Below are 284,667 nucleotides of genomic sequence, written 5' to 3' on the forward strand. Positions count from 1 at the left end.
AAGTAAAGTAAGCACTTGCAGACAGGTAGAACTGAGTTGTTTCTGTGCCAATAAAGGTCAGTTTGTTTCATGTATTTAGATTTCAGCAGGAGCCTGTAGGCATTATCTCTGGCTCTCTTCCACAGCATGTCGTTTGTCATGTCTTCCTTCTCTCACCCCAACCGGTCACTCCCTAAGCCTGGTTTTGCCAAAGGTTCTTTCCTGTTAAAAGCGAGGTTTCCTTTCCCACTGTCGCCAAAGTGCTTACTGATAGGGGGTCATATGATTGTTGGGTTTTTCTCTTCATGTAGTATTTTAGGGTCTACCTTAAAATATAGGCTGTGGTGGACCACTAGAGAGCTCCACTCACACCCAGTGTTGAGGAAGTGTGTTGCTGTGTTTTGTGGCGCAATGTGTTCAGTTGATGTGAGGAGAGTAATAAAGCAGGAGTGAGAACTAAGAGCTCCGTGTTGTCTGTGCTTACCTCCACATTGGTGACTCCAGACTCGAACATGCTACAGGTCAAGGATGACGCCGGCTCCGCTCTGGATGCATCAGCAGCCGTCGGTCCACCACCTCCTGCTGCAGCTGCAGCTGCTTTTGCTGTGGCGCTGAAGCTGCCGGACTTTTGGCTCCACGATCCGCCGTCGTGGTTCGTGCATGTGGAGGCACAGTTTGCCCTTCACGGCATCTCGGCTGACGACATGAAGTATCACCATGTGGTGGCCTTGCTGGACCCGCTAGCCACCCATCGCGCGATGACCCTCCTCTGGGACCCACCCGCTCAAGGGAAATACGCTGTCCTTAAGGGGCTGCTTCTTCGGCATATGCCCTCTCCGACACAGAGCGTGCCGAAAAGCTTCTCTCCTTCTCAGGCCTGGGTGGTGGCACGGCTCTGGAGCTCATGGAGAACATGTTGTCCTTACTCGGACCGGATGATGGAGGATACCTCTTCGCCCACCTCTTCCTCCGACAGCTGCCGTGAGAGTTGTCCTCACACCAGACCGGCCACCTCTCTCCTATAAGCCGCTTCGTCCCCTCCAGTGATGCGACCGATCACTGCAGTGTCGTCCGCGAACTTCAAAATTATGTTGTCTTTGTTGGAGGCGACACAGTCATGGGTGTACAGGGTGTAGAGGATGGGGCTGAGGACGCAACCTTGTGCCAAGATGCCAGTGTTTGTAATAATGCTGGCTGAAGTCCTGTTGCCGATCCTGACAGACTGAGGCCTCTCAGTCAAAACGTCCTGTAGCCAGTCACATAGGGCGGGGTGCAGGCCGAGTGTTGCCAGCTTGTGAGTGAGTTTGTGTGGGATAACAGTATTGAAAGCGGCGCTGTAATCAACAAAAAGTACCCTGATTCTTTGTTTTACAGGTGGGAGAATGAATAGTGAAGGGCAGCAGCGATAGTGTCTGACGTGGACCTATTGGACCGGTAGGCATATGGCAGGAGGTCCAGAGTGTCTGTGATGCTGCTCTGGATGTAGGCCAGCACCACTCTCTCAAAACACTTCACAATGATTGGAGTGAGTGCAACTGGTCTATAGTCATTCAGGCAGGTGGCTGGGCTTGTCTTGGGGAGAGGGATGATGGTTGTAGTCTTGAAGCATGTGGGGACAGTGTTCTGGCTGAGGAAGAGGTTGAAGATGGAGGTAAGAACCTCCGCCATCTCATTGGCACATGATTTAAGAGCCCATCCCGGGATGTTGTCTGGTCCTGCTGCCTTGCGGGGGTTGATCCTCCTCAGGGCTTTGTGCACCTGGTCTATTGTGACCGCTGGCGGGGGTGGGTAGTCTGGGGGTTCTGGCAGGTCTGGAAGACATGGGGGGTCGGGGAGGTCTGGGGGGTCTGAAGGGTCTGGGAGGTCTCGAAGCGGGTGTAGAATGCATTGAGATCATCCAGAAGACTGCCTGTAGAGCTGATGGTGCTGGTGGTGACCCTATACTCTGTGATGTGCTGCAGGCCTTGCCACATCCGCCTGGGGTCAGCAGAAGAGTAGAAGCCATCCAGCTTCTCTCTGTACTCCGATGCCCATAGAACTCCACTGCGTTCACTGTATGACGGGCCGTACAGGGTTATTAAACCGGGCCAAAAACATTTCCTTTTGGACTTTGGAGGTCGGCAGGAGGTTGTCTCTGTTGAAACACTTAAGCCTGCGCATGTTCTGCAGGATGATCAGGTGGTTCCGGCCCAGGCCCCGCCGCGGCTGCCCACCTACCACCAGGCTGATGGATTCTGTTTTTTCCTTTAGGAGAACCCCACACTCACACCCAGTGTTGAGGAAGTGTGTTGCTGTGTTTTGTGGCGCGATATGTTCAGTTGATGTGAGGAGAGTAATAAAGCAGGAGTGAGAACTAAGAGCTCCATGTCATCTGTGCTTACCTCCACAGGCTGTTGTTGTGATTTGGCACTGTATATATACAATTTAATTCAACTGAAGAGCTAAGAAAAATATCTTACATGTAGCAAGTGAAAAGAAAACATGTTAGAACCAACACAGGAAACAGATGTGTCAGGTAGAGTGGTCAGAGGCTGCCCAATGAGAGAACCAAAAACAGAGCGCATAGGAGAGAAGCATGTATAGCTCAGAGAGGACCTACAGAAACAAAGCCTTCAGTCAAGGAATCCAAAGGCTGAGAGACCAACGGGAACCAAAGCGATGAAGAGAGACAGGAAGACAGAAAGGAAACAAAAAACAACTTTTGTCACTTTCCAAAGACTCCTTCTGTCTGTCCTCAGTAGTTCATAGTGAATCTGGAAAATTTGCAGCTCTGTCCTCCTGAGCTGTTCTCAGAAAAATTATTTATTAGATTTATTCTAGTGATCTCGAGGCTGCAGACAGTATAACTGTGAATTATTCTGGTGCATTAAATTTCTTTCACCTTTAAGTTTTGGAATTTTGATTTTAGTTTTGGTGTCAGATATCTGTGTAAACTTATTTTGTGCTGTTTGCTGTGGGTACTTGTGTGTATTATTAGTCTGTATAAACACTGCTGATTGTACTGCTGTGTGTCTTAGCCAAGACCCACTTATCAAGAGATTTTTAATCTCCGGAGATAAAAAAAAACAACAACAAACAAACAAAAAAAAAAACTGAGTCTTGTAACTGAGAAGCCTGAGTGTGTTTTGAACACCCTGTAGATCTGAAATGATGTTAGAAACCCGGATCACAGCCAGACTCTCCCTGTCTGTTGCTACCTTCACTGATAACACACTGCAAGCATGTGGAGAGGCTATTGATTCGTTTCTGCAGCAACAACCATCAAGCAAACAAGCATGTTTAAAAACCAGCACACAGACACACAGTGTAAACCCCCATTTGCCACGTGAGACTCCCTGAATCCTTCCATTTTCATTTTTCCTCCCCCGGGAAGTGCTACAGGTTGCCTCAGGGACTGTATGAAAGAGGTAATATCTTGTTAAACAACCCATGAGTACAAACCAGGAACCTCTGATATATGTATATACATATAAATGCAGAACATACCACACATTAATTATTTTCTATTTCCTTGTGTCTCATGGGGAATGTCCCTCCTCCAATGAGTTCCCTTTTTAGCTCTGATAAGTGGTTGACTGGTTATAATACAGTGCTTTTCTGTGACTGAGCACACTACACAACTTGCCTCATTCACACAAACACTTTTTGCTATGCTTTTTCAATGTAAGTGTTACTCCTATAGATGCATCGGGGATCAACTTGAGGTAAGTATCTTGCCAAAGGAGATGTGGCATGTACAGCAGCCAAGGATCGAACCACCTTCCAATTAGCAGATGACCTGCTCTACCTCCTGAACATGCCACCAGTAACACTGTGAGGAACACCTCTTCAGGATTTTTTTATGTCTGGTAACACAATACATAACATAAATATATAAAACTAAAATTACTTGTTAAATAATCATCTTTGCTTTCAACTCTAATAGGGTGATACCGTACAATGAGGTCATTAAGATAAAATGATTATTGAAGACCTTGTATGTAATGAGAAGGATTTTAAATTTGATTGTGACTGTGGATTTAACAGGGAGCTAATGAACAAAAGACATTATAGGAGAAATATGCTCTCTCTTTCTAGTCCCTGTCAGTACTCTTGCTGCAGCTGTAGCTGCAGATTTTGGATCAACTGAAGGCTTTTCAGGGAGATTTCTATGACATACTGATAATAACGTGCTACAATAGCCCAGTAGCCTAGAAGTAATAAATGCATGAACTTCTAATTTTAGAAATATAAACACAATAAAGCAGACTTACCTATTTATTTAATATGCGCATTGAAGGACATATTCTGGTCACAAATGACTCCAATATTCCTCACCGTGTTACTGGAGGCCACGGTAATGCTATCCAGAGTAAGTATTTGGTTAGGTACTATATTTCTGAGAGGGCTAGGTACAATATCCTCAGTTTTAATTGCATTTAGAAGCAAAAAAATATGAGGTCACCCAGGTCTTTACATCTTTAAAATATTTCTGTAGTTAAACTAATCTGTATGTGTTATCTGGCTTCATGGATAAATAAAGTTGGGTATCATCGGCATAGCAGTGAAAATTTATGCCATGCCTTCTAATGATGCTGCCTAAGGGAAGCATGTATAATGTAAACAGAATTGATCCTAGCACAGAACCCTGTGGAACACCATTATTAACCTTAGTGTGTGAAGAGGACTCTCCATTTACATGAACAAATTGGAGTCTGTTAGATAAACCACTGTAGCACAGTACCTATAACAGCTACAGCATCACAAGGTCCACAGTTCATGTTCAGTTTAACTTTATTTAAATCTGATAAATGAAACAATCAAAAGAAATTCCCATCACAAATGTTTAAATGTTTCAGGAACACACATATAAAAGAAAGAATAAAAACAGCAAAGAGCAGGTTTAATACTCCGAGGTCTGCTTGATCCAGGGGTCAAAGCTAATGAAATACATTAGGGCCAAAGATAAAACTTGGTCTGACACTTCATGGTTGACCTGCTGTGGTTCTTAAATGCTTCCACTTTGCAATAACAGTAGTACATTACAGATGACACAGAACATCTAAAGGGAAGAAATTCTGACTTGTTGCAAATGTGGTATCCTGATGTAGTGGTATACTTAAATTCAGTTCTTTGGAATGAGCCATTCTTTCACAAATGTTTGTAAAGGCAGACTGCATGGCTAGATTACATACACCTGTGATAACGGAATTGAAAACACCTGAATTAAAAAGATGAAGATTTTCACACCTGCTGTGTTCATTCCAGTTAAATTGAGCTCTGTTTCGTTTTCCTCCTTACACAGAGTAAACATACAGTCAATCAAGCACCTAGCCGTAAAATTAATCCAAGTTCCCCATGTTAATCACTGGGCAAGAACCCAAAACCTTCTTCCTGTTCTTACATTTCTTGCTCCTGCCCCAAACATCTGGCAGCCAAGCAGACTGCCAAGGTTGTCACGCGGTTTGACAAATTTTGTTTTCTCTGAATTTTTTCTGTGTGAAAAGAAAAGACATCGTGTCTTTCGTGTATTTGTTTTTTGTAAGCCAAATTTTTACAACTTCTGATTCAGAGCACAATAATAATGTTAAATATTTTAAAACACCTTAAGAGTCTAAGTGGACCAATACTTTTTTTCCGTGAAGTTTACCTGTAGTATATAATGAATATGACCCCTGGATTCTGGACAGCAGTTTCACTCAACCCTGGAATAAATCAATGGCTTGGTGATTCTAGCGAATTGAAGGTAAATGTCAACCTGCTGTGAGTGTTCAGGTGAGTTCATGTGTGGTATGAGTCTGCGTTAATCATGTGACAGATCTGTGTGCGTTTGGGTTTTATTTGGTTTAACATTGTGTTCTAACTGTGACTGCTGATGTTCTATATCTGGCGGCGGTTGTTCCTGGATCGTCTCTTAGACGTTCGGCTCCTCACCGGGGTTTTGGGCTGAGGGATGATGGGCTGAGGGATTACCGGCTGAGGGATTACCGGCTGTGGTGGGAGGGCGGGGCTTTCAATGGCATGGTCGGGACTCTGGTGGTTGAGGGCGGAGTTCCGCGGTTTAGCCAAACGAGAGCTGGACTTTTTCTTCCCTGATTCTTCAGAGTCATCTGTAAAAGGAAAACAAAAACAAACAAAAAAAACAAAGTTTGAAACTGTTTAAAGAAAAAGAAGGCGTACAACTTCACAGAAAAAAAATTCTGCTCATGAACTGATACTAAAAAAACAATCAGAAAGAAGTTTCGAAAGTCACAAAGTTTTCACCTCCAATGGACTCTGGCTGCTGGGTAAACAAGTTAGATATTAATTTATTTGCTAACGTATTGGTGGTTCACAATATGAAAACTGTTTTTTGGTCTAGAGAATCAGAGTATTATTGTCTCACCATCTTCCTCTTCCACACTGTTTGGAGCAGCTACAGCGGGTTCTGCAATCAATCAATCAATTAATTAATCAATCAAGCAATCAATCATCTTTTAATTTCAGCTGATGAATTCAAAATCCAGCAGCTATCCATGCAGTCTGCATATCCAGACATTTGTAAAATAATGGCTGGTTCCAAAGATGTCACTGAATTTAAGTATAGCAGAGAAGGTTGACCAGTACTTTGTCCATATTATATATATATATATATATATAGGGACATACCAGGTGCTGTTATACGATTGATTACTGGAACTGAAAATAAAAAGCATACATTTACATGTACAGTACTTATTTTTAAAAGTTTTTACATTGTAGCTACAAACTGAAGACATCAAATATATGAAGCAAGATATATGGAATAATGTAGCAAAGAAAAAATTGATGAATAACTGAAGAATCCTCAAAGTAGCCACCCTTTGCATTGATTACTTCTTTGCACACTCTTGGCCTTCTCTCAATGAGCTTTATGGTGCAGTCACCTGAAATAGTTTTCACCACACAGGTGATCCTTTTCAGGGTTCATTTGTGGATTTTCTTGCCTTCTTAACACTGTTAGGGACCATCAGTTGTGTTGTGCAGACGTCAGCTTGGTACACAGCTGACAGCCCTATTTGAAAACTGTTAGAATTCATATTATGGCAAGGACCAATCAGCTAAGTAAAGAAATGTGACAGTTACTTTAAGAACACAAGATCAATCAGTCCGGAAAATTGCTAAAACTTTGAATGTATTCTCAAGTGCAATCGCAAAAAACATCAGTCACTACAATGAAACTGGCACACATGAGGACTGCCCCAGGAAGACCAAGAGTCACCCCTGCTGCTGAGGATAAATTTATCCAAGTCATCATCCCCAGAAATCACAAAATACCAGCACCTCTAGTTCCAGTAGCATACACATCTGTACATCAACTCTTCAGAGGAGACTGCATGAATTGGGCCTTTATGGGGACATAGCTGCTGAGAATCCACTATTAATGAAAAGAAACAAGCTAAAGAGATTTGTTTGGGTCAAGAAACACAAGGAATTGACATTAGACCAGTGAAAATCTGTGCTTTGGTCTGATGAGTCTAAATTTAAGATATCTGTGTCCACCTGCAGTGTCTTTGTGCAATGCAGGTAAATGGATGGTCCTTCACTGTGGAACTGAGATGAATGGTTCCCACAGTGAAGCATGGAGGAGGAGGTGTGTTGGTGTGGGGATGCTTTAGTGGTGATGCTATTGGGCATTTATTAAAACTGAAGGCACACTGAACCAGTGTTGCTACCACAGCATCCTGCCGCAACATGCCGCTCCATCATTTATTTTTTACCCCAAACACACCTCCAGGCTGTGTAGGGGCTATTTGACCAAGATGGAGAATGATGGAGTGCTGCACCAGATGGGCTGGCCTCCACAGTCACCTGACCTAAACCCAATCAACAGGGTTTGGAATGAGATATATCGCAGAGCAAAGGCAAAAGGGCCAAGGAGTGCTCAGTATCTCTGGGAACTCCTTCAAGACTTGAAAAACCATTTCAGGTGACTACCTCATGAAGCTCAACAAGAGAATGCTAAGAGTGTGCAAAGAAGTAATCAAAGCAAAGAGCGGCTATTTTGAAGAATCTAAAATATAAAACATGTTTTCAGTTATTTCACACTTTTTTGTTTACAACTTAATTCCATATATGTTCATTCATAGTTTTGATGATCTACATCATAAATAGTCATGAAAATAAAGAAAAACCATTAAATTAGAAGGTTTGCCCAAACCTTTGACCAGTAGTGTATGTGCAATGAGACCAGAGAGCTATGGGTTACTGTCCCTTTTTGTATCACTACATGAGGCAGATTATTATGTTTCTTACATAAATAGCCAGGCACCAAATCACCACATAAACTGCCAAATCTGATTCTGATTCTGCTTGCAGTAAATCCTGTTGTCTCTCCTCCTAATCTCCTCCTGCCACTAGGTGGAGCTGTATTCCCTGGGGTGTGTTACCTATGAATAATTAATGTTATTGTACATCACTTTTCGGCTCTGATTAGTCAGAAGGTATGTTTCTTCGAACACTAACTGATCTAAAGCAAGTTAAGGTAAAAATCGTTCTCACGGTCTGCTGCCTGTGAACTTGAGCTGCTGACGTCTGAAACACATTGACACACAGAAAAAAAACATTAAACAGGTAAATAGGTGAGATACAGCATCAGGTCTGACCAAACACCTTACAGTACTATTGTCATGTAATCATGTCAGAAGCAAAACATCTGTGAGGAGTTCACGTGATGATTGTCGTCTTATATCTTCATCATCACTATCATGATCATTGTGTACCTACCTGAAGGTCCTCCTCCGTAATAATGTGATTCATCTGGAATCAGAACAGAATTTTTGTGTTAGATGTGTTTTGGTCTTGATTTAACTTCAACTTGTTATTTCTAGTCAGAAATCTCCAGTTCCAGTGCTTAACCTTCAGATCAAATATGCTTCAAACAATGAGGTCAGTTTATGTCTTTGAGACAGAAGTTCATATCAGACAGAGGTTCTGCCAGCATGTTGCTCAGCCCTTCTGTTTGTGAGGGAGAGCCAATCAAAAGGAAGTCGTCTCAAAGGGAGAGGGGTTACATAAGCTTATTTTAGACATGTGATAAAGTGATGAAACATGATTTACTGTGACATGTTACTGTTCCAGTAACTTTTAGATACACCTGAGATTGACCTGCTGAAGCAATTTTAAACTATTGCTCACATCAGTTGTTAAATGTCAGAGAAGCACAAGACAATGAGCTCAGGCCTGTGCCTGAGCTCATAGTTCTGTGGAGAACTATGAGCTCAGGTGTACTATGAAGGCAGTTCAGTATACTCAGTATACTTTCTGTTGTCTAGATTCACTCACCCTAACATTGTCGATCAGGATACACAAAGTTGGTGGAGTCTGACCATTTCTGTTCTCACCGAGACTTTAACACTCCGTACACTGATATCATGAGCTTAAAGGTGTTTTCCAGCTGTGTCTGAGTTCAAAATAACAGAGATTCTTACCAGGGTGATCAGGAGAGATGGCGTTTATGCTCTCTGAAACAACAACAACACTTCATTCAGAAAATCTTCAACAGAAATGATGCTGACAATCAGCCCTGCTGGGGGGCACTAATTCTGCCATGTTTGTATCAGGTATGTCTCAGTTTCATGGATGTGCTCCACGTGAGCAGAAAAGTAATTCAAGGTTTCACTTGACAGTTTTTAAGCAGTCACATTCCCACAGTCATCAATAAACCCCACTAACTGCATGTCTTTGGACTGTAGGAGGAAGCTGGAGTATCCAGAGAGACAAACATGGGGAAAACATGCAAACTCCACACAGAAACTCAGGAGTTAAACTCAGGACCCTCTTGCTGTGAGGCAAGAGTGCTAACCACCACCTCCTGGTGTTACAATATTTAAAATAATAAATATTCTTCATATAAAACCAAAGAACTGAGCCATTTTATTCGAGAAATTATTCACACCCGAACCCCACACATACTAACCTGTAGGAGCTTCATCAGATGTAGAATCTTTGTCTGACAGAGAGAGGTAAAATATTATACATGTGAGACAAAAACAGGTGAGATAGTACAGAGATGAAATAGAGACAGGTGAGAAAGCACAGAGGTATTTACCTGTCGATGTGGCATGTATTCCAACATCTGCAAAGTGAAGAAACACTTTCATGAGGACAGGCAGGTTCATCAGTGACATTTTACTCAGATTGTCATTCAGAAGAGACAGATGACTTTTAACCCCACCACTGGAGTCGATGTCTCCCTCAACCAGCACGATGAACAGAGAGAACAGAAGAACAACATTCCTGCAACAAAAATACAACATTCAGTTTGACTTCCTGAGGCAAAAAAGGCATTTAAGCCTCATTTTGGTGCAAAGTCAGAAACCTTTAAATCTGGGATGAATCTGTTTAAGTTTCACATCAGTGTGACCTCTGAAATTTAATGCTTCAAAATAACTGGCCTTAAAACTGCCCTGATTTGTTTTGAAGGTGGCACTGGGGATAAACGAGTCTGATTCTGCTGTTTTCATTGTTTTTACTGGGATCAGATTAACTTCAGGAAAAATATACATGTATTGATTTAACATTTGAAGAACAAAAACACAAATCAGGGATATTTTTTTCTTGCAGGTCAAGAAATGCATCTGTTTTAAGCTTTCAGCTGATCAGCTGTCAGACCATCATTATCTGTGATGTAACACGAGTGATTTGAATAAATTCTTTAAATGCTTGTTTTAAATTAAGCTAACTGTAATTCAGTTTTCTTTAGAGCAGTAAAAAGTTTATAAGCTCAGCTTTTACAATTAAAATGAAAACAAAAAACAAAAAAAATTTTAAACTCATTTTCAATATAATATTTTTTAATGTAAATTTTATAACACATGCTTTTATTTTATTTTGGATGTACAGGTGCAGAAAAAATGTTTTCTTCTTGCATTCTGAAATTTTAAAAAGCAATAAAAGTTGTTAACCCTGTTATACACTCTATATAATAATTACATGTTAATTTATATTAAAATTGTTTTATGTAATTTGTAGGAATGCAATTTCAAACTCAAAGAAGAACATTAACACAGAGTAATGAAGAGCTGAAACAAGCAGGAAGCTTCAAGAATATATCCTGATATTATTGATTAATGTTTCACTCTGTAGAATAAACAATAAAAACACACTGAGACGAGAGGATGGACGTACCTGTTGAGCATAGTGATGTGATGTCAGACAGGGGATCAGTACAGGTAGGCAGACGGTTGACTGTTTACAGTACTTCAGTGTTTCCCTGCAGGAATCGTCAGGTTCTGAGATTCTGCAGCAGTTTATATATCGACCTAAATGTCAGAGTGTGTGTGCGAGAGTTTCAGGTTACTGCGTTAAAGACAGGAAGAGGAAGACTCCCAACCAGGTGAGTTTTTCTGAATGTATGAGGACCATGAGTCTGACACTGGTGACCTAAAGTCTGGAAATGTTGATTTGACTGAAATTTGACAACCTTTATGAATTCACATTATTTCAAAGAGACAGTGTGTGTGTGTGTGTGTGTGTGTGTGTGTGTGTGTGTGTGTGTGTGTGTGTGTGTGTGTGTGTGTGTGTGTGTGTGTGTGTGTGTGGAGAGAGAGAGAGAGTGAGAGACAGAGGGACACACACACTGGCCAGATTTCACTCAGACACTGAGATCCTCCAGTAGAACCTGAACAATAGTGAGAGCAGAACAACAATGCTTCACTTGAAACCTGGCCCACTACAGACCAGGACCCCCTCAGTCTTGACCCACTACATATGAGAACCCCCTTAAATGTAACTCATTACAGACCAGGACCTTCTTAAACCAAACCAACTATAGACAAGGAACCCCCTCAGACTTAACCCATTACAGTCCAAGACCTCCTCAATTCAATTCAGTTATCTGAGAAGCTTCTTCAGTTCTAACAGTTGATGTAAAGTCCCATTTCACCTCACTTCACTATTTCACCTCAAGTTGGCCTGTGATCATGATGGTCATGTGAGCCATTAGGGTTACATGGATGCGGCAGTTTAATCATCTGGATAACCCTCTAATGTATCCACCACCCCCTCAAGTGTCCTCACAAGGACAGCTACAGAAACGTGTGTGTGTGTGTGTGTGTGTGTGTGTGTGTGTGTGTGTGTGTGTGTGTGTGTGTGTGTGTGTGTGTGTGTGGTATTTGGCTATCAAAGGTTCTTCTGTCTGAAAATGTCTTTCTTTGTAAATGGAGACTTGGCTGAAGGGCTGAAGAGGCTTTTTAAAGCAGCACTGCTTCTTTCAGCCTCTGCTGCAGCTTTGAAACACTGTAAGGTCAGATTTACATGTTTATAGAGCCTCCATCCATTAATCAGTCCACCTATCCTTTCTTTTATTCATCTCTCCATCTTCTGTCTTTCTAACAGCATCCCACAGGAGAGAGGACGACCTGAAATAGAAAGGAGCTGTAGGAAGCACATTGTACTCTAAACACAGGCATATATCTGGGAATTAGTTTGAGCCACTTTAACCCAAAGTGTGGGCATCAGAACCACTAGAAACCAGCAGAGACAGAAACTGATTGAAACTGTCACTAAAAGCCCAAATAAACCCTCACAGATGTCAATTCACACTCAGTTATTTATCTATACAAGTTGCACATAGCGACTTATCATGTGTAACCCACATGTGCTTAATCAGAAGTACCTGCCTATTATATTCACGGTATTCATTCGTTTTGTCTTTAAGGATTTGCTAGCTTAACATAGCTATTAGCTTAGCTCCTTATATTCCTTCCACCTGCAGGAATATACAGAAACTGTCACTGCCTATATCTCAAAGTGTACTGATGACGTCACAGCGACCAAGACTATCACTGTCTGGGCCAACCAGAAACCATGGCTCACAGGTGAGGTCTACAGGCTTCTGAGGGTGAGAAATGTGACCTACAGAGTCAGGGATGAGGTGAGCCTAAAAATAGCAAGGGCAAACCTGTCACGTGACATCAGAGAGATGAAAAGGCAGTACTACAGGACCATTTTAATTTCCAGTGATTGCAATTTTCAACTGCCCTTCACTCAGCCCTCACACATCGGGACACAAGAGACTCATATGTTAGAATGCTGTTCATAGACTTCAGTTCAGCGTTCAACATGATCATTCCCCACCAACTCATTCACAAACTGGATCTGGTGGGGATCAGCACCTCACTTTATACACACATCCTAGGGGAGCCCCCGTATTCAGTGTTCTTATGCTGGAGGTGTTGCTGCCCACCCGTACTGGCTGCTGGATTTCCTGACAGGAAGACCGCAAATTTGCCAATGAACAACTGTGGTAGGTCACATCAGCAACAACAGTTGTTCATTGCAGTTTTTTTCCAACTCAGGAGCATTGCTAAACTCAAAAATGTCATCTAAAGACCTGGAAACAGTTATCCATGCCTTCATATCATAGTCTTGGCTACTGTAACTCTCTCTATTTAGGCATTTGTAAGTGAGGCCTGTCCCGCTTGCAACTCATTCAAAATGCAGCCGCGAGGATCCTGACGGGGACCAGAAAGAGAGAGAATATTACTCCGATACTCTCCATGGCTCCATGGCTTGGCTCCTGGTTACATTTCAGATCTCCTTAGCCTGCACCTACCCACTATAACTCTGTGTTCCTCCAGCACACAGTTCCACACTCCCAGTTAAAATCTAGAGGTGACAGGGCTTTCTCCAATGCCGCTCCGAGACTCTGGAACAGTCTTCCCTCTTTTATAAAGTCCTCTTCCTATTTGGAAATCTGCAAAACAAATTTGAAGACCTACGTATTTTCAAAGGCTTTTGTATCTCTGTACCACTTTTATTCAGTTTTAGCTATTCCAGTGTTTTATCTCATTGGATGATATATGCATGTGTATACGTATACATATACTTTAAGTTCACGTATGTGTGCTTGTGTGTGAATGTGTACACTTTTGTATATGTATGTGCGTGTACATATATATTTCTACAAACAAGTTTATATAAGAGTCTGCTTCTGCGTGTGTGTGTATATGGATGTCTCACATACATTTTTACAATGTTTTTTTTTATCTTATCTATTTTAATTCTTTTTTCATCTGATTATATTATCCCTCTGTTCAGCGCTTTGGGCGACACTTAATGTCTTTTAAATGTGGTGGCTGAGTGGTGCAGGGACAACAACCTTTCCCTGGATGTGGAGAAGACTAAGGAGATCATCATAGACTTCAGGAGAGTTTACACTCTGCACACCCCACTAACCATTAATGGTGCTGCTTTGGAGAGGGTAAGCAGCACCAACTTCCTGGGTGTGCACATCTCAGAAGATCTCTCCTGGTCAAAGAACACGGCATCACTGGTCAGTAAAGCACAACAACAACTCTAGTCCCTTCACAGAATAAAGAGCCTCCGGGCTAGAACCAGCAGACAGAGAGACAACTTCAACCATCAGGCTGTCAGGATGCTGAAAATTCTCTCCTGCTCTATCCCTTTTGAATGGCCACTCCCGAGAACCCTCAATGTCTAGATGTATTTAAAATTAAGAGGTGGACACCAGCACCAGAGGTGAGGCTGGATAAGCGGACCATCCTCTGAATGCTAGGCCCTTTATGTATGTGATCATTTTTTGCTTTTTTGCTGTTTTCTTTCCACGCAGAGTGTACAGTGGACGCTAATGTTTTGTCACTTTTTTGGAATCAAACTAAAAGTAATGTCAGTACTTCCAAGCTTTTCATGCTTTTGCAAAGATGCTTTCTTTCATTATCAGTAGTTCTCATCGCACTGATTTATGTTCAAGGGGTCTCCTTTCTCATAAGTTTAATTCTATTTACTACCATAATGCTGTTAAATTGGGGTGCAACATCCTCATAACTTGACAGACTGGCAGCTGCAGTCACGGAGAAACTTGTGTATCTCTGTTCGGGAATGGCAGATTGAGCGGGGATGCTGAGAGGTTCAGGGTTTACGTTACAAAACCACTGAGAGCCTATTCTTCAAAAAGTGTGCACTTTTTCAGTAAGTTAAATGTGTTTGTAAGCTAATCCATAACTAAGGTCCTTAGCTAGGTCATGAGACCTAGCTAGCTATCCAAAATCTTCACTCATTGTAATAACTCCAAAACAAACTGATGAAAACAGTACAAATGTACTGAGTACCACAAAAGTACCACATGATATGCTGTCAGTGAAAGCTGCAGCTGTTTCATTGATAAAGTTAAAGACAAAAAGTCAAAGGGATTAATCATCAATGTAACTATATATCAGCATTAACAGTACCTCAGTTTAGTGTTTCAGAAAGCTCCTGATCTCAGACCTGCAGAGCTTCTGTTTTAAACACTGAATGTAGTCGCATGAAGAGCACATGAGATTTTCTCTGACACAATTAAATAAAACCTGATGAAGGTCAAAGGTTGTCACTTGTATGGTGCGCTCAAAACTTGTGATCTGGAATTATATCACTGTTTTTTACCAAAGCCTGCCCTGGTCCCATGTCTCTGTGTTTCCCCCTTAGTCTGTGTCTGTAAGTCCATTCTGTGCATTTCAATGTTTTACTTTGAAAGTCTGTGTCTCAGGTTAATGTATTCTGTTTTGTTTCCCTCAGTCTCGTCAGGTTTGATTTCCTTGTTACGGCCTTTTGCATTTAAGCCCTGTGTTCTGTGCTTAGTTTCGGGTCGTCGGTGTCTCATCCCTGGAACTGGAAGCTGTTTTTCTTCGTGTCTCAGTTTATCATTCCTCAGTTTAGTGTAATATTTTGTATCGCCGTTAAGTCTGCAATAAAGCAGTTTTTTTGAGTTTAGTTCTGCTTCTGTGAGTCTGCACTTGGGTCTTTTCCTGTCTGCACATAGCAATTATGTGGCATGTAGTGGGTATTGGATTAGGTCTTATTTGGTAAATAAAACTTTCTGTCAGCCTTCTCAGTTCCGAATCATCTTCTGCTTCTCTGTCATGCGCCGTCCCACATGGCTCAATTTTAGGGCCACTGCTGCTTTTACTGTATTTATTGCCTCTGGTTCCATCCATGGGATCTCTTTTCATTGTTATGCTGATGACTGCTAAATTTATTTTTCCACCAAAGCAAAAGTTTAGCATCTCCATAAAACCTCTCTTGACATCTAGATGACATTAAAGCTTGGTTGGGTTTAACTTTTTAATTTAATTTTAATGAGGAGAGCACAAGGACAGACATAAAGAGGACAGATCAGGAGGGTCTGGTTGCTTGGCCAAAAGTAATACGTTTCAAACAAAAGGGGGAGACATAGAAGGGGGAGACACCACAGGAGGATTGGAGGACTGATGACACATGTGGTTTAAAGACTGTGATTTCCTTGAAGTTACCTCTGGCATCCACCACCAGGTTTGGATATTCTAGTGGGGGACATAATTATTTTGTCTCCTGCTGAAATTTTGTTCACTCACAAAGTAATACATAGTCTCTAATTTTTTGGTAATTACATTTTAATGGAGAGAGGCAGGATATCAGCCACAAATTCTTAAAAAAAAAAACTAATTACATGCTTCTCTGGTGTCCTGGATTGTGGATTACCTGACAGGAAGACCACAACATGTGTGTCTTCCACATTGTGGATCTGACAAGGTAATCAGTAACACAGGGGCACCACAAGGGACCGTCCTCTCCCCCTTCCTCTTCACTCTCTACACCACAGACTTAAGCCACTGCACAGAGAAATTCCATCTTCAGAGGTTTTCCGATGACTCTGTGGTGGTTGGATGCATCAGCAATGGTGATGAGTAAGAGTACCAGGCTGTGGTTGACTCCTTTGTCACGTGGTGCGAGCAGAATCATCTGTAGCTCAATGTGGCAAAGACCAAGGAATTGATTGTGGACTTTAGGAAGACCAGGAAAACCTTGACCCCTGTTTCAATTCACGGGGTCAATGCGGACATTGTGAAGGACTATAAATATTTTGGAGTATACAGATAATAAACTGGACTGGGTTAAAAACACCACTGCATTTTACAGGAAGGGCCAGAGTCGTCTCTATTTTCTGAGGCAGCTGAGGTCCTTCAACATCTGTCAGACAATGTTCCGGATTTTCTATGAGTCTGTTGTGGCCAGTGCTGTCCTCTATGCTGTTGCATGCTGGGGCAGGAGGTTCATGGTTGCAGATGCCAACAGACTAAATAAACAGATCCGTAATGTTGTGGGGATGGAGCTGGACTGCCTTAGGTTGATGTCGGAGAGGCAGATGTCATTCAAGATAAAGACAATGTAGGATAATACCTGCCATCCACTCCATGACATGCTGGCTAGCCACAGGAGCACGTTCAGTGAGAGACTAAGATTACCAAAAAGCACCACTGAACGACACAGGAAATCATTCCTGCCCGTGGCCATCTCCCTGTACAACTCCTCCATCTAATACACTGTAAACACTGCAATAGTTACGCCCTTTTTGCACACGCTGTTTCTACTCAGTAATATTCCGGTCAATATTATTGATATTTATTATATGTATTTTTTATCTGTCAATCCTTGATATTTATTATTGAGTGATTTGTTTATATTGTGCTATTTCTTAAATTTGTAAATCTGTAACATATTGTATGTTTAAATAGTTTAGTCTGTTTCTGTTACTGTATTGGAGCAACTGCAACCCACATAATTTCATTAGGATTAATAAAGTATTCTGATTCTGTTTCTGATTCCCTCACAGGAGAAAGCTTAGTGGGTGAGCAGGCAGCCACATGCCACATAGTCAGAATTCAGCAGCCTGGGTTTGAGTCTGACCTAAAGTCCTTTGCTGCATATCTTGTACCAAAAACATAATATTCGGAAGGCTCCTGGAGTCACAGGAGCACACAAACTCTGCCACTATGACAAGGTGTTTTGTTTTGCTTTTAAATTTTGTTATTTTTCTTATATCGTAGGGTCTTTACCTTATAATATGAAACACATTGAAGCGAATGCTGTTATGAATTGAGGCTATTTCAGCTTTGGTAAACTCTACTGCTATCTGTATTTTCAATAGTCCTCATTAGATGTTTCCTGTGTATCAGACCTTTCTCCACATTCTCTCTCAGAAAACTGTCCCTCTTCTGTCTCATTGTGAGGTTACATGTCAACTCCTGGAGCTAGATGTTGGGGCTAACTTGTGTGTCACAGGACAAAAGCAGACTGACCTTATAAGGATGTGTGTTCTTTTCATTAAGGTGAAGAATTCAGACTGTTATTAGTCTCCTGGATTACTGCTAACTGATCTTTAAAGTTCAGGTGGATGACAGAGAGCCAGCACAGCAATAAGTCTCACCTCTCAGATCGCCATCAGCAGGATGAATTACAGGCATACCAGACAGGATCACTACATGAAACTGATCCCAGATCAGCTGATATCAACCCGAAGCACACTGTGTCTGTCTGCGTCAATTCATCCAACCTGAAAGTCATGTTCAAAACACAAGCTGCATCAGTAACACACATTAGCATAGACACAGGTTGATATGAGCTACTCAGTGAAGGTGACCTCTGACCTTTTACATGTGTCATCATCACTGCAGCATTTGTGTGAAAATAAGTTTTGAATAGTGCATCCTCCGAGAGGCCAAGACGCTTTCACCACATCTGAATAAATTCCCTGAGGATGTTCCTGAGGTAGTTTATTCAAGAAAGAAAGCTCTATTGTCATATAATTTGCTGTGTGATTATCCATTAATATTGGATTGTGGGTAATTTTGTGTGGTTTGATCCAAAAAGGCTTGTGTGGACATTTGAACTGACCTCTGTTCTAAAACACATCTGATCTTTCTGATTCAGTCTTTGTGCACACGTTTCTCTGTAAACAAGCAGACAAAAGATTCAAATGTCACAATGACAGTTTTTTAAGGCAGTTTGTGTTTTCACGCTGCAACAAATACAAATGTCCGAAACATCACATCGTTGACGGAGGATGCCATGATAACAACTCTTCATAATAACAGCTAACAGCTCTTCATACAACCTTCACACATTCAATTCAATTCAGTTTTATTTATATGGCGCCAAATCACAGCAACAGTCGCCTCAAGGCGCTTCATATTGTACAGTAGATCCAACAATAATAGATACAGAGAAAAAACCAACAATCATATTACCCCCTGTGAGCAAGCACTTTGGTGACAGTGGAAAGGAAAAACTCCCTTTGAACAGGAAGAAACCTCCAGCAGAACCAGACTCAGGGAGGGGCGGGGCCATCTGCTGCGACTGGTTGGTGTGAGAGAAGGAAGACAGGATAAAAGACATGCTGTGGAAGAGAGAGAGAGATTAAGAGGTATGAGTCAGTGCAGAGAGGTCTATTAACACATAGTGAGTGAGAAAGGTGACTGGAAAGGAAAAACTCAATGCATCATGGGAATCCCCAGCAGCCTACGTCTATTGCAGCATAACTAAGAGAGGATTCAGGGTCACCTGGTCCAGCCCTAACTATATGCTTTAGCAAAAAGGAAAGTTTTAGCCTAATCTTAAAAGTAGAGATAGTGTCTGTCTCCTGAATCCAAACTGGAAGCTGGTTCCACAGAAGAGGGGCCTGAAAACTGAAGGCTCTCCCTCCCATTCTACTTTTAAATACTCTAGGAACAACAAGTAGGCCTGCAGAGCGAGAGCGAAGTGCTCTAATAGGGTGATATGGTACTACAAGGTCATTAAGATAAGATGGGGCCTGATTATTTAAGACCTTGTATGTGAGGAGCAGGATTTTGAATTCAATTCTGGATTTAACAGGAAGCCAATGAAGGGAAGCCAAAACAGGAGAAATATGCTCTCTCTTTCTAGTCCCTGTCAGTACTCTTGCTGCAGCATTTTGGATTAGCTGAAGGCTTTTCAGGGAGTTTTTTGGACATCCTGATAATAATGAATTACAGTAGTCCAGCCTGGAAGTAATAAATGCATGAACTAGTTTTTCAGCGTCACTCTGAGACAGGATATTTCTAATTTTAGAGATGTTGCGCAAATGGAAGAACGCAGTCTTACATATTTGTTTAATATGTGCATTGAAGGACATGTCCTGGTCAAAAGTGACTCCAATGTTCCTCACAGTGTTACTGGTGGCCAAGGTAATGCCATCCAGAGTAAGAATCTGGTTAGATACCATATTTCTAGGCTTTTCAGGGCCGAGTACAATAACCTCAGTTTTATCTGAATTAAGAAGCAGAAAGTTAGCGGCCATCCAGGTCTTTATGTCTTTAAGACATTCCTGCAGTTTAACTAATTGGTGTGTGTTATCTGGCTTCATGGACAGATAGAGCTGGGTGTCATCTGCATAGCAGTGAAAATGTATGCTATGTCTTCTAATGATGCTGCCTAAGGGAAGCATGTATAATGTAAACAGAATTGGTCCTAGCACCGAACTCTGTAGAACTCCATAATTAACCTCAGTGTGTGAAGAGGACTCTCCATTTACATGTACAAACTGGAGTCTGTTAGATAGATATGATACAAACCACGGCAGCGCAGTACCTGTAATACCTGCAGCATGTTCTAATCGCTCTAATAGGATATTATGGTCGACAGTATCGAATGCTGCACTAAGGTCTAGCAGGACAAGCACAGAGATGAGTCCACTTTCAGAGGCCATAAGAAGATCATTTGTAACCTTCACTAAAGCTGTTTCTGTGCTGTGATGAGCTCTGAAACCTGACTGAAACTCTTCAAATAAACCATTCCTCTGCAGATGATCTGTTAGCTGTTTGACAACTACTCTTTCAAGGATTTTTGATATGAAAGGAAGGTTGGAGATTGGCCTATAATTACAGTGGGGCAAAAAAGTATTTAGTCAGCCACCGATTGTGCAAGTTCCCCCACTTAAAATGATGACAGAGGTCAGTAATTTGCACCAGAGGTACACTTCAACTGTTAGAGACAGAATGTGAAAAAAAAATCCATGAATTCACATGGTAGGATTTGTAAAGAATTTATTCGTAAATCAGGGTGGAAAATAAGTATTTGGTCACCTCAAACAAGGAAAATCTCTGGCTCTCACAGACCTGTAAGAAGATTTTCTGTCCCCCACTCGTTACCTGTATGAATGGCACCTGTTTGAACTCATCATCTGTATAAAAGACACCTGTCCACAGCCTCAAACAGTCAGACTCCAAACTCCGCCATGGCCAAGACCAAAGAGCTTTCGAAGGACACCAGGAAAAGTATTGTAGACCTGCACCAGACTGGGAAGAGTGAATCTACAATAGGCAAGCAGCTTGGTGTGAAAAAATCAACTGTGGGAGCAATCATCAGAAAATGGAAGACATACAAGACCACTGATAATCTCCCTCGATCTGGGGCTCCACGCAAGATCTCATCCCGTGGGGTCAAAATGATCATGAGAACGGTGAGCAAAGATCCCAGAACCACATGGGGGGACCTGGTGAATGACCTGCAGAGAGCTGGGACCAAAGTAACAAAGGTCACCATCAGTAACACACTACAACGGCAGGGAATCAAATCCCGCAGTGCCAGACGTGTTCCGCTGCTGAAGCCAGTGCATGTCCAGGCCCGTCTGAAGTTTGCCAGAGAGCACATGGATGATACAGCAGAGGATTGGGAGAATGTCATGTGGTCAGATGAAACCAAAGTAGAACTTTTTGGTATAAACTCAACTCGTCGTGTTTGGAGGAAGAAGAATACTGAGTTGCATCCCAAGAACACCATACCTACTGTGAAGCATGGGGGTGGAAACATCATGCTATGGGGCTGTTTTTCTGCCAAGGGGACAGGACGACTGATCCGTGTTAAGGACAGAATGAATGGGGCCATGTATCGTGAGATTTTGAGCCAAAACCTCCTTCCATCAGTGAGAACTTTGAAGATGAAACGAGGCTGGGTCTTCCAACATGACAATGATCCAAAACACACCGCCCGGGCAACAAAGGAGTGGCTCCGTAAGAAGCATTTGAAAGTCCTGGAGTGGCCTAGCCAGTCTCCAGACCTCAACCCCATAGAAAATCTGTGGCGGGAGTTGAAAGTCCGTGTTGCTCGGCGACAGCCCCAAAACATCACTGCTCTCGAGAAGATCTGCATGGAGGAATGGGCCAAAATACCAGCTACTGTGTGTGCAAACCTGGTAAAGACCTATAGTAAACGTTTGACCTCTGTTATTGCCAACAAAGGTTATGTTACAAAGTATTGAGTTGTATTTTTGTTATTGACCAAATACTTATTTTCCACCCTGGTTTACGAATAAATTCTTTACAAATCCTACCATGTGGATTCATGGATTTTTTTTTCACATTCTGTCTCTCACAGTTGAAGTGTACCTCTGGTGCAAATTACTGACCTCTGTCATCATTTTAAGTGGGGGAACTTGCACAATCGGTGGCTGACTAAATACTTTTTTGCCCCACTGTAGCTAAGACTGCTGGGTCTAGAGATGCTTTTTGAGTAAAGGTTTAACTACAGCCAGCTTGAAGGCCTGTGGTACATAGCCAATTATTAGAGATAGGTTGATCATATTTAAGATTGAAGCATTAATTAATGGCAGGACTTCTTTGAGCAGTTTTGTAGGAATGGGGTCTAAAAGACACGTTGATGGTTTGGAGGAAGTAATTACTGAAGTTAACTCAGAAAGATCGATTGGAGAAAAAGACTCTAAGTGAATATCAGTGGTACTAAGAGTAGCTGTAGATAATATTACATCTGTGGAATGATTATTGGTAATTTTTTTCTCTAATGATAAAAATTTTATTTGTGAAGAAGTTCATGAAGTCATTACTAGTTAACGTTAAAGGGATTGTTGGCTCAAAAGAGCTCTGACTTTTTGTCAGCCTGGCTACAGTGCTGAAGAGAAACCTGGGGTTGTTCTTATTTTCTTCAATCAGTGATGAATAGTAAGATGTTCTGGCTTTGCGGAGGGCTTTCTTATAAAGCAGCAAACTATTTCTCCAGGCTAAATGATGATCCTCTAAATTTGTGACACACCATTTCCTCTCCAGATTACGAGTCATCTGCTCTAGGCTACGTGTTTGAGAATTATACCACGGAGTCAGGTACTTCTTCTTTTTTTTGACATTAAAGTTTTTATTGATTTTGTAGTTTTTTTGGAAACGTATACTTAAACCTGTGTAATAGGGAAAGAAAGAAAAAACAACAAACAAACAAACAAACAAAAAACACAAGAAAACTGCTGGTGTGCACCCGTCCCCCGTCCCCTTAAAAATCTAAGAGAAAGGAAAGAGAAACTAACAGCGGGTTCCAAGAGAAGAAACACAGAAACGGGCAAATAAAAATGATGGTAAAGTAACATTATTAACAACGTATTTGGACTGGTGGTCACAGTTAATAATCATTGAGATTATGATATTAGGGTCATGATTTTCTGTTTGCTTCAGATAGCTCCAAAAGTAGTCCCAATGTTTATCTTTGTCTTCTGTATCATTTTTAAGTTTATTCAGCATGGACTCATAGGAAGCAGTCTCTGCCATTGCTCTGATCCAGTCTTTTAGCTCAGGACGTACTGTAGTCTTCCAGTGCCGAAGGATAATCCTTGATGCGGTTACTAGTCCAACCATAACAACCGTGAAAATATTATTATAAATTCTTGGAATATGAGAACGGTCTCCTAACAAACACAATTCAGGAGTTAAGGGCATTTCTAATCCTGACCAACCTTTTAAAAGTGTGATGACTTCCTTCCAAAAAGGAGCTATAAGGGAACATTCCCAAAAACAATGTAGGAAAGTCCCTGGCCTCAACTTTTGCATTTCCAACAGAGATTGTCAGGCATAAGCTTCATACGGTGTAATCTTGTTGGAGTATGATAATATCTATGCAAAATTTTAGATTGTATGCATTTGCTCCTCGCCTCCTTAGCATAAATCCCATTTTCCGCCAAAATCTCCATCCATTTTTTGTTTGGAATTGGTGCATTTAAATCTTTCTGCCTCAAAGTTTTAATATTCGAACATTCCCCATCTATTATCATTTACCAACCTATAAAAACATGATGCTGTGTGGCGCTCCTGAGGCATATTTATAAAATTTTGAACAAGATTTTCATGTCCCCTTCTGAACTTCGACGTCACACAGTGTCTAATTTGCAAATATCTCCAAAAATTTTCCTTCCTACCTCTAGTCATACCTCTTACGCAATGTGCACTACCACTGATCACTTGCTCGTTATATTGCACCTGCTCCCTTATATGGCATATATAATTTGTATATAACTTGTACATACCTGTGTTATTACATAACATTCCCTGTGTAGGCACCTCTTAAACTGTATTTTTTTTTCTCCTTCTAAAGGAACTTTAATGTTTTCATTCTATTCTATTCATCGGTCTTTCATGAGCAGCATTCAGAGCCAACAGATCATTATCAGATATTTAAATTAATACTTTCATTTTCTAAGTAAATTCAAATTAAATTAATCACATAACAAGATGCTTTAACTCTTTAACTCAATGGAGCTCCGAAGGATCAGACAATTGATTCTGAACAGCTGTGAAGGGTTCACTGCACCACCTACTGGAGGTTTGCAGACACTACACCAGAGTTTGAAAAATACACAAAAAATTGTCACATCAGCTTTAGTGTTTAAATTTTAAGTTTTACAGAGTAAATATGTCCATATGGAACAACTCCAGCAGTAAAATGAGGCCAGCACAAAATGATAAGGCTGCAGACTGCTCTAAACCCTAATTTCATCATTTTTTTTTCTACTCTTGGACCTGTATGATGTCGTACAGAGGACACAGAAGATCCACCTGTTTTTTAAACCTCTATGTAAGGAGCAACCAACTGTCTTAAAAGCAGAGGTGCTAAAATTGCTTTTAACTGAGTGGACACAGCTATGCCCAATGTGAGATAAACTAGGACTATTTTGATCTGTGAATAATCAAAAGCTGCTCAAGAGAATATGTCGGTGAAAATGAGGAGAATCAGTCCCTTTCAGCATATGAGATGAGATGAGATGAGATGAGATGGCCTTTATTTGTCAGTTGCAGGTCTTTTGCCCACAACCGAGACCTTGCCGACCGTACATACAATACACAAACATCACATTGGGGAGACAGGTCAGGCTAGGTAGCGAGGAAAAAAACATCGAAATGTGTAACACAAAAGGATAATACAGGAATGCACAGATATCAACACACCATAACACAATAAACACAGACAAGCAACATGGGAAAGAGTTCCAGTGTGTACATCTGATCTGGGACCGCTGCAATCTTTCGACTGCGCCTCCAACTGACCCGATGTCCATGATTAAGCACTTTCTATGCTTCACTGTACATTTCAAATTTTTAAAAAGTATATATAGTTTCATTTTCTTTTGCGTAAACACCTCGTGACATCATTGTACAGCTGGTTAAGCTTTGATTAAGAATCCATGTAAGTATAAGACTTTAACTGAACAAACACACACATCCACACATGTGCAATAACACTAAGTGCAATAATCTTTTCTGGCATCGTTGTATTTTTACTCAGTTGTATATAGCATTCGTATTCTATTTTTATCTTATTGTATATTTTTTATTCTATTTTATTCTACTGTATATAGTATATTATTTTATTCTATTCTGTACAGCTGTGTACTGTATTTATTCTTATTGTATTCTAATTTTTGCGTCATAACTTTTGCACTGTCCACTTCCTGCTGTGACAAAACAAATTTCCCACGTGTGGGACTAATAAAGGTTATCTTATCTTATCTTATCTTATCTTATCTTATCTTATCATAAATAACTGCTGGATAACCGTATACAGGATACACATATATGCAGAGAAGTGTTCAAACGTTAACACAGCCTCGGTCCCATGATCACAGGTGCATAAAATCCAACACCTCCAGTCTGCCTTTACAGACATTTGTGAAAGAATAGCTTGTTCCAAAGAGCTAACTGAATTTAAGTGTAGCACTATAACAAGATGCTGCTGTTGCAACAAGTCGGTTCAGTTTCGTCCGTCCTAAATGTTCTGGGAACACCTGTAAGTGCTGTTATTGCAAAGTGGAACCATTTAGGACACAGCAGCTAAGCCATGATGTCTCAGACCACGTAAGTGGGTCACTGCATGCTGAGGCTCAAGTGTGTAAAGTCACAAACATTCCAAATCTCTTTTATTAACAACAGCACAAAAACTTTGCACCCCCGAAGTATATTTTAAACCTATTATTACTGAAGTTATTTCATTGCATTTGGATTATTATAATTCATTTTATGTGGGAGTCAGTCCGTCATTACTCTCACATCTGCAACTGATTCAGAATGCTGCTGCACAACTCTTAGAAGGAACTTGCAAAAGAGAGCAGAGGTCAGCTGACCAGCTGCTTCTGGAAGTATTGAGATCCAAGAAGAAGCTCAGAGAGAGCAGGGAGTTCTCTGTTGTTGCTCCTAAATTATGGAATAACTTGCCCTTGTACATTAGAGAAACCCCTTCACTGCCAAATTTTATAACATGTCTTACAACCCACTTTTATTCTTCGGCTTTCTACCCCAGCAAGACTCCGTTTTTCTCTTAGTTATCTTACCTTTTTAACTGGCTATTTGTATGTTATGCATTTTTATTATTCAGCTTCAGTGTGCAGTACTGTGTCGCTGTGGCTGTTATAAAGTGCTTTATGAATAAGTGTAGCTGTAAATGGCCCAGTACTTTCGTTCATATGTTATAGGTTCAGGTCCAGGTTTTTAGGTGAGAATAAACTGATCCTTAACAGTTTGTTTCATCCACAATACTCAAATCTGTGCCTGTCATAAACTTAACAGAGGTTCAATGAATACCAGAGGAATCACAAAGGGGAGGGAAACGGGGTTTAATCTGCCAGTTACATTTTGCACTTTGGAAATGCAACAGAACAAATTTCAGAGTTACATTAGACAATGAAAAAAAAAGCCAAACTAAAAGATTAACAAATCAAAAATAACCAATTTACCCATCAACATAAGTAGAGCTACAGTATAATAATCTGTTTGCATTAAATGGCTGTAAATTCTGTTTATTGTAACTATCCTGTAATCCAGAAAAATACACGCTTTTTTCCATAATTCAGAAGAACAATACACAAAAAAGTTTGACAGAAGTTTTGTTTAATTTACAAACAAAACAATCATTTCTTATCAAAAATGACTTAAAGCAACAGAAACACAAATATGAGCTGAAGAACAGTGAGACAAACAGCAGCAGATGAGCGCAGCATCAGGACATCTTCTGGAACACAAACACCAGGTAGATACCTGCAGAGCAAAGACAGATGAGGGTTTTAGTGATCAACAGTTTGTAGATCAATGGGCCCACATATGAATACATATTTTAAAAGTAGATCAAAGACAACAATACTGAAATGTTTTTACAAGCATCAGTTTAAATGTGTCATGTAAACAGCTGATGGAGATGATCAGACTTACTGGTAGCTTCCCACTCAGATCTGCTCAGCGTTCCCTGCACACATGGAAATACAGACAAATGTTGTAAAACTGGGCCGAACACCTGAAACTGTTTTAGGTTTGTTTTTTTTTTAAACTGAGCTGTGGGGGTAGACGTGGTCGCTCATCTACTAATGGAGAGGTTGGTTCTTCAATCGCATGCTATATATACACTTGGGCGAGATACTGAAACCGAAGCTGCTCCTGATGCATCCATGTGTTAATGTTAAAAAGTGCTTGAATGCATGTGTGTGAATGTGTGAATGAGACATGTGGCATAAAGCACTTGAGTGCTCAAGTAGAGTAGAAAAGCGCTATAAAAACCGGTCCATTTAACATTTACCATCTGAGCACGCTTACCAGGGGAGTTCTGACGTCGGCTCGGTCACAGTGCTCTTTAGCATGACAGTATTCCTCTGCACTGTCTGAGGCTTGAAGACCATCCTCACTGGGAAATGGCTGAAAGCAAAACAAACTCTTAAAAAGATAGTAAGTAGTGACAGGTTAAAAGCAAAACCTGGACCTCTGAGCTACAGTGACAGATTCTGCTGGTTCTGATGTGTTTTCTTTATCCTCTGATCAAACACTACTATGAGATGAATTGTTCTATTTATCCACAAGACACAGGACCACACTAATGTTTGTGTGGATTTATTGGAGCAAAATATCGCCACACATCTAGCAAAACAGTAAAGCAGTGAACTTTTTTTTTAACACAGCAAACAAAAAAGGAAAAAAAACAGTTCATCCACTGTGTGCAGAGGAGTGAAGCTATTCTTAAGGCTTGAGAAGGTGAGATGCCTCACTGAAAGGATAAGTGGGTCCTTTCCTTTAATTTGTCACCATTTGGATCTGTGTCCAAAAATAACATGCTTAAATGTTGTGTTAAGTCCATATCTAGTTTGTCTTCTGGTCACATCATTATTGTAAAAATAAGAAAAATGAACTCAGAAATCATAGTCAGTATGTCAGTTTTAATTAATATTCTACCTCCAGAGCCATCATCTTCATCATGAGGCTGCGATGATTCTCCTTCTTCACCTTCTCCTCAAAGAAATCCGCAAATCTTTGTTTCAGCACCAGCTGCATATTGTACTGCTTCGCCATGCTGGGACATAAGAAGTGGAAACAGAGTATCATGAAATATTTTTATAGGAAATTCAGAGTACACAAGCAGATGTTACTGTGAGTACTCTTACTGTTCAAAGAGAGGAAAGTAGACGAGGAACTCTGGAACGTTGACGACTTCCTCGAGGTTAAAGTGATACTGACATCCGAACAGAGGGTAGGAACCTTTGGACTGAAAGGTCACTTTGAAAACCTCATTACCAAATGACAGCGAATCAGATGCCTCCAAACGTTTACTGTTGGGGGGGGGGGGGGCAAGGAAAAGAGTGAAGATGAAGCAGATACTGACTCAGTGATTCAGTCTTTACATCTGAACATTTCAAAATGTCTCTAATAGGGTCGGCTTAGCGCAGCTTGACTCAGTTTTAAGGTTTTTCATTAGGTGGTCGTACCTGGCACCAGGTACTTTTTTAGTACCTATTTGGCTGAGGTTCAGGGCGATCTGAGGCGATCCAGCCTCAGATCCTTGCTGTAATGACCCCACGCACATTACATGGTACTCGTTTATAATGAAAAGTGACAAAGTCCGGTTGAGCCAAGCTACACAGAGACGGTACTAATGGAAAAAGGCTATAAAAACTCCAAGTATTAAGCTTATCTTAATACTTGGAGTTTTCATAGCTCCAACACCAGGTGGACAACCTGCTTCACCTAATAGGATCATGTGGCTTAGGTGAAGAAGGTTGTCCACCTGACATGTGGACAGATGTGACTATAAACAATTTACCATAAAAAAGCGCCTTTCATTACACTTAATTGTTTATCTTACACAAGTTCAAAGGCATCTGGCGTTGTACCGATGAAGTACCCTCCAGGTTTAAGACGCTCACAGGCATTTCTCAGCATCATATTAGCCTTCTGCTCACTCTCAAATGAGTAATGATACACAAACTGACAGCTGCAGATGTCGAACATAAGCTCAGCATCATCCAGTTTCTCTGACAACAACTCCTGTAGGTAGAGATAAAAGGTCAGTAACAAATCAAACAATCCAGACTGAGAAAAACCTCACTTTTATTTTCTTCTTAATTCTGATTTTATATATTCACTTTTATCACAGAATACTCGACTTATTTTTTGTGTGCTGCAGGTCTACCTTTGAACAGTCTGCTGTGATGAATTCAGCAGTGAAGATTTTCTCGTTACGGTGACTCTTTTTTTTCATCTCGTCATAACGAATCTGACATTGTTCCACAGAAACCCCTGCAATATCTGAAAATAAACATCTATGTTTAATCATCAAAAATCTCCAGCAACATGCAACAATTAATCTCAATTGTAATACATTTTGAGCTGAGGGGCTGTTATAGAGGCAAGAGATGATATGGGCCACCCTCCAGTTGATCCACCGCCCCCAGGAGGTACGGTTGCAGCTGGGTGCAGGGGTGGGTATTTTTGTATCCCCTCAGTTTGTTTCCAGTATGTTTTCGGTGGTGGATGAGAAGGTTCTGACTGTCGTTTGTGCTTATGAACTGAATAACAGTACATAAGCTTAGAGTATACAGCAGGGGTGTCCATCTCCAGGCCTCAGGGGCTGGTGTCCTTCAGGTTTAAGATCTCAACCTGGGTCAACACATCTGAATCAAATGATTAGTTCATTATCAGGCCTAGCTGTGTTTATCAAGGACACATCTAAAACCTGGTACACAGCTTTCTTGGAATCATTGAGTGGATTGCTCCATTTCATGTGACATTTCATGTTAATGGCATCTGTAGAAATATATTTACTTAGAAAAAATTCAAAGTAAATATAAAACGCATTTTTTTTAATCCAATGTAAATAACACTGAACTGAATTGACGTGATGACCAGTTATAGAGGACCGAGTGCCAGTTACTTAAGTCAAAAGTGAAGCACAAGTATTAGCTCATACATAGGTGAGATTTTGTGGCAGGTGCTCTCATTTGATCTCTGTGATGTTTGACATAATTCATTTCAATTCAATGCCACCACTTTACTGCTATGGAGAGGTTTGTGTGCCCCAGTAGTCCCAGCAGCTATCCTTTTCTTTGTCCCCTGGTAGGTCTCTCCCAAGGCAAATTGGTCCTGGATGAAAGCAATTCATTGGACCCCCATGAGAAAAAAAAGAGCAAGACACCTGAGTAACCTGTGCAAGATTGGGTTACTCCAGGGTTATTTCTCCTCACCCTGAAGCCAGGCTTGGTAGGGAGCTTGACAAAGAGCAGCTGGTGGCCACGCCTTGGGCCCACTACCTGTAGCAGATACCGTCGGGGTCAGGTATATTGTGTGTCAGGTGGCAGTCAAGGGCGAGGGCCCTGATAGCCCGATACCCAGCTATCAAAGCTGGCTACAGAGATGTGGAACCTGTCCTCTCTGGTTTGGAAGGAGCCTGAGCTAGAGTGTGAGGTTTAGGGACACTGACTAGATATAGTTGGGGTCACGTCATTGCACAGTTTGGGAACTGGAACCAGTGTCCTGGAGAGAATCTGGACTCTGTCCCAGTCAGTGAGGGACGGCACCTGCCTCTTTCTCTTACTGAGAAAGAGGCAGACAGGCGGTGGGTATTTTTGTATGCCCTCAGTTTGCTCCTGTCCCCTGGGGGTTTTTGTGAGCGAGAGTGTTGTTTCCCTACGCCTTCAGATTGGGGAAAGGGTCCTGACTGTCGTCTGTGCTCATGTGAAGAACGACCCAGTCAAACAGAAGAGGGAGGATGGATGGATGGATGGACAGATGGATGGATGGATGGTTGGCAGGCAGGTTTGATTTTACACAAAGTTAACATTGACTGTTTCAGGTTAAACAGCAGGATGAGGTGCGTCTTTAGAGGAAGATTTCACTGCTGGTCCTTTACAGTCCTTAAAGCTGTATAGGCATGAAAAGAGTCTGTAGAAATGTGATGTCAAGTTTCATAAACCATAAAAATCAATGAATCAATACCTGCACAGACCAGGTGATCGATTCCTCCTCTTCTCCACTTCAGTAGGTCTCCTCCTTTTCCACAACCAAGGTCCAACACAGACACCTGCTGAGATCCCGCCCCTCTTACCTGCTCCAAGATCTCACCTGTCAATAGAAAAAGACACTAAACTGTAAGAGGATGTAAATATTTTATTTTTAAAGTTGCTTCCACACAAGGTGCTGCAGAAAGAAAATAGGTAAAATCAGAAAAAAATATAAATAATTATTAAATGGTGAAAGAATAAAAAGTAAAAAGTTTATAAAAATGGTTAAAATACAGTCCAGTAGACTCGGAATAAAAATTATTCTTCCCCCAGTGTTGGACTGTAGCTGGTGATGGTAGTCCTAGTTCAGTTCAAGAGGATCACTCAGAGATCTGGTTCATGAGCAGAACCAGAATGACCAGCTCCAGCACACCATGGAGGAGAGACTCAGAGGAGGTGAAGGTAATAATTATTTATTATCATCACAAAGGATGACTTTTATTATTTACCTTAAAAAAAAAAACAACTAGGCTACACCTTTACTGAGAGGGTGGTTTGTGGCTCAGCTGCAATGGAGGGGTGGAGCAGCAGGTTCAAATAGTGTGTGTGTGTGTGTGTGTGTGTGTGGGGGGGGGGGGGGGGGGGGGGGGGTCCAAATAGTGCATGCCCTGCTCTGAGTGTCAACCTTTGTATTATTCTGGAGGATTATACAATGCAATTTCCTGACTAACCACCTTGTTCATGACTCACACACTAAAAGAACTGTACTAATTACTGGGTATTAAGTTTTGTTTGGCCAGCATCTATGACCTTCAGACTGACAGGCTGGTGGAACTGCTAAGTAAGACAGAATCCATGATTCGTAAGTTAATTCATGAGGATAAGGAGAAGGTTATCATGAGAATTTGCTCCAGGCACGTCAGCAGTGCCTAAATCTAAGATTTATCACCTCAACCTGCTCAAAGATAGGCTGAAATTGCTTCTCTGGTGAGCCTGGTGAAGGAAAGAGATGAGTTGGGACCAGCGGTATCAAATTCTATCATTTCCACCTCCTTCCGTTGTGATGACCATCTTGCACAGGCCCAGAGAGTGGATGGTGCTGCAGTGCAACATCGTTTTGTCTGGTTGTACCAGTCTCACAGAGCACCGTTTTGTAGCACACTCTAGTGTGATGGTGCATTCACTACCAGATACTTGAACACACAAGACAAATTGCTCAGAAGGAATTGGCTGAAATACTGAAAATGGGAGTAATAGAAGAGTCATACCAAAAGCAAAAAAAGACTACTAAAGATACAACAATCACTCAACTTACAATGCTGTCTGCGTCGGTCCTTTGTGTTACAGGATGGCAAATAGAAAAGCGTCCTTTTATAGTCTTTTTCTACTCGAGCACTCAAAGTGTTTCATATAACATGTCTCATCCATTCACACCAAGCATAGACATAGAAAAAAGTGCTTGTAAGTGCATTTAATCTAACATTCATACACAGCGTCACACTCCCATGAAAGTCATGGTTCAGCATCTTGCCCAAGGACATCTTGGCACACAAACTGGAGCTGCCAGTTTTGGAATCAACAGCCTTATGATTAGTAGATGACCTCCTAAACTACAGTCACCTCTATGTTCATACAAGGCACAGGTGAAACATAAAGGCAAACCTTTTTAAATAAAATAATCAGTCCCTTTCTCTGTTTGATAAAACTGTAGAAAATGGACGAGTTCTCTGGTCCATGTGAAAATAAAAACAATAAACTGGCTTCCTGTAAAAAGTTTACACCAGCCCCTTTGCAAGGTTTAACCATTTATTTTAGTTAAATCTATTAAATCTGTTTTTTAAAAGTTTCTGATCATTTATAAAACACTTTTTTTAAAGGATGAAGGTCATTAATCAGCATGACGACAACAGGCTGCCAAATGAAACATAAAAGGCCAATAATCTGTATTAGTGACTGGTATTATACTCGCTGGATAAATATCACTGCATTGTCATTTTGTTCTGATAATCAGCTTTCTAAATGTTGGATCTGATGTTTGGCCCTAGAGACAACTTATAGCAAAAAATAAACAAAAACAAAACTACGCTCTCATGTTATTATGCATGCGATTGCCGGATGGGTGTTAATTGCTTACAGATCACTATGGATATGTTAAAACTGAGGAAGTGTGGTTTGTTGATCAGAAGCCAGTTACCAATTAGAACACTCTTCAGCCAGTTGTTGAAGTTCCTCATGAAGAAGATTCGGCTTCTGCTACGAGCTGCCCGGCCAACTTCCTGCAGCTGGTTGTAGTGACTTGCCACCTTCACACTGTGATCAAGCACCTGAGAGATCAATTATAGGGATCACTAATAAGGAAGACAGCCTCACAGCAGCTTTAATACCTGCTGATAAATATTTAGATTGTTTTTGTCTGCCTGATCTTTCCGAATTAACTTGAATAATAACTTCCTCCAAATCAACAACGTGTCAATCAAACCTCGTTCCTACAAGACTGCTCAAAGAAGTCCAAAAATTATAAATCTTAAATATGATCAACCCATCTCTTCAAGCTGGCTGTAGTTAAACTGTTACTTAAAGCCGCCACTTGACCTTTTATCTCAAACATTCTTGAAAGAGTAGATGTAAAACAGCTAACTGATCATCTGCAGAGGGATGGTTTAACTAAAAGTTTCAGTCAGGTTTCAGAGATCATCACAGTACAGAAACAGCTTTAGTGAAAGTTACAAACTTTGTGTCTTATGGCCTCTGAGGGTGGACTCATTCTGTGCCTTTCCTGCTAGGCCTCAGTCCTTTATTCAATATTGTCAGTGTTGGGAAGGTTACTTTTAAAATGTATTCCGTTACAGAATACAGAATACATGCCCCAAAATGTATTCTGTAACGTATTCCGTTACGTTACTCAATGACAGTAACGTATTCTGAATACTTTGGATTACTTAATATATTATCGTGCTTTTTACAACAACGTGAATGTACTATTGCTGTGTGATTTATTACTATTACTGAAGGTCCGCGACTCCGAACTGTAGTAAAGGGACCTCTGACTAATACAGCGGGGTCCCTGTCGGCTGGTAGCCGAAAAATAGCTTTACTTTGTTGTGTGGGTCAACTTTTCTTGCGAGAGACAGAGAGAGGCGTTGAAAGGCTGCTCCAACGGAACTTATTGTTTTCGGAGGAAAACACGAACACGGTGTACAGTCGAGTCTTAATAGCTTACTTACAACTGGGCTCGTCAGGCACTCTTCTTGGCTGAAGTGGTTATTATTATATTTACATGCTTCCAGCTCCCGTTTTTCCTCGATGACAACTCGTACCTTTCCACTCCCCTTTTTCTCTCTCCCTCCTCGCGCTCACAGACCCATAATGTGTATGGCAGTCCATTCTCTCTGCAACACGGACTACACTGCCCATGATGCTACATTCTTTAGAGCTATGCTTGTAGCATTCTGCCTGTTAGCTTAGCACAACAACGAAAAGGCGCTCTCTCACCCAGGAAACACACAGTCGCAGAGAGAGAGAGAGCGTCGCCCTGTAACCATGGCAACCGTAACGCTGCCGCCTGGAACAACAGAACGTAGCTGTCAAACAAAACCCAAACAGTCCTGACCCGCGACAATATAAAACAGGAAAGTACCGCAGTGTAATCCATTTATTTCAACAAAGTAACTGTATTCTGAATACCACCCTTTTAAACGGTAACTGTAACGGAATACAGTTACTCATATTTTGTATTTTAAATACGTAACGGCGGTACATGTATTCCGTTACTCCCCAACACTGAATATTGTTAACAATAATATTTTATTACAGCGATTAGAGCATGCTGTAGGTGTTAAAGGTACTGCGCTGTAGTGGTTTGAATCAATTCAATCTAACAGAGTCCTCTTCACACACTAAGGTTAACTGATACTCTTAACATTATGCATGTTTTCCCTCAGGCAGTCTCACAGAATAGCATAGCAAGTTCAGTCCAATTTTATTTTCATGCGCCAAATCAGAGCAAAAGTTGCTTCAAGGTGCTTTATATTGTAAAGTACAGACCGTAAAACACTGAAGACATTTGAGTTTTTAAATATGTTAGGTTGTTCGCTGAGTTTACAAATGTTTTCCAAATTATCCTAAACTTCTAAACTATATATATTTTTAGCAAATAGTTTTAAAAGTGCTGTCTGATCCTCTCACATCAAACCGAGACTTCATCTCACAACATGAAGAGCCTTCAGACAACTGCTTTAAAGAAATATTAAAAAAAATGAACTTGACAACCTGCTTCTTGCTAGGTGACATCTTCTCTTCTTCATCTTCAACATGCTTCCTCTTCATCCCCGAGTTCTCTTCTTGCTGAGCTCCTCTGGTCTGTGTTGCCTCCTCCATCGTTTCTGTCTGACGAGACTGAAGCTCCATCTAAGAAAAAAAAGAGGAGGAAGAGGAGGAGAGAGAAAAACAATATCAGTTTGAGCTGATGAAGCTTTATGTTGAGTTTATTGAGAATTAGTGATGTCAGCTTGACTGAACAATGCCGAACGTGATCCATTTACCTTTTTTAATAACCCGTTATATCCGAAAGGGAGAGTAATACATTATGATGTCAAAAACTACAATGTATTAATCACTGCTTATGCGCTACAGTCTGATGGTCCTGAGTGGTATCGGAGTTTTCTATAATGAAATTTCTCATAAATAACTACACATAATAAATATTAGAGATATGTTAAAGAAAGTTTTAAGTTTTGTTAAAAAAAAAAAACATCAATTGACTAAAATATTGCATTTTCAGATCACCAAATAGAGGTATCTGTCTTAACAATCTGATATCATTTGGAACTTGATTTAACCTTTTTAATGATAAAACTGCTCAGTGACCTTTCAGAAGTTGGAAATTTAAAGCCTACATGTTGGGTCAATCAAACTAATTAAAAACAAAAATTTCAAAGGTGGCACGGTGGTTAGCACTGTTGCCGCACAGCAAGAAGGTCCTGAGTTCAATTCCAACACCAGGCCGGGGTCTTTCTGTGTGGAGTTTGCATGTTCTCCCCGTGTTTGCGTGGGTTCCCTCCGGGTACTCCGGCTTCCTCCCACCGTCCAAAGACATGCAGCTTGTGGGGATAGGTTAATTGGAAAATCCAAATTGTCACTAGGTGTGAATGTGCGAATGAATGTGAGTGCGAATGGTTGTCTGTCCCTATGTGTTAGCCCTGCGACAGACTGGCGACCTGTCCAGGGTGTACCCCGCCTCTCGCCCTATGACAGCTGGGATAGGCTCCAGCGCCCCCCGCGACCCTGAAAAGGATAAGCGGAAGCGAATGGATGGAATTTCAAAGGTTACATAGAACTGTAAGTGCAGGTTAAACTGGGTTGTCACCATGTTGTAATGCAGTTTACAGTGATGGATGCAGGACTGTTTCAGGGCAGACTGTTGTATGGCCACTGGGTCACATATTGATGCTACCCTGGGCCTGACCTAAGTTAAATTGATGGGTGATGTTCTTTGGTGGTGTGTGCTTACTTCCACCTTTGTACTAATTTGGTTTGGAAAACTGTAGGATGCAGTAAGCCTGCCGCCTTCTTGTTTTCGCTGCTCCCCAGGGGACTCTACAGCGGCTCATCTGCCTTAATCTCCCTCTGCATGTCCTCCTTCACTACATCTATGAACCTCCTTTGCGGTTTTCCTTCCTTCCACCCCCCGGCCTCTGTGCAAAAAAAGACGAGTATTTGTGCAGTGTGCCGTCACAGGATTTAATATTGCAGAGTCACAAACAGGACTCGAGTGTTTACTGAAGCAATGAGACTAAAGGGGTCGAGGATGCGTTTCCTTCTGAAACTTTAAGGCGCTATTTGACTCTTTTTACTCCGTGGATAAAACGGGTTAAATCTGGATGTGACCAGGTTAAAATCGGATACGACCCAAAGCTGCTCACTCTCACCTTCCATCAGTGACCGGAAGCTGCTACTGACTGTAAACTGACCGTTAGCCGCGGCTGCTAAGAGCTAACAGATGTCGGTGTGTGTTCAGAGATGAACCGGAAACAGCTAGCACAGTGGCTGAATGTGATATTCCAGTCGATACTAATCTAATGGATAACACTGAGACTAACTTGAATTAACGACCAAAGTTTTAGAGAAAAATAACTCACTGTGCTCCGCGAGAAAGACGCGTGCGCTTTCAGCCGCTTCCGGGTTTGTGCACGTCATATTTGCGTCACACCAGAGAGTCGGTGGGTTTTGTTTTTTGTTTTGTTTTTTTAAATTGAAAGTGTTTGTTAAACATTACATGAATGCATATACCTGATGTGTGAATGAGTATTTGGGTCACATTAAGACAAAAATATTATTGATCATTTTGAGAATAAAGTCGAAATTTCGAGATTAAACTCAAAGCGTGGAGATCGCTGTTGTTGTTTCAGGACAAACTGTCACAGCTTCTCCTATGACCTCTACAAAATGTATGGAGTTATAGTTATGCCTTAATAAATGCGCAAAAAAATTTTATCCGAAAATAATTTCATTTCGCGGTGCGATTAATTTCCTCGCACTTAAATCCAACGAGCGAACAAAGAAACCATCGCGCATGGAAAGTGTCTGCTTTGCATGTGCTGGTACAACACTCTTGTAAATTGCAATTTTTGGTAATACTCAAGAATGTTGCAATCTGCTTAGTAAAAACAAGTCAAACAAAAATGAATAAAATTTGTAACTTCTTAAAATCTATGCAAAGAGCAGTTTAAAGGGCTGGATTGTTTAAGCGCCACACACACTACACTTATGTATATAGAACTTAGCCATAATAATAATCAGGTCAATTATATAGGCCTTATCAGGCTACTTTTGTAGATCTGTACAGTTTTCTGTAAAGCCAAACAGAAAGTTTTTTTCAAAATCAAAGAAAATGTTCAGCAATTTGCCGCCCGGTGGCGTCAGTGTCCGGCAGCCTCGCCTCTGTCAGTGCGCTCCAGGGTGGCTGTGGCTACAATGTAGCTTGCCATCACCTGTGTGTGAATGGATGGATGACTGGATGTGTAAAGCACTTTGGGGTCCTTAAGGACTAGTAAAGCGCTATACAAATACAGGCCATTGCCATTTCCTTTTTTCATCTCCCTAATGATGCCACTTTTTTCCTTTGAATAGTTCCCTGTACTTCCTTATTCCTCCACCAGTTCTCCTTGCCCTCTTTCTTCTGTCCAAAGGATACTACAAACACCTTCATAGCAGTTTCCCCCAGCACTTTATCTGTACTTACCCAGTCATCTGTTAAGCCACCATCATTTGGACACGGAAGTCTCTGACTGTAGTTAAGCTCCGTTAAATTAATAAGAAAAAAATGTATATAGTTTGTGACACGCTTTACTCTTTAAGCTGCAGCCCTGATATCTCCAAAAGTTGATTCTGTTCACCTGGACGTAGCGGTTTGTGGGAGAAACGTTTCGTCACTCATCCAAGTGACTTCTTCAGTCTCAGCTGACTGCAGGTTTCCCCAATCTTATAAACAGTACATTTGCATAATGACTGAAACCAGCCCACTGAAGGAACAATGGGCTGGGAGGTCACCTTCATCATAAGTATGCAAATTATCATGACCACTGATCAACAACCACTGATCAAAGACCACTGATCAATGGCCATGAGTACCATTCACAGAGAGTTGGGGAATGGCTGCAATCACAGCATTGTAAGATGGCGAAAGATGTACCCTTAGACCCCTCCTCAATTCAGAGATGGTCTTTCCCTTTTCACGTAAATGGCCTCCTTTACTCTGCGCTCAAACCAGCGTTCCTCCCTGTCCAGGATGTGTACATCCTCATCCTTGAAAGAGTGTCCACTGGCCTGTAGGTGTAAATAGACTGCAGAGTCCTGGCCTGACGAGGTAGCTCTTCTGTGTTGTGCCATCCGCTTCGCCAGAGGTTGTTTGGTTTCCCCGATGTATAAATCCTGGCACTTATGTTTATAGGATTGGGGAAACCTGCAGTCAGCTGAGGCTGAAGAAGTCACTTGGATGATTGACGAAACGTTTCTCCCACAAAACGCTACGTCCAGATGAACTGAATCAATTTGAGAGATTTACTTACCTGGATGATTGAGTATGCATCAAGATGATGCAGCCCTGATAGTGTTCAAATCACTGCTCCTAAAAACGACATCCATTCCAGGAAGATCCAGGCTATTTGTGAGCTGTAGGAAAGTCTGAAATTTTTCCAAACCATCTGAAGTCAAGTCAAGTCAAGTTTATTTATAGAGCACATTTAAAAACAACCAAGGCTGACCAAAGTGCTGTACAGTAAATACAGATAAAAATACAATAGAACACAATTTCGTAAAACACCTCGCTGATCAAATAAAAAATAAATAAACAAATAAATTAAACCTTTCTAAAAGCCAATGAAAAGAGGTGAGTTTTAAGAGCAGTTTTAAAAGTTTCTAGGCTTTTGGAGAATCTGACGTGAGGAGGTAAACTGTTCCACAGTCTGGGTGCAGCCACAGCAAACGCCCTCTCTCCCTTTGTCTTTAATTTATACCTGGGAACATCTAAAAGCATCAGATCGGCTGACCTCAAAGATCTCCTGGGGCGATAAGTACTAAGGAGTTCTGACAGGTAAGAAGGTGCAGTGCCATTTAAAACCTTAAAAGCCAGCAGTAAGATTTTAAAATCAATCCTAAAAGCAACTGGGAGCCAGTGGAGAGAGCAGAGAACCGGAGTGATGTGGTCTCTTTTTTTTGAACCGGTCAACAGGCGAGCGGCAGCGTTCTGCACCAGTTGAAGGCGATGTAGACAGGAACGATGAAGTCTTTGTGTTGATTTGACGACACTTAGACACAGCTCTGTGTTTCTTTGCACTGTAAACCATTTTTATTGTTCCATAAGCATTATTTGACCATTTGTTCTACACTGGATGGCATTAAATTGGCCTCCAGTAACACTGTGAGGAATTTTGGAGTTGTTTTTGACCAGGCTATGTCCTTCAGTGTGCACATTAAATAAAAAATATTTGCACTGAGAAAGAGAGCCATATGTCTCCCATACCAGCTTCTCTTCGTTGGCTCCATGTTAAATCCAGAATCAAATTTAAAATTGTTCCTTACATACAAAGGTCTAAAATAATCAGGCTCCACCTTATCATAATGGTTAATGTACAGGTTCTTATATGGGACTTGTCTACTGTACCTGAGCACACCAAGTGCTTTACCCAACTTGCCTCATTCACCCAAGCACTTTTTAATGCTGTTTTTAAGTGCTTTCAAATGTTCACTCATTCATCCTCAGATGGATGCTTCAGGGAGCAACAAGATCCTCTCATCAAGATCTCCCATCCCAACAATGGACTCTTCTCACTGTTGAGGTCTGGGAAGCGCTTCCGCTCCTTTAAGGCCAAAACAGAGAGAATGAGGAGGAGCTTCTTCCCCCAGGCTATTCGATTCGGGCCCTGAACCAGGTGTAGGACTGGACTCTCCCCACACACATTACATCACTATAAGACTGGACTCTCACACACATCACCACACGCACTCTGGTTTTTCTTCATGCACACTTCCTATAATTTATAATCTCTTTCTGCTATTTGCACATTTTTTTTACTGTAAATTTCTAAGTTAAATCTGTAAATTTTGTATAACCTGTGTATTGTAAATACTGTAAAACCACTGTCATTTAATGGTCGGGCATTGCATTGCACAGCTACAAGCATTTCACCTCATGTCTTACTGTGTATGGTTGTGTGTGTGTGACAAATAAAATTTGAATTTGAAGATATTTGGCATGCAGATTGTAATCAAACCACCAACCTTCCACCACCTGAGCTACAGCCACCGCAAATGGACATTTAAAAAGTAGAATGGGAAACAAAGCTTTGAATGAATGAATGAATGAAAGCTTTATTTGTCACAAGCAGGTTGCCCTGCAGTGAAATGGGAACCCCCCTCCTCTGCACAAAAAAGCACATGAATGTCCACAGCACAACATTGTGGAAGACATGACAAGCCACAGGGATGGGTAGGAGATGAGGAGTAACCCCAGGCAACACAGCAGCCATCCTGCAACGGCGCCGTTTCCAGCACGGGCCCAGACCCGCCTCGTGTTCCCAGGGGGCAACAAGCATCGAAGGCGTTGGAAAGGGAGGGGGGATGAGTGAGTGCTTATCAGTGTAAGTGTATGTGTGTGCGTGTCCATAGTTCAGCTTCTTCTGTGGAAGAATCCAGCAGATGGCCGATCCTCCCTGAGCCGGTTTCTGCTGAAAATTTCTTCCTGTTAAAAGAGTTTTTCCTTTCCACCGCCACACCAAGTGCTTGCTCAAGGATCATCTGATTGTTTAGGTTTTCTCTATTTTATCAAAGGGTCTTTACCTTACAATATGAAGCACCTTGAGGGGACTGTTATAATTATGTTTCTGAGTAAAATCAGCTGCTCTGTTCTCAGCACACCTGTGCATGTCTCTACAACGTGCTGCCAACACCAGCCCATTCATATGAATGTGCTGTAGCCAGACTAATAAATCCTGGGTTGATTTATTAAGCTGATAACCAATTTCATGTGACCTCCTGTCCTGACTGATGATGTTAGATTAGAGAAACCATCTGAAAAAAAACTTACTTCTTATTACAACTAGGTGTCAAACAAATCCAGGTGAGACATCCTGTAATATGAAAGTTGTTTTTTTTTAATTATTAAAAAACACCAGTGACATGTCAGCTGACATCTGATGAAGAAAGAAACTGAATCAGGCAATTCTGATATATTTTATTAACAATCAACTTAACTTTGCTTCTTAGTTTCAAAGTAAAAATTTTAATCGTACATCTTTTAATCTGAAAGTCAAAGACTGGCCCCAAGGTGGCAGACTCTTCATCTGTGAGCAGCTGCTTTAAATGAACCCTTTAGAGTAAGAATATGACATCATCAGAAAGGGACACGAACCTGTCAGGGTTCAGTAACAATGACTGAGGGTTCAGAAAAAGGATATATTTTATTTATAAACATTGTATTTTATATGACCTACTGAAAAAGTAAAAGAAAGCTTCAGAATAACCATGAGCATAAGAGCCCACAGGTTTTTCAAGATGGCTGCCAAGTGGTGAGCCTGGAGGTTTGATTCAGGAAGAAATCGATGAGGACAGAGTAAGATCTTATCCAATCACCAATCAAACACATTGACTGTCTTTAAAAACACAAATGGGTACACGGATTCTGCTGTGTGCTGACTGGCTGGAATGTCACTGTGACGTCATCTGTTTCTAAAACATTAAAACTGTCTCTGGCAACGCAGTGAAATGATTAGTTGATTGGCTCGTAGGAGGCTGAGGATGCTCCCTTGCTTTTACGGATGCAGAGCCAGATTCCACCAACCAGCAGGATGATCATGGGAATTCCCAGACCAACTGCCATGATGGCAACAACCAGAGGAGAGAAGGAGTCAACAGGCGGTGACCCAACACCCACCAGCAGTGTCCTGGAGGAGTAAGGAGGAGATGAGAGCTGATCGGCTGAGAGTAAGAGATAAAACAACAAAGAAATAACAACAAGCCTACCAGCTGAGGAAGCGTGTGACGTTGTAGAATGGTTCCCCCGCCAGGCCAAAGCTCACATTCAGTGCCATGCTCTTTGGATCTGAGAAGAAGCCTCGGATCAGACCGGACGAAGCCGTCACCATCGACCCACTCTGAGCCCGCGGCACCGAGTGACGGCATGGCGTGGCATCTTCCAGAGCCGGCCGTGCCTGACGGTACGCCACTGGCTTCCACAGTGCATAACCCAGAACATCAGAACTGCCATTCACTGATGACACCCATTGAGAAACCTGAGGGGTCAGAGGTCAATACAGGACATTCAGTCAAACTTTACTCAAACTACATTGTAGACAGAATGAGCAGGACCAGAAACATATGGAAGAAAAATCAAAGTCATACTCCCGCCCACACCAACAGGGCCACTGTCTACAGTAAAAAAAAATCTATCGAAATATATTTCTGTGACTCAACATCAAAACCTCATTTGATGTGAGAAAATATTCAAAGATCCAATCTGTGTTTGGCCAACAAGAGAAAACCCATTTTCAGCAGCATTTCAGCAGGATAGAGCACTCTTTTCTTCTGCAGGGAAGCTTAAAACAAGGTGGAGCAAACCTCCAAACCAGCCCCCGAGACTAAAGGAGTCCATCTGCGCACACAACCCTGGATGTGTGCGCAGGGTTGTGTGCACACATCCAGGGTTGTGGCAGGTTATTGGTCGAGTAGGTCGTCACACTGGATGTCCCGCTGAGTTTATGTCTAATCACTGACTGGGTCTGTCGTCAAACAGCACACCATACTCAATTCAGACCACATTAATTCATAATAAAAAATAATTGTAGTTAATGATGGGCCAGATTTCTCATTTTGGGTGGTACATTTATTGAATTTAACATGATATTTAAAGGGTCCTTATCATTCATTGGTTTAGGGATAAGTCTTTTGATGAGGATGATTTCCTCCAAGAAGAAAATAAAATGATGTCAGAACAAGAAGAAGAACATAACGCACAGCACAAAGCTACCTTGAATATCGATGGCGTATACTCATCGTCGATTGATTGGTAAACGTCGAGTGTGCTTAAAGGATAAGCTTCCCCTACTGCATGCATCTCCAACAGGAACCTGGACTGAGTGGCTCGGGCCGGTATGCCATCCAACCACACCTCCAACTGGGAAGAGTTAACAGAGTGCAGGAGGTGCGGCCATGCCTCTCCCCGCCCCTCAGAGTCAAAAACCGACAGCTGAAATAAAAATAATGACTGTCAGCGTATCGATCATTTTTGAATACTGATTTCACTGTGCTCGGCAACAGACCTGAAGGCAGAGCGAGCCATTGGTGAAGGAGGCATCGGTGCCACAGAGAAGCGCCATGGGTTCGGACAGGTTGATGGGGTTCCAGGTGAAGTTCTGCAGGTCGTATGGAGGGAAGAGGTCAGAGGTCGGCTCAGCCGTGTCGTTCACATCGTCATACTCCAACAGCTGAGAGAAAAAAAAAGTTTAAGGTTAGATGTATCCAGACATACCCTAAAGATTTAAGGTGGACTGAGCTTGTTCTGACCCGGCTGAAGACGACAGCACTGCTGTACATCAAGCTGCTCTCTGGCTCCACTTTCAGGCTGCCGCTGGTGTTGCGAGCCACAAACTCAGGCCAGTTCACCTGGGACACAAAGCACACCCAAGGTCAGAATATTATGAACAGTCATGTGACTGTCACACATATATCAACATTAGGGTGTCAAGAATGTTACAAACAACAGAAATTACTTAAACTATTTATTTATTTTAATTTTTAATTTAATTACTTTTATTTTATTTTAAAAGGTTGGGCTCAAGTGTTTAGCCCCTTCTTTCGGCAACATTTATCCTCCAGCTGTGAGCCCATAGCCCCACAGCCCCGCCAATGACAGGCTTATGGACAGACCCTGGGGTTCCCAAGAAGTCTCTGTGCCCTCTCAGCTGAGTTCTCCTGATATACTTTCACATTAAAAAGTAAAAAGTCTCAGTAAAAAGGAAATCCTAGGGTCTGCTAATGAAACGTACAAATGCCTGATAAGTGAGAGGAATAAAAGGCACACTGATGTTATCGGCTTGTTAACTGTGGCTCAGTGTGTGGGCAGCAGGACCAAAAAGGACACTGAGTCTGAAGCACACTGGATAATGCAGGACAGGCTCATGTTCCCAGGTTCAGAACTGATTACCTGTACAGTTTGTATGCTCTGACTATGAGCCCCACCCACGATGTGGATCTCAGTTCGTCTATAATTTGGAATTTGGGCCTAATTATTATTTGGTAAATACCTATTCATACATGCGTAAGTGCTTTCTACCTATTATTCACACTCCAATGAACACATCAGAACCAACTTGGGGTCTTTCCCAAGGATATTTAGCAATTAGACTGGAGCAGCCAGGGATCGAACAACCAACCTTCCAATCAGTAGATCCTCTAGCTCAGGAGGTAGAGCAGATCTTCCATCATCTTTTAATCATTATTATTAAGTGAACAGTGTTTGTCAGGGACAGATTTATTAAAATCAATGCAGCTCTTAAGATTAAAATAAATAAATAAAATAAATAAATAAAAATCACCCTCTCAGTAGGCTGAGGCTTTTCATCCATTTTTTCATTTTATCAGAAGTATATTTTTTATTCTCACAAAGCTGGCCGTTCGCACTCGGTTTCACTTGATTGTTTACGCCCTTTCTGAAACTTTTCTCTGTCCGATGACATCACACTGAGTTTACCGACTTCCTGTCCATACCTGCACTTCAGAAGAAGTTGAGTTGGTGTGGATGAGCAGCAGCGTTGGCGCCCCCTGGCTACAGAACAGGAAATGCAGCGTGTCATTGTCTCCCACGGCTCTCACATGCAGCAGGTCACCAGCTTGAGGGGTTGAATGTGAGCTGGGGTATAACTGCATTGAAATCTGCAAGACAGAAGAAGCAAACCTACTCAGAGCATTTCATCTTTTCTACAGCCATTGGTCTCATCTTGCTGAATATTTTTTCCCTTTATTGAATAGTACTGAGTACAAAAAAGGGCATTTTTTTTTAGCAAAAATGTTCATTAAATTATGCAAACAGCAAAAGATATAAAAAAAAAAAAATCACTATGGGATAAAACCATGGAAGGCCCAATTTATTTTGTTTTTGATTATTTCATTTAAGTGTAAAAAAGAAATTGTAATTTTGATGAGATAAACATCTGTGCCGATTATGGCCTGGAAGTTCCGAGCTCAAAATGGGAGACACCCCCTGGGGTGCTGGAGAAAGGCCGAGGTAAGATCCTGTGGCACTTCCAGATACAGACAGACAAAATGGTGGTGGCTCCCCAACCAGACATAGTGGTGGTAGACAAACTGAAGAAAACGGCCATAGTGATACATGTAGCGATACCGAATGAAAGCAACATAAGGGAGAAGGAACATGAGAAGCTGCAGGAGTACCAAGGGCTCAGAGAAGAGCTCGAGAAGATGTGGACGGTGAAGTTAACAGTCATCCCGGTGGTAATCGGAGAACTAGGTGCATTGACTCCCAAGCTAGACTAGGGGATCCAGCAGATCCCAGGAACGACATCCGAGATATCTGTCCAGAAGAGCGCAGTCCTAGGAACAGCTAAGATACTGTGCAGGATCCTCAGCGTCCGCATCACTGTTTTATTTGTGCCGCTCCAAAAACTTGTTTGTTAGTGCCTTCATTGTTTTAACACACAAAACAAAACAACCAACTACACTAGTCAACACAACACATTAACTACACACTCCAAATATGCCAAATCTTAGAAATCTCTCACATCTCAAATTCAGTATCCGATGGCGCGATATGGCAGCCTGGCTTCTGTCAGTCCGCCCCAGGGCAGCTGTGGCTACAACTGTAGCTGCCTCCACCAGTGTGTGAATGTGAGAGTGAATGAATAGTGGAATTGTAACGCGCTTTGGGTGCCTTGAAAAGCGCTATATCAATCCAATCCATTATTATTATTATTATTATTATTATTATTTCTCTTTCGCTCGCTCTCTCACCTCCGTCACTCCCCTCTTCCTAAACAACTAAACCCCACGTGGTGCCATATAATTTTTTTTATGGTCGACGTGGTACATTTTTCGACCAATAGGAAAGGGTTTTCTTTTTTGCACTGTGCTTAGACATTTTTTACCGTTTTATTCGCACACTGAACATGATGATAGTATTCAGTAAAGAGCATTGTGTATATATACACAGAATATATTCTTTTATCATAACTCTGGTTTATTACTGCTATATAGTTTGAAGTCCGAAGTTTCAACACAAGTTGAAATGGATACTCATCATTCTTTGCTGCCATGTCATCTGAAATCGGTCATGTGATTTGGATTTGCATGTCCGTTGACCCCAGAGGGTTAATACCACTCACCTTCGTTCCATTTCCAGAGTGTAACAGTCAAACCACCTGTGTTAAAATCTAAAAATGCCCATGGTGTTGATTCAAAATGTGATCTAGCACAATTATGGCCATCGGTTGCTACTGAAAACAAGAAATAAAGCCAGTCCGCGCTATGGACTGAACCATTTTTTAATGGTGGAGGGGGGTTACACTATGCAATATATTCAGTTTTAGAATTTATATTCAATGTTAATAGTAGGTAGATCCACGCATTAATGGCTGAAAGCTCCGCCTCCCATTCTACTTGTAAATAATCTAGGAAGCACAAGTAAGCCACAGTCTGTAGGATGACATGGTACTATAAGGTCATTAAGAAGAGTCCTTATTATTCAAGACCGTGTAGCATGTGAGGAGCAGGATTTTCAATTCAATTCTGGATTTAACAGGGAGCCAGTGAAGGGAAGCCAATATAGAAGAAATATGCTCTCTTTCTAGTCTCGGTCAGTACTCTTACTGCAGCATTTTGGATCAACTGAAGGTTTTTCTGGGAGTTTTTAGGACATCTTGAGAATAACGAATTACAGTAGTCTAGCCCAGAAGTAATAAATGCATGAACAAGTTTTTCAGCATCTCTGAGACATGGTATTTCTGATTTTAGAGATATTGCACAAATCAGAAAGTATTTATACATATTTGTTTAATATGTGCATTAAAGAACATGTCCTGGCCAAAAATGACTCCAAGGTTCCTCACAGCGTTACTGGAGGCCAAGGTAATGGCATCCAGAGTAGTCATCTGGTTAGATACCATGTTTTCAGATTTTCAGGGCCAAGTGCAATAACCTCAGTTTTATCTGAATTTACAAGCAGAAAATCAAATCAAATCAAATCACTTTTATTGTCACATCACATGTGCAGGTACATTGGTACAGCACATGTGAGTGAAATTCTTGTGTGCGAGCTTCACAAGCAACAGAGTTGTGCAAAATACAATAATGTAAACAAGCAAAATACAAGAATGGCTACATCTGAAACTAATAAATATATGTACAATATATAATAGAGCAGGGCGATATGGCCAAAAATATTTATCACGATATATATTTGAAAATTTGCGATAACGATATAACTGACGATATAATTGATGCGAGACAAAATACAACTCCACAACATTACTAGCGCAAAAAGACAACCTTCCATTTATTTTCACTTAAACAAGAAGCTGGTTTTTATGTACAGTAAAGCTTTATAAAAATGTAACAGTGCAAATGCAAATTCCTTGCTGAAAGTTTAACCCAAAGGCATTTCCAGTAGAAATGGGCTGACATATCCTGAGCATAACCATGTATAATATCCACTGAAGTTAAAAAGAGGTGCTTTGCAACATTAAACTGCAGTGTGCAGTACGCATTTTTCGGACCATAAGGTACACGGGATTATAAGGCACATTAAGCGAAACAAAGCAGTCAGATAAATCAAACTTTATTAAACTCATTCTTCTTGCTTCCTCCACTTCTGTACCATTGATTCATTAATGTTGAATTCTCTGGCAGCTGCTCTATTCCCATGTTGTTGCAGTATATTAATGACTAACCTCGTATTGTGGATGGATTATCTCAGTTGTTCTCCTGACTGAAGTTTGGTCCGTTTACAGCATCCTGCCATGCGATTGCATTTGTCTCTAACCATGAGGAACCTTCACGTTAACTTTTATAAGTGGAAAAGTGTTAGTGTTCGTCCTCCAGCTTCACTGTTTATGTTATGCTAACATAGCTGTGTCGCTAGCGATCACGTAGCACATCATTATATATCAGCTAGCCCAACTTCAGTAACCCTAAAAACGTCACTGCTGTTTAGTTTCCTGTCTTCATTTATGTTGGAAGTGATAGCAGAGCTGTACGTTTGAATTTTTTCAGAAATCTCTCAGTCAGAACATGCAATATCATGCTTAGGTAACTAGCGAGCTAACTTCCGCTAGCTTCCTGCTAACTTCTAACTCCGTTAAATGTAATAACTTTTGTTTTCATGGATGCCTGGAAGTTAAACTTTATAGTTACACCTGGTAAAGCAGCAATGCTGATCGTTTTATTAAAGATGAAAGAATTTAGACAGTTTTTAAACTCTCAGTGGTGATGCAGTGTTCGTTTGACCTGAAGGTACGGAGTTTAGGACCCAGATTACTCCCAGATTTAAGAGCATCTTAGTCCGACAAATACGACAATAACAACGGCCGCTTGCATGTTCTGCAAAAAATGTGCTTTGTTGTGTATCTGACGGACAAATACCAAACCAGTTCCACATCACGGAAGTTGCACCATTTTTACAAACCAACAATCGGCCATGTGCGTATGAAAACAAAGGCACTGCGCATGCGCGTTTTACTCCCATTCTATCGCGATATTTCATTTTCCTATCGTTGCCTAACATTATACCGGTATTACCGTGAACGGTATAATATGGCCCAGCCCTAATATATAATAGTATATGCATTTCTGGATGTGTATACTAAATATTTTTCTACGTGTGTGTGTGTGTGTGTGTGTGTGTGTGTGTGTGTGTGTGTGTGTGTGTGTGTGTGTATACATATTTTACAAATTAAATAGAGTAAACAATAAATAAAATATATAAAATAAAATATACAGAGTGAGACATGTGCAAAACAGTGGCGTTACTGTACAGTAACGTAAATTAGAGATCATCCAGGTCTCTATGTCTTTTAGATATTCCTGCAGTATAATTAATTGGTTATCTGCCTTCATGGATAGATAAAGTTGGGTGTCATCTGCATAATGTTAAAAATGTATATTAACACCTACAGCATGCGCTAATCACTGTAATAAAATATTATTGTCAACAATATTGAATAAAGGACTGAGGCCTAGCAGGAAAGGCACAGAATGAGTCCACTGTCAGAGGCAATAAGACACAAAGATTGTAACCTTTGCCACTTCTTTACTGTGATAAGCCCTGAAATCTGACTGAAACTACAACTACTGTTTAAAACATTTTGGAGATAAAAGGAAGGTTGGAAAATGGCCTGTAATTAGCTAACACAGCGGGTCGAAAGATGGCTTTTTAAGTAATGGTGTACCTACTGCCAGCTTGAAGGCCTGTGGTTTGCTGATTATATTTAAAATTGAAACATTAATTAATGATAGAAGCAATCATGTAGGAATGGGGTCTAAAAGACATGTTGGTGGTTTGGAAAAAGTAATTACTGAAGTTAACTCAGAAAAAGGAAAAAAAGAATAAATATCAGTGGCAGTGAAAGTAGCTGTACGTGTTACGTCCGTGAGATGATTATGAGTACATTTAAAATTATTTTAACTGTAGGACAAGCAGTTAAGGAAGTTTCATTAAGAAAAGAAAAACCTGATAGGTGTCTCCCCAAAAGTTGATTCTGTTTATCTGGACGTGGCATTTCAGTGGGAGAAACGTTTCGTCACTCATCCAAGTGACTTCTTCAGTCTCAGCTGTCTGCAGGTTTCTCCAATCTTACAAACAGTACATTTGCATAATGACTGAAACTAGCCCACTGAAAGAACAATGGGCTGGGAGGTCAGTTCCCTGATCATTAATATGTAAATTCTCATGACCATTAATCAGCAACCACTGATCAGTGGACACTTATCAAAGGGACCATGAGTACCATTCACAGAGAGTTGGGGAATGGCTGCAATCACTGCATTGTAAGATGGCAAAAGATGTACCCTTAGCCCCCCTCTTGGATTCAGAGATGGCCTTTCCCTTTTCACATAAACTACACAAAGACACAGCCTTAAGAAACAAGTGCGCCTCAACTGTTTAATACTCCTGACACATACAGGATCACTATGGGATTTCACTTAGGCAATGGTTGTCCTTCTCTACTGGATCCGCTGGAGCTTTCTTTAGGTGCCTTCCTAGCTTGATCCCATTTATCAATGGCTTTTGATCAGTGGGCTTTGAGCAGTTGTTGTTGATCAATGGTCATGAGATTAAAAACCAAGGAACTGACCTCACAGCCCATGACTTGCCACTGGTGCTAGTTTCAGTCATTATGCAAATGTACTGTTTAAGGTTGGGGAAACCTGCAGACAGCTGAGACTGAAGAAGTCACTTGGATGAGTGACGAAACGTTTCTCCCACTGAAAACGTCCAGATGAACAAAATCAAACTTTCTGAGATTTATTTACCTTGATGATTGAGCATGCATCAAGACTGATAGATGTCTCAGTTACTGAAAGGATTCCAACTGCTCTCTGATTGGAGGACCACATGCGGTTCTACCCGCTGCGCCTCTTTACGACTCTATTCAAAACAATCGGGAAACAGCTAATCGATCACACGATACAACCTTAATCCCGGGTCTATAGCCCTCAGCTGAGCTGAGCAGCTACCAAACAAGCCTCCGTCACTTCCGGCTTCCCCTTCTGGCCCTCACGCTCTCAGCCGGTTCGGAGCCGGTTCCGGCTTCACCTGTGAACTCACCTGTCTGTGTCCGGGCTCCGCGGAGCACGTTACAGTGACGATCCACAGCACGAGAACCACGTACAGTCCGCCACTCCACGCGCTCCCCGCTGCCATCGTCTCTGCTCGGTCTTTGATCACATGATCCGCTGGTTCCCTGAAGTCAGCTGACCTGGCTGCTCGTAGTGTCAGAAAGAGATCAGCCAACCAGAGCTGAGCTCAGACTAACCCAGTCATGGGCTGAACTGCGCAGGCAGCAGGTTTATCTCACAGCTTTAAGTTTGTCGATCCTGAGTCGAAACTCCGGCTTTTTTGTTTCAGTCAGAGTTTCAGCTCTGTGAAACTGACCAAAGGCTTATACTGCAGAGTTAACCCCGGGTTTTCTGCACTACGACCGTGGTTCACTTTTTATATATGAATTATACTTCTGCATCAGATCATTGTAACTTACGCCATTTTGCTGTTTCATAATTTAATGAACATGTTTGCTAACCCCCCCTCTTTTCAAACTTTCTTTATTTGAACATAGAGCACAATCATACATAAGAAAGTCCAATCTGGGTGCAGAGTGCTTTCTTTATTCTTTATTTTGTTTAAGAATCAAACTGTGTACAGACAATGGAAACATTAAAGGGAAGAGGCAGAATTTTGCAACACAAAGCCAGAATCTCAAAGCAACTGAGACTAGACCAGCAGCTGCAGAGGCTGCACCTATGACTCCACTTTTATATCCATCTTTGTCGGCAAACTCACCTCCACCATATCAAGGTACAACTTTTGAGCAACTACATTGAGGCAACAAAGAATCCCAGAAAAAGAAAAAAATGTACAACTGGCTAAAGCAACATGAGATTTCAAAACAAACCAGAAAAGATAGAAGAAGCAAGAAGAAGAATCACCTTAGGTCTGTGGGAATGTAAGTGAAAGGGAGATTTCCTGGAACCTTGAAAGGAAAACTTCTAAACGAGGACAAAACTGCTGATTGAGAGAGGACTCTGAAAGAGAGTACTGTTATTCTGAATCTCTATCATCAGAAGAGGATGAAGAGGAGGGAGCTGCCTTACCATGAAAATATTATACAAGATCTCAGACACAGATTGAACAACAAGCTTGGAGCTTTCTTCCCAAAATACAGATGCCATTGGGAACTGCACCCACTGGCCAGCTTGTGTATAATCCTTTTAGCCACTGCAACACGAAAGGACTAATTGCCAAACTCCCACCTTTGACAGGAGGAGCTTCAGCTTGGATTTCAGCTCTGAAAGACAACACAGCTGGAGAAATGCATGCCATGCATTGAAGGAGTTGATGTGACCACGAGATTGATGTTGGATGAAGGCATTTCACTCAGAGTGCGGCGACAACTTCAGTCAATTTAGAAATGGACGTGGCAGCACCTTAGTCACCTATCCAAGAACTATAGATTTGAGAACAGAGAGTAGATTCATCCAACTAGGTTTAGATTTATGCCAGGCAAACCATTTAAACCCCATTCTGCACCTTTTAGATATGTTTGTTGTTAATAAAATCTCATCACAAGCTAATTAAAAATCACCTCGTATCATCGCATAGTCAGTGGTGAATTCTGTCTACAGTTCCCTTATTACAATTGATGTCTGATGCAAAAAAATATGTTTTTGTTCATTGTTGTACCCATAAATAAATGTTAATTAGAATGGATGTTAAAAATATTCAAAACACAGGGAACCAAATGTCCATCTTTATCTGCCTTGTCACACACAAGCTTTTTTTGTTGGTCCTTAACAAACAGAAAAACAGCCTTCCACTTAATGGAGTCCTTACGTCCTCTTGTTTTAAAAGAAATAAATGAAATATAAGTTTTTAACTGAAAGACAGAACGCATTACAAAACAGTCTTTGAAAAAGTTAATGGAGATGGGAGTAAAAAAGTTTGATGCAGAAGTCTTCTGTGTGTTTGTTTAAACTTCAACTATCAGCCCATATCTGAATTAACTTTATTCATTCCTATTCCTTATTGCCTTCCATGTAATTAAGCTTTCCTTCCTAGCCTCGTCAAATCTCAGCCACGGTGCCTTTTTGTGTTTCTCAGTCCCTGGATGTATGGCAGGCTAGCTTATGTTAAAAGTTCTCTTGTATAATAAATACCGATTCGACAGTGTGCAGTCAACTTTTCATTTTTTCGATTCCTCAACACACATGGCACAGAGCATGTTACACACCATAAACAATCCCACTCTAAACAATAGGTAGGAACAAAATGGCATAAAAAACTTAAACGTTACAAAGTTTATAAACTCAGGCAAGTGATAATGAAATTATTAAATATTAAAATTTAAAGCTCACAATCTTTTTTTTTTTTTTTTTTTAAATGGACACTTCTTAAAAAGCTGATTCAAATAAAAACATTACCTTCAGCTTTTCAGTAGCAAGCTAAAGATGTTGCACCTAGGTTCAACTGTTTATCGAAACATCAGGTGGGGATGGTGTTAAAGTGTGAAAACCCAAGCCCCTGAGTATGAGGAAAATTCTTTTACAGCTAAGCATGTAAAGACAGAGATAATTGTAAGCTTCTTTGTTGGCAGAATGAAAAATAAACCTAAACCAGGTTTACAATCTCATAAAAAACCTAAAAGTACATCACGCAGGTTTCAAAGGTAACTTTATTAACTGTTGTTACAGTTCACTGAGTCAACTAGTCCCCATCCATACACACAAACACGCACACACACAGAGGAAGAGAGACTGACGTGGATCTAGAGTGATGCGGACAGATGTGGGTCTACTCAGCTCCCTGTCCTCCCATCTGCTCCTCTTTGTTCTTCTTCTTGTGACCAGAGACGATGTCATCAATACGCAGCAACAAGATGGCCGTCTACAAACACAGCAGTATCATCAGTATCAATCACACTACTGATCAGTAATCATTGATATCAATCACACATCAGGATGTACTGCTGTGTGGGAAGTTCTGACCTCGACGGCGGTCTTGTAGGTCTGAGCTTTGACAGCGAATGGCTCCCAGATCCCAAGAGCTGACATGTCGGACAGACAGCCACTCTCACCGTCCACACCCCAACACACACTGTTATCCTGAGTGTGTTTGGCCTGAACACACACACACAAATACAAACAACTGACTTCTCAACAACACACACGTTAAATAAAGTTTTATTGCTGTTACCTCATTTGCTTACCCTCAGTGATGTCAGAACGCGGATGGTGGAGGCACCACAGTTCTGGATCAATGTTCGGGGGATAACCTCGAGCGCCTGAGCTACAGCACGGTATGGCCACTGTTCGACACCGGTGAGAGCACGGGAACGCTCCGTCAGGTGCTTCGACACCGCCATCTCCACTGCGCCACCGCCTGGCAACAGGAAGGGGTCGAGCAACACATTACGGCACACCTGCATGGCGTCCTGCAGGTTCCTCTCCACTTCCTGTGGACAGAGACAGTGTTAACCAATCCTTGGATTTACCAATCACCTCACTGACTGATTGATTGATCGACCACCGCTCACCGCCAAGATCTCCTTGCTTGCCCCCCTCAGCAAGATGGTGCAGGCTTTGGGGTCTTTGCACTCAGTGATGAAGGTAAAGTACTCATCTCCGATCTTCTTCACCTCAAACAGCCCAGCTCCAACGCCCATGTCCTCCTCACGCAGCTCGTCCGTCCGACTCACAATCCGGGCGCCGCACGCCCTGAGAGAGAAACAGTTATTTACAGCTCGCTAAAACTTCCTGTCTGAGGAGCAGAACGCTGATTGGCTGCTGCGTACCTCGCAATGCGGTTATTGTCAGTCTTCCTGACGCGACGGATGGCGGTGATGTTAGCTTTCACCAGGTAATGTTGAGCGAGATCTGACAGGAAACGGGAAGTAAATGCTACGCTGTTATTTTGTTTCAGGCATTGACCTCAGAGGACTTTCCCTTCACGTTTGTTCACCATCTTGGTGCTCTGCACCAGCTCCACTCTCTCTGCTGAGCTGCAGCTGACATGTACCTGAGATCCCCTTCTCGGTGAAGAGCAAGTCTGGTTTGAGGCGGATGATGTCCTCACAGATTTGCTGGATGTACTCTTCCTCCATCTGCAGGATCCGGGCAAAGTCTTCCTCCTTACTGATCTCGATATCTGTCTGCAGGGGGCGGAGCCACAGACAAACATTAACACAAGTAACACACACACGCAAACAAGTGTAACTACCTCTGTCTGTCTGTGTGTGTGTGTGTGTGTGTGTATCACCTGACTCTCTCCTTTCTTGTACTCAAGCGAGCAATCGAGCAAGACAATTCGTGGGTTCTTGATCATCCTCTTCATCCTTGGGTGCGTCACATCTTTGTTGATCATGACTCCTCTCAGCACGCATGAGTCCTCGATGATTCCACCAGGAACCTGTATGCAGCACACCATCATTGGAAACGGGACAGATAAAACTTTATTAACAAACAACCTGAAGGCAGGCGAGCCAACCCTAGTTTAAAGCGACTGGCCCACAGTGATTCGTACCTTCTCCACCTTGGCGTACTTCTTGATGTCAATCTCTTTGCGACCGCTCTCCTCCAGTTCCACAGTGCGCACGGCGTCCAGCGCAATGTTACAGGCCAGCTCAGACCAGCGGCTCAGAGCTTTGGTGTTAATGGCTGAGTGGACAATCTTCAGCATCATGGAGCGGTCTGATGTGTCCACAGGGGTGCTAGGAGGGGAGGGGGCAAAGTTACACATAGCATAGGACATGGCAACTTCATCGCAGCTGGAACAGCTGTTACCTGATCTCCTTCAGGGTGTCCAACATGTCCTCCAGCGCCCGGCGGTAAGCACTGATGATCACAGTCGGATGCATCTGCTGCTCCAGAAACTGCTCAGCCACTGCCAGCATCTCACCGGCTGAAGGTCACACAGGTGACAGGGAGAGAGAGAGAGTGAGAGAGGGGGGGAGAGAGAGACAAAGACAGGTTTTAGATCAACCGAGAGATCGTGTGATTGTGTGCCACGTTTCTCGTCCTCTTCCTCACCCAGTATGATGACCGAGGTGGTTCCATCTCCCACCTCCTCATCCTGTGTACGGCTGATTTCAATCATCGACTTCGCTGCTGGGTGCTGTACCTGGATCTGTTGCCAAGGAAATGCAGCAGGTGAGGAATCACACGCCTGATTAGATGTTGAATGAGTGTGAGCGTGTGAGTGACTGACCTCTCTGAGGATGGCATTTCCATCATTGGTCATCACGATTCCTCCAGTGGGATCAAGCAGCATCTACATATACACAAACACACACAGGGGCACATGTTAGCATATTAGCATGCCGACAACACTTCTCTTGCTGTGCATGTGCAGAGGGTCTGACCTTCATCATGGCCCTTGGGCCAAGGCAGGTCCTGATGACATCAGCGATGGTCTGAAACGCACAAAGAGATCAAGGGGTCAATCGATCACTCAATCAATCCCAGCGGGTCAGATCAATAGTTCCTATCACCTGTAAGGTTATGGTGAGTCTGTGCTCACGACCCACTGGGGATCTCAGAGTTAGCATGTCATCTGTAACATGTTTCAAAGAGCCAGGTGTACAACTGCTTATTGATTATTATTTAGTCATGCTGATCACACTGGTCTGTGTTAATATGATCAGATTTTATCTGTCACACACAATTTGAGTTCATTTATCCTCCTGCAGTGAATCTATGTAGAGCACTGAGAGACCAGAATGCCAATATTCTGCCAGGATAACTAAAAGTCAATAAAAGCTGGAGCTTCAGCAGGTTGTGTGTGTGTGTGACAATGGTCAATAATGGAGCACACAGGAGCTGGCTCTTTGCTGAGATGTTTGTGATGGTACTCCTGGTCCTTGAGCAGCACCTGGACCAGCCTGAACCGGTCTAGTTATGTGCCGACTCAGTCTCTGAGCATCACCTTTTTGCTTTCTGTGCCACAGCCAGTCCGGCATTCAGAGGAAACACACAGCTCCCCGTTAGTGTCTGACGCTGTTAGCAGAATGAAACCCGTGTACACATTGTTTCAGACTGAACTATCAGCCAATCAGTGAACATGATTATGTCACTGTCAGCACTGTAAACTGCTCTCTGCAGGTGTTTCTTAGGTAAGCCATCAGTGTGCACAGGCTGTGTGTAACACACTAAAATCTAAATCTGAGTTTGACCCGTTCTGCACAAACTCTCTGCTGGTAGGGCTGCTCGATTATGGCAAAAATGATAATCACGATTATTTTCACTGAAATTGAGATCTCGATTATTTATTTAACCCTTTAAGACCTACTATAGAACCAAATCCGCCAGAGCTCATATTATTTTTTTACATGTTGTAGTGCCATTTGTGGGAGCATTTTAATTTGCTATGCAACTGTTATAGCCCATATTTTAATAATATGTATGCATTAAGTCCATAGTAACTACATTAATTGCAAAAAAGTGCAATAAACTACAAAAAAAAATTGAAAATCGTTTTTGTTTTTTTTACATATATTTCTACTTGGAGAAATTTAAGAGGTTTATCCCTCAAAACTTTAAATACAAAAAAGTTGCAAAAAATAGTTTCCCACCACAGGAAATTTATTTTGAGTGTCTTCATAGTTTTATTTTGGAGATACACCAATTTTTATATACTGCAGGAAAAACGAAAAAACAATCCTATGATGCAAATTTGCAAAGAAAACAGCAGGTGCATCAAAAATAAACTATTTCCAGCAGTGCAATTCGAGTTCTAAGCATCACAGAAACGATTCAGAAAAGTCAAACATGACCAGTATAGGCTTTTAAGGCCTACAAGTAAAAAACTACAATTTCCGCGAAAATGACATCACTTCCGGTTTCGAGCAGGAAATAGCGGACATGCGACAGTTCCGCTGACATCTGTTTCACTGTGGGAAGTGTTACGAACAGCTGATCGGATCGGCAAAGCGTGTTTCTGGAATATTATGTTTTTGTTGCTGCAAGTGCTTTTTATGCAATTTTTGCAAAGCTTTATGTGGAAGGAAACCGTGACCGAGGACAAGCTGATGGCATCAGATGTAAGTACAACTCCTCCGGTTTATTGCGCTAGCTTACACGGTTCCGGTTCTACAGGGATTTAAAAATAGTTACACAAAACGGAGCGTGCTGCTCTGACCGGCTTTAAAAGGTTACCAATGACTTTAAAAAATAATATAAAATAGTGTGCAACACCACTGAAGTTTTTTTTACCTCTCTTTTCAGCCAACGGCAGTCACTCTCCTCTCCAAATAACTTCTGCTTAGCTTTCCGAGCTTTCGATCAGCGGTCTCCAACCTTTTTTGCGCCACGGACGGTTTATGCCCGACAATATTTTCACGGACCGGCCTTTAAGGTGTCGCGGATAAATGAGGGAGGGGCTAATAATCGGCTCAGTCATTTTTAATGATCGTTGAAAGATATTTCAGACATGGCGGGGATATATTTTATTATTCTAATGCCCTTCTCTCACTTTGCATCTGGTGTCTGGTCCTGGAACAGCCCAAGTCATTTCAGAAGGAGCTTGGCATGGCTGAAAGCTGTAATCGTGATTAAAATTCGATTAATTGAGCAGCCCTATCTGCTGGTCTGTAGGGTTGTTATGTACGCACACACGCACACAACTAACACATTCATATATGGTAAATGGCCTGTATTTATATAGCGCTTTACTAGTCCCTAAGGACCCCAAAGCGCTTTACATATCCAGTCATCCACCCATTCACACACACATTCACACACTGGTGATGGCAAGCTACATTGTAGCCACAGCCACCCTGGGGCGCACTGACAGAGGCGAGGCTGCCGGACACTGGCGCCACCGGGCCCTCTGACCACCACCAGTAGGCAACGGGTGAAGTGTCTTGCCCAAGGACACAACAACCAAGGCTGTCCAAGCCGGGGCTCGAACCGGCAACCTTCTGATTACAAGGCGAACTCCCAACTCTTGAGCCACGATCGCCCCACGATATAGTGTAGGACTGTCAGAAATCTTCATCAGACAGTAACATTTACCTTACTGATAAGTGCATTTTTAACCAATTTGTTTTTGCATTTAGGACAATGTTTTATATAAAAACAATTTAATACCGCATGTGAATGCACTACACATCCTTTGGCAGATGTTTTCTGCAGCTTCTAAACAGAAAGCTAACAAAGCACACAAATTTAAACACCTTTTTTATCTTCTTCAAATTTTACTCTTCTTCATTTATGAGCAAATATATGTATAAATTCAATGACTAAATAATCATAAACACTTGGGTAAAGCTATTCATTATTTTAGTAACTGAGTATTCTATTAATTGCTCAGTGACAAATAAACACGTTCATCCTATTAATTACTAATATTAAATATTCAGGAGATTAAATCTTAGAAATGTATACAATCAGTTTAAACAGCTGTCCAAACACAATGCTTTTATTTTAGTTTAAAAAAAACAACAAAAAACTCTATCCAAGCTATGACAGGGTGAAAGGATGGGGACACACTGCATAGGTACTATGGGTTCTACATAGAACCAAGCTAAAAGCATGAGTAGAGGAGCAGAGGAGGCCCTGGCTAACCCAGGCTACTGTCACTGGTGGATTTCCTCAATTAGCCAGACCTGAGGTTTTTTGCTCAGACACAGAACATAATGTTTGTTTGCCTTCTGTGAGTGCACTTGGACACAGCTGCTTATTAAGTAACTAACCAATAACTTTAAGGACAGTGTGAAGCTCATCAAGAAGCTCATTGTGCTATGAGACCAATCCGGTCATGATTCTATTTTTTTTACCCAGCCCAGCTCCTACAAGAAGAGGAGCAGGCCAAGACTGACTACAACCAACAGCTGGAGCACCTGCCAGATTGGACATGTCAGTTACCACGGTAACAAATTTGATAGGCAAGATATATGTCAGCAGTGGTGCGGGGACCGCTGTGCACAGCACCAACACATCGTCTGGATCACAAAGCAGGTTATTCAGTTTGTGACCTAAAGGGCACAGAAGGAAGTGAGCAGAGCCTTGTAGAACAAACGCACCTTTGCTGCATTGATGTTCCCGGTCTGGACTTTACGTCCAGACTCCCTCTTCACGTTCTGGTCTGCAGAGACACAAACACACACAGAAGTTACTGCCCGCATACACGCAGTGCTGTTACTCTTTATTCTTATTCGTACAGTGATGATCCGTTTTCAATAGGCAGAGGTTCCTCCTGAAAAAGAAAACGATCAGTACTGATGATGACTCTTCTCTCTGGATCAATCACAATGATCAGAAACACAATGACATGTTCCTAATGACATAATCAATGACATAATTTTAAATAAGTATAAGAATGAAGAAAACGGGGTTAACCCAGGACGGTAATGTTGCTGGTAATGGTGTTGCGGTTCTTTTTTGTTTTGGTTTGTTGTTTTTCCATAACTTGTGTATCTGCAAATATACACATTCTGTATTTTTCATATGAAAGAAACTATACTGTGGTGGGGCTTGCTAATTTCTTGTTTTTGATTTATGTATGTTATGTTTTGTTTTACTTCATATGTTTCATATGTTTCATATGTTGTTTGTTTAATTTAAGACAAAAAAAAATTTAATGAATGAGAGGTAAAACTTGAGGGGGTAGGGACAAATAAGTAAATACTTCAGCCTACTCCTTTTCAAACAAAGAATGGAATGATATTTTGTAATGATTGTGAAGGCATATGTTTGAAATGTTTGAAATAAAAATGAACTGAACTGAACTGAACATAATCAATAAGTGAGTTCACACTAACACAGGTGGAGGATTCCACCTTCACTCCATCACATGAACGCCTGATTTTAGCCTCAAAGGAACCGTTAGCCTGCTAGCTCCGTGTTCATGCTGAGTAACGGGTTAGCTTAAGTTAGCCTATCATCCATCTGCTAACCGGGCTAACATGCTAACGCCGGCCGCGCCCCGCTTTGTGCGTCTCTGGGTTGTTAGCGGATCGAAGGCAGTTCCGAACGGCCTGCGTACGGTTGTCGGTGGTTTTGTAAAAGCTTTGGAGGAAAATAAGAATACTCACTGAGCACTAAAACCTGCTGGCCGATCATTTTCACAGCGCGTGCCGGACAACAGCCTGGAAGCTTCTGGGTGGCACGAGGAGAGAGGAAGGCTCCACCTACAGGGGCGGGCAAACAGCCCGGGTCCGACTAATCAGAGAGAACATTACGTGACAGATAGGCAGATCCACCAATAAACTGAATGAGGCAAAAGGGTCGCCCTTTCATATGGAGACTAAAATCAGCCTTTAGTTTCATATTATTTCCGTGTATTAAAAACTGTTTCCGCTAAAAATAGAGCAGCTTCTACAATAAGCACCATCAGAATTCAGAGTTTTGGACTGAACTTCTAAAATGACATTTTTTGCTTTTTTTAAAGAAACAATTTATGCTCAGGAGCATGGGCGTCTCAGAGCTTTTTCTTACCCTCATCCTACCTACCTATGGTGCGCCGTTTGTAAACTGAAAATGCTGAAATTAGCGGCAACAGTTTTACACATTTAGCTCCAAACCTTATGAAAACATTTTTCGAGTCACTTTTTACAACATTTACGAAAATATTTGTAACGTTTTATATTTCAAACTTTTTGTATTTCAAAATATATTTAATCTAAATACTATATAAAATACAAATTTTACATCTAAATATTATATTTAAATCATCAGATAGTTTCTTAGATAAAAACGGAACATCCAACTGTTGGAGAAATGATGCTGATGGGACACCTGCATTCCAAAAATATAGTGGTTCAAAGATGGCGTCTAAGAGAGTCACTAGGGGGAGTGGACTCGGCTGGTGTTCTATCCAGAAGAGCTGCAATTGCTTGGCGAGTATATGCCGTGCCTCATCCAAATTTCATATGACATATAGATGCAAATCACAAGCTGATTCGTTGGAAGTTTGTTTTTCATGGAGCGGGGTGTTGATGTTTGATATCAGAGCTGAGACTGTAAAAGCGCTCTTTACTGCAGCTGTTGGACAATTTGGCAGACCCCTGCATATCTGGGGTTACGTGAGAAGTCTCACATTTGGGAGGACATGAGAACAAGCAGGGGTGAAGGCTCTGGCTTAATGGGAAGTTCTGTGCACAACCAGAGGATTGAGCTTTTCAACCGAGACTTAAACAACAACCGCAGCTGGATTTATGCATCTATTTATTAAGTGGAATCGCTTGGTATCCTAGACTTAGAAAATGCAACAGACCTAATGTGATCTGCTGTATAAAGTGCTTTGAGCACTCAGAGTAGCCTTCAGTTAGGTCCATATCTATTTGGACACTGACAACTTTTGTTTTGTTACCTGTTTACTGAAATATATTCTAATTATAGTCATATTATAGAAATGACATTTAATTTAGGGTATCCATATTCAATGTGGATGAAGTGTTTAGGAGTTTCTTCTTCTTAATATGTGGCACCCTCTTTTTGAAGGGACCAAACGTTAATGGACAAGTGACTCAACAGCTATTCATAGGCAGGTATGGATAATTTCTTCGCCATGTCATTATCAATTAATTAGTTGATAATGACATGGCGAAGAAATTATCCATACCTGCCTATGAATAGCTGTTGAGTCACTTGTCCATTTACGTTTGGTCCCTTCAAAAAGAGGGTGGATTTGAGGTGTTGTGCTTGCATTTGGAAAATTTTATTATGAACAGACACCACGCGGTCAAAGAGAACAGAAAAACCCATCCGAGAAATTGCTACAATATTAGAAGTGGCAAAATTTACAGTTTGGTAAATCCTGAGAAAGGAAAAAAAGGACAGGTGAACTCAGCAACCCCGAAAGACCTGGGTGTCCAAGGAAGACAACAGTGGTGGATGATTGCAGAATCATTTCAATGGTGAAGAGAGAACCCATCACAACAGTCAACCAAGTGTAACAACACTCTCCAGGAGTGGTTCCCAAACTTTTTTTGCTGGGCCCCCCTTTGTTTTACAAGAAAAATGTTCGTGGGGGGGGGGGGGGCACACACCCATATTTTGCTCCATTGTGGTTTATTTCACATTGTAAATGTGAGAGTGAATGAATAGTGGAATTGTAAAGCGCTTTGGGTGCCTAGAAAAGCGCTATATAAATGCAATCCATTCCAATCCATTTCACACCTCAAACATTTAGTAAGCAATTAAGCAAATACAAGTAATCTGCAATAAATTACAGGTAGTAAGAAAGTAAACTACTAACTCTTTTACGCTACGTCCACACCTAAATGGGTATTTTTGAAAACACAGCTGCTTCATCCACACATAAACGGTGTTTCGAATCACCGAAAACTGAGATTTTTTAAAACTCCTTTTTTGCGTTTACGTGTGGACGAGGAATACAGAGTTCGTCACGCAACGTCAAAGGTATGTGCCTTTTTCACGTAACGCTGTGCGCATGTTATTTTTTACATGAGATGAATTGCAGAATGGCAGATAGAGACAAAATACTGTTAATCTGACTATCTTCAGGTTTTACACGCTTACATATACACACGCAGTTACTGTCCCTCCATTTAGAAAGGCAGAGGCGTGTGACATGCAGGCACTGGAAGCTTTCCTGGCAGACAAACAGTGTGAGTTTGTTTTCAGTGCTCCTTCTGCAAGTCATGCAGGTGGCCATTAGGAGCATTCGTAATGTGCTAAATGCCACTACTGCTCAGTGTGCAGGAAGACTAGACGATGCCTCTCTTAGAACTTTGTTTTATGAAGCCATGGCTATTGTAAATAGCCACCCATTGACTGTGGACAGTATCAGCGACCCAAAAGCACCTGAACCTCTTACTCCAAACCATCTTATACTGATGAAGTCCAAGGTTGCCCTACCACCACCTGGAAAATTTGTGAAAGAAGACATGCTTCTTAATTCAGATAAAACTGAGGTTATTGTACTCGGCCCTGAAAAGCCTAGAAATATGGTATCTAACCAGATTCTTACTCTGGATGGCATTACCTTGGCCTCCAGTAACGCTGTGAGGAACATTGGAGTCATTTTTGACCAGGATATGTCCTTCAATGCACATATTAAACAAATATGTAAGACTGCTTTCTTCCATTTGCGCAACATCTGTAAAATTAGAAATATCCTGTCTCAGAGTGATGCTGAAAAACTAGTTCACGCATTTATTACTTCCAGGCTGGACTACTGTAATTCATTATTATCAGGATGTCCAAAAAACTCACTGAAAAGCCTTCAGCTAATCCAAAATGCTGCAGCAAGAGTACTGACAGGGACTAGAAAGAGAGAGCATATTTCTCCTGTTTTGGCTTCCCTTCATTGGCTTCCTGTTAAATCCAGAATTGAATTCAAAATCCTGCTCCTCACATACAAGGTCTTAAATAATCAGGCCCCATCTTATCTTAATGACCTTGTAGTACCATATCACCCTATTAGAGCACTTCGCTCTCGCTCTGCAGGCCTACTTGTTGTTCCTAGAGTATTTAAAAGTAGAATGGGAGGGAGAGCCTTCAGTTTTCAGGCCCCTCTTCTGTGGAACCAGCTTCCAGTTTGGATTCGGGAGACAGACACTATCTCTACTTTCAAGATTAGGCTAAAACTTTCCTTTTTGCTAAAGCATATAGTTAGGGCTGGAGCAGGTGACCCTGAATCCTCCCTTAGTTATGCTGCAATAGACGTAGGCTGCCGGGGGATTCCCATGATGCATTGAGTTTTTCCTTTCCAGTCACCTTTCTCACTCACTATGTATTAACAGACCTCTCTGCATTGAATCATATCTGTTATTAACCTCTGTCTCTCTTCCACAGCATGTCTTTTATCCTGTTTTCCTTCTCTCACCCCAACCGGTCGCAGCAGATGGCCCCGCCCCTCCCTGAGTCTGGTTCTGCCGAAGGTTTCTTCCTGTTAAAAGGGAGTTTTTCCTTCCCACTGTCGCCAAAGTGCTTGCTCATAGGGGGTCATATGATTGTTGGGTTTTTCTCTGTATCTATGAAGCGCCTTGAGGCGACTTTTGTTGTGATTTGGCGCTATATAAATAAAATTGAATTGAATTGAAATGTATGCAGTGAAGAGGTGGCATAGAGTAGAATACTTAACTGAGCAGAAAAGAGAATACCTCATGAATGCCTCCACAAGACAGAAGTGGCACAAAACCCTCCGCAATCTAAAAGTGAATGACATTGTTATCATCAAAGAAGGTATGTTACCAAGGTGTCAGTGGCAACTGGGACGTATAGTTGAAACTATTGAAGGGGATGATGGTTTAGTCCGTCGGGTCAAGGTTCAAGTAGGAGACCAAAGTCGGACCAAAAAACAGGACCGTGCTTTCAAGCCCCCCATTATCGAGCAGCCTATCCAAAAATTGGTGGTTCTTGTTGAAAGAGAATAATAACAAACATGTTATTGTCTGAGATGAACTGACATATTGACATAAACAATGTACCATTCCAAGTGGCAACTGCTCTATCATGGTCTGTACACCTTTATATTGGCTGAAGTGGTTTCATTTTTGTTGTTGTTCAGAATCATGTATGATTTAGCTAGTTTGTAAATCATAGCATGATTGGTGGGAGTGTAATGAACCGCTGGTCTGTACCATTGTCGGAGCTTTATGCACAGTAGCATTAATGATAGATGCGCTCAGAGGCGTGCCCTGTAACCTGTATAGAGCAGTCTGTCGTGCAGAGGAATAAACTGTATAAAGTCCATCTTAGACATGTGTGTCACTCAAGCTAGCAGCGCCCCATGAAAAATGGGCCGAATGTTTACGTGTTCACGTGTTCCCACTGTTGCCAAAGTACTTGCTCATAGGGGGTCATTTAATTGTTGTTTTTCCTGTATGTATTATTGTAGGGTCTACCTTAAAATTGACTGTTGTTGTGATTTGGTGCTGTATAAATAAAACTGAAAAAATTGAACCATTTTAATCTGGCTTCCGTTCATTCCATAGTACAGAAACAGCTCTAGGAAAAATCACAAATGATCTTTTGTTTGCAGCGAATTCTGGACTCATCACTATCCTCATTCTCCTTGACCTTATGGCAACTTTTGATACAATCTCCCACGGCATCCTTCTTCATAGATTAACATCTATTGGCATCAAAAATATAGCACTCGCCTGGTTTACCTCATATCTTTCTGGCCGTGCACAGTTTTTTTCAATTACTTATTCACAGATCACCATCTACTCCAGTTAAGTCCTGTGTACCCCAAGGCTCTGTCCTGGGATCTTTGCTTTTTATTATCTCCTACATCTAGGTAATATTTTCAAGAAATATAACATTCAATTCCACTGCTACGCAGATGACACCCAAATCTACTTCCAAACCTATAGTTACTCTCATACCCACATTTCTTATCGTTAAAGTGAAATCAAGGTTTCAGAACTTTCTTAAACTTAATGGTAATAAAACAGAATTTATTCAAATATGCACCAAATCTATACTGACTAAAGTTGGGACCATAAATCTTTCATTATTCATTGATAACTATTGTCATACCTTCCCCTCAGGTTAACAGTGTTGGTGTCATCATTGACAGCACTCTTTCCTTCACGGCACATAGAAATAATATCACTTGGTCTTCTTATTTTTATCATTTATTTTGTTGTACTAATGTAATTTTGAGGATCTTTATAAATAAAATAAATAAAATTCATTATTATTAAATAGACTTACTCCTGGTAATGCAAACCAATCTTTCTACAGGACCGGAAACAAGCAAAAGCATCAGGCGCTACCACTTTCTCCCTTCCTGTCTGTTAAGGAGCAAAGGTTACACTTTTTTCCAGCTCGTTTTCCCACTGGGCAGTGGGCAGTCACATCAGAAGTCTTCCTCACTCCCAGCAGGGTTGTAGCAGCATCACGTCTCCCTTTCATGACCAGGAACCGACCCAGCTGTCTCAGGTTAATGCAGTAACATCTCCAGTGTTCTGGTAATTTCTAGACTGGATCAGGTGATTCATGAACCAATGAAGCCTTTCTTCTTTAAAATGACTGACAGAATGCCCCACCACCTTTGATATTGTGTGATACCTTAGTTTAGGATCCATGGCAAGCATGAGGTGAATAAATAGTTTCATTTATTGAAACTGCATGGGAGGAGGGGGTGTTTTTGACCAGGGCTCCCAAAACATTTTTATTAAGTACTTCTCAAAGCAGAAAATGGACTACAGTGCTTTTCTACTCTATGTAACATTTAGACTCATGAATGCATCAGAGAGTTGGTTCCAAGAACCAACCAGCCATAAATACAATAAAAGTGGGATTACCGTCATGAAAATGTGGCAAATAATGTGAGCAGTCATATGTGAATTTAATTATGCTTATATCTAACAGGCTGATTGTGAATGTCTCCTTCATTGAGGAGACTCAGGGCTGGTGCTCATGTAGCACTTTCTGCATTTCTTGTGACTTATTTGTACACCAAGCTGAGAATCAATTTTGACTGATTTGCATTCTGAAAACACACGTGGATATTCCCATGAGTGTGTTTACCTGTGTCCAGTGACATCACATGTGCCTAAAGCATATTGGGACGACAGGTCGATAAGCAGCTGTGGGCCTGAACGAGCACAAACCTGTCCAAGTCTCTGAAATTCATACAAAACTTTATTGTCCCAAAAAACAGAAGAAAAACACCTGCAACCTGTTTGTGCACGGAAGGAGGTCGACTGAAGTTAACAAACAAACAAACAAATAAATAAATAAATAATGAGGCTGACAATGGCATGATTAATAGCGGTGTGTTTCAGGGATGAGTGAGCGATTTGATTTGATGCAACGAGTGTCCTGATGTAATGTCCGGTATTGGCGCTCCAGATTCAGGCTCTCCTCCTTGCTGTTGGGGGTGTCAGAGTTCATCTTTGAAGCCACTCAACACCAAGTGGTGACTCGCCTCTCGCTTGAGGAACCGGAGGAAGTCTTTGAGCTCGCGGGTGCCCTGAAAGCACATGGGAGATGTCATGTGACCCCAGAAGGAAGTTAACATAAAGACTTTATCTTGAAAACCTGTCAGTGGCTCAAGCTCCACCCTTACTGTGAAGCCTTGCCTTCACAAACTGCACAGTGTCCACAGTGTCTGTGTAAGCTTCAGCAAACTACCAACTATTAAACACTGAACTTTAGCTTCACTTCCTCCACTTGCAGCTCTGGATGAATGAGGGTGTATTAAAAAAAACAGACTGGTCCGAGCAGGAAATGTGGCTGTGTGTGTACGTAAATGACAACAGACTTTCAAAGTAAAATTCTTCATTTATAATCCCTGTAGGCTCTTCTTTGGTGGTGTATGAGCCTATTGTTCAGAAACAGCTGTAGTGCTGTTTCTGAACAATAAATGTTGAGTCAAACAGTATAAACACGTTGGGTTTTCCAGGAAAGACCACAGCCTGAAGTTACAGTGTAATCAAAGCAAATATTTGTCACCAGGAAGGATTTTTAACATCCAGCCCTTTACAGGCTCACATTAGTTATTATTATATATACACACACACTTTTATTTATATAGACCAGCTGAGGAATAAGACGAGGATTTAATTAATTAGTATAAAATCAGGACTTTAGCAGCAGTCGGCAGACCCTGAGGGTACTGCGTCCGTATGCCCTGTGGATGATAAATGAGAGCAGTAAAAAGCACACTGGTGTTATTTAGGGGTGCAACGATACACAAAATTCACGGTTCGGTTCGATACTTTGGTGTCACGGTTCGATATTTTTTCGATACAAAAAAATGTTCATGCCTTTTTAATTTGTCATTTATTAAAATTATAAATATATATTTTAACTCAAAAGTACAGTTTTTAAATTTAACCCTAACCCTTGTGCGTGTTTTTTATTTTGACACCGAATGCGCACCTGCGGACCACTTATGTGCAGCCCTGGTTATTTAGCTCATCATATTGCAGCCACAGAAATTCTTTTGTCCATGAAACCATAAAGCTGCACTTTCTTTTTGCCTTATAGTCTGATTTGTCATAACTTCTCCGTTTTGTGGTAAGCTTTTCTTTGGCTGTCACTTCTTCACCCTGACCTGTCTTATTTGGCTCAGCAGAACTGAAATGCTTTTACACGCTCACTCACATAAGCTCAGCGATTCTCTGCGCGATCAACCTCTCACATGTTTAAGCTTGCTGCGGGAGATTTCACTTGTCATGTTTGCATAGTAAGCTAACGATTAATAAGACGATGTCAGAGGAATTGGTGCGCAAATTATCATCACTCACAGATCAGTGCTGTCGCTCTCTATACACAGTTCGCACGATTGCAAAGTGAAAGCAAAAAAACAAGCGCAAATTCAAACGCGACTTCAATATGTCACATATTGACAGTGGCTCACCGATGCCAATGACATAATTACCCAGCTACATTTCCGAAAGAATGCAAAAGCATTGACATATATTTTTCCTTCCTACAATAGCCCGACGGGCAGGGCAGAGATAGATTTTGGTAGCCCGACTGAAAAAATCGCTAGCTCCGGGACGTCGGGCTAGCGATATTGCAAGCCCTGTATCTGATTGAGGAATCACTCATCTTTGGAAAAGAGAGTTTATTACAGAGAAATGTCTCTTTCCAAAATAAAAGCTATACTATCCGCTTCTTCTGGGCTATATTCTCAGCAGCATAAGGAGAATCATGTGCTAACAGCTGTCTAAATGACTCGGCTAAAGTTAGTAGCATGCTTGCTTTTTTTTGTCTGCTTCCACTTGTCTTTGCACTACGATGATGTCGGCGTAAATGTGCAGTCATATTCGTTGTGTTCCCACTAGTGCTTTCAGGTTAATCTCGTTGAAATGACCTTAGCGCCACAACACGGCAAATCTCCGTTAACGAGCTACCGCCGATCGCTCCGTGCATGGGGCTAGACGGCCAACACGTTAACGAGCTAACTGCGCTAACACACTAGTTCACACCAATGTAATTGAGCATTGCATGGCACATCCAACATACTGTTTTACTTTAGTCCATGACTCGCTTACCTTCAGGGTCATACGTCACATGAAAACCAAAATAATTCCAAACGCCAGATCTGAATGACGTTCAATTTGCCTGTTGTAAGGAGAGCTTAACTTCTGTCTCGCTAGCTTGCCCTGTGCTCTTCCTTCTGACTATGCTGTCTGTGTTGAGCGCTCAGTGGATCTGCGCTCGACAGTGCAGCCTAGGCGGAGTAGTCGAACACAGATTCACTGAGCACTCAACACAGACAGCATCGACAGAAGGAAAATTGATAAAATAAATTACAAATGTTGTATTGTTCGATACATATGCGTACCGAACCGAAAGCACTGTATCGAACGGTTCAATATCGATACGAATATCGTTGCACCCCTAGTGTTATTGGCTGCTCAACTTTTAAGATTAGGCTTAAAACTTTCCTTTTTGCTAAAGCATATCATTAGGCTGGATCAGGTGACCCTGAATCCTCCCTTAGTTATGCTGCAATAAGTGTAGGCTGCTGGGGGATTCCCATGATGCACTGAGTCTTCTTCACCTTTCTCACTCACTATGTGTTAATAGACCTCTCTGCACTGAATCGTTGAATGACTCACTTCTGCACTTTGAGAAAACGCCTCTTCTGATCTGTGCACAGATGTGGTTGTACCTGTACCATATCAGTCAAGAGCCTGTACAAGTGGAAGCAGGTGCAGTTTAATGGACCAAATTATGTCCTGTGTTTCTTCTGAGCTGACCATGAGTGGCTGTGGAGAAAAATGAGTGTCTGTACTTTGCAGTGCTCACACTGACCCGGGGGGTTAGAAAATTATTTAAATGTGAAGTATGAATGGGCAGACTCTGTGTTGACAAACAGGATGTATGTAAATGAGAAAATGGAATTTTTAAATCCCACTGACATATGCTGAGAGAAGCCGCAGACTGCAGGTGTGGACCTGAGCTGGTGCACATAGGTGAGCACAGAGCATAATTAACTACCCATAAAACCCTGAGACAAGGCAGCTCAAACAGCTGTGAGGGAAAACTACAGCACAGGCGAGTGGGCTGCTGCAGATAACATTGACCTTAGATAAACTGAGAGGAAGCAACTTCGTCTAAAACTGTAGCTGAGGTCCATCTAGCCTCAGGTCTTGGGTATGCACTCAGGTGTCTTACCTGGTATCTGACGGGTTCGTCCTTCCTGCCTACTGGAGCAAAGTAGATGGTGGGAAACCTGCAGGCAGACACAGCGACATCAGACTCACACCTGGCAATGACTGAAGCATGTCACGGGAAACCTGAATCTCACCCTTGGACATCGTAACCCAGAGGGACGTCATTGGCCAGGGCATTCATCTTGGCAATGACGATTTTGGGGTCAGAGCGCAGCTGAAGAACACAAAGGTTTGACAATGATTTCACACAGAAATAAACCAGTAATATCTCCTTCAGTACAACAGGTCATTTTAGTGGGTGGAGCTACAGCACACAAGACCTCATAGGCAAACAGGAACCAGCACCAGGTCTGAGACAAGTCCCCATTTGAGGAAGACAGAAGATGTTTCAGAGTTTCTAAGATGTCATGTGACCTTTTGCAGATGTTTTACACACTCAGGAAGGGGCAGAGCCTAAGTGCAGCTGCAGTGTGAGAGTAGTTCATAATAGCACACACGATGCTACAGAAGCATGAGCTGGCAGCTTTGTGTGGTTTGTTGTGCACCTGCTTATTTGCGGTGCTCAGCTGTTGTTGAGAGCAGGAAGGCCATGTCACACAAATATATAAGACCCAGCCTATTCTTATTCTAGCACCATTTCCTTATTGTGTAGAGAAACTGTTCAAACTGCACTTTTCTTATACTGAAAATTAAATGTATAGTTAATAGTAAAACCGCCAAGGGGTTCATTTTAAATGTCAACTGTAACTCTGTTAAATAATTTACATAATTTCCTCAGGGATTATTCAAATATTCTGATTCTGATAAATCTAAAACACCATCATCTCAGATTTCTAAGGAGCTTGAAAAGAAAAATCTGGGACACTCCACCACTTTACCCTAAAACTGAAGAAGCTTCTCGGATGAGAGGCGAAAAGTCTTCAAGCCGCTTTTCACGCTACTTGTACGGCACTATGTTGCCTGGCGGATGGACATGTGACCAACATACCACTCTTGAACCCCGATCCTTCCGCCAGGCAACGTAGTGCCGTACAACAGCGGAACAAACAAAACAAATCGTCTTACGATATGACAAAAATCATGGACAATCCATAGAAAAGCCGCACCTGACTAAAAGCCGCAGGGTTCAAAGCTTGTGCAAAAAGTAGCGGCTTATAGCCCGACAATTACGGTACACTTCTTTTTCAATTAGTTAGCATTTTAATTATTATTATTTAATTTAATAATTTAGAACATAACAGCCCAGTACATGCACACTAGGGCTGCCACAAACGATTATTTTACTAGTCACCGATTATTTTTGCGATTAGTCGACTAATCAGATTATGTATCCATTGGACATAAAACGTACAGCTTATTGCGCCAGCAGCATCTGCTCTTATATAACTATCATTAGCTTAGAGCTTTAAGTGTTTAAGGTATGTGCTAGCTAAAAATAAAGACAAGATGATAGTTTATTAAAATCCACTGAAACAATCTGCAAATTTCATTTAAATTTAATAAACTCAGCCGTGTGCTCCTTGCTATCTAAAATATAACAGGACACCGGAGTATATTATCGAGCATCTCACACTTCTGATAATCAGTTGTCTGATTGACGTTTATTCTGCTGTGTAAAAACTATTAACGGCAGCTGGCATCCTTGTACATGCAGTGCTGCCATGTTCTGTTTCAGTCTGTTATTACACTCTTAAATCCTACTACTTATTCCCGCGTCTTTTGGGATCTTACAAAGCTTCAAACGATGCGTCGACTATTAAATTAGTTGTCGACAATTTTGATAGTCGACGTAATCATGACTATTCGACTAATCGTGGCAGCCCTAATGCACACCACACCACAAACAGAATGCAGTTTCTTACTGAAGCACAATTGGGAATACCATCGGCAAGTCTGCAGGGCAAGTAGGTTCAAGTGTACAAAGGAAAAAAAGAAAAGAAAAAAAAGCAGACGCTCTGAGAAAGAGATGTCATACTTTTTGGAGATGTTTTCTTTTTTCCTTACATCATCTCACTGACCGGATTATTTCATATTAGAAGTGAGGAATGAGCCCAAATGTGAGTGAAGGAGACTGTAACGTGGAGATTAGGTTTTTTTTCCTGCAGAAATGCTGATGGATGATGGGATTTGCAATTATCTTCGATAGGAAACAGTTATGTTTTTGGTGTGATACGCATGCAGTAAGTAACCTGTGTTGTAGTAATCTGTTTGGTTGTGTTTGGCGAAAGAATATTTTATTGTGTAAAATAGCATTGATCACACCTTGCAAACATCTGCTTTGCCAGCTGATTGCACAGGATGGTACACCTGGTGCAGAGAAGTTAGAGTGTGGACTCAAGCTTGTTGGTCTGGTGACTAAAACAGGGTCTTCACCACACAGTGCTTATTTATAAAGTGCTTTACAAATCCGCACATTACGGCTACAGTTGGATTTTCCTGTTTGAGTGAAGCTAGCCAAACAGCGAACACCCAGTTACTGCTAAAGCGACAGAGTGTGAGAGTGGACATTATATTCTCAGTATATGAGTGAGCGTACCGTTTCAGCAAGCTCTCCATAGACCGGCTCCAACTTCTTACAGTGAGGACACAACGGAGAAAAAAACTGGATCAGAACATTTTTATCCGGGTCATTCACCACCTGATCAAAGGACTCTGCTACCACCACCTGATGCACACAGGTCAGAGGTTACAAAGAGGTCTACAACGTCATTGATACTCACACAAGAGGCTTTGGCGTGTTTGTTTTACTCACTTTGACAGCCCCAGAGTTCTTTTCAGGTATCGGTTCTGATTTGATGTAACGTTTGAGTCGACCTGCAAAGTAATCTTCCAGGAACCTCTGCAGAGACGCACCATCCCTCCTAAGACAAACAAACAAACACACACAGTTACTTGTTGGTGCTTTCATTGTGAATGAGGTCAGAAAGCTGAGAAATGCGGGTCAGCCCCCCCAAAAGTTTGAAACAGACTTGGATCAGATAGTTCTGGTTTATTGTGACCCCACCCCCTCACCTGCAGAACAGGTGACATAGTGGTATGACTTGGCTACGCACGTGAACTCCTCCCTCATGGTGTACTTGTGACCCAGTCGGGTCCGGATGGTGATAAAGGGCAGCTCCCCTCCATCTGACGTCCCCATTCCAAAGTCTTCCTCCAGCTCCAACAGGAAGTCCTTCTTATTGGCTATAGAGAAGGTTAGACCCCGCCCGACATACTTAGACGCCACCTTCATTACCCTGAGAAGAAAACACACAGGGGAGAGGATTACACACAAACACTTTAGTCAATCAAGCTGTACATCTGGAACACATCCCCTCTGTGTGCTCGCGTTACCTGTTCCTCCAGTAGTTGGAGCCGGGGATGTTGTGATGGTAGTCAAGATCGTAGTACGCCGTCAGCAGGTCCCGGACTCTCAGAAGGTCTCTATTCTCTATTGTCATGTGAGGACACAGACCGTAGCTGCACATAGATGGACACACAGAATGAGGCTGCGGTTCCTCTAATGACGTAGGACAGTTTTCCAATTTCATTGTACTATATATGACTGTGCAATGACAATAAAGAGTTATCTCTTAAAGACTCACATGTGATCTCTGATGAAGCGCCGCAGTGAGCCGATGGTCAGGTAGTCTCTGAAGATGACAATGCTGTCCTCAAAAGCATTGGCGAGTCTGGGAGGTCTGAACAGCAGCACACATCTGGAGAGAGAGACACACACACACGCACAGAAGTGAGAATAACACCTTTAAACTGTGACATCACTACGGTGATATCACTTAGGTGTGAACTCACTCTGAGTTGGCCCCATGCTCTTCGGCGAGCTGCAGGTTGGTGCTGTGAGCGAAACGGAACTGTTCTCTGAGTAGAGTGGCTGCCTTCAGGAACTCAGCCAGACGGGGGCTGTCCGTACCTGAGAACACACCTGATGCAGACACATGCACTGGTAAGGGAGCTAAAGGGGAGTCAGAGGACCACAGACACCAAGTGTTTGCCTGACCCTGAAGTTAGCATGGCCATGTTTACTTTAAGGTTACTATAAGGTGATCATGCCATGCAAGCAATAAAACCTCAAAGGTGTACAGGTATCCAGACTGCAACAGTGCGAACAAATTCAACAAAAATGGTTTATTTGAAGAGTTTCAGTTAGGTTTCAGAGCTCATCACAATACAGAAATGGCTTTAGTGAAGGTTACAAATACAAAAAAAAAAAAATACAAAAAATTCATACACTAAGGTTAATTATGGAGTACCACGGGATTTTGTGGAAGGACCAATTCTGTTTGCATTATACCTGCTTCCCTTAAAAGGCATAGCAGATGACACCCAACTTTACCTATCCATCAAGCCAGATAACACACAACAACTATTTGAACTGCGTGAATGTTTTAAAGACAAAGACCTAAAGAGACATAAAGATAAAACTGAGGTAATTGTACTTGGCCCTAAAATTCTTAGAAACACTGCATCTAACCAGATGCTTACTCTGGATAGCATTACCTTGGCCTCCAGTAACACTGAGGAATCGTGGAGTCTTTAACCAGGATATGTCCTGGTATGTGAGGTCGAGCATTTTTATACATTTTGTTTTATGCACATCCTTCAGATTTTGCATGCAGCTTGGTGAGCAGTGATGAAGCCCGGAGTGGGCGTGCAGGCCATTGTTACCATTGCTCTCAGTTTAATTCTGCAGGTACACATAGAGATGTACCTGCAGATGTACCTATGTGTGAAATCTAACTGAGGATCATGCATCTTATGATTCTGTCTAGGTTAGGAGTGTAAAGGCTGCACTATGCCCGAGTACATTTAGAAGTCGTCTGTGCAAACCAGAGCGTAAGCCAGCACAGAGACACGTAACCAGGGTAAAAGTCATTACATAAAAAATAGGAGAGGCAGGTTGCTAACCTAGATTTGACCTCGTCTGTACAGTGGAAAGACGAGTGCTATGGCCTCCGGAGGGGAAGAGGACTGCCAAGAGGTTGTGATCATCCTGTCCACCAACGAGGGAATGCCAAGTCTAAACCACGGCCTCTCCCCCACAGTTTTAACCAAACAGATAGAAGCACAACTCAATATATAATCCTGTGTAATGCTAAGTTAGGCTTATTCTGTTTCAGGAAATTGGCTACAGCTAGCTGCTTGCAGACTATGGTTTTCTGATTGAAGGAGTACATGTTTTGTTTGAACTGTTTAAGGTGAATAAATACTTAAAGATTAGATTAAGACTACATCCCTCTTTTTTCTAGCCACCCCTCCAGGAGCCTGGTTCAGCTGGAGGTTTCTATCTGTTAAAAGGGAGGTTGTCCTTCCTACTGTCGCTAAAGCACTTGCTCATAGGGGTCATCGGATTGTTGGGGTTTTCTGTTTTCTTTGTATTATTGTAGGATCTTTACAATATAAAGCAACTTGAACACCTTGAAGCAACTGTTGTTGTGATTTAGCAATATATAAATAAAACTGAATTAAGCTGAACTGAGGGTTACCTAGGCAACAAGAGCCTGGAACTTTCACCTGTGACCAAGCAACAGCTACATTTCCTCATCGTTTGTTTCGTCTTCTGCTGTTTTGTTTATACTGATTTTATTCTTTAATGTCTGTATAACTTGACTTTGACAAATAAGAAGCACTCAGCCTAAAGCATGATGCAGCATACAGCAACACGCAGTAGAGGTTTTAGATACAGGCGACACGGGCAGTTGCTCGGGGCGGCATCACGGGCATCGGCAAAAAAAAAAAAAAAGAAGCTCGTACTCGTGCTGCCCCGACATCAGCCAGCGCATATTGGGAATGGCATAAGCACCGATCGGTTTTCTATCGCTCATTTGCTGGGAGTAAGGGCGCCCTTCGTTTGTGAGGTGCGCCTGCTGCTTGCGGCGCAGAGAGGAGAGGGCGGGGCGGCGGCAGGTTTTCTGACCGGCTGGAGCAAAATTTACAGTTTGATGATTTAAAGTCTCACACACAAGCCGTCGAAAGGGGAGGGGGGCCTGCTGCTTCCAAATAGAGCACATTTCATTTAGAATGTTGTAAATCCAAGCCCCTTATGTATTCATGATTTGAATCCTGGGTTGTGTGAAATCTCAGAAATAAACCTTAGACAAAGTGAATCTGTGAACTAAGGTGTAGGTCTGTTAGGTTATGTTGTGGTGATCCTTGAGTCCTCGAGGATTTGTGTTCATACTGGAGTGCAAAATTAAAACCAATGGAAGATGGACAAGAAAAGTTCAAAGCCATCAGCTCCTCAGTTTAGAAAAAAGAGAAAAGAGGAGGAGAAACGAGCAAAAGATACAGGTAAGCAGATGTGTCATTGGATAATGGCAGGTCATCCTGAAACAATCAGAATACTTTATTAATCCCTAAGGAAATTATGTGTGTTACAGTTGCTCCAAGAAGAAATGGTAAAAATAGTATCAGTAACAGACTAAACTCCAAACAATACATTATGTTACAGATTTTAATATTAATTAGTCATCGTCAATTGTTGATTTGTCCTGTTCTCATTGTATGACGAATTATGATGGCTGTTTGGTAGCTGTTTGCATACAATGCATACTCTCTGTGTGTGTGTGTGTGTGTGTGTGTGTGTGTGTGTGTGTGTGTGTGTGTGTGTGTACAACAGTTTTATGTTAATGTACAATCCTTAATATGTTTTGTGTGTGTGTGTGTGTGTGTGTGTGTGGGGGGGGGGGGGGGGGGGGTGCAGAGGGAGTGTTCGCCCAGGGCGCCAAATAGGCTAGGACCGCCACTGGCAACACGTGACCTCGTACCTACAATGCTGGCGTCATGGTTATTGACAAAGGCCTTCAGATCGTCTTTGGTCTTCAGGTGCATCGAGTCTGGACCAGTCTGCCTCCTCATAGTCTCGTAGATCCCCTCTGAACACAAACACACACACAGACAGAGGTTACATCACAGAGTCAAGTAACAGAGCAGGATTGGGATGCTCATAGTGTTTCCTACCTGCAGTGCGAGGACCATCATAGGGGGCGGAATCTTTGCCGTACCTAAAAATTCTCAAGGTGGGATAACCTGAGACCCCAAAACGACTGCACGTCTCAGAGTTTGTCGTACAGTCCACCTGCCGCACAGGTGAGACAAACAGATAAGACTGTTGTGAAACAGGTGTTCACAACAGTAATGAACAAGATGGACACATTACCTTTGCTAATTGAACACTTCCTTTCAGTCGACTAGCAGCTTTCTCAAACTCTGGGGCCAATTTCTTACAATGACCACACCTGAAGGAAGGGAAAAATAAAGGGATGAAGGAAAGGAAGGAGAAATAAACAAAGGAAGGGTGTAAAGAAACAGGGAAGGAAGGAAGGAAGTTGGAACGCAAAGAAGTAATGCGGAAAAGACGGAAGGGGAGGGAAGGCAAGGAATGAAGGAAATAAGAGCCACAGTATAATAAATACAAAATAATTAAATCAAGGGAAATGACGTAGGAAAGAGGTGGAGGAATGGAACGAGAGATGGAAGAGGACAAGCAGGTTGTTAGTGCCTCCCTAACAGCAGAGACACGATTTAAAAACAGCAGAAAACCAATAAAGATGGAATGATTTCATTTAAAAAAAAAAAAAAAACTCAGGAAAAATCTCCCGCCGCCGGCCGCGCTAAACTAACGCCGATTCTTTACCAAGGAGCGTAGAATTTCACCAGCATGGTCTCGTGCTCTGTTGCCAGGTAATCGAAGTCCGCGTCCCCGAGCTCGAGCACGTCCCTTCGCGAGGACACAGCGGCGGGAAAACCAGACAGCACCACCAACGTGACAACAGGAAAAAAGCCCAAAGTGGGCGCCATGACGGAAGTAGAAGAAGAGCTGAGAGAACGAAGGATGAAACCGGTGATCGTTACTGGAGACTTCTTACAATGAGGCGGTGTTCCGGTGACCTCCTTCAAATTAAAACGCTTCACCGTAACAAATAGGATTTAAAATGTGTAATAACTAAAATCAAACATCTTTATTGGGAAATTAAATATGTGTAAAACGAGAGCCTTTACAGACACCAATCCACGCCATTTTAATCCAGAGGAAAAACCTAGCAACACATGAAGGTCTGGTTACTGCAGATTGGGTAGTTTCCGGTGTCGTCTTCTTCTTTCGTTTTTAATGGCAGCTTGCATTCAATACAGTTGTACTACTGCCTTCTCTTGGCTTATACTGCTACATCGCTTCTATTTCCTTAACCCTACAATGCCCTTTGTATCCTATTTTTGATGCATGAGTTTCTGAGACCGCTATCTCATCAACATGATAAATACTTGCCATAATTTCAAAAACTCCTTTTTTGTCTAGAATTAACATTATTGTTAACAAAACGTGCCAAAAATGCCCAATGTATCAAGTGCAATACAAAAATAAAAGATAAACAAAAATATACATACAGCAAAAACATTTTTGTGGATTTTGTTAGAATGGTTAATCAGAATACTTTATTGATCTCTAGGGGAAATTATTTTTGGTTAAAGTGCTCCAGTATAAACAAACAGTAACAAAGAAAGACAATACACTAAGTAAGAATAACACAATATATACATAATAACCATCTCAGTTCCAAAAAAAATAAATAAAAAAAAATCGGAATTTTCTGGCCATTTTTTTTGATGGGTTGGGTCTTACAGGGTTAAATCCTCTTGATGAGTCTGGAATTTCACAAAAAACATCGCCGTCGCTTCAACTTCGGTGGTGGCTCCAGTGAGCCGGGCAACTCCAAGTCCGGCAGGCCGGGCAGCACATCCTTCTCCGAGCTGGGTGGGTAAGCTGTAGCGGCAGGGGGATGCAGATGAAGCTCATTAAGGAAAAATTCCTGTATGAGTGGGTGAAGCGAGTCCAAAAGCCAGGGGAGACCAGAAACTAGTCATTGTAGCTGGTTGGGTACAGCACGCTGAAACTCCTCTGGATGATTCAGCCACAGGTCACATAATCTATTCACTGAATAAATTATAGCCTCCTTAAGCTCATCAGACAGGGTGAGTTCTGCTGGGTCCATGTACTGGTCGAGTCGTTCTGTCATGGAGGGCTGTGTGGCAGGCAGACAGGAAAGGTGGACCCAAGAGCAGGACTCAAACACAGAGGTAAAACTCAAAGCGCAGCTTTATTGCTGAGAAAAACCTCTTAGTAAATTAAACTCACCAAAAAACAAAACTCTGAACAGAGGAACTAAGAACTGAAACACTAGAAGAGGAACCCCTAAACAGGAGACTGAAACAAAACACACAGCACGTTGAGGGTACAACACGACAGAGAGCAAAGGCAAACACAGGGCTTATATACACAGGGAGTAATCAGGGAACAGGAAACAGGAGGGAGACAGCTGGGAGAGATTAGGGCTAACGAGACAGGGGGAGGTAAAATTGGATACACTGACATAGGACTGGGACTATCAATATAAAACAGGAAATAAGAAACAAATCACAAAAACGCAAACTTCACACTGAGAGACAGACATAAAGAATATAACACATAAAACGGAGAAGACAGTGATTTAAACTAGAGGCCAGAACACCAAATAATGTACAGGTCCTCCCTGATTAGAGAGCTGGCGGCAGCTGATTGGTCCCCTCATCAGGTGGCTGTTTTTAAAAGATCCCTGCCCAGCAGTCGTCAGTCGTGACTGTAGTGATGAGATTTCTGGCTCTTTTTAGAGAACCGGCTCACTAAAAAGAGCCGGCTCTTTCGGCTCCGAACCAGCTCTTCAGGTTGTTTTGTTACTTTAATTGATTTATTATTAACAATAATATAAAATTATAATTAATTTTTTTTTAAAAATGTTCATTTACCTGTTACTACCACACACCAAATCCGGTCGTTGGTATTTCCTGGCTTGTGTAGACTCTAGGTAACAAAAGCTCAACACTGCATCTAGCATTCTGGAGCACTTCTGTTGTCTTTTGTTTTGGAGTTCGTACGTGTTTTGAAGGAAGACAGGCCAAGTAACCGTATCATTAGGGCCTTCTCTTCTTTTTTTAGTAGTTTGAGGAGGTTCTTTTGCTGCATAAGCAGTGAATCAGAAACAGAATAATTATCTTCACAATTACTTAATGCATGCACAATCATCCAGGTAAGTCAGTCCCGAAATGTGGAGTCTGTTCATCTGGACGTAGCGTTTTCAGTGGGAGGCGTTTTCTCCCACTGAAAACGCCTCCCACTGAAAACGCTATGTCCAGATGAACAGACTCCACCTTTTGGGGTAGCTTCATAATGTTCCATAATTTACAAACCTCCTTTCAAAAAATTTGCTACACTTTCAACTATTTGTCATTTAACACAGGTTGTGGCAGGAGACCTCCCCTCACTGAGCCTGGTTCTGCCGGAGGTTTCTCCCTGTTAAAAGGGAGTTTTTCCTTGCCAAGTGCTTGCTCATAGGGGTGGTCTGATTGTCAGGGTTTTTTTTCCCCCCAAACCGCAGGGTCTTTGCCTTGTACTATTGATTAGACAATCAGACCACAGGACAGGTTTTAAAACCTGACTCTGTCCACCATATAGTGATTTTGAATGACTCTTTTTGTAGGGAGGATTGTAACAGCAGCATGGCAGCTCTGTGGGGCCTCTCAGAGTGCAAAGACGTGCACTTTGATTGGACACTCTAAATATCTTACATAATTTGCTTCTTAATTTGAAAATAAAACTTTCATATCAGAAAATGAAACAAATGTGTGTTTGTCAGAACATTTGAGTTGTTAAAATTAAATAGGTATAATGGTTTGTAGTAAATTTAATCTAAGTGTTGGTTTTGTCGTTGTAGGTTAAATGTAATAATGAGTGCCACAATAGAGTGTAAATCAAACAAGACACGTAGACTTTCAACTTTAATTCATCAGTTTTAACAAAAGTACTAACTGTTTAGGATTAAAAGCCATTTTTATACTTTTATACTCAAAAGTAATGCAAGAAATAGTCATAATTTTAAGTATAACAGTTTTTTAATGAAAGAAAATCTTTCAATTAATTTAGTCTAATTAATTAATTATTAAATTAATTAATAACGTGTTATGTCATGTCAATAATTAATAACATGTTGGAATAGTGCAAGTATAATTTGTCATTTTTAGAACATGTCTACTACCATCTTGTGCCAATACAGAATAGGACGTCACCGGGTTGGTTGCTGCTAATAGACTTAGCTGTTAGTTAAGTTAGACAAGTTTCTGGAAAACATCCATCCATTTATTTCTATTTTTTAACCTTTATACTGCAAACAGTCTCACAATTTTTCTTCTTCCTTCAAATAGTCTAAACCTGATTAATATGGCAGCTCTTTTCCAGTCTTACTAACCAACGAGTTTACACACATTTTTACAGCACTTTTAACACTAAACTATAGAGTGCCTTTTCTCTCACAATGCTGAGTTATCTGTAGCAGTTGTGTTAATTTCATTCTCTATTATGTGTGGAAGCTCTTTATATTTTATTATATATGATAATACATTCTTTGTACAGACAAGCAAAAGATAGTGTGCCACTTGTGTAAAAAAAAAAAAAAAAAAAAAATTAGCTGCACAGCTGCCAGTACACTATTACAGTACACTGTGTTTGGTTAGATTCTTCCAATGTGAACACACCCAGACTTAGATCAGGAAATGCTGGTGCGGCGGGGCTGCGGTGCCGCTGCAGGGACGATGGACACACCTGCACAACATTGGCAATCACGCCTCGCCTGCATTAAAAGTTGTTCCTGACTGTCGTTGTTGTAAGGGGCGATTGTGGCTCAAGAGTTGGGAGTTCGCCTTGTAATTGGAAGGTTGCTGGTTCGAGCCCCGGCTTGGACAGTCTCGGTCGTTGTGTCCTTGGGCAAGACACTTCACCCGTTGCCTGCTGGTGGTGGTCAGAGGGCCCGGTGGCGCCAGTGTCCGGCAGCCTCGCCTCTGTCAGTGCGCCCCAGGGTGGCTGTGGCTACAATGTAGCTTGCCATCACCAGTGTGTGAATGTGTGTGTGAATGGGTGGATGACTGGATATGTAAAGCGCTTTGGGGTCCTTAGGGACTAGTAAAGCGCTATATAAATACAGGCCATTTACCATTTGTTGTTAGTGTGTGTGGCTGGCAGCTGCAGACCTGCAGCCACCTGTGAGTGTACAGCAACCGGAATAAAAGTGTGTTTGAAAGTGGTAAATTAAGAGTATGCTGAAAAGCATTTAAAATGTGGACCGTTCTGCCGTGGAGTTATTACACCTGGTTAACTGCTATTAAGAAAATGCCTAGGGTTACATCCACAGGTATTTTTTAAAACTGAGTTACCATCACCATATCAGTGTGAGTATTTAAATCAGTGCAACAGCATAAAAAGCGCCAAAGTTCATAGAAAATCACACCTCACTCTGTCCACTTAGAACATATTCTGCAGTAGGTATCCCTCTGCAACTGTTCTGAGAAGGACAGTTTTTCCATTGTATAGATCTCTTGTACAGAAGATATCCAGTCTTCAGTTGTTGGTGGCTCAGGCTTGAGCCATCTCCTTGTGAGCACCTTTTTAATGAAATCAAATCACTTTTATTGTCACGTCACATTACTGGTACATTGGTACAGCACATGTGACCGAGATTCTTGTGTGCAAGCTTCACAAGCAACAGTGGTGTGCTAAAATACAAGAAAAATAAGAAACAAGGAAAATAATATGGCATATAACTCTACTCCGCATTCATACTAAAAAAAATTATGTTCTTCTTGAAGTTTATATATTTTATTCAGGAATGACAACTGCCACACTAGCTGTTTCAGTTTTGGGATCTTTATAAATCTGCAAATAGTCACTGTACTTATTCTCCACACTATTATACAATTCTTGACAAATATCTGTTGTAATCCATGTCTTCTTAATATCTGATAATGATCTATCTACATTAATGTATTTCCATGCAGACCTTAAAGGCCACAATACTGTCTGATTAAATTCTTTGTCATATTATCCCCAATCCACCCAAAACTATTTTTAAAATCTTTTCCTCTTTCCAACAGTTTGTAACACTTTCTTAACACGATGACTTTTATTATGACCTTTCAAATGTATCCAATAATTTACCATTGACTTTTGTCTTCTAAAATATAGTGGCACTCCACCCGATTCTACTTGTAGGACACATACCGGTGTTGCTTAAAGTCTCAGTGGTTGAGCTTGGATAATATCCAAGTTTTAGCCACTGACCAATATACCATACACCTATAATCTATTCTTGAGTGAATTAATGTGGCATCAAAATTTGCACCCCATGTCAACCCTGCTAAACCCCTTATAATATTAAGTACCTTTTTACTTTTACCCATAATGTGCTCTGTGATTTTTCCAAGTTAATTTCTTATCAAAAACTAGACCCAAAAACCAAAACCAATCAAACCTTTCTAGCCCCTTCCCATACTAGTAAAACTGTTTATTTTCTCCTATTTTTTTTTTATTTGTGAAAAACATGACTTTAGTTTTCTCAACTGAAAATTTAAAAATCCCATTCTACACCTCACTTTTCCACTTTACTTATCCCCTCCTGGAATTTCTTAATGAGATGGTCTACATTTCCCGCCCTTACCTATAATGCTCTATCATGAGCAAAAAGTAATTTACAGACATATCTTTAAAAATACCATTGATCATAACTGAAAATAACGTTGGGCTTACTACACTTCCTTGAGGAGTTCCATTTTCTATTTTTCTTGGCTCTGAAACGTGATCCTATTTTAACTTGAATAGTTCTGTCACATAAAAAAATCCCTTAACCAACTAAACATATTTTCTCCTATTCCTAACTGATGTAATTTAATCAGTAAACCCTTTCTCCAAGGCATATCATATGCTTTTTCTACATCCACAAACATAGCAACTACAATTTCTTTATTATTCTGAGCTTTCTTAATATCATCTTCCAGACATAAAAGAGGATCCATTGCTACGAAAACTACTCTGATAAGGCGCTGTTATATTTCTTGATTAAAAATTGCGCCGACCACTCATTCACCATCCTTTGCATCAGTTTACACATATTGAAAGTCAAAGCAATGGTTCTATATTTCCCAGGATTACTATGGCCTTTTCCAGGTTTCTTTATTGGCATAATTATTGCCTTTTTGCATCTATATGGCAAGAGCCCTACTTGTCATATCTTATTAAATAACATTAACAATTTATTTAACGCTACATTACTTAAATGTTTCAATATAATATAACATACCTCATCGTTCCCTGGAGCACTATCCTGGTGCTACCCAGAGCTCTTTTCATTTCTCCAATAGAGGGGGCAATTCATTATATCAGTACTCTCTTTCCTCCCTAAAGCTTAAAGATTTCTTTCTTTAGCCTTCACAAACAAACACTTTGTTTACAAACACTTTTAAGGAGTAAAAAAATTTTAATGAGTTATTTTCATTCAATGTGAATAAACATTTGTACAAAACCTTCACACAATGTCTCCTTCACCAACATGAGAGCATGGAATCATGGGAGTGATGAGGTGTCCACAACGCAGAGCATAATGGGAAACCAGAAGACAGGCCCCTCACCAAGGTCACATGACCCAGTTTAAGCCAACAGGAGCTGGTTTCTACTTTCCTTCTTTGTATTATGTGACCACAGAGGCCCCTCCCTCTCTAGAGGAGATAAATTAATGATAAATATTTTTTAAATAAAGCTCTGCTCTGATTGGTCAACAAATCGGAGTTGAAGTATAAACAGCAAGTGTCTCTGAACTCTTTCACAGTAAGCTACAGTCCTGTAAATGAACTCTTTGATCAGCCTCAAATCTGCTCCAGAGAAAAAAGGTCTGAAGAATCCATCATCACCCAGATTGTAGAAGGGGGGTGTTATCCTGAGGCTGTAGAACTTTTAACTGGTTCTAGATTTTAAATCCACAGCTAAGTCTCTAAACCTAAAGTCCAGAACCAAAGGCCGGCCAAGGAGGTTCACATGTATCCTGAATCATTCACCATCTCTGATCTAGAATGGAACTCTTTGATCCTCTCGTCTCAACACATTCTAGACACGTTCTCTAAACAGTCTGGCAGAGGTGAGCAGAGCGCCTCCTGCAAGACTCCATTCTTTCATCTAAATAAACTCCTCTGGATTCTCAAAGTCGGACAGCGGTGGATTCGCATCATTTTGGACTCTGTAGTCTATTTGCAGGTCTCTAACTGGTCAAGGACTCAGTCTGGAGCATCTTGCCTGCTCATTGGCTGTGCCTCAAAGGAACAGGAAGTGGACTTTGCAGAGTGGAAAAGCTTCATCAGGTCGAGGAACCGAAGGCGTACCTGTAGAAAACATCGGATTTAATACTTAGAAGAAAAACACAGAGCTCAGAGCTCTACACTTGCATGCTGAGGCGTTGCCTCATCTCACCTGTTGGGCAGTCTTGTTTCCCAGGTGGGTAGACACCTGTCTAAACGTTTTCCAGGTGGCTCCCCTCTCCTGACAGGCAGTCAGGATAGCTCGGTCCACCTCGCTGGAACAGGAACAATCAGAGTTAGTTTTTCCTCTTTTCTTATGCTACTTTTAGAATCATCTTAAAACATCTGGCTCTGAAAGCTTCGATGCTTAAATTCATTTTATTTTCATAATGTTTCAAGATCAGCGTTTATGTTTGTAGAACATTTCAAATGAAACATTTCTACAACATTTACAGTTTTATACAATACAAATGTCTTTGCTACTAGAAGATGTATGCTACAGAAGTTTTATTTTTTGGGTTTACAGATGTTCCGTCTCATTTTTATTCCTTAAGGATTTTTTATGGAGCATTTAATGAATATTGTTTTTAGAACACGTTTCCAGAGCACGTGAACATTTGCAGGGTGTGTAATGTTTTATGCAACACAGATTTTGAATGTGTGATTGTGGCTGGTGCAACACTTATTGATGACTTTCTGATATTTTCTACAACATCTGAATAATGCCTGCCAACACTTTTTCAGGACACTGGAGTTTTTTGTCTCTAGTAGTTTCAGAACCTTGAAATGATGTTTCATCGTTATAATGTTTCTTTAGTGTTTTCTCTGACCGTGTCCACATGACGACTTTCTCCCCAGTGGCTGTCAAAGTGATGTTTTTGGCACAAACCGCTTGCCGCTGCCCCTCATCCTGTTCCTCTCTGTCGGTGCCTTGGTTCCCGTCAGGGGAACTCTGGGCAGCAGAGTTTGTGGTGTGGAACTCTTGGTAGAACTGGCGGAGTTCCTGCTGCAGGTCAGGATGATGGCAGAGCAAAGAAGAGAGCTGACAAAACAAAGAGAGGATCAGACTTCGGTCTCTCTCTGTTCCATTTTTTATCAATAACTTGATAAACCCATCATTCCGGAGGAAAATAATCAGTGTTTAATTATTTTATCAGTAGAAGACAGATTTAATTGACAGATTTCCTCAGGTCAGATCAGCTGAGGGGTCAAATGTCATCTACCTTACCTTGTTTATGTCCTCAGGTAAAGGGGCAGAGCTTCCTTGCAGTACTGACACCACCTGTTGGTAGAGTGAGGAGCTTTCTCCCAGGCTCCATCTCAGTTTCCATAGAAACACTCGACTGCGTTCAAATAGCTGCTGCTCCAGAAGCTGCGGAGATGAAGAGAGCTGATGAGTTGCACCTAAGTCACAGCACACCTCTGCGAGGTCACAGTGATGTCACCCACCAGGCCACAGCGGCGAGCTTGTCTGCGGTTCAGGAAGGCGGCAAAGTCTCTGAGCAGCTGAGGCCACGGCCGCAGAACGCTGCTTATTCTGTCATACAGGACATCAACTGCAGCAGTTGAGAACTCGTCCAACACACACATCAGTTCCTCCCACAAGCCCGGATACATCTGCACCGCCTCATAAACCTGACCAGGTAACAGGAAATACAAACAACTGCGGTTACACAATCTTGCTAAATACAATTCAATTCCAGAATTAAAGCCTCACCCTGTAGAGATAATCATGAGCGAACAGCACGTCTTCTGACTCTCTCTGATCATCTTCATCACTTTCTTCTGACAGTGGCTGAAACCAAACAGGAAGTCAGATATCTGCAGATATTAATTGGTTGATTGACTGAGAGCTGACTTTGGCCACTAAAGGTTTCACCTGCTGAGTTTTTCTGTCTCCATCTTCATCAGGATCACCACTGTCTTCTTCTGCTCCTCTAGGTGGTGTCAAGATTCCGTCCTGTTTACTCTCTGACCCCACCTCCTGCACATCGTCACTGACAGCAACACTTCCTGCAGCACTGGGTGAAGATTCAGACAGAACCAGGATGATGTCGCCCTCTTCCTCCTCCTCTTCATCAGTTCTGATGACATCATCCCCTGTCACCTGATGGGAGGTGGGGTCATCGCAGGAAGGAGGTGTAAAGGATTTGTGTTCCCTCCCCCTCCTCAGGGCTGCAAGTTTCTGACTGCATCGTCTAATTTGATCTCTGGTTGCCATGGACACAGTGGCAGTGCAAATGTCAGTGGGGGAATCGGTCCTGGTCAGGAGCAGGCGGTGAAGGAGGACTCGAGGAGGAGTGGGAGCGGAGGGGGCAGAGTCAGGGGGATGAGGGGGGTTGTGGTTTTGATTCAGCAATACAAAGCCGATCCGTCTGAAGTCCAGGTTCTGAGGGAGGCGGGGTGGGTATCGGGTCCCAGGGGGGACGCTGTAGGAGCTGGAGGGGGTTGGGATGTTTGAGGCGGAGCTATTATAGTGCCTAATGATTGGGTAGATGACGGGGAGAGAGCGCTGAAGACAGAAAAGAGATGGTTTTATATATGCACATACACACATACATACTCAGACTTCAAACTACACACATGAAAGCAGTGTTCTCTTCTGATTCACTGTAAAATCAGCCTAAGCACATTCTTAATCGCTGAGGCATCCCAACAAACACAATTGCAGTTTCAACAAAGTGTGTCAAGATTCCACATTAGAAAAGGAAAAGTTGCTGCAATAAGTCACAGAAACGCTCCAATTACAAAACAGATTTTTTGGTAGTTCAAAGAAAATATTCTATTTTTGCAGGAGGATCTAGTGTGAAATAAAGTGTGGAACTTCTCTGTTTGGTTTGCTAAAAGTTCAAAGGTCACAGTTGGTTTTGTTTCCATCACAAACGGTCTGTGTCAGCAGCATCAGCTAATCCTCATCACATCCTTTCTTCAGAATCTAAAATACCGTTCGTTTTTATGACCTCTAAGTGAACCTCATACCTATCAGAACTAGTGCTTCTCAGATTACACAGAGGGAGACACTGCAACAGCGGGAAAACCTGCAGCTGATGGGGAACTGGTTCCTGAGCTGCACGATAACACCGAGGAGACAGTGGGAGGACCACAAGGCTGATTACTGACCAGTTAACTACGTTTGCTATTTCCCTCTTCTCTTATAATCCATTCCATGGAGCAGCAGTCTAAGCAGAGACTCCCAGACCTCCCCTGGGCACCTGCTTCATCTCTCCAGTGTCACCTGGGTCTCCTCGGTCAACTGTTTGACACCATGTCATCAGTGCTTATTCTGGAACTAGTTTTCCATGAAGAGAAGACGGGCAGGAAAAATGCAGAGAGGAACAAAGGAAACACAAGCAGCCTTCCTACCAGCAGCCACAGAGGCATGACGCTCTCCTCTCTCTCCACAGGAGGTCGCCAGTCTGCTAAATTCACGGGACGACATGCCACTGGCATTGGGAGAACCCGCCGCTGGTACCTGAAGGTCTGCAGAAGACAGACAGATGGACTGTGTGTTTTTATGTACAGAGGTGTGATAAAGCAGATCATTTTTCGAAAAAATAATGCAGGGCTCTAGAGTGCGACCAATTTGGTCGCAAATGCGACCAAATTTTTCAGTGGTGCGACTAAAAATAAATATTTGGTCGCACAGGTGCGACCAACTGTTCCGGTAACAAAAAAAAATCTCTGTAACTCTCCGTGTGGTCAACAACAGACACACATTATGCCCCTATTGTGGACTAAACCAATCAGAGATAGTCAGGGGCGGGACCTCTCTGATTGGCCGTGGTCCAGTTGAAAGTGCAGGTGGAAGAGAGAGGTGAGTAGCTTGAATAAAGCGATATCAATTCATTAACGGATTCCACACAAAGACCTAAACACGGAGCGGACCCAACACATCAGAATCAGCTTCGTCTTTCTCGGCTTTCTCACCCGACGGCCTGAACACGGACACGCTGTCGGAGCTTAGCGATTCTTCGGGTCCGCGCTGTGTTTACGTCTTTTTGCGCTGATTCTGAGCTGCAGGTTTTGCCTCTCTCCAACCAAAATTCACCGAGCCTGCAGCAAAAGAAGCAGCAAACTGCGCTTCACATTTGATCAATGTCGTCATGAATTCCCTCTGACTTTTGCTGTTTTGCTTCCACCACGATAAAAATCACACTTCCTGCACAGCTCTCTCTCTCTCTGTACTTCAGGAACAGTTTCCCGTCTCAAATCTGTTTTCTGCATTATTCATTCGCTTATTACCCACCAGTCTAGCGTTGTTTACAGCGCTTTTTCTTTTTTCACTTAAATGACCTCGGACAAGAAAGCCTAATTTCTGCTGTTCAATACTGAAGAAATTCAAATTTCTTAAAATTATGCAAAATTGCAGAATATTTTTAAGGTTATCTGCTATAAAAAGCCAGACCAGGAAAATCTCCTTCATGTTTTCCTGTGTTTTATTCTCAGTTACTTTCACACAAAGGCATCTGCTGTGATTTTCACAATTCTGATGAAGTCTCATTACTGTACTGATAAATGATCAGAATTATAATATTTCTGACTGTCTGAGGCTAAATTGAATCAAATCAGGACTTTGAGAACCGGAATTGAATGGATTATAGAAATCAGTGATGATACTCAGCCCTAGTGAGCAGCCTGGGCCTGAGAGAAGTGGATGTACTGTAGCTGTGGGTAATAAGAAAAGATGAAAAGAACTATTGATAACTTTTTTGTTAAGTTAAGGCCTGATCTGTCTGAAATTCATAGCCAGTGCTCTGACACGGTGCCATCAATATTTGAATGCTGAAAAAGCACATTATATGCTGCAGTAAATGCACTGCCCAAGTGTCCCCTCTCCCCACGGCCTTTCAGCAGCAAACAGGTCGTCAGAGGAGGCCAAGATGATGATTAAGTTTTTAACATTTTCTACAATATTGACAAAGCACTTTAAGCACAAGTTTGTTAGTTAATAATTTAGAAATTAATATTGTCTGTATGGACTTCCCCCCCCAAAGAAAGTGCACATGTAAAACTGCGGTGTTAAGCGATGCGGTTGAAAAATTTGAGTGCGCCTAACTTTTGTGCCGGTACGCCTAAATTTTTAAAGTTAGGCGTACCGGTGCGCCCATGTCAAAAAGTTAGTCTAGAGCCCTGTAATGGACAGCTCAAGTGGAGCGGTCGAAGAATAAACTTTTTAAATAAGTACTCATTTATGCAGCGACACAAATGTTCTAATACTGAAGAACATGAAAACATTACTTTTAGCTACATGTCGGCAAAGTTATGTGACATTAGTGATGTTAGTACTAGTGAGGTTCCACTTGCTTTTAAAGCCTTTACTCTAAAAGGCATATTGTTCAAAAATTGACTTTAATTTTACAGAAATTGTGATATTCAAACCTGAATATCACAGTACTAGCAGGATTCACAGCACTGTTAATGTTAGTTTGGTTATTTTGCTGGCTCCGTTTGGTGGTGTCTGTGTTTTTTTTAAATGAGCTGCTATGTTAAATTTGTGTTTTAATCCTGTAGCTTTGCACACATTTGATTTCCATGTTTGAGAACTGCAAGTGTTCAGATCATCTGCGATCATCTCTGAGGGACAGCTGATTGAGACCGAGGCTTTCCACCCTTGATGATACAGGACAAATTCAGCAGTGTGTGAGGAAGAGCCAGCACCAGCTGAGAGATGAAGAGAACAGACAGACTGTTCTCTCTATGAGAGGGACTACTTAAAAAAAAAAAGAAGCTTAAAATAACTAATTATCTGTCCTAAATCACTCTTATTAGATAAAGTCATCATTAAATCTATCAAAGTGTTTTCAGTGTGGAAGAAAATACTCAGGGCGCTCAAGTAAAAACTATGAAAGGCAGTAAAAAGTTCTATATTCAGAAACTTAAAGTACGCAAATATCAGCAGCAGAATGCACCTGAAAATAAAAGTCTGTGTTTCTTTCAGTAATATGAAACATGGAGTGTTTTGGATTAGTAGTACTGCTGTTTGTTGAATTATATTGCTGTAGATGTTTATATGCTTTATGTATTTTGGGATAAGTTGATGTATAGTGCTATAATTTATAAGGATGTTATGTTTTTTTTAATCATTTTTGCCAGGTCAGTCTGTTTAAGGCTCTGATATCTATTCAATATGACTTAAAACAGTTATGGGATGATTTTCTCAAAATCAAAATAAATTTTTCACAAAATTGACAAATCGATAAATCAATCTACTCTTCATTTTATCTAACAAACACAGTTATCACAACTCGTAAATTGTCTTTTTACCCATATAAATAAGCTTTCAGACAAATTTGGTATTGCCAATATATTAAAAGAACAATATTTGTCTCTCTTATTTGAAACAGAGTTAAAGTTCACTGCTGTACATTTTTAATTAAATGCAATACATTTAATATTGGCCATGTTATATTTACATGACCAAACTGAAATGACACTAGTCTCATTAACAACATTAGCTAACTAGTTAATGTTAAAATTACTGTTGGGTACAGAAATTAAGCCCAACAATATTGTATTTACAGTCCTGTGGTCTTAGCCTCAGATACTTCACAAACCAAAAAAATCTAATTAAAAAACATACATAATTTTCGCTTTCAAAAGGCCAGGTGCTTGGAAGGATGCAACCCATGAATTGGGACGCACCATGTATGTGTATGTATGTCTGCGTTACCTTGACAACGTTGTCAGGAAAACCTGGCCGGCAGCACTGCAGGATCCTTCGTCGAACCTGAACCAGAGATTTCCTCAGCAGGAACTGGGACACCAGTTTGGGTGGGTCACATGACCCTTCCATATTCCTGAGGCCGAGCACCAACAGACTGAAACACACACACACACGCACACACACACACTAAGGGCATGGTGAAGGTTTTTCTCAGGCCTCTTTGTGTTACAGTGAGTGTGTGCTCACCAGTCCTCAGCCGGAGTGAAGGCTGCTGTCCTCCGGGGGCAGTACAGCGCGGGATCTAGGCTAGCACAAGGCAGCAGCTCCGGGTACATGAAGACGGGCCGTGTGGCAAAGAGCCAGGCAAGCTCAGCCGGCATGACGGGGAAGCAGCGCACTGTTAGCATGTAAAAACAAGTTTCAATCAAAGTTTCAAGTCAATCAATCAGGAAGCCCCGCCCCCACTTGTACTCACTCCGTCCCCGGGCATCACGGGGGCGAAGCTGTGGCCGGTAGCTGATGGGAGCCTGACGCAGCTCATCCAGCAGCTGCAGCGCCATCTGCAGGTTGGATGCTCTGAAGACACTACAGAAACCAGGAAGAGCCAACAAACCAATCAGCTCGGCCCGCTGCGCCAGCAGGTCTACCTCACACTGAAAGACAGGAAGTGAGCTTCAATGGGTGCATTAACAACAGGAAGTACATCACAACACATCCAGGTGAGTTACCAGGAACTGCCGGCAGGTCTCCGCTTCGCTGTGCAGTCTGGGCACAAGTGAGGTCAGCAGGTAAACCTGAGTAAGTAGCTGGACATGCTGAAAGAAAGACGACAGGTGAGTTCAGTTGCTGTTATCATGGTAAAAGCATGGTAAGAGCTCTCAGCCGCCATGCTGAAAGAGTAGAGTTTACCTGTTGGAGCTGCTGCTGCAGGCATTTCCTCTGCTCAGCGTTCAACTTGTACACGATCAGCTCTGTGTGCGTGTCATGTGGCACTCCAGTCAGCTGTTTCCTTCTTATCAATGCCAGCTGCTGCTTCACCGTGCGCAGCTCTGCGATTGGTCCATCCTCAGCCTCATCATCAGGACACTCTCTGATGTGAAAACACACAGACAGTGATGTATCTGTGTGTGTGAGCATGTATTCATGTCTTTGTGGGGACCAAAAAATTGGAAGTTTACTATACTTGTGGGGACCAACAGCCCTCATGCGGACCAAAATCCCAGTACCCACAAGTTTGAAGGCCTTTTAGGGAATGTCACGGTTACAACTGTGTTATGGTTAGGTTAGGTTTAGGCATTCATTTTTGATGGTCAGGGTTCGTTGCTAGTGAAAGCATGTCAATTAGATGTCCCCACAATATATGAATACCCGACTGTGTGCGTGTGTTAGTTACGCACCTGTCCTGCTGCTCCTCAGGTGTGTGGATCTGAAATGTTTGTGCTTCCTCCTGTGGCTCTTCCTCTTCCTCATGGCCTTCATCATCCACTTCCTGTCCAGCCAGGTCCTCTTTCAGCTGAGACACACAGAAAGGTGAGGAGACAGGTGAGGAGACACTGAGGAGACAGGTGAAGAGACACTGAGGAGACAGGTGAAGAGACACTGAGGAGACAGGTGAAGAGACACTGAGGAGACAGGTGAAGAGACAGGTAACCTGAAGGTGTTTTATACCGTCTCAAAGAGCTCCTCCATCAGCTCGTTCACCTCCTTTTCTGAGGACATAAACACAAATTATCATCTTCAGCAGGTATTAATCACATTTATTGCTCGCTTATGATACATTTAATATTGGCCATGTTATGGATGCACCCTTGATGCATCCATCAGAGTGTGTGTGTGTGTGTGTGTGTGTGTGTGTGTGTGTGTGTGTGTGTGTGTGTGTGTGTGTGTGTGTGAGGGTAGACCGGAGGAGAGGAGAGGAAAAAAAAAATACAATAAAAAAAATTTAAAATCCATGGACCTTTGATTGTTAGCCGCCCACTGATTACTGATTTCTCAGATATTACGGCTGATCACCTGAGGCACCCTCCCGAACGTGTGCACTGAGTTTAAACAGATGACTGAGCAGCTCCTTTGTAAATGCAGGGAAAATCTGAACACATGTGTGTTTGTGTACTTACTGGTGATGCGGACAGCCTTGTCATCACGGTAATCCTCTACATCGGGCTCGTCAATGTCAGCCAGGAAGTTGTACTCTGGATCATCCTCGTCATCACACTCCTCTGTCAGAAAAAGATTCTTGATCAGTTTGAGTCCAGTCAGAACTCTAATCCCTGCTCTGTTATGAACCCTCACCTTCATTGTCCATGTCTGAGCTCATCAGCCCTCTCAGCCAATCGGTCCACTCCCTGTCCTCGTGGGTGGAGCTAGAGTCGTACATATCAGGTGTGATGTCAGGAGCTTGGAGTTCTGCCTCCAGCCGGCCCAGCGGGACATCCCTGAGAGGACGTTTGGACCGAGTCCGAGACGCCATGAGACCGGCCTCATCCTCCGACTCAGACAGAGGCTGACGACACAGATGATCCATAATGATCTGTCGCTTTGATCTATATCGTTATCGTATATTGATGCATCACATGACCAGATTGTCTCCATGGTTACCTGATAGGGCTCCATACAAACAGCCAGCTCCTCCTCCACAGCATGAAGCTTCTCCAGGAAGGTCCTGTCAGTCACAGGTTTAGGAAGTGGAGCTTTGGGGGGAGGGGGCGGCCCCATGGAAACAGACCTTGCCCTCACAAGTCTGGACCGACTCCGCGACTTCTGATAGGATGGAAGACAGGAAGCAGGCTTTAAAGTTTAGGTAGGCCAGGGCTCTCCAGCTCCAGTCCTCGAGAGCTACTGTGCTGCAGCTTTTAGATGCATCCCTACTCCAACACAGTTGAATCAAATGGTTGAGCTACTTCTTCAGCATGCCATCAAGTTTGGCAAAGCCCTTAATTTGATTCAGGTGTGTTGGACCAAGAATGCATCTAACATTTGCAGGACAGAATCTCTCAAGGACTGGAGTTTGAGACCCCTGAGGTAGACAGTGTCCCATTCACAGGTTCAGAAAAAAGTAAACTCAGAGCTTTTAGGGAAATCAGCAAATAAAAACAATGTTTTATACTCAGGTTTCATAAACCGGTGTGTTTAAAACTGCGGAATATTCCTGTTTTCACTCAAATCTCCATGTTTTACCATTAGATCAACAGAAATAATTTGATCAGTAGTTTTGCCATTTGGTCATCAATAAAGTTTTTGAATTTGTTCATTTCTAACAATCTGACGTTTGAGGGACCAGACAACACTGATTGTTTCACACATTTTCACTTCTAAAGCTCTGACTGATCAGCAGACTGACAGCGATGATCACACTCTGAGGACCTGCCATGGGCTGGAGCTGTCCTCCTCAGCTCGGGGCAGCCGAGTCCCTCGAGGAGACGAAGCTGTGCTCTCCATGTCACTCTCCTGGAACGTCTACACAGACACACAACCAATGAAAAATCAGTAGCCAGTCATCATCAACATCACAGCACGCTGCAGACGCTTGGAGCCTCACGTCTTCAGCCGTCTCGTCCTCCTCCTCCTCCTCGGGATGGTACTCGTCATCAGAGGAGTCTTCCTCAGCCAGAGGGATGTCGACAAACTGCGGAGCCTGAAGACAGACACATGTAGCTGAAACTTCATTGACACTGTAATTCCACACAGAAAACAAAGGAGGTCACACACATCCTACAGCGTTAGTCTCAGCGTTCAGCAGAGAAATAAGAATCACATTTTATGACTACTACAAAAACACTAGAGTTGGAGAAAAAAGGACTTTAAAAATGCCTCTTTTTACTTTTAATTATTTTTAAATTGCTAACCTGCTTTAAAACTGTTCATACTCTGACTAAAAGTCAGGTCAGATATACACTACCAGTTAAAAGTTTGGACACACCTTGTCATTTAATGGTTTTGCTTATTTGAACTACTTTCTACATTATAACTGCAAACTGAAGATATCAAATATATAAAGCAGGATATATAGAAATGTAGCAAAACAAAATAAATAACTCTAAATATGCCTTATAGTTTAGATTCCAGAAAGTTAGACACAAACTTTGTTGACAGCGCTGCAAACCCTTGGCATTCTCTCAATGAGCTTCACAAGTAGTCACCTGAAATAGTTTTCACCACAGGTGAGCCTTTTCAGGGTTCATTTGTGACATTTATTGTCTTCTTACAACCGATGGTCCCCAACTGTGTTATTGTGCACAAGTCAGGTTGGTACTCAGCGGACATAACTATTTGACAACTATTAGAATTCATATAAGGGCAAGAACCGATCAGCTAAGTAAAGAGAAACGACAGTCCATCATTACTTTAAGAGTTGAAGGTCAGTCACTCTGGAAAATTGCTAACATTTTGAATGTGTCCCCAAGTGCAGTGGCAAAAACCACGAAACCCTACGATGAAACTGGCACACACAACGACCGCTGCTGAGGATAAATTCATCCGAGTCACCAGCCTTAGAAATCGCAAGTTAACAGCACCTCAGATTAGAGTCCAGGATAAATGCCACATAGAGTTCCAGTAGCAGACACATCTGTACATCAACTGGTCAGAGGAGACTACGTGAATCAGGCCTTTATGGTCAAATAGCTGCTAAGAAACTACTACTAAGAAAAAGCAACAAGCAGAAGAGATTTGTTTGGGCCAAGAAATACAAGGAATGGACATCAGACCAGTGGAAATCTGTGCTTTGGTCTGATGAGTCTAAATTTGAGATCTTTGGTTCCACCCGCCGTGTCTTTCTCATCCGACACAGAAAAGGTGAACGAATAGTCTCTACATGCATTGTTCCAATCGTAAAACATGGAGGAAGAGAAGTGATGTGTGTGAGGTGGGGGTGCTTTGCTGGTGACACTGTTGGAGATTTATTCAAAATTGAAGGCACACATGGCTACCACGGCATCCTGCAGCGACATGCCACCCGATCCAGTTTATGTTTAGTTGGACTACCATTTATTTTTCAACAGGACAATGACACCAAACACACCTCCAGGCTGTGTTGGGGCTATTTGACCAAGATGGAGAGTGATGGACTGCTGCGCCATGGCCTGACCTCCGCAGTCACCCGACTTAAGCCCAATTGAGATAGTTTGGGACAAGATAGATCACAGAGTGAAGGCAAAACGGCCAATAAGTGCTCAATATCTCTGGGAACTCCTTCAAGACTGTTGGAAAACCATTTCAGATGACTACCTCATGAGGCTCATCAAGAGAAAATGAAGAAAGGTATAAAAGCAGTTTGTATATTTTTACAAATCGTCAAGAACACAGTTAAAAATATATATTTTTAAAAATACTAACATTAAAAATTAAAACAATTACATAATCTACTTAAAAAAAAGAAAAAATTACAAACTCATTTTTTAAATTTTATGTTAGTTTCAAATGTTTTTAATATCTAGAGATGTAACTAAAATAAAATAAGAATTTTAAATCTGAATTGTTTAACATTTAAGAACTGAATTAATGTGTAATTGAATTAATTTGATGGCTATTTCTCCAAATTAAATAAATGAAAAATGCCAATGAAAATTTTAAAATGATTAAAAAACACTTTACGGTGTTAAAAATTGAATTCAAGTCAAATGCTGACAAAATGCCATTAAAAGCTTTTACGTCATTTTAAAACATTTCGAAAAAATGCAGGGATTCAAATGTTTTTCAGATGATTTTAAAAAGTTACACTTAACTGAAGACTTTATAAAGATTGCAGTCAGGATTTCAGGTTTGACCTTTGACCTTTACCTTGACGAGGTCACTGGTTTTCTTGATGGGCGAGATGGTCCAGGTTGGAATCACCTGACAGAAAACAAAAAGTTCAGAGTGCTCTCTGTGTGTGTGTGTGTGTGTGTGTGTGTGTGTGTGTGTGTGTGTGGGCTGCTGTAAGTGGACTCACTACGCCTTTCTCCACCACCTCCTTCAGCTTAGATCGAGTCATTTTGGGCTCCTGCAGAAAAGAAAGAAAGTCTGTAAGCAGGGTCAGGACTCACGTGATGGCAGTGAATGATTGATTTTGATTGGATGATAGACTCACAAATGGAGGGACAGCCTCAGTCTCATTAATGGCAGCTTTCATCATGGCCACCACATGCTCATTGGTGATCACTTCCTGTGGGTCAAAGGCCAACGTTTAAACTGTAAGTTTCCCATATTCTTGTTGAAAGCCTTTGAGTTTGTTACACTTCATATCTTTAAAAGAGCTCAGAGTAACCTCAGAGAACTGAATGTACTAAAGACTGTCAAAGACTGACAGTATTCTTTAATAAGCCGTTACCATCTAACAGGCATCCTACTCCAAGTCATTAAAGGGTAAGTCACATGACACTTCATGGACAAATACTTCAAATTAAACTGCTTCAAAGACAGTAGGCTTAAAAACCTGAATTCAATCAAAAATCGTGATCACACCCTCTCCAGGCATGTGGGTGGAGGCACTCACGTGGATGATGTTTTTCACGTTCACTGTGGTCAGGTTGTGCTGTTTGGACTTTGTCTCCAGTGACTGATCCAGCTGTCTGTCAATCTCCACCTCCACTCCTGCCTCCTCCTCACTCTCTGAGGCCCCATCCCTTGGCTCCTCCTCCTCAGCCAGTTTCCTCTTCCTCCTTCTGGCGGCCTTCTTCTTGGCAGCCTTCATCTCCTCCTGGCTGTCCTCTGATGGAGAGATCGGTCCATCAGAGACACGGGTCCTCACAAAGCCACCAGCGTATGTGCATGTGTGTGCATTACCCATGGTGATGACGAGTCTGGAGTCAGTGGTGTCTTCCTCCGCCAGCTGGTAACGCTGCTCCTCCTCCTTCTCCTGTAGCAAAGCATCATGGGAGGCGAACTGCAGCAGTGTAGTAGCAGTGACGGCAGGAGCTGGGCCGGACAGGCTGAGTTTAAGACACTTTCGGCCCGAGTTCATCGTGCAGAAACATGACCTCTGAAACAGTGACATCAGACTCAAACAACTTATACAGATGAGAATAAAAAGTATTGAAGGGACACCCAAGCTGTAACTCCCGCCCCTCAGCAGGCTTCCAAGAGTTGACCAATCACAGCAAACAAGATCAGAAGATTAATAACAGTTCTTTTTGAACTGAGCCTCAGAAGGAGACCCTAGGCAGGCAAGCAGGGTGGACCTCCTTTAGCAAATCTAAAAGGTTAGCTGCTTCTGTTCGCAGCTCCTGTCGGTGTGAACATGCTGTTAAAGACCGAGAGACATGAGACCTGAACCAGCAGAGGAATGGGCAGACAAGGAACCAGTAGCCACCGTGGTAAACTACCTGAATTCACCTGCGTTTACCTGTTTTAGCCGCTTCGGCTCTTCGTCCCGCCTCCCGCCGGCTAGCTGCTAACGTTAGCCCCAGAGGTCCGTGGGCCGCGAGGGTGATCCAGCTCAAGAGTGCACGGGGCAGCAGGCCTTCTTGTCCGTTCTCGGTACCCACACGATAACGGGCATGGTCTGGTGCAGCACAGACTAACTTACCGCCACAACGTCAGACGAGTCTGCCTCCAAAAACTACATTTCCGGCGCCCTCACTGTGACGTATGGAGCGGCGTAATTTTCCTTCTTCTTCTTCAGTTTCATGGCGGTTGGCAAACAAATTCTAGGTGCATTAGCGCCACGTACTAGATTGTAATTTTTATCAAAACCTACAGTACCACCGTTATTTTCTTATTAAAATTCCTGTCTCTTTCAAAAATGTAAAAATATCAGCAAAAAACTATGCTCCCCGAGTCTCTTTGAAATAATTCCCTTCTCCTTAAATTATTCTTGTTCTTATGAATGTAACAAGTGTCACCTGGCAGTTTGCTGCTCTCTGCCAGGTGATTAGCAGAGGAGCTTTGAAAAGGTAGTGGGTGTGAGGGGTGAGGTTAGCGCTCTTCTGTGGGAAATTCCAGAGGTGATTAACTCACTCGGGTGCGAGTGGGTATATAGTTCGGTAAGAAACTTTTACCATTTTGTTTGGATCAATTATTATTGTAGGTGCCCATTTTTAATGCGTGTTGTTGGACTTTTTTTAGTTTCGAGTTTTAATGGAGGAATTGATCAAGGTCTAGATCGACTGCGCGCAGGGAAACCGATCAATATTGTAGGTATGTTGAGTGTTTGTTTTAAGTTTTGTGATTTTTGAATGGTTTAATAAAACTCATATTTTATTGGGTAACATTTTAATCGATAATGTTGTTTGTGTTTTTCAGCTGTTGTTGTGCTGTCTCTGCTGTCCTTTTTTTTTTATTTTTTATTTTTTTTATTCTCTTGATTGATTTGTAATTTTGTTTTGGTTAGTACGTCCAGCCGTAAAGGCGGTTAATGACTGAGAGTGAGTTGTGTAAGGGCGGAATAACCTTTCTTGTTTTAGTTTTTTTTGTTTGTGCCACTTCCCTTTATGTCCCAGATTGCAGGTCATGCATTGCGCTGATTCCCAGCTGTGCTGAGACCCGAATTATGTGCAGTGCGTGCCCACGGGTAGATTAACTGCAGTGTCTGTAAACGGGGTGTGACGGTAGCAGCAGGGGCGGATCTAGAGAAATTTTCTTAGGGTGGCATGAGGGTGGCAAAGAAATCAAATGGGGTGGCAAAATCAAAGCCTTTTTTTTTTTTTTTTTTTCAAACACATGTGCAGGTGGTTACATATGGTTAAAATAATTCAAATGCCGTAAGTATACACATTTTTCATATAAATACAGTCTATAACTTTATTATTGTCTGTAGCCCACATAATTACACACTTTAGTTACATAAAACATGTGAGTTTGGATCTTATGTACTGTATAGCCTATATAATAAATAAATATGTAGCCCAATAAGTATAAAATCCAGAAAGCTACACAACATGGGGCGGTTCATTTACAAACACAAGTCTAACTTAAGTTTCACACTGTTTTTTGTTAGAAAACAATCACATTGTTACAGCTTAAATTACACAAAATGTCAGAAATCTGCACTGTTATGAACAAAAATTTAAACCTAATTTTTCACGATTTGTTGGATGAACCCTCTGAGGTCTGAAATACAACCGGCCATTTTTGACTCCTTTTGAGTTTACGTTTGTATTTCACCCTCAAATTGTTTCATTTTATTTTTTCCCCTTGCCTTGTTTGGTATCTTTCTTTTCAGCTCAACTGAATTTAGTTGTTTTTTTCACTGACATACTGCATTAGTATTACTGATCTGAAATCACATAAAGAACTTAAAATCCTAGTAGTATTTCTTTACTGTTAAAAAAACAAAACAAAAAAAAACCCCCAAAAAAACCACAGCCACCTTGAGTAAATTTTTATAACTTGAAATGCAAATATAAAATGCACATTTTGGAAACATAAACAACAATTTATCTAAAAATGCAGCCAATAGACCTGCCGTTTTTTCTTTTTTTTAATTTTGTACAACCATTTAAAAATGTTACTAAAACTCAAATGAGAGAACAATCAGGTGTTGCAATAAGATGCCCCACAAATGTTGTGTGCCAGTGTAAAAAAAAAAAAAAAAAAAAAAAAAAAAAAGACAGAGGAGAACAGCACAGGGATAAACCTGCAGGCCTGACAACAGGAGGTGTATCACTCCGCTGGTTTTCTACTTAGTGACAGTGTTTACGTTGCAAATGTGCCTCTGTGACATTCATTAGTGCCCTCACTGACACACAAAACAAAACAACGACTACACAACAGAACAACTACACAAGACAACACAACACACTAAGTATACACTCCACACTAAACGTCACAAATCTCCCACATCTAAAAACTCGCTCGCTCGCTCTCTCAGTCTCGCTGCCGTTACCGTCACTCCCAAAACTCTCCCCTCTTCCTAAACAACCAAATCCCACGTGTTGACTTTTTTTTTTTAAATTGGTCGACATGGTACATTTTTTTGTTTCCGTATTCCACTCTCCATGTTCCAGATCCTCCATTTGGAGAGTTGTCCATTTCTGTGAGTTCATCATAGGTCTGACAGATTAAAGACCTCACAGGAAAAGGTTGTTAACTCCACTTCATGGAAATGCATAGGTGTGTCGATTTTATCTTATATAACCGTGCTTATTAGAATTTTAGTTTAAAAATAAAGAAATAAAAAATAAACAGGAAACATGCTAGCTGACTAGTCTAAAATTAAGAAACACTCAGATAAATTAAATCTGAGAACTGTTTAATCTCAAAAACGCTAAACCAAAGCATTTATTTATCACATTCTTCAATAATGAATCATGATGCTGTGCATTACCTCACATGATCCATTGTCAACATTACAGGTTATATTCCAAATAGTCAACAACAAAGAAATATACTGAAAATAAACCAATATAATACGAAAACATGTTACTACACAAGATGTGGGCATATTATTAAAATAAGCCAAATTAATAACCGAAAAACGAATAAACTGTGGCTGAAAGGTGTGGTGCTAGGGCGACCGTGGTTCAGGGAGTTGGGATGCTCATTACAGATGAGCAAGACACTTCACCTACCGCCTCCTGGTGTTGGCCAGAGGGGCCGATGGTGCGATATGGCAGCCTCGCTTCTGTCAGTCTGCCCCAGGGCAGCTGTGGCTACAACTGTAGCTGCCTCCACCAGTGTGTGAATGTGAGAGTGAATGAGTGGTGGAATTGTAAAGCGCTTTGGGTGCCTAGAAAAGCGCTGTATAAATGCAATCCATTATTGTGCCATGCATTGTGAATGATGCATGCTGTTTGTAAAATTCATGACAACAAGGTCAATAAAAGTTCAAATTTAAAATAACAAAACAATAAAACATCGGGCTATTTTCTTCTGCTTATCTGAATTCGGGTCACAGGGGCAGCAGCAGGAAGGACGTGACCTCTTTGTCACTGCCTCCTCCAACTTATCTACGGAAATGTTGAGTTGTTCCTACGCCAGCCAATAGGTTTCATTTCTCCAGCGTGTCCCAGGTCTACTCGGGGGGCTCCTCCCGGTACTCTGGGATTTTGTCCAGAATAAGAAAGTGAAACTGACTATACAAAAGGAGTGAGTGTTCAGGTAAACTTGATCCACCTCACTGCTGTAAACTGTCTGCTGTACAGCCATTCTGGCTTCAGCTGTTTTGTATCAGAACATAGTTAATAATTACAGGTAAAATTTCAAACTCCCTATCTTAGCTAAGGTTCTTGACAGGCTGGTAAATAATTAACTTAAAAGTTATCTGGATGAAAATAGTATTTTATCTCCTCCACAGTACTGTAACTGCTTCCCTAAAACTTTTCAATGACGTCTATGAAGCCAGCTCTTTTTATTGATCTATAAAAAGCTTTTGACTTTTGATTCCAATCTTTTCTTTAAGTCACACATTGACCATATATTAAAGAAACTGAGGCCGAAGTTCGTGCTCTTTTTCAGAAACAGATCATGTTTCTCTTTTACCGTTGCTGCCACTGTTTTGTTTTGTTTTTTTGCCTCTCCTGGATTACGGTGACATAATTAAATGAATGCCTCTGCTCAGTCTCTTCATCTGTTGGAGTCTGTCTATCAAGGGGCATTAAGATTTATAACTGGCTCTAATCACCACTGTACTTTATATTCTCTGGCTGGTCCTCACTGGCCTTACGAATGATGGTTCATTGGTATCACTTTATCTATAAATCCATTTCTGGCTTACTGCCCTATTATTTATCAGAGCACATGTCACCTCGTTCCCAAGTTATCACAGTCACAAGACTGTCAGAAAACTTGACCTTGAGGTCGTGGTCATTGAGATTTGAACTTGTCCAAGAGGACACCAGACCATGCCATTTGATACCATACACCTACGGTATCAATTTGAAGCTCCTACGCCACTTGGTTCTGTGTCAGATTGGCGATCTACCCAGGGTTAACCCTTCCTTGCCCTGTGATAGCTGGTCCAGGAAAAGCAGAAGACAACTGATGGATGGATGGGTGGAGGGATGGAAACCACTTCAGTCTCAGGTTATCATATTCACAAACATGGTGACCTTGCTGGCCAGCCGGCTGCCCTGCAGGATGATGAAAATACCCCATCCTGTCTCACTGGTACAACATGAGCATGTAATTCAGTCACTGTCAATGTTGGCCAGGAAAAGCATTATGTTGAGATGGGTGGGGGCTGAGCCTCCCTCCATTTCTCTATGGAGGTCGCTCATCATTGAAGTTATGACTCTGATCAGGCTGGGACACTATATTGATGGGAGCTCCCGAATTTTTGTGGACAAATGGAAGAAACCACTGGAAGCACTGGGAGTAACCTGTAAACTGGATCCTAGTGGACAACAATTATGGACATAATGTTGTAATATTCTAGTGCTGTGTAGTGTTATTATTTTGGATGTGAACCAGTCTTGTATTTGTTGGGGGGGGGAGTTAAATAAAAGTTGAAAAAAAAAAAAAGAAACGAAGTGCAGTCAGATATAAAAAGACTGAATGTGATAATGATCTGCAGGAAGTTGCGTATAGGATCAGAACTTGTAAACATAACAAGATGATTCTCCACCTGCCAAAGCTGAGACATATCCAAGTCTCAGGGTGTCCACAGCACTGGGTATGAGATGGTTTTCATGACTACATGTGGACTGTTCTCACTCTGATAAGCTTCAACAGCACCACTAAGTTAATTATTTAAAATCTGAGACTTCATTTCATGGAAATTTAGACAACCCATTAACACAGAAGACAGACAAAATATTATCAATACTGGTATAAAACAGTCCAACACACACAAAGTGCTCATTAAACAGATCACCATTTACTGAACTAAATGTAAAACGGTGACAGAATCTGCTTGAAAACAGCTGCTAACTTTAAAAAAGAAACGTGTTTTCCTTCATTCTTTGTCTTTTTGACCTTCTTCCACCTTCCATGGCATTTATTACACGGTTTAGCGGTGGAAATATTCGAATTCTGGTTCTCTTTCGACTTTTGACCGGGAGCTGCAAGCTTATGCTGCCATCTTCCTTACGTCCCCCTAGTGGTCTCCCGTTTTCCTTCATTCTGATGTTCCTTTTTGTTCTTCATCTTTCACATCTTTCTCTTCACATATATCTTTTTCCTGGAAAATAAATGACCAAAAAGCAGTCAGAACAGAGTTAAAGGAACCAAATGAAAAACTCTTCTTCTTCCTCCTAACCTTCATCACCTCGTCCTTCTTCTCCCTCCTCTTCACCTCTGCCTCCACCAGGCTGTAGAAATCACTTTCAGCTCTGACAATCAGTTGCTTGGGGTCCTCCTCTCCCTCCTCACGGCCCGCCTCCTCTTCTCTGCTCTGCTCCGAGCGACTCCTCTCCTTTAGACGCACCTCCCTCTGCCGTGCCTCCAGGATCTTCTCGCGTTTAGACTCCCGCTCAAACATCTGCAGAAGTGTTGAGAAACACAGCTGCTCATCATGCAGTCAGAAGACCTCAGCTCAGTTTGTCATTGTGTCTCCTTACAGCAGCCAGCAGACTCTTTTCATTCTTCTGCAGGTTCGACAGCCCAGAGCAGATCTCCAGCAGCGTAGCCTCACCCAGCTGAGAGCCACAGGCCACCAAGCGCCCGTTGTCCTGAACACTGAGGCTGTACAGAGAGTTGTCACACACCTGGAGCCCAAAACACACATTAACATCAGAAACAGCAAGAAATGGCAACATCAGCCAGCTGTAGGACACGTCGGAGCACCTTCAGACTCAGCGTGGGGTCGCTCTGTTTGAACAGGATGTCCCACACATCCAGCACGCCATCCATCTTCACTGTGAAGAAGACAGAGGGTCTGACTGGACTCCAGCAGGCATCTGTCAGGTACGACATCTGATACCTGTGTATCAAAGAGAAAGATATAGCTGAGTCTGAGCAGGATGACCATCTGGAAGGAAGACCTGGAGGTCATAAGAAAAGATCAAAGAGCAACAATGCATCAATGTTGCATTAATGCTTTGTTGCATATTATTTTGTGAAACTTTATGGCATCATTGTGACAGCCAAGTGACGAAACATTTCTCCCACTGAAAACTCTACGTCCAGATGAACAGAATCAACTTTTGGGGAAGTTTGTTTTGAATTATTATCAGAGGTTTGCAATCACTGATTCCTACTTGGTACACATGATGGATGACTCTTTGATGTCCTCAGACCAAATGCGAGCAGTCCAGTCCCCGACAGTGAGGAAGTTTTTGGGGAAGAAAGGGTTTCTCTGCAGGGCGTAGATGGGTCCGTGGTGGCTGTCGTATGTACAGACAATCTTCTCAGCTGGGGTCTTCGCCTTCCTGTTACAGGAGATGACCAGGCCCTGCTCCGTCCCCACCATGAACTTAGTTGGCTGCAGAGACATCAATGACAGAGACTGAAACACCTAAAGCTGGTGAAGTCATGATACTGGGAGGCTCACTTTAGGACAAAACATTGTGAGACAACAATGAGCCTCATGCTATACACTGTCTTAAAGAAGCAGCTCTCGCAACTCCACAGACAACTCTTTATTGCTCTGGGCAACTATTTGGGCATTATTGAAATGAACTTTTATTTAAATGGTCACCAGGACATAAATCCTGCATGTTTGAAGTCACCAGGCAAATATGGTTTTAAAAATTCTGAAAAGTTTGCCTACTATTCTTCTTCCAGCTGCACCCTTTAGGGGTCTCCACGGCAGGTCACCTGCCTCCATCTCCTCCTATCCCAGCGTCCTTGTCTGTCACACCAACCCTGTGCATGTTCTCAATCACTACATCCATGAACCTCCTCTGAGGTCTTTCTATTTTCCTCCTGCCTGGCAGCTCCATCTTCTTCATCCTTTGTCCAGATTTTTCACTCTCCCTCCTCTGCACATGTTCAAACCAGCCTATCTGACGCTGAGCTGTCCATCACAGTTCCTCTTTCAGGAGCTTATCATCTACTTTCTCAAAGTAATTATTTAAAGAGGTTTTAGTATCGGGAGTTATACTTCCACCACCATGTTTCCTGCAGCAGAAATGCCACGTAGATTTCCTGGAGTGTCTCTGTGCCATAATGTATCCAACACTATACAGCAGGTTGGTTAAAATCAAATGTTGTGAATTAGCTCCATAGAAATAAAGCTGAATTGAACTGAGCTAATAAAAGTATGACAGCACAGTGCTACAAAACATTTTCCTACAGTAGCAGATTCTACTAAAGATTTCTTAACTGAGCAATTAAAAAGAATGATTTGGAATATCTCTGAGTCTGAGTTGAAGAAAAATTAAACCACGTTGGCCCACAATCTTCAAGGAAAGCGCCTTAAGGCAACAGTTGTTGTGATTCGGCTCTATATAATTGAAACTGAATTGCAAGTTTATCTATATTGGCAGTTCATGACTGAACAAAGAAAATCCTGAAAGAAACCCATCTACTGCAGACCTGTAGATTTGGTCTGTAGTAGATTAGGTACCAATCCTCACATGTATAGTTTCCAAACAAACACAGACAGCAGATGAACATAACACACCACACTGAAGCTCCACACAGCATCATGTAGGCTATCAAAGTTGTGGTTTGTTCTACAGAGTGATGCTGCTGAACCCAAGCTGTTTCTACTGCCTGTTCTTCTGTACTCTGGGATTTTGTCCAGAATAAGAAAGTGAAACTGACTATACAAAAGGAGTGAGTGTTCAGGTAAACTTGATCCACCTCACTGCTGTAAACTGTCTGCTGTACAGCCATTCTGGCTTCAGCTGTTTTTACTCATGACTTTAGTCTGCTTCGAAGTTCAACTTTGAATTGGTAACTATCTACAGAGTGAACACATCCCACTGTCCAACCCTGAATGGATGCAACTATCTATGTATCAGAACATTTTCTATAATCAGCGAACAGATCTTCCGCTTTGTTTAAATGATAATAGGATTCCTCACATCATTTTAAATGTTATCATGGTGCAGGAAGTGGAGTGATCTGGACTGGATGTAACTAGGATCACCCTACACATAGCTCCATCACTGAAACCAAACTACCAGAATGAAGATATCCAGTGTGAAAGGCAGCAGTGGGGATACTCACAAGTCCACTGTTGGAGCTTACCAAACAGAACCAAATGCATTCAGTAAGAATGATGAAGTTTAGCCACATTAGTAGAGAACTGTTAAATACTTAAAACGGAAACAGCTCTCACCATGGTGGGCTCAAACTCCAGAGATGTAGCCCCTAAAGCTTGGTCCAGGTTCCCCTCCCGGCTTGGGTCCAGGACTAGACACTCTGTGGGCTCAGCTAGCTTGCGGACATCCCACCACAAAACCTGACAGACAGACAGATAAAGGGTTATTTTAAAGGGTTTCAAAGGGTTTGCCAAACCATCTATCAGTCTACCTGTCCATCGGTGGAGGCAGAGAAGGCATCGGTTCCAGTCTTGGACTGCAGCCATATGATCTTGTACACTGGGTCTCTGTGGCTGTGCTCCAAAGAAGAAAACTCCACTGGCTGATTCCCTTTCCGGGTATCCCAGAACGCTAAACAAAACACACGTGTAGGTAAATAAACCTGGTAACAGAGAGAAGCTCACCTCTCTGACTATGTGTAGACCTGAACCCACCAATCTGTCCGTTATAGCTTCCCCCCACCAGAGTGTGGGAGTCTTTGGGGTTGTAGTCCAGACAGACAAGTGGAGACGTTGGCTTCAGCATCATCTCTGGTCTGTTCGGGTTTTCTGAAACAGAAAACATTGTGCAGTGAACATATTGATCCTGATGTGGTATTAAGTCAATCTGTGGCCTCTCTGACCCACCAATGTCCCAGATGTAGGAGTCTAGGCTTATGTCTTTGGATGATTTCTGGAACTCAAGGCATGAGTAGGCGACCGCCAGCTTCCTGCCCCCATCAGGTTGCCAGGACAGGCTGGTAACAGTACGTTTGATCTCATTAGGATCTCTGAGGACACAGAAAGTACAACAATTACCAACCAGACTGCTGATTGGCCAAGGATCAGACAAGATGTGTGTGGGTTATAGGCCTAGCATGACATGCTGTGATTTTGACCCAGTGCATGTTTTTGATCTCTCTCCTGCTTTGTGTGCAGTTGTCTGTCCTCTGCATTTAGGCTGAGACAGCAGAGCTCATCATCATCATCGTTTATTTATATAGCACTTTAAAAACACCCAAGGCTGAACAATAGAAACATAATAGATACCATAAGAATAATAAATACGATAAAATAATAAACATAGCGAAAACAATAAAATATAAGTAAATACAAGTCAGTCAACCACTGAGTCAAAAGCCAGTGAATAAAAATGCATTTTCAATCTGGATTTAAAAACCAGCACTGATGTCGATTGTCTAATGTGAAGAGGAAGATTATTCCAAAGCTTAGCAGCCACGACAGAGAACGCTCGGTCTCCTCACAGTTTCAGCCGTGATTTGGGGACTGAGAGCAACAGCTGCTCAGCTGACCGGAGCGAACGAGTGGGGACATAGGGCTTCAGCAAATCAGACATATATGCAGGTGCCAGACCATTTAAAGATTTAAAAACCAATAAAAGAACTTTAAAATGAATCCTAAATTCAATTGGAAGCCAGTGCAGGGAGGCCAGAACCAGAGTAATGTGCTCAAATTTCCTTTTACCAGATAAAAACCGTGCCGCAGCATTCTGTACTAGTTGCAGATGTGTCAGAGTGCCCAGTCCAGCCCCTATTAAAAGGGAGTTGCAATAATCCAAGTGTGAGGTTATAAAAGCATGGATAACAGTCTCCAAGTCACGCCTTGAAAGAAAAGGTTTAACCTTCGACAGACGCCTGAGTTGATAGAATGACGATTTTACCACCCCATTCACGTGACCATCAAAGGTAAGTGAAGAGTCGATTTTTAACCCAAGATTGGTAATTGAGCTTTTCAGGTGAGGGGTCAGAGCAGCAAGGTCAACATCAGGGATATCAGAGGAACGATTCGGGCCAAACAGAATTGCTTTCGTTTTACGTTCATTAAAATTTAAAAAGTTTTGAGCCATCCATAACTTAACATCACGAAGGCAATCAAGCAGGAGTCTAATTGGGGAGCTATCAGAATGACTGAAAGGAAAATAAAGCTGGCAATCATCAGCATATAGATGAAATGAAACTTTGTGTTTACGAAAGCTCCAGTGTTAGCGTCCCTTTGCAGTGTGGTGGCTGTATATGTTTTGATGATTTACTCATGCTCTGTGGAGAGGAGTGTATTTCCTTTCACATTTTTGACATTTGTTTAGCAATTATCTTCTAGGTTTTGTCTTTTTTCTCTTTTAGTTAAGATTCATTTAGTTTTCAGCTACTTCCCCAGATACCCCGGACACTGCAAGATGGCACATCAGGAGGGATATTATGTACCTTATGTCAACCCAGTGATTTATAACTGAGGACATAATAAGAGAAGTAGCAAAGTTAATGACATAATTTTTATGAAAATCATAATTATGACATCTGATCACTCAGGAATAATCAATTATGATATGCCCAAAAATCTGATCATGAAAATATGGCGATGGAAAAGGCTGATGAATAGGATGTTTGAGATAGAAATTAAAGTTACGGAATAATATTTCATAATGGTGGGCTGTTGTCATTTTAAACAAAAAGGTTTAGCTTTTGACAAAACAGGGCCACCTATTTAGACAACAGTTTATTGGGGGGCTGTGTGTGTGTGTGTGTGTGTGTGTGTGTGTGTGTGTGTGTGTGTGTGTGTGTGTGTGTGTGTGTGTGTGTGTGTGTGTTATATCACAATAAAAAGGGCATTTTTGGAACAATAGAGAGCTCTGAGGAAGGGGGGGAGCTGGAGGCTGCATGCACCGCTGAAAGCATTGTTTTATTTGTGTTTGGAAAATCAGAATCAAAGTCAGACTTACACACGCTCCACCACAACACGAGGTGATTGTATCGGATCAAGGACCCCCCAAGAGAGTCAGGTGTGTCTTCACACATCAGCCAGTGTGGGCAAAGATTAAATTCTCTCTGACTCACGGTGCCAACCCCGAGCTGGGGCTCTTCCCTGCTCCACCAATAAAGCCATTTAAAATAGAGGTGGCCCAACCCTTTACCAATGACTTTGATTATGATTTTCCTTTTTTGAATTAAACAAACACAAATAAATCAGAATCAGTGAGACTTTATTTATCCCCAAGGGGCAATTAACATACAACAGAGCAGCATGACGTTGAAAATAAGGACACACACACACACACACACACACACACACACACACACACACACACACACACACACCTGAACAGGTGGCCCACCATTATGAATTATTATTCCATCATTTTAATTTCTATTTCAAACATCCTATACACCAGCCTATTCCATCACCATATTTTCACGAGTTTTGGGCATGTGATTATTGATTGTTACTGAGTTATGAAATATTATAATTTTATGATTTTCATAAAAAAATATGACTGTCATTCATTTTTATTACTTCTCTTATTGGAATCAGTCACTAGAGTGAAAATGTAACCCTTGTGTCAGCCATACCTGAAGATATTGACGGTCTTGGCTGATGGTGGCTCCTGAATTTCCTCCACCACCTCCTCATCCTCGAAACACTCCTGATAGATGTCCACAGCATTGTTCTGTCTGATGCAGTGCTCCATGACCTGGACAACATCATACCATTAGAATGAGATCATAGAATGAGCCAGAAACACTCACTGATCGGTTTATTGGTTTGTCACTATCATCATACACAGACATTCAACTAATCAAATCCCAAATGTCACAGTCTGTTATGTACTCTTCTGCTGTGCAAGGCAAAATCCAGGGGTGAGGCTGTGGGTTCAAGGGACAGTTCTGGGGAAGACTGGCCAGCATGGCTGGTAGTCATTTTCTAATCATGCCCCACCTACTTCAGTAGCAAGCTGGGGCCAGGAGACGAGAGCTGCGAACCTCCTTGTACTGCAACAATTTGTGAAGGGGCTCCCGGCAGGAACAGCGGAGTGGGTCCACTGATATCGGTACGTGGGCCTCAAACTTTCTATAACACTGGCCAAAGACCAGTGGAAATTAAACAAAGGGGCAAAATATATACACTAAAGGCTGCGAAAGGCTTCTGCGTAAGGCACACCTTGATTTTGGGAACAGATTGGTGCATGATGTCTGTGCTGCGCTCAGTGGTGACATGAGGTCATCCAACACTGACCATTGGAAGGAGGAAACAACTGGGCCTTTACTGATTTTGCCGGTTCCTGTAATTTGCTCCATAGAAGAATTTTCACCAGAGAAGTCCCATGACGATACTCTACGCTCAGATTTTGACCAAGTGATAAAAATTAATGGTGCGTCCTGACAAAGCACTAACATTTTGTGATTATCAGGGATAGATTATACCAACTGAATTGTAAGGCTTGCACAGAGCAAGCACACTCCCAGTTGATGGTGCCAAAAAGCTGGTGGGAAATTATTTTCCCACTACTGTATAGTTCTGTGTAAATAATCATTCTGTATATACAATAATTTTTAATCCTACAACTGTTTATAACCTGCATAGTTCACATTTCTGTATAGCTGTATATCTCAGATTTCTGTAGAGTTTTTTTTATTTCATATTCTGTATAGTTTTTTTCATATTTATATCCTGTTCATAGCCTGTACATAGCTTGTACTCACTACAGCCTGTACATACTTATAGTTATAGAATATTCATAACATACTTCATACCATGTACATTATAACATACCATAATAGACCCATTTCTGTAATATACTTACATATCTATATTACTGCTAATATATATTGTAATATATCTATATTATGGCTAAAGCACTTCTGGATGGATGCAAACTGCATTTCGTTGCCCTGTACCTGTGACATGTGCAATGACAATAAAGTTGAATTCTATTCTATTTTCCAGGTGGCTCATTACTAGACTTGTAGTCAAGACCGCCTAAACCAAGACCAAGACCATAGGGTATCGAGACCAAGACAAGACCAAGACCAAGACAGACCGAATCAAGACCAAGACAAAGTCGAGACGAGACAGAGACAAAAAAAGTCTTTAAACTGCAGCCAGATGCTGCTTCGTTTACGGGTGTCAGGCATATTTATGTGTTTTTGCGATGCACTCGCACAGTCCTCCTCACCGCTGTCTACTGTCTCACTCACTTACTGAGAGGACAGACGCACACTCCACTTGACTGTCACGTCTCTCACCCTCTCTGCAAAGCACTCTCTAAGCACAGCTCTTAGAGCTGATGCTTTTGCGCATGACACATTATCGAACGTTACGTTGTGTGTCATGGATACTGTTGACTCCAAGTCTCCCGACCACTATGTCGATCTGAGACAGCAAGACCGAGACAGCGAGACCAAGACAAGACCGAGGGATCCGAGACCAAGACAAGACCAAGACCACGTAAAAGTGGTCTCTAGACATCCAACTCTACTCATTACAAACCAATGACTGGTTACATGGGATATGAAAAAAAACTTCCTGCCCGGAATATCTGCTGGTAAACCAGCCAGCCATTCTGAGAGCATCTTTGCACCTTACTATTAATGAAGGTTTCATTTGAGCACATTGGCATGGACCCCGTCAAACCATTTCAGTAGAGTTCATGTGGGTATTGCTTTGTACTAGTTCTGGTGGATTATGCAATGCAATATCCCAAAGCACTGACCATTTCTGCCAGAGTGTGGCGCAAGCGCTGTTTCAGACTCATCTCCTGAGACAGCATCCCGAAAGACATACAAGGGCACTTTGTCCATGTCTCGCACAATAAAAAAAAAAAAAAATCCTGTACGAATTAGTTTACGAAAAAGACTTATTTGAAAGCTTAATCACAAGGATGAAAGCAATTGGGATCCCAGGTTAGACCATCTGTTGTTCAGATTGTACAGACTGCCCCAGGGCTCCACAGGATTTTCTCCCTTTGAGTTGCTGTTTGACAGGAAGTCTCAGGAAGTGTTGGACCCAATTAAGGAAAACTGGGAAGAAGGTCCATGCCCAGGAAAAAATTAAATTCAATATGTTCTAGACCCAGGGACGGTTCTAGGGGTAGGGCCACAGAGGCACTGGCCCAAGCTGAAATGTGATTGGCCCCCTGAAGTGCCCCTTTCCTGTCACTAATCTGTCCTTTGGACAAAAACGACAATCACATTACAGGTGGATATAAATCCAAGTCCAAACACCAGTGGCGCTCATAAGCCAAATAGGAATTTCCAGCAATGTTTAGAAGGAGAAGAAAATTTGAACAATCCGGTGGGAAAAGTTTTTCAACCGACAACTGATTTGAGTGTATGTTGAGGAGTTTGTTGGTAAGCGCAGATCAGTCCGTGCATGATTTCTTTGCTCTGCCTAACAAAAAGTCTGTGCCTATGCGAATATATCGCCTATCATCAGTTACTGGACTGATGATAGTTGGAAAATTTTTACATATCGCCCAACCTGTGTAACTGAACAGGAAAAAGTTAAAGGCGGGACAACAAGTCTCATTGATTAAAAATTAAATTACATTATTAGGCACTATTACATTATTAGAATATAAAAATTGTTAAACAAAAATGAATAAACAACAATAAAGTGTTTTAAACACAACAATAACTTAATTTTATACAATTATTTAATTTGAGTTTTGCTTTAGAGTTTAAAGGTTTTTCATCGAAATGCATTTACCACTTGAGTAATAATTCCAACAAAAGGTTTCTACTTTTATCTGTTTGTTACAGTGGGCTACACAACATCCATAAACAACATGCATCCATTCAATATCGATCCAGCCAACCAACATGCATTAACCTAAACATCCATAAAGCCAGCAACTGGCCCGCTAACATTCATTTACCCAACCAACATGCATCAACCCAAACATCCATCCAACCAACGTGCATAATAGTAAGACTGCGGTAGACTGCTGTGATTCATTTGAAACTTACGCTGCCCAGCTGCAGAACACTGTTGATGAAGCTCTCGTCCTTTTCCACCTTCTTTCTTACACGGATCGTTTGTTCCATCTCAGCAGGATTGATGTCTTTGGGCCATCCCCCCTCCATGTGGTTTATTCCACAGCTTGTGGTCTCAAAGCGCTCTGTGTTCACCTGAAAACAACAAGTAACACCTGAGCTTCACACAGACAGGTAATTCACATGGTGTACTGTTGCCCAGTAGGTAAAGCAGGTCACTAATCAGAAGATTGGTTGTTCAATCCCAGGCTACTCCAGGCTGCATCTCTTGGGCAAGATACTTAACCCTGAATTGCTTTCTGATGTGTTCATTGCATGTGAACATCTTTAGATGTTAGATTAAAAAAAATAAAAGGTGCTTTTATGAATCTGTGAATGAGACATATTGCATATATAAGAACCAGTCCATTTACTGTGTATATAATTTCAACCCATCTGGCAATCCAGTTCAAGATGTGTGTATGTGATCAGTTACTGCAGACTCACACTCGTAACACTCATTTTAGTTATTCTCAAGAGTGGTTGGAGCACTCCAACTGTTCCATAATAGCCCAATACTAACAAGATAACTCTAGACTATTCACATTTCTCTGTGTAAAGAAGGATAATCTGACAGTGTCCACAATTAATAAATAATTTCTAAAACTCATCAATAGCCTGAGATGTTTTCAGAAAAATAGAACATCTCCATTTTTACAACCTACAAAGAAACACTGCAGTAGAAAATGAGAGAAAACCATCAGCATTGTGCTCACAGTCTATGATGGGGCAGGAAATTAATTCTCCCAAGGGGCCACATAACAAACTGGGAAGTTCTGGCAGATCACGGTAACATATTGTGGTCTTGTACCTCTATTCAAACTTTTTGGAATGAAGTAATAAGTGACTTCTTTAAAGTTTTGTTTCCTGCTGCTGCTCGTGCGCTGGTAAAAAAAAAACAACCCCAAAACAACCCAAAGGCCCACCTCAGTGCATGCTTGTTGCTTATAGAAAACAACCCTACAGTTCGTCCTGGCTGTCTTACAAAGACAAACAACAAAAACAAAACAAAAAATTAAGCAACATTTTAACAAATAGCTCCAACCCCCCCTCAAATGCACTTGATAAAAGTGAAGAAAAACATATCTTCACTAATATTATAGTGATTTTTCTATGTCACTCCTCCAGTCCTACTCCTGTCAAAGTACCCTTGGGCAAGATTCTGAACCCTGAGTCGATGCATCGCTCGAGAGTGAGTGTGTAAGTGAATTGATCATGCCCTTTATTTAATGTGCATGAATAGCTATAAAGTAGTGCTTAGGCTTAGATGAACATGCTGCATGAATGCGTGACTGCGAGGCAGACACTTGTAGCAGGAAGCGCTCTGAATGTTCAAACTGAGTAGAAGGAATGCCAGTCCACTTAACATGGATAATAAAGTACTGGAGGAGTTCAAAGCTCTCACCTGCTGTACAGCACCAGTAGTCAAAAGCACAGCTCCCTCTGAAATCAACTTTTTATTATTAAACTATATGTATTAAACTTTAAGTGTTACGGCTTCGCTTGGAAATCAAACGCACACTTGAGACAGTAGGTAAAAATGAGCGAAAGCTGGTTTGCACGCGTGTGGCTGCAGGTCATGTGTCGCTGGGATGAGGCTCACCTGGTGCTCTGACGTCTCCCAACATGCCTGCACCGCCTGGTCCCGGGGGCTCTTCTGGATGAAGCTGAGGGTCAGGCTCGGGTCCGGGGGGAGATCCAGCAGCAGCTCAGCAGGCCGATCAGAAAACAGACACTGACGGCCGAACTCGCTGCGGAGCTTCGAGTAAACATGAACGATCTCCATACTGCCGCTAAAACACCGAGAACTCACCGAAGAGCCAGCTCCAATCGCCCGTTACAGTAACCTCAACTTGGGTCTGTAAACCGGAAACAAACTCGGTTCAGTTTGTTGTTTCCTAGCAACGCTGTGAAAAAGACAGCATCCTAGCAACAAGGACAGGGGTGGGAAATATACAGTATACAGAAGTGCAAATAATTCGTTACTGTACTTAAGTAGAATTTTAAAAATATCTGTAATTTAATTAAGTATTGAGGGTTTTTTCTGAATACTTTTACTCCATATATTTTTAAGCAAATATCTGTACTTTCTGCTCCTTACATTTTCAATAAAGCCTCTTTTGTTCTAACGCATGGGTGTCCAACTCCAGGCCAGTGTCCTGTAGGTCAACACACCTGAATTAAATGATTAGTTTACTACAGGCCTCTGGAGAACTTCAAGACATGTTGAGGAGGCAATGTAGCCAGTAATTCAGCTGTGTTGGATCCAGGACACGTCTAAAACCTGCACGAAACCGGCCCTTGAGGCCTGGAGTTGGACGCACGATCTGATATCGTCGTGTTGGTGTTGTTCCCAGATCAATTGTTGTGACGATATCAGATCATCCGAGTTGCACACCCCTGGTCTAATGCATTTCGGAGGAGTTATTAATTCATGTCACTGTGAGCCTCCAAGCATCAAACGGATTTGAGCCTAAAAAGCAACGCATGAAAGCCAATCCTCTTTGTTTATTCATCACCGGGGGTGCTGCATAAAGAGAGGCGACTTCTGCCAAAGTCAGGGTTAGTCGTGGTTAGATGGCTTTGTAAAGTACAGGCAGACAGAGTAAAGCTAGTCAGTGATGGTATGTATGTATTTGCATATATTATAGAGGCCACTAGTGCTGACCAAGCTGCCATCTTTCTCTCTTCCCGTCTTTCAATGGCTGCTTCAATTTCAGCTTGAACCTCCAAACCGCAAGTAAGTAATCATTTTTTGTCATCTTTTCTTGCTGTCCCACTGGGCTGGACATTAGTTTAGTTTTTTTAGCTACATCTGGTGAAGTTGTGGTAAAATGCTGGTATTAGCCTATTCGTCGTAGCAAGCTAGCCTGAAGCTAATATTTGCTAAATTTAGGGACACCCGTGTCTCTTCAGGAGTTGGAGGCCGGTGTTGTAGGAGCGGATCTCAGGATCTCAACAGGCAGTGTTGGGCAGTAACATAATACATGCACCGGCGTTACGTATTTAAAATACAAAATATGAGTAAATGTATCCGTTACAATTACTGTTCAATAGGTGATATTGAGAATACAGTTAGTTTGTTGAAATAAATGGATTACATGGCGGTATTTACCTGTTTCATATGTTAGGCTATGGTCTCTCTACTTTTTGGTAATTCCACGCTGGTGGAAACCCAAACAAAACACGCAATAAGAGCCTCTAAAAATTATTATACAAAAATTATTTAATATGAAGGCAATAGCAGAGTGTTACAGGCATCGCCCTAAACAATGTAGCCTCATGGGCAGTGTAGTCCGTGCTGCAGGGAGAATGGACTGCCATACCCGTTATGTGTCTGTGAGCGAGGGAGGGAGAGAAAGGAGAAGTACAGCTGTCACGGAGCAGAAACGGGAGCTGGAAGCATGTAAATATAATAATAACCACTAAAGCCAAAAAGAGTGCCTGACGAGCCCAGCTGCAAGTAAGCTGTTAAGACTCGACTGTACACCGTGTTCTTGTTTTCCTCCGAAACAATAAGCAGCCTTTCAACGCCTCTCTCTGTCTCTCCTAGCAAACTTGACCCAGACAACAAAGTAAAGCTAGTTTTCAGCTATGAGCCCGACACGAACCGGACGTATTAGCCAGAGGTCCCTTTACTACGGTTCGGAGCCGCTGACCTGTTTTATATACGCGCTGAATAGTTTTCTACACGAGATCGCTGCAGCCTTACCTAATGTCCACCTACTGTTACTCATTTATATTAAGATTTTAACATCTAGTTGGTGTTGGTATGGCGAGTAGCCTTCAGTAATAGTAATAAATCACACAGCAATAGTACATTCATGTAGTTGTAAAGTATTCAGAATACATTACTTCTATAATCTTTGGTGGAATACATTTTAAAATTAACCTTCCCAACACTGTCAACAGGTTAGCACCTCATACCACAGTGCATCAAAGCAGTCTCATGAGCGCTGGGAAGGAGGAGCCCAGAGCCCAAAACAGACAGTGCAGGAGATGACAAGGTTAGTAATTGTATGGTGAAAATTATACTTTATCTTGATTGGCAAAAGAAAAGTAAATACAAAATCTGCTTCTCACATATAGGGCATTTCCAAAACTTCAATTTCTTTCATTACAGCTGTCCTGTGCCAGAAGTTCTGTTGACCCACAGTGAGAGGCATCATTTCAGAAACACCAGGAAGACTGAAACTCATCGCCGGGATCAAGCAGGGCTCGTGATCTTCACCAGCAGCTCCCTCACAAGAAGGATAAACCCAGCATTTCATGAACACTGATGGAGACCTTTGCTTTGTGTAATGTTAGAAGTACTCAGATAATCCTCAGAGGGTCTGGACTTTTACATAATATAATAGAATAGAATTCAACTTTGTTGTCATTGCACATGCACAGGTACAGGGCAACGAAATGCAGTTTGCATCCATCCAGAAGTGCTTTAGCCATGATATAGATATATTACAATATATATTAGCAATAATATAGATATGTAAGTATATTACAGAAATGGGTCTATTATGGTATGTTATAATGTACACGGTATGAAGTATGTTGTGAATATTCTATAACTATAAGTATGTACAGGCTGTAGTGAGTACAAGCTATGTACAGGCTATGAACAGGATATAAATATGAAAAACTACAGAAATCTGAGATATACAGTTATACAGAAATGTGAACTATGCAAATTATAAACAGTTGTAGGATTAAAAATCATCATATGTACAGAATGATTATTTACATAGAACTATACAGTAGTGCAGTTAAGTAATAGCTATAGCTATAAGCTATAGTAATAGCTTTAAGTCCTGTAGAAAGTTAAATATATGTTGTGCTCACTGGTTACTCTGGTATGAATGACTCTGAATTACTTTATGATAAATAACACACTATTGTCAAAAAACAGTGAAAGAATTCCAGATCACAAGTTTTTAGTTCAAATACAAGTAACAACCTTTGACTTTTAATCAGGTTTTATTTAATTGTGTCAGAGAAAACATCACGTGCTCTTCATGTAGCTGAGTACATTCAGTGTTTAAAACAGAAGTTGTGCAGGTCTGAGATCAGCAGTTTTCTGAAACACCAAACTGAGGTACTGTTAATGCTGATGTATAGTGACACAGTTACAGGGGTGATTAATCCTTTTGACTTTTTGTCTTTAAATTTATCAATAAAACAGCTGCAGCTTTCACTGACAGCACATGTGGTACTTTAACCTTTGTACTGTTTTCTTCAGTTAATTTTGGAGTTACTACAAAGATTGAAGATATAGGATGATCTGTCTGCTGTCACTGGGTGGTGCTGAGGTCTGAATCTGAGGACGGCTCCTGTAATCACAAACAGAACAGAATCATCACAAACTGAAATATAAAGTTTATCTCTCAAATCTGAAATAGAGCTGATCCTTCTCCGGCCTCACACACTCGGGATCTGAAGTTGTTCAGTCCTACAGTTCTGCCGACAGCTGTTTATTTTTTTATTTGTTTTAAAGGCCTTACTAACACTTTTTCTAATATCATGTTTACCTTTGAGTTGTTGATGCTTTATAAATGGACATCTGCAAAGATGAGATGATGGAGCAGGTTTCAGTCGAGGTTCAGTCTGCTGCTGCATCCTGGTCACAACATACAGAGGTGTTATCAGCTCAGTATTGAACAAGAAATATTAACGTTTCAAATTATTTGTCCTAAAGGATGCAAGCTGTACAGAGTACTGAACATGTGACTTTGTGAACATAATTCATTAAAAATAATTTGGACAGTTTTTTAACCTGAATATTTGTAACAAACTCAGTAAAAAAAAAAAAAAAAAAAAAAAGCTAAAAAAAATAATCAGGGGAAAAATGTAACATTTTAAGTTAAGCTGACAAGCGGAAGTAGTTGGTTTCAGTACATAAGAATCGGGCTTTGCTATTTAATCCGTAGCTATTGACTAATGAGGGGAATTTAAAAGTTGGCTTTAATGTCCTTCCACATGTGGAAAGCGACAGAAAACATGCTGCTGTTTGCACATATTTAATAATCAGCTCTGCACAGGAGCAGAAGCAGAGTCCAGCCCGTTGCTCTTACAGTATAATACTCATAATAAAAGTACAGTAACCGTGGTTAGTCACTGAGCAGCCCGGTGCGTTTCTCTTGATTTCTTTAGTCAGGGTAAATCCATTCACCTGCACGGGGTAGCTAAACGAACTTTACAAAACATGTTTCCCCGACAGCCGAGTGCTCATCTTAGCTAGCTAGGTCCTTAGGTAGCTAGCTAAGGACCTAAATTACGGATTAGCTTACAAACACATTTAACTTACCAAAAATAATGCGGTGGGGCCTCAGATCCTCCTGTCCGGTAGTCCAATTTACTGAAGAACACCTCAGGCTGTCACTTTGAAATAGTCGGTAATGTAAACGCTGGACCTCTCGGCATCTGCCATTCCCGAACAGACACGTGCGAGTTTGTCCGTGACCGCAGCCGCGTCGTCAGTGTTTTCTCCAGTCATTGGTCAGCATTATAATATATGCAAATACATGCGGGTCGGAATCCCCGCCCCCCAGCGCGCCCCCGTACGCCAAAACAGTGCCAGCAGAGTGAAACTGAAAAATGGTTTGAAACCGAAAAGTGGATTGAAACCGAAAAAAAAAAATTGTAAGCGAAAACAAAAAAATTACAGTTTCAATTAATTGTTTTTCACTATCAATTTTTTTTTCGGTTTCAATACAAGATTTTTCAGTACATTTATTTCAGTTACAATATTTTTTTTCGGTTTCAATCCATTTTTCGGTTTCGTTTCAAGGTGGCATCGTTCTGATTCCATAGTATCTATCCACAGAGCACCAAACTCCTAAAGCTGGTGGACCCACAGAAGGGCAGCTGATGTACTGGTTTCAGACCTGAGCTGCCTTCAGTCATTATTATTCATTAACTTAAAAACCATGATCCATTAGCTAAAGTTTATAAATGAAGTTTCTCTTTGAAAAACAAACAAAAATATACTAGAAACAAAGAGTTGAGGGTGATGTGACATTCTGTGGAGGGTCTTATGTTCAGCCCAGTGTGTGTGTGTGTGTTTTTTGTTTGTTTTTTAACTCTAAAGCTGGTATCATGTTGCATTATTCCATTAATATTTTGCTTGAATTTTCTATTGTGTATAAGAACATTTTAATCCATTGTTCTGGTGGATTTGCTGAGAGTCTCTAACAGCGGAGAAATGTAAGTAAGTAGTTCTACTCAACTGCAGTGCGCCCCAGGGCAGCTGTGGCTACAATGTAGCTTGCTATCGCCAGTGTGTGAATGTGTGTGTGAATGGGTGAATGACTGAATGTAGTGTAAAGCGCTTTGGGGTCCTATGGACTAGAAAAGCGCTATACAAATGCAGGCCATTCAACTGCAGTACATCAGTCCGAAGTTCAAATACTTTGAACCTGTTCTTCACAAGGCTGTAGGAAGAAGGCAGCCCCACAGAGACAGAGCTGGAGTCTGACGAGAGGAGGAAATGGCTGATTGAAAAAAAGATCAAAAGACTTGCAGGAGGACACAGAAAATGGAAAAAAAAGAGCAAAGAAAACTAAAAATAGTTTGTAGTTTATAGACTCTCTCCAAAAGGTCTACTGTCATCTTCACAGGCTTCAGCTCCAGGTTCTGACTGCATCACCTCCTGTCTGCATGTGTACTTGTCATTGTTCTGTATCAGGAGTTTCACAGATGGTTCTCCTGAGGTGCAGTCATCAGAGTAGAGGAAGAAGTGCAGTGGGGAGAGAACACACCCCTGGGGCAGGCTGGTGCTGATGGTCTGTGTGTGGCATTGTGATGCTCCTCAGCCTCAGCAGCTGCTGCCTGTCAGTCAGGAAGCTGGTGATCCACTGACAGGTGAAGGGGCACCTGTCAGTGGATCACCAGAATGACCCTGCTGAGATTTGGAGTAAACCATGCTATCACTGAATGTGAAACCTTTTTCTCAGGGCTTTCTGATCTGTTCCAGCTTCAGCTGCTGACTCACATGCCGTTAACTTCTGGCTAAAAATGTCCCGCACAACCAGAAAGTAGCAAGGAGACTCCGGAACTCTCCTCTGACTCCGACAGCCTCCGCTTCAGCAGGGGCGCTGTTCGCTCTCTCCGCACCGCGCTCCTCGACTCGGAACTCGCAGCGTGTTTACATTCCTGCTGGCTCTCTTTGTCCCGGAGGCTCCCGGCAGGGAGAAGCCGCAGAATGTGCACCGTGCAGCTGCTGCGAGTGTCGGTCCACGAGCGGATCAGCGCCGCCGCCGAAGACTTGTTGCTGCGGCTGGAGAAGGGAGAAGAAGCAGCCGAGCTCCCGACGATGAGAGCGCTGCTGACCGAGCGGCTGACGGTGGCCGCGGAGGAGATCGTCGCTCTGTTGGAGGAGACCGTGGCGGAGTACCAGGACAGAGTAGAGCGCTCGGAGCGGGAGATCTGCCGTCAGAGGAGGCTGCTCGATGCCGTGCTCAAGCCCGAAGTCCGGCTGCAAGCGGCAGGTCAGTGTCGCGCTAAACGCAAGCAGGACCCACGCAGAACACAAACAGGACCCTCGGTATGGGCTAACCAGCTGGTTATTGTCACCGATTAATGAGTTACTGGCTCCACGGAGACATAGCTGATCGTTCTCTTTTTCCAGTCAGCAGAAATCTGAAATATTTGATCTTCGAATTAATAAGCTTTTGCAGTCTCATCGGTCATAAAGGTTCAGTGTAAGCGCCACCGCAGAAATACTGTTTCAGTCTTCTTCTTCTTCTTCTTCTGCATACGGTTTACTGGCGGTTGGCACTATTTCAGCCTGTTGGGGCCGATGCTTTTACTCACACTGCTTTCCAGCACGTGTAACACCAGGGGCGGATCTAGAAGGGTGGCATGGGGTGGCAAGTGCCACCCTAAAATGATCCCTTGCCACCCCAGTTTTGCATATGACAGTGTTGTTTATTAAAATAAGATAGCATTAACAGTTTGAGCGTAGTTACAGTCAACAGTGAATATAAATGCTAAAACTGAATATATTGCATAGTGTTCCCCCCTCCACCATTAACAAATGGTTCAGCCCATAGCAGGACCGGCTTTTTTTTGGTAGCAAGTGATGGTTATGATTGTGCCAGAGCACATTTTGAACAACACCTTGGGAATTTCGCTTTTTACACAGATGGTTGGATGTTACACTGTGGAAATGGAAGGAAGGTGAGTGTTATTAACCCTCTGTGGTCCACGGACACGCTGCACCTCCAAATCACATGACTGATGTAAGCTGACATAGAAACAGGCTGCAGCCACGCTGAGTCTCTATTTCAGCCCACATTGAAAGTTCGAACTTCAAAGTTTTTACATTTTAATTACAGGCCAGTAAATCCAGAGTTATGATAATATATATATAAGCCATGCTTTTTTCTAAATACTGTCGTCACGTTTGTGTGTGTGTGTGTTTTAAGCGTTTTCTAAGGACAGCGCAAAAACGGTAAAGAAAGAAATAAAGCCACATGTTTCCTATCGGTGGAAAAATGTACCATGTCGACCAATTAAAAAAAAAAGTCAACACGTGGGATTTGGTTGTTTAGGAAGAGGGGAGAGTTTTGTGACGTTTAGTGTGGAGTGTATACTTAGTGTGTTGTGTTGTGTAGTTGTTCTGTTGTGTAGTCGTTGTTTTGTTTTGTGTGTCAGTGAGGGCACTAATGAATGTCACTAAGGCACATTTGCAACGTAAACACTGTCACTAAGTAGAAAACCAGCGGAGTGATACACCTCCTGTTGTCAGGCCTGCAGGTTTATCCCTGTGCTGTTCTCCTGTTTTTACTGGCACACAACATTTGTGGGGCATCTTATTGCAACACCTGATTGTTCTCTCATTTTAGTTTTAGTAATATTTTTAAATGGTTGTACAAAATAAAAAAAGGTCTATTGGCCGCATTTTTAGATAAATTGTTGTTTATGTTTCCAAAATGTACATTTTATATTTGCATTTCAAGTTATAAAAATTTACTCAACATGTCTGTGGTTTTTTTTACAGTAAAGAAATACTACTAGGATTTTAAGTTCTTTGTGTGATTTCAGATCAGTAATACTAATGCAGTATGTCAGTGAAAAAAAATTCAGTTGAGCTGAAAAGAAAGATACCAAACGAGGCAAGGGGAAAAAATAAAATGAAACAATTTGAGGGTGAAATACAAACGTAAACTCAAAAGGAGTCAAAAATGGCCGGTTGTATTTCAGACCTCAGAGGGTTCATCCAACAAATCATGAAAAATTAGATTTAAATTTTTGTTCATAACAGTGCAGATTTCTGACATTTTGTGTAATTTAAGCTGTAACAATGTGATTGTTTTCTAACAAAAAACGGTGTGAAACTTAAGTTAGACTTGTGTTTGTAAATGAACCGCCCCATGTTGTGTAGCTTTCTGGGTTTTATAGTTATTGGGCTACATATTTATTTATTATACAGGCTATACAGAAACTCACATGTTTTATGTAACTAAAGTGTGTAATTATGTGGGCTACAGACAATAATCAAGTTATAGACTGTATTTATATGAAAAATGTGTATACTTACTGCATTTGAATTATTTTAACCATATGTAACCACCTGCACATGTGTTTGAAAAAAAAGGCTTTGAGGGTCATCAGCTGTTCCCTCCACTTTTCAGTCCACTTTAAACGGTTTTTTGGTTCTGAAGAGACGGCGATGTTTCTGGAGCATGTTCATGCTTCTTCCGCTTTGTGTAACAGAGCTGATAGCACGGTGAGGTGTGTTCACAGGCTGTGGTCCTCATTTACCAACAGTGCACACGCACAAATCTATGTGGAAATCGTGAGCGTGACAATGACGATTCAGCGATATTTGCATACTTGGATTTTTTCAATGCTGCTGCGTCACTTTTAAAAAGGTCCAACAGCTTTGTTGTGAGCAGAGCAGCTTTGAGCTGCGTGGGGAGTTTGAAATTCTTTAAAAGGGGCCCACCTTAAAGAACAGGAGGTCTCCATCAGGTTAAAACATGTTTTCATGTCTTTGCTTTTCATGGAAAAACATTCTATAGATTATTTTAAGCTTTCCTATGTGGATTTTTATGGTCACTCATGAGTCAGTCATCTTATAGATGGGAATTAAAATGTGTTTGTTTTGCTGGTGGGACAGATTTTAGGATTTGCATGTACATATTGTTATATTATTATCCAGTGTATTTTTGTGTGTTGTTTCTTCTCTGGTTTAACTTCAAGGTTCTTCTACACACAGGAAATACCTCCATTGTGCAAACAGCCAGTCAGAGGACAGCTGAGATTAAGGTGACTGTGCAGTGTGCAGGTATGTGCATTAAAGTATTTCAGAATCATCACCATGACAATATTAATCTTAAAAATATACATTAAATATACATTAAACTGTTCACTGCTCCGCGGGTATGATGTATGTTTGATGCTCCAAGCAGCCCAGAAATCTTAGCAGGTTAAGTCAGAAATTAAAGATGCTTCCGCATCAGGTTAACACAAACCACACAGCCTGATTCTGTGTTCATTTTTTCCAAATAAAGGAATCTGATCACATATGCTCAGACCAAAGCTGGTGATTCTCGGTGCTCTGGGGTGAAAATGGTCCATATGTTAATGTAAATTGCATTGATCTGCACCAAGTAGATGAGGAGGGCAGGAAGAGCACAGAAAATCCCGTTTATTTTTTTCAAAATCAAAGACCCTCTGTAGACCAAACACTTGGCATTTCGGCATTATCATACCTGTTGGATTGGACTGAGTAACACCTGGAAATAAAGGTGCTTCGATCTGCATTACATCTGAAAGCATTCATCCAGCTGATGTCAGGACCTATCATAAATAAAATCAGAGTAAAGGAATTAAAATTCCAGTTTTTAAAAGGAGTTGAAAACCGTGTAAATGTAACTAAAACAGAAGATGAAGAAAGAACCATTGGGGTCAGTTACTGTAGTTACTGTAATACCTGTTTCCACCACAGGGTGGAGCATTGAGTCAGTCTAACTTTCATCTAACAAGCTCACTCATTCAGTACATGTTTTGATTTTCGAAAGCGGCCTCTGAGGAAATGGATCAAAACATATCTCAAAATGCTCCATGCTGTAATGAGGGGTGGGTGATATATCAAATATACTCAATGTATCGCAAGTTTTTCCACGTATGATGGTTAAAAATGACTTCATCGCAATCATCAGGTATAAATTGCCATGGAAATATTAGAGTGAAATATTGCCGCAAAAGGTAGCAGTACCACAAATTTATTCTACCAGCTGAAACGTCATCCACTACAAAATTAAGAATGTTTTAAACTCCACATATCAGCGTCTCCCAACACACTAAAGAAAATGTTAAATAAACCAGCTGCAATTACCTATAAAGGTTCTTGGTCGCTCTCTAGACTTTTATTTCTGTAATTTGAGGTCATCACATTTTTTATTTTACAGTTTTTATATGTTATAAGCACAAAAGAGCACCTTTTTCATCTCAATTGTTTTATTGTCTCGTGAATTTATTGCTTGATGTACTTTTTGTTTCTATGATCTTTTGCTTGTTAAAGGTCTATTGTTGACCACAGAAAGAGACATAAGGTATGTCCCAATTCGTAGGCCGCATCCTTCAGAGGCCGCATTTGAAGGCCAATTACCTCACGGCCAGGCGACGAAGGCTGTCATAATTTGAAGGCTGCTCCAAATGCGGCCAACAACTGTGTTCTTCATTTCCCCAGATTTTAAGGATGGGTCGGGTCCTTTTTTCAGTGTTTTATTTGTTTCTGAGTAAATCGGTTTAGCTGAGATTAAAGTTATAGTTTTCACACAGCTGAATAAACGTCAAACAGGAAATGGTTAAACAGAAATGTGAGATGGTCGAGAATTTACTCCAATGTCATGTTATATATTAGCGAGCAAGGAGCAGACGGCTGAGTTTATTAAACTCCACCGCGACAGCTGGTGACGCAAATCTGAAAGCTAGACCGTCCCATTCAACAGCCTCACACTTCTGGCTTACTTGGCTTTCAAAGGACCTGGCCCACATAGACCGCGGAGGCCAGGTCCTATGCGGCCTATGAATTGGGACATACCTATACTGTAATGTATAGTCACTTGTGAAAAACCTTTGACTGGTTAAAATAAAATATTTCAATTTATTCACATTTTTTTTGTGTTTAAGTAAAAAAAATAAAAAAAATAAAAAAATTTAATTGTCGATTTGAATGAGTATACCAGTGCAATTTTGGGCACTATATGAAAATAGCATTTGTTTTTGGAGGTTATTTAACATATCATGATATATATTGTGTATCGTGATGTAGCCCCCCCCCGAAAAACGTGATATCAGATTTTCCTCATATTGCCCAGCCCTAGCTGCAATAACTCAGCCATCACTAGGTGCATCTCAGGTGTTCTGATCTGATTGATGCTGACAACTGTTGTTTTCCTCCTCAGATCCTCTGCAGTCAGTGACGCTGTATGACCCAAACGACCCCACAGACCAGGATCCCTCCGATCCAGAGGAGCACGATGGCAGCAACGTTTCCTGTCCATCATCACCTCCTTCGCCCTCGCCATCCTACCACCCACCCCTCTCTGAGAGCAGCGATGGAGACCCGGACAGTGACTGGATTGAACATAGGCGGACTCTCAGACCTCTGAGGAGGAAGAAGCGTAGCCGTCCGGCGCTCAGTGTCACAAGCAACCGGAGGCGCTCGAGTCTGGCTCAGAGCTTCAGCTGCCACGTGTGTGACCGGGCACTGCAAGGGAAAGGCTTCCTACTCAAACACGTCCTGCACACCTGTGCCAGCAACCCAGACTTTCGCTGCGGTTACTGTGGGGAATGCCTGGACTCTGCTGATGGCCTGAAGGCTCATCTGCAGATGCACCAGGACAAAAGCAAAACATGCTCCTTCTGCGGGAAAACCTTCCATTCCATCCTGGCCCAGGAAATGCATGTGCGGTTGCACACAGGAGAGAAACCGTACAGCTGCAACTTCTGCGGCAAGAAGTTCAGTCAGAAGGGCAACCTGACATCACACCTGCGTGTCCACGCAGAAGAGAAAGCCTTCAAATGTAAAGAGTGCAGCCGTGCCTTCTGTCACATGAGCTCTTTGGAGCGCCACATGGAGGAGCACAGGAGCTCAGCAGTGCACACCTGCAGTGTCTGCGGTGAGGAGTTCAGTAAACGGAACAGTCTGCGGCAACACATGGCAACTCATCAGAAGAACGACAGCCTCAGAATTAAGACGAACCGCACTTCAATACCGTCCTTCCGCTGCAAAGTTTGCAGTGACACCTTTGATAGGAAGACCCTGTTAGTGAAACACGTGGCGACTCACCTGCAAGACACGGACTGCCGCTGTGGACTCTGCGGACACCATTATGAGTCCTCTGACAGCCTTGCTGCCCACCTGCGCTCTCACCGCGAGGCTGGCGGCACCTGCAGCATCTGCGGGAAGTGCTTCCCGGGCCAATCGGCGCTGCAGATGCACCTGAGGATCCACACTGGGGAGAAACCCTACAGCTGCAGCTTCTGTGGGAAGGCTTTCAACCAGAGTGGCAACCTGAAGACACACCTGAAAATCCACACGGGTGAGCGGGCGTTCTCCTGCAGCCTGTGTGGGAAAGGCTTCACCCAAAAACAGACCCTGGACACACATGTCCGCTTTCACAACAAGGAGCGCCGCTTCCTGTGCCAGGTATGCGGGAAGGGCTTCATGCAGGATGTGGACCTTAAGAGACATATGCTGATCCATACCGGGGAGAAACCATACGCCTGTAGGGTCTGTGGGAAAAGTTTCCAGGCCAAACGCTCGCTTAATGGGCACCTTAAAGTGCATTTAGCTGGCCAGGAGGACTCGAGGCCAGAGCCGCAGAGGACAGCAGAGGACAGCTTCTACTCAGGATTCACGCAGTTGTAGTACCACAGCACCTCCCCATTATTCATAATAGCACAGAACACTACAGTTGACAGGAAGTTTCTGACAAAATGGAATCTCTATAAAGTTGGTCATGTTTTCATAATGGTAGTGGTACCACCTTCACTGACTGTACTCCTGTCGTGTCCATCTGTCTCCCTCTCATTCACACACATGCATTCTGTTTTCCTCTTACTGGCTCCTCTTTTCTCCAGAGCATACCTCCACCTCTCCATGCTCTCCTCCACCTACTCACTACAGATCACGGCGTCATCTGTAAACATCGCAGTCCACAGACCTTATCTCTCAGTCGGTCCTTCACCACAGTAAACAAGAGGGGCTCAGAGCATACCTGATGTAATCCCACCTCTACCTTGAACCACCCTGTCACTCCTACCACTCAATTCACCACTGTCTCTGTCCTCATACATGTCCTGCACCACCATCACAGACTTCTCTGCCACTCCTTACTTACCGCAGTTCCTCTCTGAACTGCTAATCATCTGATCCCTCTGACCCACAAAGACACAGTGAAGCTCCTTTTGACCTTCTTTAAACTTCCTCATCAACACTCTCAAGGCAAACATCACATTCACTAACTGTCATCCTTTCTCATTTTCTTCATTCATCATCTCCTCCATGTACTGCTTACATCACATCACACCCTCTTCACTTGTTATTACATTTCAGTCCTTGAAACAGCTTGGTCTCTATGTCTAACCAGTCTCCTTCCTTGGTGTCCAGTCTCACATACAGGTCACAATAAGCTTTTTCTACCATTGCTGTCCACTGAGCCTGTGTACTTCTGTCTACTGTTTTCAATCAACCCACTTTTTCTTTGCTAACCTCTCCTGTAGTTCCTCATTCCTCCACTAAGTCTCCTTGTCCTCTTTCCTCTCACTACTCAGTCCTCTGTTAACTCTACCTGCCACCGAAAGCTTGTTTCACCTCCTCCATGAACTCTGTACAACATTTATTTTTCTACAACTTCCACCATTTAATCTTTGCCTCTACCTTTGCTCAATTCCACTGCTTTTTTTTTCAAACTTTATTTTTTTTCTTTAGAAATACACAGTGCATCTTGCTCCTTTATACATGCGCATATATACACACATACTGTACACATACACCCACACCTACATACATATACACACACCTTCAAATACCTACATACATACAAACTTTGCATATTGTTGTATGTGTCTACACAAGTGCCCATTCAGCACAAAATGGAGAAAAGTCCAGTTGAGCACTAAACAAGGTCCCGGAAATAAAGTTAAATGAAAAGAGATTGAGATGGGAAAATCATTTTGTATGACCATATCTTTGAAATTTTTCTTTACAGAGTCTTAGAGAAAAGGTAAATGTTTTCCATTTCAAAAATGTCTTTTACCTTTTTAATCGTTGTTTTCTCTCTCCAATAAGATTTAATAGCAGGACAGGTCCAGAATATGTGATAGTGATCAGCCATGGTGTTGCCACATTGTCTCCAGCAGTTACTAGATTCAGGTTTGCTATTCTGAAGTGGTTTATTTTTAGGGTTAATGAAAAATCTAATGTTATTCTTCCAGGAATATTCCCTCCAAAGAGGGGACCTTGACGTGCTATTGTTTGTCTTCTTTCTCCCATTTGGTCTTAACATATTGGGTGTAGTGCTTCCTGAATGATTGTAAATATGAATAGTTTAGAGATCAGCCTTTTATGTACTTTACCTTTCTAGGTGTTCACAAATATGTCAATGAGGCACCCACTCCCTTACAACTTTATCATTTTTATTAAAGTGGTGTCTCAATTGTCTATAAAAAGCAGTTTTATTTAACCTGTAAGTTTCACTGAGTGGTAAGAATCTGCCCATATCTGTTTTGGCTGAGATTTTACAGTATGCTGTAATACCCTTCCAAGTCCTTTGTGGTAGTGTAAAGTCTGTATCATATCCTGCCCATCTTAGTATTCACACTTTCCTTTCTAAATTATTAGTTTTTACCTTCTTTAATCCCTATGTTTAAAGCTACTTTAGTGTACACGTGTTTTTCCTGTAGGCTTATATCACCCAATAAAGACTGTAAAACCTGTCTAATTGGGTAAGTTCAAAATCTTTTCATTTTGCTTCGTATCTAGTATCACAAAGTCTAACCAAGTACTGAAGCTGTAATCGTAATTGTCCTCCAGGTTAGGTAAAGACAATCTACCTTGGTCTTTTGGTAACTGTAGAGTCTCAAGTTGTACCCTGGTTTTTATCTCGCCAAATAAGTTGTGAGATCATTCTTTTCCACTCATTAAGTTGTTTCGGGGGAATTTCAATTGGCAGGGACTGAAAAAGAAACAACACACGGGGTAAAATTGTGAAGAAAAAAATGGTCACAATTTCTATTCTGCCATACAGACAAACTGTCAAAGGTGCCCATCTTCCTGAGTCCACTTTTATATTTTGTGTGATAGCGTTATAATTTAAGTTATAAATTTCTGTCAAATCCTTTGTTATGGTGACTCCAAGATACGTCAGTTTGTTAGTATTCCATTTGAAATTATGCATTTTACGTATGTTTTCTTTTGGTACATAGATGCAAGTTAGAGTTTGGGTTTTTTGTATATTTAATTTGCAACCTGAGTATTGGCTAAATTGTTTAAGACGAGTCATCAATTTAGGGAGGCTAGAGTCCGGATTGGACAAGGTCAAAAGTACATCATCTGCATATAAGCATATTTTATACTCCACTCCTCGATTTCCTTGTCTTCTCTAATCTATTGAACCAGGGCTCTATAAAGAGTACAGACAAAGTAAAGTTTAGGGGACTCCCCTGAAGACATCCTCTCTCAAGTGTAATAATCCTAGACAGATTTCCATTATTTTTTATCTGGGCAGTTGGACGACTGTACAGCAATTTCAAACAACCTATGATCTGTTCTTTGAATTCAAATTGTTTTAGTACTAAGAGATTCAGGATTTTGATTTTTTGATAAGTTTGAGGAGTCCAAGGTAGGGTGTAATTGTACATTTCAGTCTCCACCACATATCAGAACACCTGATGTCTCTGTAGCAACTAAATCAAACATGGTCCTTAATAATGATTTGTGTTGTCCAGGAGGTCTGTAGATGTTAAGTAGCATCACTACTTTAGAGTCTAGAATTCCTTTTACCAAAATATATAGTCCTTCCTCAGCTGGAAGGAATTTGTTTTAAAATTAGAATTGCAACTCCCCTATTGGGTCCCTTTGTGTTTGATAAATAAAATATGTATTTCAATCTGGGGTGTTTAGGTTTTTGTGCCCTTTTTTGGTAAAGCGGGTCTCCTGCCAAAGAATTATATGATGGTTTTCCTCTTTCATTCCAGCAATAAGTTTACATCTTTTAACTGGGTTTTGTAACTCATTGACATTAAGTGTTAGTAAACTATACTGCTGAAAGGACATGCCTTGTATAAGAAACAGCATTTACATTGTAAACCTTGGGTGACAAAAAACACAACACACATCTGACAAAACTTGGAACTTTAACTGAAACAGAACAAATGAGAGAATGGTGGTTTCTACTCAAAATCAGAATTTCCCAAAAACCTTTTGGAGAGGAAAGCTCTTGCATTACGAGGGGCCTCTCCTCGGTAAGGTTATGAATAATCAAAGTATTACAAAGTAGTTAGTAGTCAAAATAAACAGGAAAACAAGCTTCCAGAACAGTGGCTTATTCTCCAAGTTCTCTAAGGCAGACATTTGTAACTTCCAGTGTAAAATTAAACTGAAATGGTTACACTAAATTATATTTAGTGTTGTTAAACTAAAGTGTCAAGCCTTACCCAGGGAAAGTCAAATCGACAGAGAAACTGAATTTCTCTGGATTCTGTGGTTTGGGTCTCTCTCTGTGACTTCTTTGCATTCACAGCTCCGTATCACTTAGGGACAACTCCAATTTAATAAACGTTTCTAAAAAAAACTCCCATAGTTTGTCTCTTACAGTGTCTTCAGGAATTCCGTATACACAAATGTTGTAGCTATATTTTTCCCAATTTGTGTTTTCACCTTCTTTTCCCCCCGCTTTTTTTCCTCCATGAAATCTGTAACAGTCAGTTTAAAGATTAGTTGATTCAAATAAAATGTCAGATATCTTCCATTTGAATCTTCTCAGCTCTGAGCACTCCTCCTCCTTTAAGTGACATGTATTTTCCCTCAAGGTGCCACAATTGGTTTTTGCTTCAGCAGCTGGTGGAGAGTCCGCTGACATGAGTGTGAAGGTTGTCTGTCTCTCTGCGTTAGCCTTGCGTCAGCCTGGTTACCTGTTCAGGTGTGCCCTTCTTCTCACCCTGTGGCAGCTGGGATAGGCTCCAGCCCCACAGCCCGGAGTGGGATCAATTCTAGTTATGATTTTTGGTTTAACCTTCAATATTTAACCATTGCCCTAAACTCGCGACAATCTGCTTTAACTTTGGAGAGAACTGAGCATTTTAAATTTTGTATGTTTTTATACAACCTTATTTCCAAAAAGTCCTGTAAATGAAATTTAGGGATATGTGAAACTGAAAGCTGAAAAGATCCATTTATGCGTATGATATTGATGGTTTCTATTTTTAAAGGTTGTGATTTAAAAAAGAGAACAGGGAGTATGTAAACAGTGCCGTTTCCTTTCAGTTACCTGTGGAGCTGAGCAGAGCACTGATGTGGTAACATTAATTTGACATTTGTGTGTATGTGTGTGTGTGTGTCTGAGACTCTGTTGCATCAGTAAAATCTTTGCAGCACGTTCATGCCTCCAGCAGGTCAGGAGAGTCTGAAGGGAACCCAGTGCTGTCGCTCTGAAGTCATTTGAAGAAGGAAAAACATGATGTTTGAAGAACACCACAGGTGGCCTGAGTTTGTTCAAACTGATCCACAGTCTTTGTGGCTTCAAGTTTTTTTTTTTTTAGCTGATTTAAAAAAAAAATTTTTTTTTATGTTGGAGTGATGAGTAATCAGAAGGATTTAATAAGTTTCAAGACTTTTATTGTCAAATAAATGTGTGTGAAGAGTCAGTGTACAGTGCTGACCTTTCTTCTGTGGATTGGTTCTGGTTGAGGTTCGCAAAGAGGAGGCCTGGCCTCGGTCAGCAAACTGTTTACAGGCCACTGAGAGAGAGCATGTGCAGCTTCTCTCTGTGAGCAGGTGACGCTTGACTCTTCAGTCTGATAAAAAGGAGAGTAGGGCTGAACGATTTATCGCATTTGCGATAATATCGCGACATGATCAAGTGCAATTTTCTAACCGCAAAGGCTGCGATTATACTCTGGACATGTCCAAATTCATGGGCTGCATCCTCCTGAGGCCGCATTTGTAGACCGATTACGTCACAGCGACGTGCCGAAGGCTGTCCAAATTACTACCATATCCCAGAATTCATAGCGCGTAGTGATGGGACTTCCGGCTCTTTTTACAGATCCGGCTCTTTCGGTTCGGCTCACTAAAAAGAGCCGGCTCTTTCGGCTCCGAACCGGCTCTTCAGGTTGTTTTGTTGCTTTAATTAATTTATTATTAACAATAATATAAAATTATGCACAAAAGGAATTACTAACGTAAAAAAAGTGGTTTTATTTATATATGTTTATATATAAATATATGCGGTGACCCCTAGAGACAAAACACGTACAAACTCCAAAACACATTTCTAGCATGAACTGAACTTCCAAAGCAGAGCTACTAGATCACTTAAATTACACAATTGAAAGAATGTGTGTATTGTTTGTGTATTTATACACAGGCACTCATATATATTCAAATAATTTAAAAAAAAGTTCATTTACCTGTTACTACCACACACCAAATCTGGTCGTTGGTACTTGCTGGCTTGTGTAGCCACAAGATAACAAAGGCTCAACACTGCGCCCAGCATCCTGGAGCACTTCTGTTGTCTTTTGTACGTGTTTTGAGTTTTTATGTGCTTCTGAGTTTTTATATGCTTCTGAGTTTTTACGTGCTTCGGAGTTTGTACGTGTTTTTACGTGTTTTGGAGTTTTTACGTGTTTTGGAGTTTTTACGTGTTTTGGAGTTTGTACGTGTTTTTACGTGTTTTGGAGTTTGTACATGCTTCAGAGTTCGTACGTGATTTGAAGTTTGTATGTGCTTTGTCTCTAGGGGCCACCGTAAATATACTTTTATTTATTCACTCCACATAAAATGTAATAAATAAATCACATAATACAAAAATCAACTATTCACATTTCAAGTTTTAACTATTTAAATTTTCAGCTTTTTTCTTTTACAAATTTAAAGTGAAAACAACACAAAACACTGCAAACCACAACACAATTAAATATAAATTATAATATGAAAACAAAAAGAACATGCATATTCTCTGTCATATGGGCCTGCATGAATAAACTTTCTGAATCCTTTATCATCTGCAACCGAAAATAGTTGTGGATGATTACTATACCTTTCTAATGTTGTTGTCCCTGCCTCTCTTTCTCTCTCTCTGGCTCTGTTCCTGTGCTACTGAGTGTAACTACCGCCCCTCCCCCCCTCTGCCCAGCTAAAGCACAAGGCTCGCTTGCAGAGTGCAGCGGAAAAAAAGTGCGAGAGAGAGGCTGAGAGAAAGAAAAAAAAACAAAAAACAAAACACGTGACGGCTCGCGATAAGGAGCCGGCTCGCGTCGTTCACGTCAAAGAACCGGCTCTAAGAGCCATTTCGTTCGCGAACGACCCATCACTAATAGCGCGGCCCAGCCAAACTCCAGTTTCCAGCAATGGCGGCCGCTACTAAGTTTTAAAATTACTCATACTAATCTTTCAGGGTCACAAAATAAACTTTTAACATATTTTCAGGCGAGAAAGTAGTTGTGTAAACATCAAATATCTGCTCGGTTTATCAAGATATCCCATATTTGCAAAAGTGCTTCGACGTTTTCAGAGGCGTCTGCTACCCACCAGCTCGACAGCTAGCCGGGAGCTCGAGGGTTACTGATGCGGCCGAGAACGGCACAACTCCCGGCACATCATTTTCAGATCACCGCGGAGTTTCGCTGCTCGGGTTAAACGTAATATATAAGTCACTTAGACAACCTAAAAATGTTATTGTTGGGCTTTTTTCAGTGTTTTGTTTGTTCGTGAGTAAATCGGTTTGGCTGAGATTAAAGTTATTAGATTAGATAAAATAAAACTTTATTAATCCCCCGGGTGGGTTCCTCCTTGGTTTTCACACAGCTGACTAAACGTCAAACAGAAAACTTATTAAACAGAAGTATGAGACAGTCGAGAATTTACACCAGTGTCTGGTTATATTTTAGATAGCAAGAAGCAGACGGCCGAGTTTATTAAACTCCACCGAGACAGTGGTGACGCTAATCAGAACTAGCCTTCTGATTCAGAAGGCTAGACCGTCCAATTTCACGCCTTTAAACTTTAAAGGCGTGTTTGTGTGTGTTTATACAATTGCTATTATGTTTGCACTTTATGTGTAATGTTACTGACTGCAAAGATCAGTAAGATGTGTGTATTTTTTATTTATTAGTTTTATTTATTTAATATTATTTTTTAATTGAATGACTGTCTAGTAGTTCACAGATGTCGAAAAACTGAGTGTGGTAAAGCCACTGATTTTTTTTATGTATATTTCTGCAATCTGCACATTGTACTGACTTTCATTTTAATGTTTACACCAGGGTTCCTTGTCAGCACTTTATGCTCAGATGTTTGTAAGCTAAAAATAAACTATTGTGTATGTTCAAATATACTGTTGTGATTGAAGAAGTTAAATAAAAATGTCAGTCATCAATTCATGCATCACCTCATGTCATCATAACAGAGGTCTGTCTTCCAGGAAAGAACAGTTTAAAATTAATGTAATATAGTATTGGCCATACTATATGATGTATTGCTTGTCTTTGTTTAATAATACAGAAGACAAATACCTTAAAAAATAATCGCATATCGCATCGCAATCGCAATATTGGGGCAAAAAATCGCAATTAGATTATTTTCCATAATCGTTCAGCCCTAAAGGAGAGAGACTGAAAAACATGCAGCTCAAAGCTGAAACTAAGTGTCACACTGAGTCTGTGTGCATCTGTTTAAACACAGATGCTGTTTCACATCAAGCTCTGTGTGTATGTGTGTGTGTGTGTCTGAGACTGAGAGTGAGCTGATGTGTGGTGTGTTAATGTTTCAACCAAGGTGATGGCCTCAGAGTATTTAAAGATGAAATTATTCCAATTGTGGAGGTAAAGACAGACGACACGAGAGCTCTCGATTAACACTCCTCGTTTATAACTCATCACCACACAACTCAATACTTTTCCCTCCAAAACACAGCAACAACACTTCCTGAGAACTGGGTGTGAGTGGAGCCCTCCAGTGGTCCACCACACAATGATGATAGCACGTGACATCCTGATCTCTGTTCTTTAGTGTGGTTTAAATATTGGAGTTTCCAAAATACTAGCTCAGAGTACTTCCTGTCTGTACAGTTGCTTCCTTCACTCAGACGACCTTCATCTTCTGTTCTGAGGAACATATTAATGCGAGAACATAACTGTGAGTGTCTCAGAGTAATCACATTACTGTTACTATTACTCTGACCTCATAACCCGAGTTATCCCCCCGCAGGGATAAAGTTTTCCTCTTTGGTTTGGCTTTAAATCCATCATTGTGACAGGAAAGGAAGACTTGATTATGCTTTCTGTTCACGTTTAACACACAAAACGGACCTTCACGTAAAGAAGTGGCTTTGATGATGAGCTGCAGATTTTATAACCAGAAGAGGAAACAAGTCACCACAGCTGAAAATTCATTTTTCTATACCTCTAAACTGGTGTGTGTGTGTGTGTGTGTGTGTGTGTGTGTGTATAAAATTTTATTTTTAAACAAATCGGAAAGAAAACAGAAAAATAAATACAACAGATATAGTAGAAAAACAAGTATAAGAAACCAAATACAGGCTGATATTTCGGATCTAACTTCTCATTTCCTGTGCGTTTGTTTCTTGCTTTGGTACTTTTACCCAAATTCTGATTGGCAGCAGAGGTCTAGACAGTTAAACACAGGGTTCACACTTAAAGCAGCTCAGCTGGTACATTTATCCGCCTTAATATAAAAACACTAGCACACTTTTTCCACAAAAAATAGTTCCTGCGCTACGGTCTCTCTCGGGAAGCGATGCGTCCTCCACTCCAGCAGGGTCGTGCTCTGGCTCGTCGATACTGAGCATAGCGGGTTTTCGGGCTGTTTACCTTCCTGTGGCCGCAGAGCTCTGAACCGGGATGTCTCTGACAGAATCCCCGCCAAGCTGCTGCAGACACCGGGCTTTGGCGGAGTCTGTGTCAGAGCTGCTGGCACGGGTTGCGGAGGAGGTTCTGGGCGCGTTGGAGACGCAGAGCGGCGGTTCTGGGTCCTCCAGAGGACCCGGCCGTCTGCTGCGGCCGCTGCTCGCCGAGCGGCTCGAAGCGGCAGCGCAGCAGATCGTCGGGCTGCTGGAGCGGGAGGTGGAGGAGTCCCGACGACAGCTGCGGCGGCTGGAGGCGCTGCTGAGCCCGGTGGTCCTGCTGAACCGGACAGGTGAGCTCCGTGTCTGCTGCCGTGGCTCTCCGGGCAAACAGGACCGGAGCTGTTCAATCAGAAATCGATATTGATCGGGAAGAGGTGACATCACAAGAGCATTACTGTAGTTCAGGAACAGCACCGGAGAGTAAAAGGAAAAGGGCGGCTTATCAGCCTCACACATGGCAGAGAGACAAACAAAGACACTGTTTGAAAGAGTCATATCTCGTAGAAAACCTCAAAGTCTGACTGCTCAGGAACCAATCCTTGTAATGCCACTGGGCAGCTACTTTAAAACACCAACTTTATTAAAACAAAACAAAACAAAGTTTGAAAGCTTTTTTTCCTTGCTGGCTATTCTCCTACTGCACATACTCAGAGGAACATCATAGCTTTATACAGGCACACTGCAGAGCAGAGACAGTAGGTACCATGATGGCGGCTGCTGGTTTGGCACAACCTGCTCTCAAGCCTTCAGATCAGGTCTCTGTACTCAAGAAACCATATGTGAAATGGAGAGGCAAGTCTGACTGAAACTATTTTCTCATTGGCTAATAACCAAGTCTTAGAAATGCCATGGCGCAAATGTACAAAAACCACGTTGTTTTACATAGGCTTGTCGAATTTCCCAGAGGAACCCACCCGAGGGATTAATAAAGTTCTATCTTATCTTATCTTATCTTTCTGAGGTCTTATAGACAGGTAGTCAATAACCACGTCAGGTTAACCTGACACGTGGTTAGGATCAGGATAAAAACGTCTCAATCTCACAGATCTACAGACTGGTCTGAGACTGTCTAGCAACCACAGGATGTGAAAGGTTGCTGGTTACTTCCCTGTGATTTCTTTGTTTGCTAAAACATTGCTGCTTCATAGTTTGAATGGAAGTGATGGATTTGCGTGTAAACACTGTCAATTGCACAGCAACTGTTGGTTGCTATGTGTCCTATATGGTGGACAAGTCTTTAGCACATGTGCATAACATGATGTGAAAATCATTCAGGTGGCGGGCAGCATGAACACCCAAGTTTGTAAATGTGATAACCTGAGAACAAGGTCACCTAGAACTTTCAAACTGATACCATAAGTCTATCTGCTAAATAATAATAATAATAATGTTTCTTTTCTCATAAATTTAAGGCTTTCACTTCACCTCATCCACCTTTTTCGTTACTGTCTTTAACTTCTGTGGTCCTGGCACACTGTAGTACTAGTATGAATTTCGCTTTGTTCAGCAACAGCAACATGAAAATTAGAGAGAGCCAGTGAGAGCTGTGATTGGCCTGTTAACACGTGCTGCAGTTTAAACAGATGTGTTTAATATGAGACAAAAAAACTAATATCTGCTTTCTGTGATGACATTTTGTTGGCGATCGACTGTGGTAAATATGCATTGCTTGTTTAGTTGAATCTGACTGCTGCATTTGACACGATGGATCATGATTGTGCTGATCTCTGGTAAGGTTGGGCGATTGGACAAATATATAGACTACTGACAACAGGGAAGCCTATTGTCGAAAGTTTTTACAAGGGCCATTTATTTATTTATTTGTCCATGAGTAAGTTTGCTAATAGTGTCTGTTAAAGCTAACAGGCAGTCAACAGAAATAAATAATAGCGTTGTTTTAACAGCACCCTCCTTTAACTGCGAACAAATGCACCCTCCTCAGAGTGCACCCAAATGCAGCAGCGATTCATTTATTCAAACTCATAACAGAAAGAAAGAACCGCAGTAGCCTATGTTCAGGAAAGAAAAGCATTTTATTTAATTAAAAAAACACAATGGTCGGGAAGGAAACAAAGAGAAACTGGCCTCTTTTTTTCCATTATAACTGTGTTTACAGGCCGTTCCAGTGTTTATCTGTCTTACACACTCGACCAAACAACAGATAAGTTAAAAATCAAAATGTCTCTTCCAGCGAACATAAAAAAAAATCCCCAATGTAAAGTTTAGTCTTTTGTGCGATTCGGCGCATCTCAAATAAATAAATAAATGAATGAATAATCCAAAAAAGTAGCTATATTAATGCTGAAACAAAGAAGAAAAGAAGGTAAAATATTCCCTCCAAACAAAACTTATAAATTCTTTGACAGGAAAACAAGCATTTTTACTTTATCCGGTTTTAGTAGTGTGCGCAGGTGGTTAACAATATTATGATGCGTTCTGAAGGTGTGCTTGTGGCTGGTATACACAGATATTTCCGTGCCATGTGTGACATCAATAGGAAATGTTTTTCATGAATTTTCCACCAAACCAGTGGATCGTCTTCTCTGTCTACGACCTCCTCGGTGAGGTAACAGTCCATTTCTATCTGCGCCTACTCCTGCAGTGTGCAAGTTGGCAATTAGTTCGTCCATGTTTGGACTTCTTCTGTGTTGTAAACGGGCAAATCAGTCCGTGCATTGTTACATCACTCTGCCCATCGAAAAGTCTGTGCATCCATGAATATATCGTCTATCGTCGGTTATTGGACTGACGATTGTCGGTTGGAAAATTTTTACATATCGCCCAACCTTATTCTCTGGACTACAACACTGTGTGGGAATTTCCGGCTTGGCACTTTTGTGGATAAAATCATATCTTTCTAACAGGAACTTTTGTTTTAAGTTGGGTTCTGCTTCATCATCTGTGGCCCCTTTACAATGGGGGGTACCGCAGGGCAGTACTGTTTTCATTGTTTCTCCTGCCACTGGGTATGATTTTTCAGAAAACACGATATTTAATTTCATCTATATGCTGACGTTTGCCAGCTTTATCTACCTTTCAATCACTCTGATATCTCCTCAATTGGACTCCTGCTTGTTTGTCTTAGCGATTTGAAGTCATGGATGGCTCCAAAAAATGCATCTAAAAATAAAAATCTAAAAATATTTCTGCTGTGCAGCACTTTGATCGGCTATGTGTTGTTTTTAAAGTGCTATATAAATAAATTATGAATGGAGCTACAGATGTGTGCTGCATTCAGGTGCTAGTGGAAACACTGAACATCTGTATTTCATGTTGTTTCACTGTTACTTTCTGTGTCTTTCATGCCGCAATTGCTTTTATGAACTGTTGACGGTTTTTTCTTTTTTTTTCTTTCAGACACATCTGCTCTTTGTAAGGTTGCTGCTAATGAAAGTCTCTGCCCACAGGCAAACTCCATCCACATGCCTTCACCTCTGCCCAGCCCTGCCTCCTCAGACATCACCTGTGCAGCTAAAAGTGATGACCACTGGAGAGGCAGCCAAAACTCACTCTGCATTAAAGGGACAGATAGGAGAACCACAGACAGGAAGTCCAGTGGGCAGAGACAGCGGACAGCATTGTTGGCGCGCCCGACAAATCAGCCTTGTGTCCTCTGTGGAAAGATTTTCCGCCATCGAGGGAATCTGTTGAAACATGTGAAATTGCACTCAGACTCCCCCGAGCATCTCTGCGGGGTCTGCAAGCAGCGCTTTGAGTCATCAGACAGTTTGTCAGACCATCTGAGATCTCACATGGAAACCGTGAGTGGTGGAGGCGGGACCTGCAGGGTCTGCGGGAAAATGTTTCAGAACATGGAGACACACATGAGGAGCCACACTGGAGTTAAACCTTTCAGCTGCGTCCTCTGCCAGAAGAGCTTTCCCCGATCCGGAGCATTGAGGCGCCACAAAAAGATTCACAGCAGAAGAAGCACTGACCCTTGCCCCATCTGTGGACTCAGCTTTGCTCAGAGTGAACTTCTCCAAGAGCACCTGAAGATCCACGAGCACGGTGGAGACCAAAATGAGAAAGACAGCGGGAGTGAGGACAGTCAGCCGGACTCACTGAAGCCAAAGCGCGAGGGACCAATGCCAGATCTGAAGTCGGCAGTGCTCTACTGCAGAGTCTGTGGTGATTCGTTCCACAGTCAAGGCTTCCTTAGGAAACATGCCCAAATGCACTGCAGGGAGTCAAAGAGCATGTGTGGCATCTGCGGACAGCAGCTCGACTCGCCAGATGTTCTTCTAACACATTTGCAGTCACACAGAGAGACTGGTGGGACCTGTGGTGTCTGCGGAAAGACTTTCCAGAACATGGAGACGCACATGAGGAGCCACACAGGCCTCAAACCGTACCACTGCTTGGTCTGTGGCAAACACTTCCCCCGGCCAGGTGCGCTTAGGCGCCACAATAAGATCCACAGTGGTGAGCGCCCGCATGTTTGCAACTGCTGTGGCAAGACCTTCATAGAGAGCAGCGCTTTGAAAACTCACAGAAAGAGTCACTCATTAGAGGGTCAAGATGGCGAGTCACCGGCGCACTCTCACACCAGGACATCTGACATAGAGAATGCCAGAATGCCGCCACGCTGTAAAGTTTGCGGTGAGTCTTTTCACAGTAAAGTAAGTTTGAGAAAACATGCCAAAAATCACTCGGCAGAGTCTGTCTGTGGGGTCTGCGGTGAAAGTATGCCGCCATCAAAAACGCTCACAGAGCATCTGCAGAGTCACAGAGACACCGGCAAAATCTGTCACGTATGCGGGAAAACCTACCAGAACATTGAGACTCACATGAGGAGTCACACCGGCATCAAACCGTACCACTGCAGTGTCTGCGGGAAGTCCTTTCCGCGGTCTGGTGCTCTGCGGCGCCACAAGAGAATCCACAGTGGGGAGCGACCATATATCTGCGAGTTCTGTGGCAAGACGTTCATCGATAACGGCGCTCTCACCTTGCACATCAGGAACCACACCAGAGACAAACCATCCAACCGCATCTCTTGCGAGACATGTGGGAAGAGCCTCGCCTCCATCCACGTCCTCGAGGTTCACAGGAGGATCCACACAGGCGAGAAACCCTTCCAGTGCTGCATCTGCGGGAAAGCCTTCAGGCAGGTGGGAGGGCTGAATGCCCACAAGCTGACACACACAGGTGAGAAGCCATTCAGCTGCAGCCTGTGCACTAAGAGCTTCAGCACCAAAGGTTACCTGGAGACACACCTCCGCTTCCACAGGAAGGAATGCGCGTTTAGCTGCCACCTGTGCTGGAAGGCCTTCGTCACCAAGAATGACCTGAAAAAGCACCTGCTGACGCACAGTGGGGAGAAGCCATACAGCTGCCGGCTCTGCGGCAAGAGCTACCAGGAAAAGCGCTCCCGGGACGTGCACATGAAGGTCCACGCAGACGCCAGTGACGACCCAATCACGGAGCAGGACACTTTGCAGCCACAGCTGCTGCAGCTGTAGAGACCAGTCCAGACCAGTTTGTACTGGTTTTACTAACTGATCGGAGACAGAAAATATTTTCACAAGACCAAATAAAATCTTCCTGAATATGTATGTTTTTTGGTGTTTGCAATAAAAAAAAAAAAGCTCCTGCAGGGCTTCAAAAACAGAGGGCCCTGAAAGGATCCAGTTCTTTAACCCAGGATTGTTTATTCTGAGTTCCACTGAATCCTGGGTTCCTGGTAATGTGCTAAAAATAATCCTGGGGTGAATGAGTCAACTACTTTCATTAAGAGTTTTTAGCTAATGAGCTCAAAACATGTTTGAGACCACAGGACACATTTCTGTTTTTTTCCAGCATTTTACTCTTCCCAAAACATTTAAACATTCAGAAATAAATAATTTGGTTTGATAAAATGTTCTCATAAGAAAATTAAAAACTACAGAAATTTAAAGGTGCACAATTTAAATGAAAAATAAAAATTTAGTTCATAAAACAAAATTATATTTTTTAATTTCATTTTCCAGTTTTCCTCCTAATGAAGCTACTGAGTACAAAGTTCTTCAGTTATTACATTAACAGTAGCCAGTGCTGTTCATTATTGTAGCAGTGGGGTGAATTTAAAACTTTTATATCAAACTGCTGCCATGTTTTGTTGTTTTCATGGCTCAGTCTGACTACTTTGATTGATGTAATGTAGTGACCTCAGAGAAGAGCAGCAGAATGAGTGTGTACATGACAAATGGTTTTACTGTCCGTTAAAAACTGCAAACACGAGTAAACCAGAAACGCTTTCTCGTGTCTGTTTTTTTTTTAAATTGGAAATTTGAAGACCAACAAAAGGAAGTAAAACAACATCATTAAAACTTGTCCAGTGCTTTTCTGTTAATACTCACTCAGTTACTGCTGTAAAAGTACCCCTGACCTCGACTTTTACTGCACTGGAGTTACTGTTTTTTGGGGATGACTGCCACCATCACCAAATATCAGGTTCATCCTGGGTCTCCAGAGCTCCTCAGGGACTTGGACCAGAATCTGCTGGTGATTTGAGTTTAGCTCAGAGAAACACAGGTACGGACCAATGACTGTAGAAACACGGACCCATATCAGATACCCTGCCTTCGGTCTGATCATAGTATCTGTAGAACATCAGCAATGAGAAACCTGGTGGTGACCTTCAGAATGAGGATCTTCATTTCAGTCTGAGAGGAGATCTGCAGCTTTGCAGCTCTAACCTGAGCTGATGAGGTGTCTCGTCCCTGCCAGCAGCCAGTGAAAGGAGTCTGCTCTTGTCTCAGTGCTTACTTACATTTCTTTGCTTCTGCTCACCTTTAGAGCTTTCTGCTCTTATATAGCTGTGGACTCCAGTCTGGCTGCTACTGTTCATTGTGTGAAAGTGCGTTTGAGTAGTCCATGTTTCTGATGAAGTTTCCTCACTGAGAGACATGACCCTGTCTGTGTATCTGTGTGGGAGCCATAATCAGAGCAGTTCCAGTTTCCAAACACTAAGGAAAGGAGTTCCTTTATTGTTTCCTTTAGCAAAGGCCACACTGGAGCATCCTTTGTGAAGAGGGAGGAGCTGAGATGGGTGATGCAATTTTACTGCAGTCATAGAAATTCCAAGCAGAGCAGAACACAGCAGGTGAATATAAGAAAATAAGATGGATTAAATTTTATAGGCTAACAGACAGAATAACTAAGTGAGACAAATTACTGTGATGTGTTCAGTCACAGCATGATGTACTTATAATGTGCTGTAATTTATTTACAAAGACAGAGCCAATTCACTTCAGTAATAATAACTGCAATCTACCAAGAGCAGAACACTAGTCTCTATATTAGTTGTTACAGTTTTTCTCGATTGCTTAAACACTATAACCAGGCCTCTAAACTAAAATTTCAAAACCGTAACGCTATTGTTCAAAAAGCTCACCCATTTCCCTGAACTATAAACACTATTCCCTGCTTTGACACATGACTCAAATTTGGTGAACTGTTACTGCAAAACTCTACACTCAAATCCCTACATTTTACAGTGCTTACACCATGTAGTCATTTAGAAAGCACTAGCATGCAATAATGTTAACTTAAGTCAGCATAGCTTGAGCTCAATTAGCACACAATTAACCAGGTGGAAACACTAGGAGTCAAAATTTAGCACACACCAATCAGAACCTGCGATGGATAGATAAAAGGGCCAAAGCCAGCTCATTCAGGTTTGAAACAATGGATCCAAAGAGATGCAAAGGAAGAGGACGTGGTGGAGAAAGAGGACGTGGTGAAGGAGGAGGACGTGGTGGAGGAAGAGGACATGGTGAAAGAGGAGGACGTGGTGGAAGAGGAGGAGGAGGTGGTCTAGGACAACAGGAAGGTGGTGGAGCAGGAGGGAGAGGTGGAGGAGGAGGAGGACGTGGTGAAGGAGGAGGACGTGGTGGAGAAAGAGGACGTGGTGAAGGAGGAGGACGTGGTGGAGGAAGAGGACATGGTGAAAGAGGAGGATGTGGTGGAAGAGGAGGAGGAGGTGGTCTAGGACAACAGGAAGGTGGTGGAGGAGGAGGGAGAGGTGGAGGAGGAGGAGGACGTGGTGAAGGAGGTGGAGGTGGAGAACGACGGCGACAAGGAAGGGGAAGAGCAAGGGCAAGAAGACAGTCAGTCTCGGATGAAATTCGAGCCACTTTAGTTGACCATGTCCTTGTCCATGGGATGACTATGAGGGAGGCTGGGCAACGAGTACAACCAAATTTGAGTCGCTTCACTGTTGCCTCCATCATCAGAACCTTCAGGGAGGAAAACAGGTAGGTGTACTTGCAGTAAGACTGCTTTGTACAGTAACATTTAAGTTACTGAACTTATGTGTCTTGAGTTTCAGTATGTTTCCATTATTTGCCTGTAAAATGAATGTGTGACAGTTACAGTAATGAGTGCTTCTATTTTTGTAGGACACAGAGACGACCACCTGGTGGAGGCAGGTTAAGGCTTTTGTCGGAGGAGCAAGAGAGGGAACTTGTAAACATGGTAATTGCAAATAATGTAATCCGCCTGCAAGAGATTCAAAGGAGAGTGATTGAGGATGATCATCTTTTTCGAGGCATACATGCCATCAGCCTCTCCACAATTGACCGCATCCTCCGAAAGAATCAATTCCGGATGAAACAGGCATACCGAGTCCCTTTCGAACGAAACTCTGACAGAGTGAAAAACCAACGTGTGGAATATGTTCAGGTATGAGTTTTCATACTGTATAAAGTATTGTGTACCATCACAGCATGGCAGTTTATGCTGCCATTTCAGCACTCTTGAACTGTGGTTCAGGGTACCGATTGACTCTACTGTGTTATGTGTTTTGCAGAGAATCTTTGAGATTGAAGGACGGCCTGTTCCCCATGAAATAATCTTTGTGGATGAGGCAGGTTTTAACCTGACCAAAAGAAGGAAAAGGGGGAGGAACATAATTGGCCATCGGGCTATTGTAAATGTCCCTGGTCAGCGTGGGGGGAATGTCACTATGTGCGCAGCCATCAGCCAACGAGGGGTACTCCACCGCCATGCCGTACTAGGACCCTATAACACTATGCTTCTCCTTGCTTTACTTGATGGTTTAAGACAACATATGTTCCAGCTGGACTACAGGGAACCCAGCACAGCCAGAGCAGCCTCACTACGTTGTTGTGTGGGATAATGTCAGCTTCCATCGCGCTGCTCTGGTTCGTGACTGGTTTACCAATAACCCAAGGTTTTCTAATATCTTTCTGCCTGCATACTCTCCCTTTCTAAACCCGATAGAGGAGTTATTTTCGGCAAGTGTATGACCGAGAACATTATGTCCGTGTTCAACCCCTTCAGGCCATGGAAGAGGCCTGCCTAGACATATCAGTAGATGCATGCCAGGGGTGGATCAGGCATGCAAGAGGATTTTACCCCCGCTGCCTGGCTGGGGCCAATATAGCCTGTGATGTGGATGAGATTCTCTGGCCTGACCCAGACCAAAGACAAGATGCTGAGGTGGGATAATGTTTCTGGTGTGTGTTGTACTGTATAGTACATGAATGACAATGTGCTACTGTACATACATTGGTTGCGTCTTTTGTGTTTATCATGTGACAAGGGTTTTGAAGGGGAGAACCATAAGCAACCTATTTGTTTTGGAACTATTGTTTTGAATTAATTGTACCAGTGTGCAAAACTCTGTTGTAGTGTGTGTGTTTTTGAGGGCTTGTGTTTGATGTCTGAGGGCAAAGTTTGGTTTTTCAGCAGGAGTGAATAGTTTTGGGTGTAGAGCTTCATTTTGACCTGGAAATAGGATGTTTGGGAAATTGAGTGAGATGTTATGGATTTGTGTTTACTGTTGTGAGGATATGAGGCGTAGTTTCAAGAAATGTGTTTTAGCAATCGAGAAAAACTGTAAAAAAAATTAAATGTTGTAAACTGTTTCACCATAAACCTGAAATCTGTGTGAACAGCTGGCCTCCACAATGTATAAAAAAAACATTATTTACTGTCAGCTCACGAGCTGTCACAGTTAATGTTACTTTGCCACACCACGTTTTTAGTTTGTTTTTTTTTTATAGCACACTGCAACATTCAGACAATAATCTAACACATTGACACAATTCATTAAAAGATGGATTTTCTGCATTTATCTGTTACAGATTCAGTAGAGAAAAGTGCCCCTCAGAGTTCAGTTCATTTCTGCCTGTTTCAGTAAAATACAGTATTACTGGGGAGCAGAAACAAGTGTATTTGCCTCTAACACAGCATGAAAACTGAGTGAAGACGTTTGTGACAGAGTTTTGGTAACGAGCTCACAGCTTTGAGCCAATTATGCACTTGTTCTCAAGACATGTCCCCCTCATAAACCTTTCTAGTAGCAGCTATCACAACCACAACAGGCAGAAGAAGATTTTTTTCTGCGTTAGATTTCATGCAGTTTGCAGTAAATTGTGTACCACAGACTTTAGATCACGCAATTGTGAATTACAAATATTTTCCAAATCCATATGACATAAGGCTGCAAAAATCCTCTTGTCCACACCGTTCAGTCACAAACTGACTCTTCTTCAATAATTCCAGAAGCTTTGTGCCGTTATATAACTCAACTGTGTCCTTCTTCGGCTCCAAGCCACGGTCAGCATCTGACTTCATTTTTTCTGGACTCCACGAACAAAAGATTCCACAAAACCTTTCAGCTGAAAAACTTCATTAACAAACAACATTGGGCTGGTAGCAGCTCTGTGTGAAAAAGATGTGGACTCCTCTGGCTGTCAAAGAAGCTCTTCAGATGCCACTCATATTTTTCTTTGTAGTGTCTCACCTTTTAAAGCAGTTTTTGCTTTAGTGCCTTTTGCATTTTCTGCTATCGTTTGAGTGCTTGATGTGCTTAGGATTGGTTTTGCACAGAAGCAGTGAAATGACTGCACACAGTATGCGAACGTCCAGACGTCACACTGTTCCCGCATTGTGGGCTTTGTTGTTGTGGAGGTGTAATCAGTTTCCTGTGACAAGTGTTCCCTGTGAGATTAATTCTGTGTGATTATATCTCAGCAGACAAAGAATTTCCACAATTTCTATAAATAATAATGGCTTTTATTTCAGGCACTATTTACAGGGTTTAAAAAAACACTAATCCCTTAAAAATAAACAAATGATAAAATAGTCTGCAGAGGTACAAAACCATCACCTGCTGAACAAATCAGATAGCCCATAAGCTGGAGAGGAAATGGTGTGTCACTAATTTAGAAGATCTTCATTTAGCCTGGAAAAAGAGTTAGTTGTTCGAATTCATTCATCTGTTTATGCTCAGTTTGGTTTTCAGATCTCCTCGTTCATCCTCACAGCAGAGTCAGACCTGAGCCTTGGCACAACTTTGTGTACCGACTGGATCCTCCCGCAGATGGCTTCACAAGACATGGCTGCTCATATCAAATTTACCCTCAAGTTTTACCAGCCACTCTGACTCGTTTATGACACTAAAGAACCGTTAACGGTGATTGAGTGCTCCTCTCGACTTGCTGTCTGCTGTCTCCTGTTCCAAGTTTGGATGTTCATATTAAACATGTTTCTACTTCATGCTCCTCCAACCACTGCCAGCATCTTACATTCAGCAAGCTCTGTGCAGGGCCACCTCCTGAATTTTTTCAATGTATGGCCATATGGCGACCACTAAAAATATTGGGGTAGCACACCAATTCAAAACAGCACAGGGGTGTAGCAGGAAACCGTGAGGGTCATACAGGGAGTGCAGAATTATTAGGCAAATTAGTATTTTGTCCACATCATCCTCTTCATGCATGTTGTCTTACTCCAAGATGTATAGGCTCGAAAGCCTACTACCAATATAGCATATTAGGTGATGTGCATCTCTGTAATGAGAAGGGGTGTGGTCTAATGACATCAACACCCTATATCAGGTGTGCATAATTATTAGGCAACGTCCTTTCCTTTGGCAAAATGGGTCAAAAGAAGAACTTGACAGGCTCAGAAAAGTCAAAAATAGTGAGATATCTTGCAGAGGGATGCAGCAGTCTCAAAATTGCAAAGCTTCTGAAGCGTGATCACCGAACAATCAAGCGTTTCATTCAAAATAGTCAACAGGGTCGCAAGAAGCATGTGGAAAAACCAAGGCGCAAAATAACTGCCCATGAACTGAGAAAAGTCAAGCGTGCAGCTGCCAAGATGCCACTTGCCACCAGTTTGGCCATATTTCAGAGCTGCAACATCACTGGAGTGCCCAAAAGCACAAGGTGTGCAATACTCAGAGACATGGCCAAGGTAAGAAAGGCTGAAAGACGACCACCACTGAACAAGACACACAAGCTGAAACGTCAAGACTGGGCCAAGAAATATCTCAAGACTGATTTTTCTAAGGTTTTATGGACTGATGAAATGAGAGTGAGTCTTGATGGGCCAGATGGATGGGCCCGTGGCTGGATTGGTAAGGGCAGAGAGCTCCAGGCCGACTCAGACGCCAGCAAGGTGGAGGTGGAGTACTGGTTTGGGCTGGTATCATCAAAGATGAGCTTGTGGGGCCTTTTCGGGTTGAGGATGGAGTCAAGCTCAACTCCCAGTCCTACTGCCAGTTTCTGGAAGACACCTTCTTCAAGCAGTGGTACAGGAAGAAGTCTGCATCCTTCAAGAAAAACATGATTTTCATGCAGGACAATGCTCCATCACACACGTCCAAGTACTCCACAGCGTGGCTGGCAAGAAAGGGTATAAAAGAAGAAAAACTAATGACATGGCCTCCTTGTTCACCTGATCTGAACCCCATTGAGAACCTGTGGTCCATCATCAAATGTGAGATTTACAAGGAGGGAAAACAGTACACCTCTCTGAACAGTGTCTGGGAGGCTGTGGTTGCTGCTGCACGCAATGTTGATGGTGAACAGATCAAAACACTGACAGAATCCATGGATGGCAGGCTTTTGAGTGTCCTTGCAAAGAAAGGTGGCTATATTGGTCGCTGATTTGTTGTTGTTTTGTTTTTGAATGTCAGAAATGTATATTTGTGAATGTGGAGATGTTATATTGGTTTCACTGGTAAAAATAAATAATTGAAATGGGTATATATTTGTTTTTTGTTAAGTTGCCTAATAATCATGCACAGTAATAGTCACCTGCACACACAGATATCCCCCTAAAATAGCTCAAACTAAAAACAAACTAAAAACTACTTCCAAAAACATTCAGCTTTGATATTAATGAGTTTTTTGGGTTCATTGAGAACATGGTTGTTGTTCAATAATAAAATTATTCCTCAGAAATACAACTTGCCTAATAATTCTGCACTCCCTGTACAAAGTGACACAATACGAATGGCAAAATAGTATATGCAGGAATAAATAACGGTTAATGTTTCAACTCACTGTAGGGTGTCTTCCTCTCGCTCTAACCTCATGTTTATTAAAATAATACCAACATATAACAGCCTTGCTAGGGTGGACCAGTGCCCCCCCCCCTCCCCGGCCCCTCCTTGTGGCGACCCTGGCTGTATGATATCACACAGAGAGGATATCCTCACAGTCATCTCATCATAGTTTGTTTACCTATATGAAGGAAGAAAAAAAAAGATAAAGTTTCTATTTTCAGATCAGCGTTCACTTCATACAGGAATCACAAGATCCCAGTATGAAGCTGAGCCTTCAGCTGTACCAGTTCAGTCCAAACCAACAACCACAAGTCATGTTTTCAGTAGCTTCATGTTGTCTTTTTTTCTCCAGTAGACACAGCACAATATAATACTTACAAGGTTCTGTTGGCAGAGAACAACCAATCAAAAGAGAGGAAGAGGCCGCACTATAACCCAGAATCAGACACAGAAGGATTATTCTGAATACGGAATCATGCAAAGCTTCTCTAACAGAATCAGAAGAATAAAAGGAGGAAACAGCTCACCTTAACTGTATTTACTGACTTCCTTTGGAGTCGACTTGCTGTATTCAAGTGTGACCTTTACAGTCAAATAAGAGAAACATTAATGTGTGTTTTCATTAACAGGAGAGAGTGGGAGGAAGGCAGGACACATGTGAGAAAGAGAGCAAGAGAGTCTGAGTATGAGGGTGGGTGGTGATCATTTCCAGGAAGAGGTACAGAGAGGGAGAGTTTGTGTGTTTCCAAGTGACTTCCTGGTATACCGGGTGTATCCTGTTAAAACACACACACACACACACACACACACACACACACACACACACACACACACACACACACACACACACACACACACATTCTTTGGTTCTCTATATATGTGTTGTGCGTGAACTTTATGGAAAATAACAGACTTGCAGTGTGACGTCATGTGTGGCTGTTAATGAACTTTAATCTAAAATCTCTCCTTGCAAAGAGGTCAAAGGTCAGCAGTGAGTTCAGAGATGCTGGAAGTTTGATGAGAAACTGATCAATCATTTAACTTAACTGATGTTAGATAATTCTATGAAAGTTGAACTTTTACTGAGCGGAAGGAAGAATCACAATCATCTGTCTATAATCCATAATCACCCTCAACCTCAGTCATTTTACTCGGGGTTCAATCTAACTAATCAACTGACTAGTGCCGGTATCCAATCAATAAAACCAACTGACGGACGTTTTGTCATAGCTGCAGACAGCCACCAGGGGGCTCCATATCCACATGCTCACGTCGCAGAGCAGCTTATTTATATAAAGTTTTTGATTAAAAGTAATATTTCAGCCTATCAGGCCTACCTATGCGCAGAGCACGGCGAGGAGGGAGTACTGCGAGCACACATATATAGCCTGTGTCACTTTGGTAACTGAATACACGTAGGTTCAAGCACGCGCTTCAGTTCGCGTTTTCAGGACTGCCCTCTTACCCTCCACACCCCCTCAGTGTGCGCGCACGGCGGGAGGCTGGATTATCACCGAGATGGTTTGTGAGCGCGGAGAAGCGGAAACGCGCCGGCAGCAGCGGGGCGCGAGCCTCCGGTGAGCCTCCGGTGAGACAGAGTTCCCACCGAGTGTTCACGAGGCTTCCTCCTCCGCACGAGCTGCCGCTGAAAACAGCTGGATGTCGTTCTGCGGACACACGGAGATGCGCTGAGCGCCGAACAGGTAAAACAACGTCAGCCGCTCCTCTATTGATGAACTTACACAGGAGAAAGGCGCCGCGAGTTAATAAGAAGTTAGCAGAAAGTTATTTTTAGTTCTTTTCTTAGTCTCTGTCCTGGTTACGCTTTCAAATGAACGAAGACTCTGATTTTCCTTCTTCATTTTAACCGAAGTCTATCTGCCTTCAGACAAAACAGCCCACATTAAGAATACATTCAGTTCAACTTGATTTATACATCGCCAAATCACAACAGCAACAAAACAGTGAAAGCCAGCAACCATTAAGCACTTGGCGACACTGGAAAGGAAAAACTCCCTTTGAACAGAAAGAAACCTCCGGTAGAACCAGGCTGAGGGAAGGGCGATCATCTGAGAGACTGGATGGGCATGAGGGGACAAAATATTCATAATCGATCGCGAGAATGATGCATTTGACATCCACGATATCATTGACTGTTTTACATAACAATAGTATTAATAATAATAATAAAAATGATATGTGAAGCACATGTGTTAAAGACACTTCAGCCTGACTGAAGTTGGCCTATACTTCTTCTTCCTGTCAGATTTCCTGCTGCCTTTTTTCACAGCAGCCTGCTGTCAGAGATTTATTCATGCGCTCATATGTGTGGAGAAATGTGGTGATTAAAGTCTGATTTTGTTTCCACATACAGAGAAGCTATGCACGCATTTCAAGACCACACATCATATTACTTTGCGCTACCTCCCACCATTTGGACAGACCCAGAAACACACGCTGCATTTCAAAACTGGGATGTGAGGGCGTTTTGATGGATTCTTGAGTTTAAAGTGGGACCTACATTTTGGTCAACAGCTCAACAACAGGTGTGAGTCATGTAGGCTGAAAGCCGAAGAGACCAGATCATCTGTACTCTAAATGTGTGGAATCATAGGCAAATTAACATCACCATAACAACCATAACCCTTTACTTAAAGAAAATGAAATAAAGGAGATTTCAAAGTTATTAGGGAGAGCCCAATTCTGTTGATCTGGGCGTAGCATTTTCAGTGGGAGAAACATTTTGTCACTCTTGTTCAGCTCGTCAAGAAACTGACCTTACAGCCCATTGTTCACCAGTGGAGTTAGTTTGAGTCATTATGCAAATGTACTGTTTAAAAGATTGGGGAAACCTACAGCTGAGACTGAAGAAGTCACTTGGATGAGTGATGAAACGTTTCTCCCACTAATAAAACTATGTCCAGATGATTGAGCATGCATCAAGAGTTATTAGGGAGTGGTTTTACTCAACCAGCACAGCTGATGAATTTGAATGGTAAGTGGCTCAGGAATGAAGGGTTTGACATCCCTGGTGCAGATACTGGTACTGCATCTGAAGCTTGACGCCAATGCAGAAGCACTCTAATGTCCAGCAGGGTGCAACTGCTTTGGTCTGATTATACAGAAGTCTAGGGGAAAATGAGCCCACTCCTCACTTGATCGCCGAGCTCAGTACACACTTTCCTGATGAGTTCATGATCTCAGTCCCTAGTTTTAAATCCATCCGTCCATCCATCCATTTTCTTTCACCCTGGACTGGCAGACCTGGTTTCAATTCTTACTGAATAAAACATCAGGTACATATTTTGGAGCTTATTTATTCATTCTCCTTGAAATTCAGTCATCCCTGGAGTGCATTTGATGAAAGAGAGCCAATTAAGTCAAATGAAATGATCCGAGCTGTCAAGTTGCTATAATGCGAGTGGACTGATTCCAGTCATGGAGCCACACCACCTGGCTTCAAACTTCACCGTGACCTCAGTTTTGTTTCTCTCTTCTTTGTTCGCTAACTGTTAAAGATGAGAAGACGAGAAAAGGATCCTTCGTTGTTTGGAACAGCTGATGAACTAATGCTGTCACCATTAACATTGTGTTGTCTTTGACCTCTGCTTACCTCATTCCTTGTATTTTATGGGATGAATTAGACCTGTTTTAGTATTTTTAATTCTCTCCTACCTTGTTAAAGTGACTCAACTCAACATTTTCTGCATTTATTTCAAATTAAAAGCCCTGTTAGCTTTGCAGTACAGAAACTGTATGTCCATATGTCAGTGAGGCTTTTATTATGGAAACTAATGGATAAACCGTGCACATCTGCTTCCTCACTCAGGTGTTACCCTATCACAGGACTGTATAAATGAGGTACAGAGAAAGATGACAAAGGAAACCCAGGTAGAGCAGAAAAATGTGAGGAAGAAGCTGATGAAGATGTTCAGATTAACTCTGTGGTCTGTTGAAAGGAGTCACATAGCTCTGCAGCTCTGATCAAAAGGGACTAGGAAGCCGGGGAAGATTTGGAGTTTGATGAAACCTTAACCCTAACATGCAGTCAGACTTCTCCCATGCGTTCGTTTAGCTTTTAAAGAGAACAACTCATTTTATTCAGAGGACCCTGAACTCTGATGTGTTCTCTCTTCACTCTTTAGTTGGCCTTTCCCTCACACCTTACTCTTATCATTCACCTCTGTTCGGTTTTACGGCTCTGTGTTACCAGGAACAGATGGACTGTAAGAGTGTGACTGCTTCACTGACTCTCACAGCAGCAGATTAGATCTAATTGTCACTCACATTACTCATTAATCAAACGGTAAACATGGTCAGGCTGCTGTTTAACAAGCAATTATCTTGGACCGGCCCAGTGGAGGACTTCAGCTTCATGTCTGCAAACACATGGCCACGTGAAGGATGGATAGATCCCACTCAATGATCCCACACGGAAACTCGCACAGACTTTCCAGAATTCCCAGCAGCTTCAAGTTTCAGTAGCTGTTCTGATGAATAAAGGTTTGTTTTGAATTTTCTCTACAGGACACGCTGATTAACACTGTGTTATATTTTCCCCACAGCTCGTCTGACAGGCTATTAACGCCTCTTCATCATGCTGCCCTGGGCCTGTCCCTTGCTCTTCCTGGTCCTTCTTCCTGCCCAATCAGCTGCAACCTCTCTAACTGCTGACAACAGAACGGAGGACCTTCAGGAGGTCACCCTGGCAGCCATCTTGCCTCTGACTAACACTAACTATGCATGGGCATGGCCTCGGGTTGCGCCCGCCATCTACCAGGCATTACAGCAGGTGAACTCTGACCCCTGGTTGCTACCAGGTCTGAAGCTGCGGCTAGTTTATGGCAGCTCAGAGAGCCGCGACGGCTTTTGCTCAGACTCCATAGCGCCGCTTGTAGCCGTCGACCTCAAGCTGTCCCACGACCCCTGGGCCTTCATTGGACCCGGCTGCGACTACTCATCCTCACCTGTTGCCCGCTTTACCACCCACTGGGATGTTCCCATGGTGACAGCTGGTGCCCGAGCAATCGGCTTCAATTTGTACGCTGCGGTCACCAACACGGGCCCCACTCACAAAAAGCTGGGTGAGTTTGGTGTCAGGATCCAGGAGATGTTTGGCTGGCAGCGGCACGCCACGGTCATCTTCAGTGACAACAGGGACGCCAATGATGATCCGCTGTGCTACTTCGCTGTGGAGGGGCTGTATGAGCTGCTGGGCAAACGTAACATCACTGTCCACGACCACGTCATCCAGGGCGACGTCAACTACAAGTCGATGGTCCAGGATATCCGTGACAATGGCCGAGGTCATATTCTTCTTCTGCTGCTTTCATTCCTCATGTTTTAACAGTTGTTGTTGTCCTCATCCCACTGCTTTCTGTTCGTCCTTTTCTCTAAAATTAACTGCGTAAAAGCTACGCTGTTTCTGCTCACTCTTTAAGAGCAGACATCTCAAGGTTACTTATTCTTTTACGTTCTCTCCTTCATGCCATTCCTTTTAGCCGAGGTGATCCATGATCTTGGGGAAGATGGCTTTTCAGCTGCTTTTGTTGCCCAGTTTCAACTCCTCCAGCCTTGCTTCTTTTTCATTTCTTCTTCAGACACTTCAACTGATTTAGCATTATTTTCTTCATTCATTTTGTTCTTTTATTTTCCAGTTTTCCTTTTTGCTTCCTTCCTTAACTGAGTTTTTTTCTTTTCATTCTTTGTTCTTTCATTCTTTCATCAGATGAAAAGCTGTGGTCAGATGCTTCATTTGCTCTCGTGTCACTGATTGTTTTTCCTTCATGACACTCCTCCTTCCTCCTTTCCTTTCCTCCCTGCCTTATTGTTGTTCTCCTTGTTAAATGATGGTTAATTATTCTGAGATTTTTATCCTCACTGGTTAATGACTGACTTCACCTCTGTGTGTTTGGGTGCTCCTACATGTTTGTGAGGAGTAATTTCATTTTAAGACCTTGGAGTGGGGACAGTCCTGTGGGGACTTCCGCGTGACAGTTCAAACGTCATTTTAGAGGAAAATTATATTTTCAGTCTCTAACTTATTAATGGAAATTAGTTCATGAGCGATACATGCAGATCGCTGCTTTGGACTTTGATTTGCAGTCAGCGGTGGTCAGACTGGAAGTGTCAGTCATTTAGCTTAGTCTTCAATCAATGACAAGCGTGTTCATGGTGTTTGGGCAGCACTGGCTGCTGAAGGTGACTGAAACACAGCTGGAGCTGGAAATGCTTTGCATGATATCAGGTTCAGTTTGTGGGTAATGATGTGAGTGAGGGTCTACAAGTACAGAAAACAAATGTGTGTCTGTGTGTGTGTTTGCTGAACACACATGTAAACAATCAGTCTGTAATTTAGTACAGAAGAAGAAGCAGAAGTGAGCCTGTTTGCTGTGTTTCTGCTCCTCGCCGTCAGCATGTTTTTATTGTAAGCATCACTGAAACGCTGCTCTGATAGCGTGAAAATGTTTGCAGTGACCTGCATCGCCCGCTGATGTCACAGTGTGAATTAGATCACGAGATCAGAGCTGTGTGACATGATGACATCATCACAGACACACTATCGTCCTTTAACCAACGCCAGCTGCTGCACCCAGCAACATGGACGTCCTAGTAATTACCTCTGAACCCACACCCACCATTGGACACTACATGGAGAAACATTATGAGCACGCTTGTGTTCATAATGTTTGTGTGTGTGTGTGTGTGTGTGTGTGTGTGTGTGTGTGTGTGTGTGTGTGTGTGTGTGTGTGTGTGTGTGTGTGTCAGCATTAATCAGTCAGTCCTGTTTTCTTTTCTGCTTCCATTAAAAGCACTTTTGGCTGCAGACAAACCAACATGTGACTTTCTGCCTTTCGCATGTGAAATTCTCAGTATTCACATTTTTTTGTCCACCTTGGGGACTGTGTGGACAGAAGGGGGTTGGGTGGTGGTGGTATTTGTCTTTTTTCTCTGACAGTTGATTATTTTCAGGCTCTGTTATAGCAAGGTGGGGGATGGGGGGTGTTTTTGTTTTTCTCATCCCACATTTATTCTTGATTTCTCTGGAGAAAAAAATAAATTCAGACCATGAAGTTCTCATCAGTTTTTTATCAGGAACCCCAACAATACCCCACAACAGTGTGGGAGTGGTGAGAAAGAAGTATATAAACGACGGATAGCCAACCAAGATTTCACTAAGCACCATCCATGTTGGTTTATTATTTCAGGAAATGACCAGGAGAGAGTGGCATGCTAAGTTATCAGCCAGTGCTAGCTGATAGTCATTTATGAACTGAATCATTGTACATTTGCCAAATTCTGAACACATTTTAATGAACACCATGATTTTAGCTATCCACAATAATTAGTTAACACAGTTTTTTATATGTTGATTTGGGATTTTTTTAGAGACCTGGAATGTAAATATGCCTGTCTTTAAAGGACTTTGGGTCAGCTTCTGTTGTTTAAATGTGGTATGGGCTATAAAGAATTGACATCACAATATTTTTTCATTAAAAAAACTTTCAGTTCAGTGGGATTCAGTGAGGTCAGGTTAATTGGTGATTCTAAATTGCACATAGGCGTGAATGTGAGTGTGAATGATTGGCTGTCTGTGTGTTAGCCCTGTCACTGCGCAATTGCGGAAGAAAATGTATGGATGGATGGTAAGGTTGGGCGATTGGACGAATATCGACCATCAACAATAGGCTGAGTTTTTCACTGATCGTTTTTACTAGAGCTATTTATTTATTTATTTATTTATTTATTTGCCCATGAGTAAGTTAGCTACTAATGTTGGTTGAAGCTAAAAGAAGCAGCCAACGGAAAAAATAATAGGGCTGTTTTAACGGCAGCGTCTTCCAGCTGCGAGCAAATGAACCCTCCTCAGTGTGCGCCCAAATGTAGCGATTCAAACCCAACAATGGTGGGGAGGGAAACAAAAGGAAACTGGCTTCTTTTTTCTACGTGTTGACAGGCTGTTCCAGTGTTTATCCGTCTTACACACTTGACCAAACAGCAAATACAAAATTAAGTAAGTTAGTAAGTAAGTTAAAGTTAAAGTAAGTTGAAAGTTAAAATGTCTCTTAAGCACAAAAATGGTCCAGAGGTCCAGTTCTGGTGAATCCTAACAGACAGCTAGCAGCTCCAGCTGCCTGTGTCACTATCCACCTGTCAGTCAAAGAGGCCACGCACCCAAATAATATTACCCCAAAATAATGGGGTAATGTTTACACATCTCAGTTTTTTGACTTCAGAGAGGTGCTTGCTCTGTCCTTTCTGCTTCTCAAAGGTGCTGCCTGGGTCATGGACTGCTGCTTTGGTATGATGAGATGTGATTTCAGATTTTAGAAGATGAATCCAAGACTGGTTATGAAAGGTGAAAGAGCTACAGAAAGTTGTGTGGGTGTTATTTTTTAATTTAATTTAATTTTTTTTATAACAAATTAGGTTTTTTGAGACGTTTGCAACAAAAAGGTTGCGCAAAGCCTTTCTGAGGAAAATGAACTTTGAAGAGTTTATTGAATCTGTCTTTATTTCTATTCCTGCCCAAATCTGTCCCATGAAAGGACACGTGTGGGTCTGCTAAGAAGAGGAGGACGTTACCAGCTCTGGGCTGTCCCTAACATCTGCATGCTTAAATCAGTCACCACAGGTCAGATTTCGCACATGAGCAGCAGGATTTGAGACATGACAGGTGCTGTAGTCTTGGACTTTGGCTCCAAACTTCAATTTAATTTTAGTCTTAATTTAGGCATCTCAGTTTTTTCTTAGATTTAAGGTAATTCTGGTTGACTATATATCATAAGATTATAGCAGACTATATCTAAAGCTGATTCAGTGACTAAAATCTAAAGTTTGAGGAGTTGTTTTTAGCAGTGAGAGTTGCTCCACATGGTTTACAAATTGATATAATATTTGAAATTTGTCCATATGTCTGCTCTTCTCTTCCTCTCAAGAATTGAGATTTTCATCAAATGACTGCACCTAACCTTACTGTACAAGGAGATTCTTTTTCTGATTGGATTGCATTCAAACTTGTCCCGCCTTTCTACGCAACTTAATTAGCTCTGATTGGATCTTCCATCTCTAGAATCACCCCACAGGGTGCGCAGGAGGTGTGGACTAAGTTTGTGAATGCGATACCTTGAGAATTAAATCTCGGATGAGTTCACATCTCAGTGACCTCAACCTAAAGGTCAAGGGTCAGAGGTCAAGTTTTCTGAAAATCTTGTGAATGTGATAACTCGAGAATTGGGATGGGAATTGATAAGAATTTATCGATTCAGATTCCATTATCGATTCTTTTATCAATCATCTTATCTCATCTTATCTCATTGGCTCCATTTTGAGAGTCACCACCAGCAATAAAGAAATTAGGCTCATGCAAATTAATAGCATGCTGTCGATCAAATGTTTGTGCATGTTTGTTGAGGTTTTTCCCCTCTTTGATATGAGCAGTGTTGTTACTTAAAAAGGCCATTATTACTCATATTACACAGAACACCTTTCTTAAAACTAATGCAGTATGTTACTTAATTCAATTCAATTCAATTCAATTTTATTTATATAGCGCCAAATCACAACATAAGTCGCCTCAAGGCGCTTCATAGATACAGAGAAAAACCCAACAATCATATGACCCCCTATGAGCAAGCACTTTGGCGACAGTGGGAAGGAAAAACTCCCTTTTAACAGGAAGAAACCTCCGGCAGAACCAGACTCAGGGAGGGGCGGGGCCATCTGCTGCGACCGGTTGGGGTGAGAGAAGGAAGACAGGATAAAAGACATGCTGTGGAAGAGAGACAGAGGTTAATAACAGATATTATTCAATGCAGAGAGGTCTATTAACACATAGTGAGTGAGAAAGGTGACTGGAAAGGAAAAACTCAATGCATCATGGGTAGGGATGGGTATCGTTTAGGTTTTATCCGATACCGGTGCCAAATCGGTACTTTTGAAACGGTGCCGGTGCTCAAACGGTGCTCAAACCGGTGCTTAAAGAATGGAGAACACAAAATTGGTCCAAAAACCTCTCATGTTCAGCTGTTTTTTGTAAAAATATAACAATGTTAGCCTTTTCTGCAGCTATGGGGCATATATGGTATCACTCTTGGCTGGAAGCAGTGCTTAAACAATGGAAAAAACACAAACTTTGTCCAAAAACCTCTCATGTTTAACTGTTTTCTTTGGTCATTTTAGCCTTTTTAGCCAGGGTGAAGGGAGTATCTGCCATCAAACAAGAGGACAGCCGCATGTAGCTATGATGATGTTTGCTAGTTCACCTTACATGCATTAATGTAATAACGTGGTTAGCCTACTCAACGTAAATTAGCTACTCACGCAGAGAAGAACGGCTGCTGCCACCATCATCCGTCATCATTTCTGCTACACTGGCAGGGCTAGGGGCCAGGACTCTCCTCTTCGTGTTTTTGGGGGATGTTGCATAACAGGCAACCCACCCGCAGTAGATGTGCTCGGTGTGAGGTCTCGCAGCAAGCTATCAAATACGGCGCATTTCTGGGCTTTTAAAAAAAAAAACGCTATGCGTCGCCAGGTGTTTCATCGGATTTGAGGTGTTACCTCCTTTGACAGTATCACAGTATCAGCTTAAAGCACTTGTTGCAGGCTGCTGAGTTTGCATATTTTGCTGTGAAGTACAGCCAGACTTTTGACCGCTTCGCCTTGGACATTTTTAATCTGTAGCTCTGCTCTAACAGAACTACGTACCTGGCCCCGCCTACTATCCTCGGAAACGTAAAATGATTGGCTAGAATCTAAAGTGTATAACAGCTCAGGAAAAAAAAGCACCGAAATAAAGCACCGAAATGTGCGCTGCTTTTCGGTCTGGTTACTACCGTTTATGTCAGAACCGGTGCCATCATGGCACCGGACACCGGTACCCATCCCTAATCATGGGAATCCCCGGCAGCCTACGTCTATTGCAGCATAACTAAGAGAGGATTCAGGGTCACCTGGTCCAGCCCTAACTATATGCTTTAGCAAAAAGGAAAGTTTTAAGCCTAATCTTGAAAGTAGAGATAGTGTCTGTCTCCTGAATCCAAACTGGAAGCTGGTTCCACAGAAGAGGGGCCTGAAAACTGAAGGCTCTCCCTCCCATTCTACTTTTAAATACTCTAGGAACAACAAGTAAGCCTGCAGAGCGAGAGCGAAGTGCTCTAATAGGGTGATATGGTACTACAAGGTCATTAAGATAAGATGGGGCCTGATTATTTAAGACCTTGTATGTGAGGAGCAGGATTTTGAATTCAATTCTGGATTTAACAGGAAGCCAATGAAGGGAAGCCAAAACAGGAGAAATATGCTCTCTCTTTCTAGTCCCTGTCAGTACTCTTGCTGCAGCATTTTGGATTAGCTGAAGGCTTTTCAGTGAGTTTTTTGGACATCCTGATAATAATTAATTGCAGTAGTCCAGCCTGGAAGTAATAAATGCATGAACTAGTTTTTCAGCGTCACTCTGAGACAGGATATTTCTAACTTTAGAGATGTTGCGCAAATGGAAGAAAGCAGTCTTACATATTTGTTTAATATGTGCATTGAAGGACATGTCCTGGTCAAAAATGACTCCAAGGTTCCTCACAGCGTTACTGGTGGCCAAGGTAATGCCATCCAGAGTAAGAATCTGGTTAGATACCATAATTCTAAGATTTTCAGGGCCGAGTACAATAACCTCAGTTTTATCTGAATTAAGAAGCAGAAAGTTAGCGGCCATCCAGGTCTTTATGTCTTTAAGACATTCCTGCAGTTTAACTAATTGGTGTGTGTTATCTGGCTTCATGGACAGATAGAGCTGGGTGTCATCTGCATAGCAGTGAAAATGTATGCTATGTCTTCTAATGATGCTGCCTAAGGGAAGCATGTATAATGTAAACAGAATTGGTCCTAGCACTGAACCCTGTGGAACTCCATAATTAACCTCAGTGTGTGAAGAGGACTCTCCATTTACATGAACAAATTGGAGTCTATTAGATAGATATGATACAAACCACTGCAGTGCAGTACCTGTAATACCTACAGCATGTTCTAATCGCTCTAATAGGATATTATGGTCTACAGTATCGAACGCTAATTACTCCCAGGAGAAAGTAATTTGTTATACTGCTCGTTACATTACTTTCATATTACTCTGTAAAATAGGTGAAACACTCATAATCACAATTTAACAATATAAACTTGAGAGGCTACAATCTCACACCGAACCAGCACAAAAACATGAAATGTGAACAGGTAGAAAGGGAGGCTGCAGCTCATCTTTTTTTTTTTTTTTTACATGTTGAAGTTAAGGGTCTGGCTGCTGGGGTTGGCATTCACCCTGGGTTGTTGGCGGGCTTAGCAATAGCATGCTGTCTGGGCAGATGCTTACAAAGAACCAATGTTATGTTAGCAGCATAATGCGGTTGTTTCTGTCATGCATGCAGAGATCCACTTTACCATTTATTCCATCCTTTAGTGCAAAAAAAAATAAATGTGACTACGTCATTATTTTCCCTCTCTGACACCTTAACTGAAATCAGCTGATTGTAGTGTGAGTGCAAGAACAGATACGTAGGATCGATAGGCAGGCAAACTAACAGTTCCAAAGAATTGGACTACTGGGAACCAGTTTCCTACAAGAACCAGTTCTTGATTCCCAACCCTCGAGAAGGACTCTTCTGGAGTATCAAACTTACAGCACAGGTGTGTGTACTATGAGACTGAGGGGTAGCACTGGTGGTTGCCATTACATTTATTTTTTTTCATCAGAAAAATGGTCATTGATGAAAAGTATTGGTCATGGAAATTGAGAAGTCTTGTTGATGAGCTGGAATGGGGCTTTTGTTATCCAGGCTTCCACGCAGGTCACACCATGAAGCACACATGGTGTGTGTAATAAAGATTTACCATCAAGCGTTGGCAGCTGTCTCTGTTCCTTTCCTTTATGGAATAACATTGCTGCTTCTTTGTCTTCAGTTGTGTACATGTGCTGCTCCTGGGACATCTTCAGGACGTTGATGGTCCAATTCTGGAAGGAAGGGGTGGAGCTGGAGGACTATGTCTTCTTCTTCATTGATCTTTTTGCTGAGGGTCTGGACGGGAGCGCTCCCATCAGGCCCTGGTTCAGAGGAGACCAGGAGGACTATGCGGCTCGCAATGCTTTCAGGGTGAGACAAGATGCTCTTTCATTGTTAAATTTTAAAGGATGCTCACTGATGTAAAGTGATCCGGTCAATTGATTAGCTTGTTATTGATTTCGTCAGAGTGTGAAAGTGCTGACGTATCTGCAGCCCCAGAATCCCGAATATCTTCAGTTTGTTAAAACTCTGAAAAAAGACGCAAAGGCGATGTTCAACTTCACCATCAGAGACTCTATGGTACAAATAACAATCCTTATTGATTAACTGAATCTGATATTTCAAATTTTTATTCAAATATGTGAGAGACTGATATTCATCTATAACAATCACATGCTTTGTCCCCTCAGTACAACCTGATTGCCGGAGGGTTCTACGACGGGGTGATACTGTACGCTCATGCTCTGAACGAGACCCTGAATTTGCAAGGACCAGGACTGGGACCAATACTGGGACCAGTCCAGAGGCCCAGAGGAGATGAGGTGACCCGGAGGATGTGGAACAGGACAATCAAAGGTGAGCACAGATATTTGTCAGCGGGTGACTAATCAGAGCACAGCACTGGGCTGAAAATCGCATGTGCACTACAAGTAACTGAGTAAAGTAGCACAGGTGTAGACTTCTCTAACTAACTGGAAAACCACACGTGGCTCTCTGATTGGCTGCCTGTGTGTGATGCTGTTGGACTCAGAGTAGAGGTCATGGACACCCAGTACTGGGTCCCAGTAAAATCTCATTTTGGAGTTTTAATTAGGATTCATTTAGACTGAAGATTGGACATGAATAGGAATCCAATCAATCCTGTATGAAAAAGCCGAAGAAACATAGGAACACATCAGATCAAATGCAAGTGAAAAGAAACACCGACACTAAAGCTTTGGGTTTTAGATTTGTCTTTATTGGATAGTGGCAGTGGAGATAGGCAGGAAAGTGGGGAGACACAGAGAGGATTGGACTCAAACCTGGTCGGCTGCTCTCCTTGCTATATGGTCACCTGCTCACCCACTGGCTAAACGCAACTGCACAACTTTCACACACCTCATCACCCTGTCAATGCCTTATGAGCTGTGGTTGGTGGATGCATGTTGCTAATGTCGACAATGACAACAGAAGTTGATTCAGGTCACTGAAGTCCAGCCTGAGGCTCCAGTGGTAGTTCAAGTTAAAACACTGCTGTCACAATGCGAGAGACAGGTTGCACCTGGACAGATAACCGGTCCGTCACAGGGCTGACACACAGAGACATTCACACCTGCAGTTGATCTAGAATCACCTCTTGTTCTAACAAGCTGTATGGTATTCATTGATCTAAAGTCTAAAGTTTGTAAAAGTTTTTAGTTAAAAAGTGTTCACTGGCAGTTCATAATACACACAGATAACACAGTTATCATGCTCCAGATGTAACTTGGTGCTCGCAGATTTAGGTATAGAGAAAGCGGGGCCTTTGAGTGCACAGGTCAGGGACAGGGTCTCTTCAGTGTCATCCTGAACCATAATATGACATTAATCATAAGCTGGAAAATGAACAGCTTTCCAGCTTATGATTAATCTAAGAATTTGCAGGGGGTAAAGCATGTTAATGTCCTGTTGTTCTTTTGTGCGCAAAAACAATAAAAAAAAAAAGATTTTCATATTATTCTCTAACATCTGAAAGATCTTAGTTGAGAGCTCATTTTAAGAAATGCAGCATTTTGATGGGGGTATTATTGACATCATGCAGGACAGGCGGCGAGGACACTAAAGATTTTGTGAATGCAATGACTCGAGAACAAAGTGACAAAATAATTTTGAAATTGGTACCATAGGTGCATCTATTAAAAATCTCAGAGGAGGTCAAATTCTGGTCACCTGAAGGCCAAAGATCAACTTTCCTGAAGATTTTAGGATTTTTAAACTGATACCACAGATGCACCTACTGGGAGGAAGCCACCAGTGTTTTTAACAGTCTGCAATGTCTTTCTTATTTTTGTATATTTTGCTCTTGATTGTATATATTTCGCCTATTCGCTGTTCATTCCTGCTGTCTTCGATTTATATTTTATTCCGGCATAGTTGATTTGAAGCACTTACAATTTCGTTGTACCATGTACAGTGACAATAAAGGGCTATTCTATTCTATTCTATTCTATTCTATTCTATTCTATTCTATTCAAACAGAAGAACAGACTGGGCAAAAGATAGCAGGGCAGACAGGAAGGAGAGGAGAAGATTACAAACATGATTGGGGGGGGGGGGGGGGGTCCAGGTGTAGAAAACGAATGTCCACCACAGGATATAACAGCAGGACTCAGCTGGAGATGAGCGCTAATCCGATCTGTGTGTGTATATTTGTGTGTATAAGAGAGAGTGTAGTTGGTCATGTATAATAAAGTTTCATAATGCATAAGAAATGAGGACGAAAGGCTTCACAGACCTGGCCAACCTGTTCATCTGCAGTCAGTGTTGTGAAGGTTACTTTTAAAATGTATCCCACTACAGATTACAGAATACATGCCCCAAAATGTATTTTGTAACGTATTCCGTTACGTTACTCAATGAGAGTAACGTATTCTGAATACTTTGGATTACTTCATATATTATCATGCTTTTTTACAACTACATGAATGTACTATTGCTGTGTGATTTATTACTATTACTGAAGGTTACTCGCCATACGAATACAACTAGATTTTTAAGTCTTAATATAAAATGAGTAATAGTAGGGTGGACATTAGGTGAGGCTGCACTTTTTGCAGTGATCTCGTATAGAAAACTATTCCGTACGTATATAAAACAGGTCAGCGGCTCCGAACCGTAGTAAAGGGGCCTCTGGCTAATACGTCGGGCTCCGTGTCGGGCTCGTAGCTGAAAACTAGCTTTACTTTGTTGTCTGGGTCAACTGCTAGCGAGAGACAGAGAGAGGCATTGAAAGGCTGCTCCAACGGAACTTGCTGTTTCAGAGAAAACACGAACATAGCGTACAGTCGAGTCTTAATAGCTTACTTACAACTGGGCTCGTCAGGGACTCTTTTTGGCTGCAGTGGTTATTATTATATTTACATGCTTCCAGCTCCCGTTTCTGCTCGGTGACAGCTCGTACTTTTCCTTTTTCTCCCTCCCTCGCGCTCACAGAAACATAACGGGTATGGCAGTCCATTCTCCCTGCAGCCCAGACTACACTGCTCATGAGAGGCTACATTCTTTAGGGCGATGCCTGTAACACTCTCTTATTGCCTACATATTAAATCATTTTTTAAAATATTTCCTCACGTCATTATGAGACGCTAGATTGAGACACAGACATTAGAGCCTCTGTGTTTTGTTTGGGTTTCCACCGGCGTGGAATTACCAAAAATAGAGAGGGGACAGCCTAACATATGAAACAGGAAAGTACCGCAGTGTAATCCATTTATTTCAGCAAAGTAACTATTCTGAATACCACCTTTTTAAATGGTAACTGCAATGGAATACAGTTAATCATATTTTGTATTTTAAATACGTAACGGCGGTACATGTATTCCGTTACTCCCCAACACTGTCTGCAGCTGTGAGTCAGATGTGAAGCACAGTGTGAGCCTGCTGACTGGTGCAGACAACGCTACACGTGAATCTCTCAGGGTGACTTTTTTAAGCAAGCAAACATGGTGGCAGGAAAAATCTCCTCCTGGTTTATCATTCATTTACAGCACACACCGAACATGACATTGATTTTTTTTTTAATTACATAAAAACAATAAAACTGCTTAAAGGAACAGAACACAGCAGATTAGCACTTCATCAGCTAACATGGTTAGATCCTATTTTAATATACAGTGTGAACACACTGATCTCCAGTGTTCTCTTTCCATGTCACTGGTACACTCTGACCCACAACCACACACACACACGTTGGTCCATGTGCAGCGTAAACTCTCCAGAGGGGACTGGGTTACCATCCTGTGCTGCCGATTGGTGTGGATCAGGGAAGGACGTCCATCGATGGTCCAGTCAGTTTAGGATCAAGCTTTCATGTCCCATAATGACTCGGCTGTCAGAGCGTCTGTTGGAGGGAGTGGAATTAAATGTTTTTCTATGCATTTCCTAATTGCCATGAAGAACCAGTTAGGTCAGTCCTGAAAACTAGTCTAAACTGGGATAAATTACAACTGCATTCTCAAACTGGAACAGCTCGAGCCTGGTTTCCTCGCAGTGCTATTTCTGTTGTAGTATTTTTGTAACCCTGTTTCCAAAAGACTTGGCCGACTGCTAAAAACAATGTAATCATTTACACTCTGTCAGGTCTCAAATTTAATTGAAACAAGTCCAAAGACTTATCATGTTGAATTTTAATGAAAGACAGAAAGTTTTAAAATTCCCTTTTAACAGGCATAAACCAGAAGACAGGACAAGACATGCTGTGGAAGACAGCCAGAGACTGATTAATAACTAATGATTAAATGCAGAGAGGTGTATAAAAACACAGTGAGTGAAAAAGGTGACTGACGTAGAAACACAGAGGAAGGCACCAGCTGCATAACTAATGGGTCCCGTGATCCAATCATAACAATATGCTTTATCAAAAAGAAAAGACAATAAAAACCCCTTGCTTTACTCTGCAACAGTCTGTCTCTTCAGAGAGGTAAAGATGAGGTGATACAGCTCAGAGGAAAACGAGCTAAACTTCGGCCATGTGCTGTTTTCTGTTACAAGTCAAAGTCTCTCTATTTTACGGAGCCCCTCTGATGACATGGTCCAAAAAATAAATAAATTGTGGCCACAAAATACTATTTCGAGGGCACGAAATGGGTATAACGTGCGCAAGAAATGCTCATTTGTGGGCACGAAACACTTGACCGATAACCGTGATCCTTCCCAGGCCCTTGCAGTTGGTTGACAATAAAATCTATCCCGGCATCCAGGTCGTACTTACGTCTGTAAAGCAGCTGGGCTCATAATATCCCGTTTAAATGTCTCTCCGTAATAATGGTTCCTTGCATTGCCAGGCTTTTCAAAATGCATTTGTAGCTCATTCCCAGCCTAAAAAACCCCTCAATCATACTGTCTCTGTCCATGGTGTATAGGTTTAGCCTACTCTTATGCTTATGTCTCTACGCAGCTGTCCAGGAATTGTATCAATATGATGTGCCCACGTTATCTATTTTGTTGCCACAAATGCGTAATTCATTGCCACGTTATACCCAATTCGTGCCCACAAATTAGCATTTCGTGCGCACGTTATACCTATTTCGTGCCCTCGAAATAGTATTTCATGGCCACAATTAAGTATTTCGTGGGCACGTTATACTATTTCGACGGCACGAATTAGTATTTTGTGGCCACAATTTATTTATTTTTTGGACCACGTCATCAGAGGGGCTCCGTACTATTTGTCTCCCTTGGGAGATATTTTTTTCAGTTACACCACACAGACCCCTCCACACAATCACAAAAATGATACATATATACATAGAATAATAAAAACATTAAAAAGATTGTTCAGAGTAAGTAAATAAATAAATCAAAATAAAAACACTTATCCCCCCCCAAAAACAAACAAACAAACAAAAAAAACCCCAATGGAATCCAACACATGCATCTGTAACCACAATAAAACATTTTTAAGGAACTAAGCAGCCAAATCTGTGCAGTGTTTTATTTTTCTGGGCCTGTTAATCTCGTGCTTTGTGTGGACTATAAATAATGTGTAAGGATCACCATCTACTTTATTAATATTTGGAATGAGCATTTTATGGAAACAGGGCTGTACCTTAGAAACAGATATGTCCTTATATTTATCACGTATATGTCAACCAGCACTAATATAATCAAAACCAGAGTCAGACTCAGGAGCGGGACGCCCAGGTCCCACTGTGATTTCGGTGTGTGTTTCTTCAGTGTGTATGCGAGTGTGTTGATGGTGCTGATAAACAGGCTGCTCTGTGTGCTCTTTATTAGATTGAACAGCTTTTATCCACAACATACACCGAAACACCGTCAGCGGCCATCAATCAGTGGGCATTTGCGTCAGAGGTGTGTGAGATGGTGGATGGGGGTACAGGAGAAGGGGAGGGGAAATGAGGGGGTGGTAGTAAACAATCCTAATAGATGAAAGGAGGACAACAGTAGAAATGAATATAAACCTTTAACAAAAAGCAAACCTTCACCAAGCCTATGTAGTATTTGCCATTAAAGAATAATATTGTATTCTCTATATATTCTATTAATTTTATTTCTCTTGAAACACACGTTAAGAGGTTTGTAGTGCAGTAAAAACAAAGTGCTAAGTGCAGTCTTTTGATACTTGCCTGGCTGAAATTCATTTTAATTTAACTGACATCATTTTGACTACAGATATAATTTTATTATTTTTTATTTATGCGCATACAAGTGGTAAATGGCCTGTATTTGTATAGCGCTTTTGCTAGTCCCACCTAGGGACCCCAAAGCGCTTTACACACCCAGTCATCCACCCATTCACACACTGGTGGAGGCAAGCTACAGTTGTAGCCACAGCTGCCCTGCAGCAGACTGACAGAGGCGAGGCTGCCATATCGCGTCATCGGCCCTTCTGGCCAACACCAGTAGGCAGTAGGTGAAGTGTCTGTGGGGTGGAAGGGTTCTCTCTCGGTATAGAGTGAAGAATTCAGTCATTAAGGAGGGACTACAGGTGCTGATCCTCCACATTGAAAGGAGCCAGCTGAGGCAGGCATCTCCAGGACAAGGTGTTATAGGCAGAAATGTCCTGCCATAAGGATAGCATACCAGCATAGAACTGGGACACGCTGGAGAGATTACACCTAGGCTGGCCTGAGAAAGGCTCAATGTTTCCCAGGAAGAAGGGGTGGTGATGAAGAGGTCTGGGCTTCCCTGCTGCCCTAACGTAAAGGCTAAACTCAAGGTACAATGTACAAAAGGGGTGACCGTGGCTCAGGGGTTTGGGAAGCGCATCTATAACCGGAAGGTCGCCGGTTCGATCCCTGGGCTCTCTGTTCTGGTCGTTGTGTCCTTGGGCAAGACACTTTACCCTACTCCGTCCACCAGTGTGTGTGAGTGAATAATGGCATTGTAAAGCGCTTTGGGTGCCTTGAAAAGCGCTATATAAATCCAATCCATTATTATTAAAAGTATCAGTTTCTGGAAAACAAATTTGAGATCAAAAACCTCTTTTCAACTTGATATTTTTTACTAAACGTTTGGATGAATTTTATTAAATGATAAAATGAATGTTACATGTACTATATAGGGGCGATCATGGCTCAAAGAGTTGGGCGTTCGCCTTGTAATCGGAAGGTTGCCGGTTCGATCCCCAGCTCGGACAGTCTCAGTCGTTGACTCCTTGGGCAAGAAAGCTAATTTCTGCCGTTTTGATCCGTGATCTCATTCTAATGATAATGTTAAGAAAACATCAGGCCGAGATTAACGGAGTTTTGGTGTTTCTCACCAACAAATTTCCATCTGGTGGCAGATGGCTGCATAACATTAAGATACAACAATTTACTGGCATTAAGCATCAAAGAAAATGTAAACAATTAGATTAAACGACTAGTATGTCTGGTACCGACTAGTAACAGGAACAACTATTAGTTGACTAGTTGCGCACAACCCTAATAGTTATCAGTTATCGTTAACCATCACTTTTCAAAGAGCACTGAAACATCTAGGAATAGTAAGAACTACCCGAGGACTACATGAGGACTTTTCATGGACTACAGCTCACCATGATCCCAGACATCCTTACCAACAAACTGGACCACCTCAATATCCCCCTGTCCTTCTTTTGCGCTGGTGCTCAGAAAATACCTTGAGCTGAATATCCCAAAGAAGTCATAATGGACTCCAGGAGGCTCAGACAGGTCTACTCCCCTCCCATTATAAATGAAGAACGGGTGGAATCTTTCTCCACCTTCCGGTTTCTGGGCACCCACATCTCCGTCAATTTCACCTGGACTCACAACACCAACACCCTGGTAAAGAAGGCCTAACAGCAACTGCACTTCATCTGTGTCCTGAGGAAGAAAAAGCTGGACCAGAAACTGCTGCTAGCCTAGCATGCCTCACTGGAGAGCGTGCTCGCCTGATGCCTGGGTGTTTGGTATGCTTGGGCCACTACTGAGAACAGTAAGGTTGCACAGAAGGTAATGAACACCGCTCAAAAAAATCATTGGCTGCCTTCTGCCACCCCTGGAGGTCATTGCCAGATCCTCCTGTCTCAGAAAAACCAGGGCCATGATGACTTGCCTTGCATCCCACCCACCACATGTTTGACCTGCTGCCCTATGGTTGGTGCTTCAGGTCAATCAGGTCCCACACCTCCAGACTTAAAAACAGCATATTCCCCTGGGCTGTTCGGACTGTCAACAAACACTATCCCCCACATCACACCCCTGCCCACTCACCTCACCAATCGGAGCCTTCATCTGAGTAACCATCACCACTCAGACCACTCGCACGTGGACTCTTTTCAGACCGAGTAATTTGCATCCTTGCACTGCCTTTTGCAATTTCTTCTGTAATGTGTGCCTTTTGTGTATACCCCTCATGATTGTATGTATTTAAGCTGTTTGCTATTTATTCCTGCTGTCTACTATTCATATTTTACTCCAGCATGGTTGATGTGGAGCACCCACAATTTCATTGTACATTTTCAATGACAACAAAGGGCTATTCTATCCTGCCTGCTGTGTCCCTTGCATCTTGTTAAGTCCTCTTTGCTGCATGAGATAGCCCCTTTTAGTTACTTCCTGTTTTATTTTGTTAGTCTCTTGTCTCATGTGTTGTATTTAGTTGGATTTTCTGTTTGGAGTTTCCATTGTGCAGTTTATGTTCTAAGGCTTTTTGTTAATTGTGAACCAAGAAAACATTAAATTAACCTTCATCATGTTTGCAGACAGAAAGACATAAAAGCACTCAAAGGTGCTCACGATTACATCTCAGTGAGTTTATTCACATTTCTTTAAATTTCAGAGCATTTCACCATAACGCGCCCACTAAAGGACAGTCTCAGGTAACTGAGCTTTGCCAAAATGCAGCGAGTATGAGGGAATTCTGATGGACATTTGTTGTGTCTCAGTTACTCATTAAATGAGGCTGTGCTGGAGTCTAGCTTCACTGTGTTTAACTTTGTTGTGCTTCACTAGAAGCATTGTTGTTTCTAGCTAATCAGAAAATATTCAGTTATTACAAAACTGTTGAGTAAAAGAAAAAAAAAGTTGACAATGACATTTTATTTACAATAATCTCTTCTCTCTGCTTGGTGGTATTACAAACAGGGTGGAGAACCACAGGGCTTTAAATGAGGAACCATTTCAGCTTAAAAACCCTCATTTGTCCCTCCATGTCCATACAGAACAGTGGGGTGGGGCAGGCTGCAGTAACCATGACCATACCACTGTAAAACCAGAAAATCTGACAGCTTTTATTTGATAAAGGTTGGTCGGTCGGCTGATTCTTTGAGGTCCCTCCCCCCTCGAGCTTGTATATTGCTGTTGTTTGCTGTGACACAGTGTCTCCATTCCTGATAATGGTCAGGAAGAAAACAAGCTCCTGTTTCACTGATTCCTTAAATTGAAGGTGAACCCGAGTTTAAATCCTGCAGGCTGTTGAGCTGTATGCAGTTTAATTGGCTCAGAGACTTCACTAGCCACAAGCTGCTTCACTAGCCACGAGCCCGAGGAGGCCATGCTTCAATGTGCAGATTGATTTCCACACAATTGTGTGCATTTATACATATTACTACAGGCATAATAAAAAGCGACAGATGTTTGACTGACTGAGGAGCCAAAATCAGTGTGGAGAATTATTCCTGTAAACAAGCCGCTCTGTCAGTGATCATTCCACCTTTTTTTTTTTTATTGTTGTTGGTGTTTGTCAAGGGATCTGAGAAGACTGCAGAGTGGTCGCAGTATTTTTCCATGTTGGAGCAGAAATGTGAGAATTACATCACCAACCCGTCAGGCTTCAGTTCACATTTGTGTTTGTCTAAGCTAGATCTTTGACCTTTTGGGTATGCGAGATAAAGACTTCCATCATTCAGGGTGCCAATAAAATATGTCAAATAAATAAATTTGATTGTGAAAGTAAACATTTCTCAGAACATGGTAAAAAAAGATTAACGTGACCTCACGTCAGTTCAAACTGTGTCCGAGCTGAGTGAAAATATTTCCCCATCGCTGCAAAGCAAACACTCAGAAATAACAGAGAAAAGAGTTAGTGTTCTCCAAGATCACAAACAGATAACATCTGCTCTGTGGCGTCTCTGCAGGCGTGATGGGCCCTGTGGAGATGGACGAGTTCGGGGACAGAGAGATGGACTTCGCTGTGTGGGACATGACCGATGTTGAGTCTGGAGAATTCCAGGTAAGACTATTGATGTCATCATTGTCATGTAACACCTTAGAGGTACGATAAAGGCTGCAGAGCTACCGTAAAACCGACTGGAGTAAAGTTCAGTGTGTCAGGGGAGACCCCGACGAGCGAACCAAGCTCTTGCAATGGTTGTATAAGGATCGAATGGCCCGTAGTAACGGGCCAGACACCCTATACTCCCCCAACAGCTCCCACAGGACACCCCGAGGAACACGGTCGAATGCCTTCTCCAAGTCCACAAAACACATGTAGACTGGTTGGGCAAACTCCCATGCACCCTCAAGTATCCTTGAGAGGATAAAGAGCTGGTCCAGTGTTCCGCGACCAGGACGAAAACCGCATTGTTCCTCCTGTATCCGAGGTTCGACTAGCGGACTCTCTTTTCCAGCACCCTGGCGTAGACTTTCCCAGGGAGGCTGAGGAGTGTGATCCCCCTGTAGTTGGAACACACCCTCCGGTCCCCCTTCTTAAAGATGGGGACCACCACCCCGGTCTGCCAGTCCAGGGGTACTGCCCCTGATCTCCACGCAACATTGTAGAGGCGTGTCAACCAGGACAGCCCTACAAAAAATAAAATAAAAATAAAAGTGCCAATAATCCCCAGTGCGTGTTCTCTTCGTGTGTCAGTTCCCAGCTCCCTCTTCGGTGTCTATGTACACTTGTGCCCAGCACCCTCCACCCATTTCCTCAATCCACCTGGAAACAAGAGACACTGCTGTAAGTATATTCCAAACAACTGGCCAACAGAAACACTTTCACCTCACTAGCAGGAGAACTGATTGTACAACGATCCTGTGCTGACTGTCGCCCAGTTAGTAGTACTCACTTGACGAGGCTGATCAGCAGCAGGTGAGTGTAATTACTCCAGATGTCACTGGCTCCAAGGCAGGAAAACTCTCCAAGCCTGGTGTAGCAGCACCAGAGAATTAAACTTAGAACATCCTTTAACCCCAAACCAGAGTTCAAATTCTAAACCCTGCGTCCCCAACCCAGGGCCCTGACACACCAATAAACCCTATTCCAGGGGTGGCCAACTCCAGGCCTCGAGAGCCAGTGTCCTGCAGGTTTTAGATATCACTCTGGGTCATCACAACTGAATCAAATGATTAGTTCATTACCAGGCCTCTGGAGAACTTCAAGAAATGTTGAGGAGGTAATTTAGCCATTTAAATCAGCTGTGATGGATCAAGGACACATCTGAAACCTGCAAGACACCAGCCCTCGAGGCCTGGAGTTGGCCACTCCTGCCCTATTCGATACTGTTAGGGAGTAAGTGAGATTGCAGGCTTTGAACAAAGTGAAGAAACCAGTTGTGGTGTGTGTATGTTCCCAGGTGGTGTGCGTGTATAACAGCAGCATAAAGCAGCTCATCCTGCAAAATGGTCTAAACTTCCACTGGCCCAAAGGTTCTCCGCCACCAGACATCCCCAAGTGTGGCTTCAAGAACAACAACCCAGCATGTCTCACAAGTACGAACGCACAACTACAGACTACAGACCAAACTGCACAAAGGATGTCACGAGAACCAATGCATGGACTGGTTCTTATATAGTGCATTTGTATATAGTGCTTATAGTGAAGTTTGATATGTTCAAAAGGGTCTTTGCAATGGCTAACGTTATACATCCTTAAGGTAACTTAATGGAACTAACTTTAAAGTAACACTAACAGTATACTCAGTCATTTCAGCCTCTGTGCTGTCAAAAAATATAGTTAACACTTTAAAGAAACAGCTTGCTGCCAGGATGCCATTGATTTATTAAAGTAGTTTATCTTTAAGTACATGGGATGATAATTTTTTTTCCTATTGATAATCATATAATTTTAATGATTCGTACCTACATTTCTGGTATTGTGACATTGCTAAACTGCAGATCACAGGCTACGTCACAAAAACGTCACATTTTGAAGCCTAAACATCAGCATTTTTTTCTGCATAATCCATCATATACAATTGAATCAAATGAAAAAGTCTCTTTTTGAAACTTGTTTTTATTAGTATTTATCTTTTGCTTGATGCAATGTGCATAAAGTTTAAAATGAAATTATATGGAACAGTCTTTGACTTGAAGAAATTTGTTTAACAGTTAAACCTGTTTTCTGCGTATTCCAGCATATTACACTTGCTCTTTCAAATAGATGCAAGTAAAACACAGCAAAAAATAAATGAAATCTAAGATTCAGCAGCACTAATTCTATTTTCAGCTGATTAGCAGAAGCAGGGCCGGTGGAGGTTTGCCTGGTGCCACAGCGGTCATGTCAGTGGGGGGATCCGGGGGGTTTCTCTGTGAATTTTACGTTCCCATGGCAGCGTGCTAGGTGCTTGCTGAAATTTTGAAATGTAATTTTTCACTGTAGAAGGAAGTTTTATTCCCACGCAGAGTGTACAGCAGACACTAATGTTTTGGTCACTTTTTATGGAATCAAACTCAAAGTAATGTCAGTACTTCCAAGCTTTAAACGCTGCACATACTCTCTCCCACACTCCATATTATCCATTGTTGATCTACACACGTCTGTGGCTGCCACAGACGTCACACACTTGTACGTCATTGTCATGAGACACTCTCACAAACAAAATCACTGTTTAGTAATGCAGCATGCTTATGGGAAAGAAGTAAGAGTAATCTAATTACTTTTTTGCAATAGTAATCCCTTACTTTACTTGTTACTTTAAAAAAGTATGCCTTACTGCCCATCTTTGCTTATAACACATGTTAAGCCCCATGGACTGAAAACCGCTTCACCCAGAGCAAAAGAGCTCAAACTGGTCCTCACTCCTGCAAACAGTAATGGATTTTCTTCCTGTCTCATCTTTTAGGTACAGTTGCTATGCATCAGATGGTTGCAATGGTGATCTGCTTTGTCTTTGTCATCATCGTTACTGTCACCATCTTCATCTACAGGTGAGCCAAACATGTTTGTATCTCTGTACTGAGTATGAAAACTGGACGTATGACCCCATTGCGACCCCGGCAGATCTCAGTTTAAATCATTACACTCATGCTGCACATCAGGCCCAGAAAGAAAGGAAGGCTCGAAGGAGAAATCCTCATCTGACTTCAACAAAGAAAACCCTGATTTGATTTTGAGTCATTGAAAGTGAAAATGAACAAAGCATAAAACTGACAAGAAGCTCACTCATGCACTCAAATTCAAAAACTGACTCCATACAGGCAGGTGAGACTCTACTGTTACGGAGGTTTGTTATCATCAGTTCATAAGCTGAAGTCATTCCCTTGCTCTGGTCTGGCTGCTTTTCCACTTATAGAGCATAATCCTAACTGGAACAAACGCTAGTGTAAAGCCAAGCATCTCTGACTGAGATCCTCAAAGCACACTCAAAGCACTTTCTACTACAAATTTCATCCGCCCAATCGCAGACATTCATCCAATGCTTTTATCCATACCTAATACTTTCACACACGCTCACACGCCAGTGCTCCAGTGGTTCTAACACCAGAGCCACAGCCGCCCCACCAGATCTCTGTGTAACTCATTCAGCCTGTTTATCCTTTCCATCAGCTTTCTCTCCATTTTCCTTCCCCTCAAATTTCAACACACACACTCGCACATATGCACATATACACACTCTCTTCCTGTCTGCTGAACAGGAAGCTGAAGCTGGAGAGCGAGCTTGCAGCTCAGCTGTGGAGAGTTTCCTGGGATGACGTCCAGATGAGCAACCTGGATAAAGTCCTGAGGAGAGCGTGCAGCAGGCTCACCATGTCTCTGGTAACACAGCTGTTATTATACTATAAATAAATCATCCGTACTCACTGGAAACATATTATACCTAATACAGTGCCTGTCTTTACTTCCTGAAATTTTCCAGTTTCAGTTTATAGTCTGAAATGTGTTTGCATTTGTAAACAATGACTAACAGATGGAACAGGAAGCCTTCAACTGGATTTCTATTTTTCCCTTTCTGGAATTCCCGGCTACACCGGAAGCTCTCTGGGCCTGGATCAGCTGACTGACTGATTTGTTCACAATGAATTAAATCATTTTCCTAAATTCTTCATTGTATAGTAGAGTTGTGCAAAAAAAAGATAATTGAAGTCTCCTTCAAACCATAAACCTGGTTTTCTTTTCTTTATATAATATATATTATGTTATATATTATATAATTATTCACTGTGATGCTGATTACTCTATTAATTAGTAACTACTGGGCTGGACCACCCATGCAAAACATGAGGAAAAAAGTTTCCTCCGTATGGTAGTGCTGCATGTTATCCAGGACCTACACTCTTCATTGAAAAAAAGCCGAGTGTCTCGATTGTTTGTGCTTGTGTCTGCAGAAAGGATCCAACTATGGTTCTCTGATGACCATGGAGGGAAACTTTCAGATCTACACTAAAACCGGATACTACAAGGTCTGACAGACGCTGACAGTCCCATCACATGTTCCTCTAACAAGATGGTGTCAAGTGGTAATCTGGTTCACTGTGTCTCCTGCAGGGAAACTTGGCAGCTATCAAATACATCAACAAGAAACGCATCGAACTGACCCGGAAGGTTCTGTTTGAACTGAAGCATGTAAGAACTATCTGCCCACTAACCTACCAGCTAACACTGTACCTGACTGACCTAGCTTATAGGTCTTCTTGCAGGATGTTGAGCTTTTGTATTTGTAGCAAATGAAATAATAGCCTAGCGACTTGCTATAGACTGAAAACCTTACCTACCTGCATGCATATATATATATGTGTGTGTGTGTGTGTGTGTGTGTGTGTGTGTGTGTGTGTGTGTGTGTGTGTGTGTGTGTGTGTATACACCTATCCGATCTAACCTCCTAAATGATCTCAACCTACCAATCTACCCATTTTGTTTGTAGAGCATGATAGGATTTAAAGTAGCAGCCTCTGTGTTTTTGTAGATGCGAGATGTCCAAAATGAACACCTGACCCGCTTCATTGGCGCCTGTATTGACCCGCCGAACATGTGCATCATCACAGAGTACTGTCCAAGAGGCAGCCTTCAGGTACGTCACACCCAGCTAATGTTTTGCTAGAAATCTGTGCATTATTTTTCATCGACACTTTCAGCTTGCATGTCAAAACCCTGGTCCAGTTTTACTTTATACAGATTAGAAATATTGCAAAAAGTCAGAACAATATTTCCAAATAATATAACTGCACACCTTGTCCACATCCTCAGTTTACTTTGGTTAGATCGCGACAGCTCTTTGGATGCAAACTCTGACATCAAACATGGAGATGGCTGCTGTGTGGAGCTCGTGTTAATACGGGAGCAGTTGAAAGCTGGTTAGGCATTAAGATACCTAAATGATGCAGTGGTTTCTACAGTCAGGAGGTAGCACTGCAGCCATCCTCTGCTCGTTCATTCCTTACATTTTTTTCATATGAGATGTTTTTTGTGTTTCAGATGTTCTCTCTCCTCTCAGCTACAGTTATCTGTCAGCACTGTAGCATAGCAACCTCCCAGCACAGTAACCTAGCAACATGTAAAGGTTGATGTGGGCCGTGTGGGGGTTTGGGTTGTTGTCAGATGACCGCTGGATGTCAGGGCTGTCATCCTAACACAGAGCAACTCAGGCGGTTTGAGTTATTTTGAGTTTGTGCTCTGAGATGAGGATGATGCTTTTAGTGTGGGGAGGAAGAATGAATATCAAATATCAGCTGAAGCTGCTGCTTACAGATAGTCACAAGCAAAGACACCATTACTCTGCTGAGTGATTCAGTATTCAGTACACAATTTTAACCATGCACAGAAATGTCCTCGCAGAGCAGAAGTGTCCTCAGTGTCTGTCACTGAGGACCAGTGTTGGTCAAGTTACTTGAAAAGAGTAATCAGTAACTAATTACTGATTACTTCCCCAAAAAAGTAATCCAGTTACTTTACTGATTACTTATTTTCAAAAGTAATTAATTACTTAGTTACTTAGTTACTTTTTAAAAACACGATTTACAACCTGAAGAGGTGATAAAGTGATAGATCTTTCAGCCCAATTCTACTTTTTCTGCATAATCCATCATACAAAATGTAATCAAATGGAAAAGTTTCTTTTTAAAACTTGTTTTATTAGTTTTAATCTTTTAACTTTATGCATCAAGCAAAAATTTAATTATATGCAACATTCTCTGACTGGAAGAAATTTGTTTAATATTTAAACCTATTTTCTGCACATTCCAGCACATAAAATAATTTTTTTGTGTGTGTTTACACTCACTCTTTCAAATAGATGCAAGTAAAGCAGAGCAGAAAATAAATAAAGTCAAAGACTCAGCGGTCCTGTTGCTCTATTTTCACCTGTAAAGCAGGAGTAGGATAGGCGGAGGTTTACCCTGGTGCAGGTGTGCCGTGGTCAGTTGAAGAATCCGCGAGTTTCTCTGTGAGTTTCCCATTACGTCGTTGCGCACTCGGTGCTCGGTAATCTCATTACCGTTTTTGCAATAGTAATCCCTTACTTTACTCGTTACTTGAAAAAAGTAATCGGATTACAGTAACGCGTTACTGCCCATCTCTGCTGAGGACCTCACTTGGACTGAATGGCCAACATGCGTGTGTGTCTGTCCCTCAGGACCTGATGGAGAGTGACAGCATCACACTGGACTGGATGTTCAGATACTCTCTCATTAATGACATTGTCAAGGTAAAAACTTGTCTCTTTGGCTTGGGGGGTGGGGTTACAGAAAACACATGTAAATGAAAAAGTATGAACGAGGTCTCTGACATCAATGTTGGACTCATGTTTCGATTCTAGAGAGCTTCAGACTTTTCACCTGAATCAGCTGTCTGTCTGTTTGCCTCCAGGGAATGGCATTTCTCCACAACAGCGTCATCATCTCCCATGGTAACCTTAAATCGTCCAACTGTGTGGTGGACAGCCGCTTTGTCCTGAAAATCACTGACTATGGCCTGCAGAGTCTTAGGACCAGAAACTGCCCCGAGGACACACATGCTTACTATGCACGTATGTATTGAAGCTGACGCTCTACATTAAAGACTGTCTATGAGGATGTTGTTTTCACTGATATCAGTTATTGATCACTTGGCAGGGAAGCTGTGGACAGCTCCAGAGCTGGTGAGGATAGATTGTCCTCCGAACTGTGGGACACAAAAGGGGGATGTGTACAGTTTTGGAGTGATCCTGCAGGAAGTGGCTCTGCTCAGAGGAGTTTTCTACCTCGACTCACACTCTCTCTCCCCTAAAGGTGAATGTGTGTTTCTCAGGGTTAAATTAATTCAGTTCAACCTTATTTATACAGCAGTCACCTCAAGGTGCTTTATATTGTAAGATAAAGACCCTACAATAATAGGTCAATAGATTAATGTGTGTCTGACCTGAGTCGCTGCTGTAGGACAAATAAACGAGACTTGACATTCACACCAATTGTCCGCATGCTGAGCTTCTAATATATAAGGGAGAAGGTGATAGACAAAGCTCCATTTTTAGATGCTTGGCAGCTTTCTTTTGTAGCGATGTCACAGCACCAAAAACCGTTTTACAGCATCTTCCACTTTAATTTGAGGCATGAATCGAGCAGCAACCTCATAATAGCATCAGCTTCAGGCACCACAGCCAGTTTCTTTACTCACATGGATATTTCTGCTCGAGTTCAACTACAATCCTAATGGAGTTATCATCTCTAAATTGGTGCCATCGGCAATGACCTCTCTCAAGTCCCAAACCAATTAGCAGTTTTTTCACTGTAAGAACAACTGAAGGACAGAAGAGTTGTGTTATTTCACTTCAACGTGTGGAAACAAAAATTAAAGTTTTTGTCTGGAGTCAGGTGGTCATAATCATTTTAACTGCTATATTCCCTCCTGTTGCTGCTAATGAAATACACTTCTGATCCCCCCCCGTTTTTCAGCTTCACCTGAGCTCTGTTCTGACAGCTGAACTTTAAAAACATCAGTTTCTTACTTGTGTTCACTTTTGGAGTGGCTGTAGAGCAGGTCATCTGCTAATTGGAACATTGGTGATTTGATCCCTAACTGCTTGATCTGCGTGACAACTTGCCCTTGAGCAAGATACAACCCCCCGAGTTGCTCTGTGATGTTTTTATCGGAGTGTGAATGTTTGAAAGCAGGTGGGAATAGGGTATATTGTATAAAGTGCTTTGCATACTCAAGTATAAGAACCAGTCTAATTAGCAGACAGACCATTTCTTTGTTTTGATACTTCAGCACTTCCAGGTGAACACTGCTTGTGCACTCAGGCCTACCTATCTCACAATGGTAAATTATCACTCCAAAATGTCCTGGATCCACATTAGGATTGACTCCAAAAGTTCATCCTGTTTCATGGAAATCCATCCAGGACTTTCTGAGCACCCTGAACCAGCCTCGTGAGGATGAAAGAGATCTGAGCCTGTGTTTGGAGCTTCTGTAGATTTGTTTATCAGCTGATTTCTTTCAGACTTACTTCAATGACATGAGGTTTGTGTATGGTGATGGATGGATGTCCCCCTCACATTTGACAGCCACAGCTGTCAAATGTAATAATTTTACATCTTCAAGTTCAAAGATAATCGACCATTGTGGGGGTAGAGTTCACGTAGCTACTCTGCACTCTGTTGGCACATGGTATTGAAGAAGATAACAGTGGAGGAATTATATCCTTAAACTTAGTTACAACCCTTTTAGAAAGACATCTGCTGTAATTAAATGTATTCCCAATAATACATCCAATAATGTATTAATGCTGTGTAATCCATTATTGTAAATGTATATGTTAAGAAATGATCAGACAAAGGAGGATTCACAGGATTGAGTCTTCTAGAATTAGAGCATCAGCGTTTTTAAGTGTTTGTGTTTCTACTTACCTCTTACTGCTGAATGTGTGTGCTTTTGCAACCAATGCCCCCCCCCCCCCCTCCCTCCCTCCAACAGAGATTGTGCAGGCAGTGATTCATGGTGGCACCCCACCCCTCCGCCCCTCCCTCTGCTTCCACAGTCACAGTGAGGAGCTCGGTGTCCTGATGCAGCGCTGCTGGAGTGAAGAGCCGAGCGAGCGTCCCGACTTCAACACCATCAAGATCCTGCTCAGGAAGCAGCACAGGTGAGGGAGAGGCGACGGACCCACATTTATTCTGAGACAGGTTTTTATGATGCTCTGATTAATGCTGAAGCAGGAGACATGCAAAACATCTCAGAGTATGCTCTCAGCTGTACAAAGCTTTTATTCAGCTCTCTGTTTGGACACTAAACAGAGCTGGCAGAGAGCGTCCCCGGTAACTCTGTAAAATCAGCCAGTAAAGAAATATTGAAATATAAATATTCATGTTGTTCTTTCACTAAAATAGAGGCTGAGAAATGAGAGAAATATGTAGAAAAACGGTCACTCACAAAACAGAAAGCCAAACACCTGTCACCCTGTCTGTCTCTGTCCAATCATGTGTCTCTTCAGAGGATATGGCTCTAACATCCTGGACAATCTGCTCTCCCGGATGGAGCAGTATGCTAATAACCTGGAGGAGCTGGTGGAGGAGCGAACGCAGGCCTATCATGAGGAAAAGAGGAAGGCGGAGGCCCTGCTGTACCAGATACTCCCACAGTAACTATACTTCAGTACTACTGCCCTGAATACTACACTAAATACTGGATACTGCAGTACTATAACATCCTATTTATGTGTCAGTTCTGTAGCAGAGCAGTTAAAACGAGGAGAGACAGTTCAGGCTGAAGCGTTTGACTCTGTCACCATCTACTTCAGCGACATCGTTGGCTTCACCACTCTGTCTGCAGAGAGCACGCCACTGCAGGTTGTTAACCCGGAGGAAGCTACAGGGAAACCATCCACATGAGGGTTCTCCAACTCAGGTCCTGGAGTGAGGTACTGTCCTGCAGCTTTTAGATGCATCCTTGTTCCAACACACCTAAATCAAATGAGTGGCTTGTGACCAGGCCTTTGCCAAAATTGATGGCATGCTGAAGAAGCTGCAGGACAGTAGCTCGTGAGGACTGGAGTTGGAGACAGACGCCTGATCTATACATTCAGATCACAACGTGCAAACATAAGGCTGCCATCTGCTGGTTTGAGCTATTATTGCAGTACATTTCTGATTGTTTTGGTGTGAAATCTCACTCACCTTCTGTGTCTGCGTTTTCCTCCTGCAGGTTGTGACGTTATTAAACGACTTGTACACCTGTTTTGATGCCATTATAGACAACTTTGATGTATACAAGGTACAATTTGCTAAACTGAGCTAATCTAAGCTACATCCCACCTGTGAGTCAGATCAGTTTACCGTGTACATCTTCACCTTTCAGGTAGAAACAATCGGTGATGCCTACATGGTGGTCTCAGGACTACCTGCCAGGAACGGTAAACTTCACGGTCGAGAGGTCGCCCGCATGTCCCTCGCCCTGCTGGAAGCTGTCAAGAGCTTCCAGATCCGACACCGACCCAATCAGCAGCTACGGCTCCGCATTGGCATCCATAGCGGTACTACATACACTGCAGCCAGAAATACTACAATACACGGCATTACTATCACTACTATCATTACACTACAGTAAAAGAACAGTGCAGACTTAGTGTTGGTGTGTGTGTCACCAGGTCCGGTATGTGCTGGCGTGGTTGGGTTGAAGATGCCGAGGTACTGTCTGTTCGGAGACACGGTCAATACAGCGTCACGCATGGAGTCAACTGGGGAGGGTAGGGCCTGCTTCCTGCTAAGTAATCACATGTCTGTGTCCACCAGGACAGGTCTAACTTGATTGGTTCTTTAGTCTAATCAACTCTGATGGCGAAAGACAAAAACATCATTTAGTGTATGTTCTAGGAATAAAGTGAATCTAAAAGATGGATGTAGCCACATACTGGTTTGTTGCACCTGCTGCCTATTTTATTTTTATAAAGCCAGAGGTGACTTTCAGCCTCCCCTCTTACAGTTGTTATGAAGGGAGAAATTATTTACACAGGCCAAACCAGTTTGTGTGTCAGGCTGTAAACGTGTTTATTTCTGCTAAAGTTTTAACATGGGTGTCTATGCTGACTGATTTGCTGTTGGAGCCTTTGGTGAACATTAGAGGAACTGCAGGTTTTGGGACCTTACATATTTGTCATGCTGTGGTTGTACTTGAGCACTTTATCCCCTGCTCGGCCAGGTGTGACGTAATGCGTTGTTGTGTCTTTGCAGCTCTGAAGATTCACGTGTCGGAGGCGACTCGTCAGGTTCTGCAGGAGTTCAGCTGTTTCCAGCTGCAGCTCAGAGGAGAGATTGAAGTGAAAGGGAAAGGACGAATGAGGACGTACTGGTTGGTGGGAGAGAACGCCACTAACTAAAAGATCAGGAGGACATCAAGAACCCGCCTCCTCATCTTCCCATCTAATTGGACAGAACATTGTTTAAGATGACAGATAAAAGACTAAGTGAACTTTCACCAAAGACTGTAGAGAAAAACAAAGATAGGCAAATGTTTTACTGTAAGATAAATTAATCACGAGGAAGAAAATGTGTAAATACAACAATAAACTGTGTTTGCTACCTGTGTGCCTTTATCGTCAATAAATCCATTGTCATATTTGCCACATCAGGTGATTTTTTTTTTGCATGTTTTAAGTTCATAGAATAGTCTTTTATTGTCATTGCACATGTACAATGAAATTATGGGTTCTCCACACCAACTGTGCCAGATTAAATATAAATAGTAGACAGCAGGAATAAATAACAAACAGGAGAAATATATATTATCGAGAGGGATATATACAAAACAAAACAAAGGCACACATTAGAGGATCGAGTGCTTGGACAGAGTGCAAAGGACTTGGTCTGAGAATAGAGTCCATGTGTGAGTGGCCTGAATGATGAGGGTTACTCAGGTTGCAAAATCCCTAAAAATGTGTGATTTATTTCAGTTTTTCAGGATTTAATTGTACCGTGTCAAAACTTTATGTTCACTGTGATTTCAGCACAAAAATATTTCTCAGTACTACAGCTTCTAGGTTTGCTGCCATTGCCAGTGGTTATGAATGGTCACTCGTGTGAAATATAACAAGCCATAAGGGTGAATTGTAACTTTAAGCTGCTGTTGTGAAAGATGGTGTTTTGCTCGATACTTGGTAGAAGGACTGGTTTTTAATATAGCCCTTTTCTACTCAAATTGAGCACTCAAAGTTCTTTATACTACATCTCACACACATACATGCAAGCACTTTTTTTCTTTCTGTATTTACAGAATTCATGATTTTATCAATTACAGCATGTAGTCCACATCCTGAAGCAGCAAAGCAGTCCCAGACCATCACACCACCATATGTTAAAGTTACTATGATGCTAGTTTGATGTCAGATGTGACAGATTGTTGAATCATGAACTCTGACCTTAACAAGACAACTGAAGACTGCAGTTCTTTAGGTGTTGTTAGGGGTTCTTCTGTGACCTCTTGGATGAGTTGTCAATCCACTCTTGGAGTAAATTTGGTAAGCCAGGCACTCCTGTGAAGGTTTCCACTGTTCCAAGCTGGATAATGGCTCTCACCGTTTTTCACTCGAGTTATAAAGCCTTAGATATGGCTCTGTAAACCTTTCCAGATTCATAGATGTCAGTGACTTTGTTTCTCAGCTGTTTGTGGCATGTGCCTGATTGTGGCATGATGACTTGTTTTTTGAGATCTTTTAGCCTTTCACTTTGTCAGACAGTGAAATATTTTTTCCCTTTCTAAATGAAATCATCAGTTATTAACTTTATTTTGTATTTACTTAGGTTATCTTTGTCTAATATAATAATGTGTTTAATGATCTAAACATATAAGTGTGATAAATATGCAAGACAATAAATAAATGCAGGAGTTGGCAAACACATACGGATCCACCCACCACTGTGCATCACTAGAGGTAAAATGAGAAACCTACCAATTAAACAGAGATTTCTAAAAGAGAGCCTCAGGTTTCAATGTCTTCATTAGTTCCTCAACATGACTTTTAAAGGAAAGCAGCTACTCAGATTGTCAACGGAAAATTGTATTTAGTAGTCAGTATAATTTACAACTGTTTACAACTTGCATAGTTCCCATTTCTGTATAACTGTATATCTCAGATTTCTGTAAAGTTTTTTATCTCATATTCTGTATAGTTTTTCATATTTATATCCTGTTCATAGCCTGTACATAGCTTGTACTCACTACAGCCTGTACATACCTATAGTTATAGAATATTCACAACATACTTCATACCGTGTACATTATAACATATCATAATAGACCCATTTCTGTAATATACTTACATATCTATATTATTGCTAATACATATTGTAATATATCTATATCACTAAAGCACTTCTGGATGGCTGCAAACTGCATTTCGTTGCCCTGTACCTGTGCATGTGCAGTGACAATAAAGTTGAATTCTATTCTATTCTATTCTATTCTATTCTATTCTATTCTATTCTAATCTTTTAATGATATAAGTTTGCATATGGTAGAATACTGCATGTAATCATTTGTGTTTAGAAGTATATAATTGGTGGCATATTGAAAGAATGTCTCATCCTAGGAGGTCTGTAACATTCCAGGGTGTTCTGGCGTTCACCCCCACATCCTAGGAGTATGGGAGAGGTCGTACCTTGTCTTATTGTTTTACGGTAGGATTAACGTAGCTATATCTGTCTTAGTCTAAGTGCCTTTTGGTTTGATGAACTGCTGGACTTCGAGGCCAGCAGGTTTCGGGAAGTCATTTATGGGGTCACACTCTGACACCACACACACACGCACACACACACACACACACAAGCACCCACTGAAGTATAAATAAAGACAGGGGCAGTTTCTCAGCGCGAGTCTCAGTTCGGGAGGCTGCCCTTGCTAGCAAGAAGTTCTGTGTGTTTCTCTTCTCTGATTCCCTACTGAAGAAGTGTTTTAGAGTATACCTATTAACACAGATAGTTCTATCATTTTTCATGTCAGTAACATGTATTCAAGTCCACATCAATTAACATGAATTTGTCTATGAAAACAATACAGTCCACTTTAGACAATCCAGCAGTTTTTCTAAACCTAAAGTATTTTGAAATCGACCACTGTTGTAACAAATCAGTTTATACACTTTCTTCCTTCCTAGATGTTCTGGGATCAGCTGTAAGTGCTGTTATTACAAAATGGAAGCATTTAGGAACCACAGCAACTCAGCCATGAAGTGTCAGACCATGTAAAGTTACATAGTTGGTCACTGGGTGGTGAGGTTTAAGTGACCAAGTTTAAGTCACCAACACTCTGCCGACTCTGCAGTGCTCCAAATCTCCTCTGTTATTAACATCTGCTCAAAAACGGCACCAGGAGCTTCATGGCTAAGTAGACCCTGGAAGTGGAATGTGCAGGTGGTCCAGTTCTTTCTCCTAGAGTGTGCAGATTGATTTTTGTTTTTACTTTACTTTATATTGTCCTGTTTTGTCCATAATAAAACTAATAGATATGAGGAAATGGACGTCCGCACTGAGCCAGCAGTGCGGACGTCCGTTATGTTAGTTCCAAAATAGCCCACTGCAGAGTAGTCAAATGTGGTTAAAAATCTGGATTATTCTTCTTCCCACTGTTCTCTTTGCTGGTCTCCACAGTGAATCATCATCTCCATTTCCTCCTATACCACTATCCTCCTCAGTTGTACCAACAGACAACAATGCATGATAAATATGAACAAATTTTCTGTCTCTGACTTTTTGGACCAACAACAACTATTTCTATCTTTTCTCTGCCTGGTTCTAAAAGGTTTTGAGACATTTAGGAATTAATGTCATCCATGCAGCTCATTTGTTTGGCTGTCTTTTTGTCAGTGCCAATGTCTCCAAACCTTCCATCACAGGAGGTCTCACTACCATCTTTTAAACATTCCATTTCACATTCCTCTTTTTGAGTTTATGTTGTTACTGGTTTTTACTTGTTAGATGTTGACATTTGGGATGAAGAAAACCAGTTTTTTTTAATTATTATTTTGTACATACTTCAAAAGTATCTCAAAAGGTGGTATAACAGCAGTCTAAGTGCAGTAAGCAGACAAGTACTGCGTACTTTACAGTTCTTCAATATTTGCTCTACAACACTATAAACACGCTGAAGCCCTTTCCATGCTGTTGGCCTTCAGTATAGGCGATCGAGGATTGGCTCCAGGTTCTCGCTCCTGTTATTGGTCCACGCTCACTTCAGTCTGTGGTGTAAGTGAAATGATTGGTCGGCGGCGTGTGCGGTCCCGCCTCTTCCCCCTGCTGGCTCAGTGCGGACGTCCGTTATGTTACAGTGTCGGACAGAGTGGGACTCACGGTCCGAACTGACCCCGAAAAAGTTCTGAAAACACACATTAAAGGTCCGAAGCGGCTCACCGCAAGGCACCGACCCTAAATCCTCCGTTATACTGACACAGACACCCATCACGCCCCCCAGCACAGGTAGTCCCAGTCCGTCTCAACTCCGCGGGGCCCGGCGAGGCGCAGTGGGAGCAGATGGAGCCTGCACCGGCGAAAGCGAAGCCGCAGGGCCGGCTCCTGGTATCCACCCCACTGGACGCCAAAGACGAGCTGGAGGAGGTAGGTTGACGCTGTTTAGCTGATCTCAAGGCAGACTAAACCCGGACTAAACCAGGACAGAGCGGGCTTATGGGCAGACAGCGCAGCCTTGGTATAAAGACTCCGCGGTACCATTTTATTAGACGGTTAGCACGGCTAGCAGCAGGCTCATAGCGTTAGCTCAGCAGAAGGGTACGTTGCGGGACTCGGAACTGCTACCGGAGGTGTGGAATTTGTGTCTCTGCTGTCGTGGTCGTTCACGGTGTGAGGGACTGCGGACCGAACCGCGGGGCTCATTAAAACCAAATCAGTTAGCTTAGCATGCTAACTCTACGTAAACATACGAACATAAGAAAAGTGACATGCGCAGTGTCTCACTTGTCAGACGCTAACTGTGAGTGCTGTTTGATAAAGTTCAGTTTTTCTGTGGGGCGCCGTCAGCTGATCGACTAGTTGATGCTATTTTTTTTAATCTTTACTAGTTTCTGTTTGTGTTTCTCGTATTTGCATTGATTCTTGTTGTGCTTGTGTTGTCGGTGTGTTTAGTGTTTGTTGTCTTGTTTACACTGATTGCTGTGTTTGCTTGCAGAGATTGGAGCGCTGTGTTGGAATCGTCCAGGCACTGACCAATGGACTGTCAGAGAGGGAGGCCAATGACGCACTCACGGCCAACGTAAGAAACATCAGTACTACTACTGCTGATACTACTAATGACTTCCACCCATGTGAAGAAACGGAGTAGCATTTGGAGCTAACATAAACACATTTTGTGCATTCAGCCTTCCTGGGGCACAGTCTGAGCTGCAGGAGCTTTACATGCAGGCTGCATTTGGCGGGTTTGTAAGGTACAACTCAGCAGCAACTCATTTATAAACTTACTTTCCAGGAAAGAATCTAAATCACGCTTTAAAGCCAAATAAACGAGAGCTAAATAAAAGAATCAGTGAAAACATGGCACATCCACCTCATTTTTAACTCAGACTCTGAACATAACCTGATCTCCAGCAGGTGATGTGTTGAGCATCAGTTACCATGGTGATTTAGTCCTTCATGACACAGAAAACTCTGACTTTAGCCTCACAGCTCACTAATGCCTTTATCTTCACAATTCGTAGCACACCTCTCAGTACTATTACATTTAATACTCACACATAGTACTGCAATCACCAAATTAAACGACTATGCTTGTATTTAGGCATGATGTGCTTGTAGGCGAAACCTAACAATACTGCAGTATCTGAAAACCCAGAGTTTGTACTAAAGAACGACTGAAGACTCTTATTAGGGTTATGTGCAGGATATGTAATCTGTGGATTAGTTTGTTATGATGTGCCGCTGATGTGGGCTGTGATCCGAAAATATGACGTCTACAGATTGCATGTCAACAACTGGCCAGTCAGTGGTGTCAATCAGTGAGTCAAGAGTAGGGATGGGTACCGGTATCCGGTGCCATAATGGCACCGGTTCTGACATAAACGGTAGTAACCAGACCGAAAAGCAGCGCACATTTCGGTGCTTTTTTTCCCTGAGATGTCATACACTTTGGATTCTAGCCAATCATTTTACCTTTGCAAGGATAGTAGGCGGGCCCAGGTAGGTACGTTCTTTTAGAGCAGAGCTACAGATTAAAAATGCCCAAGGCGAAGCGGTCAAAAGTCTGGCTGTGCTTCACATCAAAAGATGCAAACTCAGCAGCCTGCAACAAGTGCTTTAAGGTGATACTGTGCAAAGGAGGTAACACCTCGAATTTGATGAAACACCTGGCGACGCATAGCGTTTTTTAAAAGCCGAGAAATGCACCGTATTTGATAGCTTGCTGCAAGACCTCACACCGAGCGCATCTACTGCGTGTGTGGTGCCTGTTATCGACCCGGAGTTATCAACATCCCCCAAGAACCCAAAGAGGAGAGTCCTGGCCCCTAGCCCTGCCAATGTAGCATAAATGATGATGAATGATGATGGCAACAGCAGCTGTTCTTCTCTGCACCTTGAGTAGGCTAACCACGTTATTAAATTAATGCATGTAAGGTAAACTAGCAAACACCGTTGTAGTTACCGGCACCGGCACTGTTTCAAAAGTACCGGGTTGGCACCGGTATCAGATAAAACTTAAACGATACCCATTTAAGTTTTGGGTGGCTGTAGCTCAGGTGGCAGAGCAGGTCAGCCACTAATCAGAAGGTCGGTGGTTCGATCCCAGGCTCCCTCCTGGCTGCCAAATATCCTTGGGCAAGATACTAACCCCATGTTTGCCTACTGGTGGTGGTCAGAGGGCCCGGTGGCGCCAGTGTCCGGCAGCCTTGCCTCTGTCAGTGCGCCCCAGGACAGCTGTGGCTACAATGTAGCTTGCCATTGCCAGTGTGTGAATGGGTGGATGACTGAATGTAGTGTGAAGCGCTTTGGGGTCCTTAGGGACTAGAAAAGCGCTATACAAATGCAGGCCTTTTACCATTTTTACCAGCCCTCGTCAAGAGAGAGATTTCTCAATAATCGAAAGTGTCATTTTTGAAACCGATTCATGGCTTGTTTTTCGAGTTTTCTTTGGCTCATCATCATATCGTATCAAATTTAAAATATTGTTGCTCACCTTTTAAAATTATAAATAATTTAGCCCCTAGCTATCTTGTCGATCTCCTTAGTCCATATGTCCCTGGGCGAGCCCTCAGGTCTTCAGCCCACTTACTCTTGGTTCAGCCTAGATCTAGACTTAAATCTAGGGGTGACCGTGCTTTTGCCCTTGTTGCACCTAACCTGTGGAACAACCTTCCCATCGCTATCCGTGCGTCAGACTCCATTCTATCTTTTAAATCTCATTTAAAAACTCACTTATTTAACCTAGCTTTTCCATCTAGTTAGTGTCCCTATTTTACATTTGGCTCCATTTTTATCTATGTACTTTATCTTTTAGTTATCTGTTCTTAGTAAGTTTGTTCTTATATTCCCTTTTATTCCTGTATAATTAGTGCCTTCAACCTGCTGACATATGTGGTAATTTGTTAATGGTCTTTTATTTAATCATGTCTTAATTTCCCTATTTCTATTGTAAAGCACTTTGGTGTCCGCAGGTTTTTAAAATTTGCTATATAAATAAAGTTGTATTGTAAGTTGTAGCTCCTCTGTGAAGCTAAGTGTGATCAGTTCTGCAGCATCAGTGAGAATGTGAGGGAGTACAACGCTGCACACTCCACACATTATCCTGCTGCTTCTATCAGCAGTCCACAAAGATTGTGTGGATGCTTCAGATCAACTGTTCCTCTCCTTCTTCAAACTTTTCTCTTCCATTGTTTTGGTACAGGTTCATCTTGGTTTCATTTTTTTTTTCCAGAACTGTGCTGGCTGTGTTTGATGCTATCTGGCAAAGTCTAATCAGATGACCACCAGTGGTTTACACCTTCTTGGTTTTCAACAAGGTGCAAACCTTGTTTCCTGTTATTAAAGTGTTTCTTGATTGTCTCTTGAATGTGATGCTTGATGATGCTCCTGCCTTCTTAACACTATTCCTGACTTAGTTAGATGGTGGTTTTTCTGAACTGTGGAAATAATTCTGTCACCATGCTCTTTAATGTATCTGTGGTCTTGGTTTGTTGTTGCTGCTTGGTGCATTCAGTCTTTTCAAGAATGAACCAGATTGTTGGATACGTCTAAAGATTTAGCTCTCTCTGATAGGGCTGTTCGATATAACGATATATATCGGATGACTATATAAAAACGTCTATCGTTTCATTTTACGCTATCGTTTGTTTCGTGGTGTCGCAAAATAAACTGTTTACGGCAATATTTACGGCTGTGTAATAAATACTCACAAAGAAAACGGCGGCTGTTACAACTTATGTCTGAAAATGTATCGTTTCATGCATCGGTTAAAACACTCGACTCCAGGTACATGACGCGCAGCTGGAAACACTTCACGCAAGTTGAGCTGCCCGAGATTCACAGAATTTACAGAAAATGTTACATTTTTGTGATTTATATCGTTATCGGACGATAGATGTCTTAATATCAGGATATGAGATTTTGGTCATATCGCACAGCCCTACTCTCTGACTGGTTCATTTGGGTATTTCAGCCTAACAATGACCTCCTTCACTTACACTGACATCTCTTTGACCCTCATATAGAAAATTTCAGTGACTATAAAATACAAATACAATCCTTGGAATCGACTCCAGATCTATATTAACTTAATGAAATAACAAAAGAACAGGTCTCTCCATGAAATTGAAAATAGGGAACTGTGAATAAAAAATTCCTGGAATTCCTTATTGCAATATTTTTATTATACTCCTTTAACTAAAGCAGAGAGTTTGATTTGAAATTCAGTGTGGTAGTGTGCAGAGACTAAACTACAAAAATGTGTCCTTGTCCAAATACTTCTGGATGTCAGAGCTGGAAACATCTAATCTCTAGTCTCTCTAATGTGCTCCAATTCTGAATCACTTCATTCAGTCTACTCTGTGTTTAACAGCTGGAACCAGACACCTTCCTGATTTTCTGAGACCTGAAAATGAAAAGACTATATTTTTGTAATTTGTGTCTAACTTCCTGTTTTACCTGTTCTGTAGGCATGTAAAGGTCAGCAACAGCATGAGGAGGTGTGTTTGGGTCTCTTCACACTGGTCCTCACAGAGCCGGCTCAGGCCCAGAGGGTGAGTTTCTGCAGCATTGTGGGTAATGTCTGATGCAACTCTGACATTACAATAACATCACTATGTGTGGTGATAGTGTTACAGAGACCTGGCACTGGTCAACAGAGATGGGATGAACGTTGTCCTGGTTAAAATCAACCAGATCTTGATGGAGAAGTTCCTGAAACTGCAAGACGTCCCCCGAACACAGGTAAACCAATACAGGTGGAGACAGACACACACACACACACACACACACACACACACACACACACACACACACACACACACACACACACACACACACACACACACACACAAAGATAACTGCACACAGTTATATACAAGTGTTTTGGGTAGCAGGGACCCGTGTTTACCATTGTGAAGGAACAGAGGCAGACCAGGTTAGGTCCTGAGAGGACAGGACAGCAGCGTCCCTCCTCAGGTCCTGGTCTTAAATGTGGGATCTCACCTGAACCTGACTGTGGTGGTTACTAATGAAGTGCTGGTGTGTGTGCAGCTAGTGTGGCTGGTCAGAGAGCTGGTGAAGAGTGGCGTGATGGGAGCTGATGGCGTCATCATGACACTGCTGAAACAGATTGCAGGTGAGACACTTGGATTTTTACCTGAGCTGAAACCACGAATCCTGTCACCACTCGCTCTGACTGTAATGTCACTGTTCTCTCTGCACAGGCGGAGACATCTCCACCAAAAACCTGTGGCTGGCTGAGAGTGTCCTGGATATCCTGCTCGAGCAGAAGTATGATTCACTGTTTTTTTCAGACTGTAGTATCAGCTGCTTTTTTCTGTCTCTGTTAGAGCCCAGAGTGGGTTTTTATAGTGCAGCAGCTGATTATTTGTGTCTCTCCAGAGAGTGGGTATTGAAGAGTGGGATGCTCATAGCGATGTCAGTCTACACTTACCTTCGCCTGATTGTGGACCACGGAGCTCCGAACTTGCTGCCTCTGCGCCAGAAAGAAGTGGACTTCTGCATCAGCATGCTGAGGGAGAAGGTAATAAGGAGAGGAAGGAAGTATGGTGTGGTCTGTTATGTATTTAACGCCTTCTCTTTACACTGATGACCTCTCTCTGTCTGTAGTTCATGGATTGTCTAATCATCGGCAGAGATCTGGTTCGTCTGCTGCAAAATGTTGCTCGGATCCCAGAGATGGAGCTGCTGTGGAGAGACCTGCTGCACAATCCTCAAGTCCTGAGCCCTCAGTTCACGGGTGTCCTCCAACTACTGACGGCTCGGACCTCCAGGAAGTTTCTGGCCTGTCGACTCACACCAGACATGGAGACCAAACTACTGTTCATGACCTCCAGGGTAAAGCCTCTTTTACCTCATAAATGTAATGATCTTTAAGAAGAGGGTACCACTCTGTATTTAATTATGTTAGAGTGGTTCTCCACATAACTAATTTCCAGAAGTTGATTCTGTTCATCTGCTTCTTCACTCATTCTCAAGTCTCACCTGACTGCAGGATTCCCCAACCTTATAAGTAGTACATAATGACTGAAACTATCACCACCAGATCTTTTAGTACCACAATATGGAATTCAAAATCTGAAAAGCTCAGTCTCGTTTTGGCTTTAAACTGGACAAGCACTGATCAGGTGACCTCAGAGGTGTAATAGTTATGTAATGATGTAGTAGTTCACAGACACAAGAGAGCTCTTAAGGAGACAGACCTTGGCTAAATTCTGGGTTCTGGAACCGCATGTCATCTGGATGTCATCTGCGTAACAATGCTTTAAGATGCCTTCAAAATCATTCAGATGTGTCCCTGTGTAAGCATATACAGGAAAAGCAACATGGGCCCTAAGATCAAACTTTGGGACACATCACAAGGTAAAGTGGGAAAATAAACTCCTGTGAGAGAGACAGAAAGAGAACAAGCCCAGAACTGACTCAGAGATGTCCACCCACAATTGCAGGCTGTCACTCAGGATACCACAATCTACTGTGTCAAAGGCAGCTGAAAGATCCAACAGTGTTAGCCCCTTGCTGTGAGTGGGACCTGAACACATGCCGAGTTAAGTTAAGAGTCCATTACAGTCCGTTTAGCTGCAGGTTTATCTGTAGCATCTGTTTCTGTCAGAGACAAGAAAACCAAGTTTCTGGTCTGATTAGGATCATTTAAGATGAGATGGACCATGCATTTATCAGTGCTGTCCTGCGAGGAGCTGGAGGATCGTTTCACCTCCAGCACGGTGGCTGTCAGCACCTGACAGAGACAGCAGGTCCTGCAAAAGCATCCAGGGAGGAAAACATGTAGTATCCTGATGAATCAGGGAACACCATGCTGATCAAATAGCACTGGCAATTGCAACAAATCATCATCACCAATATCGCCTGGACTCCAGCCTTTTTCCCCCTTCCTTCTTCTGCGTTCACAGGAGGTCAGCTAAAGGGTATATATAGGGCCCTGAGAGAGTGGCTCACCAGGTTACACAAAAGAAGAGCTGTGATATTTCTTAAAAGCTCAGATGTGTAGTAGAGCCTGACAGTCATACTCACCAGTGCAAAAGCCTCCAACAAAACAAATACAGCAGGTAAACAGGTCAGACAAAGGTGCCATTCGCACTCTCACCTCAACCACGTTATTAAATGCTGTGATTTGGGTGTTTCTCCACCTGTGACTCAGTTGATTTTGACTCTTTCTCCATCTCTGCTCAGGTGCGTTTTGGGCAGCAGAAACGGTACCAGGACTGGTTTCAGAGACAGTACCTGTCCACAGCAGAGAGCCAATCACTACGCTGTGATCTGATTCGCTACATCTGCGGGGTAGTACATCCATCCAATGAGGTCCTGAGCTCTGATATCCTGCCACGCTGGGCTATTATTGGCTGGCTGCTAACCACTTGCACGGTAAGGGGATCTGGTTTCAGGCTGTCAATCTGCAGGAATTGTTATAGGTCAATAACTAATAATCAATTGATTTGTGTGACTGCAGTCAAACGTGGCGGCCTCCAATGCTAAGCTGGCTCTCTTTTATGATTGGCTGTTCTTCAACCCTGAGAAGGACAGCATCATGAACATAGGTAACACAATTTAGGCTACACCAGAGTGGTGTTGGTCAGAGATGATGTCATCATGTTATTAGGTAGACAGGTAAAACAGCACTCACCTGTGATGATGTGTTTCAGAGCCAGCCATTCTGGTGATGCATCACTCCATGAAACCTCATCCTGCCATCACTGCAACGCTGTTGGACTTCATGTGCAGGGTAACACACACACACACACACACACACACACACACACACACACACACACACACACACACACACACACACACACACACACACTTTACCAGGTTTTAATTTCTCTCCTCTTATTGTTGGTCTGCTTTCTCCCCTCTTCAGATCATCCCTCATTTCTTCCCTCCTTTGGAGTCTCAGGTCCGTCAGGGTGTCTTCAACTCGCTAAACTTCATTATGGAAAAGAGGGTCCTGGCGTAAGAAGCATCAATATTTATTGATCATTGACCACTCTATCACAGGGATCATTTTTGATTATTGGTTATTGATCTCTCTTTCAGTCACCTCGCTCCACTGTTTGATAACCCAAAGCTGGACCGAGAGCTCCGGTCAATGCTCAGAGAAAGATTCCCCGAGTTCTGCAGCCCACCATCACCTCCTACTGAAGGTAACACACACACACACACACACACACACACACACACACACACACACACACACACACACACAGGTGAGTAGACACAAACATTAACCTCTTCCCTCTCTTTCACTTTATTTTTTTCAATTATGCAGTGAAGATGGAGGAGTCTGTTTCCATGGAGATGGACAATCATGTGTTGGACAAGGAGGAGAGTTGCTACGACAACACAGAAGCAACTTTCAGTGACGATGAGGAGGAAGTCAACAACAAAGGTAACACCTGGAGAAACAACTTCAGATGACTTGATTGCATGCGCTGTTACAGTTCCCCGCTCTCGCTGGTAGCTCCCTGCGTTCAGGGAGAAATCCTTCTCATGCGAGTAAATTTACTTTTGACAGTTTGTAGGCGGAGCTCAAATGAGGACGGGGTCCTAATGGGATTGGTCACTTTGTTGTTCAGGTTATTGCGTTAAACTGAGTTACACTGGCAATGACAGAAATGCTGTTTTAAACTGTGTTTGTTTACAATTTGAAAAATAACATTTGCTGAATTAATTATTAAGTTATTGTTTGTTGTGCAGCAGAAATACTGACAACTGTCACTGGATTACTTTAATGTTGAAGACATATTTTAAACCAGAGGATTCTAAGGCAAGTCCTGAAGGCTCTCCACTGCTGTCCCATTAATCTGTTGTACAGTATTGCATACCTTCTATGATTTAAGTAATTTAAAAAACTCATAACGAGAATCAGGAAAGTAAATGTGGATCCAAATCTGGTAATTATAACTTTGGCCAAAATACAGACATTGAAAACTGCCAACAAGAAGTTGCTCAGTCTACAGCGAATGTGTAACTGCACATACATGTTTGGATGGGAGTGTTTCAAAACGTGCCCTAGAATTCTGATGAAGATGTTTGTCACTATTAAAGTGAAGCAATAAGAGAAATGCAACACAAACAAGAGACTGTCAGCAGTTTCCATCAATGTTTGCACCATGCAAAACCCTCAGTGTCTAAGATGTATGTAAAATTGAGAGGCGGTTTGCAGTGAAGGGGTGATTGGGACTACCATTGCAGCCCCACCTAACTACACTAAGTCATGAAATAGAGATGATGGGGTTTAAATTTAACAGTTATATTTTTCTATGCAAATAAGTCAAAATGACTGAACAAAACTGAATGAATTTATTTTAAAGTGGAGTAAACAAAACAATACAAGTTGGACCAATGAAACAAGTTTAATTGAAATAAATTGTATCCTGGAATAAAACAGTTTAAAATGGTTTAGAAACTACTTTAAACCAGAATAACCTGTTTTATCCTGGATTTAACTGGTGTGGTATTCCAGTTTGGGGAAGAAATATGAGCTGTGAGTTTATAAATATAAATTCAATTTCCAATTCATAATTTGGAAGTTTTACTATAAATTTCTAACAATTCACCCCAAACAGGAAGTAGAGTATTTGACCACCTGTCCTCCCATCACTGTTCAGGAAAAAAGAGGGAGTTCAGATTTCATCCAATCAAAGAGGCTGTGATTGAGGAGCCTGCTGATATCACACCCTGGCTTGACCAATTAGATGACACAATGAAGGAGAAGGTGCAGCAGATTCAGAAGACCAGGTGAAAGTCCAGTCTTTTTTCAGGTCCTCAGGTTAGATGTTACATCAAGGTCATTTCCTGTTAACTGACAGCAACACTTCCTCTGCAGTGACACAGAGACTCAGTGTGAGGTGATGCAGGAGATTGTGGATCTCATCCTGGAGGTGAGCTATCTTGTTGAGTTAAGTGAGTAATTCGTGGCTTATCAGAAAAGAGTGCAGCCAGCTGCAGGGCTTCAGTGTTAAGAGATGTTGGTACAATGTTGTGTTCTGTCCTACAGGAGGACTTTGACACAGAGCAGATGTCAGCTCTGGCTTCCTGTCTGGCCGAACTGTTCAAAGATCATTTCAGAGGAGAAGTCTTGCCGGAGGAGATCACGGAGGAGTAAGATCAGACTGACTCTGTCCCCTTCTCTCTCTCCTTATTGACTCATGTCTGGCTCTCTCTGATGACCCGTCTATATTTCTCTGTAGGTCCCTGGAGGAGTCGGTTTGTAAACCCGTTTGTCTGATCTTCAGGAACCTTGTCACCATGCAAGAGGACAACAGCGGTTTCTCAGTTCTGCTAGACATGCTTGCTGAACTTTACCAGAAGCAGCCAAAGATCGGTTATCACCTGCTGTACTACCTGAAGGCTAGGTGAGCAGGTGTGACAAAAAAGCTGCTGTCACAGATGTTGATAGGAGAAACGTGGTTAAACTCCATGTCTGTGTCTGTCAACAGTAAAGCAGCAAATGGGAAGATGATGTTGTACGAGTCATTTGCTCAGGCGACGGCACTTGGTGACCTCCACACTTGTCTGATGATGGACATGAAGGCTTGTCAGGAGGACGACGTCCGGCTACTCTGCTACCTCACACCCTCAATTTACTCTGAGGTAGGCTTACCCAAGTCTTACATGCACCACAAAAAGTCTCTAAAAAAGAGACCAGCCAGAAAATCTTCACACAGTAGAAGTACTGATTTAAGAGCATCCTTCCAGGAACTTATTTTTTCCCTTCATGTCCTTTAAAATGCTCCTGAAACTTCCATCCTTCTTTTCCAATGAGCTGCTGTCATTGGGGACCAGAGATGGGCAGTAACGCGTTACTGTAATCTGATTACTTTTTTCAAGTAACGAGTAAAGTAAGGGATTACTATTGCAAAAACAGTAATTAGATTACCGTTACTTTCCTGTAGGAACGCTGCGTTACTGCGTTACTAAAACCGTGATTTTTTGCAAGAATGTCTCATGACAGTGACGTAAGCAAGCACGACATTCGTGACAACAGCTGTGTGCAGATCAACAGTGGATCACATATCGATTGTGGGAGAGAGTATGAGCGTGCAACGTTTAAAGCGTGGAAGTACTGACCTTACTTTGAGTTTGATTCCATAAAAAGTGACAAACACATTAGCGTCCATCGTGCGTGGGAAGAAAACTTCTTTTTACAGCGAAAAAAACCCCTAAACTTCCAAACAAGCACCGGGTGCGCAACGACGTAATGGGAAACTCACAGAGAAACTCGCGGATTCTTCAACTGACCGCGGCACACCTGCACCAGGGTAAACCTCCGCCTGCTTTACAGGTGAAAATAGAGCAACAGGACCGCTAGTCTTTGACTTTATTTATTTTCTGCTGTGTTTTACTTGCATCTATTTGAAAGACTGAGTGTAAACACAAAAAATATTTTATTTTATGTGCTGGAATGTGCAGAAAATAGGTTTAAATGTTAAACTAATTCAAGTCAGAGAATGGTGCATATAATTAAATTTTTGCTTGATGCATAAAGTTAAGATTAAAACTAATAACACAAGTTTTAAAAAGAGACTTTTCCATTTGATTACATTTTGTATGATGGATTATGCAGAAAAAGTAGAATTGGGCTGAAAGATCTATCACTTTATCACCTATTCAGGTTGTAAATCGTGTTTTTAAAAAGTAACTAAGTAATTAATTACTTTTGAAAATAAGTAATCAGTAAAGTAACTGGATTACTTTTTTGGGGAAGTAATCAGTAATTAGTTACTGATTACTTTTTTCAAGTAACTTGACCAACACTGTTGGGGACACACTGTATGATTTAATGTTTGACTGTACTGAAACAGAGGAGTGCGGTAGTAGTGACCCAGCATAAGACAAACACAAGTACAAGAGTAGCCTAACCAGTAAAAGTACAACATAACAGCTTAACAATAATTAAACTAACTGAACTCTTAAACATCATCAAACTGGAACATCATGTCTTGGGTCACTCGTTCTCAGACATGCCCGGGCTTGTCTCGGGACAAGGGAACATAAAAGTATGGCATCGCTATAGAAATGGTATCACAATATGACATTTTTATGTGACGTGAAAATGTAGTACTCTTTTTTTTGCCTGTCCCGTTTGGCTCTTTTGCCATCAGAATTATTGTCTAAAGGCGAAGAAAGATGCCCAACGGATTTACTTTACCAAATAAACCATCCCAGCCTTGCCGTAATGGTCCATTTGATTCACCTTTTATTGTTTATTTTATTTTTTTATTTTCACTTGTTAGATACGGGACTTGAATGAGGAAAAGAAAAGGGAGAAAGAAAGAGGGGGGGAAAAAACAGCAGAGAAGAGGGACGGGGATAAAGGGCAAAAAACAAAAACCAACAAAATAAGCAGACAAAAAATACATATATCAATCACCTGGATCACCTGTTGAGAGCAATAGAATAAACAACATCATGATGATCGATGGGAATATAACAGTAAATACTAAATGTTAAACATTATTGTGCAGCACGTAAGATCGACAGCGCACAGTGTGCTTTGAGGTAGGAGCCAAAAAGGGTGTAGTTTGTGTGTGTGAGCACTGAAAATGTAGTACTCTGATGAAGGTCCCTGCTCTTGTTCAGTTTCCAGATGAGACGCTGCGGAGTGGCGAGCTTCTCAACATGATCGTCGCCGTTATCGACTCCACACAGGTAATAAACCTGATCGGTGCGTCCCCGCTGCTCTGGCTGGGAAACCATGTCTCATCTGTGTGTGTTTGTGTGTGTGTGCAGTTACAGGAGCTGATGTGTCACGTGATGATGGGGAACCTGGTGATGTTCCGGAAAGATTCTGTGCTCAACATCCTCAGTGAGAAACTCGGATTAAAAGTTTGACTCTTCAGTTTTTCGGGCCATGGTCCATCTTCATTTGCTTGTTTATCCTCGATCTCCACAGTTCAGTCACTCGAGTGGGAGACCTTCGAGCAATATAGCACCTGGCAGCTGTTTCTGGCCCACAGCATTCCCCTGGAAACCATCATCCCCATCTTGCAGCACCTCAAATACAAAGGTGAATAAATCCTCAATAGACAGGGACACAAAGCAAAGGAAAGATTGTAACCCTCCTTTCTGTTTATGGTTCAGAGCACCCTGAGGCCTTGTCCTGCCTGCTGCTGCAGCTTCGCAGAGAAAAGTATGACACATAGCAGACACCCCATTTCACATGTGTTTCTGTTCCGCATTTGAGCTGTGTTTCTGTGTCCCTGTTAACATCCCTTCATGTTTTTGTGACAGGCCCAGCGAAGAGATGGTGAAAATGGTCCTGAGTCGTCCCTGTCACCCAGAAGACCAGTTCGCCACTAGCATCCTGAGACACTGGGCTACCAAATACGACGACACACTGGCAGAAAACATAAAGGCCCAGCTGATCAAGAACAACAACCAACCCCGCAAGAGACAGAGGTAAGCACAGAGAGTTAACCACAAAAAGTGACTAACGTAGAAGGAGACTGAGTTGAGGGAAAAACTCTAAAAAGACAGGTAAGAAAAGAAAAACAGATGAGGGCACAAATAGATGAAAGAGAAAAAAGACAGAAGAGGTTAGGATAACGTAAAAACAGAAATTACAATAAAAAGGACAATTTGAAGGCGATGACATAAGGACGTAAAAAAAAAACAGGTGAGGACTGTGAGTTCTGCCTGGGGCTCTCCCCTCTTTGCATCTGTACTTCTTGGGGCTCTCCTCAGCTGTGTCCCATATCAGGGGCTTCACACTTGCAGGACTCGGCCCATGCAGAGTGGGTTCTTCAAAGACCACAAGGCCACAAGTAAGTGGCTATATGATACAAAAACACAACATCCTTATAAAATATGATGTAACGCTGTAGATCAGGGGTGTCCAATTCCAGGCCTCGAAGGCCGGTGTCCTGCAGGTTTCAGATGTGTCCTTGATCCAACACAGCTGATTTAAATGGCTGAATTACCTCCTCAACATGTCTTGAAGTTCTCCAGAGGCCTGGTAATGAACTGATCATTTGATTCAGGTGTGTTGACCCAGGGTGATATCTAAAACCTGCAGGACACCGGGCCTTGAGCCCTGTAGTTGGACAAACCAGCTGTTGATGAACTTACCCCAAAATATATAAAACGTTTTCAGACAAAGGAAATCAAATGTGCGGTAAGTCGCAGGATTAAAACACAAATTAAAATAAAAAATGTACATACTTTATATCTGTAAGCAATTGGAACCTGAGCTGCATTAAGTCAGTGGTTCCCAAACTGTTTTTGCTAGGCCCCCCCCTTTGAAAAATGTTCTTGTTGGTTTTTCTTCCCTTTTCATACCGCGCACCTCCCCCCCCACTTGTTTTCAAATTCAGGTAAAAGGAGAACACATTTGTTGAAACCTTTGAAATGGGGCAGCCTTGTACGCCTTCAAATGCAGCCTTTAAAGGATGTAGCTCCTGAACTGGGACATGCCCCTCCTCTGTTCATCTGTACTTCTCAGGTTCATTTCTTTGTCTGTAGTGTCAGTTCTGTTAACGTTATTCTGTCTTCAGTCTGCGCAGTTCGAGCAGTAAACTGGCTCAGCTGACCCTGGAACAGATCTTGGAGCACATGGACAACCTCAGACTGAGTCTGAGCAACACCAAGAACAACTGTCAGTACCCTCACACACAGTTCTCGATTGTCAACCAATTACTGATGACCTGAATGTGCTAATGTCTGTATGTCTCTGTCAGTCTTCACTCAGACTCCGATACTTCAGGCTCTGCAGCACGTCCAAGCAAGCTGTGATGAGGCCCACAAGATGAGGTACATTTACTCCCACAGACACACACAAACGATTACATCACAACACTGCTGTTTACGTCTCATCTTCCCTGTCAGGTTCAGCGATCTGTTCGCCCTGGCGGAGGAATACGAGGACTCTCAGACGAAGCCGCCAAAGTCGCGCCGTAAAGCTCCAGCCTCGTCACCTCGTTCCAGGAAGGGAGTCGCTCCACCCACCAACAATGAGGAAGAAAGTGCATCCAGCAGCGGCTCTGTATGTACCCCCTCTATACACGTTCAAGTCTTGTTTTGGTTCAGGTCTGTTTCTGATCTTGTTATGTTGTTGCAGGAGGAGGAGGACTCAAAGCCCAAAGCTCCAAAGAGGAAACGGAAAGGATCATCAGCTGTTGGCTCTGACAGTGACTGAAGGAACCTCCAAACAAGATCACATGCCAGCTGCTCCATGTACTGGGAGAGACCATGTCTCTTCCTGATGACATGCACTGACTGCTGCTGGGAGGTGGAGCTCTGAGATGCTGCCAACTTTAACTCCATGTGATGAACTGACTTTTAATGTGCTGTTTCCATGGAGACCAGCAGTCAAAGGTCACTGTGTGTGGCTGATCTCCCACAATGCACTGGGGGAAGGAGGAACTCAGACTGATTTTAACAGCAGACATGATGATGATGATTTTTGTTCCTTTTTTGGGGGGATGGGTTGTACTTTTTTTTTGGAAAATCCTCACTTCTTGCTGTTTTTAGCGCCTCCTTCCTGTTTGGCTCCCTGCAGTAAAAGCTCCGTCATGTCAATGAGTTCTTTGTATAAAAACTGATGGTTGGTTTCAGACTCAGCTGTCTGTTATTGGGAGTTTGATGGGGGTGGAGAGGGTGGAGGGGAATGGGGTGTGCCGCAAAGGTCCTTTTAACACCTTTTCGTGGCGTTCATCAGATGCAGGAGGGTAAAAAACAGAACAGACGAAGCAGCTCAGAAGTGAACTGACTTAAAGCTGGGTAATAAAACGGTGAGAGCACGGAGCAGCCAGTGAGGAGCAATGATGTCATTGCATTTCTGTTATAGCTGGACTGAGCCAATAGCAGGACAGTTTCAGAATTAACCCATGTGTTGTCCTTGGGACATTTTTGTCCTCTGCAGAAATCTTTTGCTATCAAAAATGTGTTTTTTATTCATCAAATGGTCTGAAAATAACAGTTATTCAGTACTATGCTATGTATGATTGGAATAAGTTTTAAGTAATTTGTTTTATTTATGGGGTTTTTATTGTCCTCGGGGATGAAAATGTGCCCAAAGTACAAAGTGTTGCAAAGAGCCGTATTTTCACACCATACTGCTTTCAAACATCTTTGATCTTGAATCACTGATGTGTGGGGTCAATGGTCTTGCTTAAAGGTCATAACAACCACAACAACAACAACAGGCAGCCCAATGAGGAGGCAGGTGCTCTACATTCAATTCAATTGTATTTTTACAGCACCAAATCACAACAACAGATGCATCAAGGTGCTTCATATTGTAAGGTAGACCCTACAATAATACATACACAAAGTATGCTCACAAGCCTCCATTGCACTGGAGGCTTGTGAGCATACTTTTTTTTTTTTTTACCATGTTGAGGAAAGGAATGACCAGTAGAGCAAAGCATATATTGTCCTCTAGTATAATGAGAAGGACGAATCAACTTTCAGGAAGATCCAGGGTTAGAAGATAAAGAAAATATTGCCAATATTTAGATTACATGCTACCCTTTCTCTGAAAAAGCACATCACCCTCCTGCAGAAGTGGAAGGAGGCTATGAAGTGAAGGAAGTGATGAAGAATCTGAACTATGTTCAAGTAGGTTCTCATCAATCCAGGACATGGTAGTCTAAGGAGCTTGGAAAGAAAGTGACTGGGCTTCTTGAAGTTTCTTGAATTTTCAGAATGTGAAACTGAAATAGAAGATGTGTCAGAGGACTACACATCATCCATTTCAATTATGATGAAGATCAAGCAAGAAAGAGGAGTCAGCTGAGACAGGAATATTTGCAGTAATGTGAGGAAACACTGATCTGGTCTTCTATCCTTCCCAGTGACAGACGATGCATGACTCTCTCGTGCGTCAAAGAGAAAGACAATCTACCACAGTCCAAGCACATATGCCAGGTCCCATACTCCTTCAGTGGCTTTTCTACTCGAGTACTGAAAGCATTATATACAATGTATTCTGCTTGTATTATGCTTTTTAATTTTCAAATGCCAATGGATGCATCAGAGACCAAGTTGGGGTTCAGTAACTTGCCCAAGGACACCTAGGTAATAACTCCAGACTAGAGCACACAGAGATTGAATAAGATAAAAACATGGGCAGTATGTGATGCCAGGTACAGCTGTACATGGAGTGTATGATGGCAAACCGTCTGGCCGCGAGTTGTCCCTAACATTGCAGAAGGTTTCCAAAAGAAAACAATCACCAGTAACACCTTGTTTACTTCATATGCCCTTGGCCTGCAACTGCAGAAAAAGAGCTGTCCATGATGGGACCAGTACAGAGGAATAAACCTGAGCTTCCTCCTGCACTTGTGTCAAATATGGACACGCCTTTGTTCTCATGAAAGTTTGCCTTCACTCAGACCCATGCCCTGGTGTTCCTACCATGCCAAAACAGAAAAATATCATGTAATGAGTCAGAATAAAGTTGAATAAGACCTTGAAACACAGAGATGAATGATATTTTATACTTACTGCTTTATAAATAGTCAAACCAGTTGAGGTCATTTTTGAGCCCAAAGGACAACAGATGTGATTATTTGCTGCCAGTAAAAAACTTGAAGTAGTTTAAAAACAGCTTCCCAAATTAACTTCGACATATACCCGTCTGTGATCATCTGTTAAAGCAACCAATTTTGGTTGTGAAAGGATAATCACAATAACTGATGATTTTATTTATTTTGTTACCTGAAAACACCTGAAACATTTCGTATAAATGAGGTTTTATCAGACATAAATTTGAAATGGAATAAAGAAATAGTGTCAAAGTGTTTGAATTAAGTTTTAATTAAAAGTGGGGGAAAATCCACTTTATATTAATTAAGTATCAATCAAACCAGATGGGGACATTTTTGACCCCTGAGGACCACAGGTGTGATTATGTGCTGCCATTTAAAATTTGTAAATGATTAAAAAAAACATTCTCACTAAAAATCAACATACAACACTCTGTGGTTATTCAGATAGTCATAATAATATAAACATTTAAATACTTTATTGTCTCATTTTGTTTTCGCTCAAAAACAGAGTATACTTCATGTAAACAAGGTCGGGTGGCCCTAAAATGTAAAATGTAGGGTAAATTTTGTGTTAATGTGTTGGTCTTAAGTAAAACTAAAGTGTAACACTGAATTGATTGAAAATTTATACTTTATACTTTAAAAAACACTCAAATGAAATGGGGACCTTTTTTCCCCTGAGGACCACAGGTACATGGAAATCGAGAGGACATTATGACGATTAAACATCATATCACAAACTGCCCTGAGTAGGTTTAATATGAAGCCTGGTGTGGTCGGCTGATCATTACATTTCATGAATTCTCCAGTGTTCAAAGTTTTTAAGTTATGTGACCTCTGAAATAAAGAAAAAATACAGGGTGTATCAGAAAGAATCATCAGATTTCAAAGTACTTGAATTCTGCAACTGTTCACGGTAACCATTAAAACACATACAGCTTGAAAGAACATATTATGGAGTTTCACATGGTTCCTGGTCTTGCGCTAAAAAGTGATTTCTTATTTACCAAAAAACCTGCAGACCTGCTCACCATATGGGCTGAGTTTGACTGTCATATTGACATACGCTGTGTGTCTGGAGGGGACACATTTAGCACTTATGAACATTGTAAATCTCTGATATACCCTGTATTTAAAAAAAAAAGTCAGTGAAAATGTCCAGATGTCTTTAAAAACATGAAATGAAGCAGGAGGAATATGGAGGTGGTCTTCATCTGGAAACCTGAAGAATATGAATGTAGTGTGGTTAAGTCAGCATGGCCCCACCCTCTTTGTGATAACTAAGCAGTTGTTTACCATGTAACATAAATCCTGTGTTATCAGAAAGAAACCTAAATAATGAAACATAAGCATGGGATCAATGTTGGAAAAAGCTCCTTAATCCAACAAAAAGTCACAGGGTTAGAACGGTCTGTGATATATTAACAGATTCATTGATACAAAAAAAGTGAAAAAGATTGTTCCTAAAATCAAATTCTTAGATCAGTGAAGGAGAAAACAGATTATGAACATGTAAAGGTTCCTAAAATGTGAGAAAGAAAAGATACAAAATAAAATGTCTTTTTAAAAGCATCAGACATCCAAAAGAAAACAAAGTAGAAATAAAATAAATTGAGAGCCACGTAAATCAGATGATTCCACTGTAATTAAGGTGGACTACACCTTTAACAGGTGTGTGGTGTCATTGGCTGCTGCTCAAATACACCTGAGAGTGAACCCTGTGTGATAAGTTGAGCGTGTGCAGACAAACTATCAGGTTGTTCTGGAAGCCTGAAGGTATGGATGTGAGGACGTGCTGCCCCCACCTGAATGTTATATTGTCCATGAGGTGAGCAGCAACAGGCAGAGTAATACAGAGATCTTCTGATGTGACTGTTTCTGCTAAGTGACAACTTTGACTTCAGCTACATTATGTGTATATAGAGTCTTTTTACCTCTTTAGTGTTTACAAGGCTTTCAAATGTTTGACTGCAGGACTTCCACACCCACGTTTTGTGAAGTACAGCCTCTAAATAGTTCCTGTTCCTGATAAGTTGAGCGTGTGCTCAACTTATCACACAGGTTTAACTTATCACACAAATAAACGGTTTGAGACACTTGGTGCACAAAGCTAACTAAATTCTAGTCCTTCAGTGCCTCTAAAACCTTCTCAGTCACTCTAGGAAATGCACATGATTTGTAATCAAAGTTTAATTGCTTTCATGAACTTTGTGTGCTTAGTCCTTGGTGAGTGAACCCAGTCAGGTCCAGTTCAGTGGTTCCAAAGATTGAGAGATGCTTGCCAAGACATCTGCCCTTTTTTTTTTTTTTTTTTTTTTTTTCTCTCAGCGTCCCTGCAGCTTCAGAATTGCTGTAGATCGGGGTGTCCAACTCGAGTCCTCGAGAACTACTGTCCTGCAACTTTTAGACAATCCCTGTTCTGACACACCTGAATCAAATGAATGGCATCAGGCCTTTGCCAAACTTGATGACATGCTGAGGAGGTAATCCAACCATTTGATTCAGCTGTGTTAGAGTAGGGATGCATCTAAAAGCTGCAGAACAGTAGCTCTCAAGGACTCGAGTTGGACACAACTGCTGTAGATGAAATGGTTCTGACCAAGAATTAAGATTTTTCCCAGTAACATGTTCATCAGAAGGTTGTGACTACAAAGTTTAACACAGCCAGCTTTGCTTTGCAGCTTAAACAAACCCAAACCACAGGTGAAAATAACAGTATTGTGAAAGCAGTTATCAACTCTGTTAAGCTGGGCTCTACTTTTCTGCTTTGTATCATAAAATTGATCATATGGCTGATAAACATGTTAAATTATTTTCTGGTCTTCATGTGAATCGCATGAAGCGTGAATCTTTTTTCCACTGCATGCATAAATCAATATTTTGTACACCAAACATGTAAGGTCAGCAAGACGTCCATGTGAATGAACACTTAAAAATTGCTGCAAGAAATTAATGTTTGCAGCTCTGAGTATGCATTTTTCTAAAATTGATAGTGATTTTATTTAATAGGGTTGAAACTTTTAAACCTCTCACAGGATTAGAATTTTCTCAAATGGTGTGAATGGATGATGGGATGAGCTTGAAGGGAGAAAATTATTAAATGGTTATTTTCCCAAACCATGAAGTGTTAAAAGTCAGTCATTTAATATGTGATGTCACCACTGTTATGCAAAATAGAGATTAAATTGTACTTCAAAAAAAAAAAAAAATATATATATATATATATATATATATATATATATATATATATATATATAAAAAAAAAAAAAATTCCTGTCCCACAGCCTCAGGAAGGACATGTGATAATCACAATCATGTTCAGGTGTTTGTTATGTTTGCAGAAATATCAAAGAGACCACCTATAAACAACATTTTGGAAGGAAAGCACCATGTCGGCCTTTAAGCCTAGATCTTTGCAGACTCTGGTTCTAACCCCGGAGAAGATCCCGAGTTTCTTTCTCCTACCCTGCACGCCGCGGCCTTATCCGGTGTCCCCGGAGCGGACCAGACTACTTTCTCATCATGGTGGTGATAGTGAGCGCCCCCCTGAGAACCCACCTAGCCCTGCATCCTCTCCCAGATTCCACACACCCCTACCAGTCATTCACCCTCACAATGCCGCTGCAGTATCTGCGGACGTAGACATGGACCTGACCACACGTGCAGCTATGTCGCTGTGTCACGTGCCGAAGGTGACCACGCCCTACGGTTTCCGCAATGTGTTGGCTGTGAGCCCCTGCACACGGCGACGGGAGTCCCTGTTTCATCGGAACAGAGGAGACCCCCACACTGTATCTGACCCAGCAGACCTTGGTCCTGGTCCCAGTCCTAGCAGGCGTGCTAGGACTGCATCCCTGCATCCAATGAGGACTCTGGGTCTGCAGGTCATTAAGGCACTCCAGAGACCTGCAGCTACTCTAAAAGCTCTAAGTCCTGCAATCCAAAGGACTACCCCCAAGTGATGTCACATACAACCACACTCATCTGATAGGTGGAGCAGATCTGAAACTGCTGCTGGTTTTAAGCTGTTTTAATAAAATGTTTGAATTACACTTTAGTTTCCTGTGTGTCTGAACAAGATTACTAAAGACTGTTCTATGCTTTTATTGTGACAATTCTCAGCAGGGAGAAATATTTCCTCTTCCTGTGGAGGAATTTAATAGTCTTGGAGTACACAAGCCTTATTTGGCGAATGTGTACATGAAATGATCCAAGCAGCAAAGGATAATGATAAATTACAAAAACCCACCAAAAAGTGTCTAAATTGAATCTGAATGACATTACTGGGGCTCATTCCAAATGGACTGCTGGTACTTATGAAAAAAAAATAAACATTTCCTTTTCCTCTAATTCAACAACCAGAATTGAACAATAATCAAAATGTTTCTACAAACACTCCTGATTTGTTCAGTATGAAAACCCAAACATCCATATCATCATATTCTAACAAATTCCTTTAAATCTGGTTAGAACCAGAGTCTGCAAAGATCTAGGCTTAAAGACCGACATGGTGCTTTCCTTCCAAAATGTTGTTATAGGTGGTCTCTTTGATATTTCTGCAAACATAGAACAAACACCTGGGCCCTATTTCAGGAAGCCGGTTTAGAAAACTCAGAGTGAAAAACGATACTCAGGGTTGAGTAACCCCGAACTGTCCAACTCGGAATATTCGGTTTCAGAAAGGCTGATAACAATTAGTTCAATCAATGCGGAGTTGCTTTAACCCCAAGTTAAACGCGCGCACGAGGATACATAAAGCCCTGATTAGTGGAGCACAGATTAAGCGAGTCACCATGGAGACGGAGGGAAAGAAGGTGCGGTCGACGTATTTCACAGCGCTTGAGGCCGAAACCCTGATGGCAGCATATGCCGACAGCATGCACATCTTGCAGAAAAAAAGTAACACAGCCGCAGCTGCAAAAGAAAGGGAGCATGCATGGCAAAACATAGCCGACAGAGTCAATGCGTGAGTGTTAATTTAAACATTGATCTAGGGATCTCCACCCATTTAACACGTTATCTTAGTATATGTTATTCCATTTTTTATGTCATACATGTTATTTTGTGATGTGATGTGAGCGCAGGTGCAACCCAACAGGCCCCAAACGTTCCTGGCAGCAAGTAAAAATGAAATATAAAAACATAGTCCAAACAGGTAAGGTGTAATTGTATTATGAGCCATAGTGCTTGGTCTGTTTGTCCGATGTAAATCAATTGCAGTTAGAGGCTACATTAACTTACCGCCTGTAAGCACTCATTGAAATTATCTGAGCACATTACAAGTACACATTTGCTTACTCTGTATGCTCAAATGTGTGCCGTCACAGCCAACAGAAAAAAAGCGGAGGCCCGAAAAACAGGTGGGGGTCCTCCACTACCACCACTCACAGAGGCTGAGCAGTTGGCCCTCAGCCAAAACAGTGGGCGCCCTGTGGCTGAAGGCATCTCTGCGGGGACATCCTCTGTGGCAATAACCCCACAAGACACAAGTGCCTACATAAGAGGTAAATCCAAAACAATACATGATGTGTATACATCCATTCTTCACAGTCACCTTGACCAAAATGAACTATGTCGTAGTGAAGTCATTGTCCTACTGTCAGAGATTTACAGTTATCAAACAGTCAGGTGAATAAACAACACTGAGACACTTGGAGACTGTTAACGTGCTGCACGGGTGAGGGCTCAGGGAGACACTCACTCACACCGAGCTGCAGTAGTTCGTCTTTATTTATAGCATAGCAGTGTCCTTTAATTTTGCGTGTGTGTGTGTGTGTGTGTTAATCTCTCACAGGGTGAACTTCCTGAGCGAGTAGTACATTTTGTTCTTTTCCTATTAAGAGGAACATATGAACATATACTGTAATGCAACATAAAACTCATAAAAGCGTTTCCACCTTAACACCTACTGATTTTGCCTTCCCTCAGTGTCGGTTGTCTCTGAGAGCATACTGACAATGAGGTGTATGGTGATTGGTATGTCTGGTAATTGCCAGTTGCGCCCACATAAGTCATGAGTGACCTGTATGAACCCCATATTCTTCCAGTTGATGGTGATGGTGTACTGCATCTGGTGCAGCCCCCTGTTGAGCCAGACCAACATGCAGTTGTGAGTACTCGTAATACTCCACAGACTACATGTGTCAACAGTAGAACAGCAATGTTGTTAAATGTCTCCACCACAGGCATATGATGACGAAACAGTGACAGCTGTTACAGAGGAGGACGCAACAGAGACACACCATGAGGTTTACAGCGTACAGTGGAAAATATAACAACTGACGACAATGTGGTACTATGATGACACCATGGACTTACTATGTCCCTGGCAGAGTGATGCTGGAAATGAAGAGGAAGAGGGTCCAGCCACTCCTACAACAAACCTGTCCACAGTAGGATGTTCAGCACTGATTTACAACCAACCTAAGTAGGCATGTACTATGGATGCCAATGCTATGTCCTGTGTTGCAATAGCTCCCTGTGAAGCAGCTGTACAAGACATATCTGGTCAGGAAAATATAGAAGTGCGTCATGGAAATGGTACACCTCAAGCTGCAGATCCAGAAGTCCAAGTTGGAGATTGTACTGCTGGAACAACAGTTAAGGGTGGGTGGAGTGATCAGAGATGGACGGATCATGTCAGTGTTTGTACAACATACTAATATACACATTTATACTTTGTGTACAGGACATACAGGGCGACCAATAAAGCCAGTTGACCACAGAATCTGTGTATTTGTCTTGTAACATGTTGAGGTGACGGGTCACAGGAAATGGTTGTGACATATGGTGTCTCTGACTGCTCTTCCATCCTGTACGTTCGTGGGTGGGTCAGGATGTTCATCGTGTGGATCACTGCTGATGTCTGGTTCAGCTGGACAGTGTTCACCTCTAATCGTGGCAATGTTGTGAAGAATCACACATGCCACAATAATGTCACATGCCCTTTCTGGGGCGACCCGGAGTCTTTGCAGGCACTGGAACCGGGCCTTGAGCATTCCAATGGTCATTTCAACTCTGGCCCGTGTCCTGCAATGGGCCAGATTATAACGCTGCTGTGGGCCTGGTTCAGGGTCAGGGTAAGGGGTGAGCAAATAGGGTAAACATGGGTACCCCCTATCACCAAGCAAGTGGCCAGTGAACTCTCCTAGGACAGAAGAATACATGTCAGTGCAAACGTCCCTGTGGCAATTGGTCTCTGTATATTTCACAGTAACTTCGACCCACCATGTCCAAATTTGGTGCTCAGTGTACATTCCCGGAAGATTCGTGAGTCATGTACAGAGCCTGGCCACTTGGCTTCCACATTTGTGATGATGTTGGCAGCATCACATATGATCTACACAGTGCAGAGAACACAAATTAGCATCCATTACTATGATGCCATCACTTGTTAGTGTGAAATGCTACAGGGAACTATGTACCTGTACATTGATGCTGTAGAAAGACTTCCTGTTCACATAGTCTCCTTCATTTACTGAGGGTGCAATGATTGGAATGTGAGTGCCATCTATACAGCCAATCACGCCTGGGAACCCTGAAAATAAATGTACCATTTAAGTAGTAGTTCAAGTATCACCACATCATGAATTAAGTTTTGGTCATCCTGATACCTGCAATTTTGTGGAATCCCTCTTTGATAAATCTTGTGGGTCTATGACCGGGGAACACCACAAACGAGTACAGGAGACGTTTCAGTGCAACTGTAACATTCCTGACTGCCCGACAGACGGTAGCCTTGGAAACGTGCTCAGCGTCACCAATATTGTACAGAAAGCTCCCGTTTGCAAAAAAACAGAGTGCAGTACAAAGAATATGTAATGGACTGAGAGCATGTCCGCGATGTGTCACATGAGCAATATTAGGCCTGAAGATGTTATTCAAATAAATTATAGATTGTGCTGAGAAACGGTAACGTTCGCACAGAAAATCATCAGGGAATGATAAAATGTCCAAACGCGCTCTGATCACTCTCTCCCGGCGGAGAGCTCTGCGGAGAATTTGGGCTTCAAGATCTACTGGCTCTTCGAGGTAGGGGCACGCCATGTCCGACACTTCCTACTGTCAGGTTTCCGACAAAGAGGCGGAGACAGTCAGGGTTAGTTGTAGTAAACCTGCTAGGGGGCAGGTTAGCTTCACGGAGTGTGTCGTCATAGTAACTCACTCAGGCTTCATCTGAACTCGCTTTGTGAAACCGAAAACCCAGAGTTTTCGTTAACTCAGGGTATACTTACTCAGAGTTTGCACTAAACCGGCTTCCTGAAATAGGGCCCTGAACAATGTGGAGAGGGTGTCCTCTAAGTTCCTCGGCACCCACATATCCGAGGACCTATCCTGGTCCACAAACACATCAGCCCTAGTAAAGAAAGCCCAGCAGCACCTCCATTTCTTGAGGGTTCTGAGATTGAACAGGCTGCAGACTGAACTCCTAGAGTCCTTCTACCGTGCCACTACCGAGAGTGTGCTGGTGCACGCCATCCCTGTGTGGTACGCTGGTTGCACAACAGTTGACAAGAAGAGACTACAGAGGGTCATCAGAACTGCAGAGAAGGTGATCAGCTGTCCGCTCCCCTCCCTGGACTTAATTGCCAGCTCAAGATGTCTCTCCAGAGCCAGGGCAATTATAAAGGACCACCTCCATCCTAACCACCACCTCTTCAACATCCTGCCCTCTGGAAAAAGGCTCAGAACCATCAGGTGCAAAACCAACAGACTAAAGAACAGCTTCTTCCTGTGGGCTGTCAGAACTCTTAATGCAAACTAAGAGTGTGTAAAGACTTCCCCAACACATCCACCCTGACACTGCTGCTGATCATCTATGTGCAATATCTCAGTCTTTCTATGTTCTGTGCAATATTTTTGGCTCATGTGCAATTATTTTGGTCCCAGTCTGTTTCAATGTTTCCTACACATACACCATGTATATAGTTCCACTCACATATGTATACATATACACTGTTTTTTATTTTATTCTATTTATTTAATTATTTATTTATTTTCCGCCTTCGTTGTATATTGGTTTCTCTTCTTCTTACTTTAGCACCTTTGTGGTTCAGCTACCCAATTTCGCTGTGCAAGAAACTGCACAATGACAATAAATGACAATAAGGCTCTCTAAGCCTCTAACAAGCCCTGAAGTATGTAAAAAAGCCCTTTGTTAAAAGTGCAGACTTAACTGTTCAGCTTCAACGTCAAAAAATCAGCACACAGATAAATATTGTTGGCTTAAATTTAAACTTCTTTCATTTGGAGGTAATAAAGGAAGGGACAGATCTGGTTTGAACTTTGATAGTTTCCACACCTTCTCTTTTCTCAAAGTACAATTTTTCTTTTAACAGGAAGAGTAATAAAATCCCAGACTACCAGTTACAAAACATTTACTGTCAAAGGTAATCGTAAATTCTGTGACTAGAAAAAACAGTGTTGGAGGAATACTATATCATTATTTTCACCAGATAGATTAAAAATGGCTGTGATGGCTTTAACTCCAGTAAGGGGTAGGGATTTTTTTGATGTTTTCCATTTTGTTAAGCTGAACTCTATTTTATTCATGCTGCTTTTGATCATTGTGCATTAGTTTCTCCTGTAGGTGTCAGAAAGTCAGCAAGGGTTTGTTTTCAGTAGTCAAAAAACTGCTGCTGTTCTGGAGCTTTTGGTCACATCACATGACCTTGATGATAGACGTATTAAAGTGGACCAGTTCTGGTTCTCCTTATTTGCCATTACCCACCTCTGGGTGAGGGCAAATAAGGGATGTTGATATCAAACATGAGCACAGTCCCAATAACGAGGTCAGTGTGTGAGCCAAATTTTCAGTCTGCCCTGAACAGTTTAGTTTACCACAGTTTCTCCTACTCTTGGATCAGAGGACGTAAAATGGATAATAAACACAAGCCTTTGAGAGGGGCAGCAAAGAAGAAAATTCTTGTTTCAGATGAGAGCCTCCTTTTAAAGCTCCTCTAGAGAGTCCAAAAATTAAAAGACAAAGCTGAAAGTGATTGGGATGAATCAACTTTGATAAATAAAAACCATGATTATACTTTTGACAAAAAAAAAAGGAGAAAAAAAAGCTGTGTGCAGGAATGCGGGAGTGAACTAGAGCAAGGTCAAGAAACAAGCTCTCACAGATAGATGCTGGCTTAGGGTCATGAAACTGTGTAACAGGTTAGGGAAGGCAGGACTGTGTGTGTGTGTGTGGGGGGGGGTGTCCATCCCTAGGTGAAGCTGCACTTGATGGAGGAGAAGAAGAGAGCCATTAAGGGGGTCTAAAATCTAAACCACGGCCCTTCTCAATGGTTTTTGACCAATCGGGTAGAAGCACATCTCTTTTATAAATATGTGTACCTCTAAGTTAGGGGCATCTCTCTTCCAAAAGTTGGTTACAGCAAACTACTGCAGACTGTGGCTTTCTAACTCGAGAGCATGAATTATTTTGCTGCTTGAGGCAGGCTGGGAAAAGAGAAAGAATTGGATAAGATTCGCGACTGGAGATTTTCAGCAGGACCTCGGAGGAACGCTGTTCATTCACTCATCATCATAAATAACTGAAAGGTGAGCAGACACCTGTTGGAGCCCACTGCTTTTGAACTCTTTAGGGTCCTCCATGCCTTATTTGCTCCTCTTGGTGGAGCTCTGCAGGTCATTCAGGCAGTTCTGCCTCTTGAAGCAATGACCTCTGCCGGAGGAGTTAAAGAGCTCCAGCTCTGCTGGTGGATCCAGCCCATCCACGTCAATTAGGTACCTACAGACCAGGTACCCAATGTGGTTCACGCCATAGGTGCAGTGGACTTAAATCAGCTTGTCATTGTCCTGGCTCTCATTCAGGAAGTGCCTCGCTTCCCATTTGAAGCTCAGGATGGAGGCATCAGAGGGAACATGGTGGTCTTTGATGAAGATCTTGATGTAAAAGTAGGACTGCAGGATGTCGATCAGTTTGTAGTACCTAGTCATGAAGGTCCTGACTCTCCAGGTCACAGACTGTTTAAAAGGCACTTTGAAGGCATTGAATCAAGTCCCAGGGATCCTCTGACCAGCCACTGGTCTGGCACATCCTTCTTCTTTTTCAGATGGGACATCTGCACAGCTATGACGTTTATACTCCCATCTGAAGCTTTTAGACCTGAAATCTGTCTCATTAGCTGCCCTAAATAAAATTAAATACCCCCCCCCAACACTGCTTTGAATGAAGGTGCAGTTTTCATTGGGAACATTATAAGAAATCCAGACCTCTCAGATCACTTGCTTTCTCTCTCATGTCAGAGGTAAACCCGAAAAAGCAGTGCTAAGGACAGTAGCATAATATCCACTCCACCAGCCCATAATGTCCTTCGCAAATAATGGTCAGCTCTCCAAGCATAAAAAACGAGTCCAGAGGTTTCTGTTCCCATATACTTCCTACCAATACGATATTGCAGTTTTTATTATTAGAAATCCAGCTCCAGACTCTTCTGATTTTTGAAATCTGGTCATGATGTGCCTGTGAAACGTCAGAATTATTTTATTAAAGATTCTTTAATAATCTTTTTTAAAGATTTATTTTATTTTATTGTATTAAAGAGTAACGGTCAGTTCGACAGACGTTAACACTATGTGACAAGTTGGATGGTGTCTTCACTAACCTCTATATTTAAACTCAGTATCTGCTTGTTAATGGTTCTGGTACATGCAGAAATTAACAGGAGACGTTGTTAATTGACAATTTACCTAAAGCTTTATTATTGAAGCTGTAGATCTCTGTGAATTAGTGAAGACATTTTAAATTGAGGTGTTTTTGACAAATTTCGTGTCACGTGATGCATTGACATTTGAGGCGTTTACACGACACTGGAAGAAAAGTGAAAGCTGGAGACTTTAGACTGAAACCTGAATAATTTTACACCTTATTTCTCTGTCGGACGTTTCTGTCGGATTTTAGCTGGTAGCATAACAGCAGCTGTAGAGTCACATTCCGGTTCACGCAGGAAATGAGCGTCCGCCTCCAGTGACGCTTGCCCGGCGATCCCGGAAGTGTCTCGTCCTGTTTACATTCTGCTCTTTGTTCGCTGCAAAATGTCGAAAAAGCGGTCCGAGAGCCGCAGGCTGAAGGCCACCATCGAGCAGCGGATGGCGGCGGCCGCTCAGGAGATCTTCCGGCTGCTGCATGAACGCAGCCGAGCCGAGCTGCCGGAGCTACGGGAGCTGCTGGTGGAGCGGCTGTCGGCGGCCATCGAGCTCATCCTCAACGCGTTCGAAGCGAGCAGAGCGGCCGAGAGAGGCGCGGAAGATCCCGGTGGGGAGCGCAAAGGTCAGTGTCCACATTCAGCACCACACTGCAGCCTCAATTAGTCCCATTTACTGGCGCGCTCACGGTCCTCCCCCAGATCTTTTAGTGCTCATTCTTCTGTTTATATACGACAGATCTGAATGTATATGTATAAACTGATTTTCAATGATAACTTTATCTCCTTTCTGCATTTAAATACTCCGAATACTACATGGATTTAATGAAGTATTTGCACACAGTGCTATCAGGAAACATTACCTGTCAGTGTGGGAGTTTAGCCAGTAAACACATCACGTTTATTAGTTTCACATAAGTAAGTACTAAACTAACACGAGGCTCAAGAATGCTTGAGACTTCGTTTCAAATTTAGGATTAAAATACAGACCGAGCTGAAACAGTGTTGATGTGATGATGCTGGAATAAAGGAGCAGACATAAGAAACTGTGCAATGACAGAAGGAGACCAGATTCATGAAGATGGAAAAAGATGCTGGAGATGGTCCGAGACAAAGAGATGTTATGTGGTCCTTTCTGTACTTCTAGAGCAAAATAGTTCTTATTCGTAAGGGCTTTAAAAAACATTTAATTCAGTTCAATTCAATTCAGTTGTATTTATAAAGAACTGAATCACAACAGCAGTCACCTCAGGGTGCTTTATATTGTTGTAAGGTACAGTCGTGAGTGCATGCTCAAAATCATCCATCCATCCATCCATCCATTTTAATCCGCTTTGTCCGGGGCCGGGTCGCGGGGGCAGCAGCCTAAGCAAAGAGGCCCAGACCTCCCTCTCCCCAGCCACCTCCTCCAGCTTATCCGGGGGAATACCAAGGCGTTCCCAGGCCAGCCGAGAGATATAATCTCTCCAGCGTGTCCTGGGTCTGCCCCGGGGCCTCCTCCCGGTGCTCAAAGTCAACAGAAGCAAATTCACGATACACGGAAGAACTACAAATTACACTAGAGCACTGCGGACTGCTTCGGAGGCATTTATCACCGACCCTTGCTACTAGATCTCGCCCACAGTGGAAATGTCTCAGGCGGTGTGAGAGGAAACAGAAGAGGGGTAAGCGCGGAGGCATCCGGAGTAGGTTAGCGGCTAATCCACACAAACCCGCTATTCCCACCATTGAACTGTCCCAATGTGCACTCCCCTGGACAGCAAGCTGGATCAGGCTCGCTTACTTTGGTCCACTTCGAAGTCAATGAGGGAGTGTTGGGTCTTCGTGTTTGTGGAAACATGGCTTAACATGTTTCCACATGTTAACATTCCCAAAAGCGCCATTCATGCACTTTTGGAATGGGGTAGGGGGTAAGGCTCATGGAGGGGAACTCTGTGTTTACATCGATGATGCCTGGTGCTGCGACCCTGTTGTGGCTTGCAAACACTGTTCACCTCTGCTACTATGATCATCAATTGCAGACCATTCTACCTACTGAGAGAATTTTCAGCCATACTGTTTGTTGCTGTTTATATCCCTCCCTGCTCCATTAACAACAATTGGAGTGAGGCACTGAATGAAATGTATCAGCATGTCAGTGGAGCAGCAGAAGGCCCACCCAGATGCTTTTCTCATCCTGGTGGGCGATTTGAATCATGCAGACCAAAAGACTGCCCAAACTGGAGAAACACGTGAAAATTCCTATACGGGGAAACATGTAATGTGGCCTTCAGAGCCGGGGATGAGGTGAGCCTAAGAACAGCAAGGGCAAACCTGTCATGTAGCATCGCCACCTTTTCACTGATTCCTCCACCCCACTTGCACACAAACTCTTGCCCACGAACACTTGGATTGTGTTGGACACTGTTGTTTATAAAAGATTGTATTGTATTGTGTTGTATATAAGACTGTTATTTTATTTTTATCTCTATATTGTTTTAGTGCACAATGAGGGCCATGGGAGCATTTCAGTTTTAAATTCCTGTGTATGACTGTACATATGGTGTTTGACAATAAAGCTGACTTTGACTCAATCAGATGACCCCCCCCCCCCCCCCCCATGAGTAAGCACTTGGCCACAGTGAAAAGGAAAAACACCCTTTTAACAGAAAGAAACCTGTGGCAGGATCAGGCTCATCGAGGGGTAGCCACCTGCTACGACTGGTGGGGGGTGAGGTGAGGAAGACAGGACAAAGACCCACTGGAAGAGAGCCACAGATTAATAATAACTAATAATTAAATGTGAGTGGTGGTAAAAGCTTTGTCTGCAGGATAGAAATTATCAAATTAATGTGTGGCTTTACTTGTGGTTCCTGCACTATTGTTCCTTTGGTAAAAAAGCAACTGAATGTATTAACAGATGGAAGTTTAAGCATTACTGCAGAGTTTTATTTTCAGCATGACAGTGATCTCAAAAAACACCACCAATGCAGTAAAAACATACTTGGATGGAAAAACATGTACTGGAACACTATCAGTAACTGGTCTCTCCAAATCCCGCGCCTCAACATTACTGAAGCAAACTCTGGTATAAACGTTAATGTAATATACAAAGTTCAGGTATCAGTAGTTCAGTAAATTTAATCCCACGACAGCAAGAAAATGATTAATTTTAAACTACAGCAATGACAGGAAACAAAAGAAGCAAAAGTGTGTGCAAAACAAATCAGGCTTCTGGCGTGGACCATGCAGAAAGGGCATCAGAGGGAAAGTATGGGCGGGGCTAGTGTTTAGGTAACACATAAACCTTTAAAAAAAAAAAGTGATAGAGTCACATGATTTAAATAATCACATGTCATGTATTTTCTCTCCAGAGTTGTGTTTGTCAGTTGGCGTCACGAGTCTCTCTGACAAGAAACGTCTGAAGCCAAGCAACTCGATAGACAACCAACTGAAGGAGACTCTGCCTGGCACATCCTCCAGACCACAGACCATCTCTGAACTGGATTGCCAGCTGGCCTCTCCAGATGATCCAACAGGAGACGAAGAACAATGTGAGAACGACAAGCAGTTGGTGTCTCACCTTTGCAGAGTGTGTGGGAAGTCCTTTGACAGGAAAGGCTTTCTGATGAAGCACGTGGAGAAGCACTTGAAAGAGGCCGACTGTCTGTGTGGTCTGTGTGGTGAGCGTTTTGAGTCCAGTGATGGCCTAATGCTGCATCTCCAGATGCACCGTGACAGCACCAAGACATGTGATGTCTGCGGCAAGAAGTTTCCCTCAATCCGAGCTCAGGAGATGCACATGAGGATGCACACTGGAGAGAAACCTTTTAGCTGCGTTGTCTGCGGGAAAGGCTTCAATCAGAAGGGCAACATGGTAACCCACATGAGAATCCACACGGCAGAGAAGCCATTCACCTGCAACATCTGCCACAAAGAGTTCAGTCAAGGCAGCTCGCTTGAACGACACATGAAAGCTCACGACGGACAGACACCGCTCAGCTGCAGCTTTTGCGGAAAAGAATTTGCAAAGAGTGCTGAGCTGAGGCGACATATCCGGTGCCATGGATCAGATGAGCAAACGACCATCAGTAGCCGGCACAGAAAACCCAGCCTGACCCCTTCTCACTGCTGCAAGGTCTGCAGCAATGCGTTTCACAACAAAGGAAACTTTGTGAGGCATGCAGAGACACATCTAAACCACCCTGATTGTCTCTGTGGCATCTGTGGAGAGCGTGCAGAGTCCTCTGAGAGTTTGCAGCTGCACATCCAGAGTCACAGAGAAACAAGCCGGATCTGCGACATTTGTGGCATAAGCTTCAGAGACATGGAGATCCACATGAGGACACACACGGGCCAGAAACCATTCAGGTGCAAAGACTGTGGGAAGGACTTCCCCAGAAAGGGATCGCTGGAGAGGCACATGAAGCTGCATGCTGGTGAGCGGCCGTTCATCTGCGAGTTCTGTGGGAAGACTTTCATAGAAAACACAGTCCTAAAGAGGCACATCAAGAGCCACATGGGAGGGAAACCACGAATATACTCCTGTGAGGTCTGCGGCAAGAAGTTCACCATGAGCCAACACCTGGATGTTCACAAGAGGATCCACACTGGGGAGAAGCCATACACCTGTAGGGTGTGCGGGAAGAACTTCAGGCAGATCGGAAACCTGGACTCTCACATGAGGATCCACACGGGTGAGAAGCCATTTATCTGTAGCCTCTGTGGGAAGAGGTTTCGCCAGAAAATCTCACTCGAGACACACGAGAGGTTCCACAAGAAGGAGAAACCCTACAGCTGCCAGCTCTGCAATAAGGGCTTCGTACAGAAGATCGACCTGAAGAGACACATGCTAACTCACACAGGGGAAAAACCCTACAGCTGCCAGGAGTGTGGGAAGAGGTACCAGGAGAAACGCTCAGTGGAGTCACACATGAAGGTCCACAGGGGAGAGCAGCCTGTCAAAGACTGTCAAAGACAGGAAGTTCAGCCTGACTTCATCCAGCTGTGAGCTGCAGACACAGCTCCTGTTAAGTCCTCAGTTTGAGAAGCTGTTGCTTCATGAACATGTTGAAGTATATTTATGTTCCCATATCTTCAGAGATGATATAGACAGTGTCAGCTGGACAGAATTGAAATTACCATAAAGATCTGAGCTTCCTGCCAGACAGTGTGGCTGCTTTTATGCAGAAATATTTGAGTTTTTTTTAAATTAAAACTACAACAGTCAAGATTCCAGTCTATCACTTTTAAATCAGCTGAATGAAATGTGTAAAACTCAGGACAAGGAAGCTTCACAAGAGACAGCCCGCCTAAAAGAAGTATCCTTCAGGGGGCGGCACTTTCTGATAGTCTAGGAACAGCAAGGGTGGAGGCTCAAAACCTTCGAGCTAAAACTTTGAAACATGCATTAAGAAATTAGTTAACAATCGGTAATTTTTACAAATGACGTATTCTGGGAGCTCCACAGATAGAAATAGTTTCTAGTTTTCAGTGTTTTTAACAACTGAGTTTTTCTCATATTATTTCTTGGTGTTTATGGAGCAACATATTAAACATATAAGGATGCTGGTAAACAGGTTGATCGTCCACAGCTACAAATCTTAAAAATGAAATAAAAAAAGTCTATTTTGGATTTTAGGTTGTGTTTAAGTTTCAAGTGAATACAGTACATAAATTAGGGCTGCCACGATTAGTTGACTAGTCACGATTACGTCGACTATCAAAATTGTCGACGACTAATTTAATAGTCGACACGTCGTTTGAAGCTTTGTAAGATCCCAAAAGACACAGGAATAAGTAGTAGGATTTAAGCGTGTAATAACGGACTGAAACAGAAGATGGCAGCACTGCATGTACAAGGATGCCAGCTGCCGTTAAACCCCGAAGAAGAAGAAGCAGTGCCCGGTATCGTAGCTGTGTCCAAATTCAGGAACCGCATCCTCCTGTGCCTGCATTTGTAGGCCGATTACGTTACAGCGACATGACGAAGACTGTCCAAGTTTGAAGACTCCGACAAATGCGGCCGACAAATGCGCCCTTCGTTTCCCCAGATTTGAAGGATGGGTCGGGTGTATACTTCGTGGCCCTACCTATCCCAGAATTCTTAGCGTGGCCCTGCTCAGTTTCCAACAATGGCGGCAGCTAGTTAGTTTTAATATTACTCTTATTATTCTTTCTGGGTCACAAAATAAACGTTTAACATATTTTCAGGCGAGAATGTAGCTGTGTAAACCTCAAATATCTGCTCAGTTTATCAAGACACCAGATATTTTCAAAAGAGCTCCGAGGTTTTCGGAGACGTCTATTACCCACCAGCTCGATAGCTAGCTGGGGTTCAAGGCTCACTAGAGCCGGTGGGGAAATCGTTTTCAAACCCACTGCTGTCTTTCGCTACTCAGGTTAAACATGATACATAGTCATTTAGATAACTTAAAAATGTTATTGTTTGGCTTTTTTCAGTGTTTTATTTGTTCCTGAGTAAATCGGTTTGGCTGAGATTAAAGTTATAATTTTTACACAGCTGAATAAACGTCAAGCAGACAACTGATTATCAGAAGTGTGAGACGCTCGAGAATATACTCCGGTGTGCTGTTATATTTTAGATAGCAACGAGCACACGGCTGAGTTTATCAAACTCCACCGAAACAATCAGCAAATGTCATTAAAATTTAATAAACTATCATCTTGTCTTTATTTTTAGTTAGCACATACCTTAAACACTTAAAGCTGTAAGCTAATGATAGTTATATAAGAGCAGATGCTGCTGGTGCAATCAGCTGTACGTTTTACGTCCAATGGATGCATGATCTGATTAGTCGACTAATCGCAAAAATAATCGGTGACTAGTCGACTATCAAAATAATCGTTGTGGCAGCCCTAACACGATTATTAGAAGTATGTATTCATGTACTGTTGTGACCTTTTTATTCATACAAATATTTCCTACCATTAATTTGAATCTGCTTCTGTAACTATTTATTTTTAGATTTTTACAGGAATTATTCCATTGGTGGAGTGAATATAATCGAAGGTTGTGGGAAATATGTGCATGTTCGTGAACATAATCAGCAGATTGTGTTATTTTGCAGTGAACTGTAGCTAGCTGAGCTGAGCAGCTTCAGAGTGTGTTGTGAAGTCCAGAGGTTTGAACAGGCAGGCAGGCATTGGGCAAACTCGCTGCTATTTATAAAATGTTTGTAGCCCAGTGACTGGATTCATACCTGACCAGGTGTCCCTTTCTACATCCCACACATTCAGCCAGTGTTCCACATTTTGATTTTCCTGCATTTTCATTTTTTTTGTATCTCACAGGTTTGGACATGGCAATGCTTTCCTCATGCTAACTTAGAGGCTAGAATGTCTTGTAAGTCGCTACAAAGAATTGGTATGAATATGATGGAAACTACCCAAAAGAAAGAAGAAACTGAACCAACAACACAAGCTGACAAACTGCTTCTCCCTAGGATGAAGCCAGTGGGAGGCACTGAGTCTTGTGATTTTTTTTTTTGTGCTATTTTGCAGTTTCATACAAGGATGCATTAGCATCATAATGAGCTTGAAAGAGTCATATCAGCCCATGGATGTACCCCCTGAAGCCCCACCTTGGAGAGAGTGGAGTGGGAATCTGACAGGTGGATTGGAGAAAGGTCTGCAGGGATGTGGTGTAGACAGAAGTGAGTTTTATCCTCAGATATGACTACGTGGGTTGAGGATACCAGCAGCAGGAATGAAATAAAATGAAATTTCTGTCTGTAATTTAAATAGCTTGGTCACTTTAAGGCCAAATGGAAGCTTATACAGCAAGCAACTGACAAGATCAGCAGTTTTATACAGGATAAAGATACGTTCCCATGCTCAGTCACCATAAACGCACAGTAAGTTATTAGAAACTGCTAGTCCATGACCGGGTCCTCACTTCACCTGCTGCTTGTCGTGTAGAGATGTTCAGGAAATTTGGAGCTACTGTGTGTGTCACCAGTGTCTTTATGAATAATTATCCTTTCATTTGATTAAGATCTTGCTTTTTTTTTTTAATGGGGTACTTGTCTTATTTATAGGGATTGTCATGTCTCACCAGAGAAGAAAACAGGTGATTCATCAAAAGACTTGCTGCAGGACTAGAAAAAGGAGAAAAGAAAACTAAAAATAACAAGAATTTATATTACTGACAAACTTTATTAACAACCTGACTGCATCCAATGAGCTCTAGCTAACAGCGGCACCTGTGTCAGGTAAGTCCAAGGTGAGTGACAAACAGCAGCTCAGTGATGACCTAGTCCTCTGACAGTAAACTAGGAGGACAGAATCTTGCTCCATCTGGCTGCTGCTCATAACGGAGCCAACAAGGCAGCTGCTGGACCACATGAGGACTATGGATTACTGTGGACTCAATCTGAACCAGATTCCTATTTCTTTAAACTTTATTAATAAAGTTGCAATTATTCAACAAACAAAAATGACAATCAGTATAAAGTCAAAGTATATAATCCAAGTATAATTTTTCAAAATTTATTATTAAGCAGTTTAAATTTCAGGTAACTAACTGTGCCATGCCTCTTCCTCTGGTCCATATGCCAAAACAGACAAAGCGCTCCGAACCCAAGCAGAACACACTTTTGTTAGGAGACACAGAAAGAGAATATTCATATCACTGGTTGAGAGTTTGGGTGAAGACTGCAGTTTAAACTTGGTCCCCCTGGTGTGGGTCCATCCCTTAGGTCATCTTGCACTTTATGCAGCGAGCTTCTCCCTGTGATAGGAAGAAAACTCTCCCCACTTCACCATGGCAACTGTCTCTTGTTCTCTGGCCAGGCCTGTAGAGAGCAAGAAAGATGAGGAGAGGGAGAGCTCTGCCGGAATTTATATCTTATAGTTTCTGTGCTTTGCTGTGCCATATAGAACAGCATCCTATCACAACCCGTACACAATCCGTGGGGCGGTGTCTTCTGTTTGTTTGTGTCTGTTAGTATCAGAGTGTACCAGTCTACTTTCAATGCTCTATTCTACAATACCTAAACATGTGATCAAAATTATGAGGTAGTTTAAAAATAAATAAATTCTACCACATGTGATGCTCCTCAGCCTCACCTGCTCATCATTGAATGCGCAACCTTTTTCTCATGACTTTCTGATCAGTTGATCTGCTGACTCACAGGCGGTTTACTTCTGGCTAAAAATGTCCCGCACAACCAGAAAGTAGCAAGGAGACGCCGGCGCACGCTCACAACTCTCCTCTGACTCCGACAGCCTCCGCTTCAGCAGGGGCGCTGTTCGCTCTCTCCGCACCGCGCTCCTCGACGCGGAACTCGCAGCGTGTTTACCTTTCCACTGGCTCTCTTTGTCCCGGAGGCTCCCGGTGGGGAGAAGCCGCAGAATGTGCGCCGTGCAGCTGCTGCGGGTGTCGGTCCACGAGCGGATCAGCGCCGCCGCCGAAGACTTCCTGCTGCGGCTGGAGAAGGGAGAAGAAGCAGCCGAGCTCCCGGCGCTGAGAGCGCTGCTGACCGAGCGGCTGACGGCGGCCGCGGAGGAGATCGTCGCACTGTTGGAGGAGACCGTGGCGGAGTACCAGGACAGAGTGGAGCGCTCAGAGCGGGAGATCTGCCGCCAGAGGAGGCTGCTCGATGCCGTGCTCAAGCCCGAAGTCCGGCTGCGCGCGGCAGGTCAGTGTCCGGAAACAGCCGAGAGCAGCCGAACCGAGCTCGCGTTGTCAGCTGATGTCCGCGCGCAAGAGTTGAGATTGCGTGCATCCCAGCAGATACAAAGTAAAATTATTGATGAGAAAAAGAAATGATCACTTTTTCTCTCGATCTTATTTTTTTTTCTCATGTTCTGCAAAATTTTGGTACTCTATGATGAGTATTTTGTCACACTTTAGTGTTGTGCTCTAATGACAATCAGCAAATGTGAGATTTTCCAGTTTTCAGAGAGTAAACACTGTAGTGCAGTAACAGGAAAGTCACTGTGAATCCGACTCTGACAAGATATGAAATATAAAACATTCACTACTGTCTTATATGAACTGCCGTCTTTGATTGATGTTTTCTGGTAAAGTCTAATCTGACCTTCCTGGTCTCGAGTGTAACCACTGGTTTGCACCTTGTTGTAAATCCTCTAGAGCCACCTAATGTGACTCCAACTCCACATCCAACCACATGAACGATAAAGATAAATTGTGAGACTTCTTATTGTTACTGGCCCAAGAACATACCTAACTTTGCCATGAAAATGCTTGTCCATTTAATTTTGAGCTTCTGACAATGGCTGTAATTCGGTTAGTCCACAGATAATGCACCAGGTCAGGTAAAATCCTGAACTCAAGCAGAAGGTTTACACTTTTATTCACATCTTCACTAATTTAACATCCACTTTGGTCGTACACAGAGGTGAAACTGTGTCAGAGTGCCACAAATCACAGACCTGACTGTACATCACTCAAACTGCAACAGACAGCGTCTCTTGTCTTCCTGAGCTGTTATTAGCAATAAACTGATCGAGCATGGAAAGTTTTTAGTTCATAATGTTTTCATTTCAGGAGAAAAAAAAGGAGGCAAGATAAAATGAGATAAGATCAGAGAGCCTTTATTATTCCCAGAGTTGGAAAATTAACATACAGAGTAGACAGAACAGGGATAAATAGATGCACCAAATGTTAAACCCAGCAACATTTAATTATCTATAATTCTGGTCCAGTCGTGTGTACAGTCAACACTTATTTTGTTACACTCCAACTGTGACATCAGCAAAGCCCTATGTTTATACTGGCTCTTTGCAATTTTTTTCTTCAACTTCCTTCAGAAGGTGGTGCCAGTTTAGCTCAGTTGGATGAGCAGGCGACCTTATGCCGCATGGCTGAGTGTGGCCGGCCCGGGTTTGAGTCCGACCTGCGGCACTTTGCCGCATGTCTTTCCCTTCGCTTTTATGTCAGTTTTCACTGTGCACCTATCTAATAAAGCCAAAAAAATATATTAAAATTTTTTCTTCAGAAGCAGTGCTGACTTTTGGTGCACACCTCTGTTCATGAGCATAAACTAGGCACTTCCACAGAGTGTCTGTGGTCCTGCTATCAGCTAGTTAGATAATCTTCTCTGTGATGGACCACATCTGGTGATAGTTCCATTAGACCAGTCTGCAGCAGGCGATGACCTGGTTCATAAGCTGCTGCACTGAGCACTGACCAGAACAACACGAAGGAAAGACTCTGAGAAAGGCAGCTGATTATTAATCCAATTTCACATATGCCACAAATTACATATTTAGTTATTTGCCCCAGAAATGTCGAAGTCCTCACTGGCTGTGCTCACATCTTTTCTCTTTCTTGTTTTATCTTCAACGTCATGCTGCTCTGTTGTATCGTAATTGCCTCCTGGGGATAAATAAAGTCTTTCTGATTCTGATTTCTCCTCACACCCAGCTGTTCATGGCAGATGTCCGCCCCTCCCTGAGCCCCTGATTTCCTCTTTAACAGTGTAGGATCTTTACCTTTTGTAAAATAAAGCACTCTGAGTCAACTTTATGTGATTTGGCACCACATTGTAAAGTTAAATAATCACACAGATCAAATATATTCTCATTCTGTTCCCTCTGCTCTCTTACTTTCTCCAAAACAGAGATAGGTTTAAGTGTACAGGGTTAAGAAAGTGTGCTTCTGGCTCTTGGCATCCCAATTAGTCATGTGCCTATGATGGTGTCACAAATTGACCCCGAGCTGCTTCTTCTGCATAACAATCTGTAATCTGTAGTGGACATTATAACATATATGATGGTACAACATATTTCTGCTAGGATTGAAAGAGAACTGAGATCACATTTTGTGTCTGTTTCAGTGTTTCCTTCAGATGTTCAGCAGCCGTTGGGGAGCAAAGATGAAGTTTCCCGTGAACACCAGGAGAAGAGCTCCAGCCTGGACCCGGGGGAAGACCCAGTGCCCCCACAGATTAAAGAGGAAGAGGAAGAAGCCTGGGCCAGTCAGACAGGAGAACAGCTTCAGGACCTGCAGGTAGCTGAAATCACCACGTTCACATTCAGCCCTGTGCACGTGAAGAGTGAAGATGATGAGGAGAAGCCTGAGTCCTCACAACTTCATCACTGCTGGACTGAGGAGAGCAGAGGCTCGGAGGGAGGACCAGAAGCAGACAGGAACTCAGATCCAGATCCACTGTTACAGCCTGTTAGTGAAGACAACTCTCTGGACTCGACTGAAACTGATGACAGTGACTGTGACTGGACACAAACAAAGGAAGCCCAGTCAGGTAGAGATGTTAAAAATCCTGACATTGATGTTGGCACTGTAGTCAAGGAGAGACCATTTCCCTGCTCATATTGTGGGAAAAGATTTAGTCTTAAGGGAAATTTGAACAGACACATAAGAGACCACACAGGAGAAAGACCATTTCCCTGCACAGACTGTGATAAGTCATTTAAAGACAGTGGCTCCTTAACGGCACACATGCGATGTCACACTGGGGAGCAACCATACAGCTGCTTGTTCTGTGGGAAAAATTTCAGTGGGAGGGGAAACATGACCAGACACATGAGGATCCACACAGGAGAGAAACCGTTCACCTGCTCAGTGTGCAATAAAAGTTTTCATGTTAAAGAACATCTCAACAGACACATGAAGTACCATACAGGGGAGAAACCTTTCAGCTGCTCTGTCTGTGGGAAAGGCTGTGCTCAGAAAACAGACCTAAAGAAGCACATGAGAGTTCACACAGGAGAGAAACCCTTCAGCTGTCCTTACTGTGGAAAGTGCTGCGCAGAAAAAGGAGACCTAACCAAACACATGAGAGTCCACACAGGAGAGAAACCATTCAGCTGTAATATTTGTGGGAAAAGCTGTGCCCAAAAGGGGAGCCTGAAGATCCACATGAGGATTCACACAGGAGAAAAACCATTCAGCTGCTCTGTTTGTGAGAAACGTTTCACTGTTACGGGACATCTAAAGAGACACATGAAGCTGCACACAGCAGAGAGTCATCCGCCTGGGTCTGCAGAGTCACATTCAGGCAAAAGTAGAAAATGATGAGTCAGCAAACACATTGTGACGCACAATGGCCTTCTCAGACTGATCAGCTGTTGCTGGAGATGGAACTGATAAAACATACAATCATTTACAATGAAGAGGATACAATGAGCAAGAATGTTTCTTTGTTCTACAACCAAATCAAAACAGGCTTATAAAAAGTGGCGAGTTTTGATAGGAGCGTAACAGTTTGTCTTTTTACCAGGAGCTGTGAATGCATCTCCTACAAAGCTTGATGTCCTATTTATTAAAAAGTGCAGGTGGAAATATGTTTCACATGAATCTGACAGGTGTGAACAAAAAAGTACATCCTCATATCCACTTTTTTCCAGATGCAGTGCTCCTTTTAATAAACCACCAGGAAGGACATTTATGTGGATCATATAAATGTATTCACCGGCAAACTCTCACATTCAGCTTTAAATGTTCAAGAAAAATGTCTGCATGCACAAGTGTTACTGCAGGACTTGTAGTGTGTGCAACAATCAGATTTATTATTGTCGGGTCAAAGCGCCTTTGGTTGACTGTTGTTGTGAACTTGCGATTATTTAATTAAAATTAAACTCAACAAATCTGCTGCTGTCCAAATGAATGTTGCGATATTGTTTGAAATTGAGGCTGAAGTCCAAAGAGAAAATTCGTGGTTTTAACATTTAGTCGCAAAATTATCAGTTGAGTTTGTACTGAAGAACGTCCTGCAAACCACTTAATGAAGAGTTTGGTAGGAATCATCAGTCGAGTCATGACTCAAGTTCTACTTGGTGATATAAATGACATATCATGTACTTTAAAAAAGTCTTCACTCTGCTGTCCTGCTACAGAAACCGCTTTAGTGAAGGTTATACATTATCTTCTCATGTCCTCTGACAGTGGACTCATCTCTGTGCTTGTCCTGGTAGACCTCAGTGCAGCGTTTGATACTGTTGACTATAATATTCTATTATTATTAGAATATTATAGTCAGAGCATGCTGTAGGTAGGTACGGCGCTGCAGCGGTTTGAATCATATCTATCTAATAGACTGTAAATAGGAGTTCCTCATTAATTATGATACTGCCCCTGTGATAGCACATATTTTCACTGCTATGCAGATGATATCCAACTTTTTTTATCCATTAAAATCGGAAAAATTAAATATATGTGTTTCAACCTCTGTGGACCCACAACACCAAAACACAACAGCAGTCGCCTCAAGGTGCTTTATATTATAAGATGAAGATCTAACGATAATCGTATTTACTGTCTCTGAGACTCAGACTGACTTTCTGTCAGATTTATGGAAACATGAGTCTGGGTTTGAAAAGGATTCTGGAAGAATCAGGTCTCCAGCTCATTTTTATATCCACAGCTGTATAAATCAATGTTTAGAGCTGATTTCACTGAGAAACAAATGGATTCAGCTTTATTATCCCATCAGTGATCTCTTACAGAATAACTACCTGTTTATTTTCAATGAACCTGCGAGGAGCTGCGCACTTTGTAAAAATGATAAAACACCCATGTGTCTCTAAGAAACACTAACCTGGTTTTCTTAAATTACTTTGCCAGACAAAGATTTGCAGCAGTTTTCATTTGTTTTTTTACAGTTAAATTCATATATATATTAATTTAATATGATGTACCACCATAAAAAATCGTATGTGAAAACCTTTAACAGAAAATTAAAAATAGTTAAATGATAATTCCTGCTGAGTTTTCCTTTACTGTATCACTGACTGAGCTGTGGACTGAGCTGAGAATCAAATCAGTGGGAGATTTCTGGTCAGAGCTCAGTCAAAGGTCAATGGAGGACCACAAGAGCCACATACATTGAAATAAAGAATTCTGTGCTTAAATAATGTTGTAGAATAAATTCTGCATTTTAAAAAAAATATCATTTTATTTATTCATTTATATTTATTTATTCATTGATTTATTTATAACATTACTAAAGTAATTTATTATTGAATAATTTAATTTTAAATAAAAACACTATTTTACTCTATAGTACTTTATTATTAAGAGCAAATGTATTAGTTACACAAAGTTGTTTATAATCGAATTATATATCGAGCTCAGTCTTGCATCATTTCGATTGGAGTGATTTATTACACCTGATCTGGTTTGTCTAGCCAGTATTGACTGAACACTTGGAGACAAGCAGGAAATACAGTTTCAACATTGCAATGCATCATAATTTGCAATGATGTCATAATGAGAGTTCCTTAGTGTGAAAGTACGCAGTAAATACATTTAGACAGATACACACAGGCTGACTTTTATGAGGGTAGCAGAATAAAATATATGCTCTCTTCACCACTGTATGTGCACTGCTCCTCTTTATAGCTTCATTGTTTTGATCAGTCTTGACTTTATGATTTATCAAGCCTCATGTTCATTTTAGTATCCTAACACCCCCTTATTATCATCGCACACTGTATCTTATGCTGTATCAGACACACTTAACTTACAAACAACAGATTTTTCAAGCTTCTCAAATCATGTATTCTCAAAGTGCCATTCCAATTCACAGAAAACGAAAAAAGCATAATATCCCAAACCATTTAAAGATAAAAAAAAAAGAGGAAGAAAAGGAGGAGTGTCTTAAATGTCCGCCATGTCAAGTCTGTTAAAAGATTCTGTGGTCAGATCTGTGTACTGTGTGCTCACAGACATCTGCAGACCTGCTCTCAGTGTGTCGCTCCTGTCCTCAACATCTCTGCACCCTGCACTCAGCTCTTTCTGTACACCGTTATAAATGTGCCACAAAACCAATCAATCACAGACTTTGATGCAAAAATTCTGATTGACTTTTGGTCTCCAATCAGCTCGCTAGCTTCTGCATTCCAGAAACACTGTCCAAAGTGTAGCTAAATCCAGTGAAGTGGTTTGGTTTAAACTAGATTAAAACCAACAATGGTTTTAATATATATTTTAAAATAACTAAAATAAAATAACATACTAACCGAAAATGGGTTTAGCTGCACTTTGGAGAGTGTTTCCAGTATATGCTGGTATTTACATATAAAACTTGAATTCATGGAGGGTTAAACTGCAGCTCCTGGTACCGGGGGAGCTGGGGTCAAGACATATTGTGAAAATATATATTGTGTATTTTGATGTAGCCAAAAAATATTGCAATATTAGATTTTCCTCATATTGCCCAGCCCTACCATAGAGGCTAGAGGCTATTAAACAAGCTTTTCTCCACTTGTTAAAGCAATTTTAATCAAAATTATGACATCACCTTGTGAATTCTGTAAATCCTTGCATTGAAGTTTTCATGAAAGTGTACAAAACCACAAGCACTTTAACAAATATGGAATGCTTAATAAAGCTATGCTTCATTCCTTCATTTTGAAGTTCCAGGTTGTTTGAAAGAGTTTTTTCCCCTTTCAAAATCATGGATGTTAAATGTAATAAAAATAAATAAATCGGCAATTCAAAGTGCGTTATCCTGTATTCAGGCACTGTTTGAGGTAAGTGCAGTCTTTCCATAACTCCAGATAGCAACAAAAATTTCTGGCACAACTTCACCTTCTTTCTTAAATTGATTTAAGACTAATGGAATATGAAAATAAAACAAAGGACCTCAAAAGAGCCAAATTCCTAAGAGATGAGATTATGCAAAAAGGGATTCACACACCCATGGTCCAAAGATACTCAATTCAACTATGAATGCTGCCACGATCACTGAACCACACCAAACGCAACAGAAAGTTTGTTTTAAGAAAACACATCCAAGGCTTCCTTTAACTACCACAAATAAGAAAAGGTCACAGCACAAATTACCCAACCACTTCATATATCCTTTCTTGGACCAAACGGAGTTTCCCCACCTGGAACCACTGTCCAGAAGAGGCCCAAATCCAAATGCACACGGTGGGGAAAAATGAAAAGACTCACAGAACCGTCCATGGACCCGATCCCGATTCCTGGGAAGAAGTTAGCTGTTGTTAACTTGAGTAACACTGCTTTGACCCCTGCTCAGCTGTCAGTGCTTGAACTTGGTCTTTCTTTTGTACCAACTCCTTCTGTAGGTCAATTTGAACTCTTTTGAGATTTACATAATGTTTTTAGAAATGTTAGATGCAATTTTTTTTTATGAACAATGAACCTTCCCACAATAATGTACACAAAAGTACCTTTTACATTAAAAGCAGCTTTTGTCCTAAGAACATAAACCACTTGATAGATACACACTGTAGACTCATAGAACTTGAAAAATATATTTAACAGAAAACCTTTACTTCACACAATCTAACAGATGACTAACAACAAGCACTGACAGAACTTGAACAGAATAAATCCATTGTCATCATTGTCATCAAACCTGCCGACAAAGGAGGTGCCATAGTCATAATGGACAAAATTCAATATGAAAATTAAAATTTAAGACGTTTAACAAAGGCAGCACGGTGGTACAATGCTACTATTTTTACTCTAATACTTTCAACCTTAATATTTGACTCTATTTAGGATGGTTTCAATTCAACCCAATGTTTGTATAAAAAAACATTATTGCAGATTAATGTGATATTACTGTGGAGTAACAAGTCTTGGGAATGCAGTCAGTCAATTCACCACAACTCTTCATCTTACCTTATATATAATGGCATTTTTCATAGAGGGCAGCATGGTGGCATGGTGGTTAGCGCTGTTGCTGCACAGCGAGAAGGTCCTGCGTTCAATTCCACCATCAGGTGGTGGAATTGGAAACTCTTTCTGTGTGAGTTTGCATGTTCTCCCCGGGCTCTCCGGCTTCCTCCCACAGTCCAAAGACATGCAGTTAGTGGGGATAGGTTAATTGATCAATCCAAATTGCCCATAGGTGTGAATGTGTGTGCGAATGGTTATCTGTCTTTGTGTGTTAGCCCTGCAACAGACTGGCGACCTGTCCAGGGTGTACCCCGCCTCTCGCCCTATGACAGCTAGGCTCCTGCGACCCTGAAAAGGATAAGCGAGTGGATGGATGGACAATTAACAAATCAAACTTTCTATAAAAAAACTTAAATCTCACCCTACAAAAGAATACTTTAAAGAACTATAACTGTTACTTGAAGAGGGGAGATTTCTCTGAAGGAGAAAACATTTTTACTTAATGAACATCTCTTAAGGGCTTTCTTATACATATTACCCCATATTCATAAAAACCTAGAGGAACCACCTGGCAGACCTGTTGTTTCTGGAATTGGTAGTCTAACAGAGAATATCAATATCAAGCTTTGTAGACTTCCACATTAAGAACTTTTTACCATCCTTAAATTATTACATAAAATATGGCTCCCACTTTTTGCTTTTCCTCAAAGATCTCAAACCAGATATAATATTGTGTACCCTGGATATTAAATCCCTGTATACCAATATTAATCAAGAACAAAGCCTAGAGACCCTGGAACATTTCCTTGATACCAGGTCTATGAAATTACCATCTAGCTCTCTTCTAACTAAACTGGCTGCTTTTGTCCTACAGAGGAATTATTTCTTTTTCAACAACACACCATACCTTCAGATCTCTGGCACTGCAATGGGAACCCAAATGACCCCCATTTTTACTTGCCTTTTTGTTGGTCGCCTGGAAGAACAAATTCTATATAATCACTAAAATAACCCTTATTTACCATTTATTATGTCTTGGAAACGGTATATAGATGATGTGTTTTTACTCTGGAAAGGACAAGTCTCTATATTACTAGTTTGTAGAATTCCTAAATGGACATTTTGTAGGCTTACGTTTCACCCTCAATTACAACACTGAAGAAATGAACTTTCTGGACATAAAAGTAACAGAAAAAGACAAATCTCTGTCCACCTCCTTGTATTCTAAACCCACTGATCGGAATACATTACTTCATGCTGCAAGTTTCCATCCGAGCCACCTCAAAAAAAGCCTACCTGTAAGCCAATTGAATAGAGTCAAACATATCTGTGAAACTTCTGAGAAATACAATGAGAGCAAAGAAGAGATGAACAAATTTAAAGAAAGAGATTACAAAGAGGACTGCTTAAAATCTGCTGAACAGAAGGTGAATTCAGTAACAGGTTTCTATTTAGAAACTAAGAAATCTCCAAAACTTAAACCTAACCTTGTCTTTTGTACAACCTTCACACCAAAAACCAGGAACATTAAAGAAATAATTTTAAAACATTGATATATCCTTCAAAATGACTCAAACTTATTGGGGACCTTTAAAGAGCCACCAATGATAACCTATAGGAGAGGAAAAAATATTAGAGATAGGCTTGTTAGAACTTCCCAGGAGCCTAATACCCCAGACAAAGTCAGATTGGTGGGATTTGGGGCGTTAAAACTCTTGCCATGTTCCAAGTATAGCTTTATTAGTTTGTCCAATAACATTTTAGCCTCTGAAAATGAGGAACTATATATAATAAATGGTGTAATTTCTAGACAGTTATATATTTTTTGTGGTATTTTGTCCCTTGAATTAGAGATGAAATCTGCACGTCAATCACATCTTGATTATTTTATTTAAAATTAATTTAAAATTTACTGTGATGACGTTCATTGGCAAAATAACAAAATTTTTTATATTGTCCATATACTTCTGGATCCAACTGTAATACCCAAATATTGCTCTGCCATCAGACTTTTCTTTTTTTTGCTGTTGTGTATTGATTATTGTCCTTCTGCATAACTCAAGAGCGTCAGGGGACAAACCATCTTCAGTTACTGAGATGGTTTACTGTTGAAGACTGAGAAACCACCAAGCCAGATTTAGGGCACATCGATTATAAAACTATATTCTTGGGCAATGGTACACCACTGAATGCCCCTTTTAAGTACATAACTGCACACAGGAAGCTCAGATTATTTCGTTTGTTCCTCTGAAAACTGGAACACATGAAATCTCATAGCATAGTGTTTGTTGATGCAATGCCACACAATAAACAGCAGGGGGCAACAGAATACTGGCCCTGATTTTAGCCTCCTGCTTCATGGAAGGTGGAGGCAGTGCCCACTCATTGGTGATTAAGGTTCTAGTGATGAGTCACAAGGAGAGGGTGGGAGATAGGATGAGACACAGAGATAAAGAGAAATTGGAGAGCAGAGTTAGGAAGGTGGGCTGGGGAGGCCTGCTTACATTACTTCCAGGTGTCCCCTCACATTGCCAGGAGGCTGACATATTTCTGTCGTCTGACCATGAATCTGCCTACTCTGTGCTCTTCTGCCAGGGTCCCACTTATCCATTTATCTGCAGCACATGTTCATTCAGAACAGGCACAGTCTCAAATCTTAATCTCCATTCAGGTCAAAGGTCAAATCAACAAACATCCTGCAATGAATATTATGTGGCAATTTAATAGTCTTTGCCTCAATCAAAACACAAATTCTCCGGCTTTATTTTTCTATATTTGGGGTAACAGAATTAGACATTTAGGCACCTGCTTGGTACTATTCAAATTCATCCAGGACTTCTTTTGCAATTATTTTAGATGAAGTTTCATTTTTTCAACCTATTTAACATATTTCACAGCATGCTTCCCCTTTGAGTTTCATGTCACATTTCCGGTTCTATTCTTCTTTTAGCCCTACAACAAACATCTGTGGATGTTGTTTTTCTTCTTGTTATCTCACACGTTTTATTTGTGCGGTTGACTTAGCTCAAGCATAACCACACGCAGTACCAACAGCAGCTGTGAGTTAGTGTCTATGAGCCAGCTAAGCTGCATGGGGGTGGCTGACTAAGTCTTCTTACCATGCAGAAACTTTGCCTCCCTCCTCCCAGCCCACCCACATATGAAGTGTCACGTTGTGTTTTGTTCTCGTGGCTCAGGTGTCATCACAGAGGAGCAATCGTAAATGCACGTGTACAGTCTGTGGACACAGTGAATGGAGCTTTTTAAATTGAAACATAGAAGACAAAGGTAAATTACTACTTTCTGTTTTGTCTTTTTAAATGCTGCAGTTGTAAAAGATGTGCCTAGAGCTGTTTATCCTCATTTTATGAGATGAGAAACAGTTTCTTTGTGCCAGCAGTGACAGTTTATGTGTATGTACACAAGTATGAGTTATGCCACGTGCATAAAACAGCAATATATATTCCTCTTGTCTTTAGTTTATACCCTTTCAAATCATATCTGGTTTTGTCATCTTTGGCCAGTCTTTAAAAAGAAAGCATAAACAGCAGCTTTTTCTTGAAACCTGCAAATTTGTCCCCTTGCACCAATGGTGTAAATTTACATGCCTGAATGAACATGTGCATCATGCCCCTGAGGACTATCTGAGCAACCCCCATCTTCCATAAGTCGAAGCTTCTGACTCACAGTGAGAGCCCTCAGCAGAAGCTGTATTTCAATTCCCTGTTAGTTTTTTTTTTCTTTTTTCATCCCACTGTATCAACTTACAAATGTTACAGCTTTGAGATAATAGAGTCATCTTCTTATGGCAACGATGAGTCAGGGAAGTAAACCTGTCATATATTTAAAGGATGATGTGTTCAAAAAGGCAGACTATGACCTCAAGCTAGTGAGCACTGGAAGGTAAACAACTACCAGTGTGCACAAACATCCAGGATATCTCTAGAAGAGCATTTATTAGGCTCCTTAAAAGAAATCTGTCCTCATGTCACACAGCTTCAATGGTTTTCAACTTTAACTTTACTATTTATTATTTTATTATTGTAAGTGGTTATATATAAAATAACACATTTTCAACAATTAGTTTCTGAGGCTGGTAAATACACTTCTCTTTTGCAGTAATGATCTTTCTTTGCAAGGAGGGTCCCAATGAGAGCTCGTTTTGTCTTAATAATTGCTTTTTGTGTGCTTGAATAAGCTTTCAGAGTCCTTGGAAAGACAGAAGGAGCTTTCCAAACCAAGTCATTTCTTTGGATTTCTTAACTTATCCAGCTTAGGGTTACAGGAGAGCCAGAGTCTACTCCAGCTGTCACAAGCCAATCCAAGGGTAGACTGGGCAGACTGTTACCTTCGGCCACAGGGCTAACACACAGGGAAATAGACAACCACTCTTACATCCTCACCTACAGCAGATTTAGAAAGAGCAGTATGAAGCGTGGAAGGACTCTGGGGAACCAAGAGAAAACCCATGCAAGCACAGGAAAAAGATACAAACTCCACACAGAAATGCCTCAGATGAGGTTTTAATGAAGAACCTTGTTTGTTTGCTGAACACTGCATCAACATGTTGCCCAAGGCCTCTGCAAGTCTATATTATAGTGATATTACTGACATGTTTTAACAATCTGGTGTTCAGCAGCTTGTACTTTCTTTAGAACATAGTACAAATAAATTGTGAAAGACTTTTACACAAGCTTATTATCAGGCACGGACATAGGCAATCCTAAGCCCCCTAAGGCCTCTAAAATATTGCAACTGTCTAGACGCAAATTTTTTCCCATCATGCCAAACAGCACTTTACTCAAACAACATTAAAAAAAATTACAGCTATCTTTGCAAAACTTTCAACGTTCTTTAAATTTTCCAGTTTGACTGATCTGGACTGATCTAATATTCGAAAGTGGTGATAGACCATAATTTGACTTTAGTGCAGAGTGGCTGTCGTCATAATATGGACTAAAAAAGTAGATGAAAACGCCTTATGTCTGGTTGCCAGCATTACTTCAGCACAATAAAACTAACGGATGTAACACAACGCAAGATCAATGGAATAGTGGGGCATCTTGAGACTAAAGCCAGAGTTGTCGAAGTCACAAAACGTTATATCTTTGTGTAACTAAGCATGGACACTAATATATTTCCTAATAATAACATGCACCTATTCAGGCAAAATGTAAACCTTTCTGCATTCTCCAGAACTCTAAACACATTTTCACATTTTCACTCACTAAAACATCCTGTCTACATTCATGGTACATAGCAGTAACCATGGTTGCCAGTAATCAGACACAACTGCAATATGGATATCACAGTACAACTCTAAATTCTTGTTGCTATTGATTCCAACAATCAAGTAATAATCTCAGAGGCACAGGGAAAAAGCCATCATATAAGAGGTTCCGAACAATGAGAGAAGGATAAGAAAGAACAGATTCAAGCTTAGTCTGTTTTTAGCTTTTAGTGCATGAAACTGGTTAACTGAATAACACTGATTATCTCTTCATCATGGCACCTGTTAGTGGTTTCAATATATTAGGGAACAAGTGAACATTTTGTCATCACAGTTGATGTGTTAGAAGCAGGAAAAATGGGCAAACATAAGGATTTGAGGGAATTTGACAAGGGCTAAATTGTGACGGCTAGACGGCTGGGTCAGAGCAGCTCTAAAACTACAGATCTTGTGGGGTAAACTTCAGTGGTCAGTATCTATCAAAAGTGGCACAAGCAAGGCAACATCACTAAACTAGCAGCAGGGTTATGAGCGGCAAAGCTAACTGATGCATGTGGGGAGTGAAGGCTGGCCCATGTGGTCCCATCCGATAGATGAGCTCAAAATTGCCCAAAAATGTTGTGCTGGTGTCAGAATATAAAAAGGTGTCAGAATATACAGTGCATCATAATTTGTTGTCTGTATGGGACTGCATAGACACAGTCAGGGTGCCAAACTGAGCCCTATCCATTGCCAAAAGAACCCACAATGTGCACATGTGGATGGTTGGGTGCATGTTCGTTGTTTACCTGGGAAACACCTAGATACACTATGGGAAGAAAGCAAGTCAGTGGAGGCAGTGTTATTGTTCTTTCTGTAGGGAAACTTTGGGCCCTGCCATCCATGTGGATGTTACTTTGACACATAGCACCTAACGTAAGCATTGTTGCGCACCACGTCCATCCTTTCATGGAAAAGGTATTCCATGATGGCTGTGGCCTCTTTCAGCCGGATAATACACACTACCACAAATCAAAAACGGTTCAGGAATGGTTTAAGGAACACAACCATGAGCTTGACGTGTTTGACTAGGCCTCCCAACTCCTCAGATCTCAGTTCAAGCGAGCCTTACTTTGATCCATGGAGTCTTCACCTCTCAACTTAAAGGATCTGTTGTTACGGCCCCAGCAGGGCCTCTTCCTGAAGTTGCTTGTGTGGGCATGCCCTACCATCTGTCTTGCCTTAGGTGCCACCTTTTTCTTTTGTACAGCTGACTCCGATCAGCAATTAAAAGTATTTAAGGGCAGAGAAAGGTGACCTCTGGTGCCAGAGTGCCATGCAGCTAGTGAGCTGTGTGTTTGTAGCTAGTGAGCTGTGTGAGTGTTTGGTGGTTGCAGCTAGCAGCTAGTAGCTAGTAGCTAGTGAGCTGTATTTTGTGATTGTTTGCTCCTGCTTGGTGGAGAGGAGTGTGCTTGGTTACTAACCCTTTTCTGACTTACTTTTCAGTTTACTGACCGACGCTTGAGTTTTGTTTTGTTTCTTTAAATGGTGATCACGGCTTGTCCGTCTCTTTCAGTTGACCTTTAATAACTCTTTAATTTAACCATTTTGCTTCTCTGTCTCCTTTTCCCGACCCGGACACTTTTTGTTACTTTCCCTCATCGCCTGGACCCTTTTAGGGGAACGTAACACTAACCTCTTGGTACCAGATTTTACAACACACCTTCAGGGGTCTAGTGGAGTCCATGCCTTAATGTGTATATATTCCATTTTTTAATATTTCATGTGTATGATAAGAAAACGCGACCAGAATCAAACTCCTAAAAAGGGAACAAAATCCACCAATGAATATTTGACACCCATGAAGATGCTGTCCCCTAATGAAAAGTCCTTAATGTTTATTTCATCCTATGTTTTATGTTCTGTGTTTTGTTTCAAACTGTAGAAAATCTAAACAGAGAGAAAAAAAATCTCTGAATGAGTTGACATAATACTAAAATGTGGAATAGAGTCTACAGTGCTCCGCTGATAATCTAAGACCTTGATTGTCTAATTTAACTGGTAAACAAATGATATTTATCATGGTTCTGAAAAGGAAGCAAAATTAATCTAAGAACATAATACATGCTTCAGATATGGGAGATGCTTGAGCAATCACTGGCAGAGAATGTCATGCTTGTTAGTGGAGCTCAAAAGGAGGATAGCTGTGACTGCTGTGGTCCAATCAAATCAAAATGACAGAGTGACCTTGGAAAGGCACAGGGAGGTTGTATTTTTAGCCAGTCATTCTTACAACCCCCCCCCGCTGCCTCTCAGCTGAGGGAGTAGAGAGGGGACTGCATCACATCACTTGTCTTTTTGACTAGTTGTTTTTCATGCTCTGTCAATAAAAGGCTGTTGTTTACACGCTGGGTGTCAGGAAGAGAGCTCGACTTGTATATTGAAATTAAGTCCCCAAGGTACTGTCTGTTACACACCACCAGGTGAAGAAGAAATAGTTCTGTTGCTTGCTAAACAGGTAATGCTAGTTGTCTTTAAAACAACAGCAACAGGCAATCGTGAACATAGATGGCACTCTCATTCAAGTGAAATTGTTGAAATTAGTCCAATTTTATTTAGTTAGTTCACCAACCAATCATTCACCCATCAACACTTAACTCTAGACTTTCATTTAGCTAGAGTCATGAAGATGTAGCTGCAAATACAAGAAGAGAGGGAATGTTCAGCACGAAATGCTTTTGTTACCGCAGAACCTTCCAAGTTGTCCAACGTGATTGGAACAACCTTAACAGTCTGAGGTTTGAAGCCTTGATTATATCCTTCTGTTGCAGACATTGAGACAGTTACGGTGTGTTCACACCGAACGCGATGGACGCGAATAGAGCGTCAGGTTTACATGTAAAGTCAATGGAAAGGCGCGATGACGCGCGATTGCGGGTCCCGCGAAAATTCGGAAGCAGATTTGCGTCGCGAAAACGCCAAAACGCGTGAAACGCGCGTCAGTGTAGCGCGTCTGGCGCGTTTGACTCGCGAATAAAACCACGCGCGTGAGTTTTTGTGTTGCATTTTGTGCATACGCGCGTTTCGCGTCTACCGCTCGAGTTGGAAAAATCTGAACTCCAGCGTCAAATCGCGCCGCGACAACCAATCAGGAGCCTGGTGACGTGGCTGTTACCTAGGTCAAAGGGGCAGATCCAGCCAAAGCCTTTCATACTTCAATGGAGGGGAAGGCTAATCAATGCGGTAGCAAACAACTCGGAGCTGTACAACACCAGCTGCTTTCAGTACCGAGACAGGAATAAAAAGGACCGAGCTTGGAGGAAGATATGTGAAGAGATCGGGCAACCTGGTAAGTTCATTCATTTCTCTTTTGAAAGTTTTCACTGACCCGGGGAAGCCGCACAAAAGCTAGCAAGCCACCGCTATTTTCCCACTGACGTACAAATACCGTTCTGCTTTTATGCATGTTGTCATTTAGGAATATATTTTATTGTTTATTAATAAACAGCACACAGTGGTCCCGCTGTTCATCCGTCACTGCTTTGCTTTTTCGCTGATTTTTTATTGCACAGTACAGCATTGCATTCTGCAGCCTGATTGACAAATCTCCTGCGCTTGCCAAATTTATCAAGTTTGGTTTTGATAACCATCGCGTCCAATAGAAAAAACAGCACAAAAACACCCATAACTATGAGCCTCATTCGGAAATAGACACCTGCACCGCGAGGGGAAAAGGCGCACGAAAGTGGCAGGCAGATGAAGACAAACCGCGGCATAATAATACTTTTACGTTTTGCAATCTACAAAGGTTTGCACTTTGAGAATCAATTGTGAGAACTGTGACCAGGGGCTAGTTATTCTGAGAACCCCTGCAATAAATGAGGGACCACTGTCTACTCTACGATTATTATATCCAACCTGTTAACATTTAATACTGTATTGATAGAACCAACTGATTCTGCAGCAGAGCATCCCCTGTTGCTTCTCCTGGCTCCCCAGTCCCTGAGCTCCTGCTGCTGCACCCACAGATATGTACAGCAAGCACTGATACCTTTTTAGTCGGTGGGATTCCCTTGTGATCACCTTTACTAAATATCTACAACCAATCTGATTATATCCTGTTATTGTTTTTTTTTTTTTTCAATGTTGAAATTAAAATCTAGTAGCAGCCTTCTCATTTCTTTGTTTTGTGCTGTTTTACAGGCCCACAGAGGAGGACGGCTCCGAGGCAGATGAGGGACGGGTCCCAGGACGGTCCATCGGCGGTGGAGCTGGCCATCCTGGAGTCCCTGAAGAGGCCACACCAGTCTCCAATGGAGCATTTCCTCCTCAGCCTTGTTCCTGCTCTGGAGAGCAGCTGGTCCTTTTTATTCCTGTCTCTCTGTAAATTCTTATATTTTATATATTTATGTTTAATATTTTTCTGTTTGAGAATTTTAATATTATTTCAAATAAATGTTTATAATGACTAATGTCTCAGTTCTACTACACAGCAAATGTTGGCACACAACTTGACACATGTAGAATTTATTTCATATTATACTAATGACAAAATATACTGATACAGTGGGATGCAAAGGTTTGGGCAACCTTGTTAATAGACATCATTTTCCTGTATAAATCGTTGGTTGTTACAATAAAAAATGTCAGTTAAATATCATACAGGAGACACACACAGTGATATTTGAGAAGTGAAAAGAAGTTTACTGGATTTACAGAAAGTGTGCAATAATTGTTTAAACAAAATCAAGCAGGTGCATCAATTTGGGCACCACAAAAAAGAAATGAAATGAATATTTAGTGTATATCAATGTGTGTGTCTCCTATATGATATATGGGGTGCCTTTGTCTGGACGTGCTTCCCATCCAGAGCTGCACAGCACAGAGGAAAGTTCCAGCGCTCCTGGAATCCCTCTGTGATGGAGCGCCAGTCTCCAGGTGAAGGCACAGCCATGAAGTCGTCCACTAGACAGTCCCAGATGGACGTCGCTGCCTGGGGGGTGATCTGGCTCACCGTGGACACACCGACTCTGAAACTGAACGCGATGGTCCTGAAGGAGTCCCCGGTGACAAGGAACCTGGACAAAATTGTTCAAAATCAGTATTATGTGTACTGCAGTTACAAAATACATTATTCAAATTCCAAAATACTTTTGTGATGTCAGATATAAATCACAAAACTTAAATCTTACATAAAACATTTTGTAATTATAAGGATAATTACAAAATGTATATTAGATAATATCTAAAACAGTTGTGTTTTGTTTTAACTTTAACATATCATAATTTGATTGGTAGCAACTTTCACAACTACAGTGAGCCAATCACTCATAATTCCTAAACATGTCAATCAGGTAGGAATGAAGTGAGACATTAATAGAAATAAAGAGTTGTATGTTGACATGTAGCCCTTTCCTTGCTTAAATCATTAATATTTTTGAAAAATTAATCTGTGATAAGACAACTTATCAAGATAGAACCATGTAACTAGAGATGAACCAAACTGTTCACAGTTTTATCTAACTCTGTTTTAATAAAGGCTGGTGACCCCTGCTATAGAGTCTGACAGCTGCAGGGATTATATACAAATATTCAACTATCCCAGAATTAAACCAGGTCTAAATAAAAAGGAGTGAGTATCACTACAAAGGTTAACTCAGTGGTCCTAATGCTACAGTTTGATATCAGCAAACACCGAGCGCATACATTGATGTGACACCACAGCCATGCTATCATTCAAACACTGATAACAGCATAAATCGAATTAAATCGGGACTTGATGAGACCTTCTGAGTATCACTAGAAATATTATAAAGAATCGTCTCTGTACCACAGTTTGCTTTCAGTAAACACCGACAGCATTCACTGTTAGCATAGCACATCCATGTTAGCAGTGTATAACTGGATGGATTAGCATATTAGCACAGATATCAATAAAGGACTACCGTATTAAATAGTTTTACTAACCTCAGGCAGACGGACAGGCGCTCTGCAGGTGGGATTGAGCGTCTGTAGTTGGTGTCTAGGCGGGCGATGCTGGGACCGACGAGGGAAAGCAGGTCCTCAAACTGGCCGAGTGAATGACGGTGATAGCGCTGGAATCGGCCGTCATCCAGGCGCAGCTCCTGGAGCAAGTGGTGAAACTCACCAAACTGCTCATGCCTCTGGAGGACCTGATGGACCCAGGTACGGCAAGGATGTCCTTTACGCCGCTACTCTGCTCTCCACAGTACATAGAGAAGGGAGACTCTCTCTTCAAGCGCTAGCTCGATAGCTGCCATCTTGCAAAGATACCGGTCTGGCACAACTCCCTCCCACATTCCTCCCACATTTCCGGTTCACGCGCGTCAAAATATTGACGCGCGATGGATTTTTCTTGGACACGCGTTGAGACGCGAATGTACACGCGTCAAATTAGGGGCGTTTGGGGCGTTTTATTCGCGTCCATCGCGTTCGGTGTGAACACACCGTAAAGCAGCTGCACATAATATTTTGCTAATCTATTAAAATGTAAGCCTTGCAAGCTGAATTAAAGTACCACTATGGTGCCTTACACCTGTTTCCTGTTCTGAATTAGGTTCACCTTTTTCTACACCAACACTTGCCAGCAAATAGTTGAATAGATATTACACATTTAAGAAAAAATAACAGTCTCTAATTATAACAGACAGAATATCAACCAAATAAAAAAACAGATTATATAACAGTTATAAATTGATTTACAAGTCATTGAGTGAAATTAGTATTTGATCATTAAGCAAAACATGGCTTAGTATTTGGTGGAGAAACCCTTGTTAGCAAGCACATCTGTGAAACATTTCTTGTTACCAGGTTTGCATACATATCAGGATACATAGCAGTAAGATTGAGACTAGCTAGGCCATTCCATGACCTCAGTTTTTCATTAGCCACTCCTTTGTTGTATTGAAGGCCGATTTAAGATCAATCGTCAGTGTTCTGGCTAAAGGAAATAGGTTTTCTTAATCTGTTACTACCAAAAGGGCTTTCTGAGCTCCATGCTCGAACATGACATGCCCAAAATGAATGGAGTATTTCTCTGCAAAAACAAACACTGTGTAAACAATCTCGGTATTAAAATAAACTAACACTTGTGAGATTTCATCAGAGGTGTAAATATTGCAGCAGATGTGTGTCAAAGTGAATAAGCTGGAACACAGAAAAAGTAAGTCAATTTTTTCCTCCAATTGTTTTTACTTTTTAGCATATAACCCCTTTAAAAATATGCTTTAGTTCAGATTTTAATTCAAAAAATCAGTAATCAACATATAAACATCCTCCGTGCAAAGATTTATGCTTCTAATGTGAAACAGTGAAAAATGACTGTACAGGGATAGCTCAGTAGGTAAAGTGGTCGCCCCATGATCGGAAGGTCGGCGGTTCGAATCCACTTAACGGCTACCCTGAGGTACCCCTGAGCAAGGTACCGTCCCTACACACTGCTCCCCGGGCGCCTGCTTAGTGGGCTGCCCACTGCTTCACAGAGTGAATGGGTCAAATGCAGAGAAAAACAAGTAATTTCCCCATGGGGATCAATAAAGTATCCATTATTATTATTATTATTATTATTACATTTAATAGAATAGAATGCCTTTATTGTCACTATACAGTTGTACAATGAGATACAGAGCATCTCCTACTCAGTGTAAACATGCTGGGGGGGGAGGGGGTACAGTTCTGCAGCGCTATATACATATGGACAGTATTAACATAGGGAAAAAGAAATATATATATAAAATGTACAGATATACAAGCCGGTTTAAAAAAAAAGTAATATGTAATAAATAGTGTTGTGTATATACAGTTGAGTTATTGCACATAGATAATAATAATAATAATTAATAAATATTCAGGCGTTGTGCAGTTTGTCCAATTTTGGCACACTCTAGAGACCATGTGTCAGCTGAATTATTAGGAAGTAAACAGAAGAAAATATTTAATTTCGTTTGAATGCCCAAAATAATGAATCAATGAATTGGCTTCTATTGGCCGATTTGCAAGATTGACACCGCTTTTTAATCATTTGAGCCAATAGAATCACGATAATGATGCCGCGTTCACGTCAGTTCCACCAATCACAAGTTGCAAAGCGAAAACCCCACATGGCCCTAAATTTACGACAGGTGGCGTAACTGGGCTGAAAATGGCAATTGTGGCTCAGATGCATGGTGTTAGTGAGGCAATTATCAGAAGCTACATCTACTATCTACTAGAGATGGCACGATACCACTTTTTTATGTCCAATACCGATACCGATATCATAAATTTGGATATCTGCCGATACCGATATGAATCCGATATCCGTAATCCCTGCACCCGGCCAGAGGGGCCGATGGCGCGATATGGCAGCCTCGCTTCTGTCAGTCTGCCCCAGGGCAGCTGTGGCTACAACTGTAGCTGCCTCCACCAGTGTGTGAATGCGAGAGTGAATGAATAGTGGCATTGTAAAGCGCTTTGGGTGCCTTGAAAAGCGCTATATAAATCCAATCCATTATTATTATTATTATTATTGGGCAAGACACTTCACCCATTGCCTACTGGTGGTGGTCAGAGGGCCCGGTGGCGCCAGTGTCCGGCAGCCTCGCCTCTGTCAGTGCGCCCCAGGGTGGCTGTGGCTACAATGTAGCTTGCCATCACCAGTGTGTGAATGTGTGTGTGAATGGGTGGATGACTGGCTATGTAAAGCGCTTTGGGGTCCTTAGGGACTAGTAAAGCGCTATATAAATACAGGCCATTTACCATTTTACCATTTTACTTTGTTTAACCAGTTACATGAAGGCGGTAGAGTTCGTAGCTCGGTTGTGTGTGTTTAGCGGACTTTTGCGCAATTACATAACTGCTCTTTTAATCATCACTTGTTTTCACTGTGTTTAGTTGTTATCGAAATGGTTTAGCATTTTAGCTGGGATTCTAAAGTTTCTGTGGATACCACACATGTCGATATTTGTATAAAAAACTTGAAGTCATGGAGGGTTGCATACCTCTTAAGAGGTTAAATGTTTTTTGGTACATGGCCCTTTGTACATTTGCCCTTCAGTGTAATTGTCCTGCAGCCTTAGCAACAACAACAACAACAACAACAAAACAGCCAGAAAGCATAATATTTCCACCTCTATGCTTGACTGTGGGGATGGTGTGTTTGGGGTCATACTCAGCGTTCCTCTTCTTCCAAACATGATGAGACAAGTTGATGCCAAAGAGATCAATTTTGGTTTCATCTGACAAGAGCACTATCCCAAGTTGCCTCTGAGTTATTTAAATGTTCATTGGTAAACCTAAGATGGTTCTATACATGTGCCTCCCTGTATAGGGTAACCTTGAGCTGAAAGATTTCAATACATTACGGTGTAGTGTATTACCAATGGTGTTCTTGATGAGGCATGGAGCTCCAGATGAAGGGCAATTGACGGTGAGTTTATATTTTGTCAGTTTTCACCTTCTGAGCAAGTTTGTCAGTCAATGTTCTTGCCCCTGATGTCCTTTGTTGAACAGGTTGGAATGGAAGTAATTCTGACTTTATATTCAGTGAAGTGACTTTAGGAAGTTCAGAACAATTGGACAACGGGACAAGAGAATTCTGCATCTTCAAAAAACCAAAAAAAACTTTTGAAAGGCCAGCTGAATCCCAGACTGCATGAATGGGTCCTGTCCAATCCAAGCCAGAGCCCCTAGGTCCTGAGCTGCCTGACCCTGAACCATAACCCTATCGATCCCGAGCTACTTGAGCTTCCCAAATGTGTGGACCTAGATCCCAACCAGTCCTGTCACCCTTCATTTTGACCCTTGAGAGTCTCTTCATCCACCTTCCACCTCCTTTTCAACCAGATGGCTTCTTTCTCCACCAATGCTGGCCAATGGTTCGGGTTTACTGGCTTCCCATGTTCCCCCTGAACTGTTTTGCCTGCTCTACTGGCTTCTTGCTAAGATTTTAGAAAAGGTATTCGCTAAACACCTTACAGCTTATAGTATTTGACTTGGACAAACTACAGTACACTTGACAAATTTCAATCTGGCTTTCATAGAGCTTATACTACTAAAGCTGCGCTTCTTAGAGTGTCTAGTGACATTTTGATACAAAAACATGTAGGAAAATGTTCTGTTTTGCAGATGTTGGACCTTATCTGTGCTTTTGATACTGTTGACCACCACATTTTGCTTGATAGATTGAAATATTGGATGTATCTGCTTTGAAGTGGCTCACATCATGTCTGTTTGAACTGTGTTTTTCTGTAGTTGTTTCTAAGTACAGGTCCCCAGCCTCTTCTCTTAGCCAAGGTTTTGTATTGGGGCTTCATCGTTTCTATTATATCTCCTCCCTCCTCAGGCCACTATGAGGATATTTAAGGACATTTGCTAACACTGCTATGCAGATGACATTCAATTAGGTATGTCTTTTAACCCCTAGGATAATTCTAAGCTGCAGATCTTGAATGGGTGCTTAGACTCTATTAAAGGCTGGATGACTGACAACTTTCTCAAACTTAATGAAGAAAAAAACTGAATTTGTTGTTTGAGCCCCTGATAGATTTGTGCCTGGGGTAATGAAAGCTTCTGGTCCTCTTGCGACATTTGCTAAATTGTCCATCAGGAGCCTTGGGGAAACTGCACTCTCACTTTTGATGCTCATGTCAAATCTCTGGTAGATATTGAAATATTGCCAACTTAAGTTCCATTGTGTTAGGCTCTGAACTGATTGGTTGTTTTTCATACATTTATTTTATCATGTTTGGGTTACTGTAATTCACTGTTAATTTGTCTAAAGGAAAAAAACCCTGGAATGTCTGCAGGTTGTTCAGAATGGAGCTGTGAGGATTCTAATTAAATTACTCTAAGTACTAAATACTAAGTACTCTCATTTAGAAATATCCTGTAGAAATATCCTCTGCAGGCCTACTTGTTGTTCCTAGAGTATTTAAAAGTAGAATATGAGGGAGAGCCTTTGGTTTTCAGGCCCCTCTTCTGTGGAACCAGCTTCCAGTTTGGATTCAGGAGACAGACACTATCTCTACTTTCAAGATTAGGCTTAAAACTTTCCTTTTTGCAAAAGCATATAGTTAGGGCTGGACCAGGTGACCCTGAATCCTCCCTTAGTTATGCTGCAATAGACGTAGGCTGCCGGGGATTCCCATGATGCATTGAGTTTTTCCTTTCCAGTCACCTTTCTCACTCACTATGTATTAATATACCTCTCTGCATTGAATCACATCTGTTATTAACCTCTGTCTCTCTTCCACAGCATGTCTTTTATCCTGTCTTCCTTCTCTCACCCCAACCGGTCGCAGCAGATGGCCCCGCCCCTCCCTGAGCCTGGTTCTGCCGGAGGTTTCTTCCTGTTAAAAGGGAGTTTTTCCTTCCCACTGTTGCCAAAGTGCTTGCTCATAGGTCATATGATTGTTGGATTTTTCTCTGTATCTATGAAGCGCCTTGAGGCGACTTTTGTTGTGATTTGGTGCTATATAAATAAAATTGAATTGAATTGAATGTCACACCATTGGTGTTCCAGCTGCACTGACTCGACATTGAATTTAAAGTCTATTTCAAGATTGTGGTTCTGACGTTTAGAGCTCTACATGGATCAGTGAACTTTTTTTTTCTTGTTAATGCTCTGCTATTTTGTTGTGAAGCACTTTGTGATCTTTCAAGAGGTGTAATAAAAATAAAATTGTACTTATTTACCTCCTTGAACTGTTTTGTCCCTGTGGGCAACCCGGTCAGCCTCCCAAACTCTTTCTTCCCTGCCATGGGCTACTGCCAGTCCCCAGAACTGCTCTGGGACTTGTTTACCTTGTGAAGGTATGGTACAGACGACACAGGAGCTGTATCTTTCCATTCCGACGTTATTCATCTCCAAACTACAACTGGACACATTGCGCCAAAAATCAGCAGAACCCCTCCTCCCGACCTGGGTGTGAGTGTAGCCCTCTGGTGGGCCACCACACATGCCTCCCCCGAACACCCAGTAGAACCGTCCACTAGTCCAAAGCCCGGGGTTTAAGCAAACGGCCAGAACAGCTGAACCGAGGAGGTGGAGAACTGGCTGTGGGCCCACTAGCTCTGGCCGAACCTGCCATAGGTTCCTGGATCACCGGCGGGCGCAGGGCGCTCTCATCCTGCAGAACGTGCGCAGGTTTAAGCCAGTCAACTGAAACTACCTCCTGCCGACCACCGAAGTCCAAAACAAAGTGCTTGTGGCCCGGCTTAATAACTCTATATGGGCCATTGTAAAGCGTACGCAAGGGGGGTTGATGAGCATCATGCCTGACAAAAACAAACTGAGAGGAGTCCAACGATTTTGGAACAAAAGCGTCAGGCAGGCAGTGGTGCACGGGGCCCGGAACAGAATCGCCTCCTCCTCCAGCCACCTGGTTGTGCGATCCACCACAGTCAAAAGGTGTGTGAAACCCTGCGACTGCGGAAGAGGGCCAACCAGATTGACATGCACATGGTCGAAACGCCGACCAAGGACGCGGAAGGGTTCGAGGGGCGCCTGCGTGTGTCTGTGGAATCTTTGAACGTTGGCATGGAACACACAGTCCTTCATCAATTTCCGGAGGCCCGGCCAAACGAACCTGGCGCTGACCAGCTTGACTGAAGTACGTACGCTCGGATGAGAGAGGGAGTGGACAGAGTCGAAAACGCGAAAGGGGAATGACCGGTCGCGGGCAACCCGTAGAAACGTCGCACAGCAAACGCAGACCACCCTCACACACCGGCATGTCCTCCGACACGAGGCCTGTCTGCGCGGAACAAAGTGCGAGGACGTCCAGGTCAACCAACACGTGGGACAGACAGTCAGCAACCCAGTTGGACTTACCAGCCATGTGCTGAATGTCCGTCGTAAACTCCGAAATAGCCGCTAACTGGCACTGCTGGAGCACGCTCCAAGGGTCGGAAATCTTGGACATAGCGAAGGTCAAAGGCTTGTGGTCGACATACGTGGTGAAACCGCGATCCTCAAGAAAAAAAATGAAAATGCGCGAGGTTTAGAGCCAACAACTCTCTATTGAAAACGCTGTACTTGCGTTCGGGGTCACAGAGCGTGCGACTGAAAAAGGCAAGAGGCTGCCAGATGCCGGAGGCAAGCTGTTCCAACACGGCGCCCACCGCGGCATCCGAGTCAGTGTCAATCAGAATCAGAATCAGAATACTTTATTCATCCCGAGGGAAATTAGGGGTTACAGCAGGCAGCACGCTAATGGCGCATGCGCACTCACAAAGGAACAGAGTCCATCAGGCGCTGAAAAGTCTCAGTTCAAGAGCAGTGCCCCCACCCAGGCCCGAGAGGGAGAGAAGCTTCTCTGCTCGCTCTGGGACTTGTTTACCTTGTGGAAGTATGGTACAGACAACACAGGAGCTGTAACTTTCCATTCTGACTTTATTCATCTCCAAAATTACAACTGGAAAAACTGCGCCAAAAACCAGCAGAACCCCTTCTGGGTGTGAGTGGAGCCCTCTGGTGGGCCACCACAACCTCCCTACTTTCGGTTTTGGTTCTGGTTCACAGGTTCACTCATTCATAAAGACCTCATTATACCATAATATGAGAATGATGATGTATGATATTATATTATGTTATTTTGAAGTGTTTAATAAGTATTAAAAAAAAAGCTTTTCAAACAAAAAAGATCAATGGCACCATCTGTTAGAGGAACCCATATTTTTCCTGATTTCTGATAATTCTATGGCAGTTTGCAGGGTTTTTGTAATAAAACTTTCAAGTTAAGAATGCAAAGCAATCAGAAAAAAATATAAAATCTTTTATTTTGGAAAAAAAATTTCTGCCAGGGGGACTCTAAATTGGCCATAGGTGTGACTGTAACCATGAATGATTGTCTGTGTCTCTGTGTTCTCACAGAGTGTGACTGAAGATGTGTTCAGGGTGTACTTCACCTTTTGACAGCTCCCTGCATGGCCCTAATTGAGTAAGTGATTAATAAAATGCATAGAAAAATTTAGGTACAAACAATTCTCTGTCATCATTCAAAACATATGAAGAAGACATATCTCTGTTAATGTACAGTATTCTGAAAATACAGACATAAAAACAAGACTTTCTGTTTTTTGTTTTAATTAGAGCACACTGGCATATTTACATATTTTGAAGTAAATAAACAAATATAAGAGGAGCACCATTAATTATATTTAAGCATTACAACAAAAAAATAACTGTACAGTATACCTGTGGCTGGCTAACTTAATAACAGCCACTCAACCATGCAGTTGTTGGAGCAGTCACATTAATAGGAATAGGAAAATAAATTGCACCAGGGTTATCTTTAAGTTTCCTGTACTACAAGGTGTCTGCTCTGACAAGAGTTTCATAGAAAATGATGCTGTATCTTGACTGCACAGGGTGACTTGACAAAATAGGTGTATATTTGAATAAAAATAATGTCTTCTGTAGCTCCAAAATTGCACTGCATGTATTATTATAAAAATCTATGACTAAATCAATTTTTACATTAGCAGTGTTAAGGTTAAAGGATTAAAGAACTGAATCCTGTTTAGAAGATACAATACCAGGGTTTAAAGCTGTGTACAAATCTTAGAGGGAAATTGTGGGACACGTTGACAAAAAGATATCCTTTGGGGAAAATTAGTGAGGGTTGAAGGAGGAGAACAGGTTGGATTTCTTTTGATTTCTAGAAGAAGTGGTTATAATGTAGGCTTACACATACAGATATTACATAGATTTATTTTTAGGATAAAGGGGAGAGTTTATAAATAGAAATGATTTTTATACATGTTGCATTTTTTGAAATGAGTTTTTGAAGGATTGCACGCGCTTACAGACACAGAGTTAAGAAACACACATGACAGTATTGATTCCAGGCAAAAGGCCTCAAATTCATTTAGCTTTTAACTGAATTTAAAGAAGGACCAAAGAGGAAGGAAAGCATATATTTTGGTTAAGTCTGATAAACTAGAATTAGAAGGTATTGTTAAATTAAAAGGAGCAAATGAAATAAAAAGGCTGTACCAAAAACAGGTTATAACATAGGAAATGTTAAGGTTCAAAATTGAGGAGGGAGAGTACAAACCACCCTGGGTCCAGAAGCTCTTGGTCAAACAATGATTTTTATGAATACACACGTGTGGGAAGAATAATCTGTACACAGACAGGAATTAATCTTCAACTTAATCAAAGCATGAACAGATATTTTATAGCATCAGGGTTTGATTTACTGACGCCCCTTCATGCGTCACAGATACATTTTATACATAGATCAGATCAACACCACAATGACTTTTAACCCAGAAGATCATCTTCTATTTTCATGGCTGGTACTTTCCGTTCTTGTCTTAAAGTGAATTGTTCCTCTTTCTTGCCGAGACAACAAATCTCTCCTCTAAATAAATCTAACTCATGTGTGTGTGTGTGTTGACCTCACATGCTCTTTGTGTCACCTCTTCACCTACTAACTGTCTGTGTCTCGTCCTCAAATGCTCTTTCTCAATTCACCTGTTGCACTTCTGACCTTTCACCAGACCAGAGGCTCATCCTTATGTGTTACAACCTAACTGAGACTATGTATATGTCCTCTACTAAATAAATGTTTTAACCAAGAACCTCTACTAAAACCTTAATATGAAATGACCTGATATATAAGTGTTTTGTAAGCATGTATTGCAATTCCTTCTATGTTCTAGTTTTCCCTCAGCATGTATCACCTGAACAGTCACGTCAGTGAAGCTTAAGACCTTTAAAGAACCTGAACATCAACTCAAATAAGCACAGATATGCATTGTGTACACAATAGTTATAACTGCATCTGAAATACAAAATTAACATCATCATAAACATCTTAAGGCCATCTTAAAGCTATCTGTTACATTGTCAAAGCAATGATCATACTGCAGATTATATTATTAATGCAATGGTAATAATGATGATTATTTAACAATAGCAGTAAAATAATTTCCCTGCTCCACACTCCCTCTCTCGACCTCTGGAACACCAGAGGTCGCAATACATTGTGTCCTCGCTCAGACAACCTCATGTCATCTAATTGGTCCAGTAATAAACACCCGCTCCCATTCGAGAACACTCCATGTGTAAGCTTAGGTTTTCTCGGTCCCTCTCTGGTGGTCTCGGACCTCCCTGTGGTCGTCGAGATCTTCTGCAAAGGAAACAAAACACCTTTTCCTGCACCTCCCTAACTTATCCTATTTGGGACTCTTTAATCAAAAGCATGATCCTAATTATGCTCTTAACTTATTGACTTGTATTTATATATATTCTTCAACGTTCCTCATCACTTTAAAATTCTTTAAGCGCTGGTTTCACGTCCGGTTGCTCGCTCTATTTTTCCCTTATCTGATCATCAACATCCTGTACACAAACTGTCCACCTTTTTAACAAAAAATCATTAGAACCAGCCTATTCTACTAAAAGCTCCAAAAGAAAAACAACCACTTTAATCAATTAAGTTTAAGCATATAAGCAATTACTCCTGTATACATTTCATCATAGCTAAATGCTGCCTAAAAACAACTCCTGTGTGTTAACACTAACTTCATTTTAACCTCACAATTAAATTAATAGCAGTTACTAGATCAATCTATTTGAATGATTATACACGGTTTTCTAGCCAGCAGGGTGAAGCGGTAGTGTAATAAGGAAAGAAGAATAGGGTTTTGTTTAACCAGTAGTTTCCGATGTATGGAATTTTAATGCAGCAATTATAAGGTTACCAAGACAAAACTATCCACCAGGTTGACCTAAGCAGAGAAGTCTCACACATAACTCTGTAAACCTCCAATCACATAGGCCAACAGACCAGTCAGCAACTCCCTGGCAGCCCCAAATCCTTTGCTTTCTCCTATCTCCAGCACACTATGTGAGTGGGGTTTTAAATGTACACATGAATATAATAAATGTTGAATTCCATTATTGGTGGTTGTGGCTCTAGATGTAGAGCATGTCATCCACTAATCGTAAGATTGGTGGTTTAATCAATCAATCAATTTTGAGTGCTCAAGCAGAATAGAAAAGCACAATCACTTTCCACAGAAAAGTTCTGGTTTTAAAATTATTCTGTTTTAGAACTGTTGGCCGAGAAAACAGCTCTTGTTATCAACATTGTAGCGTCACTTTAACAGTACTTTTTTCCCTCATTTCAAACAAGCTGCAAGCTTTTACTGACTTTTGCAAGTTGTTATATACAGTTTTAAGGTTCTCATTGTGAATGCATTTCTCAGATCCCTCCTTTCTCCTATTCCCTTTCTTTTGTGTCTTTGTGTATGTGCATGTGTAATACTCTGAAACAATCCTGACATCAGGATTTAAAAAGTCATAATACATAAAGTTAATAATGGCCAGGTACAATGTCTGATTTTCTGAATACTTTATTATCTGTGATGTTTGGTGATTCATTCTACAGAAGAAGACAGCAGACAGTCTCGCCTTTGCCCCAGTGAAAAGATACATGCTCAGGCGTGTCCAACATTACCTTAACTTATTTGAATGTGGATTTGAAGTGGTATTACAGTTTTTGCTCGTTGCTTGAACACTATAAACCCATGCTTAGACTAAAGTAACACAACTTGAAGCTTTTGTTACCATACCCCAAACACATGTACCCATACCTTAAACAAAAGTGCTGCTTTGCACTCTGGTTGCAATTATGCAACACACTTACTCCTTTATGCAACACACATGGTCCTGCATACTACACTCTATTTCATACATAAGACACTTCGTTCAAAAATGAAATTTCAGGGTGCCATTTGGAAAACACATGTATCCAAAATACAAAACACATCGGGTAATTGCAACCACTCAAATATACACCTGAAGGCACTTACTTGCAAAACTGAACACCAATTAGCCAACCACAAAAAGCCCTCAGTTTAGCCAATTCAAGAACTTTGCAAGCATGGATGGAGGGAGAGCAAGAGGAAGAGGAGGAGGAGGTCAAAGAGGCCATGCACGGACCTATATTTCTGATGATATAAGAGCAACTTTGGTGGACCATGTCATCAACCACGGCCTGACTATGAGGGAAGCTGGGCAGAGAGTCCACCCACATCTAAGCCGCTTCACAGTGGCATCTGTAATAAGAAAATTCCGACTAGAAAACAGGTCTGTCTTCATCTCACTGCCTTCTACTCTACTCAGATGGTTTTTATAGTACTGTTCTACAGTTACCATATCAAGTGTGCAGGGTACTGCAGGGTGCTAATGCTCCTTTTGCAGCCAAAGTGGTAGTTTCTGTGAAACATACCATGATTACTTATATTGAAGTACAGTGTTGTACAGTGGATGATACAGTACATACAGTAAAGTACTGTAAGAAAAATAAGCAAACCGATGACAATATGTGGTTGTATTTCTCTAGAATGACTCGAAGACCTTCTGGGGGAGGACGCCAACGCCTGTTCACACAACGGCAGGAACTTGCCGTTGTGGACCTAGTGAGGGCAGACAATGCTATGCGTCTCCACCAGCTACGAAAGCAAATACTTGCAGACAGGCAAGTGTTCAACAACATAAACCATGTGAGCATCACCACCATCAGACGCATCTTGGGAAAACACAGCATCACCATGAAGCAGCTCTACAGAGTCCCATTTGAGAGGAACAGTGACAGGGTCAAAGGACTTCGAGCTGAATATGTACCATATCAGTACCACATGAATACATTGTGAGAGCTACACAGGTACCTGTGTGATGGGTGAGGGTTCTGTATGTGTAGCACTGTAGTACAGTAATATGTTCTCTTTTTTCTTTTTTTTTTTACAGAGAATCTTGGCCATGGATGGAGCTGCACAGCCTCATGAATTCATTTTCATTGATGAAGCTGGATTCGACCTGTGCAAAACAAGACGACGGGGTCGTAATGTAATTGGCCAAAGGGCAATTGTGCACGTTCCAGGGCAGCGCGGGGGAAATATCACATTGTGTGCCGCCATAAGCCTTCGAGGGCTTCTGCATCATCATGCAAAACTAGGTCCATACAATAGGCAACATATACTCACATTTCTAGATGCTCTCCATGATATAGTTGTACAGAACAGACCAGATCAGCCCAGGTTTGTGGTGATATGGGATAATGTCAGTTTCCATCGGGCTGCTCTGGTCCAGGCCTGGTTCTCCAACCACAGTCAACTTGAAGTGGTATGCTTGCCCCCTTACTCACCATTTTTAAACCCTATAGAGGAATTTTTTAGGCTTGGAGATGGCGTGTATATGACCGCCAACTACATGCCTGCATGCCTCTTCTGCAGGCAATGGAACAGGCCTGCGGCGACATTCAGGTGACAGCAATCCATGGATGGTTTTGACATGGAAGAGGATATTTTCCCCAGTGCCTAGCGGGAGAAGACATTGCTTGCGATGTTGATGAGGTCCTGTGGCCAGACCCCAACAGACGGCGGGATCCATGAGCCCACGTATGCACAATTGTCATGATTTTTTGTTTACAGTATAGTGTTTTTTCTATTACTGTATTATGGGTTTTTTGTTTTTGTTTTGTTTTTTTGCTTTATCTGAATTCATGGTACTGCAATGTACAGTGCTGCAATGTACAATATTGAGTAGGCCTATTTGCTTTTTTGGTTGTTTGCAAATGTGTCTCCTGAAAATATGCCTTCTGAATGAACAATGGAAATCAAAGACTGCAGTGCTTTATATAAAGTAGACTAGTGTGTTCCCCCTGCTCTGTAAGTGTTTGCATATGATGCAAGTATGTGTCATTTTGTCAACAGAGTTACATTTTGACAAAGGAATGTCAGGTTTTGATAGCAGAGTTTAGGTTTTGAGAGTAGAGTTTCAATTTGGTGCAGATGTGAATGGTATATTTCCCAGTGTTGTGTCATGTGTACTTGTGTTTAGGGTTTTGGCACAATGAGCAAAGTTTTGCAAAATGTGTTCAGGCAACGGGCAAAAACTGTAATGCTTAGCATTCATATCTTAAAAGCACTTAAGGTTTCATTTACCTGGTAGTTTTGGATATCTGAAATGGGGATGATACAAGCTTTTACCATGAAACTGGCAACTTGACCACAAAACAAAAGATAAAAATGCCACACATTTAGCACATGTTCTCATGGAAATGAAAGAAACACACACTTGGGGAAAAAAATTGAAAATAACATTTTTTCCTTTGGTATTTATGTGTGTAAGGTTACAAGTTTTGTATGTTTGGAAAGAGTATGACTAGCTGTTTACCAATGGTTACCATGGACTATAAATAAAAAATGCATTAAGCTTCCAGCTTTGAAAAATTAAGATATTGTGGAATTGCTTTAAATCTGGTATTGATTATGTAGCTGAAAAGAAAGAAAATGATCTTGCTGTACCAAAACACAGAGAAAATTCATTTAATATGTATGATTGATGTTTTGGATATTAATAATAAAATATAATAAAAGGATGAGGCACAAATAGAAAGCACAATGGGTCGCCAACTGCTGCACCCACAAGAAAAAAAACAAACAAACACACCCTCAAAGAGATAAATATGAAACAAACAGATGTGTGTGTGTGTGTGTGTGTGTGTGTGTGTGTGTGTGTGTGTGTGTGTCTTTTTTTACAAAACATACTTGATAATAAGGGTGAGAAGCTGCAATAACATCCCCTACAAGCCAGAGGCAGACAAGAGACCTGGGAGATCCGTGCCATCCCAACACACACACACAAACACCTCCTTTCTAAGGAGCAGCAAACTTAGGATGCAGTCAGCCTAGCCCCCAAACCTCCAACAGACTCCTGCCAGGCAGGGTGTATGAAAGAGGGGGCTCGGAAGACCCTCCCCACTTACCACCCATTCAGTATTAAAAGTAGACTTGTAGTCAAGACCACCTAAACCAAGACCAAGACAATACCAAGACCAGAGGGTATCGAGACCAAGACAAGACAAAGACAAAGACAAAGTCGAGACAAGATCGAGGCCGAGACAAAAAAGTCTTTAAACTGCAGCCAGATGCTGCTTCATTTACAGGTGTCAGGCATATTTATGTGTTTTTGCGATGCACTCGCACAGTCCTCCTCACCGCTGTCTACTGTCTCACTCATTTACTGAGAGGACAGCCGCACGCTCCACTGTCGCGTCTCTCGCCCTCTCTGTTTTTCACATAATGATATTATCCTATATCCTCGCATTTGATTGGCCACAATATGGAGGGATTGGAGCATAGCTGAGCCACTGTGTGAGAGCTGAGCTGCTAAAGGAAATTAAGTGAGGAGCCGGCTCTCGCTCAATAGGAGTAGACTCTTCTGATTCACTACAAAGCACTCTCTAAGCACGGCTTATAGAGCTGATGCTTTTGCGCATGACACATTATCGAACATTACGTTGTGTGTCATGGATACTGTTGACTCCAAATCTCCCTCCCGCTATGTCGATCTTAGACAGCAAGACCGAGGGATCCGAGACCAAGACAAGACCAAGACCACATAAAAGTGGTCTTGAGACCGGTCTCGAGACATCCAACTCTAATTAAAAGTAATATGCTGGGGTGCGTGATTATATGACGTGTAAAGCATGTGGAGAATTCTGTTAAAACTGAGGGTACAGACATGTATGAGTACCTGACTCCTGGTCAATAGTGCTCATCCACACTTGGCCCCCAAGAGCCTCAATTTCTGAGCTTCAGATAAAACTGAGGGGCAGATAGCAATGAAGAGGTAAGCTGGGCCACTTCAGCAGACCCACCAACCAACCTCTGGGCTGGTTGGTGGGACAACACACCTGCCCCTCAAGACCCCAGATGTATATGATATGTTATGAGCCATAATGACTACTATATAATTAAAAATGAGGGCCGGATCAGCACACAGCAGCCAGCAAAACCAAACAAATGGCCCTACCTACTGTGACAAATGTGGCACACATCCAATGCAAGACTCTACATGTGTGAGTGATGTGCTGTTTGAGGGAGTTGGGGGAAATGAAGGATCAGGACATATAAGAACAAGAGGCAGAGAATTACCCTTTATGTGCCATTTTAAAGGAAGAGATCCAGGTCCGACCAAGTTTATTAACTCTTATTCACAGTTTTCTGTGAATTGATGATAGTTCTGCGTTGCCTCTTCCAGTGCTTTGAGCAGTAATAGTAAACTGTTAAAAGTACACATTAAAAGTAAAATCCATGAGTTGAGTGGTTACTAGGGACAATATGATTTAAGAATGCCAAAGAGTGAGCCCTACCCTTTCCCATGCTCTGATGTCATTAGCTCCAAGCTACTCTATGAACAGTTTTGACAGTCAAGTACATTCAGTTAACTCACATTGCCCTGAAGCAACAGTGATAAATATCATGGCTAATTTCAGCAGTTGCTAACATCTGTTTTTCACTCTTACTTTACAGCTGTTTCGTTGTCTGAGAAAAAGCCAGTCATGGCATCATTACCTCGTGCTCTTGCTTACTACATGACTCATTCCAGTACTCTAATGAAGTAGCTGCTTCAGGGTTAAAGGCAAAGAAAAGTGATGATGCACAAGTATTCAAGGCATGTTCAACAAAAAAACAGAATTTATTGTTAAACTACATGAGGTGGAGTAATTTTGATTTCCGTAACTCGTTATTACTGCTTTTATCACATCAAGATTTTATTATTCACTCAGTTACTCGGTTAGTTAATTTATCAACTAAAGAAAAAGAGTTCTAAAACAACTACTGGTTGGATTATTGACATCATTTTGGATATTTGGATTTTCTGCTTTAATTCACATAATCTTAAGAAATGGAAGTAACATTTGTTTTCATTTTCATGTGGATGTGCCCACATTAGTTCAATCAAACTCTTGAGACTTTGGAGACTATTCTAGAAGTAACTATGTAAGATTGTATGCATGCATGTAAACATATTCACAATGCAAACACACACGGTTTTGCAAATGTGAGCATAAACAGAATGCAGTAATTTTCTTTTTCTTTTTTTAAAGCCAGCACAGATGCATGTGTATCACCTTCTGGTTACTACTTCTTTTAACAACACCATATCGATTAGGAATGTAAAAACCCTGCTGCAATTTTGAATGCTTAATGGTATATTTGAATTATATCTGCTAAAAGGGTTCAAAGTTTTATAATACAATGAATGGTTTGATTTTAACAAGTGCCTTCTTGTGTCTTCTTTTTAGTCATTACTTCAGCACACAGACAATTTCACTACAGAGCCACATTGGTAAAGTGCATGTAGAATGTAGTTTGTTGGTGAAAGTAAAGGGTTTGTATGTTGCTCCATTGACATTAACAGTACTTTAACAGGTGTGTAGGTTACCTGATTAGTGCAATAGTTCCTCTCATCGTAGGCTCAGAGGAAGAAGGTTACAAATGATCTTCTTATGGCCTCTGACAGTGGACTCATCTCTGTGCTTGTCCTGCTAGACCTCAGTGCAGCATTCGATACTGTTGACCATAATATCCTATTAGAGCGATTAGAACATGCTGTAGGTATTACAGGTACTGCGCTGCAGTGGTTTGTATCATATCTATCTAATAGACTCCAATTTGTGCATGTAAATGGAGAGTCCTCTTCCACAAGGTTCAGTGCTAGGACCAATTCTGTTTACATTATACATGCTTCCTCTAGGCAGCATCATTAGAAGACATAGCATACATTTTCACTGCTATGCAGATGACACCCAGCTCTATCTGTCCATGAAGCCAGATAACACACACCAATTAGTTAAACTGCAGGAATGTCTTAAAGACATAAAGACCTGGATGGCCGCTAACTTTCTGCTTCTTAATTCAGATAAAACTGAGGTTATTGTATTCGGCCCTGAAAATCTTAGAAATATGGTATCTAACCAGATTCTTACCCTAGATGGCATTACCTTGGCCTCCAGTAACGCTGTGAGGAACCTTGGAGTCATTTTCGACCAGGACATGTCCTTCGATGCACATATTAAACAAATATGTAAGACTGCTTTCTTCCATTTGCGCAACATCTCTAAAATTAGAAATATCCTGTCTCAGAGTGACGCTGAAAAACTAGTTCATGCATTTATTACTTTTAGGTTGGACGACTGTAATTCATTATTATCAGGATGTCCTAAAAACTCACTGAAAAGCTTTCAGCTAATCCAAAACGCTGCAGCAAGAGTACTGACAGGGACTAGAAAGAGAGAGCATATTTCTCCTGTTTTGGCTTCCCTTCATTGGCTTCCTGTTAAATCCAGAATTGAATTCAAAATCCTGCTCCTCACATACAAGGTCTTAAATAATCAGGCCCCATCTTATCTTAATGACCTTGTAGTACCATATCACCCTATTAGAGCAAATTTTCACTCAGTTCACTATGCTATACACAATGAGACAGAATTGTGATTTACAGTTCAATTATTTGCTCTCACACCTGTTGTTGTTGTTGTTGCTGAGAAGATAACCAGATTTTTTTACTTCAAATGTCTGGTCGTAGACATTTCACAGAAACACAAAGTATAAATGTCATCATAGCTCAAGAGAAATAGCCATCACCAAAGATTTCGTGTATATTTCAGTCTTGATCAAAGTGGTGGATAGCCTGTATCATTGTAAGAAAAATTGATCACAACTTGAATGACAGCTGTGAAAAACGAGGTGAAAACACACAGACACACACACAACATAATGATCAGTACCTGTTTAGGTGCAGTCATGACTCACACACAGAAATAATTGAAGGTTTCTGTGAACGTCAGACCTGTCTGGTGCTTCTTCTTCCTGATGTCTGAAATATGCAAAAGTTATTTTATGACTGAGTGGATACAGCGGTGACACCATAATTAATCAGACACATATAATCATAATCTTCCTTGTCCATTTACATACTGTAAGTACAAACACATTACTATTTTTACTCTAATACTTTCAACCTTAATATTTGACTCTATAGTATTTAGGATGGTTTCAATTCAACCCGATGTTTGTATAAAAAACATTATTGCAGATTAATGTGATATTACTGTGGAGTAATAAGTCTTGGGAATGCAGTCAGTCAATTCACCACAACTCTTCATCTTACCAAATATCTGATGGCATTTTTCATCGAGGGCAGCATGGTGGCATGGTGGTTAGCCCTGTTGCCGCACAGCAAGAAGGTCCTGAGTTCAACTCCACCATCAGGCCGGGGTCTTTCTGTGTGAGTTTGCATGTTCTCCCCGTGTTTGCGTGGGTTCTCTCTGGGTACTCCGGCTCCAGCTTCCTCCCACAAAGACATGCGCTTAGAATGGATAGGCTAATTGATTAATCCAAATTGCTCATAGGTATGAATGTGACTGGGAATGTTTGTCTGTCTCTGTGTGTTAGCCCTGCGACAGACTGGTGACCTGGACAGGTCAAACCCCTGAAATGTCTTTTCTGCTCCCTGGACTAACCTACTCTTTGTTTCCTTCTGTCTCAAGTGTGTATGTGTGTGTGTTAAGGGTAGCAGGGGTGTGCTGGACTTTTGAAGATATGAGCAGCGGTGGTGGAAAATTCAGGCCCAGTACCTGCTATATTACTAGAGTTGGAGGTGGAAGTGGAACCAGTTGTGAATGCATTCTGCAAAGGTGGTGCATTCGCTTGCATGACATGTAGAAAATACATGTCATGCAAGATTCAGGGTCAGTAAATGTTTTATATTCTTTAGGTCGGCTATATATATATATATATATATATATATATATATATATATATATATATATATATGTATATATATATATATATATATATATATATATGCATCCTGTGGGACTTCCAGATACAGACGGACAAAATGGTGGTGGCTAACCAACCGGACATAGTGGTGGTAGACAAACAGAAGAAGACGGCCGTAGTGATCGATGTAGCGGTTCCGAATGACAGCAATATCAGGAAGAAGGAACACGAGAAGCTGGAGAAATACCAAGGGCTCAGAGAAGAGCTCGAGAGGATGTGGAGGGTGAAGGTAATGGTGGTCCCCGTGGTAATCGGAGCACTAGGTGCGGTGACTCCCAAGCTAGGCGAGTGGCTCCAGCAGATCCCGGGAATAACATCGGAGATCTCTGTCCAGAAGAGCGCAGTCCTGGGAACAGCTAAGATACTGCGCAGGACCCTCAAGCTCCCAGGCCTCTGGTAGAGGACCCGAGCTTGAAGGATAAACCGCCCGCAGGGGCGTGCTGGGTGTTTTTTTTATATATATTAGGGGTGCAACGATATTCGTATCGATATTGAACCGTTCGATACAGTGCTTTCGGTTCGGTACGCATATGTATCGAACAATACAACATTTGTAATTTATTTGATCAATTTTCCTTCTGACGATGCTGTCTGTGTTGAGCGCTCAGTGAATCTGTGTTCGACTACTCCGCCTAGGCTGCACTGTCCAGCGCAGATCCACTGAGCGCTCAACACAGACAGCATAGTCAGAAGGAAGAGCGCAGGGCAAGCTAGCGAGACAGAAGTTAAGCTCTCCTTTTAACATGGACCTCCCCCACTCTCATTCAGATCTGGCGTTTGGAATTATTTTGGTTTTCATGTGACGTATGACCCTGAAGGTAAGCGAGTCATGGACTAAAGTAAAACAGTATGTTGGATGTGCCATGCAATGCTCAATTACATTGGTGTGAACTAGTGTGTTAGCGCAGTTAGCTCGTTAACGTGTTGGCCGTCTAGCCCCATGCACGGAGCGATCGGCGGTGGCTCGTTAACGGAGATTTGCCGTGTTGTGGCGCTAAGGTCATTTCAACGAGATTAACCTGAAAGCACTAGTGGGAACACAACGAATATGACTGCACATTTACGCCGACATCATCCTAGTGCAAAGACAAAAACAACAAGCATGCTACTAACTTTAGCCGAGTCATTTAGACAGCTGTTAGCACATGATTCTCCTTATGCTGCTGAGAATATAGCCCAGAAGACGCGGATAGTATAGCTTTTATTTTGGAAAGAGCCATTTCTCTGTAATAAACTCTCTTTTCCAAAGATGAGTGATTCCTCAATCAGATACAGGGCTTGCAATATCGCTAGCCCGACGTCCCGGAGCTAGCGATTTTTTCAGTCGGGCTACCAAAATCTATCTCTTCCCTGCCCGTCGGGCTATTGTAGGAAAAATATATGTCAATGCTTTTGCATTCTTTCAGAAATGTAGCTGGGTAATTATGTCATTGGCATCGGTGAGCCACTGTCAATATGTGACATATTGAAGTCGCGTTTGAATTTTCGCTTGTTTTTTGCTTTCACTTTGCAATCACGTGAACTGTGTATAGAGAGCGACAGCACTGATCTGTGAGTGATGATAATTTGTGCACCAATTCCTCTGACATCGTCTTATTAATCGTTAGCTTACTATGCAAACATGACAAGTGAAATCTCCCGCAGCAAGCTTAAACATGTGAGAGGTTGATCGCGCAGAGAATCGCTGAAATTATGTGAGTGCGTGTGTAAAAGCATTTCAGTTCTGCTGAGCCAAATAAGACAGGTCAGGGTGAAGAAGTGACAGCCAAAGAAAAGCTTACCACAAAACGGAGAAGTTATGACAAATCAGACTATAAGGCAAAAAGAAAGAGCAGCTTCATGGTTTCATGGACAAAATAATTTCTGTGGCTGCAATATGACGAGCTAAATAACCAGGGCTGCACATAAGTGGTCCGCAGGTGTGCATTCGCTGTCAAAATAAAAAACACGCACAAGGGTTAGGGTTAAATTTAAAAACTGTACTTTTGAGTTAAAATATATATTTATAATTTTAATAAATGACAAATTAAAAATGCTTGAACATTTTTTTGTATCGAAAAAATATCGAACCGTGACACCAAAGTATCGAACCGAACCGAACCGTGAATTTTGTGTATCGTTGCACCCCTAATATATATATATATATATATATATATATATATATATATATATATATATATATATATATGCACTTCTAATTTACTATTTGTCTCATTTAGTAAATTTGCCCCAGTGTTGCTCACCAGTCACACCTTTCTACATGCTGGTATTTGACCAATGAATACACAGCAGAGTTACATCAGCACTAACTTTGGTTTTGCATTTGTAAGCTGCTGTGTTGGCAAAATCTGTTACAACAGAAAAGCTCTATTTGTGCTATGAACCTTGACCTTGTGAAGCACTTTCACACACATAGTTGAACAAGTGAACATCTGACATGGCACAGCTTCTTTGAAATTTAAACTTAAAATTTGAGTTGTGTGGAGCTGTAGCGGTTACTCAGCAGATAATTCTATCTATATCGAGTCTTATGGATGTTGCTTCATTAGGACATCACAACCTGGAGTATTACCACTTTAAGATGACAATCAAATCTGCTGCATATGAGTCAGGGTGAAAAGCTTAATTTGTCTGACTATTTGACCATTTTCCAGGATGCTCTCCACTTCTAAAGAAATGATTCTCTCTTAACCCTAAACAAAGATGAAAGTAGAGACTTGTGCACATGTGTGCACATATGCAAAGAGCAAATGTGCATTTGTGCAATGTGTGCACTATATTTAAGCCAGGTGCAGGGACAAGACAATGTTTGCAAGCTGAATTACACCTTCCAAACCTGTATTTACTTGTTGAAAAGTAAAACGACCTCAATACTTTTTCATAAGCTCCCACATTTTGCTATTTTTCTTGCCAGTTTATACTTTAAGGAATGAAAAAGATGACGAAACTCTACAATAGTACAAGACACATGGAGATTTCTACACCTTTTTGCTCCTCAAAAACACCTGGTTGCTGCAACTAAACTGCTGAATTAAAAGTCATTTTACCACTTCAGAAAAAAAGAAAAGAAAAAAAAAGAAAGACACCCAACAATGGGTGTCTTTCTTTTTTTTTCTTTTTTGGTCCAAAGAGTTGTCCTTCTTTTAAAGATCTCCTTTAGTAGTTTCTTTGTGACAGAATCAATATGACTTGAACATTTTTTATGTTGAGATGAATCTACTACTTGAAATACAGGAAAAAAAACTTTTTACATTTATTTCTTTGGTGTTTTTGTAGTTATTGCTACAATAAATGAATAGAGCCATTTCCTATATATGAGCACTACCTCAGCATAATACATCTGATGGCATTAAACACGTTTAGATGGCAACAAATTCCACCAGTTAACCCTTGATATAGCTCAACTGTCATTTGAAACGCATTCTAGTTGACAATCTTAGTGTAACCTAGAATTGGTGACACTAAAGAAAGGATCAGTTGGAGACTACAGCACAAGATTATTGCCAGTGTTTGCAATATACTTTAGATCTTTTTGCCTTTGTTGTTTCAAAGGTTGTTTCAAAGACTGGAACCAGGTTGCAGTCAGAAAAAGTGACTTTGTTTACCAAGACGAGTGCGTGTGTTATCAGCATGCTCTCAGTTTGGACCTGAATGCAGTCAAGTTGCAACTGTGATAAATCTGTAAAAACTGCAAATCTGGTGGTGTCTGTTACAAATCTCCAGCCGTCTACATATCTGTAACTGTGTTTAATTCACGTTGAACAGAAATTCACGCTTCTCAAGAGGTTTTAAGATAGAACCTAATATTAAACTGCAGTTTTTAATGAAAAATGAAAAAGAACTGACAATGGTCAGGTACGCGACTGGCTCGTTTTTGATGAGAGCAGCCAGTCAATGCCTTGTTCCAACTGTTGGTTGCACATGCCTTCTAGCAGCAAGACGAATAGCTTCAATGACCACAAATTGTCTAAAGGCCTTACGGAGGTGAAATGCATCATTCGATGAATTGCAGCTCTGGAGAAAATAGTCTGTGTTGTATTACATCAGTCTATATAAGTACACATGTATGATAAATTGTTAAATTTATTTGCACTAATTTTTTTCTTACAGAGTTTGATTGTTCTGGTGGCAGCGGTAAAATAGTGGCTGGTTAAATGTTTGAGTATCTAAAAATTTCCACCCCTGGACACAAACCAAAGAAAAACTGTTTAAGCTCATTTGCAATCCATCATGACAGACAATATCATGTTTTTCATAAATCTTTTTTGAAAAGAGAATGCAAACTGTACAACCCATTTTTCATACCACGAGACATGCTCTGCTATCTGTCTCCAAAACTCCCTTGGTAAGAAGGTGCTCTTCACTTAAGTGGATCACTCTGTAAAACAGAGGCAAGTGCTACCAAACAGCCAAACAAAGAAATCCAAACTTGCCGTTTGAGCCTCCCTGGTGCTTCATTTCATCTTTTGTCTGGAATCACCATGGTTCACTGGGCACACTTTGGAGTAGGGCCATCTCCTTGGTTTCCAAGATTTGCATGGCTGTCCACACGTCAGCAGCCCCCCTTTCCTCACCCCTCCACCAGCTCCTAAATGCGTCAGCACTCCTTCCTCCCACCCCTCCTCTTATCCGCACTTGCTTCCCTGCAACACCTCAGCCAGGCTCCCACATCACACTGTGTCACTATAGGCTCCCCTCCACCGACTCATGTTCTCTCTTTCATTTTATCCATTGTTTTTACATCTGTGCTACTAATAAATACTAATTATTGTTATTTAAATACAACTGACATGAGAATTAATTAACCTACAACAACTATATGAAATTTCTGTCATTCATGTCATTTCTACAATTTTACAGAGATCTAGCTTAGGTTAATCTACCTGCATAACACAGTAATGCATAATGTAAACAGTAATGTACAGTCATGAGTTTTATCTTTTGTATTTGCCACCATTATCGCAACACCAGATCATCACCGTTATCCTAGAAAACTGGACAATTACAGGAAAGGTAACTACAGGAATGGTTCTTAACAGATTTTTTAATACTTTTAACATATATAATCAATTTGTCTAGTCATTGCAGTTGCATAAAAATGTTTTTTTGTATTGCTTCCAACCTTTATTGATTCTGAAAGTGAGGTGTTACATAGCCCCAAGTGTGATAGGAGAAGGATATATATATATATATATATATATATATATATATATATATATATATATATATATATATATATATATATATATATATATATATATATATATATATATATATAATATACTTTTTTACACCCAGCACGCCCCTGCGGGCGGTTTATCCTTCAAGCCAAGCTCGGGTCCTCTACCAGAGGCCTGGGAGCTTGAGGGTCCTGCGCAGTATCTTAGCTGTTCCCAGGACTGCGCTCTTCTGGACAGAGATCTCCGATGTTATTCCCGGGATCTGCTGGAGCCACTCGCCTAGCTTGGGAGTCACCGCACCTAGTGCTCCGATTACCACGGGGACCACCATTACCTTCACCCTCCACATCCTCTCGAGCTCTTCTCTGAGCCCTTGGTATTTCTCCAGCTTCTCGTGTTCCTTCTTCCTGATATTGCTGTCATTCGGAACCGCTACATCGATCACTACGGCCGTCTTCTTCTGTTTGTCTACCACCACTATGTCCGGTTGGTTAGCCACCACCATTTTGTCCGTCTGTATCTGGAAGTCCCACAGGATCTTAGCTCGGTCATTCTCCACCACCCTTGGGGGCATCTCCCATTTTGACCTCGGGACTTCCAGGTTATACTCGGCACAGATGTTCCTGTACACTATGCCGGCCACTTGGTTATGGCGTTCCATGTATGCCTTGCCTGCTAGCATCTTGCACCCTGCTGTTATGTGCTGGATTGTCTCTGGGGCATCTTTACACAGCCTGCACCTGGGGTCTTGCCTGGTGTGATAGACCCCAGCCTCTATGGATCTTGTACTCAGAGCTTGTTCTTGTGCTGCCATGATTAGTGCCTCTGTGCTGTCTTTCAGTCCAGCTTTGTCCAGCCACTGGTAGGATTTCTGGATATCAGCCACCTCCTCTATCTGCTGGTGGTACATACCGTGCAGGGGCCTGTCCTTCCATGATGGTTCCTCGTTTCCCTCCTCTTTCTTGGGTTTCTGCTGCCTGAGGTATTCACTGAGCACTCGGTCAGTTGGGGCCATCTTCCCAATGTATTCTTGGATGTTCGTTGTCTCATCCTGGACTGTGGTGCTGACACTCACCAGTCCCCGGCCCCCTTCCTTCCGCTTAGCGTACAGCCTCAGGGTGCTGGACTTGGGGTGAAACCCTCCATGCATGGTAAGGAGCTTTCTTGTCTTTATGTCAGTGGCTTCTATCTCCTCCTTTGGCCAGCCTATTACCCCAGCAGGGTACCTGATCACGGGCAGGGCGTACGTGTTGATGGCCCGGATCTTGTTCTTACCATTCAGCTGACTCCTCAAGACTTGCCTGACCCTCTGCAGGTACTTGGTGGTTGCAGCCTTTCTAGCGGCCTCTTCATGGTTCCCATTTGCCTGCGGGATCCCCAGGTACTTGTAACTGTCCTCTATGTCTGCAATGTTGCCTTCTGGTAGTTCAATCCCCTCAGTTCTGACTACCTTCCCTCTCTTTGATACCATCCGACTACACTTCTCCAGTCCGAACGACATTCCAATGTCATTGCTGTATAGCCTGGTAGTGTGGATCAGTGAATCGATGTCTCGTTCACTCTTGGCATACAGCTTGATGTCATCCATGTACAGGAGGTGGCTGACAACTGCTCCGTTCCGTAGTCGGTATCCGTAGCCGGTATCCGTAGCCAGTCTTGTTAATGATCTCACTGAGGGGGTTCAGGCCTATGCAGAACAGCAGTGGGGACAGAGCATCTCCTTGGTAGATCCCGCACTTGATGGTGACTTGTGCTATGGGCTTGGAGTTGGCCTCTAGTGTTGTACGCCACATCCCCATTGAGTTCCTGATGAAGGCTCTTAGGGTCCCATTGATCTTGTACAATTCTAGGCATTCCAGTATCCAGCTGTGGGGCATTGAGTCATAGGCCTTCTTGTAATCAATCCAGGCAGTGCACAGGTTGGTCAGTCTGGTCTTGCAGTCTCGGCTGATTGTTCTGTCTACCAGTAGCTGGTGTTTTGCGCCTCTGGTATTCTTGCCAATTCCTTTCTGTGTCCCGCTCATGTATTGACCCATGTGCCTGTTCATCTTAGCCGATATGATGCCTGACAGGAGCTTCCATGTAGTACTGAGGCAGGTTATTGGTCGGTAGTTGGAGGGGACCGGTCCCTTCTTGGGGTCCTTGGGGATCAGGACCGTCCGGCCTTCAGTTAGCCATTCCGGGTGTCTCTCGTTAACTAGCAGCTGGTTCATTTGTGCTGCCAGACGCTCGTGGAGTGCAGTCAGCTTCTTCAGCCAGTAGGCATGAACCATGTCGGGCCCTGGTGCTGTCCAACTCTTCATACTGGAGACCCTTTCTTGGATATCTGCCACTGTGATGGTTACTGGACCCTGTTCAGGGAGGTCGCTGTGGTCTGCCCTCAGATCCTCTAGCCACTGAGCATTGCCGTTATGGGTTGCATCCTTCTCCCATATGCTCTTCCAGTATTGCTCCGTCTCCAGCCTTGGTGGTGCTGTTCTCTTATTGTTCCCTTGCCACTGAGAGTACACCTCGCCCGGATCAACAAGGTCCGCGTCAGGTCTTGAGGAACCAGGGCACCCTGACAAAAAGTGGGCTACTGGAACAAGAAGGCATCGGTGGGCAAGAGACGAAAACAGGGCGTTGTTGGAATGCTACTACGCAAGTAACCCCGGCGGAAGGGGCTACATGAATAGGATGAGGGACCTATGGATTCTTCGATACCCAACATCCACAATGACGGCGAAACAACTAGTAGCTCAGTGTTCCAACATTCGAAAGAAGGGACTGCTCTCACAGCTAGAGATTGACGAGATACAACACAAATGCTACGGCAAGGAGGAGTCAGGACGCCAGGTCAGGGGGGCGACATCATCACCCCCACCCGAGATTGGGTACATAGCCCCAAGTGAGATAGGAGAAGGATCGTTGAGTGCGAGAGGAACTGACCTGAAAAATAGGATCATGGCCAAGCTTGAAACCTGGATCCCCCGTAGCCGGTTACCAAGATTACGTGAAGTACCCTCAGAAGGTCTGCTAGATGATGTTAATGCAGCACTACGGGCAATACCTACAACCACGATTACCAACACTAACAAGCTGATCTACAATACGGCAGCAGTGATCAGTGAGATGCTTGGCTACAAGTTGAACAGCCACAAGGGGCAGTACCCTCCATGGAGAAGGAGGCTAGAGGGCAAGATCAAAGTAGCACGGAGGGAGGTTAGCCAACTAACGGAGTGGCAGAAAGGTGCGACAAAGAAGGTGCATAAGAAATACAGCAAGCTGTCCATACCTGAGGCCTTGGAAACTGCCAAGCAAAGACTCATAGCCTTGGCCAGCCGCTTGAGGAGGTACACCAGAGAGATAGAAGGCAGGAGAATAAACCAGCTGTTCTCCACAGAACCAGCAAAGGTGTACTCTCAGTGGCAAGGGAACAATAATAATAAGAGAACAGCACCACCAAGGCTGGAGACGGAGCAATACTGGAAGAGCATATGGGAGAAGGACACAACCCATAACGGCAATGCTTAGTGGCTAGTGGATCTGAGGGCAGACCACAGCGACCTCCCTGAACAGGGTCCAGTAACCATCACAGTGGCAGATATCCAAGAAAGGGTCTCCAGTATGAAGAGTTGGACAGCACCAGGGCCCGACATGGTTCACGCCTACTGGCTAAAGAAGCTGACTGCACTCCACGAGCGTCTGGCAGCACAAATGAACCAGCTGCTAGTTAACGAGAGACACCCGGAATGGCTAACTGAAGGCCGGACGGTCCTGATCCCCAAGGACCCCAAGAAGGGACCGGTCCCCTCCAACTACCGACCAATAACCTGCCTCAGTACTACATGGAAGCTCCTGTCAGGCATCATATCGGCTAAGATGAACAGGCACATGGGTCAATACATGAGCGGGACACAGAAAGGGATTGGCAAGAATACCAGAGGCGCAAAACACCAGCTACTGGTAGACAGAACAGTCAGCCGAGACTGCAAGACCAGACTGACCAACCTGTGCACTGCCTGGATTGATTACAAGAAGGCCTATGACTCAATGCCCCACAGCTGGATACTGGAATGCTTAGAATTGTACAAGATCAATGGGACCCTAAGAGCCTTCATCAGGAACTCAATGGGGATGTGGCGTACAACACTAGAGGCCAACTCCAAGCCCATAGCACAAGTCACCATCAAGTGCGGGATCTACCAAGGAGATGCTCTGTCCCCACTGCTGTTCTGCATAGGCCTGAACCCCCTCAGTGAGATCATTAACAAGACTGGCTACGGATACCGACTACGGAACGGAGCAGTTGTCAGCCACCTCCTGTACATGGATGACATCAAGCTGTATGCCAAGAGTGAACGAGACATCGATTCACTGATCCACACTACCAGGCTATACAGCAATGACATTGGAATGTCATTCGGACTGGAGAAGTGTAGTCGGATGGTAACAAAGAGAGGGAAGGTAGTCAGAACTGAGGGGATTGAACCACCAGAAGGCAACATTGCAGACATAGAGGACAGTTACAAGTACCTGGGGATCCCGCAGGCGAATGGGAACCATGAAGAGGCCGCTAGAAAAGCTGCAACCACCAAGTACCTGCAGAGGGTCAGGCAAGTCCTGAGGAGTCAGCTGAATGGTAAGAACAAGATCCGGGCCGTCAACACGTACGCCCTGCCCGTGATCAGGTACCCTGCTGGGGTAATAGGCTGGCCAAAGGAGGAGATAGAAGCCACTGACATAAAGACAAGAAAGCTCCTTACCATGCATGGAGGGTTTCATCCCAAGTCCAGCACCCTGAGGCTGTACGCTAAGCGGAAGGAAGGGGGCCGGGGACTGGTGAGTGTCAGCACCACAGTCCAGGATGAGACAACGAACATCCAAGAATACATTGGGAAGATGGCCCCAACTGACCGAGTGCTCAGTGAATACCTCAGGCAGCAGAAACCCAAGAAAGAGGAGGGAGACGAGGAACCATCATGGAAGGACAGGCCCCTGCACGGTATGTACCACCGGCAGATAGAGAAGGTGGCTGATATCCAGAAATCCTACCAGTGGCTGGACAAAGCTGGACTGAAAGACAGCACAGAGGCACTAATCATGGCAGCACAAGAACAAGCTCTGAGTACAAGATCCATAGAGGCTGGGGTCTATCACACCAGGCAAGACCCCAGGTGCAGGCTGTGTAAAGATGCCCCAGAGACAATCCAGCACATAACAGCAGGGTGCAAGATGCTAGCAGGCAAGGCATACATGGAACGCCATAACCAAGTGGCCGGCATAGTGTACAGGAACATCTGTGCCGAGTATAACCTGGAAGTCCCGAGGTCAAAATGGGAGATGCCCCCAAGGGTGGTGGAGAATGACCGAGCTAAGATCCTGTGGGACTTCCAGATACAGACGGACAAAATGGTGGTGGCTAACCAACCGGACATAGTGGTGGTAGACAAACAGAAGAAGACGGCCGTAGTGATCGATGTAGCGGTTCCGAATGACAGCAACATCAGGAAGAAGGAACACGAGAAGCTGGAGAAATACCAAGGGCTCAGAGAAGAGCTCGAGAGGATGTGGAGGGTGAAGGTAATGGTGGTCCCCGTGGTAATCGGAGCACTAGGTGCGGTGACTCCCAAGCTAGGCGAGTGGCTCCAGCAGATCCCGGGAATAACATCGGAGATCTCTGTCCAGAAGAGCGCAGTCCTGGGAACAGCTAAGATACTGCGCAGGACCCTCAAGCTCCCAGGCCTCTGGTAGAGGACCCGAGCTTGAAGGATAAACCGCCCGCAGGGGCGTGCTGGGTGTTGTGTATATATATATATATATATATATATATATATATATATATATATATATATATATATATAAAGCACAATGGGTCGCCAACTGCTGCACCCACAAGAAAAAAAACAAACAAACACACCCTCAAAGAGATAAATATGAAACAAACAGATGTGTGTGTGTGTGTGTGTGTGTGTGTGTGTGTGTGTGTGTGTGTGTGTGTGTGTGTGTGTGTGTGTGTGTGTGTGTGTATACTGTTAGATATATAGTATATAATCTGCATCTCGGTTTAAGGAACATCCGTAAAAAAATATAAGAAATTAGAAATACTTTCTGTTGAGCTTGAAGAGTTTTCTTCTTCTTCGGCCATGTTCTCTTAATAATACACTCACTTGGTTGATTACTTTGCCCGTTTCTTTTATTGTTAGCAACACAGGAAGGGAATGAGATACAGCATTGCTGCAGTTCGCGCCAACTGAACACACACACGGAACAGGAAGAGGAAATGAAAAAACAATCACCAAAGTAAAATCTCTTTCAAAATAAAATGATAATCAGAAAACGACAATCAGAAAAAACGTCTCTCCCAACATAAAATAAATCAATATATTTACTCATGAGAACACAAATCTAACACTTTCCAAAGCAACTTCCTGGCGGGAGATTGCTGAAAGTATTGGAATAGATGTGAGGGACTGTACAAAAAGTGGAAAATGTGTTTGAACCAAAAAATAAACAGTGTGCAGCCAGGGGAAACAAAGCATTTTATTTCCCAGCATTTTATTTTAAAACAAATAAAATGCTTCCAAATCAATTGGAACCACAACACTAAGAGCTGACTACAAGGTAATTAACATGTAGTGGGCAAGAATATGCATAAATGCTGAACTTATGTGTAATTTAAGATATTACAAATGTGCCAGCTTGTGTATGAATTTCCATACAGACAGAGACAGGTTTTCACACACTACAAACTCCAACCAGGGTTTAAATACCTAGGACTTGCCACCATTTGGTTTTTAGAACTGAAGGCACTTCTTTGATGAGAGGTGAAATGTCTTAGAGACTCCAGTCGCATTCCTTCCAAGCTCCTTAGACTACCAGGATCTGGATGACTGAGAACCTACACAGACATATGACATCTCATCACTGGCCTGTGGGTGTAAATAGACTGCAGTGTCCTGACAGACGAGGTAGCTCTTCTGTTTTGTGCAATCTGCTTAGGCAGAAGTTGTTTGGTTTCCTTGATGCATAATTCAATCTTCTTAGCACTCAACCTCATATGCTATATTATCCTGTGTATGCAGGCAGACCTGATCCTTGGTATGGACCACACTTTGGCAGAACTTATATTAAGGTTCAAAAGCCTTGAAAACACAGTATTTCGCCAAAATGAGTCTCAGCTGTTCTGAAATTCCCATATCACCAAATCATCTGTTTCCCTAGCGACTATGTCTGGGGGGTTAGTGTTTGTTCTGTGTTGACACCCAATTTGTGTTGGAGTGGATAATAAGAGTCAAACCTTAAATGCTGATCTATATGCATTGGTTTATGGTACACATTCAAATCTCCTACATTACTGATGGCAATTTTATAGTCTAAGAAAGGGAGAAACGCTAAAAAAACAAAACAACATATGACATAATAATAAATTCAATTCAATTTTATTTATATAGTGCTAAATAACAACAATATTTGCCTCAAGGCACTTTATATTGTAAGGTAGAGCCTACAATAATACATACAGAGAAAAACCCAACAATCATATGACCCCATATGAGCAAGCACTTTGGTGACAGTGGGAAGGAAAAACTCCCTTTTAACAGGAAGAAACCTCCGGCAGAACCAGGCTCAGGGAGGGGCGGGGCCATCTGCAGCGACCAGTTGGGGTGAGAGAAGGAAGACAGGATAAAAGACATGCTGTGGAAGAGAGTCAAAGATTTATAGCAAGTATGCTTCAATGCAGAGAGGTCTATTAACACATGATTATTTAGACCTTACATGTGAGGAGCTGGATTTTGAATTCATTTCTGGATTTAACAGGGAGCCAATGAAGGGAAGCCAATATAGGAGAAATATCCCCGTCAGTACTCTTGCTGCAGCATTTTGGATTAACTGAAGGCTTTTCAGGGAGTTTTTAGGACATCCTGATAATAATGAATTGCAGTAGCCGAGCATGGAAGTAATAAATGCATGAATTAGTTTTTCAGCATCACTTTGAGCGAGCAGGATATTTCTAATTTTAGAGATGTTGCACAAATGGAAGAAAGCAGTCCTACATATTTGTTTAATATGTGCATTGAAGGACAAATCCTGGTCAAAATGACTCCAAGGTTCCTCACAGTGTTACTGGAGGCCGAGGTAATACCATCCAGAGCAAGAATCTGGTTAGAGATAGATATACTATATGAAAAGTACTGACAGTGGCTGCAGTGGACAGATGTTTTTAACACCACTTGGTTTCGCTTCAGCTCTTTGTATGTTATAAACTTTGCTCCTCCCCAAGCTGGTTGGTGGAACAACAACAGCACAAGCGAGAGTGCCCCACAGACCAGTTGTACCACATATTTGATACACTGCCTCTATCAGCAATGGGCACTGATTCAGTGGGGGCTAGCATGAGGGCATTCCTTGACTGCCCATAGACTGCCTTTACACTTCCCCTGCTGAAGCATAACTTTACTTCGTTTATGGTTCCTAGAGTTTCTAAAAAAGATTGGAGGTATAGTCCTTAGCTGTAATGCTTTATTCATGTGGAACCAGTTTGGGTTCAGAAGACAAAAAACGTTAGTTGCTTTAAGATTAAATTTAACACTTTTGTTTTTGATCAAGCTCATATTTAGGCTTACAGCAGGTCAGGCTTATTTATATAGCACATTTCCAAACAGTCCATGTTGCACAAAGTGCTTAACAATGTAAAATGCCACTAAAATAAATAAAATGTACAACAATGATGAAGTAAAATATAAAAAAACAAACAAATAAATAAATAAAATAAGTCAATAAAAACAGCAAAAACAACAACTAAGGCTGTTAAAACCAAAATGTTTTGATCAATTTGTGTTAAAAGCCAGACCATAAAAATGTGTCTTTAGTAACAATTTAAAATGTTTAAGCGTTTGTGCAGATCAAATATTAAGAGGAAGGATTTTCCAGAGTCTGGGACCTGCCACAGAGAAGGCTCTGTCACCATGAGATTTAAGTTTAGTCTGTGGAATAGTCAAGGTTAGTTTTGATCTGGACCTGGACAGGTAAGAAGGGCCTCGGCCGTTAAGCGATTTAAAAAAAAAAGGGAAGATTTTAAATTGGATCCTGTACGGAACAGGGAGCCAGTGTAGAGAGGCCAAAAACTGGTAATATGCTCCTTCCATTTAGTGCAGTTAGCAGGCGAGCAGCTGCATTTTGGACCAACT

General features: G+C 42.0%; 14 protein-coding genes and 2 long non-coding RNA genes across 27 annotated transcripts; 9 read left to right on the forward strand and 7 right to left on the reverse strand.

The window, feature by feature from the left end:
• Positions 1–5,280: 5,280 nt before the first annotated feature.
• LOC146644192 (uncharacterized) lies at positions 5,281–11,117 on the reverse strand. Its single transcript, XM_085395314.1, has 9 exons — positions 11,107–11,117; positions 10,154–10,215; positions 10,028–10,054; positions 9,896–9,928; positions 9,408–9,440; positions 8,704–8,736; positions 8,479–8,511; positions 6,344–6,385; positions 5,281–6,068 (listed from the first exon to the last, which is right to left on the reverse strand). The coding sequence occupies exons 1-9, from the start codon at positions 11,115–11,117 to the stop codon at positions 5,839–5,841; spliced, it is 504 nt and encodes a 167-aa protein (XP_085251440.1). The 3' UTR covers positions 5,281–5,838.
• A 15,503-nt stretch (positions 11,118–26,620) lies between these two features.
• Positions 26,621–37,482, reverse strand: rnmt (RNA (guanine-7-) methyltransferase). 3 transcript variants are annotated; one of them, XM_085396052.1, is made up of 11 exons: positions 37,414–37,482; positions 35,546–35,683; positions 33,471–33,600; positions 31,272–31,397; positions 29,470–29,585; positions 29,143–29,324; positions 28,445–28,609; positions 28,236–28,353; positions 27,606–27,704; positions 27,228–27,261; positions 26,621–27,056 (listed from the first exon to the last, which is right to left on the reverse strand). In XM_085396052.1, the coding sequence occupies exons 2-11, from the start codon at positions 35,681–35,683 to the stop codon at positions 27,019–27,021; spliced, it is 1,146 nt and encodes a 381-aa protein (XP_085252178.1). In that variant the 5' UTR covers positions 37,414–37,482; the 3' UTR covers positions 26,621–27,018. The 3 variants fall into 3 exon arrangements, with proteins under 3 accessions (XP_085252178.1, XP_085252179.1, XP_085252180.1); XM_085396053.1 differs by lacking the exon at positions 37,414–37,482 and adding an exon at positions 37,204–37,343; XM_085396054.1 differs by lacking the exon at positions 37,414–37,482 and adding an exon at positions 36,792–36,934.
• A 4,508-nt stretch (positions 37,483–41,990) lies between these two features.
• glmp (glycosylated lysosomal membrane protein) lies at positions 41,991–51,770 on the reverse strand. 2 transcript variants are annotated; one of them, XM_085396548.1, is made up of 7 exons: positions 51,606–51,770; positions 45,536–45,700; positions 44,333–44,431; positions 44,089–44,253; positions 43,797–44,015; positions 42,794–43,062; positions 41,991–42,714 (listed from the first exon to the last, which is right to left on the reverse strand). In XM_085396548.1, exons 1-7 carry the CDS (start codon positions 51,699–51,701, stop codon positions 42,540–42,542), a joined length of 1,188 nt encoding a protein of 395 aa, XP_085252674.1. In that variant the 5' UTR covers positions 51,702–51,770; the 3' UTR covers positions 41,991–42,539. The 2 variants fall into 2 exon arrangements, with proteins under 2 accessions (XP_085252674.1, XP_085252675.1); XM_085396549.1 differs by lacking the exon at positions 51,606–51,770 and adding an exon at positions 46,567–46,649.
• A 2,437-nt stretch (positions 51,771–54,207) lies between these two features.
• Positions 54,208–61,693, reverse strand: cct3 (chaperonin containing TCP1, subunit 3 (gamma)). Its single transcript, XM_085395837.1, has 14 exons — positions 61,582–61,693; positions 60,571–60,632; positions 56,911–56,961; positions 56,757–56,819; positions 56,579–56,675; positions 56,333–56,450; positions 56,073–56,259; positions 55,809–55,958; positions 55,569–55,701; positions 55,345–55,426; positions 55,087–55,267; positions 54,760–55,005; positions 54,539–54,670; positions 54,208–54,437 (listed from the first exon to the last, which is right to left on the reverse strand). Exons 1-14 carry the CDS (start codon positions 61,607–61,609, stop codon positions 54,345–54,347), a joined length of 1,623 nt encoding a protein of 540 aa, XP_085251963.1. The 5' UTR covers positions 61,610–61,693; the 3' UTR covers positions 54,208–54,344.
• Positions 61,694–68,097: 6,404 nt separating this feature from the next.
• Positions 68,098–79,643, reverse strand: LOC146644196 (protein disulfide-isomerase A3-like). The gene is made up of 13 exons (XM_085395894.1): positions 79,235–79,643; positions 78,758–78,836; positions 78,559–78,676; positions 78,366–78,473; positions 75,394–75,523; positions 75,186–75,299; positions 74,935–75,060; positions 74,655–74,837; positions 74,354–74,462; positions 74,138–74,266; positions 71,736–71,815; positions 71,603–71,660; positions 68,098–68,441 (listed from the first exon to the last, which is right to left on the reverse strand). Exons 1-13 carry the CDS (start codon positions 79,396–79,398, stop codon positions 68,352–68,354), a joined length of 1,488 nt encoding a protein of 495 aa, XP_085252020.1. The 5' UTR covers positions 79,399–79,643; the 3' UTR covers positions 68,098–68,351.
• Positions 79,644–85,911: 6,268 nt separating this feature from the next.
• Positions 85,912–100,965, reverse strand: gon4la (gon-4 like a). Of its 3 annotated transcripts, XM_085395866.1 has the most exons (26): positions 100,728–100,964; positions 100,169–100,364; positions 99,879–100,093; positions 99,474–99,548; positions 99,336–99,386; positions 99,185–99,238; positions 96,945–97,040; positions 96,770–96,862; positions 96,005–96,166; positions 95,699–95,909; positions 95,524–95,625; positions 95,075–95,115; positions 94,804–94,919; positions 94,316–94,496; positions 94,135–94,221; positions 93,882–94,059; positions 93,653–93,803; positions 93,413–93,560; positions 90,106–90,222; positions 88,622–89,254; positions 88,460–88,537; positions 88,192–88,377; positions 87,971–88,114; positions 87,573–87,784; positions 86,915–87,017; positions 85,912–86,826 (listed from the first exon to the last, which is right to left on the reverse strand). In XM_085395866.1, the coding sequence occupies exons 2-26, from the start codon at positions 100,344–100,346 to the stop codon at positions 86,722–86,724; spliced, it is 3,717 nt and encodes a 1,238-aa protein (XP_085251992.1). In that variant the 5' UTR covers positions 100,347–100,364; positions 100,728–100,964; the 3' UTR covers positions 85,912–86,721. The 3 variants fall into 3 exon arrangements, with proteins under 3 accessions (XP_085251992.1, XP_085251991.1, XP_085251994.1); XM_085395865.1 differs by having other exon boundaries at positions 100,169–100,965; XM_085395868.1 differs by lacking the exons at positions 96,945–97,040; positions 99,185–99,238; positions 99,336–99,386; ... (2 more) ...; positions 100,169–100,364; positions 100,728–100,964 and having other exon boundaries at positions 96,747–96,862.
• Positions 100,966–102,160: 1,195 nt separating this feature from the next.
• On the reverse strand, positions 102,161–123,795 carry dnai2b (dynein, axonemal, intermediate chain 2b). Of its 3 annotated transcripts, XM_085395115.1 has the most exons (13): positions 123,655–123,795; positions 117,882–118,137; positions 116,213–116,374; positions 112,817–112,938; positions 110,100–110,242; positions 109,908–110,021; positions 109,685–109,824; positions 109,491–109,613; positions 107,461–107,684; positions 107,048–107,183; positions 106,822–106,968; positions 106,521–106,742; positions 102,162–106,442 (listed from the first exon to the last, which is right to left on the reverse strand). In XM_085395115.1, exons 2-13 carry the CDS (start codon positions 118,062–118,064, stop codon positions 106,380–106,382), a joined length of 1,779 nt encoding a protein of 592 aa, XP_085251241.1. In that variant the 5' UTR covers positions 118,065–118,137; positions 123,655–123,795; the 3' UTR covers positions 102,162–106,379. The 3 variants fall into 3 exon arrangements, with proteins under 3 accessions (XP_085251242.1, XP_085251241.1, XP_085251240.1); XM_085395116.1 differs by lacking the exon at positions 123,655–123,795 and having other exon boundaries at positions 102,161–106,442; positions 106,530–106,742; positions 117,882–118,203; XM_085395114.1 differs by lacking the exon at positions 123,655–123,795 and having other exon boundaries at positions 117,882–118,203.
• On the forward strand, positions 118,872–121,606 carry LOC146644199 (uncharacterized). The gene is made up of 3 exons (XR_014909205.1): positions 118,872–119,018; positions 120,191–120,285; positions 120,402–121,606. It is a non-coding gene; the product is annotated as an uncharacterized LOC146644199 (long non-coding RNA).
• Positions 123,796–124,454: 659 nt separating the features above from the next.
• On the forward strand, positions 124,455–134,400 carry LOC146644200 (uncharacterized). Its single transcript, XM_085395113.1, has 3 exons — positions 124,455–124,761; positions 127,497–127,565; positions 129,691–134,400. The coding sequence occupies exons 1-3, from the start codon at positions 124,476–124,478 to the stop codon at positions 131,157–131,159; spliced, it is 1,824 nt and encodes a 607-aa protein (XP_085251239.1). The 5' UTR covers positions 124,455–124,475; the 3' UTR covers positions 131,160–134,400.
• Positions 134,401–140,339: 5,939 nt separating this feature from the next.
• LOC146644201 (uncharacterized) lies at positions 140,340–148,221 on the forward strand. 2 transcript variants are annotated; one of them, XM_085395109.1, is made up of 2 exons: positions 140,340–140,669; positions 143,737–148,212. In XM_085395109.1, the coding sequence occupies exons 1-2, from the start codon at positions 140,375–140,377 to the stop codon at positions 145,842–145,844; spliced, it is 2,403 nt and encodes an 800-aa protein (XP_085251235.1). In that variant the 5' UTR covers positions 140,340–140,374; the 3' UTR covers positions 145,845–148,212. The 2 variants fall into 2 exon arrangements, with proteins under 2 accessions (XP_085251235.1, XP_085251237.1); XM_085395111.1 differs by having other exon boundaries at positions 140,531–140,669; positions 143,787–148,221.
• Positions 148,222–148,446: 225 nt separating this feature from the next.
• LOC146644202 (uncharacterized) lies at positions 148,447–150,422 on the forward strand. The gene is made up of 3 exons (XR_014909206.1): positions 148,447–148,619; positions 148,764–149,046; positions 149,174–150,422. It is a non-coding gene; the product is annotated as an uncharacterized LOC146644202 (long non-coding RNA).
• Positions 150,423–155,113: 4,691 nt separating this feature from the next.
• On the forward strand, positions 155,114–189,967 carry npr1a (natriuretic peptide receptor 1a). 2 transcript variants are annotated; one of them, XM_085395106.1, is made up of 22 exons: positions 155,118–155,391; positions 158,254–158,994; positions 166,640–166,830; positions 166,927–167,040; positions 167,151–167,316; positions 177,020–177,114; positions 178,457–178,592; positions 179,945–180,029; positions 180,738–180,858; positions 181,428–181,502; positions 181,588–181,665; positions 182,006–182,110; positions 183,671–183,742; positions 183,904–184,063; positions 184,149–184,304; positions 185,989–186,157; positions 186,506–186,652; positions 186,737–186,860; positions 187,216–187,284; positions 187,369–187,543; positions 187,658–187,756; positions 188,241–189,964. In XM_085395106.1, the coding sequence occupies exons 2-22, from the start codon at positions 158,286–158,288 to the stop codon at positions 188,384–188,386; spliced, it is 3,192 nt and encodes a 1,063-aa protein (XP_085251232.1). In that variant the 5' UTR covers positions 155,118–155,391; positions 158,254–158,285; the 3' UTR covers positions 188,387–189,964. The 2 variants fall into 2 exon arrangements, with proteins under 2 accessions (XP_085251233.1, XP_085251232.1); XM_085395107.1 differs by lacking the exon at positions 166,927–167,040 and having other exon boundaries at positions 155,114–155,391; positions 188,241–189,967.
• Positions 189,968–192,288: 2,321 nt separating this feature from the next.
• On the forward strand, positions 192,289–208,701 carry ints3 (integrator complex subunit 3). Its single transcript, XM_085395108.1, has 28 exons — positions 192,289–192,614; positions 193,183–193,266; positions 197,156–197,239; positions 197,316–197,429; positions 197,739–197,823; positions 197,912–197,978; positions 198,090–198,231; positions 198,318–198,545; positions 199,899–200,090; positions 200,176–200,263; positions 200,369–200,448; positions 200,587–200,678; positions 200,763–200,869; positions 200,995–201,114; positions 202,337–202,466; positions 202,555–202,609; positions 202,726–202,829; positions 202,919–203,083; positions 203,168–203,321; positions 205,311–205,379; positions 205,461–205,536; positions 205,624–205,737; positions 205,812–205,860; positions 205,962–206,129; positions 207,224–207,324; positions 207,407–207,479; positions 207,555–207,711; positions 207,787–208,701. Exons 1-28 carry the CDS (start codon positions 192,531–192,533, stop codon positions 207,862–207,864), a joined length of 3,060 nt encoding a protein of 1,019 aa, XP_085251234.1. The 5' UTR covers positions 192,289–192,530; the 3' UTR covers positions 207,865–208,701.
• Positions 208,702–211,944: 3,243 nt separating this feature from the next.
• LOC146644205 (C2 calcium-dependent domain-containing protein 4A-like) lies at positions 211,945–214,210 on the forward strand. Of its 2 annotated transcripts, none has more exons than XM_085395119.1 (2): positions 211,945–212,048; positions 213,562–214,210. In XM_085395119.1, the coding sequence occupies exon 2, from the start codon at positions 213,610–213,612 to the stop codon at positions 214,180–214,182; it is 573 nt and encodes a 190-aa protein (XP_085251245.1). In that variant the 5' UTR covers positions 211,945–212,048; positions 213,562–213,609; the 3' UTR covers positions 214,183–214,210. The 2 variants fall into 2 exon arrangements, with proteins under 2 accessions (XP_085251245.1, XP_085251246.1); XM_085395120.1 differs by having other exon boundaries at positions 211,962–212,048; positions 213,543–214,210.
• Positions 214,211–221,962: 7,752 nt separating this feature from the next.
• Positions 221,963–226,874, forward strand: LOC146644206 (uncharacterized). The gene is made up of 2 exons (XM_085395112.1): positions 221,963–222,503; positions 225,231–226,874. The coding sequence occupies exons 1-2, from the start codon at positions 222,269–222,271 to the stop codon at positions 226,865–226,867; spliced, it is 1,872 nt and encodes a 623-aa protein (XP_085251238.1). The 5' UTR covers positions 221,963–222,268; the 3' UTR covers positions 226,868–226,874.
• Positions 226,875–231,232: 4,358 nt separating this feature from the next.
• LOC146644207 (uncharacterized) lies at positions 231,233–235,472 on the forward strand. 2 transcript variants are annotated; one of them, XM_085395117.1, is made up of 2 exons: positions 231,233–231,620; positions 233,682–235,472. In XM_085395117.1, exons 1-2 carry the CDS (start codon positions 231,233–231,235, stop codon positions 234,878–234,880), a joined length of 1,587 nt encoding a protein of 528 aa, XP_085251243.1. In that variant the 3' UTR covers positions 234,881–235,472. The 2 variants fall into 2 exon arrangements, with proteins under 2 accessions (XP_085251243.1, XP_085251244.1); XM_085395118.1 differs by having other exon boundaries at positions 231,233–231,518.
• The last annotated feature ends 49,195 nt before the right edge of the window (positions 235,473–284,667 follow it).

This window comes from Rhamphochromis longiceps, linkage group LG22 (assembly GCF_057381845.1).
Source record: "Rhamphochromis longiceps isolate RC_006_pf linkage group LG22, R_longiceps_female_GT1.1, whole genome shotgun sequence".
In the NCBI taxonomy this organism is placed as follows: domain Eukaryota; kingdom Metazoa; phylum Chordata; class Actinopteri; order Cichliformes; family Cichlidae; genus Rhamphochromis; species Rhamphochromis longiceps.

What these genes read in the sequence shown, in the direction of transcription:
- LOC146644205 (XM_085395119.1), top strand. Translation starts at nt 213,610, where the DNA reads ATGTCGGCCTTTAAGCCTAGATCTTTGCAGACTCTGGTTCTAACCCCG.
- LOC146644196 (XM_085395894.1), bottom strand. Translation starts at nt 79,398, where the DNA reads ATGGCGCCCACTTTGGGCTTTTTTCCTGTTGTCACGTTGGTGGTGCTG. An exon ending in TCCAACTACTGGAGGAACAG is followed by an intron (nt 74,838 to 74,934) that starts GTAACGCGAGCA and finishes TTTTCTTCTCAG; the next exon opens with GGTAATGAAGGTGGCGTCTA. An exon ending in ACGAACCCGTCAGATACCAG is followed by an intron (nt 68,442 to 71,602) that starts GTAAGACACCTG and finishes ATGTGCTTTCAG; the next exon opens with GGCACCCGCGAGCTCAAAGA.
- glmp (XM_085396548.1), bottom strand. Translation starts at nt 51,701, where the DNA reads ATGGCAGCGGGGAGCGCGTGGAGTGGCGGACTGTACGTGGTTCTCGTG. An exon ending in GTGCTGTCGTCTTCAGCCGG is followed by an intron (nt 44,254 to 44,332) that starts GTCAGAACAAGC and finishes TTTTTCTCTCAG; the next exon opens with CTGTTGGAGTATGACGATGT. An exon ending in ATACGCCATCGATATTCAAG is followed by an intron (nt 43,063 to 43,796) that starts GTAGCTTTGTGC and finishes CTGACCCCTCAG; the next exon opens with GTTTCTCAATGGGTGTCATC.
- rnmt (XM_085396052.1), bottom strand. Translation starts at nt 35,683, where the DNA reads ATGGAGCTTCAGTCTCGTCAGACAGAAACGATGGAGGAGGCAACACAG. An exon ending in GCTGAAGAGTGTTCTAATTG is followed by an intron (nt 31,398 to 33,470) that starts GTAACTGGCTTC and finishes TTCTATTGACAG; the next exon opens with GTGAGATCTTGGAGCAGGTA. An exon ending in TCACAGCAGACTGTTCAAAG is followed by an intron (nt 29,325 to 29,469) that starts GTAGACCTGCAG and finishes CTCTACCTACAG; the next exon opens with GAGTTGTTGTCAGAGAAACT.
- npr1a (XM_085395106.1), top strand. Translation starts at nt 158,286, where the DNA reads ATGCTGCCCTGGGCCTGTCCCTTGCTCTTCCTGGTCCTTCTTCCTGCC. An exon ending in CAACCCAGCATGTCTCACAA is followed by an intron (nt 178,593 to 179,944) that starts GTACGAACGCAC and finishes CTCATCTTTTAG; the next exon opens with GTACAGTTGCTATGCATCAG. An exon ending in ACAACTTTGATGTATACAAG is followed by an intron (nt 187,285 to 187,368) that starts GTACAATTTGCT and finishes TTCACCTTTCAG; the next exon opens with GTAGAAACAATCGGTGATGC.
- LOC146644200 (XM_085395113.1), top strand. Translation starts at nt 124,476, where the DNA reads ATGTGCACCGTGCAGCTGCTGCGAGTGTCGGTCCACGAGCGGATCAGC. An exon ending in AGTCCGGCTGCAAGCGGCAG is followed by an intron (nt 124,762 to 127,496) that starts GTCAGTGTCGCG and finishes TTCTACACACAG; the next exon opens with GAAATACCTCCATTGTGCAA. An exon ending in GGTGACTGTGCAGTGTGCAG is followed by an intron (nt 127,566 to 129,690) that starts GTATGTGCATTA and finishes TTTCCTCCTCAG; the next exon opens with ATCCTCTGCAGTCAGTGACG.
- gon4la (XM_085395865.1), bottom strand. Translation starts at nt 100,379, where the DNA reads ATGTCACTGTTTCAGAGGTCATGTTTCTGCACGATGAACTCGGGCCGA. An exon ending in AAAGTCGTCATGTGGACACG is followed by an intron (nt 87,018 to 87,572) that starts GTCAGAGAAAAC and finishes TTCCTGTTCCAG; the next exon opens with CGAGGTGGACCGAGCTATCC. An exon ending in GAAACAAGACTGCCCAACAG is followed by an intron (nt 86,827 to 86,914) that starts GTGAGATGAGGC and finishes TGTTTTCTACAG; the next exon opens with GTACGCCTTCGGTTCCTCGA.
- LOC146644207 (XM_085395117.1), top strand. Translation starts at nt 231,233, where the DNA reads ATGTGCGCCGTGCAGCTGCTGCGGGTGTCGGTCCACGAGCGGATCAGC. An exon ending in TGCATCCCAGCAGATACAAA is followed by an intron (nt 231,621 to 233,681) that starts GTAAAATTATTG and finishes TGTCTGTTTCAG; the next exon opens with TGTTTCCTTCAGATGTTCAG.
- LOC146644206 (XM_085395112.1), top strand. Translation starts at nt 222,269, where the DNA reads ATGTCGAAAAAGCGGTCCGAGAGCCGCAGGCTGAAGGCCACCATCGAG. An exon ending in TCCCGGTGGGGAGCGCAAAG is followed by an intron (nt 222,504 to 225,230) that starts GTCAGTGTCCAC and finishes TTTTCTCTCCAG; the next exon opens with AGTTGTGTTTGTCAGTTGGC.
- LOC146644192 (XM_085395314.1), bottom strand. An exon ending in TTACGGAGGAGGACCTTCAG is followed by an intron (nt 8,512 to 8,703) that starts GTAGGTACACAA and finishes AATGTGTTTCAG; the next exon opens with ACGTCAGCAGCTCAAGTTCA. An exon ending in AAGTTCACAGGCAGCAGACC is followed by an intron (nt 6,386 to 8,478) that starts GTGAGAACGATT and finishes GATTGATTGCAG; the next exon opens with AACCCGCTGTAGCTGCTCCA.
- cct3 (XM_085395837.1), bottom strand. Translation starts at nt 61,609, where the DNA reads ATGATCGGCCAGCAGGTTTTAGTGCTCA. An exon ending in GACACCCTGAAGGAGATCAG is followed by an intron (nt 56,260 to 56,332) that starts GTAACAGCTGTT and finishes CTCCCCTCCTAG; the next exon opens with CACCCCTGTGGACACATCAG. An exon ending in GCGTTCTGACATCACTGAGG is followed by an intron (nt 54,671 to 54,759) that starts GTAAGCAAATGA and finishes GTGTGTGTTCAG; the next exon opens with GCCAAACACACTCAGGATAA.
- dnai2b (XM_085395115.1), bottom strand. Translation starts at nt 118,064, where the DNA reads ATGGAGATCGTTCATGTTTACTCGAAGCTCCGCAGCGAGTTCGGCCGT. An exon ending in CTCCTACATCTGGGACATTG is followed by an intron (nt 110,022 to 110,099) that starts GTGGGTCAGAGA and finishes TTTCTGTTTCAG; the next exon opens with AAAACCCGAACAGACCAGAG. An exon ending in ACCCCACGCTGAGTCTGAAG is followed by an intron (nt 106,969 to 107,047) that starts GTGCTCCGACGT and finishes TTTGGGCTCCAG; the next exon opens with GTGTGTGACAACTCTCTGTA.
- ints3 (XM_085395108.1), top strand. Translation starts at nt 192,531, where the DNA reads ATGGAGCCTGCACCGGCGAAAGCGAAGCCGCAGGGCCGGCTCCTGGTA. An exon ending in GATGAGGCCCACAAGATGAG is followed by an intron (nt 207,480 to 207,554) that starts GTACATTTACTC and finishes CTTCCCTGTCAG; the next exon opens with GTTCAGCGATCTGTTCGCCC. An exon ending in GTGCATCCAGCAGCGGCTCT is followed by an intron (nt 207,712 to 207,786) that starts GTATGTACCCCC and finishes ATGTTGTTGCAG; the next exon opens with GAGGAGGAGGACTCAAAGCC.
- LOC146644201 (XM_085395109.1), top strand. Translation starts at nt 140,375, where the DNA reads ATGTCTCTGACAGAATCCCCGCCAAGCTGCTGCAGACACCGGGCTTTG. An exon ending in GGTCCTGCTGAACCGGACAG is followed by an intron (nt 140,670 to 143,736) that starts GTGAGCTCCGTG and finishes TTTTTCTTTCAG; the next exon opens with ACACATCTGCTCTTTGTAAG.